The sequence below is a fragment of the Urocampus carinirostris genome, chromosome 12 (genome assembly GCF_059441175.1).
Source record: "Urocampus carinirostris isolate Australia breed hairy pipefish chromosome 12, RoL_Ucar_1.0, whole genome shotgun sequence".
Taxonomy (NCBI): Eukaryota; Metazoa; Chordata; class Actinopteri; order Syngnathiformes; family Syngnathidae; genus Urocampus; species Urocampus carinirostris.
In genome coordinates this window covers 36,591,827-36,819,863 of record NC_142360.1, presented here as the reverse complement: position 1 = coordinate 36,819,863, position 228,037 = coordinate 36,591,827, and the positions used below count along the sequence as shown (strand labels likewise).

At 41.2% G+C, this 228,037-nt stretch overlaps 3 protein-coding genes, 4 long non-coding RNA genes and 1 pseudogene across 9 annotated transcripts in view; 7 read left to right on the top strand and 1 right to left on the bottom strand.

Moving 5' to 3' along the window:
- The first annotated feature begins 2,809 nt into the window (after positions 1-2,809).
- On the top strand, positions 2,810-9,382 carry org (oogenesis-related gene). The gene is made up of 5 exons (XM_088349674.1): positions 2,810-3,003; positions 3,067-3,141; positions 6,634-6,832; positions 7,432-7,583; positions 9,288-9,382. The coding sequence occupies exons 1-5, from the start codon at positions 2,947-2,949 to the stop codon at positions 9,309-9,311; spliced, it is 507 nt and encodes a 168-aa protein (XP_088205800.1). The 5' UTR covers positions 2,810-2,946; the 3' UTR covers positions 9,312-9,382.
- Positions 9,383-23,714: 14,332 nt separating this feature from the next.
- Positions 23,715-25,193, top strand: LOC148355787 (uncharacterized). Its single transcript, XR_015852206.1, has 2 exons — positions 23,715-23,964; positions 24,730-25,193. It is a non-coding gene; the product is annotated as an uncharacterized LOC148355787 (long non-coding RNA).
- An 83-nt stretch (positions 25,194-25,276) lies between these two features.
- Positions 25,277-31,524, bottom strand: LOC148355784 (uncharacterized). Its single transcript, XR_015852207.1, has 2 exons — positions 28,798-31,524; positions 25,277-28,383 (listed from the first exon to the last, which is right to left on the bottom strand). It is a non-coding gene; the product is annotated as an uncharacterized LOC148355784 (long non-coding RNA).
- On the top strand, positions 25,568-27,925 carry LOC148355786 (uncharacterized). The gene is made up of 2 exons (XR_015852205.1): positions 25,568-26,696; positions 27,462-27,925. It is a non-coding gene; the product is annotated as an uncharacterized LOC148355786 (long non-coding RNA).
- Positions 28,300-30,658, top strand: LOC148355785 (uncharacterized). Its single transcript, XR_015852204.1, has 2 exons — positions 28,300-29,428; positions 30,194-30,658. It is a non-coding gene; the product is annotated as an uncharacterized LOC148355785 (long non-coding RNA).
- Positions 31,525-76,655: 45,131 nt separating the features above from the next.
- Positions 76,656-210,589, top strand: lingo3a (leucine rich repeat and Ig domain containing 3a). 3 transcript variants are annotated; one of them, XM_088349551.1, is made up of 3 exons: positions 76,656-76,924; positions 96,303-96,625; positions 204,757-210,589. In XM_088349551.1, the coding sequence occupies exon 3, from the start codon at positions 204,803-204,805 to the stop codon at positions 206,633-206,635; it is 1,833 nt and encodes a 610-aa protein (XP_088205677.1). In that variant the 5' UTR covers positions 76,656-76,924; positions 96,303-96,625; positions 204,757-204,802; the 3' UTR covers positions 206,636-210,589. The 3 variants fall into 3 exon arrangements, with proteins under 3 accessions (XP_088205677.1, XP_088205676.1, XP_088205678.1); XM_088349550.1 differs by having other exon boundaries at positions 76,656-76,936; XM_088349552.1 differs by lacking the exon at positions 76,656-76,924 and adding an exon at positions 93,269-93,410.
- Positions 111,041-111,184, top strand: LOC148355783 (U2 spliceosomal RNA; annotated as a pseudogene).
- Positions 210,590-218,334: 7,745 nt separating the features above from the next.
- atp8b3 (ATPase phospholipid transporting 8B3) overlaps positions 218,335-228,037 on the top strand; it is a 55,149-nt gene continuing 45,446 nt past the window's right edge. Inside the window, exons 1-6 of the mRNA XM_088349688.1 lie at positions 218,335-218,484; positions 220,891-220,958; positions 222,822-222,913; positions 222,975-223,088; positions 224,482-224,580; positions 227,838-227,899. Of these exons, the coding sequence (XP_088205814.1) occupies positions 220,934-220,958; positions 222,822-222,913; positions 222,975-223,088; positions 224,482-224,580; positions 227,838-227,899 (392 nt within the window). The 5' untranslated portion in view covers positions 218,335-218,484; positions 220,891-220,933. The remainder of the gene's footprint in view (positions 218,485-220,890; positions 220,959-222,821; positions 222,914-222,974; positions 223,089-224,481; positions 224,581-227,837; positions 227,900-228,037) is intronic.

Genomic DNA, 228,037 nt, shown 5'->3' with positions numbered 1-228,037 from the left:
AACTATCGACATCGATCAGTCTACCTTTCTAGATCTATCTATCTATCAACTATCGACATCGATTTGGCTACCTTTCTAGATCTATCTTCGTATCAACTATCTCCATCGATCTGTCTACCTTTCTAGATCTATTTATTTATCAACTATCGACATTGATCTGTCCACCTTTCTAGATCTGTCTATGTATCAACTATCGACATCGATCTGTCTACCTTTCTAGATCTATCTATGTATCAACTATCGACATCGATCTGTCTACCTTTCTAGATCTATCTATGTATCAACTATCGACATCGATCTGTCTACCTTTCTAGATCTATCTATGTATCAACTATCAACATCGATCTGTCTACCTTTCTAGATCTATCTATGTATCAACTATCGACATCGATCAGTCTACCTTTCTAGATCTATCTATGTATCAACTATCGACATCGATTTGGCTACCTTTCTAGATCTATCTTCGTATCAACTATCTCCATCGATCTGTCTACCTTTCTAGATCTATTTATTTATCAACTATCAACATTGATCTGTCCACCTTTCTAGATCTGTCTATGTATCAACTATCGACATCGATCTGTCTACCTTTCTAGATCTATCTATGTATCAACTATCGACATCGATCTGTCTACCTTTCTAGATCTATTTATTTATCAACTATCGACATTGATCTGTCCACCTTTCTAGATCTGTCTATGTATCAACTATCGACATCGATCTGTCTACCTTTCTAGATCTATCTATGTATCAACTATCGACATCGATCTGTCTACCTTTCTAGATCTATCTATGTATCAACTATCGACATCGATCTGTCTACCTTTCTAGATCTATCTATGTATCAACTATCAACATCGATCTGTCTACCTTTCTAGATCTATCTATGTATCAACTATCGACATCGATCAGTCTACCTTTCTAGATCTATCTATGTATCAACTATCGACATCGATTTGGCTACCTTTCTAGATCTATCTTCGTATCAACTATCTCCATCGATCTGTCTACCTTTCTAGATCTATTTATTTATCAACTATCAACATTGATCTGTCCACCTTTCTAGATCTGTCTATGTATCAACTATCGACATCGATCTGTCTACCTTTCTAGATCTATCTATGTATCAACTATCGACATCGATCTGTCTACCTTTCTAGATCTATCTATGTATCAACTATCAACATCGATCCGTCTACCTTTCTAGATCTATCTATGTATCAACTATCGACATCGATCAGTCTACCTTTCTAGATCTATCTATGTATCAACTATCGACATCGATTTGGCTACCTTTCTAGATCTATCTTCGTATCAACTATCTCCATCGATCTGTCTACCTTTCTAGATCTATTTATTTATCAACTATCGACATTGATCTGTCCACCTTTCTAGATCTGTCTATGTATCAACTATTGACATCGATCTGTCTACCTTTCTAGATCTATTTATGTATCAACTATCGACATCGATCTGTCTACCTTTCTAGATCTGTCTATGAATCAACTATCGACATCAATCTGTCTACCTTTCTAGATCTATGTATCAACTATCGACATCGATCTGTCTACCTTTCTAGATCTATCTATGTATCAACTATCGACATCGATCTGTCTACCTTTCTAGATCTATCTATGTATCAACTATCGACATCGATCTGTCTACCTTTCTAGATCTATCTATGTATCAACTATTGACATCGATCTGTCTACCTTTCTAGATCTATCTATCTATATATACTTGACTTTCTTTTTCTTTTTTCTGCCTGTCTGTTTCTTTTCGTTTTCTTATATTCTATATATTCTGTCCTTTTTCATTTTTACTTCCTTTATTATCTTTCTTTTTTATTTCCGCCTTCTTCCTTCTTTTTTCTTGCTCTTTTGTCCGTTTTCACCTTTTACTTTACTTCTTCTTTCTTTTCATTATTTTTACATTTCCTTTTTATCCCCTTTTCTATATTATTTTCTTCTCTTCTTGTTTAGTTCTAATTTTCTTTCTCCTTTTTCACTTTTAGCATTTTTCTTGCTTTTCTCCAATGTTGTTTTTTTTCGTGAAAGACAAGTCATAACAAGAAATAGAATAAACACAATAGCCTTTGATCAGTCTCTGTAGTTTGCATTTTTCTGTGTGCTACACACAATGAGTGACATCTAGTGGTCAAATACAGGGTTGGGTAGGGTTACTTTAACTGGATTACTTTCAATTGCTTTTGGATTACTCCAATGCCAAATATGCTAATAAAAGGCAAAATAAACAAAATATGAATAAAATGATGACTCACAACACGTGGTAAGCTTTCTCTCCTGGCTTTGATCTCTTTGATCTCCGGCAAAACGAACATAAAATGCGACAGAAACAAAATCCAAACAGCTTGCCGACATCATTTTAGCCGTTACTCCCCAAGCCTGAACAAAATTGAGTCATTTTATTCATATTGAGTTTCTTTATCAACATATTTGGTGTTGGAGTAATCCAAAAGTAATTGAAAGTAATCCAGTTAAAGTAACCCTTCCCAACCCTGGTCAAATATCACACACTGTCCGGCTGAAATAATCACAAAATTATATTTTTCTCAAGCAATGGTGACATGTTATTTTTTAAAATTATTTTGATAAAAACACATAAATAAATTAACAGTAGTTTAACTAAAATAATTTAAAAGAATTAAGTAGATTTCTACAACAGAGAAAAAAAAATCATACTTCCTGCCAGTTCGCGCGCTTGTGAACCACGTGACTTTCCTTAATTGTTACTTTGCACTGATTGGATGGCGCTTTTTACGCACAGGTGCGTATGTGAATTCTGATTGGCTGACCTCAGCGTCCCCCAAGAGTACATTTACGTGTACTCGTGTAGTGTCCATGTCCGCCATTGTCCACTAACCTTTTTTATTTTACTTTTTATTTTAACTCGGTCTTCGCTACGTCTGGTCGGTAAACTAGCTCGATGGCCGGGCTAAAAGAGTTGGGTAGGGAGACGGAGGAGCAGCCAGAATGTTTGGAGGTAATGTAATAACATTTATTTGCGTTGTGTGCTTGTTTTACATTTGTTTGGCCGTCTGAGCAGGGTGCTGTGGCGGTGAGACAATATGGCGCGCTTCGCTTCGTGTTACGGGGGCTTTTCTGGCCTTTTCGAACGGTGGTAAGTCACGTGCTTTTTTATTAAATATTACATTCTAATTTCATTTTTTACTTTTGTCATTATTCATTCACGTGTGTGCACATTTTTAAAAAATGTATCTTTCAGTTTTACATTGGTGACGTCAATGCCTCGGTAAATTACCTAGTTTTTCGTTTCGGTTAATTTGATTTAAATTGTTTTATTTCGATGGATTACGTATCAGAAACGGTGTTATAAGTTTCCCATAGTTTTGAGATCTTTGGACCCATATTTTACATTTTTAAATCCAAATGTATTGATCTGTTGCATTTTTAGAGCAAAATTGAGAAACTAGATCAAGGGCAGGGGTAGGGAACATAGATGGCGCTTTTCATGAGTACCGTATTTTCTGCACTATAAGGCGCACCTAAAAGCCTTTATTTTTTTCAAAAGCTGACCATGCGCCTTATCATACAGTGGATCAATATTACTTCGCAAAGTCTTGCAACTAACTTGTAGCCGCCGACTAGATTTCCCCCCGAACGCCAAGTAGTCCGCGGTGTATGCTGGGATTTATTTACCGGTGTTTCATTGGCTAACCTAACCAATGTGTCAATCATCATTTGAATCGATCACTATTGGCTAAAGTTATTCGGAGGTCAAGGGGCGGATCCTTTTTATCATTTACAGGCTGGCATTGGCTTGAACGGCAAAACAAAGCCTGCAATTGGCCAAAAAAGATGAATGCCTATAGCACGTGGCTGACGGCATACAGAAAGCATTTTTTTACTATTTTGTATTTGTAAATATTTTATTCTCCTGGATTTACTAAACTCACGGATATAAGAGGACCACGGCTGCACATTATTATGAACACAACAACTTCGATGAGCTACTCCGGCTATATATATATTATCCCTGTATCTTGTTTCAGACTGAACTCGATGTTTCAGTGATAAGCGGTGCAGATAATGGATGGAATGGAGTGTCTATTTTTAAATTCAACTCAATTCCAAGTGTTTATTGTCATATATACAGTAAAGTTGCGAGCGAAAAAGAAAATAGAAACTAAGGAATGGTTTGCATTTCTTAAATCCCAAGACTTTAACCTTCCGAATGATGGAACGATGCATTTAAGTGACATCGTACGGACACCGCATCCGCACGTGTTCTCGACACTTATTTGCGTCTTTGCAAGCTTTGGGAATGTTAAGGGGTAATAAGTTGGACTGAACTATCTGACTGTTTTGTCCACGTTCCCATTGTAGCGCCCTATAACCCGGTGCGCCGTATAGTGCGGAAAATACGGTACGCATGGCTCCAAAATGCAACTACAGTGGAAAAAATCCAACTACAGTGGAACCTCAGTTCTCGACCATAATCCGTTCCAGAACCCTGTTCGAAAACAGATTTGGTCGATCACCGAAAATCGTTTTTCCCATTAAAAGTAATGTAAAATCGTTTTAATCCGTTCCAACACCCTGAATGTTTACCATGAAGCTAATCGTACGTTCGCGTTAGCGTAATCTTCCGTACGAAAGATTACGCTAACATGAACAATTAAAAATTAAAAAAAGGATTATGAGTAGGATTTCTTTTGTGGTGGACGGTGGGGAGAGAAAAATCCTCAAAAGTTTTTCAATCTCTTCCAAAACTTGCGGCAGTTGCTTGCTTATAGCGCTAACTTCCTTAGCCGCATTTCACAGCCTCCTTATTCTTTACTATCGTACTGATAGTAGATTTAGCCATGCTGTATTCACTAGCAAGATCGGAAATTCGTACACCTTTCACATTTAGCTATTATGTCTTTCCTAAAGGCAATAGTTGGACGAACAACTTTTTTTTTTTTTTTTTCACCTGTCCTGCTTGCACCGACCTTCTTCGGAGGCTATATTAGGGGCTAAAACACCCGTACGCCGCTCAGCATCGCACCCTAGCGTACCAGCGTTCGAACTCCGATTTTTTTTTTTGACCTAACAGCGAAGCAAGAATTTCTCAATTTTTGGTCGAACTGAGAGGTGTTCGAAAACAGAGGTTCCCCTGTATTGCACATCTCTCTGTGGCGTTCCAAAGTCAAGTGATTTCATTCCGATTTTGGTCCATATAAAGCCGAAGCACCTTAATGCAGTAGTTCGATAAGAAACCATTTAAACTGGTAAATAAAAACGCTGGCAAATGACTTGGATTGGGTGAGCAGTACAGGTGGGCGGATCCCTGCACTTCCTTCTTTCTCTCACTCTCTCAGTGCAGTCCACACCGAAAGTGAATGACGATATGATTATCGTTTGCAGTAATTGGTGACATTTTTACAAAATAACTTTGCATGCACATTGTTTTGAAACCGTTAAGGACAAATTTCATGGAAAAAAATGGCCTCAACGCTCTTAACTGGAGGTGGAAGACAATTTGTAAATGGCATATTTACATTAATTTGGGACTCAGGATTTGGCATTATCATTTCATACATTTTATTAAATCAAATTACACTCGGTTAAATAAAATGTGCTGAAGAATTGGTTTTTGTCTAGAGCGTGTTTGGCAGTTTTTTCAAATTTGTCTGAAAATATATGATGTGGCTCTCAATTTCTTTTTAACATTTTTGCATTTATGGCGCTTTGGGTCAAAAAGGTTCCTAACCCCTGATTGAGGATAAACATTTCCCTTGCGTTAAGTATTAAATCATAGACAATTGGAGCAAATAAGTCGCACCCACAAAGGATGGTAACCGAGATGGGAGGTCAATGCACAATAAATATGCTCGGCTAATCTGACAAAAAATTACTAGTGTTCCGATGCTGACGGTATTGCATTGGCTAAGTTGATTATAGTGTTAACTATCAGTATTGCTGGTTCTTCTTCCATGGGTAACAGGAAGTTACTGTAACATGCAACTTATGAGTTTATTAAATATATTTTCACATGTACATGTAGTCCATTAAATGTTAAAACCATGCCAGTACTTGTGCTCAAGTTGCAGGTCAGTAAGTCAAGTCGCCCTTTATTTGTATAGCCCTTCATCACTAGGCGTGTCAAAGGGCTGCACAGATTATTGCAATTTACGGAACATAAGGTGTTTGATTCTTTAATATTTTGAGGGGACACTTCTTGCAAATTGCTAGATAAGCCAAGGTGTTAGCATCCATGAGCACTTCCGCGAACAATGCATTGCGTGTTATGTCCCGCGCCCTTTTTCTGCGGAAGAGGGATGTGATGGAAATTAAACGGGACTTCTAGAAACCACAGACATAGGTCAGCATTTATTTGGAAAAATATCTGATTATTGGCCAAAAATCGGAATTTAGCATTAAGCTCTGCAGCTACACACTGGGCGTGCCACACGATTTGTAGAAAGTCAGACCTTTTATGTGCGCTTTACGGTCGTGAAAATGTGGCATTCAAAATTATTTTTTTCCATTAAAACAAGTAGGGAGACTGGCTGGACCAATTTAACTCTGCCGGCCCGCAGAATTTTAAGTCTGAGAATCTCAGAATACTGATCCGTTGGAGTAGTCTTATCACAGTATTTGTCGTCAGGTCCACGGCTTTTGGTGGGTGCTGGGCTTCAAAAAACCCAAGCACCTGGCTACCGTCTTCAGTCCCACACGCCAATGGCTGACTGCACGAAAGCGCCTCCACCCGTTCAGTCGCCTGCTGCTCGGCGTCCTCCCCATTTGGCTGCAAAGTAGACTGGGATACCCTGTGTCTGCTACCATTGGCTGCGTCCTCTCGCAAGGTAATGCTAGCTTCCTGTGTGGTTGTTATCGAAGGATTAAGTTAATCAACTTGAATGGGGCAAATTTCCAACCCTAATGAGCAGTGAGGTCGTTTTTCGTAGTTTTAATCCGACGAGACTACACGGAGAGGAAAAACTAGCTGCAGTTTAGAATATGTCCACCTGATGTCGCAAAAGCCATGCCCCTCTCAAAGTAAATGAGCCATTTCCTTTGTTCGTCTTTTTGGCTTCTCCTTTTTATTTATCAATTTTAGTGTCTGTTTCTCCATATTTGTCTTTGTCTTTTCTTCCTGTCACCGTTTCTCTTCTCTTCCTTTCAGTCTTCTCACTTGCTCTCGTTTTAGTCTTTCACAATTCATTTTTTTCTTTCACTTTGTCCTTTGTCTGCCACAAATTTTTTGTCTCCCTTGTTTTTCTTTACGCGCCGCTCTTTTCCTGTTTTTGCTCTTTCTCCTCTCGCTCTTTTTTGCTTTACTGTTTTTTTTTTTCTCTTTAATAAACTTGGCTGGCCCCGTGAGAGTGATTCTTACCATGTGGCCCCCAAGTTTAAATGAGTTTGACAGCCCTGTCCTAAATGATGGCTCATGTCCCATCTCTAGAAATAAGAGTCTCTCCCACCAAACCATGTGGGAAGGGCAGCAAGAGGAGGCTGGACGATGTAGAAGATGACAGCGAGGAGGAAGATGAGACCTCTTCGGTGGCGCTCACGGAGCGTTTTTATGAAGTTCCATGCTTGGATCCGAACTATGAGGTTGGTCCAAGTTTTCAGGAGGGGTTTTAAATCCCAATGGCACAAATCTCGGGATATAATTTTATCTGTTCTGAGGTGGGGATTGATAAGTGAAATTTCTGTATAGCAGGGGATGGAAACTTGGAATTGGTTCTGTACCCCAGATAAAAACATTAGAATAAAATAGTAAGTACTTCTTGTATTACACACACGAGGATTAAATGACAAACATGTAAAAGATATAATTAGCTATGGTGTGACTTGAGATGATGCAGGGGGAGAAATGCAATGGTGGATTATGTTAACATTGAGGATTGTCATGCCCTTAGTTGCGTTAATCGTCTTATCAATAATTACCTTGTTTACTTCTCCCTTTAGCTTAACTACAAGTCTTAGGACCCATAGTGTGATATAATTTATGTATTGGCTATCTCATGAAGTCTTTACAAAGCACACATGATTCTCAGCTGATCGAAGAGAAGGGCATGGTGGGACGAAGTTGAGCATATAGCCTATTGGCATCTCCATGATGCCTGATACAAATTAATAGTAACCCAACATCTTGTATGTCTACTCCGAAAAGTTAGTACTTTTTGGACACGCAAAACCTTACCGTTGGGTGATCACAAACTTCGTTTCTATGGTTTTGCTTCTCTTTAGCATCAGTGCATAGTGAATAAATAGTGTAATCGCAAAATGCATTCAAGATGAAGAGGCCTTGTGGGAGGTAGTTCAGCCAATAGCCTCTCGGCATCTTTAGGACTCAAACCCAAAGGAAAAGCATTTATAGGATATTGGCAGACGAGCCACATTAAGGTGGTGTTTTGTATAATTTTGAATATGCAAAATGATGGAAAGACCTGTTATTCCAATCTGTAAGGCGGGGACGCCATATCCTGGGGCTTAGTGTTGTTTCGAGACTTTGATCTTGACTGGGTTTGTACCGGCACCTAAAATCTTTAAATGCCTGAATTTGTAATGTTTGTAAAGTGCTTGAAATTGTTGCCTTGTTTTTTGGGGTAGGTGTTGGGTTAGGAGCATGGTTTGGGCTTTTAAATAAGGTTTTAAACTTGCATATAATGGTTCTGAAATGGGATTGGTTGTATTGTTATAAACTCTTATTAGGTTATTAAACTGAATTTTTAGGGTCTGGGCTAAGGTTTCAACTTGAGTTAGGTGCAGGGTTAGGAACTGCGGTTTGAGTTGCGTATTAGGGTTCTAAACTGACTGTAGGGTTCCAAAACGGGTTAAGCGCTAGGGTTACAGTTTGTAACTGGGTTAAGGCTAGGTTTTGGTGTAGGGCTAGTGTCTTAAACGTGATGTAGGATTCTAAAATAAGTTAAAAGCTAGTTGGGCTGCAACCGATTTTTGGGGTTCCAAAAAAAGGCTGGAGCTACAGTGGTGGTATGAAACAAAGGTTAATGCTCTCATTCTTTTGCTTTGCGCTGTTTTTTTTACTTTTAATGGTACTGGAAAATTTTGATTTTAAAAGGTCCTTGAATTTATCCATGAAAAGAGCGCCCAGTTAGGAGATTTGAGGTTACCCTGAATTGATGCTTGCTATAAATGAGCAGCTATTTGGCGCTGGTGTTTCGTCGTAGCTGAACCCCAAGAATGAAGTGTTCTGCTCTGAAAGCTTGGTGGTTATTAAATATGTGGAGAGGGTGAGAAATTTCATCGTGCTGTGTTCGAGTGTCAAATTGATGCGCTTTACTCCCCTTGCAGGGTCCCCAGCAGCCCTCATCCTAGTCTTCGGCATGTTCTTTCACCTTTTTTGTATATTGTCATTTTCTAAATCCCAATAAAATGTCTTGGATTAAGATGAGCTTTGTTTCTTGGGTCTCTCCCTGCACATCTTTGCTGACAAATCTTTTACCTTTTTTGGAGAAATTCAGTTTTGAAGAGTGACCTATGTGAATTGGGTAGCTCAAAGGGGAAACTGGGAGGAGTGGGGTTTGAGAGTTTTTTCCGAGAATGAGTGCAACTGTTGTTAAAAGCAAGGATCAAAGAATGAGTTGGACTAAATTTGAGTTTCTAGCCAATCTGGTTGGAGAAGAGTCTAGTGTAGCACGTACATCATGATTGTATTTACTTTATTTAAACTTGGACTTAATTTTCAAAATATTGTGCTGTTTTACTTGGCGTGCATATCTTAGTTGTGTTTTTTTTGGATGCCTCATATTAGATGTAAATACTGCATTTTAGTCTAGTTTCTTTTGCCAATTAGAATTAAAATACATGAGTAAACCGTCATTTCATTGTAGCAATACAATGATAAAGGTGATTCTAATACATGGATTACATTGTAAACAAACTAGAAGGATGCTAAGATTAATCATTACAAATCGTGGAAAATCCCTACATCGCCAACAAATTATTACGGGTGTTTGGCTCTACATTTCTTGTCATATGGATCTACGTGATGACATGAGTTGGTGCGGAGTTGCCCAAAAGAGGAATTAAATTTAGGCTTAATGATGATAAGCACAGCTTGAACTAGTTTGGCTGGTATTTTGGCATAATCTGTTGCACGTATGCCAATTTTTCATGTTTTTTTGGTTTTCTTTCATAAAAGGCAAACCTCTCTGAGGGAATAGATAAATTTTATGTATCACACTTGTTAGAAACCTAATTGATACCATCTTTTCAAGTTTCTGTCACTTTTTAGAATCTCAAACGTGTAAGTGCAGTGCTATGTGACTAACCCGTATATCACTGGTTTTTGGTATAGTTTTATTATTCCATGCCAAAGTTACCAGTAGTTCCTCAGCATAACAGGATCCAGCATTCATAATGGGCACACTTCAAAGGCTGTGCAATTGGTTAAATGGTTCAAAGGGGTATGTTAAAAGAAAAAGCAGTGTGGCAACTAATCTCTCGAGTAAATCATTTTTAGGGAAAAATCAAAAGGTGTGGACTGATGAAAGTAAAATTGTCCATTTTTGGGGGTCCATAGCCCATGTGAAAGACTCCTAAACTCTGATTTCACATTCAAGACAGTGAAGCATGGTGGTGCAAGTATCATGGTCTGGGCATGTTTCTCCTAGTCCAGTGTTGGGCCCATTTATCGCATACTAAAGCTAATGGATGTTTGTATGTCAAGATACTTAAAGAGGTTATGTTGCCTTATGCTGAAGAGGACATGCCCTTGAAATTAGCATTTCAACAACGCAACAAACCCAAACAAATCAGTAGATTAACAGTCTTGGTTCCAAACCAATAAAATTAATGGTCTGGAGAGGCCAGCCCCATCTCATGATCTCAATTCAATCGTGTGGGGTGATATCAAAAATTCTGTTTGCGAAGCAAAACAAAGAAGTGTAAAATTTTGGAATCATGAAGTGAAATAACAGATGTCACAAATTGACTCTATGCCACACAGATGTCGGTTATAAAAAAACTATGGCCATGCAACTAAATATTAGGATTTAGCAATCCTATTGTTTGAAATTACAGAATAGTTTTGAGTTGGTACAGTCAACAGCAGACACTGCTACTTTAAAAAAAAACAAAACTTTTGAACTACTTGTTCAATCGCACAGTCTTCGTGGTGTGCCTATTATCAGGGTTGGGTAGGGATACTTTAACTGGATTACTTTCAATTACTTTTGGATTACTCCAATACCAAATATGCTAATAAAAGACAAAAGAAACTAAATATGAATAAAATGACTCAATTTTGTGCAGGCTTGGGGAGTAACGAAATACATGGAACGGCAAAAAATGATGTGGCAAGCTGTTTGGATTTATTTTCATTTTGTTTCTGTCGCATTTTATGTTAGTTTTGCCGGAGATCAAAGCCAGGAGAGAAAGCTTACCACGTGTTGTTAGTCATAATTTTATTCATATAGTTTCTTTTGTCTTAGCATATTTGGTATTGGAGTAATCCAAAAGTAATTGAAAGTAATCAAGTTAAAGTAACTCTACCCAACCCTGCCTATTATGAAAGCTAAGTCTTGTTTTTTTTTTTTTTTTTTTTCTTCTCTCTCCCCTCTGAGAATCTACTGCACCTAAATTGTGTGGCATGTAACAAAATATACTAAAAACTGAGCTATTGTGGTTAGTTACATTACACTTCTATTTTAAACGGCATTGTATACACTCATTGAAGCGCTGAAGGCCATTTGACATAAACCATGGCCTACCAGCAATTTACTACATGAATGGCTACAAGACTCTTAGAATTATACAGTTTAAAGAAATTGCAACTTGGCTTACATGTATGAATTTGAATGCAGGCTAGTTGAATAAATGCAATGTCCCCCATTACTTTTTTTACACAATAGACTGCAGACGTGCCGGATGTATTTTTGTGGATACTCTTGTTCGGAGCAGGCTAGCCGGAGAGAATGCACTTAAGATAAACGGCCAAGATACTAAACATATAACTAGATTGTTGAGCTGTTTCAGTATACTGCACAACCCATCTTTTTAACCAGCGATTTATTTTCAAGCCCGTTTATAGATCTTTACATTGCTGAACTTGACTCCCCTTGCAGGGTCCCCAGGAGCCCTCATCCTAGTCAGCCAGCAGAAAAACCCTTAACCTGCCGTGTACGCTTGCGCTTCACTACCCCGACAGAATTTCCTAGCCATGTTCTTTAACCTTTTTTTGTAAATTGTCATTTTCTAAATCCAAATAAAATGTCTTGAGTCAAACACCAGCTTGGTTTCATTGGTCTTTCAGTGCACATCTTTAAGTTCTTGGTCGACTTTGTCTTATTAAAATTTGCTGCAATGCAGAGTTGCTGAAAATTTATCTGACGAGTTCCTGAGGCAATCCCATCGGCTTTGTCAGTTTCCGTTACCACCACAAGGTGGCAGTGATGCTCTAGCTCTTTCCTTATAATACCTGCAGAGGACTCCAGGAGCTTGAGTCTTTTAACTCGATTGTAAATTCCCAGTCATCTATTGAATCTGAATCGTGTTTTAATATAATATCACTTGGTGAAACGGTGTGCCTTGAAGATTGTAGAAGCTGCAATCCGATTCCACTCATTAAAAAGTGGTTTCCTGCTGGCGTTGCAGCTTGCTGTTGAATAAATAGGCACAGCGTGGTGTGGAGGGAATATAATTTTAAGGCTGGATAACGCAGCTAAATGTGTAACATTTCAGACGGTGATGTATTTTAAATCAAGCCCATCCATACTAAAAATCCCAAAATTGTAAAATGAGTGGGGGAGAAAGAAGGGGAAGTGGATTGAGGAAGTAGAGAGAAATGGAATAGATTTGTCTTTTTGATATCTAGGGTTCAAGGCTGATACCGACTATGACTATTGAGATGAGGCTAGGTTAACGGTTTGTTGGAACAGATATTTGTAAAAACTTAATGTGCCTTAAAGTTTTAATACAAAAAGAGACTAATATTTGTTATGAATTCAAATTTTACTAGCTGTCTGAAACCTCATCTCATTAGCTGCACCGCTTATCCTCTGTAGGGTCGCAGAGGTGCTGGAGCCCATCCCAGCAATCATCAGACACCCCGAACTGGTTGCCAGCCAATCGCAGGGCACACAGGGACAGACAACTCGCTCGCTCATTCACACCTAGGGACGATTTCGACCGGCCAATCCACCTGAAATTTATGTCTTTGGAATGTGGGAGGAAACCGGAGTGCCCGGAGGAAACCCACGCAAGCACGGGGAGAACATACAAACTCCGTACAGGAACTCCGGTATCTGGATTTGAACCCACACAGGAGGTTCCCAAGACTTAAGAACTGTGCCGCACACGCGCTAACCACTGCGCCGCCGCTGATGGAATGATGGCTGTGTCCTCCTCCGCGCTATCTTGGTGAAACCCCTCCTCTTTGTGTCTAAACCTTGACGGTGACACGAAGAGCATGCTGGGAGCACAGATTGCCAGGCAGTTTTAAGCAATAACCAGTTTACATTCAGGGAAACTGGGAGTGCGTACTGTTTATGATTTCGTATCTTAAACCACCTTTGCGACTAGAAGCAATATTTTCCCGTTCAGGTACTTTGTAGCCTAACACTTTTGCACATAAACATTCCTAAGTAGAGGCAGCATTGTATGTTGAACTTTCAAAAACCGTTAAGAGAATTGTTGTGTAGGCAACCCTTTATATTAACTAACAGGTTTTTCATCCGTTTTCCTGATAAAAATCATCATAAAAGTATGTGGTCCTCATTGAAGGCGAGACGAGTTGAGAAGAATAAACTCTTCAATTCAATTGGTCAATCGATTATTTGTGAGAAGTTTGCTACCTAAGCCAGTGTTTGACAGTTCAGGGAGCACCACATAGATATTTATAGAAATGTGAGGCTTCATTCAGTGTATAATCGACCCATATACGCCCTGATGAATACTGTCAACCATCCCCTAGGTGCCGAACTATAGGTGGCGGGATTAGTATAATAGTCCCGATGACCCTCTTGACAGAGGCGGCTCTACTATCTGCACCAACTAACATCTTGACTGAGTTTGCAGAGCATTCCGTAGCGGGGAGGTGGAAGGAAGCTCCCGAGTTGATCTGCGCTAATCCCGAGCGCTTAACGGGGAACCCGGCCTGATATTTCAAGTTCGGCTTTGCTCGTGAGCGCGACTAAGCCTGTGAAATTAGCAGCTCCTTGGCATCGTTTAACCTCCAGCTACTTTTGGAGAATCTTAAAGAGGAAAGGTTTCTAGGCCATGAAGCTCCGATGGTTTTCCTTCAATTGTAAATTTTTCAGATTTCTAGTCCTCTGAGAGTGGATGGGTTGATTCTCTTTGGATTTACTTTGAAAAAAAAATATTTATTTTGTGTTTGTCAGATCATTACTTTCCTGGTTTTGAGAAAATCAATCGGTGTGTCTAAGAAGAAAATCAAAGAACTGATTGGTTAGTCCATACTAGAGTGTCTCTGTTGCTTTTTGATTTGCTTTGAAAAAAGAGCTAGTTTCTTGGTTTGGAAAAAAATACTGTCATTATAAGAAAAATGTAATTCTAAATCATGCAAAAAGTGAGAAATAGTACGTTTTTTGCATAAAATTTCTATGTTTTATCAGTATCTTCTAATTATTTTCCGAGATGATGCAGGTGACGTCATGTGAAGAATACAAGCACCCTAGCAACCCTACGCGTTCGTTGAAGAGGTAGTGTATTAAGCCAAGGTTTGGTAGTTTTGTGGAGAATACCTACGTGTTGTGTCACTGGTGATGGATAGGTACTTTATTCATCCCCGTAGGGAAATTCACACTTCACACACTTGAGACATTGCTCTTGACTGGGCAGTATCCTTGTGTTGATTATTAACAGGATGGCCTCGGGGTGCTGTGTTTGTAGTTTAGCAACAGCAGAGTGGATGACGTCACACGCTAGGCCAAGAGTTCGACGTCCCTGGAGCAGATGGAAATCTTTGCCCAGGGTTACACCACATCGGTAGCGAGTCCGCCTCCTCTCCACTTCCTGCAGGCTTTTGTGTCTCTGTCTGCCCTAACAGCGCTGATGCCGGGTAGCTCCACGTTAGCGTCCGGGATGCTAGACGGGAGTGCAGTTTGCTGTGTTTTACGGAAACGTGCGCTTTGATGTTTTTCACTAGCACAGCCAGTTCGTCGGTCTTGTTTGGTAGAGAGTTCACATTTCCCACGGACTGAACCGAAGGCTTGTATCGCCGCTTAGCCTTCACCTTAGCTTTGGCTCTGCAGCCACGATAGGGCCCCCCTCATTACGCCGGCACGAGAATTTTTCAGGTCAAGGAGTTGATTCCTCGAATAAATGCATTTTTGTGCGTTAAAACCCATAACCATAGGATAGAAAGTCATCCAAAGTGTAGTTGTCAAACAGGATAAGAAACACCGAAGATTTAAGCAGACAAAAACAATAAATTACAAAAAGAGCGAAATAACACTGAGCCGCTGGAAAGGCTGCCGCTCGTGGCGGCACCTATGATGTCTGATGGTGGATCGTTATGGTACCACAAAGCAACCAAAATGGGACTACCTGGCAAAAATAACACTAAGAGCTAGCAGGGGCTATCCTGACGGGAATAAACCCGATGGACATGGCTGGCTAGCCGGCTGCTAAAGAGGGTTAACAGATGAAAAATGCCAGGTTGGCATACCAAAACACGCAATAAGCAGCCAACTGGCAACCATCACTGAAAAGTAGATACAGCAACAAACACAAATCAAGACGGGGAGAAACCAATGGACAGGGCAGGCTATGTGGCTAGCCTGCTGATAACTCGGGATAACCGGGACTAAAAAAAACTGGAAGCCTTTCGTGGTCTCGACTCTTATGGGGAGCCCGCCGGACAATATTATACCAGCTGCGAGACACGCGCCGAAAAACACTAAGGAAAACCCACAATCGCCTATCTGAGAGAAGACAAAGGAACACACGCCGTAACGGCAGCAGGTGAGCTTTTCTCACGAGGCTTTTGAAGATCAAAGCACAAAACTCTGCCAAAACAGTCACAAGTCCCATAGCGGCACGGTATGCAAAACTCCAATTCAAAGCAGAAATGAGCTCTATGCAATTGCCCTTCATTACAATTGCCGTCTGTTTTGGAGCTGCCACATATGTTTTGTCAATGGGATCCACCATTGTTTCAGTCTTGTTTTCGTCCAATGACGTCACTGCTTTAGCAGATATGACCCAAATCGGTCAACTATGAAACTAAATTTCCCAAGGTGCATGGAATGTTTTTTCTACATATCTGCATGATTGTGAGGAGGAACACTACATGTACTGTGCCCACTCGGAACAAAAATGGTCTTTGTTCTACTTAAAAGGGGATTCTAAAAGACCAATTAATCTGTTGGTCCATGCACTATACTTTTGGAAAAAGGCCGATATCCTTATATCAGACAAACACTGCTGTCCTAATTTTAAGAATGAACATGTGTGGTATAAACCCTAAACATTAACTGATTAATAGGCTACTGAATTATTCGTTAGTTGCAGCCCTAGTTTTTCAGCTCGGGATCTTGCCAGTTTCTTGAGCGCGGCAAGTTTTTTTTTTGTCGAGCATCCACAGATGTTTTCGTTTGCTCTGACATTGAATTGCAAAAGAATAGTCCTCCCTTCAACTGCCAAAGTCGTCTCTGCGCTTCTGCATAATCTGTATAGGCGGCGGGTGGGCTCTCCGGCTAGGTTCTGACGGCTCCCTGGCTTTTTTCTGAAGGCTCTCATGTCTCGCTTCTCAAGGCTCCCAGGTTTTCTTCTGTCGGTTCTCGGGCTTTCTTCTCAAGGCTCCCAGGATTTCATTTGATGGCTCTTGGGCTTTCTTCTGATGGCTCTCAGTCTCGCTTCTGTTGGCTCTCTGGCTCGCTTCTGACTGCTCTGGAGCTTCTTTCTGAAGGCTCTCCTGCTCGGTTTTGTTGGCTCTCGGCTTTCTTCTCAAGGCTCCCGGGTTTTCATCTGATGGCTCTTGGGCTTTCTTCTGATGGCTCTGTCTGGCTTTCGGGTTCTCTTCCCAAGGCATTTGGGCTCGATTCGGACTGCTCTCTGGGTTTTCTAGTTGGTGTGCCTTTTGTTTCCTTATTTTCATGATTTATTTGTTTGGATCTAGATAGATACTTTATTCATCCCCGCAGGGAAATTCACATTTCCAGCAGCATCCCTTCGCTGAGAACAATACAATAATAAAGCAAAAGGAATACAATATACAAATACCCAATGTGACGTGCTAATACCCACTGTAGCGTGTTGTATAGAGTATTTAAATCGTGCTACATAAAATACACACTGCAATAAAAGTACGGTAAAATGCAATGTAGGGGGTGTGGTTTAATGTGGGCCTTTACTCCGCTGGGTGGAGTTAAAGAGCCTCACTGCATGAGGAAGAAAAGATCTCTTCAGTCTGTCCGTGGTACAAGACAGTGACAGAAGTCTGTCGCTGAAGCTGCTCTTCTGTCTGGATCTAGTTAGTGTTTTCAACGTTATGCAACAGGGATGTGTAGTCTAGCACTTGTAAGAATAGCTTTAATAATGATAAGTTGCAGGATTATTTGTTGAGGACCTAACATAACCGCTGCACCTTGCACAAAAAGATATTACACAATGCAGAAACACAAGTTGCTGACAACCCGAATGAAAGGCAGCAGGTGGCGCTTCTACCCACAGGCGATGATCTACCGCGTGATGATTTGATACCGGAACGTCAGCCAGCAGAAAAATGCTTAACCTGCCGTGTACGCTTGCGCTTCACTACCCCAACAGTCTCCTTGAAATGTTCACATTCGCCACGTGTCGTTTTACCCACAGCATGATTACCGGCTGGTCCTGTGCATTCGAATTGTTCATTGGCTGCCGCCGGGTGGGGGGTAAACAGCTTGGCATCGAGAGATATTGTACACTTTCCTTTTGGAGTTGATTCCAAGCTGCTGAGCCCTTCTGGCTATTTTACTGTATTACATTTCATGGATGCAAGTTAGCAATTTACCGTATTTTCCGCACTATAGGGCGCAGCGGGTTATAGGGCGCACCGCCCAAAAAATAGTTTTTGGTCCTATATCTTCCATACATAAGGCGCACCGGATTATAAGGCGCTACAATGGGAACGTGGACAAAACAGTCAGATAGTTCAGTCCAACTTATTACCCCCTTAACATTCCCAAAGCTTGCAAAGAAGCAAATACGTGTCGTAGACACGTGCGGATGCGGTGTCCGTACGATGTCACTCAAATGCATCGTTCCATTATTCCGAAGGTTAAAGTCTTGGGATTCAAAAAATGCCAACCATTCCTTAGTTTCTATTTTCTTTTTCGCTCGCAACTTTACTGTTCATATGACAATAAACACTTGGAATTTAGTTTAATTTAAAAAAAAGACCCATCACAGAAACATCGAGATCACTCTGAAACAAGATACTGGGAAAATATATAGCCGGAGTAGCTCACCGAAGTCGTTGCGTTCAATAATAATGTGCAACCATGGTCTTCTTATATCCGTGAGTGTAGTAAATCCAGGAGAGTAAAATATTTACAAATACAGAATGGTAAAACATGTTTCCTCTATGCCGTAGACAACCAAACTTGCTATTCACATTCATCTTTTTCGGCCGATTGCAGGCTTTGTTTTGCCCCTTTAGCCTATGCGAGCCTGTAAATGATAAAAAAGATCCGCCCCCTTTACCTCCGAATAACTTTAGCCAATAGTGATCGATTCAAATGATGATTGACACATTGGCTGGGAAATGAAACGCCGGTATATAAATCCCAGCATACACCGCGGACTACTTCGCCTTCAGGGGGAGATCTAGTCGGCGACTGCTTGCCTTAATTGCAAGACTTTGCGACTTAATATTGATCCACATATAAGGCTCACTGTATTATAAGGCGCATGGTCTGTTTTTGAAAAAAATAAAGGCTTTTAGGTGCGCCTTATAGTGCGGAAAATACGGTACTGTTAACTGTACCTTCCAGCAATGCTTTGGTGGGAGACTCGTACACTGTTCCTAAATCGTTTTATTCTTTGACTTGATTTTTGTTGTCAGTTTTCCTCTTTACCTTACCCTTATCACTAACTGTTTTGGGGCCCATTATTATGGATAGACGAAGGAAATAAAACCAACCAAATCACAATCAAATGAGATGCAGTGCCTCTCAAACACTCCAATTGACTGAACAGAAGGAAATCGAGCAGGCATTATAGCCATCTAGTGTTAAGGAGTGTAATTGACAGTGTTCTGGTTTGCCCGCGTCCCTGCGTCCTAGACGCATCATTTTTGCTGGGGACGCATAGTCTCAAATCACCGTGTGTCCCCGGGACGCAACTTTTTTGACACAAAATTGTCATTATTACCCGATTACATTTTTTTTAAACAAAAATTTACCGCACTCCAAACTTTTTGTCAGGCAGATCCGGCAGATGTTGTTTTGGTCTCGCGGTTCGAGTTTTCGTCTGCACGCCGAGTTCGAGTTGTCTAGTGAAAGTCCGTCTTTTTTTACAGAACCGGCTTTTTCGGCTCAACTCATTCAAGAGAGCCGGCTCTAAAACGGCTCACTTGCTTTTGATGCATTATATTACGAATGATGATGTTGTATAAAGAAGTTAAGAAAAAAAGGAAGTATAAAAGGAGAAAATAAAAAAAAGACAGGTTTGTGGTTATCCCTTTAATCGGTTTATTACCAACAATAATTTGATGCAGAAAATGAATTAATAATTTGATGATTAAAACTGAATGAATACATAGATTTTTATTATATATTTGTCACCGATTTACAATTTCAAGCTCGATAACACAAAATTTTGGGGAGCCATAGATCTCTGTTGGGACCCATAGATTTTTGGGCATGCGAGTCACCGGGTCTCATGACTTTTCACAGGTAAAATGAACACTGAATTGACCCTCCTTTTTTTATTTTTTTATTTTTATTTTTCTTCTGAGCACATTTTTTGCCAACGCAAAGGCCAGAGTCCCACTGAAAACAGGTTCACAACCCGCTACCTAAGACACTACTCTTGACTGGGCAGAGAGCAACTGATTGCTTTCTGGGCTGTGTTGATGACTTATCCTTGTAGTTTTCCTGACTTCTAAAAACAGTTTGCAAATTAGGCATGACATCAATTCTGTAAATGTGCGAAACGGTTAGGGTTTTCGTTCAAGGGTTACTACTTTGGCTTCTTATCCAACTTTGTCTCTCGCCAGGACATAAAATCTTCTTGCTATCTCCACTGTATTTGCTGTCATCCTCTGCTTAGGTCAGCTCCGTTTCGGAATCGGAGAAAGCGCTCGCATTTTATTCCATCACCCCAGAAAAAAATCCACGGGCACCTTTATGGTTCTATTCCGAGGCTGACCCTTAACGACACACCGGGGACGAGGACGGCGTGAGCTTTTAAATGTTTATTTATAAGGCCGAAGCAACTTTTATTAGAGGCGTTGGGACGATTTAGGACTGCGCTGACAGAGGCCTAACGGAACATGCTACTGCATGTGATTTTTTTATACCATCCCTGATCTAAAACCAACATGAAGGCAAGGAAAAACTCAAGTCTCTGTTTTTGGAAAATGAAGAAACCTTTGAAAGGGCTGCAGATGAGGTAATCCCCCTTCCAGGCTGCAATAGAAGTTGTAAGGGCATCAACAGTTAGCTCCTGTCTGGATTACTAGCATCAAATGTTTGCATCTGGTACCAAACGCTGCAACGAGGTTTTTAATTAGGACAAGAGAACTTTTGATCTCATTTGCCAGATTTTATGTGAACTGCCCTGGCCTCCTGTTCCTTTAATGTATTGTTGGTATTATCCACAATTGTGCATAGATCCGCCCCTTCATATCTTTTTTATTTAATTTTCCAGTTTTTTTTGCTCTGAAAACGCAGGTCTACTAGTTATTCCAAGAGCCAAGAAGAAATCCGGAGGTTCAAGAGTGTTGCATTTGGGCCCTGGTGCTGTGGAGTGCACTGCCCTTGGAGATTCCATTTGCAACTTCAGTAGAAGTGGTGAAATGACGGCTTATGAGTGATATTGACCTCATACTCTTGCCTTGTCCCTAAGGGACAATGATGAGCCATGGTTGTTGCTCAGTCGAGGTACGATCGGGCTTATTAAATCCCGCCAGACCCCAACTGCAAGTATTTCAACCCGACCCTACCCGAAACCTGACTAACTTTTTGATTAACCGGAATGTGCCCAGCGCAACCCCGCAACTTAATATTTTTTGTCGCACCAATTAACTTGATTTTACAGGACCAGCTCGGAAAACCCGAAAATTCCTATTTGTGAGGATTGGGATGTGCATTTTTCAGTTTTTTTTTTTAGAAAATTTCATGGCCTGCGATTTTTCGTATTGCTTCATTCCGCTGTATTTTGGGCAGATATAGTTAAGTGTCATCTGCGTAGCAATGAAAACTGATGTTATACTTGTGATTAATATCATCTAATGGAATCATGTAAATGCTGAAAAGAAGGGGGCCAAGTACTGAACCTCGCGGAACACCACAGGTAACACTAAAGGGCTCAGATGTCCTTTCACCATATTTAACACAGTACGTCTTATCGGAGAGGTAGGATCTGAACCATAAGAGGACGGGTCCTGAGAGACCAATCCATTTTTCCAACCGTTCTAGTAAGATATTATGGTCCACAGTGTCAAAGACAGCACTAAGGTCCAGTCCAGTGATTAAGCGCCGGAGTCAATTGCCAGTAGAAGATCATTGATTACATTAATCGGGGCTGTCTCAGGAGCTCCAATGGGGCGGACCTTGAAGACCGAATGCGGCATCGTTTAATAAAATTTAAAAAGTCACCACCCTAGCAAGTTACAGGAGGTACCAGGCCGCCAATGGACACCAGTGAAAAGACTGCGTTAAACAACAGCATTGTGAAGTGTGCAAAGGTTTAACAGTACGTACCGGTACTTCATTTCTCAAAACACCACACCGAGGCGGATGTGTTTTACTGATTCGGACCAAACCATTCAGTACATCTGGCCCTGTTCTGGTCCAGGTAGACTTCGCTGTTTGGTAAAGTATCTAAGGAGCTGTTAGCTGCTACACCCATGAAATCAAAGCCGTGAATACGTTCTAAGGAAAACTCATCTTGTGGCCTATGTACAAGAAGGGTGTTGTTTTTATTACCCCGATTTATGAACACCCGACCCCCCCCCCCCCCCACCATCCCTGAGGAAATGACTTGTTGAAACGATTAAGGCCACAGCAAACGATAGAAGCAGGGTGTTAAATCCAAACTCCAGGCGATAAAGGATAAGCAAAATAATACATAGTTGTAAAAGAGAGTCGCATAAAAATAAGGCTGACGAAACGCTTCTCGCGGCGATTCAATTCTCCGGACACCTCGACGCTATTTGCATCGGAGGATCTTGCAAAATATTGTTATGGTGCTACCCATTTTTTTCGAAAAACTCGGACTAAGTTCACGCTTGAACTATCTTGTTTATTTCGACGAATTGTCGAGTCGATGTCTTACAAAAAAACGAATCGGATAATCGTTAGGGCAGTTATTTAACAACGTAAGAAACCTTGATATACTGTTCTTTTACGGGACCAGACCTGTCGTGATTACTGATGCGGGGCACCTGATTGGCTGCTTCCTCTTTTTTTAAACCCCCGTTTTCCTGTCAACATTTGTCGGATCGTCTGTGAACCTACGCTACACGCTAGGCAAACTTTTGTGACTCCTGACTCTATCCTGCCCTGTTGTTCTGTCTGATTCCCGTTGCTGACCTTTTTTCTGGACCTGTTTGTTTTTGCTCCTCCGTCCCAGCCATCGACCCGTTTTTTTTTCGCTGTCGACGACTACCTTCGCTCGACACGGAAGTGCCACTTCCGCGTTCCAGCTATTTTGTTACCCGTGACCGACGATCATCGGATCGTGGACGAAAGTCCTTTTCTCCTTCTAAATAAAACTGAGTAAAACGTACGCAATCGGTTCCCGTCTGTTCCTGGTCTGGTCTAGGAAGTCAGGCTTTTTGATATGCGGACAAAAATCCAATTGAAGCCATCCTTGCCGTCTAATGTTGATTTCTCATCTCATTAGCCGTACCGCTTATCCTCAGTAGGGTCCCGGGGGTGCTGGAGCCCATCCCAGCTATCATCGGGCAGTGGGCAGGGGACACCCTGAACTGGTTGCCAGCCAATCGCAGGGCACACGGGGACAGACAACTCGCTTGCTCATTCACACCTAGGGACAATTTGGACCGGCCAATTCACCTGAAATGCATGTTTTTGGAACGTGGGAGGAAACCGGAGTTCCCGGAGGAAACCCACGCAAGCACGGGGAGAACATACAAACTCTGCACAGGAAGTCTGGAGCTGGATTTGATCCCACGACAGGTTCCCATGACATGAACTGTGCCGCACAAGCGCTAACCACTGCGCCGCCGTGCTGCCCTAATGTTGATTTATGCTGCTGAAATCATTCCCAGAGGCTTGATACGTACAGATTATTTTTAATAGATTTTTCTAGAATAAAACAAAACGTATTTATAGGTTATAGAATCGAATAAGTTAAGTGTTAATTATATTGCCTGGTCAAGTGGGAAGACTGCATAAAAATGCATCAAAGCACAAATCAAAGTCAAGCTAGCGAGAGAGGGCGGCCTCACCTCCAAACTTTCAGACCTTTCTCCTGGATCGCCTCCCTCAGCAATTTTCCAAGCCAAACATTGACTCCATCAGCTGACTTAACACATTTTCGAAGCTCGGACGTCATCTTTGAGTTTCGGGCAGACATGGGGACTTGAGACTTAGGCTGAGTCCCATTCTTCGCACTTTCACTCGCTATGTGCCCTAGTCACTCGGTTTGCGCGTTCACGTGAAAATGGGGTGTGTCCCGATACTCTCAAGACCGAGGCAGAAGTGCCCTCAAACCATGTCGTAGCCACTTCAAGACCGAGGGGGCTCTCGACCTCACTTGGCGGCGAAGTGACTACCCAGAAGGCTTTGCGAATTCTCAATAGCAACAAACATGCCCGGAAAGGAACCGCACAAATGTAAGTAGTTTTCCACAACCACGCATGTATTTGCAACAAAATGTATTGAGATATCTTAGTTAGACGTAAATGCAATAGAAAATCGTATTTTCGCGTTAAAACACGAACATTGCAAAATCGCTACTTTACGAAGTGCACTAATCTACCAAGGGAGCTGGCAAAAAAAAAATCTTCACGCTACAAACTTTAAAGTAGGATAACTGGGCAGAAAATCACGGTTCAGCCCATCCCTGTTTTTATCTTAAACGAGTCGTCCTTTTACATCTACTGTACATGGCCAGTCGCTAAAGGAGCATAGTCAGAATACCGTTCTGGACATAAGCGCTTGTTTACTGCACACAATTTCGGGTGTCGTGTTTTATTTACAATATGATTCTTTCATGTGAGATCAGAATGCATTAGTTTTCATCATGCATTATGAGTAATGTCTCCGAATTTCACGTGGAAATACAGTTGAAACAAACTACTATCACATAGTCCACTGCCTTCTCTGTAAACACATATTAAGTAAACTAATTACCTTCTCAAAATGTTGTCCAAATGTGGAGACAATTCTAAAGCATATGTGATGCTGGCCAATAGAAGGCTCATACAGCCATAAGAATAACATGTCAATTTTGTGTATCTATTCACTATCAAATAATTATCCAGAACACATCCTATAATTTCCTGTCTCACATCAACTTGCTGAGCATCCTATACTCAGTTGTTTTTGTACAATACATCAGCATTAAGTAATTCTTGTTTTTTCCACCCAACCTAAAGGCCACTGTAGAACGTCCCGTGGAAGAGCTGGTCACCATCACAGCTACCACGCCATCCACACCACCGGGCACGTCGTTGGCACCTTCTAATCCGGCGCCAAACCCCAAATCACCCAGAAAAAAAAGGAAGCACGATACACTCCTTGACTTTTTGAAAGCGGAGTCTGCCGGAGTGAGGAAAAGGCTCGAAGAAACTGTGGCCAAAACTGAGCGGTTCCCGTCCTTTTTGGGAAGCTCGTGGACAAATTTCCAGAACAGTGACATCTCTGCAATGTTTCCCTTTGTTTTATAAAAGGATAATATTGTTTTTTTATTAAGAACTCAATGAAGTTCCAGTTTGTGTTTTCCAGCTTCATGGAAGTATTGGTATATTTTTGTTAAAATTTGTGACACATTATTTACTATTATGTATTTTGGCCCAATGTGAGTTTGTTTTTCTGAAAGTAAACTATTATTTAAGCTGGAGTGATTTGTAGTTGTTTTCTGTCCAACAGTCACATAGTTCACACACAGTATCTCACATCATTATGAAATAAACCACCAAGGTGTTACTCAAAATGAAGATGTTTATTGAATAGTAATGCAGAAAAGCACATAATGCAAATGTGGGTCTGACTTAAAGAGCCTAAATATGGCTTTTGGGCAATTTATTCCATATTAACTGTGGACAATTCTTTGTACGGTGGACCTGGGAACCCTGAAGACCCGTGACACCACACGGTAGGACAGAGCGTGGGCCAGCCAGTACACGTAGATCAGGACCTCCAGCCACGGCCCTGTTCCCTCTTTAGCAGCTCACGCAGGGCCCACATAACCTTCTTGCTCAACCTTAAGTCCTGAATGAGTTCTGACTCCACATCCAACCATAAGCACAGGATGGGAACATTCCTGTCCAACCTGTCCACGCTTATGGGACAGCCACTCTGGAACACAATAGATAACAATTTAGACATAAAAGTGGGCATAGAAAAGAAAAAGACCGCTTTAACTGTGATGTAAGCATCATGAAAAAATTTTGAAATGACCTTTTTTATATCCAATGACAACTCTTTTGAATTAAATTCCTTATGAACTAAGGTTTTTGGGTCGTACAGGGAAGTTTGGTGACGATATTATGTCAGCTTAAGGGTCAGGTGGACTGTTCTTGTGTTTGTTTACTTTTCGTCATGTCACACATTCAAAACCCCTACTATATGTCATAAAATGGCATTAAGATACTAATAAGTAGATTGCCATTTATGTCTACACAAACATAGGGTATTATGTGAACGTGCATTGTATGTTAACTCTTACTGTATTTGACCGAACGGGTCATTTTTTTTAATGAGTGTACGTACCTTGTAAAGATGAATCAGCACTACATAGCGCCGAAGCTGTCTTCAGTATAGCACATTTCTCCTCCGTTGATTGGAGACACGGAAAAGATGATGAGCTTTCAGGCAATCGGTAATAACACAGCTGTAGCGGGCATTTTTAACGTTGCACGAACTCTCCAACTGACACACTACGTTGAGACCCGAGTTGTTTACATGTGACGTAGGCCTATACGTCACTAAGGTCTACAGCCAATTAATATTACCGCCATCTCCTGGACAGGGGTGGAACCTTGCAAGTCTTGTCCAAACCTTTTCCACTTTGCACTCCACTCGATGAGGGCACTCCTCTATCGAGGGACCTCACTGGAGGGTTCTCGGGGCCGAGTGAGAGAAATGGGATTGGGCCTTAGGCTGAGTCCCATTCTTCGCACTTTCACTCGCTATGTGCCCTAGTCACTCGGTTTGCGCGTTCACGTGAAAATGGGGTGTGTCCCGATACTCTCAAGACCGAGGCAGAAGTGCCCTCAAACCATGTCGTAGCCACTTCAAGACCGAGGGGGCTCTCGACCTCACTTGGCGGCGAAGTGACTACCCAGAAGGCTTTGCGAATTCTCAATATCAACAAACATGCCCGGAAAGGAACCGCACAAATGTAAGTAGTTTTCCACAACCACGCATGTATTTGCAACAAAATGTATTGAGATATCTTAGTTAGACGTAAATGCAATAGAAAATCGTATTTTCGCGTTAAAACACGAACATTGCAAAATCGCTACTTTACGAAGTGCACTAATCTACCAAGGGAGCTGGCAAAAAAAAAATCTTCACGCTACAAACTTTAAAGTAGGATAACTGGGCAGAAAATCACGGTTCAGCCCATCCCTGTTTTTATCTTAAACGAGTCGTCCTTTTACATCTACTGTACATGGCCAGTCGCTAAAGGAGCATAGTCAGAATACCGTTCTGGACATAAGCGCTTGTTTACTGCACACAATTTCGGGTGTCGTGTTTTATTTACAATATGATTCTTTCATGTGAGATCAGAATGCATTAGTTTTCATCATGCATTATGAGTAATGTCTCCGAATTTCACGTGGAAATACAGTTGAAACAAACTACTATCACATAGTCCACTGCCTTCTCTGTAAACACATATTAAGTAAACTAATTACCTTCTCAAAATGTTGTCCAAATGTGGAGACAATTCTAAAGCATATGTGATGCTGGCCAATAGAAGGCTCATACAGCCATAAGAATAACATGTCAATTTTGTGTATCTATTCACTATCAAATAATTATCCAGAACACATCCTATAATTTCCTGTCTCACATCAACTTGCTGAGCATCCTATACTCAGTTGTTTTTGTACAATACATCAGCATTAAGTAATTCTTGTTTTTTCCACCCAACCTAAAGGCCACTGTAGAACGTCCCGTGGAAGAGCTGGTCACCATCACAGCTACCACGCCATCCACACCACCGGGCACGTCGTTGGCACCTTCTAATCCGGCGCCAAACCCCAAATCACCCAGAAAAAAAAGGAAGCACGATACACTCCTTGACTTTTTGAAAGCGGAGTCTGCCGGAGTGAGGAAAAGGCTCGAAGAAACTGTGGCCAAAACTGAGCGGTTCCCGTCCTTTTTGGGAAGCTCGTGGACAAATTTCCAGAACAGTGACATCTCTGCAATGTTTCCCTTTGTTTTATAAAAGGATAATATTGTTTTTTTATTAAGAACTCAATGAAGTTCCAGTTTGTGTTTTCCAGCTTCATGGAAGTATTGGTATATTTTTGTTAAAATTTGTGACACATTATTTACTATTATGTATTTTGGCCCAATGTGAGTTTGTTTTTCTGAAAGTAAACTATTATTTAAGCTGGAGTGATTTGTAGTTGTTTTCTGTCCAACAGTCACATAGTTCACACACAGTATCTCACATCATTATGAAATAAACCACCAAGGTGTTACTCAAAATGAAGATGTTTATTGAATAGTAATGCAGAAAAGCACATAATGCAAATGTGGGTCTGACTTAAAGAGCCTAAATATGGCTTTTGGGCAATTTATTCCATATTAACTGTGGACAATTCTTTGTACGGTGGACCTGGGAACCCTGAAGACCCGTGACACCACACGGTAGGACAGAGCGTGGGCCAGCCAGTACACGTAGATCAGGACCTCCAGCCACGGCCCTGTTCCCTCTTTAGCAGCTCACGCAGGGCCCACATAACCTTCTTGCTCAACCTTAAGTCCTGAATGAGTTCTGACTCCACATCCAACCATAAGCACAGGATGGGAACATTCCTGTCCAACCTGTCCACGCTTATGGGACAGCCACTCTGGAACACAATAGATAACAATTTAGACATAAAAGTGGGCATAGAAAAGAAAAAGACCGCTTTAACTGTGATGTAAGCATCATGAAAAAATTTTGAAATGACCTTTTTTATATCCAATGACAACTCTTTTGAATTAAATTCCTTATGAACTAAGGTTTTTGGGTCGTACAGGGAAGTTTGGTGACGATATTATGTCAGCTTAAGGGTCAGGTGGACTGTTCTTGTGTTTGTTTACTTTTCGTCATGTCACACATTCAAAACCCCTACTATATGTCATAAAATGGCATTAAGATACTAATAAGTAGATTGCCATTTATGTCTACACAAACATAGGGTATTATGTGAACGTGCATTGTATGTTAACTCTTACTGTATTTGACCGAACGGGTCATTTTTTTTAATGAGTGTACGTACCTTGTAAAGATGAATCAGCACTACATAGCGCCGAAGCTGTCTTCAGTATAGCACATTTCTCCTCCGTTGATTGGAGACACGGAAAAGATGATGAGCTTTCAGGCAATCGGTAATAACACAGCTGTAGCGGGCATTTTTAACGTTGCACGAACTCTCCAACTGACACACTACGTTGAGACCCGAGTTGTTTACATGTGACGTAGGCCTATACGTCACTAAGGTCTACAGCCAATTAATATTACCGCCATCTCCTGGACAGGGGTGGAACCTTGCAAGTCTTGTCCAAACCTTTTCCACTTTGCACTCCACTCGATGAGGGCACTCCTCTATCGAGGGACCTCACTGGAGGGTTCTCGGGGCCGAGTGAGAGAAATGGGATTGGGCCTTAGGCTGAGTCCCATTCTTCGCACTTTCACTCGCTATGTGCCCTAGTCACTCGGTTTGCGCGTTCACGTGAAAATGGGGTGTGTCCCGATACTCTCAAGACCGAGGCAGAAGTGCCCTCAAACCATGTCGTAGCCACTTCAAGACCGAGGGGGCTCTCGACCTCACTTGGCGGCGAAGTGACTACCCAGAAGGCTTTGCGAATTCTCAATATCAACAAACATGCCCGGAAAGGAACCGCACAAATGTAAGTAGTTTTCCACAACCACGCATGTATTTGCAACAAAATGTATTGAGATATCTTAGTTAGACGTAAATGCAATAGAAAATCGTATTTTCGCGTTAAAACACGAACATTGCAAAATCGCTACTTTACGAAGTGCACTAATCTACCAAGGGAGCTGGCAAAAAAAAAATCTTCACGCTACAAACTTTAAAGTAGGATAACTGGGCAGAAAATCACGGTTCAGCCCATCCCTGTTTTTATCTTAAACGAGTCGTCCTTTTACATCTACTGTACATGGCCAGTCGCTAAAGGAGCATAGTCAGAATACCGTTCTGGACATAAGCGCTTGTTTACTGCACACAATTTCGGGTGTCGTGTTTTATTTACAATATGATTCTTTCATGTGAGATCAGAATGCATTAGTTTTCATCATGCATTATGAGTAATGTCTCCGAATTTCACGTGGAAATACAGTTGAAACAAACTACTATCACATAGTCCACTGCCTTCTCTGTAAACACATATTAAGTAAACTAATTACCTTCTCAAAATGTTGTCCAAATGTGGAGACAATTCTAAAGCATATGTGATGCTGGCCAATAGAAGGCTCATACAGCCATAAGAATAACATGTCAATTTTGTGTATCTATTCACTATCAAATAATTATCCAGAACACATCCTATAATTTCCTGTCTCACATCAACTTGCTGAGCATCCTATACTCAGTTGTTTTTGTACAATACATCAGCATTAAGTAATTCTTGTTTTTTCCACCCAACCTAAAGGCCACTGTAGAACGTCCCGTGGAAGAGCTGGTCACCATCACAGCTACCACGCCATCCACACCACCGGGCACGTCGTTGGCACCTTCTAATCCGGCGCCAAACCCCAAATCACCCAGAAAAAAAAGGAAGCACGATACACTCCTTGACTTTTTGAAAGCGGAGTCTGCCGGAGTGAGGAAAAGGCTCGAAGAAACTGTGGCCAAAACTGAGCGGTTCCCGTCCTTTTTGGGAAGCTCGTGGACAAATTTCCAGAACAGTGACATCTCTGCAATGTTTCCCTTTGTTTTATAAAAGGATAATATTGTTTTTTTTATTAAGAACTCAATGAAGTTCCAGTTTGTGTTTTCCAGCTTCATGGAAGTATTGGTATATTTTTGTTAAAATTTGTGACACATTATTTACTATTATGTATTTTGGCCCAATGTGAGTTTGTTTTTCTGAAAGTAAACTATTATTTAAGCTGGAGTGATTTGTAGTTGTTTTCTGTCCAACAGTCACATAGTTCACACACAGTATCTCACATCATTATGAAATAAACCACCAAGGTGTTACTCAAAATGAAGATGTTTATTGAATAGTAATGCAGAAAAGCACATAATGCAAATGTGGGTCTGACTTAAAGAGCCTAAATATGGCTTTTGGGCAATTTATTCCATATTAACTGTGGACAATTCTTTGTACGGTGGACCTGGGAACCCTGAAGACCCGTGACACCACACGGTAGGACAGAGCGTGGACCAGCCAGTACACGTAGATCAAGACCTCCAGCCATGGCCCTGTTCCCTCTTTAGCAGCTCCTGCAGGGCCCACATAACCTTCTTGCTCAACCTTAAGTCCTGAATGAGTTCTGACTCCACATCCAACCATAAGCACAGGATGGGAACATTCCTGTCCAACCTGTCCACGCTTATGGGACAGCCACTCTGGAACACAATAGATAACAATTTAGACATAAAAGTGGGCATAGAAAAGAAAAAGACCGCTTTAACTGTGATGTAAGCATCATGAAAAAATGTTGAAATGACCTTTTTTATATCCAATGACAACTCTTTTGAATTAAATTCCTTATGAACTAAGGTTTTTGGGTCGTACAGGGAAGTTTGGTGACGATATTATGTCAGCTTAAGGGTCAGGTGGACTGTTCTTGTGTTTGTTTACTTTTCGTCATGTCACACATTCAAAACCCCTACTATATGTCATAAAATGGCATTAAGATACTAATAAGTAGATTGCCATTTATGTCTACACAAACATAGGGTATTATGTGAACGTGCATTGTATGTTAACTCTTACTGTATTTGACCGAACGGGTCATTTTTTTTAATGAGTGTACGTACCTTGTAAAGATGAATCAGCACTACATAGGGCCGAAGCTGTCTTCAGTATAGCACATTTCTCCTCCGTTGATTGGAGACACGGAAAAGATGATGAGCTTTCAGGCAATCGGTAATAACACAGCTGTAGCGGGCATTTTTAACGTTGCACGAACTCTCCAACTGACACACTACGTTGAGACTCGAGTTGTTTACATGTGACGTAGGCCTATACGTCACTAAGGTCTACAGCCAATTAATATTACCGCCATCTCCTGGACAGGGGTGGAACCTTGCAAGTCTTGTCCAAACCTTTTCCGCTTTGCACTTCACTCGCTGAGGGCACTCCTCTTCGAGGGACCTCACTGGAGGGTCCTCAGGGCCGAGTGAGAGAAATGGGATTGGGCCTTAGTGACTTGGACTCGAGTCGACTCGAGTCGCTGTTTTTATGACTTGTGACTTGACTTGGACTTGGCAATCTAAGACTCGGGACTTGACTTGACTTGAGCCACGATGACTTGAATGACTTGCGTGTTCATATATATATATATATTTCATTATTTAAATAATGTTGACAATTACAGTACGGGATGCGGGCTGAGAAACGCTCTCATGTCACGCCCACTCTGCCCATGCGCCACACACCTCCACGGCAACCACCTGAAGTCAGCATGTCTGCTCCGAGGGTAGTAACTTTTGGCTTCAAAAACTTCTGTGAAGAAGGTAAACGGCGAACAGCGCAGTGCAAATTTTGCAACGGGAAAATTTCGGACAGCCAGACCACCACCTCAAATTTCATCCGACATTTGAAGAGCCATTCTGCCCAGTAAGTGTTTGTCAGTGTTAATATCTGTTTGTCAATGTGTTAATATCTGGTGAGTTGGATGTTGGCTAATGTCTGTGAATATTGTCATTCACCCAGGTCATTTTATCCATACAGTTTAGTTGTAGGCAACTGGACTTCTAATTTGAGCTTGAGGAACTTCCATGAGGAACATCTACAGCTCAATCTCTAAAAAGTCCAGTTGCTTACTCTTTGGTTGTTAGCTAAGAGTGAGCGGCAGGGCGATTTAGCCGCTGCACAGGGGGGTTTCAGTTTATCATTGTGACATTCTTATGCAGAGACGAGAGGTTATCGTAACCTGCGTCAATGATGCTTCATTCATTTACTTTTATAAACATTGCAGTATGTTTGAGTAAAACGAATGCATTTGTGCTCATAGTGCCTCGTCTATCCTACAACGGGTAACGCAAAAGACAAGCCAGGCATATTGAGCTAGGAGCTACGGATAAACGGGCTGTCTAATTGAGAAAATAGGGTAGGCTAAGCGGTGAAGTTGAGAAGGACACGTGCACTGTACATGATCAAAAATCAGGGATGTGATTTGACCAAAGTGAAATTATCTGAATATTAGGCGGGGGTCTGGGGGCCGCGGGCACCCAGCTAGGTCCAGGGCAGTGCCCTGGTGGGGGGAGAAGTGGGGCGAAGCCCCCCGGAGGTCATGGGTTTTCCGTGTTTTTAAGTACTTTCAATGCACTCAGATGACAAAGAAATAGACAAAACAACAGCATACATTTTCAATGTATTTTGAACTATCCCATATAAAATTACAGTTTAAGTCAACTCAAAATCAGTCACATTAAAAAACATTGGACTGCCTTTGCTATTAAAAACTATCACTGAGAATATCATCATATCTAACTCATGTGATTACTAAGTTAACACATAAATCATGTTGAAGAGTTCAAATTTCATGAACAAATAATTGTATCATGACCAAATGAAAAGTAACTCATATTAGAACATACCATAAATGTCTTTGTTATAGAAGAAGATGTTATCTATAAATGAAAGTACTGTAGTGGGTTGTACATAATTCACCCACGGAACCATTGTTTAGTTAGCGAGTTCCTAGGGGGACTCTTAATTCGGCCGGTTCTAGCCACTCTCGTGTTTGTTTTGTTATCGCCAGTTTAAATGTCATTAAAGCAGCTTTCGTTGGCACCTTTGTTTGACACTCCGCTTACGACTCCCGTCTCTGCTCGCTACATTGGATCACGTCGGGGTCACCAACATTTGTAGATAATTCCTTCTCTAACCAGTCCGATCGAAACTTGTTTTTTTACGATCTTAGCAATTTCTTTAACTCGCGGAGCATCTTTGCGTTCGATCTCGGACATCTTTCTTTAAACACTCGGCAAAAACGTGTGAGAAATGAACAATGGCATACTCCTACGCCTTTATAAGGAGCGCGTTTATTGGTCAACACGGAGACTTCAACCAATCGCAAGTACGTTTCATTTCAGTTACGGAAACACTAAAATGGAACGCTGTCGAGACGAAATCGTTTTTTTTACCATTTAAAAGAATCGGAAATTTTAAAATTTTATTTTTGGAGCGAAAGCGGAATTCCGCGAATTAGCGGAAAAATCACATCCCTGAAAAATGTGTCTTTGCCTTAATGTTATAGTCTCAATCTGCATATAATTTGGAAGTGTTGGCAAAAGGGCACCTTCCACGATTGGGGAGAGTGTGGGGTTGGCGGCAGCTGCAGGGGGATCCGCTCTTTTTCACAGGCATGCTGATCGTACATAGTCAAGTCAAAGTCAGTTTTATTTGCCAGTTCCTTCAAATGTACTTGACATAAAACGGAATCGAAATTACGTTCCACACTGTCCTATGCGTAGACATTGACAACAATAAAGTGCAATAAAAGTGCAACAATAAAGCCTGGCTATCGCGACTATTAATAAACTGTGATAAACGTGTGATAAACTCATCACACGAGTTTAGTCTGGCCAACCATCCGAGAGGCTGCGTTGATCAAATGCCTCTGTGTACTACTGGACTATGCTACAACCAATCAGACTACAACGTCATCACGCTAAAACCGCCTCAATCGTGCAGGCTAGATCAAAAGTTATGCCAGTAGTCTCCAAATCAAATAGTGACAATAATGTTAATCCAATCTTATAATTAAGACCACTAAGTCGACAATTATGGAAGTTTTTTTTGTAGTTTTTTTTTAGTAACTTTTTAGTATAAAAATAAATATTAGCTCATTATTTTCTTTAAAAAATGTGATTTCATGGTTGGAAATGTTAAATAAATTGTTTTATTTATTAACTATCACATGGTTAAGATATACCAGCTTTATGAGCATAAAAAAGTAAAAAAATGTGGTAAAAGCTTCAGTTACAGTTGATTTGATATTAAGTAATATCATCCAGAAGATAGATAAAAAAAAATACAGAAAGTTTCAAACAACTGTTTTTTTAACCATATGTCATGATTTCATGTCTGCCCAACCATACAGGACATCTCATTCTTGTTTTTGCATCTGCTTCACAGATATGCAGAGTATGAAAGGACAAGAAACGCCTGCACTGATACTACACAGCCTGCAATATCACAGTTCATCCAGTCTCGTCCTCTGGAAGCATATTCAGCAAATCATCCCAAACAGAAGTCCATAACCAATGCTATTGTTACAGATCTTGTGATTGGATGTAGCATGCCCCTTTCAATGACGGAAAATAAACATTTCAGGCACTTCATGTCTGTGGTCGACTCCAAATACCAGCCTATCTGCCGCAGAACAATAACTTCAACAATAGAATCACTTGTTGCAGACATGCAAGAAAAGATCAAAGTGATTCTTGCTGGTGTAGACCATGTGTCGGTTACCATAGACATTTGGTCAGATAGGAGGATGCGCGGCTTTTTGGGAGTCACTGGCCATGTCTTAACAACCTCAGAAGGAGTCATGCTGAAGTCATACCTGCTGGCATGCAGCAGATTCAAGGGATCTCACACAGGAGAGCGCATTGCTGAAGCCTTTGATTCCCTGTGTGAGGATTATGGCATTCGGAAAAAACTCGACTTCATAATCTGTGATAATGCTGCGAATATGAAGCGAGCATTTTCAGTCTGTTTTCCGAAGGATCAAGATGACGAAGTAACCGATGATGACAATCTGGATGATGAAGAATTGTGGGAAGACCTCTCCAGAGGTGACTGGGAGACTGTGGACCGCACAATCAACAGAGGAAGCCCTAAACGTCAGCAATGCTTTGCGCATACTCTGCAGTTAGCTGTTGGTGATGGTCTCAAGGATGCACGGATCATGAACAGTTCCTTTGCAAAATGCTCCAAGCTTAGCTCTCTCTTGCATACATCCAGCACCTTTAAAGATGCGTTTGAGGAGAAGTTTGATCAGCGAGGGATACCCGCTGCTGTAAACACACGGTGGAATTCAACTTTCCGACAAGTCAAGGCAGTGCTCTCATTCAGTCACCAGGACTTGTGCAGTGTTGTTCAGAACACGGGACACAGTGAGCTGGTCTTCTCAATTAGGGAGTGGAACTTGATGAAGGAACTTTGTGATGTGCTACAGCCATTTGCAGAGGCCACTGATCTTACTCAGGGAGAGAAGATTGTGACGATTAGCTCTGTCCTCCCCTGTGTATTGTCTCTTAACCACCACTTGGAAAGACTCAAGCCGCAAGTGCGCTTCCTGGGAAGCATGATCCATAGCCTGCAATTCTCTTTGAAGAAACGGTTCCGGGGAATCTTCGTTAATGTGAAGATGTTGTCAGCTGCATCAGGGGAAGAGCTGCCATTTGCAGACCCAGTCTACATCAGGTCAGCTGTCCTGGACCCGGCTTTCTCCATGATGTGGCTTCAGCATGATGTGCTTGTCACCGATGATGTCAAGAATAACATTGTTGACATGGTAAAAGGTCAGTGGATTTTTTTTTTTTAACGTGATGTACACTTAGGCGTGTCACCATTATCAAATTATGGAAATGTAATTCAAAACAGTTATATGAGTATTATAATCCATTTTAGAGATGATTTTGCAAGCGTATCAAACTGTGGATGTTCAATTTTGAATAATGCTCATGAGATCTTACGCTTGCCCTTTTTTTTCTTTGTTTTAATTAGATCTGATTCTACGTGAGGTGCAACCTCACACAACATCCCAGAGTCCTGAATTCCTAGAGGAGGAAAGCGAAAGCCAGCAAGAAGACAGCACTGGCCTATTCTCAGGCTACAAAAAACGCCGCAAGCAGGACCCAACCACCAACCCAGAGACACAACTAAATAACTATTTTTCTCTTTGTTGTGGGCAGCCTTGTCTGTCCTTCTGGGACGCAAACAGGGCTGTCCTCCCTGCCCTTTTTCCTGTTGCAATGAAAGCTTTGTCAGTGCCAGCCTCAAGTTCCCCAGTGGAAAGAGTCTTCAGCCATGGTGGAATCATTATGAGACCCCATCGAGCTCGGCTTGCAGATAAGACCCTGTCTAATCTTCTATTTTGCAAATGCAATACCTTGTAAAAAGGGAATGACTGATGGATATACAGTGACTGAGTGAGTGAGTTAATTTGTGTCATTGTGAGTGAGTGAGTGAGTGAGTGAGTGAGTGAGTGAGTGAGTGAGTGAGTGAGTGAGTGAGTGAGTGAGTGAGTGAGAGTGTGTGAGTGTGTGTGAGTGTGTGAGTGAGAGAGAGAGGAGAAATGTAACAAAGTTTAATAATAATAAGCTATTTGTTTTAGCTGTTATTTGTTTCCTCATAAAAAGGGATTGACTTATGGATATACTGTTTGAGTGAGTGACAGAAAGCGTGTGAGAGAGAAATCTGCAAAGAAAAGAGCAAGAGAAATGTGACAGTTTAATCCTCTGTAAGTTAGTATTTGTTTTAGCTGTTATTGTTACTTTGTAAAAGTAAAAAAAAAGTAAAAGTTTGGGTTTCGATCTACAGATCACTTTTTCTGTCAATAAATACCAAATACTGACGATATCACTGTTTGTTTGAGTCTATGATGTATTTTACTGAACATGAGTATTTAGGATACAAATATTTTATTACAGGTTAGGCACATTAGCCAAGGATGATTACTTGATTTCTTATATATTGCCTTTCACTTTATTAAGATCAGATTCTGAAGCTAAAATTACAACAGTACGCCAAAGGTGACTTGACTTGGACTTGACTTGACCTATTACAGGACTTGACTTGACTTGACTTGACACAGCCTGTGACTTGACTTGACTTGACTTGCCCAAGAAAAAAATACTTGGGACTTACTTGAGACTTGCACATGTGTGACTTGGTCCCATGTCTGGTTTCGGGAACCCGGTCGTCCATTACCAGGCAACCGTGAAACGGCGCCTTTGTTTTTTTGCGCGAGGGGATGCTTTTATCTCTTTCGTGTTGCTAACGCGGATTTTGTACATTTCAACTGGTTTCATCACGTGCCGTCCTCATTAGCACGCGTGTCGAGCAGGACTGCGGGAAAGCGACAACTAATGGAGGCCAATTGGAGGCGTTTGCAACATTTTTACCCATCACACACATGAAATACGAGCTTGAGCGTACAATAGTCTCAATTATCAATTTACATCAGCAAAATTTTCTTTCATTCAATGAGGTTTTTGAGTTTTCCCTTGTGTAGGTTTTAGATCAGGGGATGGTGTCATAATAGTCTGTAGTTTGCAATAGTCTGTGGTCTGTGCAGCCCTTTGAGACTCCTTGAGAAATAAGGGCTATACAATTAAACATGACTTGTTTTTTTAGTTTTTCCTTGCCCTCATGTTGGTTTTAGATCAGGGGATGGTGTCATAATAGTCTGTAGTTTGCAATAGTCTGTGGTCTGTGCAGCCCTTTGAGACTCCTTGAGAATTAAGGGCTATACAATTAAACATGACTTGACTTGTTTTTTTAGTTTTTCCTTGCCCTCATGTTGGTTTTAGATCAGGGGATGGTGTCACAATAGTCTGTAGTTTGCAATAGTCTGTGGTCTGTGCAGCCCTTTGAGACTCCTTGTGATTAAGGGTGTCACAAATAAAGACGACTTGACTTGATTTGTTTTTTAGTTTTTCCTTGCCCTCATGTCGGTTTTAGATCAGGGGATGGTGTCACAATAGTCTGTAGTCTGTGGTCTGTGCAGCCCCTTGAGACTCCTTGAGAAATAAGGGCTATACAATTAAACATGACTTGTTTTTTGAGTTTTTCCTTGCCCTCATGTTGGTTTTAGATCAGGGGATGGTGTCATAATAGTCTGTAGTTTGCAATAGTCTGTGGTCTGTGCAGCCCTTTGAGACTCCTTGTGATTAAGGGTGTCACAAATAAAGACGACTTGACTTGATTTGTTTGATAGTTTTTCCTTGCCCTCATGTCGGTTTTAGATCAGGGGATGGTGTCACAATAGTCTGTAGTTTGCAATAGTCTGTGGTCTGTGCAGCCCTTTGAGACTCCTTGAGAAATAAGGGCTATACAATTAAACATGACTTGACATGTTTTTGAGTTTTTCCTTGCCCTCATGTTGGTTTTAGATCGGGATGGTGTCATAATAGTCTGTAGTTTGCATTAGTCTGTGCAGCCCTTTGAGACTCCTCTTGATTAAGGAGTCACAAATAAACATGACTTGACTTCAGGGGTCACCAATGTGGTTTTTGTGGCCACCAAGTTGCTCCCTAGAAACACCCGAGTTAGCCCACCGTCGGTTCAAATAGCTCAGCAGTGATGAACCATTGTGATTTTCTAGGAAATTGGATTTCTAACAGTGATGTGTGATGGACTGAGCCTATTTTCACACCACTTCTGAGAATGACAACCTGGTTATGAGATCATTAATAACACAGTGAAGACCATATTGCTATTTTCCCCTCTAGATGTCGCTGTACTCTCTCGTGCCTTGAAAAATGAGTGCTAAAAGAGCAGCGGAAGAGGATAAAATGCGAAACTTTACTCGTGACCAACTTTACTTTACTTAAAAAAAAAAAAGAGAAATATGAAAATAAAACGGAAAACTAAAAAGGAGAAAAAAAGGATTTCATTTTCATTTCATATGCTGTTCATTTAGAAATGCAACTCGAACCGGTAGCATTTTGCGCTAATCAGTTCCAATAAAAGTAGCACCCAGATTTAACGCGGCTGGTGACCCCTGATCTAATATGATGTCGAGAATTTTGTATCTTGGATGTTGCCGAAATGGCAAAGGTGCAATTTTCTGTGTCATCAAAGTGTGAAATGTTATTGCCTTACACCGAGGAAAACCGTGATAAATATTTACGAAGCGCGGCATCGCTGCTATAAAAGTCTGAACGTTAGTGCTGCATCTTGGAGAAAAGTCGGAATTTGAGATTTGCAGTAATGAAGCACTGATTGAGTCACTTAGGACGAGGAACTGCGCCCCTCAAGTACCGTAAATTCTGGACTATAGAGCGCACCTGATTATAAGCCGCACCCACCACTTTTTAGGTGAATTGCCAATTTTGTTCTTACACAAGCCGCACCCATGTACAAACCGCATGCGCCCACGTCAAACTCATGACACAATCATAAGTTAAACCAGGACAGACTTTGAGTTCCGCAATTGTAACTTCACAGTTAGTATACAATCTTGATACCAGAGAAAGTAATCCAAGGAAACAAAATGTATATTTCCAAAGTTAACGGTGGGAAAAATATATATCCACTATTGTCCGCTGCGACAACAGACAGATCTACCGGTAACTCAGCTTTACTACATTTCCCATCAGGCCGCGTTTGCTCCACCCCTTCTTTTTGATTCGTCCGTAGAACACATAACAGAATAAATCTCTAAAATAAATAATGTCTTCCTCATTATCGGAACGTACCTTGACTTTACAGACAATGTATGCTTTAACTTAGAGGTTGCAGCTTTCTTAGCGCACATATTCTACTGGTCTTAATCTTACCTTTTATGCTCCAGCGCCGCTGGTGGCCGTTAGAAAAATTCCATAAATTGGCCGCTTCACTGAATAAGCCGCAGGGCTGAATATTTGGGAAAAAAGTAGCGGCTTATAGTCCGGAATTTACGGCAGCTTTATTTCCATCTGAGGAAACTAATGTATTGCATGGTGTAGTGACATATAGCATAAAATTGTGGCAAAGTATTGTAAAGTATCCTATAGTATATGTAGGGTAAATAATCCCATCACAGCAATCCTATCCCCTTTTATGTTTGGCCGTGGACCCGAAAGACACATCCTGACCTCCAAGACCCTTCCCCTTTTCCTCTTCAAAGACTCTTCTTGTTCTACTGGATTATCGGACTACGTACGCCATTGTTTGGTCAGGACCACTTTTCCCCCTCTTATTCTTCTTTCCACCCAGAAGGACTAAACATTCTCATTCCACGCCAGTTTAAAGAACTCAGAAATTTGGGATGGGTGGAATGACTGCCCCCTGATGGACAGTTCCCGGACATAACCAGGTCTAATCACAGGACCAGAAATGTTCAGTTGGTTACTCTACCTACCTACCTAGCCATCCCTGCTTTTTACCCTCTACTTTTTTCCACACGACAAATTGCTCCTAAAAACGTTTTTTTGAACACCGTACTGATGTTTCTATCCCTCTCTCTCTCTCTCTGTCTCTGTCTCTCTGTCTCTCTGTCTCTGTCTCTGTCTCTCGCTCTCCATCTATCTATCTATCTATCTATCTATCTATCTATCTATCTATCTTTTTCTTTTTCTTTTTCTTTTTCTTTTTTTTTTCTCTTTCTCTTTCTCTTTCTCTTTCTCTCTTTTTCTCTTTTTCTCTTTTTCTCTTTTTCTCTCTCTCTTGCTCTCTTTCTCTCTCTTGCTCTCTTTCTCTCTCTTGCTCTCTTTCTCTCTCTTGCTCTCTTTCTCTCTCTCTCTCTTTTTCTCTCTTTCTCTTTTTCTCTCTTTCTCTTTTTCTCTCTTTCTCTCTTTCTCTTTTTCTCTCTTTCTCTTTCTTTCTTTATTTCTTTCTCTCTTTCTTTCTCTCTTTCTCTCTTTCTCTTTTTCTTTCTCTCTCTTTTTCTTTCTCTCTCTTTTTCTTTCTCTCTCTTTTTCTTTCTCTCTCTTTTTCTCTCTTTTTCTTTCTCTCTCTTTTTCTCTCTCTTTTTCTCTCTCTTTTTCTCTCTCTTTCTTTTTCTCTCTCTTTCTCTCTCTCTCTCTCTCTCTCTCTCTCTCTCTCTCTTTTTCTCTCTCTCTCTCTCTTTCTCTCTCTCTTTCTCTTTCTCTCTCTCTCTCTCTCTCTCTCTCTCTATTTCCTAATTACCTATCTTAGTCATATCCCTCAAGAGAGGTGACCGACAGCAAGACAAACACATACAAAAACAAAGAAAACAAAAAAGGGAAAGAAATGGCAAAAACCACACGCAAAAAATTTTGGACCATGGTCAACCCAAACAAGTTAGGTACCTCGGCACCTAAGTTGGTCATGCTTTTGTCCCTCCAGATGAAACGGGACACCAGAAAGCGGCCATGTCACTCAGGTCAGGGTGACACAACACTCTTTTGTTCACCAGGGCCCGACAGCTTTCACTGGTTTACCCCTGCCGCATCATACGGTTGAACACTCTATAGATGTTTTAAATATGCAAATTAATTATTAAATATTTTTGATTTTATGTTCGTGAATAGTGTAATATGATATGCAAACGATTTTAATGTTGTCTTGTAAAGGTCCCGTTTGAAGGAAAATGAGGCAAAGGACACATTTTCTGGTACTCTTGAGCGCTTTTAGCCCAACTCATGATAATTTGCCCCCTTTCCTAAAATGATCCCCAAGTTAGCTCATCCTCCCTCCTGCTCTAATTAGCATCTGTCTAATTAAGTGTTTTGTTGGGGCTGTTTATCGCTCGGGAGGAGTTTGCTGTTGCACAATCTAGGCCACAGACTTGAAAGAATGAAAATTTGAGAGTCGCCAGAGCGTGCCAGGCGAGCGGCGCATCCGCCGGATGTTTTCGGGCTCTGTTGGGATGTCGGGGTTTGTTTGTTAGTTTTTTTTTCTTTCAGTGTTTCATTTTGCACTGTTCACCCGCCTTGAAAAGAAGCGATTCTTCGAATTTCAATGGTTTCCAAGGTTTGTACAAAGAGTCATCAACACAGCCTAGCAAATCATTTGCTGCTCTCTGCTGCCTAGTCTGGAGAACATTGCCTGATGTTATTACCAGGGTTCTTACGGTTGTTTGAGATCCTGGAAATGCTTGAATTTTATTGTTGGGTTTGGATTGAAAAGCGCTTGAATTCTGGATGACATGCGTGTAAATTATTGAAATTGTTGCCATGCCTCTCAAAAAACGAGGCCGGCACAGCTCTCTGGGGGCTGTCTTTTGCCGTTGCGTGTCTTCTCTCAGGATTAACCACAGCAAGCATGACTTTGTACGGCATTGTCCTTTGAAGCATCATCTCCCCCTAGAGGACAGGTGCATGCTACACCCTAAACAGCGCACTATGAAATTTACAAAAAATGCAAAAAATAATTGTAGCGTGTCCAAGTGGTCAATTGTAACGGGAAGAACTATGTATGTTACGTATTTGTTAAAGTCAATCATTATTAAGACTATTTCGTGGCCATATTTACACAAATAAAATACATATATATTGTTAAAATCTAATCATACCAAGAGCACATTTCACTCACGTCCTCCATGATGTTGAAGAAGGAGGGAAAGAGACCCCGCCCACAACGTGGGCGTGATTTATTATACTTCAGGGAGAAACAGTACACATGAGCATTTCACAATAAAAGAATATAAGATTGATAAACGTACAAGAGATGCAATTAGACTGATTATTGAAACGTTACTTCATGTGTGTGTGTGTGAAAGATTGTTTTTATATTTTGGAATGTAAAAGCAAGTTATATTCACACAGTGAATTCTGAGAAATTTTACAACCAAAACGACCAACCTATCAGTATTACGGATATGTTTACACAATAACTGTGAGATTTAAACACATATTTCTTGATAAATGTACATGCAAGATGAAAAATCACATTTATAAATCGTAGTTGTATTTGTATCTAAGCAAAATACATGATTAACACCTGATTTATCTGGGTGGTACTTCAAATATTTTATTAAATTGGCTTTGAAAATCCTTAAAAGTGCATGAATCTGGCCAAAAGGTGTTCGAACCGTGTATTGTAGACCTCTCCCACCAGACCATCCACCCCCCCCCCCTTCTGAGAGACACTACAGGACTATCAAAATAATGACTAACAGGCTAAAAGACCACCCTAAACTAACCCACAGAGTTGTGTTATTATATATTTTGCCTATGTATAACAAAATTCTATACGTATTGTTTCTTTTTAAATTACCGTAAATTCCGGACTATAAGCCGCTACTTTTTTCCCTAACTTTCAACCCTACGGCTTATTCAGTGATGCGGCCAATTTATGTAATATTTCTAACGGCCGCCAGCGACGCTCGAGTGTTGCTACCATTAACTGCCCTGTCACAGCTATATTATTGTTATTAAAGCTTTGTAAACTCTCTCGGTATACCAGCTTTCTTTGTAAATATGTGTAACCCATGTATAATATGTATTTGCAACTGTATATTTTTGTAATGTATTTATTTGTATTTATTTTAGACACTTATTCTGATATGTTTTGCACGGGTGAACGAAAAAGGAGGGGTGGAACAAACGCGGGGTGCCGAATTTAAGTGGGGACCGCTAAAGGCAAGTTGGTTAAAGAAAAACGAGTTGCGTGAGTAAATGTGTTCATCTGATATATTTTTCCCATTTTAACTTTGGAAATATACACTTTTTTCCTTGGATTACTTTCAACGGGACCCGGACTCTGCAGGTCTGCGTCAAACCTTAGGTACCGGTATCATTTTCTGTTCTTTTTGCCGACTGTGATATTTGGACTGTGGACTTTAACGAAGGACATTTAGTTTCAATCGCGGGACTTGACGTCGGGTTTGGGTTAATTTTGTGTTACATGTTTAAATGTGGGCGCATGCGGCTTATATACAGGTGCGGCTTGTGTATGTACAAAATCGGTTTTCCTCTTAAAATGTGGTGGGTGCGGCTTATAATCAGGTGCGCTCTATAGTCCGGAATATCACGGTATTTTTGCAAAATGTTGCTGCAAATGTATTTCCACTTTTTCAACTCGCCCCCGTCCGCGGGTGTTAAAGCCCAGCCCGAGTCCGACAAATTGACTTGATTTGAGGGGGCGAGCCCGAAACAAACCCGAATTTCCATATTCCGTTTGTGAGGACTCGGGAGGAGGAAGGCAACCCCTGAATGTCCTTTAATCACAAAACCTCATGCCCATTTGCTACCGGATAATTCAATCGCTTTAAATAATTGAATTAATGCATCGTATTCAACGCTGTGGAGTCCAGATGGGGGATATGGAGAGAAAGGGGGGGGGGGGGGGGGGGTGTAGAATGCCATTCCAAAGTTGGTTAGTTTACAAAGGCGATTACCGTATTTTCCGCAGTATAAGGCGCACCGGGTTATAGGGCGCACCCCGAAAAAATAGTTTTTGGTCCTATTTTTGACATACATAAGACACACCGGATTATAAGGCGCTACAATGGGAACGTGGACAAAACAGTCAGATAGTTCAGTCCAACTTATTACCCCCTTAACATTCCGAAAGCTTGCAAAGACGCAAATACGTGTCGAGAACACGTGCGGATGCGGTGTCCGTAAGATGTCACTCAAATGCATCGTTCCATCATTCGGAAGGTTAAAGTCTTGGGATTCAAGAAATGATAACCATTCCTTAGTATCTATTTTCTTTTTCGCTCGCAACTTTACTGTGCATATGACAATAAACACTTGGAATTGAGTTGAATTTAAAAATAGACACTCCATTCCATCCATTATCTGCACCGCTTATCACAGAAACATCGAGTTCAGTCTGAAACAAGATACAGGGACAATATAAAACCCGGAATAGCTCACCGAAGTCGTTGTGTTCATAATAATGTGCAGGCAATGTCCTCTTATATCCGTGAGGGTAGTAAATCCAGGAGAATACAATATTTACAAATACAGAATAGAAAAAAATGCTTTCTCTATGCCGTCAGCCACATGCTATACGCATTCATCTTTTTCGGCCAATTGCAGGCTTTGTTTCGCCGTTTAAGCCAATGGCAGCCTGTAAATGATAAAAAGGATGCGCCTCTTGACCTCCGAATAACTTTAGCCAAAAGTGATCGATTCAACTGATGATTGACACATCTTTTTCGGCCAATTGCAGGCTTTGTTTGCCGTTTAAGCCAATGGCAGCCTGTAAATGATAAAAAGGATCCTCCTCTTGACCTCCGAATAACTTTAGCCAATAGTGATCGATTCAAATGATGATTGACACATTGGTTAGCCAATGAAACGCCGGTAAATAAATCCCAGCATCCACCGCGTACTACTTGGCGTTCGGGGGAAAATCTAGTCGGCGGCTGCAAGTTAGTTGGAAAACTTTGCAACTTTAAAATTGATCCATAAATAAGGCGCACTGTATTATAAGCCGCATGGTCAGCTTTTGAAAAAAATAGAGGCTTTTAGGTGCGCCTTATAGTGCGGAAAATACGGTATTTCTTTTGTTTATGAGACTCTGGCGTCACGAATGAAACCCTTCTACCTATAGTATGGGAAACACTGTAGTCCGAAAAATGATTTTCACAGTTTCCCATGCACCACAGAAAATTTGCAATCTATATTTAGATGGTGAAAATCCATTTGGTTAAGATGGCGTCCGTCGATTAGCAGTTAAACAGGAAATGAAAGGAGCTAAAGGCCACGTATCTCGCCGCTAACATCTCCGCCATCGTCTCGTACTTCCTGCGAGCGTCTGGAGACGTTTCATATCTTTTCATTTTTGTCTTCCCCGTTTGTGTACTCTCGGTTCTTCTGCCGCTATGTGATTGATCGGAGCCTGCCGGTTTGCAGAGGGCACAAGGCTTACAGGGCTTAGCGAAAGTATTGCCCCCCCTAAGACCTTTTTGTCATATTGCCATATCTCAGACTTAAAGCTTTAACAAACAAAACCTTAACATATTTTCTAAGAATCTCATCTCATCTCATTAGCTGCACCGCTTATCCTCAGTAGGGTCGCAGGGGTGCTGGAGCCCATCCCAGCAATCATCGGGCAGTGGGCAGGGGACACCCTGAACTGGTTGCCAGCCAATCGCAGGGCACACGGGGACAGACAACTCGCTCGCTCATTTACACCTAGGGACAATTTGGACCAGCCAATCCACCTGAAATGCATGTCTTTGGAATGTGGGCGTCAAAGTCAATAAATGCTTTTATTGAGAAAGTAAGGTATATTTTTTAGACCCGCGAAGCTCTGAACCCGCAAAAGTGGAACCGCGAACTAGTGAGGTTCCACTGTATTACAATTATTTTCCAAGATATGGCATTTAGAAAAAGTCTGTCTTATCCTTGACTTCCTGAACTGTGACGTCATGTGAAGAATACAAGCACCCTAGCAAGCTTGTTCCTATATTGGTTACGTGTTAATTAGTCGAAAAGGAGTGTTTTAAGCCAAAGTTTTCAGGAGAAAGCATTGGCGTTGTCGCAGAAATGGTAGAACAAATGGCGAGCAGCTAAAATGGGGCAAAAATAACACAAAGACAGCTAACGGGCTAAACTAGCCGGGACACGTCAGGCAAGCCGGCTGCTAAAAACCTCGGCGGAAGAACGGGAGTCTGTCCGACCAAAAGCATGCAGTAAGCAGCCAGGATAACCGGGAGCCAATAACAGAAAAATGGCTACGGCAACAAACACAATCGCAGCCGTAAAGATACCAAATGTTACAGCAGGCTAGCCGGGTGATAAAAAAGGGATAACCGGGATCGATCAGCAGAAAAACAGGAGGCTGGCCCACCGAAAACATGCAGTAAGCAACCAGGCAACCCGGGAACCTACAATGAAAGACGGCCACTGTAACAAACACAAACCCAGCCGGGAATAAAAACAATGGGCACAGCAGGCTACCCAGTTAGCCCACTGCTAACGGGACTAACCTGGACCAAAGAAAACTGGAAACCTAAGGTTACCCGGATGCCACCGGTGAGCTATCTGGACAATATGGTACCAACTGCAAGATACGTGGTGAGAAACAAAGAAAAATCACAATCACCTACCTAAAAGGAGGCGAAGGCAAAAAAGGAAAACACGCTGTACACAGTGGCAGGTAAACTTACCACAGGAAGCTTTTGATCATCAAAGCTCAGACTAAACAGTCTAAAGTCCCCCAGCGACACGGTAAGCAAAGATTCAATTACTCCGAGCAGAAATGAGCTGTCTGCTACAATCGCCGTCTGTTTTCCAACGGGTCCGCCATTGTTGTAAGTCTTGCTTTTCATCCAGTGATGTCACAAAAAAACTCCCACCAGGTCTTCCCGTGTATTTAAACTTGTGTTACTTAATTTTAGCAGCACATTTCAGTTTTAAATGTCACGAAACGGAACGGGAAGCAGGAAGTAGGAACTCATTTGCGTAGATGTCCTGTCACTTTAATTGAGATAGAAAAGCTGTCCAAAACACAAACGGACCGGACCAAAAAACAAAACGAGTCAAACACAGGCAAAATTAAACAGACTAGTCATTTCCAGAATTAAACAGAACTTGCAACAAAGTCCAACAAGCACAACAAGTATAACCATGCATAAACAAGTTTTCAACAACGATCTGGAAAAGCGCAGTTCAAAAGAGTTTAAGTACCCACAGGAGTAATCAGAAAATGCCAGTCAGCCGGTGTCAAGGGGCGGTGCCGGCTGGGCGCCATGGCAACCGCGCAGAACCTGACATTAAAAGAGAACAAAACTGTTCCTCATCCTCCAAACGGTTCAGGAAGAGCATTCAATTTAACGAGGATGTCTTGGATTGGAATTTTAAAGGAACATTAAGCATGCGGTGTCAAACTGTTTCCTCAAATATTACAGTTTGAAATAAAATTGTCTCCTGTGGTCTCCAGGGCGGCAGTAGCTCAGGAGGTAGAGCGCTCGTCTTGGGATTAAGGGATCCCAGTTCGAATCCTGGCTCGTCCGTGTTACATGTCGAAGTGTCCTTGTCGAAGTGTCCTTGGGTAAGACACTGAACCCCTAATTCCCCCAATAAGCAGTCTTACATGGCTACGGCCGCTATTGGGAAATGTGAAGCACACTGTAAAGCGCTATATAAATGCATTTTATTTCATATCTTTTGTCCCTACTGTCAGGTTTAACCCAACAGATGTACAAAACCTATATACAAAAAAGACACAGAGAACGTGATATTTGATTTACTTGCAAGGAGAGATAGCCATAGTCTGCCCTAAGGCAGTCTACTGGATACTCTAAAATATTCTTATGCACCTTGCCTTTTTATTGTGTTCGGAAGGCCCTAATTTACATAAGGTCTCTTCTGCTAAAGGAAGGGGAAGTGACAAAACAAACAGTTGAGACCTGTTTATACGATAACATGTTATCTATAGCAAACAAAAACTAGGTGAGCCTGCGGTCAGAGAGGTCCCTTATCTTGCCGCAGATAAGGTGTCATCCTGTTTCCTCCTTCTTCAAACACAAGCAAGAAAGGCATATTGTATGCAAAGGGAATAATGCAACAGTAGAATAACATATTTACAGTTTAAAAACCATCACCTACTATATGAAAAATACTGAAAACAAACCAGGATAAAACATTATGAGTATGGGATGCAGCATCAATTTCTATTTAAATCTTCAATTCTACTTTGAAGCTCAAATGAAGTGCCCGGTCTGTGAAAATTCTAAAATGTAATTTACAAAATAAGAAGACCCAATCTGATCTGGTTGGATGTGACATACTTAAACGCCCGACTGAAAATATTCCATTTTAATCTTCACGGGTGGGTGAGAACCAACGGAGGGGTTGAGTATTCGGACGAGTATCGGTCAAAAATGAATGGGTATCAAATATCCCTCGCCCAATGAAAAGACTGTCAAATGCAGCAGCCCCCTTAATGAGGCTGGGGTCTCGCGTCGCCGCTTCTGCAGCCAACCTCGTTCAAAATCCATTTGACGCTAACGCGTGACGACGTCCAGAGCAAACGAAAATGCTCAATTTTTGGGTTTCGTTTTCACCCGAAAGTATCGAAAGGATGAATTATCGTGTAAATAAATGTGGACAGGCAGGAAAATTAACAAATTATTTTGGGTGTATAACTGCGAGGTGCGTGCCTCATACGTCTCAAAGAGGCCTGTTTAATATTGTTCGACGTCATCTAAGATGCTGGTCTTCTATTGTTATTCATTAAGATGGTGATATGATGGTGGCAGAACTCCTACCCACAATGGCTCCCTCTCTCTCTTCATTCAGTTCAAGTCAAGTCAAGTATATTTGTGACACCCTTAATCACAAGGGGTCTCAAAGGGGTGCACAGACCACAGACCATTGCAAACTCTGGACAATTACGACACCATGCCCTGATCTAAAACCTACATAAGGGCAAGGGAAAACTCAAAAACATGTCAAGTCAACTATATTTGTGAAGCCCTTAATCACAAGGAGTCTCAAAGGGCTGCACAGACCACAGATTATTGCAAACTACAGACTATTATGACACCATCCCCTGATCTAAAACCTACCTGAGGGCAAGGAAAAACTAAAAAACATGTCAAGTCAACTATATTTGTGAAGCCCTTAATCACAAGGGGTCTCAAAGGGCTGCACAGACCACAGATTATTGCAAACTATGGACAATTATGACACCATGCCCTGATCTAAAACCTACATAAGGGCAAGGGAAAACTCAAAAACATGTCAAGTCAACTATATTTGTGAAGTTAATCACAAGGAGTCTCAAAGGGCTGCACAGACCACAGACTATTGCAAACTACAGACTATTATGACACCATCCCCTGATCTAAAACCTACATGAGGGCAAGATAAAATAAAAAAACATGTCAAGTCAACTATATTTGTGAAGCCCTTAATCACAAGGGGTCTCAAAGGGCTGCACAGACCACAGATTATTGCAAACTATGGACAATTATGACACCATGCCCTGATCTAAAACCTACATAAGGGCAAGGGAAAACTCAAAAACATGTCAAGTCAACTATATTTGTGAAGTTAATCACAAGGAGTCTCAAAGGGCTGCACAGACCACAGACTATTGCAAACTACAGACTATTATGACACCATCCCCTGATCTAAAACCTACATGAGGGCAAGATAAAATAAAAAAACATGTCAAGTCAACTATATTTGTGAAGCCCTTAATCACAAGGGGCCTCAAAGGGCTCCACAGACCACAGACTATTGCAAACTATGGACAATTATGACACCATCCCCTGATCTAAAACCCTACATAAGGGCAAGGGAAAACACAAAAACATGTCAAGTCAACTATATTTGTGAAGCCCTTAATCACAAGGGGCCTCAAAGGGCTCCACAGACCACAGACTATTGCAAACTATGGACAATTATGACACCATCCCCTGATCTAAAACCTACATAAGGGCAAGGGAAAACACAAAAACATGTCAAGTCAACTATATTTGTGAAGCCCTTAATCACAAAGAGTCTCAAAGGGCTGCACAGACCACAGACTATTGCAAACTATTATTATTATTAAACCATCCCCTGATCTAAAACCGACATGTGGGCAAGGATCAGGGTTGGGTAGGTTTACACCAGCAGCCTGGTGTGCAGACATCTGGCAGGAGTCATGAGATAATGTTGATACAAGAAGTCACAAGTTGTTGACTGAGCGAGTCAGGGCCGGGAAAAACATTTTCGATTCCGAGAAAAACATCACGTGATCTTTTTGAACACAGTATAAAGCCCAGCGTCTCTTGGACGAATTTTGAAAGTGGCTTAAACGAATGATCGGATGCAATAAAGTATGTTCCCCTTTTCCCATATCGCTGTCTCTGCGTATATTTTGGGGCGACACCCAACGACGCCCTCTCCAAAATAAGTGGCGCCCAACTCGGAAAATCGAACCCAACCACATCCTCTCCAAAAGTGCATTTCCTACGGATTGTCAAATGGCGGCAAAAGCAGACATCATCGGATCATTTTTTTAAGAATCGCCAGACGAAAAGGTTAAAGACTATTTGGATTATTTCCTTTATTCTTTGTTTTCTTACATGATGTGCCTCTCGTTTTGAGGGGCTTGGAACGAATTAGCGCATTTACATTCAAAATGCGTCTCTACTTACAAAGTTTTCGGGTTATGGGTTGAATAAAATGACTAAATTTTGTGCAGGCTTGGGGAGTAACGGAATACATGGCACGGCAAAAATGATGTTGGCAAGCTGTTTGGATTGATTTTCATTTTGTTTCTGTCGCATTTTATGTTAGTTTTGCCGGAGATCAAAGACATTAAAGCCAGGAGAGAAAGCTTACCACGTGTTGTGAGTCATCATTTTATTCATATTTACTTTCTTTTGTCTTTTATTAGCATATTTGGTATTGGAGTCATCCATAAGTAACTGAAAGTAATCCAGTTAAAGTAACCCTACCCAACCCTGGTCAATCGTATAAAATCCTTTATAGTCAAATGTATAAAATCCTTCAAGGAGAATGTGTTACTTTTCAGATTTTTCAAAATCATTCATAAATTATTTATACTAATGTCCGTTTACAACTGCGCTTTGATTCTTAAAGAGGTACAGCACTATTTTGTTGCCATGTTTAATATCTGTATACAATTTCAATGTTATTATCTGGGGAAGCGGGGTTTTGGAATGCATTCGTTTTTATCCTCCACCATATGAATATTTCCCCTCAGACCAGATTCATTTCGTATCCCAGGGGTCTTCTACATGGGTCTCAGATGTTTCTTTCCTAACCCGGATTTGAATGGCACCCCCGCCCTCCCCCCATCATTTTCCACTATGTAATCCAGCCCGGACATAACCCTTGTGTCCCTCGGGCTTGCTGACATTTGCCAGGCACGTTGATGCGTGGTGCTTAATCGTCTCTCCTGGCCCGCAATTTTAATAAGCTTACTGCAAAGTGGAGCCGTGGTCAGCAAAACGATACAGTGGTACCTCTGAATACGAGTTTTTTTCAAATTTTCCCAATATTAAAAACTCTATTTCACGTCCTCCCTAAAGCAAGTAAACCCTAAATAGCTACTAAACACATTTGCCTGATCACTTCATGTACACTTGAAATTCAAGTTACTGTAACTTTAAATGAAAATAAACTCACCACATTTTTTTCCTCCCGCATACATTTTTGGGGCGGTTTCAGTTTTCATTTATCGCGTTCTTTTGCCCTTTTAGCTGGACTCGCAACAGTATCGCTTTCTACAGGTCTTTTGAAACAAAATGTATCCAAGGGGATTTGGCTCTTCAAAATTAAGCGGGAAAATCAAGCCTGATCCAGCCCGACAGGTATAAAAACCCGAACCAGCCCGAGCCCGATGAACTAACTTGACTGCAGAGCCTGCTGGCCAAGATGCTGAACTTACTCCCTGCTCTGGCATCCTTGCTCCCCATTGCCCGCTCCACCAAGAGCCTGACCCCCCCTTTTTTAATTTCTTATTTTTATTTCTTTCAACAAATGGACACACACCCACTGCCTCCAGGAAACTACATCACTTTAATAATTGAACACTTTAGGACTAAAATAAGCTAACTTTGTACAATTTTATACATTTTCTTTACAACCAAGAAGTTTTTGCACAACTCAGAACTTTTTGTTTACAAAGTATCACTATGCCCTTTTTGACTTATGCGTGCACTGTCTAGTTATCTGTCGTACTGTCTACATGTGTGTCTTAGTGTAGTGTGTCCTAGCATAATGTTTTTGTGGTTTTTATGTTTAGACACTGAGCGCTGGGACAAACACAATTTCAATTCTCTGTTTTCTGCTGCAGAATTGACATTAAAGCTAAATTTGACTTTGATAGAGGTGATTCTGATTCTGTAAGGCTTTAACATTTCCTAAACTGCAATCTGACTCCGAAGACACTTCACATGTCTTGTCTAATTCCTTACAGTTGGAGCGTATTCAAAAGTCAGAGAAATTTAATTAGCCGAACGACGAGTGTAGTCCACATATCAATGTATTTAGCCGAATCAATGAGTTGAACAAATCGGATCTTTCGTCCTTGCCAGTTACAATCGTGTGGAGAAGACAGCGACAGGGGCTCCAGGGTTGCCCACTTTTATGACACATGGCGATGAAATATTCATACCCCATTACCAAGCCGTTGGCTGATTGGTCTGCGGTCGTCGATGCAAATTTCCCAACCATGATTTGAAGAACGGGAGGATGGGTGATAGAACGGTGCCAGGCACATACTCCCGACACCCCAGGTGAGGTGATAAGTCATTTTTATCTCCACAAACTGAGACCAAAGACACATTTCAAAGCAAAAGTGGTTTACGACACCCTTCTCTCAGAGTTTGCCCTCAAACACTGAAGTCAGATTTTAGAACAAGTATGTTTAACTTTTCGTAAGATAAAACTGTGTATAAAATAGTCTATAACTTAAATTCCAACGTCAAAAGAGCACACACAAACTGGACTGAGCCCATGGCGGTGAGCGGTCTCTAGTGGTAGCCTCCGGGAATGCTCATGAACTGGATTTTCCTTCGTGTAGCAAGGTAGATTTTTGTTAAAAAACAAATTCTTGAGTGTAGAAGAGATCGTACAAAGACTGTTTTTGAGGATCGTGGCTTTATGGTACGGAAAGGTTGGGATGAACTGAATAGTTTCTTAATCTGCATATAAATAAATCTGGTCCCGTATCGTATTATGGCTTATGGCTCTATCGCGCCGTTAAGCTGCCGGAAATATTTGAGCCATTGCGATTTGTGGCTGCAGTCGAGGCCACATAAAGTCTTGCTTTTTTTGAAAAGGTTGTTTCCTTTTATTGTCCAGCGCTGGTGGCCAAGTTATAGCGTCAACGTTTATAACAAAGGATTTATTCTTTTTAAAGGAAAAAAAAGGATTTTATGAATTCACTGTGACCTTTGTGAGCTATAACTGAAGATTTTATTTGTTTTGGTTCTGACCCCTTTCATGTTATCCAAACTACGGCCAGGGAGCTATTTGCGGCCCATTAATTATTTCCACTTGCCCTACGACAGGTCGTCACTGCCGTGAATTTTTCGATACCTCAATTTCTTTTCTTACAAATTAGTTTTAGCTATGTATATTTTTTTAAAAAAGCTTTAAGATGGCCTTCCAAAAGCATCGATTTACACTATATATGGACGGATGCAACTGTGACACACTATATATCAGGGGTGGGCAAAAAATTCAAGTTGAGCTTCATGGGGTAAAACAATTTGGCCAAGGGGCCAATCCTGGAGACCCATCCAATTTGTCTTATTTATACTTAAATTCAGGCAACTACAAGTTATATATCAATATATTCGTTTTAAAATAGATTACTTTTATCAAATTGAATTTGAAACACTATAAATATATCATTATTATTTTAAGCACTAAATTTGATATCTAGTTTTGCAATATAACTGTTGTTATTTTTGTAATATTTATCAGTTTTTTTTTGTATACCTGCAGTATTTTTGCCGTACTGTATTCCTGTAGTGGTATTTATGTAATATTTCTTCAGTATAATTAAAAAAAAAAGATTTTTTGTAGTATTACTGTAGTTGTATTTTTCCTGTAATATTTCTGTATTAGTATACTTTTTGTATTTCTGCAGTAGTATTGTTGTATGATAGTATTATTGTAGTTACTGTAATACAGTGTATTTTTGTAAGAGCTTTGTGTTTTCATAGGGGTATTTTTGTATTTTGTAGGATTTGCATAGAAGTAAATAGTTTATTTTATTATTTAGCAAATTTTCAAGGCTCCAAAGACTTGCCAAAGCACTTTACTACGTGCTTCACAATTACCCATTCACACACACTCTGATAGCGGCGTCAGCCATGCAATAAGACTATATTGTCAGCATTAGGGGTTCAGTGTCTTGCCCAAGGACACTTCAACATTTTGTAGAAGCCAGAAATCGAACTTGTGATCTCTCAGTCCCAAGGCAAGCGCTCTACCTCCTAAGATAGTGTCTTTGAAGTATATCTGGAGTATTTCCATAGTAGTATTTTTGTGTTATTTCTTTAGTATTTTGTATTACTGTCGTAGCATTTTTCTAGTATTTCTGGTGTAAAATTTCTGCAGTTATATTTTGTCTTGGAGTATTACTTTAGTAATATTGGTGTAGTGTTTCTAAAAAAGGTTCTTTCTTTTCAGAATAGGTCCTGGTTTTTAAGCACATACATTTGATCATTAGTTTTGCACTTTTGTACTATTTTTGTAGTATTCTGTTGTGGTATTTTTTTGGGACAATGGGGGTGAAGTTGGCACTAGAAAAGACATTTTTTATTAGTAATAATTTCTTGACTATTATATTTATTGTCTTATTTTTTGATAAATTTCGCTTGTGTCCTGAACCAGAACAGGATCAGGACCCAAACGCGTGACATTCTCACACAAGCCTTTTATTTTACGGGAAATGGGGAGTCATGCATGTTAGGCAGCAGTCTGGCGTGAAATAATAGGAAGCCAGAGGCCGACGAGATCGATACCAATTGCCTGAGTAGATATCGGACAGATGGGGTTGATACCGGACAGGACGGACTGACAGGATTGATAATGAAACAGGGTTAGGGTTAAACAAGACTGGAACGAAAACTGGAGAGAATAATAAACAGGACAAATAATAGACAGGAACAAAACTGGAAATCGATATTAAACAGGACAAAATAGATGGGAACAATACCGGACTGGAAAAACCTACAGAAAAACAGGACCGAGTCAGAACCCATGTCTTGCGGGGCAGAGGTTTGTTGACAGACTGACAAAGGAAAAATGAGAGCACTGAGCTTAAAAAGACGGAAAACCAATCTGTCAATGAGCCGCAGCTGGCGCCACACGTGCGGGGCCAGTTGGGCGCCATGGCAACCGTGACAGGTCAGCCGGATGAAAAAGCCTGACGGGCCCACATGTGGCCCGTGGGCCGTAATATGCCCACCCTTGCTTTATAGAGAGGATACACATGTTGCATTTTTGCTTGAAAAAACGTAAATGTCCTGGAGAAATAAACCAATACACATGAGGCTTTTTTGTCAAGACCAGAACAGAGACAGGACCCACTTGCGTACGTTTCGCTCAGTTTTATTGGGAAGAAGGGAAAGGGTTGCACACACGATCTGGTGATCGCTGGTCACGGGGAACAGGTGGCTCTGAACTGGCGAGCGATGGCGGTGTCGGGAGCGGAAAAAACAGGTCAGTAGCCGGGACAGGAGAGCCAAAAAACGTGGTCGAGATCAGAAAACGGGTCGAAGACGGGAGCCAAAACAGGAGTGAGTCCGGGTCGAAAAGCTTGCCTAGCGTACACTGAGGTTAGCAGACGGACTGACAAAAGGGGACAGACAGGACAGAGTTTAAATACTGACAGGGAGCCAATCTGTCAACAAGCTGCTGCCGGCGCCACATGGGCGGGGCCAACTGGGCACCATGGCAACCGTGATATTTTTAGAGAGTAAGCCGGAGTTCCCGTGTATCATTTGTCTCTGTACTACAAGTCCCAGAGTGCTTCAGGGCATAAAATGATCTCATATTAAGGAAATGGCGCATGCATTCAAGCAATCGGATTAGTTGAATGCGGGTGGATGAGTAAAGGGAAAATGAAAGGACTAACTCACCTTTGCAATTGTAATTCTCTCTGTCAGAGTGAGACCTTAATCAGATTATTGGCAATATTCAGTCTCCAATTGGATTATTGCCTGCATGTAAACGTAGTCAGCGTAAAAAAACAACAATTATGCTTTTCTTTTTGTTAATAAGGAAAGACGGACCGAAAAAACGCTTCCCAGTCCACCCACTGTGTACTCCTCAGCCTCCATCTGCATACGACGTGGGAAGCTATTACGTGCTCTCTGATTGGATAACGCACGATCGCTCGAGGTCGGATGAGAGTAGCCCACAAGTGCTATCGAAGCCTGAAGTGAGCAAGAGACCCGATGTGTTTATCTCCTCGCCGCATGGGAGCCGGCGGCGTATTCCTCACGCCAAAAAAGAAAGAGGAAATGATTTTTCTTCTCTTTCCCTTAAAAGCGTCTTTAATACAGTGCCTTGCAAAAGTAGTGACCCCCTGGAAATTCTGGACATATTCCCATATTTCAGGCTTTAAACTCATAAAGAAAACTATATTTTCTAAGCATCAACAGTGTGTGACACAATCGTGAAAAGAGACCAAATTATTTAACATTTTTGTCGGGAATCAGAACAGGATCAGGACCCAAACGCGTGACGTTTCTCACACAAGGCTTTTATTTTACGGGAAATGGGGAGTCATGCAGGGCAGCACAGCGGTGCAGTGATTGGTGCGTGTGCGGCACAGTTCTAAGGTCTTGGGAACCTCCTGTGTGGGTTCAAATCCAGCTACTAGCCTACCTGTGCGGAGTTTGTATGTTCTCCCCGTGCTTGCGTGGGTTTTTTCTCCGGGCACTCCGGTTTCCTCCCACATTCCAAAGACATGCATTTCAGGTGGATTGGCCGGTCCAAATTGTCCCTAGGTGTGAATGAGCGAGCGGGTTGTCTGTTCCTGTGTGCCCTGTGATTGGCTGGCAACCAGTTCAGGGTGTCCCCTGCCCACTGCCCGATGATTGCTGGGATGGGCTCCAGCACCCCCGCGACCCTACTGAGGATAAGCGGTGCAGTGATGAGATGAGATGAGATGGGGAGTCATGCACGTTAGGCAGCCGGTCTGGCGTGGAAAGACAGGAAGCCAGAGACCGACGAGATCGATTCCAATTGCCCGAGTTGATATCCGTCAGATGGGGTCGATACCGGACAGACAGGATAGGTAACGAATCAGGATATTGAAAATAAACAGAAGAAACTAGACGGGAACGAAAACTGGAGAACATAATAAACAGGACAGAAACAGACGGAAACAAAACTGGAAACCGAAACCAAACAGGACAAAATAAACGGGAACAATACCAGGAAATACCAACTGGAACAGGACCGTGTCGAAACCCACGTCTTGCGGGGCAGAAGTTCGTTGACAGACTTACAAAGGAAAAATGAGGGCACTGAGCTTAAATAGACAGAAAGCCAATCTGTTTTAAGAAGCCGCAGCTGGCGCCACACGGGCGGAGCCAATACTTTCGCTAAAGACTCTATCTCCCTGCAAGGCCTCCCTCTCGCCCAAAAAGATGACAAAATGTCATGATTACCGATGTGAATCACATGTGACTGCTCCTTTAGCGCCAACTGCCTCGGACACTGATTGGCTCCCTGTCCCTATTTAAACCCACTCCTATCTGTCCCCTTTGTCAGTCCGTCTGCGGACCTCAGTTAACATTAGGCAAGCCTTTTTTGACCCTGACTCCCACCTGTTTTTTGCTCCCGTTTGTCCCCCGGCTTCGACCTGTTTTTGATCCTGACTGCGTCTACTCTCCCATTCCGGCGGCGTTAAACCTCTTTTTGTCCCCGACCACGTCTACTCTCGTTTCCTGGCTTCCGACTCGCTTCCGACCCCGACCACGTTTTGCTCTCCTCCTGTCCCAGCTACTGACCCGTTTTTCCGTTCCCAACAACGCCAAGGCTCGCCACGGAAGATCCAATTCCGCAATCAGAGCGACCTGCTTCCCGCGTCCAGCAATCACCACATCGTGGGCGCAAACCTTTCTCTTTCTCCCAATAAAACGTGTGAGAAACTCAACGCAAGTGGGTCCTGTCTCCGTTCTGGTCCTGACAAAAACTAAAAATCAAATTTAGTGCTTAAAAACCCACCTGTTTTTTTGCTCCCGTCTGTCCCCTGGCTTTGACCCTTTTTTGATCCTGACCACGTGTACTCTCCCGTCCCGGCTTTCAACCTCTTTTTGTCCCCGGCCACGTCTACTCTCCTTTCCTGGCTTACGACTCGCCTCCGACCCCGACCACGTTTTGCTCTCCTCCTGTCCCGGCTACTGACCCGTTTTTCCGTTCCCGACACCGCCATCGCTCACCATGGAAGATCCACTTCCGCGTTCAGAGCGACTTGCTTCCCGCGTCCAGCAATCCTCGGATCGTGAGCGCAACCCTTTCCCTTCCTTCAATAAACCTTGTGCGAAACGCAACGCAAGTGGGTCCTGTCTCCGTTCTGGTCCTGAAAAAAACTAAAGATCAAATTTAGTGCTTAAAAACCCACCTGTTTTTTTCCTCCCGTCTGTCCCCCGGCTTCGACCCGTTTTTGATCCTGACCGCGTCTACTCTCCGTCCCGGCTTTCAACCATTTTTTGTCCCCGATCAAGTCTACTCTCCTTTCCCGGCTTACGACTCGCTTCCGACCCCGACCACGTTTTGCTCTCCTCCTGTACTGACCCGTTTTTCCGTTCCCGACAACGCCAAGGCTCGCCACGGAAGATCCAATTCCGCAATCAGAGCGACCTGCTTCCCGCGTCCAGCAATCCCTGGATAGTGGGCGCAACTCTTTCCCTTCTTTCAATAAACCTTGTGCGAAACGCAACGCAAGTGGTTCCTGTGTCCGTTCTGGTTCTGACAAAAACTAAATATCAAATTTAGTGCTTGAAAACCCACCTGTTTTTTTGCTCCCGTCTGTCCCCCGGCTTCGACCCTTTTTTGATCCTGACCACGTCTACTCTCCTTTCCTGGCCTATGACTCGCTTCCGACCCCAACCACGTTTTGCTCTCCTGTCCCGGCTACTGACCCGTTTTTCCGTTCCCGAGAACGCCATCGCTTGCCACGGAAGATCCACTTCCGCGTTCAGAGCGACCTGCTTCCCGCGTCCAGCAATCCCCGGATCGTGAGCGCAACCCTTTCCTTTCCTTCAATAAACCTTGTGCGAAACGCAATGCAAGTGGTTCCTGTCTCCGTTCTGGTCCTGACAAAAACTAAATATCAAATTTAGTGCTTAAAAACCCACCTGTTTTTTTTGCTCCCGTCTGTCCCCCGGCTTCGACCCATTTTTGATCCTTGATCGCGTCTACTCTCCCATCCCAGCTTTCGACCTCTTTTTGTCCCCGACCACGTCTACTCTCCTTTACTGGCTTATGACTCGCTTCCGACCCTGACCACGTTTTGCTCTCCTGTCCCGGCTACTGACCCGTTTTTCCGTTCCCGACACCGCCATCGCTCACAACGGAAGATCCAGTTCCGCGTTCAGAGCGACGCGCATCCAGCAATCACTGGATCTTTCTCTTTCTTCCAGTAAAGCTTGTGAGAAACGCAACGCAAGTGGGTCCTGTCTCCGTTCTGGTCCTGACACAAAATGCTTTTCTTCCTTGTTCCCTTCAAAGCGTAAGCCGTATCCAATATAAACAAAAGCCGGGATGACGCACGAGGGGGAAAACGATTGCAGTTCATTGTGCGGATCATATTTCCTTTTTGGCCGGCTTTTATTCCACTCTGCTTATCTCCAACGGGCCCCGGCTGCAAATGAGACTCTCGCCGAGCAGTTTGCGTCCTCCGTCTGCACGCAAGCTCGAAAATCAACGTCCAATTTACTGCCACGCTTGACCTCGCTTGCTCACGGCGGACCAAAATCAAATCTGCAGAAGCATGGAACATTTTTTCCTGCCCTTTCTGACGCTTTCTTAATATTTAGGGGACAGTTACGAGTTCGTACGGGTGCTTGAAATCCTTGAAAAGGCTTGGATTTTAATGCTGTGTTTTCAAAGATTAAGAAGTGCTTGACTTTTGGGTGGAGTGTTTGAAAATGGTTGAAATTATTTGCCGTGTTTCTCAGCAAGACTGCTTGAAAATGACGCTGACACTGCTCTCTGGCGGCTTTGCTTTTCCATTTTTTCCGTTTGTAATTCTCTCTTGATTAACTGCAGAAGGCATTAGTTTGTATGGCATTGTCCTATGTGGCCAGGGTTGGGTAGGGTCACTTTAACTGGATTACTTTCAATTACTTTTGGATGACTCCAATACCAAATATGCTAATAAAAGACAAAAAAAAAAGAAAATGAATAAAATGATGACTCACAACACGTGGTAAGCTTTCTCTCCTGGCTTTGATCTCTTTGATCTCCGGCAAAACTAACATAAAATGTATTCCGTTACTCCCCAAGCCTGCACAAAATGTTGTCATTTTATTCATATTTAGTTTCTTTTGTTTTTTATTAGCATATTTGGTATTGGAGTAATCCAAAAGTCATTGAAAGTAATCCAGTTAAAGTAACCCTACTCAATCCTGTTGAAATCTTTGAAAAGGCTTGGATTTTAATGCTGTGTTTTCAAAGATTAAAAAGTGCTTGACTTTTGGGTGAAGTGTTTGAAAATGGTTGAAATGATTTGCCGTGTTTCTCACCCAGACTGCTTGAAAATGACGCTGACACTGCTCTCTGGCGGCTTTGCTTTTCCATTGTGTTTGTTATTCTCTCTTGATTAACTGCAGAAGGCATTAGTTTGTATGGCATTGACCTATGTGGCGTCACTGCCCCCTGCGGGTCGTTCCCAAGAGCACAGGGCCCTCTGAAATGTGTATTAGTGCAAGGATTACCTATAAACACAGTGGACATTTATTACAGGCCATGCAAAAATAGTAATGCAAATAACTTCCTGCAACTGAAAATGTAAGCTACAGATTACTGTGAAATTTGTCTAAAAAAACAAATATATTCACAAAAAAAAAAAAAAAAAAAAATTGGGGGGATGAATTAACACACCACATTAAAATTTGTGGCTCTACAAAATACATGATTCACACTGGATTTATTCTTTAAATGATACTGGAAAAATTGGAAAACTGTCTTTGAAAGTCCTTAAATGATGAAGAAAGCAATACTCATTTTTTGATTTTAGCTTTTAGTTACAATTTTTTCAGTTCATTGATATAGATAATGATGATGATTAGTCCAGAAGGAAATTAGTATAGACACACAAATATTATGACATACATGTTTGAAACTGACAAGGAAAACAAGGAAAAGAAATAAAGGAAATTGTTGACATAAGCCCTTGTAGTCTTAAAAAACAGGAACAAGTCAAAAAAAATCTGGCGGCAATAATGAAACTACTCATCCATAAACCTGGTTAAGATATGATACTCATTTAAATGATCATTAATTATTTTCATAGTGTTCCAGAAATTAAATAGTATTTGCCACTGCACCAAAATAGTTTGTTGTGATATCCTTTCTTACCTACCTTTGAGTCAGACAAAGCGGCACATGGGGGGGAAGGAAAAAGGTGGGGAGGGTTGGTCAGAATTCTCTCTATCCCTTTTCGTTGCGACCCTCAGCCGAGTGATAAGGAAAAGGAGAACCATGGCTTGGTTTTGCCATGTTTTCTGGCTGGAAAAGGAAGTTTGGAGCTTTGCGCGTTCCTATTATAGGTGTGGGCAGTCTTGGTCAGGAGGTAGGGTCTGTTGATGCTTTCCAAATAAAATTCTCTAGCTGGCTGTTATAACAATTATAATTGTGGATAATGGGAACATTTTCATTCTGACACGCGGTAGATAGATAGATAGACAGATACTTTATTCATCCCCGTAGGGAAATTCACACTTCCAGCAGTCTACCCCGTTGTTTATTAACAGATTAACATGATGCCCTAGGGGGGCTTGGAGCGGAGTGGATGACGTCACGCTAGTCCAAAAGTTCGACATCCCTGCGGCAGATGGAAATCTTTTCTTTGTGTCCAGGGATACACCACCTCGTGTTAGCAAGTCCGCCTCCTCTCCGATTCCCGCAGGCGTCCGTGTCTCTGTATAGCGGCGCTGAAGCTGGATAGCTCCGGGTAGCTCCAGGTGGCTAAACGTGAGCCACCTTTCCGCAAAACACAGCAACTGCGCTCCCTGTGCGCTTCGATGTTTTCCACCAGCACTCGTTGGTATAATTTGGTAGTGAGTTCACATTTACCATGATTACGGATGGTACCGAAGACTTATAACGCCGCTAGCCGCTTAGCTAGCTCCGGCTCTTCTTCCACGATAGGCCCCTTCCTCACGCCGGCACGAGAATTCTTCAGGGCAAGGAGTTGATTCCTTGAATAAACGCATTTTTGTGCGCTAAAACCCATGTCCATAGGATAGAAAGTAATCCATAGTGTAGTTGTCAAAACGGGAAGAAAAACGCCAAAGATAGAAGCAGACAATAAAACAAAAAAATCACAAAAAGTGAGAGATAACAGGGGAGCTGCTGGAAAGGCAGCCGCTCGGTGGCGGCGCCGCTTTGATGACTTTGAAGTAATTCCTGGCATGCACATGACACACAGATGAAGATCATTTATCTTTCGATTGTACATGAACACTTAGGGGTTTCATATCTTTATTATACAGCTGGAGAGTCTGGTCACTCCCTGTGCATGGCCGTTCCTAGTTGGTGGAGTCGGCTGGGGACATAGTCCCTACAATTGATTATCCAATGCAATTGATATCGCTGTTTCCTTTTAAATCAGTTTTTTGTTCATGCTTTTAGCTTGCCTGCCTTAGCCACAAGACAAACTTCGATTCCAAAGCTTACGATTGACGCCCACCTCATATTCTGTATTGTCCTGTCTTTTTACGACTGCCTGCCTGGTGGTGATACGAAGGAGAAGGACGATTTGAGATGACTCAGCGGACCAGTGTTTGACCTGAAGCATGTGAACGCCTGCATGGACCAGCTGGTAGAGATGGGAAGCTGCCTCGTGGCCGTCATAGACTTTCTGGACTAGTTTACAGGCTGGGGGTGTCGTTGGTGTCGTGCTCTTTCTGGACATTTTCAACATCTTACTTAGTGTTTACTATTCTGTGTACAGTAATGCTAATTGTGATTCACCCTGGTCAATCCTGGATGGGGGATTACCACATGTGAGATCCTTTCTCAAGGTTTCTCTTTTTTCCTCACACTGAGGTTTTTGAGTTGTTCCTTGCCCGCATGTTGGTTTAAGATCAGGTAATTGTGCAGTTTTGTAATTGTAATCCTGTGCAGTCCTTTGAGACATTTTTGTGATTAAGGGCTATAGAAATAACTGTGACTTGACTTGACAGAGTGAAAAAAACCGTTTTGAAACTGATAGGAGAGACATTATGCATAACCAATACTACCTACCAACCTACCTACCTACCTACCTACCTACCTACCTACCTATCTACCCTGGTCATGTCCCTCGAGAGGCAAGACACACACATACAAAAACAAAGAAAATTAAAAAAAAGGGAAAAAGTAGCAAAAAACACACACAAAATTTCAGCTTTCACTGGTTTACCCCTGCAGCATCATACAAGTGCCCTGCCCATCCCTCCAAACATCCCACTATCCTTTCACAACACCTCTTCACTCATTCCTGTCACCAACAAGAGCTCTAACTTCCACTATATCTAGACCTCTTTTAGACTCATAACACCATCCACGTCAATCGCGGCCTTCCTCCTGGTCTCCTTCCATTGACTTCTGCTCTGTAGATCCTCTTCAACATTCACTCCTCATCCATCCTCTCCATGTGTCCAAACCAACCGAGTACTCTCTTATCCACACGCTTGCTCAGTTCCACTACTACTCCAGTTCTGTCTCTCACAATTTCATTTCTCAATCTAACCAATACAGATGTTCAATAAGTCACTGTTAGACTGTAAAAATCCAGAATTCAATTGAGATCTTTCTCCTTCCATGTCTCTCTCCCCCAATTGAGCCACTCGGGAGCAAAAAGCAGGAAGTATCGCTTTCAGTCTCGCTAGCTGCTCACTCCTGACATCTCTGACAAATCTCCCGTAATCCCGACCATGCTTTTCTTCTCCTCGAGTTATTTCAGTCCCCGCTCAGAACTTATAGAAAGCGCCCCTCACCGTGATCGGCAGGAATCGGAGCCCCGCGTGCTTCAGCCTTCCAAAAACGGCATCCTTCCTAATCCTCGTCTTTATTTTTAGATCTTATATAACAAAAGAAGTCGGAACTCCTTTTGTGCGCAAAGTCCTGTGAGCCTGAGATTAATGCTTGTTTAGTAGTTCCTTGGATTTAAATTTAGAAACAGCTGTCAGCGTAATGCAACGCTCGTAGGGTTGTACGCGCGTACCTAATGAAGCGTCCGGGGAGTACCGTATTTTCCGCACTATAAGGCGCACCGGGTTATAGGGCGCACTCCGAAAAAATAGTTTTTGGTCCTATTTTTGACATACATAAGGCGCACCGGATTATAAGGCGCTACAATGGGAACGTGGACAAAACAGTCAGATAGTTCAGTCCAACTTATTACCCCCTTAACATTCCGAAAGCATGCATAGACGCAAATACGTGTCGAGAACACGTGCGGATGCGGTGTCCGTACGATGTCACTCAAATGCATCGTTCCATCATTCGGAAGGTTATAGTCTTGGGATTCAAGAAATGCCAAGCATTCCTTAGTTTCTATTTTCTTTTTCGCTCGCAACTTTACTGTGCATATGACAATAAACACTTGGAATTGAGTTTAATTTAAAAATAGACACCCCATTCCATCCATTATCTGCACCGCTAATCACAGAAACATTGAGTTCAGTCTAAAACAAGATACAGGGATAATATATAGCCGGAGTAGCTCACCGAAGTCGTTGTATTCATAATAATGTGCAACCAATGTCCTCTTAAATCCGCGAGTGTAGTAAATCCAGGAGAATAAAATATTTACAAATAAAGTATGGTAAAAAATGCTTTCTGTATGCCGTCAACCACGTGCTATACGCATTCATCTTTTTCGGCCAATTGCAGGCTTTGTTTTGCCGTTTAAGCCAATGCCAGCCTGTAAATGATAAAAAGGATCCGCCCCTTGACCTCCGAATAACTTTAGCCAATAGTGATCGATTCAACTGATGATTGACACATTGGTTAGCCAATGAAACGCCGGTAAATAAATTCCGGCATACACCGCGGACTACTTGGCGTTCGGGGGGAGATCTAGTCGGCGACTGCTTGCCTTAATTGCAAGACTTTGCGACTTAATATTGATCCACATATAAGGCGCACTGTATTATAAGGCGCATGGTCAGCTTTTGAAAAAAAGAAAGGCTTTTAGGTGCGCCTTATAGTGCGGAAAATACGGTATATGCATGTATTTGCCGGCTTAGCCATACTGCTGCTGACGTTAAGAAGTTCAAAGTCGCTCGGCCTTTGTGCTGGTGGCGCACAAAGGTGGAAACGGGGGCGGCCGGGAAACATCCGCATCAGCGTAGTTTACTAATCCTGCCAATTGGTGTTTTTAATTCACCCAACTTCGCTTTAAAAGCAAGTTAGAAATAATAAAAGACATCATAGACAGGACAGTCGTCATTGCTCATTTCGGGCAGAACATGCTCGTCAGCGTAGACGACAGACTGTCAGGACCAGAACGGAGACAGGACCAATGTTCTCTGTAATTTTGCACGGGTCTGAGCGTTCACACAAAGTTGGTGAGCGACGCTTGAAACAACAGTGAGCAACGGCAATCCCAAGTGTGGCAACTTAATAGTTATCAAACATGTCCAAAACTTGACATCACGTTACATTTTGCTGAGTTTCCGGCAATGCAAAATTATTTTTCACTTTTGAATGAAATGACTTATGTATTATTGCAAAGTTTGTACGGCGCAGTGGTTAGCGCTTGTGCGGCACAGTTCATGTCATGGGAACCTGTCGTAGGTTCAAATCCAGCTCCAGACTTCCTGTGCGGAGTTTGTATGTTCTCCCCGTGTTTGCGTGGGTTTCCTCCGGGCACTCCGGTTTCCTCCCACGTTCCAAAAACATGCATTTCAGGTGAATTGGCCGGTCCAAATTGATCCTTAGGTGTGAATGAGCGAATGAGTTGTCTGTCCCTGTGTGCCCTGCGATTGGCTGGCAACCAGTTCAGGGTGTCCCCTGCCCACTGCCCGGAGATGGCTGGGATGGGCTCCAGCCCCCCCGCGACCCTGATGAGGATAAGCGGTACGGCTGATGAGATGAGATGAGATGAGACAAACTTTTTCTTCTTTTTTCCGTGTTTTTTTCTACTTTTTTAAAAATTCCTTTAAAAAAAATCTCATTGTGTTTATTTTTTCCGAGCTGTTACTTTTTTGTTTTTGTTCTCTATTTACTTTTTTCCTACATTTCTTTCTTTTCTTTTTTTCTGGCTTTTTTCTAAATGTTTCCTTCTTTTTCTCCTCTTCCTTTTGTTTCTTTTTTTCCTCAGCTTTTCACTACTTTTTCATTTTGGTATTTTTTTCTTTTTTGTTCTATTCCCCCCTTCTTTTAAGTCATTTTGTGTATAATTTTACATCACATTTGGTCATGTTGGGATGAAAGAAGCAAAAACAACCTGAAGAGCCGTTTAGGACCCGAAGAAGCCGGTTCTCAAAAAAACTCTACTAACTTTACACTAACTTTCCGTCCTCTGTTTCCTGTATCTACCCGACTTGTTCCAAACCACAATCGCGCTCCGGTCTCCTGTCCCAGCTACCTGACCTGCTTCCAATCCACGACCACGCTCTGTTCTCCTGCCCCGGCAACCCGTATCCTGCCTAATTCCGTCCCCTGTTTCCTGTATCGATCCCCGATCCACTCTCCGTTCTCCTGCCCTGGCTACCCTAACCTGCCTGATTCCGTCCCTCTCACTCTCACTCTTTCTCTCTCTTTCTTTCTTTTCCACCCCTTTTCTCCCACTCTGTCTCTTACACTCTCTGTGTCTCTTTTTCTCCTTCTTTGTTGCTCTTTGTCTCTTTCTCTCTCTGTGTCTTTTAACCTCTTTTGCTCTAACTTCCTTTTTTCCTTTTTTCTCTTTTCTCTTTCTCTCTTCATACCCTTTGCGCTTTCTTTTCTCTTTTCTGTCTTTCTATAACCTATACTTTTCTTGAACAGTATCTCTGTATTGTTTGTGATTGCAACATCCTTTGCTGTCTGGTAATCCTGAAAGGGGGATGCCACATGTGCGGTCCCTTCTCAAGGTTTCTTCATTTTCCTCATGTTGGGGTTTTTGAGTTTTTCCTTGCCCTCATGTTGGTTCCAGATCAGGGGATGGTGTAATAATCTGTGTAATAACCTGTGAAGCCCTTTGAGACTCTTTGTGATTAAGGGCTATACAAATAAAAATGACTTGACTTGACTTTGGATTTCTTTCTTCCTCTCCCTTTTCCCCCTCTCTCACGACTTTTTATCTTTTGTTTCTCACGCTCTCTCCCTCTCTCTCTCTTTTTCTTTCTTTGTCCCGCCCTCTTTCCTTTTCCCTCCCTCTTTCTCTTATTTCTTTATCTCTTTTTCTCTCTCTTTAATCTACTAGTCCGGCCCCCGACAGAATGTTTGTTCTATCGTGTGGCCCCCGAGTTCAAATGAGTTTGACACCCCTGGTCTACGGGGAGTCATCGCTAGCTGACCCCGACCTTGTTTTTGTGTTCCCGGCGGAGCGAGCGATCCATTCCAGGAAAGATGGAGTGCCTTTGAAAACGTATTAGGACAAGAAGTGGATTAATCAAAGCCACCGCTCAGTGACAACGTAGACAACTCGGCCATTTTTCGCTGATTCCTACCAAGAGGATCGATAGGAGCCTCTGTTTACGTTTGTGGTGGCTAACTAAAAAAAACGCTGCACAGAACGCCTGTGAAAGGTACCGTATTTTCCGCACTATAAGGCGCACCTAAAAGCCTTTATTTTTTTCAAAAGCTGACCATGCGGCTTATAATACAGTGCGCCTTATATATGGATCAATATTAAGTCGCAAAGTCTTGCAATTAAGGCAAGCAGTCGCCGACTAGATCTCCCCCCGAAGGCGAAGTAGTCCGCGGTGTATGCTGGGATTTATTTACCGGCGTTTTATTTCCTAACCAATGTGTCAATCATCATTTGAATCAGTCGCTATTGGCTAAAGTTATTCGGAGGTAAAGGGGGCGGATCTTTTTTTATCATTTACAGGCTCGCATAGGCTAAAGGGGCGAAACAAAGCCTGCGATTGGCCGAAAAAGATGAATGTGAATCACACGTCGGGTTGCACTACGGCAGGGGTGTCAAACTCATTTGAACTCGGGGGCCACACCATAGAACAAACATTCTCTCGGGGGCCAGACTAGTAGAAAGAAAGAAAAAGAGAGATAAAGAAATAAGAAAAAGAGGGAGGGAAAAGGAGAGAGGGTGGGACAAAGAAAGAAAAAGAGAGAGAGGGAGAGAGCATGAGAAACAAAAGATAAAAAGTCCTGAGAGAGGGGGAAAAGAAAGGGAGAGGAAGAAAGAAATCCAAAGAGAAAAGGAAAGAGAGAAAAGAGAAAAGAAAGCGCGAAGGGTAGGAAGAGAGAAGGAGAAAAGAGAGAAAAGGAAAAAAGGAAGTTAGAGCAAAAGAGGTTGAAAGACACAGAGAGAGAAAGAGACAAAGAGCAACAAAGGAAGAGAAAAAGAGAGACACAGAGAGTGAAAGAGACAGAGACAGAGTGGGAGAAAAGGGGTGGAAAAGAGAGAGAGAGAGAGAGAGAAATGAAATGAAATGATCTGCATTTATATAGCGCTTTTCAAGTCAATGACTTCCCAAAGTGCTTTACATTGTGCTTCACATTTCCCAATAGCAGCCGTGATCTGTGCAGCCATGTAAGGCGCTAACCTGCTTATTGGGGGTTCAGTGTCTTACCCAAGGACACTTTGACATGTAACACGGACAAGCCGGGATTCGAACTGGGATCCCTTAATCCTAAAACGATCGCTCTACCTCCTGAGCTACTGCCGCCCCAGAGAGAGAGAGAGAGAGAGAGAGAGAGAGAGAGAGAGAGAGAGAGAGAGAGAGAGAGAGAGAGAGAGAAATACAAGTACAGTGTCTTTGTTCGAGGCACCTGGCTTTGGCCACATCAAGTTGACATAGTTCAACCTGCAGCTTGTTTTTCTCTTGAGCTTCTCTGAGTGTTGTCTCACGGGCCGGATTCAATCCCTTAGCGGGCCTGATCTGGCCCGCGGGCCACCTGTTAGACACCTGTGCACTACGGCATAGAGAAAACATTTTTTACTATTCTGTATTTGTAAATATTTGACTCTCCTGGATTGACTACACTCACGGTTGTAAGAAGACCATGGTTACGTATCATTATTGAACGTGATGGCTGCAAGAGAACTTAGGTGAGCTATATGGCTTTATATTTTCCCGGTATCTTGTTTTAGAACGATCTTGATGTTTTTGTGATGAGTCTATTTTTACATTAAACAGACACTGTTTCCGTACATGTCTGAGACACGTATTTGCTTCTTTGCAAGCTTTGGGAATATTAAGGGGGTAATCAGTTGGACGGAACTATCTGACTGTTTTGTCGACGTTCCCATTGTAGCGCCTTATATTCCGGTGCGCCTTATGTATGGAAAATATAGGACCAAAAACTATTTTTGGGGGGTGCGCCCTATAATCCGGTGCGCCTTATAGTGCGGAAAATACGGTAGTCAGTTTTAGTGGATTACTTATCAATTACAGACATTAATTATGGGCCGTGCAATAAATGAAGGTAGTGTTTCCCGAGTCGAATTGGAAAATTGTCTTTAAAATTAGAATTTGTCCATGAAAAAGAAATGGAAAAAAACTGTTGTTACTTTGTTCCTTGCATCTCCATTTCCGGTTGAGCTTCTGGTTTAGATCATGTCAGGCTTGGTTTTCTTTGGACATTTCATTGTTTTGCAACCATGGCAGTAGCTTAGGAGGTAGAGAGGTCGTCCTTGGACCAAAGAGGTTGCGGGTTAGATTCCCGGCTCCTCAGAGTTGATGAGGAAATGTCCTCGACACTGAACCCCTATTTCCTTGGATACGCTGTTGCTTGCATGGCTGACTCTGCTATCGGTGTGTGAGTGTGTGTGTGAATGGGAAAAGTGTGAAGTGTATTGTAAAGTGCTATATAGATGCAGTCCATTTACTATTTACTTGCTTGTTACTTTGTACCTTCCCGGTTTTGTTATTGAATACCATCCTTTTTTTAGCACCCCTGCCTCAGTTCTCGATTCCCCTTGACATGGGTACACTGCAAAACAGTTTTACCAATACGGATGCAGGGTTGGGTAGAGTTACTTTAACTTGATTACTTTCAATTACTTTTGGATTACTGCAATACCAAATATACTAATAAAAGACAAAAGAAACTAAATATGAATAAAATGACTAAATTTTGTGCAGGCTTGGGGAGTAACGGCAAAAATGATGTTGGCAAGCTGTTTGGATTTATTTTCATTTTGTTTCGGTGGCATTTGATGTTAGTTTTGCCGGAGATCAAAGAGATCAAAGCCAGAAGAGAAAGCTGACCACGTGTTGTGAGTCATCATTTTATTCATATTTAGTTTCTTTTGTCTTTTATTAGCATATTTGGTATTGGAGTAATCCAAAAGTAATTGAAAGTAATCCAGTTAAAGTAACCCTACCCAACCCTGTACGGATGCAATGGGAATCGAACCGGGGTCACTGCAATGAGAGGATCGAATCCTTACCACTGGAACACCAGTGATATAGAAAGCATTAGGTTTTATCTCATAATCACAGTAGTTTTGGTCACCTCTACCAATCCAACTGTAAAGTTTGAGGACATAAAGAGTGAAACAAAATTTTAAATCGATATACCGTAAATTCCGGACAATAGAGTGCACCTGATTATAAGCCGCACAAACCACATTTTAAGAGGATAGCCGCTTTTGTACTTACACAAGCCGCACCTGTATATAAGCCGCATGCGCCCACATTAAAACATGTAACACAATCACAAAAGTAACCCAAACTCGACTTTAAGTTCCGCGATTGTAACTGAATATATAGTACGCAGTCCAAAAACCACAGCCGGCATAATGAACGAAAAATGATACAGATAGTTAACGTTTGATGCAGACCTGCAGAGTCCGGGTGCCCGTTGAAAGTAATCCAAGGAAAAAAAGTCTATATTTCCAAAGGTAAGGGTGGGAAAAATATATATCCACTATTGTCGGCCGCGTCCACAAACACGTCTCACCTTTACTCCATTTCCCGTCAGCCCGCGTTTGCCCCGCCCCTTCTTTTTGATTCGCCCCTGCAAAACATATCAGAATAAGTTTCTAAAATAAATACATTACAAAAATATACAGTTGCAAATACATATTATACATGGTTACACATATTTACAAAGAAAGACGGTACACCGAGAGAGTTTTCAAAGCTTTAATAATAATATAACTTTCATCCCAAACCGTGACTGTGACATGCTACTAGCATCACGCTCGCAAAGCAGTTAACGGGTCTGTTAAAAAAATATACCGTACTTGTAAAAATCTCGGCAAACCATCTTCATCTTCCTCTTTGTAACTGACGCCATTAAAGTCATCTTCCTCAATATCGGAAAGAAACGTTTTCACATAGACGTCGTCCCACGCTCCCTTATTCCTAAACACATTAGCGGCCATTAGAAAAATTACATGAATTGGCCGCATCACTAAATAAGCCGCAGGGTTGAATGTTTGGGACAAAAGTAGCGGCTTATAGTCCGGAATTTACGGTACAAAAATTAGTGGTGCGGGTTTTACTCGGATAATTACAGTAATTAGCCCAGAAGGAACATACCGAGATGCAAACTTTCTGATGTATTTTTCTTCTCTTCCGCCATGACGGATCTCGAACCTTCCTCTTAATTGCTGCGTCAGCTCGTCGAGGGACGAGAACACTCACTTGAATTGATGGACGATGCCGGCCCGCTAGCTGTTTTTCTTCATGATGTGCGAGAGACTTTTCATTTATAGTCCCACCGAAGCACATACAACACTTTTTGTCAGTTCATTTCTTCTCTTTCTGGTTTTCCTGATGCTCCCATTTGTCTTTATGGCACTTTATGCCCTCTGGGCGTATGTGCTTCCAAAATGGAGTACAGTAATCCCTCGCTTTACTTTGCGGATTTCTACCATGCGTTTTATTCTGCAGCAGACAACACACAGGAAATGCTATCACTGTCATGATGAGTCATTTGGATCACCTGTGCTTGCTCATTTGGCGCCAGCCGCTGCGGGCTACCTGATTGGTTCCCTGCCCAGTCCTTTCACTTACCTGTTGTCGGTTCGTCAGCGAACCTCTGTTACTACAAGACAAGCATTTTGACTCTGACTCCCGTCGGCCCTGCTTTTTGCACCCGTATTTCCAGTGCGTTCCTGATCTCCCCGTTTGTCTCCGGCTACGAACTGTTTTTGACCCCGACCACGTTTTTGCTCTCCCGTCCCGGCTTACGACCCATTTTTTAATCCCGACCACGTTTTTGCTCTCCTGTCCCGGCTATCGACCTGTCTTGTCCGTCCTTGACACCGCCATCTCCCGCTCCAGAAGATCCACTTTCGTACCGGATCGCGGGCGCTCCCCTTCCTCTTTCTATCAATAGACTTGTGGTTAACGCTACGTATTTGGGTCCTGATTCCGTCCTGGTCGTGACAATCACGGGGGCAGGTCGCCAAGGGCTGTATGTGTGTGTTTGGTGGGCGTGTCCGTCTGTGTGCGCGACTGTGATAGGCTGCTGTATGCTGTCAGTCAAACAAGGGGGTGGGTGTACATGTCAATGCGTCAACCCAAAAACAAACCGCGAAGCACCGCGACAGCTAGCATTTTAGCAGTGTATTACGATGAATAGAGGTGCATCAATTGAATCGAACTTTAAGGAAAGTCAGAAGATTGCAAAAAAATGCTGATGACGACCGGGTGCTCAGTTGGTAATGATCAGGTCCGGGAAGAGACTGAGGCGGCGTTGGGATTCAAAGCAATAGCAGGTTCGCTGGTCCGGCCTACTGCTATGGCTACATAACAACGCTGACAAGCTACCCTTCCCGAGCTAGTATCTCACCAATGCCAGATCCACCCATGAAACAGAAGACCTGAAACTACATATCATGGGAAACCGTGGCATTGTATTTAAATCATCACGGGGACCTGGCTCAACCCATGGATCCCCGATGCTAGCGTGCCGCTAACTGGCCGCTCTCTAAAACGCCTACTAACACTGAGGCAGTACTGGGGCGGCAGTAACTCAGGACGTAGAGCGCTCGTCTTGGGATCAAGGGATCCCAGTTCGAATCCCGGCTCGTCCGTGTTACATGTCGAAGTGTCCTTGGGTAAGGCACTGAACCCCTAATACCCCCAGTAAGCAGGTTAGCGCCTTACATGGCTGCAAGGCCGCTATTGGGAAATGTGGAGCACACTGTAAAGCGCTTTGGGAAGTCATTGACTTGAAAAGCGCTATATAAATGCAGATTATTTCATTTCATTTCATATTTAATTGTACTGTCGTATAAGGACAATTAAAAAATGTTTCTACAGGAATTACTGTACCTCAAATGCGATGTAAAAAAAGTAACTTCTGAAGCTTGGTCATAACACGGGCCTCGTATCTCTAACATATATGTGGCAACCCATTATCATCTCATTAGCTGCACCGCTTATCCTCAGTAGGGTCGCGGGGATGCTGGAGCCCAACTCAGCAATCATCGGGCACAATGGGCAGTGGGCAGGGGACACCCTGAACTGGTTGCCAGCCAATCGCAGGGCACACGGGGACAGACAACTCGCTCATTCACACCTAGGGACAATTTGGACCGGCCAATTCACCTGAAATGCATGTCTTTGGAATGTGGGAGGAAACCGGAGTGCCCGGAGGAAACCCACGCAAGCACGGGGAGAACATACAAACTCCGTACAGTTGGTCCTGTAGCTGGAATTGAACCCACACAGGAGGTCCCCAAGACCTTAGAACTGTGCCGCACACGCGCTAACCACTGCCGCCGTGCTTGTATGTGGCAACCCATATCTCGTTAAAAACCGAACACCGTGCAACGTTTTCTCGCTGTCAAATATGATAATAACCCGGCACAGCTAATCGAAAGTGATTGTCTATGACTAATGGATGGCAAGAACATAGTGTGCGAGAATAGCCGTGGCACGCTAGTCTCAAGAAATAAATGCTTTTATTTTTGCTGACACTCTTCTTCTCCTTCATCCGTCAGTCCACAGCGTGAAACAGGCTTCCTCCCGCATGCCGACACATCTTTCCCCGAGGCTTTCTCTTCTTTTAGGTTTCTTTCCTTTTTTTCCCCTGTCGTTATCTTCTCTCCACTCCACGGCCTGGCTAATCCACTCCCGTGCATCTCCGTATCGCCGTTGTTATTCCTGCTCGGCCTGATCTCGGGTGACTCACTGAACTCGGGCCCGGGACTGCCGACCCACACACGGCAAAGCACGTCACGCAAACGCCCTGCGGCCACCGGCTCATTACTTGGCCTGCCCTTTTGCAGGCAAATCCTCAGTTCGACTCATCGAATTAGGCCTTGAAAGAAAAAGGTGCAAAAAGGTTAATAACACCTTCAATAAGTTGCATCATAAAGGCGAGGGTTTAATGGGAGGGGGGGTCTTTTGGATGTTGCTGAAGGACAATAAGCTAGGATACGAGGACACAGGGACGGCCCGAGCTTTCAAGCAAAATTAGATTTTGGGTTCCTTATTACTTCATCATTTGCATACCGACTAGAACTCATTCAAATGGTCTACTCCACTCTCATTAGCTGCACTGCTTATCCTCAGTAGGGTCGCGGGGGTGCTGGAGCCCATCTCAGCAATCATCGGGCAGTGGGCAGGGGACACCCTGAACTGGTTGCCAGCCAATCGCAGGGCACACGGGGACAGACAACTCACCGGCTCATTCACACCTAGGGACAATTTGGACCGGCCAATTCACCTGAAATGCATGTTTTTGGAATGTGGGAGGAAACCGGAGTGCCCGGAGGAAACCCACGCAAGCACGGCGAGAACATACAAACTCCGCACAGGAAGTCTGGAGCTGGATTTGAACCCACGCAGGAGGTTCCCATGACCACTGCGCCGTCGTGCTGCCCGCAAATCAAGATTTAGAAGTAAAAAATGGATGGTTCTGCAATAGACATTGTATCAGAGTCACACATCAGACACATACAAACTAAAGTATCTAAAAGCGTTTCAATAATTAATAAAGCCGAATTAATTGTAAACTATAATGCATTGTCTTTATTATATTGTTCTCACTGTTAAATGTGAAACTGGAGTGCCATGTCCAATTTCGTTGTCACAATATGTTCAACCCATTTTGTAACAATGACAATAAAGGTCTATTCTATTCTATTCTTGTTCTGCCGAGAGAGAGAGAGAGAGAGAGAGAGAGAGAGAGAGAGAGAGAGAGAGAGAGAGAGAGAGTGAGAGTGTGAGAGAGAGTGAGAGAGTGAGAGAGTGAGAGAGTGAGAGAGTGAGAGAGAGAGAGAGAGAGTGTGAGAGTGAGAGTGTGAGAGTGAGAGTCAGAGTCAGAGTCACAGAGACACAGAGACACAGAGACACAGAGACACAGAGACACAGAGACACAGAGACAGAGTCACAGAGACACAGAGACACAGAGTCACAGAGACAGAGACAGAGTCACAGAGACAGAGTCACAGAGACAGAGTCACAGAGACAGAGTCACAGAGACAGAGTCACAGAGACAGAGTCAGAGTCAGAGTGACAGAGACAGAGACAGAGACAGAGACAGAGTCAGAGTCAGAGTGACAGAGTGACAGAGTGACAGAGTGACAGAGAGACAGAGTCAGAGACAGAGACAGAGACAGAGACAGAGACAGAGACAGAGATACTTTATTCGTCCCCGAAGGGAAATTCCCACTTCCAGCAGTATCCTTGTGTTGAAAATAAAACAATAACAATAAAATAAAACTACCCCGGGTGGGGTCAAAGAGCCCCCATGGCATGAGGACGAAATGATCTCCTCAGTCTGTCCGTGGAACAAGACTGTGACAGCAGTCTGTTGCTGAAGCTGCTCTTCCGTTTGGAGATGAGTAAGTAACTAAGTAAGTAAACCAGAATACAACTGTTATGTAATAGTATTCTATATTTTGCTATGATTTAAATCTATTTTTTCCTTGGCTTTCGAGCCCTAATCACGGAGTTCATACTTCGTACCGGAGGCACTCAAGGACACCAAAAGTAAGCGCCTTGGATGATTGTCGTCAATCAACCTTAATATATGCTAATTAGCACAGATGCTTCCATTTTCTGGCTCGTATACCAAACGTCTTGTTGAGCTCATGTGGTCTTGTGATGTGTCCCCTTTGCACCCTTTACTTCTCGGGTGTCAAATAGGCGGCCCGCGGGCCGGATCAGGCCCGCTAAGGGATTGAATCCGGCCCGCGAGACAACACTCAGAGAAGCACAAGAGAAAAACAAGCTGCAGGTTGAAATAGGTCAACTTGATGTTGCCAAAGCCAGGTGCCTCTCATAAAAACACTGTACTTGTATTTAATTCTCTCTCTCTCTCTCTCTCTCTCTCTCTCTCTCTCTCTCTCTCTCTCTCTCTCTCTCTCTCTCTCTCTCTCTCTCTCTCTCTCTCTCTCTCTCTCTCTTTTCCACCCTGTTTCTCCCACTCTCTGTCTCTTTCACTCTCTTTCTCTTCCTTTGTTGCTCTTTGTCTCTTTCTCTCTCTGTGTCTTTTTAACTTCTTTTCCTCTCACTTTCTCTTTTCTCTTTCTCTCTTCTTACCCTTCGCGCTTTCTTTTCTCTTTTCTCTCCTTCTGTCTTTCTATTTCTCTTTGGATTTCTTTCTTCCTTTCCCTTTCTTTTCCCCCTCTCTCACAACTTTTTATCTTTTGTTTCTCACCCTCTCTCCCTCTCTCTTTTTTTCTTTCGTTGTCCCGCCCTCTCTCCTTTTCCCTCCCTCTTTCTCTTATTTCATTCTCTCTCTCTTTCTTTCTCTTTAATCTACTAGTCCGGCCCCCGACAGAATTTTTGTTTTATCGTGTGGCCCCCGAGTTAAAATGAGTTTGACACCCCTGCTTTACATCATCATCACATATCCATGAGTGATTGCGCCCATGCTTGTCATTTGGTATGTGTGTGTCGGCGAAGTTTTGCCGTGTCGGCGAAGTGCGTGCGCCACCTCCGAGCTCGGTTCGCCTCGCCCTAGGCTGAAGCGACAGGCGGCTAGCAGATTACTCACGCAGCTAATGTCAACTGAGGACACGGTGTGGCCACTCTTATTGTGAAGGGGAGGGGGAGGCCCTGACACAATGCTTAGTCATGGTGAGTTACCGCTTCACTCACTCTTTGTCTTATCTGTTTAGAGAAATTTGTTCCACGTGTTATTTGTGTCTCTCGTATGGCTTCATGGGCCTTTATATGGTATTCTTTCAGAAAGGACTTTCTTCTTGCGACTCCTCCATAAAAGGCAGATTTATGCAGAGTATGAAAAATAGTTGTCTTACACACAGATTGTTTGATCTCAGCTGTGTATGCTTGCAGGTCATTCAATGTTATCATGGACCTCTTGGTTGAGGAATTTAGAGAGAATAAAAAGCTTGCTAACGTGGAAGGCTAAGTGATTAGCTGTTACTGTTGTGGAAAATAGACTTGCATTTGTAGAATAGAGTTGCATATATTTAGAAATGTAGAAAGACTTGCTTACAGTAGTGAGGGAATGTTGACATCATTTCAAGAAGATCCTTGGCAAGACAGTTGAGTTTCCCTAAAAGGGTATGAAACCTGCAAGGTCCCTCTGTGCAAGGTCCCTCTGAGCAAACTGAGGCGAACAACATGTCCTAATAAGGGTACGACAACATCTTCTTTGTTGAGACGTCAGATCTCCTCCGCCTCTTGGGTTGTACTCAAATTGAAGCTATAAAAGCATTGTTATGTCTGGAGTTCTCTGAGTTTCTTTGGGATGACGAAATAAAGAGCTCCCCCTCATGGCAAGCCCCGGTGTACTTTATTAAATCACGTAAGAAGACTTAAAAGATTATCGAACCTGCATTTTCTCCTACATTACCATAACATTAGTTCTTCAATATAGCTCTACAGTGGAACATCGCTAGTTCGCGGTTCTACTTTTGCGGGTTCAGAGCTTCGCGGGTCTAAAAAATATACCTTACCTTCTCAATAAAAGCATTCATTGACTTGAGCAAGCGCGAGCTTATGTCAACTGAGGACACGGTGTGGCCACTCTTATTGTGAAGGGGAGGGGGAGGCCCTGACACAATGCTTAGTCATTGCCGCTTTGCTCACCCCCCCCCCTCCTTCAACTCCTCCTACCTCACCCCCTTCTTATGTGGCGCTGAGTTTATCATGTAGGAACTCGGCAACGTGACGTAAGTATATTCTCTTCTGTCACATTTCATCTCAAGTTTGACTTTATTATACCAAAAGCGAGCGGTTGTTTGTACTACCTAAACACGGCTAATTGTGTATGGTTTCGTGTATTTGTTGTAAAAGCTGTTCGATGCCGCTCGCTAAAGTATGTTGTTATTGTCGGAAGGTAGCTCTTTCACTTTCATTAAAATGAACACAGACCATTTTTTTAACTGTTGTATCCCAAAACGCTTCACAAACACTGATCAAATATCACATTTTCACTATTGTATACCTGTATACGTTTTTTAAGCATTTTTGAAGGGGCGTTGCTACTCCGCGGATTTTCAATTTTCGCGGGTGGTCTCGGTCCCCATTAACCGCGATAACCGAGGGATTACTGTACACAAACATGCACGCTAGTCAAAAGTGTGTCCGCTTCGTCTTTTAGCGGGCCATCACTGCGGTCGAGGCTTGGCAGCCAAAGGCCAGATGGGCGGCGGGAGGCTGTCGTCTCAAGGACACACACTTCAACACGCACTTCAAACTGTCAGCGTCTGTGTGTTTAGGAAAAACAACCTGGTACAAAAGCTCCTGGTGTCCTTCTACAAACGGGGTGAGCAAACTATCACCCGGGGGCCACACATCAGCCTTTTTATTGAAATGAAATGATCTGCATTTATATAGCGCTTTTCAAGTCAAGATTTCCCAAAGCGCTTTACAGTGTGCTTCACATAGATAGATAGATAGATACTTTATTCATCCCCGTAGTGGATGACGTCACGCTAGTCCAAAAGTTCGACATCCCTGCGCCAGATGGAAATCTTTTCTTTATGAAAATCCAGGGATACACCACCTCGTGTTAGCAAGTCCGCCTCCTCTCCGTTTCCCCCCGGCTTTCGTGTCTCTGTATAGCGGCGTTGAAGCCGGATAGCTCCGGGTAGCTCCGGGTGGCTACACGTTAGCGTCCGGAATGCTAAACGTGAGCCACGTTTCCGCAAAACACAGCAACTGCGCTCCCTGTGCGCTTCGATGTTTTCCACCAGCACTTGTTGGTCTTATTTGGTCGTGAGTTCGCATTTACAATGATTACGGGTGGTACCGAACACTTATAACCGCTTAGCTAGCTCTGGCTCTTCTTCCACGATAGGCCCCTTCATCACGCCGGCACGAGAATTCTTCAGGGCAAGGAGTTGATTCCTTGAATTGACGCATTTTTGTGCGCTAAAACCCATGTCCATAGGATAGAAGTAATCCATAGTGTATTTGTCAAAACGGGAAGAAAACACCGAAGATAGGAGCAGACAATAAAACAATAGGGCAGCCGCTCTTGGCACATTTCCCAATAGCGGCCGTGCAGCTAACCTGCTTATTGAGGGTATTAGGGGTTCAGTGTCTTACCCAAGGACACTTCGATATGTAACACGAAGGAGCCGGGATTCGAACTGCGATCTCTTGATCCCAAGACGAGCGCTCTACCTCCTGAGCCACTGCCGCCAAACGAAAATGGTAAAAAATGTAATGACTGTCCCCTTCATGAGTTGTTACCTTATTGTGGTGGAGGGGTTTGTGTGTGCCAATGATCCTAGGCGCTATGTTGTCAGGGGGTGTTCAAGCTTCTGGTAGGGTCACCCATTAACAACAAATTCTAGGTGAAGGGCCAGATTAAGAGCAGTTTATAGACCAGGGGTCTGCAACCTATGACCAGTGTTCTCGTTTGCCCGCATCCCTGCGTCCTAGACGCATCATTTTGGGGACGCATAGTGTCAAATCAACGTGCGTCCCTGGGACGCAACTTTTTTGAGGCAAAATTGTCCAAAATTTACCCAATTACTTTTTTTTTTAACAAAGATTTACCGCACTCCAAACATTTCGTCAGGCAGATCCGCCATCGTTGTTTTGGTCTCGCCGTTCGAGTTTTCGCCGATCTTGGCACACGAGATCTCGTTTCAAGATTACGTCATTGTTGTGGTGCTTCTTCGACTTAAAGAGAAGTATGCCTCCGAAGAAACATTTAGTATTAGGCGCAATTCAACACAAAATTGGTAATTTCTTCAGTGTCAGTAATAAGTCGAAACATAATGCTGAGAGTGATAACAACGGCAATAATTCCGGCACGAAAAAACGGCGGAGAAATTCTTCAGTAGATCGTGGAGGCAAGGAAAACACGTGTGTTGAAGCTAATGATTCGACGAAAGAAAATAAACAAAAGAAAACTCCTAGCAAGAAAAGGACTTTTCTGCCAAAATCGACTGAATTATATTCCTGGTGACGCTATGAGTAGGATGATAATGGATTGGACCTTGAGAAGGCATTACAACTGAAACAACAAACCAAACTGAAAAATCTGAAGTGATAACTCCTTTTGCATTACCAATTAACTGTGATGATTAAAACTGCATGAATATATAGACTAATATTTCAGCAATATTATTTTGTATAAAGTGCAATATTTTTGTAAAATGAAAAATCTGAAGTGATAACTGCTTTGTATTACCAAAAAACCGTGATGATTAAGACTGAATGAATATATAGATTTATATTATATATTTGTCGCCGATTTACAATTTCAACCTCGATAACACTAAATCTTGGGGACCCATAGATTTTTGAGCATGCGAGTCCCCGGGACCCATCACTTTTCACAGGTCAAATGAACACTGTATGACACGAGCGCACGGCAAAATAATAATGATTATTTTTTTAAAATGCGCATTTTAACTGAAATTTATGTCACAGATTAGAAACGGACACAGGACCCAATAGCGCTCGTTTTCTCAGTTTTTATTGATAAAGAGGGAGAGTAAGGCTTGCTTCCACGATCCGATGGCTGACGGACAAGAGGAGCGAGCGGTGCGAAAGTGGCACTTCCGTGTCTGGCGAGGAGGATCGGAGACAGGCAGGCCGGGACTGGAGATCAAAGACGGTGTCGAGTTCGTAAGCGAGGTCGGTAGCAGGAGGCAGGCAAGTAACGGGGCGTAGCCAGGTCTGGAAACAGGTTGGCAACAAAGATCAAGCCGAAAAAAGCAGGGCAGGAAAGGAGTCGGACGAAAAGGCTTACTGAGCTAAAGACAACAGTTCGCATAACGATCTGACGGCTTCCTCTTGGAAGCTGGGGGTTGAAAAATCAGAGCATCAGCTGTTAAATTGGCACTACAATATACACGGGAGTGCAACAAAAACATTCTCAAAACCAAACTCAATGAACTCCACTGACTACATTTCAGAAGCCCGTACAATCACAACCTGTACACATGTTGAACCATGCGACTGATCTTAAGCTCTCCCATCCCTTGCGCACATGGCAGAGTGATAGAGAAAACCAAGTATTGAAGTATATAATAGATGTTCGAGTGTTAATTTTTCATTTGAATACCACAGCAAAAATATTCAATTCATAAAAATCAGTGTTTGACCCAAAAAAGTACAGTATATGCTCAGCCAGTATCACCGTATCCATTTTTCTTCTTTCTCCTTAATGTCTTTATCCAGTAGTGCCGCATCTACCGTAAATTCCGAACTATAGAGCGCACCTGATTATAAGCCGCACCCACCATTTTTTTAGGTGGTTTGCCACTTTTATACTTCCGCACCCACCATTTTTTAGGTGGTTTGCCACTTTTATACTTACACAAGCCGCACCCACGTATAAGCCGCGTGCGCCCGTATTAAAACTCGTGACACAATCACAAGCTTAACTTGAACCAGGTGTGGGGGGGGGGGGGGGGGGGGGGGGTTTAAGGGTTATTATTCTATCTTCTTTATTCATTATCCATTATACGTTATCGGTCAGTTCATAATACGCTACAAAGCCTAGGAGCCGGGACTCTTACTCTCAGCCAATAGGCCAAGCTAAGGTCCTAGCCTTAAAGCCTTGCTGCGATCATTGCGAATGCACCGTACCCGGAAGTACTGCAAAACCGGGCCGATGCGTGGAGTGGACAGAGCAAGCTCTTAAGGTGCACTGGACTTTAAGGTGCATTGGTTTAAATTCCTCGATTGTAACTACCTATGTTGTACACAATCCTAGAAATCTAAGCTCCGTAACTAACGTATGATGCAGACTTGTAAAGTCCAGGTCCCGTTGAAAGTAATCCAAAGAAACAAAATGTACATTTCCAAAGTTAAGGGTGGGAAAAATATATATCCACTATTGTCCGCTGCGACAACAGACAAATCTACCGGTAACTCAGCTTTACCCCATTTCCCATCAGCCCGCGTTTGCTCCGCCCCTTCTTTTTGATTCGTCCGTAGAACACATAACAGAATAAATCTCTAAAATAAATACATTACAATAATATACAGTTGCAAATACATATTATACATGGTTACACATATTTACGGGCTGAACATTTGGGAAAAAAGTAGCGGCTTATAGTTCGGAATTTACGGTAATCTTCCCTGCGAACAATGTACAGTATGTTGTAATAAATGACAAGGATGCTTCTATTCTAAGTATTCTGCACATGACCTCTGAACACACCCATCAAGGAATAGTTTAGCCGTTTGTTTTTAGCCAACGTGTGATGGCAATCTTGGCTGCTATCTGATATCTGACAGTTGATACTCCAATTCAAGTCCCCTAAACACACACACACATTATATTATTAACTCAAGGTCACGTTTCCTTTGTTTCGCTATGCGGTACATAATAAAACAGTCATTAAATAATAAGGAGTCAAAAAAATGAATCACTGCTTACTGGTGTCGGGTTAAATGCGCTATAAAAGGGAGGTTGGTTCTATCATTAGAAAAATATACAGCAGAAACTTTTTGAAGCTGAGAAATACTTTTTTTTTTTACTAAGTAGCGCAAAGGGTTACCAGTTTGATATACAGGTGCTTAAAATCCTTGAAAGTGCTTGAATTTTGGGTGAAGTGCTTGGAAGTGTGCTTGAAAATGACGCAGCCATCTGGTGGCTTCATTTTGCCATTGCATTTCGTCTTTCCTTGTTATAAAATGTCAAGGTGGCCGTTTTGGATGTAAAATCTCTCAGAAATTCAGTCTAATGGAAATAACTTGTTTTTAGATTCCTAAATACAAACACACACACACACATAAAACAACGTTTCAATAATCAGTCTAATTATATCTCTTGTACGTTTAGCAATCTTCTAATCTCATCTCATTAGCTGCACCGCTTATCCTCAGTAGGGTCGTGGGGGTGCTCGAGCCCATCCCAGCAATCATCGGGCAGTGGGCAGGGGACACCCTGAACTGGTTGCCAGCCAATCGCAGGGCACACGGGGACAGACAACTCGCTCGCTCATTCGCACCTAGGGACAATTTCGACCGGCCAATCCACCTGAAATGCATGTTTTTGGAATGTGGGAGGAAACCGGAGTGCCCGGAGGAAACCCACGCAACCACGGGGAGAACATACAAACTCCACACAGGAAGTCTGGAGCTGGATTTGAACCCACGCAAGATGTTTCCATGACTTGAACTGTGCCGCACATGCGCTAACCACTGCGGCGCCGTGCTGCCCGTTTATCAATCTTATATTCTTTTATTTTGAAGTCGTGCTCATGTGTGTGCTGTTTACACTGACGAATAATAAACCACGCCCTCTCTGGGGGCGGTCTCTTCTTTCTCTTACAACCATCATGGAGGACGCGAGTAATTTTGCTCTTGGTATCACGGTTAGTTTTTAACAATATATATGTATTTTATCTGTATTTTATCTTATTAATAGTCTTAATAATGTCTATCTCTGACAAAAACGTCAACTGAAATGAGTTTGCTTGGCATTGCCCGAAACAATATTATCATAATATGTCCTAGAACAGGGGTGTCAAACTCATTTTAACTCGGGGGCCACACGATGGAACAAACATTCGGGGGGCGGACTAGTAGATGAAAGAGAAAGAAAAAGAAATAAGAGAAAGAGGGAGGAAAAAGGATAGAGGGCGGGACAAAGAAAAAAAAAGAGAGGGAGAGAGCGTGAGAAACAAAAGATAAAAAGTCATGAGAAAGGGGAAAAAGAAAGGGAGAGGAAGAAAGAATCCAAAGAGAAATAGAAAAGAAAGCACGAAGGGTATGAGGAGAGAAAGAGAAAAGAGAGAAAAGGAAAAAAGGAAGTTAGAGCAAAAGAAGTTAAAAGACAGAGAGAGAGAGAGACAAAGAGCAACAAAGGAAGAGAAAAAGAGAGGCACAGAGCGTGGAAAAGAAAAGAGAGAGGGAAAAAGAGAGAGAAAGAGAAAAATAAATACAAGTACAGTGTCTTTGTGGCTTTGGCAACATCAAGTTGACATATTTCAACCTGCAGCCTGTTTTTCTCTTGCGCTTCTCTGAGTGTTGTCTCGCGGGCCGGATTCAATCCCTTAGCGGGCCTGATCTGGCCCGCGGGCCGCCTGTTTGACACCTGTGTCCTAAAAAGAATAGGAAAAAGCATATGCTTATTTAATCCTACCCATTCAACTTCATAATATTTCTGTTTTATGGCTCGATCTCTTATGTATTTACATATCTCAAACACCTCACAAATATACATTCTCATCATACTCAACATCCCTCTCACTATTTTCACAGATAACATCATCATCATTGCTTTGTCTATACATTTTCTGTATCTTTAAACCTGCTGCTTGAGCAGGGGGCCACACCCAGGCATCAGGACCACCCATTGCTAAGTGTCCTGATCCGTGCATTTTTTCCACCCTGACACCCGCCTGTCCCGTTTTTACTCCCGTTTGTCTCCGGCTACGACCCGTTTTGATCCCGACCACGTCTGCTTTCCCGTCCCAACTTACGACCCGTTTTCGCCCCCGACCACGTCTGCTCTCCTCTCCCGGCTTACGACCCGTTTCTGACCCCGACCATGTTTTTGGTCTCCAGTCCCGGCTACCGACCAGTTTTCCCGTCCCTGACACCGCCATCGCTTGCTACGCAAGATCCACTTCCACGTTCGGATCACAAGCCTGATATCGTTATCCAGTAATTCTATACGATTAAATACAAGTTACATTTATCGAGTGCAATGAAGATTTTCACCGGGTAGGCTGAAGTTCAATGACAGGTCACGCTGATCCAAATTCGGAATGTTTTGGCTGGGGAATTTGTATAACAGGGCTCTGGAGAAGTACGTCAGGCATTGTTTTGATAAACGCTTGGTGTTGTTTTGAGTTTCTTCAGACATCGAGGCGAGGGGGCTTTCCTGGCACACCCATGGGAGGAGCCGGCACACCAGCTGCCGGAAAAAAAAACGTGGGCCGGGAAATAGAAGATCAAGGGAACATCGAGAGGGAAGGCTTGACAGAGACTCGGCTAATTCGATGGAGTTCACTTAGTTAAATGATTTAAGAAATTAAATCTGCCCCCGTGTGGAAATGCCGGTCTCTTGTCCATATTTTCCCATCAAGAAACGAGCGCGCATTGTTAGGTAGTGTTTGGTTAATGGAGTCAGATAACTAATTGGAACAATTTGGTAAACGGTACATTTTTAATATTTAAAATCTAACAGTTCCTTCAATAAAACTTGTGGTAAACGTTACGCAAGTGGGTTCTATTGCCGTTCTGGTCCTGACAGTTCCAGCCCTATTCGAATGTACCGTATTTTCCGCACTATAAGGCGCACCGGGTTATAGGGCGCACCCCCAAAAAATAGTTTTTGGTCCTATATTTTCCATACATAAGGCGCACCGGATGATAAGGCGCTACAATGGGAACGTGGACAAAACAGTCAGATAGTTCAGTCAAACTTGTTACCCCCTTAACATTCCGAAAGCTTGCAAAGAAGCAAGTACGTGTCTCAGACATATACAGAAACAGTGACTGTACGATGTCACTCAAATGCATCGTTTCAAATATCATTCGGAAGGTTAAAGTCTTGGGATTCAAGAAATGCCAACCATTCCTTAGTTTCTATTTTCTTTTTCGCTCGCAACTTTACTGTGCATATGACAATAAACACTTGGAATTGAGTTTAATTTAAAAATAGACACTCCATTCCATCCATTATCTGCACCGCTTATCGCAGAAACATCGAGTTCAGTCTGAAACAAGATACAGGGACAATATAAAACCCGGAGTAGCTCACCGAAGTCGTTGTGTTCATAATAATGTGCAGCCGTGGTCCTCTTATATCCGTGAGTTTAGTAAATCCAGGAGAATAAAATATTTACAAATACAGAATAGAAAAAAATGCTTTCTCTATGCCGTCAGCCACGTGGTATACGCATTCATCTTTTTCGGCCAATTGCAGGCTTTGTTTTGCCGTTCAAGCCAATGCCAGCCTGTAAATGATAAAAAGGATCCGCCCCCTTGACCTCCGAATAACTTTAGCCAATAGTGATCGATTCAACTGATGATTGACACGTCTTTTTTGGCCAATTGCAGGCTTTGTTCTGCCGTTCAAGCCAATGCCAGCCTGTAAATGATAAAAAGGATCCGCCCCTTGACCTCCGAATAACTTTAGCCAATAGCGATCGATTCAAATGATGATTGACACATTGGTTAGCCAATGAAACGCCGGTAAATAAATCCCAGCATACACCGCGGACTACTTGGCGTTCGGGGGAAAATCGAGTCGGCGGCTGCAAGTTAGTTGCAAGACTTTGTGAATTAATATTGATCCATATATAAGGCGCACTGTATTATAAGGCGCATGGTCAGCTTTTGAAAGAAATTAAGGCTTTTAATAATAATAATAATTTCCTTGTATTGTCATTCTGTGTAACAATGTACACAGAACGAAATGTCGATTGCACCTGACCCGTTGTAGCGAGCCGATGCAGCCGCAGCCAACAGAGGGCGCCGCCGACCACTTTTTAAGTCTTAGGAATGACTCGGCCGGGGCGCGAACCCGAACCTCCCAGTCTCAAAGCGGGCGCCTTACCATCTAGGCTAGGTGCGCCTTATAGTGCGGAAAATACGGTATCTCTTCCTAAGCGCTATCTTGCACAAAAACTTGTTGAAACAAACTTGTACTTTGATTTTGCGGGAGGGGATGCTGTCGAGACTACGGACCTCCGACTTCCCCAAAGTCATTACTCCTCCGCATCGAACATAAATCTGCTCGCTCTTTTTAGGAACTCTAGCGTGGGCGGGTGTGACTCTTGCCTCCCCGGTTTGTTTGCTTTTATTTTGATAGAGTGGGAGTCCACTAATGGGAGCGTTATTTTGCCAAAGGCGTACTAGATTTTTGTTTTCCTTGCAGAAGCTGCAGTGTTTTACAGATTATAGAGTAATGTGCATACAGTAATACCAGATGTACATAGTCCACCAATTATCCTGAATCTTAATAGTATATAATAAGTACTTTTGATGTGTTTTATATGTGTATATGATTATATAACATGATAAAGAAATATACATGTAAAGGATGAACGCAATTTTATTTCATGTTCAGTGTGACGTGATTTTAGCTGGTACAGTAGAGTAACGGTTGGATGCAGAGGAGGGAGGGGATGGCGGATTAAAAATGGAACTGAATTTAAAATTCCTATTTGCGAGGATTTTCAAGCCCATAAAGTATTTCCTTGCTTTAATCGCCTTCTTATATTTAATAATCGTCCAGAGCATTGCCCGATCGTAACATAAAGTGAAGTAATCTGTTGTTATTATCACAATATTGGTTTCCATGGTTGTTTTTGCTACACTGCTAGCCTTGAGATCCATAACCAATAAATACAGCACATAAATACAGTATTATTTCCCCTGCCTGCAAAGTATTTACTCGAGTTTCCTAACTGAATTAAGAGAAAGTCATTGTGGGAGGTTGTTTAACCGATAGAAAATTGGCATTTTTATGATGCCGTGATGAGCACCAATAGCAAACCAGCCTTTTTATAATGCATCCACCAATAGAAATCAGGCATTTTAGAGGCATAACTCAAAATAAGCTCGAACACATTTTAGGGCATGCGAAATTATTTTTTGCTGATGTTGTATTGTGGTTGAAAAAACTTTATGAAGAATTACAGAAAAAACATCGTTTTCCGCTCCTTAAGCTGAAAATTTTGTAAGGTAGTGTCGCAGTATAGCAGGGGTCTACTGTAATACTCAATGCGATTGCGTTTGAAAATGCAAAACCAAGTTTAGCACCAGAAAATATCACTAGCTAACAAGTCACCTCGGTTTCAGTCGCCAGATCTGACAAAATCCCCCCTGAGTTGTAAACAGAAAATTGCGCACAGGTAGCTGCCAAGTCATGGATGGTCAATCATTGTGTGAGGAAGGACGGTATAAATCTCAACGGCATGCTTGAAGATTTTTCCCTTACACTGGCTTTTCTCAAAGCTGTTGGCGCTAGGTGTCTTATAGCAAAGCATGGATTTTTTTTTTCCATTGATATGGATTTCGCGCAAAAATATGCTTTCATGATAAAATGTGCCATAAATTGGGGTTGGACCCTATATGCAAGGAAGCAGGAACTGCGGCAGAACCGCTATAAAAAGAATTGTTGATAGCAAGGTACAAAGTAACAAATACAAACAAGTGCTTGGCAAAACACTAACAAAATGTCGAAACAAGAAACAAACCTGATGTAACCGTGACAATCGCAATGACCCGGCAGCCTCTTCTGTTTTCCGGATTTTGCGCAAAAACATGCGTTCATGATGAAATGTATCACGAATTGGGGGTGGACCCTATATGCAAGGAAGCAGGAACTGCGGTAGGCCTGGTATGAAAAGAATAGTTAATAACAAGGTACAAAGTAACAAATACAAACAAGTGTTTGGCAAACAACTAACAAAATGTCGAAACAACAAACAAACCTGATGTAACCGTGGCAATCGCAATGACCCGGCAGTCTCTTCTGTGTTCCGGATTCTGCGCAAAAATATGCTTTTATGATTAAATGTGCCACAAACTGGGGGTGGAACCTACATGCAAGGAAGCAGGAACTGCGGCAGACCCGCTATAAAAAGAATAGTTAATAACAAGGTACAAAGTAACAAATACAAACAAGTGTTCACAAAACAACTAACAAAATGTCGAAACAAGAAACAAACCTGATGTAACCGTGACAATCGCAATGACCTGGCAGCCTCTTCTGTTTTCCGCGCAAAAATTATGCTTTATGATGAAATTTGCCACAAACTGGGGGTGGAACCTACATGCAAGGAAGCAGGAACTGCGGCAGAACCGCTATAAAAAGAATTGTTGATAGCAAGGTACAAAGTAACAAATACAAACAAGTGCTTGGCAAAACACTAACAAAATGTCAAAACAAGAAACAAACCTGATGTAACCGTGACAATCGCAATGACCCGGCAGCCTCTTCTGTTTTCCGGATTTTGCGCAAAAACATGCGTTCATGATGAAATGTATCACGAATTGGGGGTGGACCCTATATGCAAGGAAGCAGGAACTGCGGTAGGCCTGGTATGAAAAGAATAGTTAATAACAAGGTACAAAGTAACAAATACAAACAAGTGTTTGGCAAACAACTAACAAAATGTCGAAATAAGAAACAAACCTGATATAACCGTGACAATCGCAATGACCCGGCAGTCTCTTCTGCGTTACGGATTTTGCGCAAAAATATGCTTTCATGATGAAATGTGCCACAAATTAGGGGGGGGACCCTATGTGCAAGGAAGCAGGAACTGCGGTAGGCCCGCTATAAAAAGAATTGTTGATAGCAAGGTACAAAGTAACAAATACAAACAAGTGCTTGGCAAAACACTAACAAAATGTCGAAACAAGAAACAAACCTGATGTAACCGTGGCAATCGCAATGACCCGGCAGCCTCTTCTGCGTTACGGATTTTGCGCAAAAATATGCTTTCATGATGAAATGTGCCACAAATTAGGGGGGGACCCTATATGCAAGGAAGGAGGAACTGCGGCAGGCCCGGTATGAAAAGAATTGTTAATAACAAGGTACAAAGTAACAAATACAAACTAGTGTTCACAAAACAACTAACAAAATGTCGAAACAAGAAACAAACCTGATGTAACCGTGGCATTCGCCATGACCCGGCAGCCTCTTCTGTGTTCCAAATTTTGCGCAAAAATAAGCCTTCATGAAGAAATGTATCACAAATTGGGGGTGGACCCTATATGCAGGAAACGCAGATGGCTTGCCATAAAAAGAATTGTTGATAGCAAGGTACAAAGTAACAAATACAAACAATTGATTATTATGATGATTTGACATTCCCCCACTCTTAGCATCTCTCAAGTACAGAGAAAGTAATAAGGGCACTTCCGAATTGACGAAGGACTTTTGAGTCCAGTGTTGACGTACAGCCCTTTCAACCTGCGCAGTTACCGCGGCGCACTGCCTTCATGTTTTATGCATATCGTATTTATCAACACTCGGCCGCTCAATAATTTACTGAAGAATTCTGCCGGCAGCCGGGGGGGGTCTAGCATCCTCGAGCGGGGGTGAGTGGGGTAGGGGTTTGTTATTATTGCTGTGTGAAGGGAGCCTCCTGTAGAATGAGCAGAGGACGTTCAAGGTCAACGTGCGACAAGGTAACACGGCGCACCTTTTAGGGTGCAAGAAAGAAAGAGCGGTAACGCTCAGATTTTGGGGAGGCTCAGGAGGTAAAGCGCTCGTCCTGGGATACAAAGGTCACTGGTTCGATTCCCGGCTTACATGTCGAAGTGTCCTTGGGCCAGACACTGAATCACTAAGGCCACTGATAAGCAGGTAGTTGCCTTGCACGGCTGACGCTGCTATCAGTGTGTGAGTTTTTGTGTTAATGGGTAAGTGTGAAGCACGTTGTAAAGCGCTTTGGGAGGTCTTCATTGACCTGAAAAGCCCTATAGAAATGCAGACCCTTGTGAATAGGAGTAGTGTAGTTTGCAATAGTATGTAGTCTGTGCAGCCCTTTGAGACTCCTTGTGATTGAGGGCATCACAATTTTAACATGACTGGACTTGACTTGACACGTTTTTGAGTTTTTCCTTGCCCTCATGTAGGTTTTAGATCGGGGGATGGTGTCATAATAGTCTGTAGTTTGCAATAGTATGTGGTCTGTGCAGCCCTTTGAGACTCCTTGTGATTGAGGGCATCACAATTTTAACATGACTGGACTTGACTTGACACGTTTTTGAGTTTTTCCTTGCCCTCATGTAGGTTTTAGATCAGGGGATGGTGTCATAATAGTCTGTAGTTTGCAATAGTATGTGGTCTGTGCAGCCCTTTGAGACTCTTTGTGATTGAGGGCATCACAATTTTAACATGACTGGACTTGATTTGACATGGTTTTGTGTTTTTCCTTGCCCTCGTGTAGGTTTTAGATCAGGGGATGGTGTCATAATAGTCTGTAGTTTGCAATAGTATGTAGTCTGTGCAGCCCTTTGAGACTCTTTGTGGTTGAGGGCATCACAATTTTAACATGACTGGACTTGACTTGATTTGACATGTTTTTGAGTTTTTCCTTGCCCTCGTGTAGGTTTTAGATCAGGGGATGGTGTCATAATAGTCTGTAGTTTGCAATAGGTTTGAGACTCTTTGTGATTAAGGGAGTCACAAATAAACATACCTTGACTTGATTGCAATGAGAGGCCGGTCAACAAAGGACAAAAAGGGACATCTGTGTTCTTGGGCACCAACGTTAGCTAACGTGAAACACGGCACCTCTTTGATTTTTACCCATATGTGACTTTCCTGCACCGCCTCGGGCTCCTGGTTATCATCTTTTGTGAGAATACCTGCAGAAATGCTCCTATCCTGCTTGTTAGGGAGTCACGCAGGCTACCAGAACAAATGTTGGCAACCGGAGGGAATGGGACAGAGAGGCCATTATAGAAATGATGGAAAATGAATCTTCTTCACATTTGAAAAAGTATTTTCATTTTACAACCAGATGTTCGCAAACAATCTTGTGAATGCTGAATGAGAAAGCGTGGAGGCAAATGGAATCAAATTCGGATTATTGTCAGGACCAGAACGAAGACAGGACCCACTTGCGTGCGTTTCTATTAGTTTTATTAGGAAGAAGGGAAAGGATAGTATACAGGATCGGTAGATCGCTGGTCGTGGGGAGCAGGTTGTTCAGAAGCGGAAGTGGTATTTCCGTGGCGAGCGATGGCGGTGTCGAGAGCGGGGAAAAACAGAGCGGTGGCCGGGACGGGGGAGCAAAAACGTAGTCAAGTTCAGAAAATGGGTCGGAGCCGGGAATCAAACGGGAATCAGAACAGGAGAGAGTCAGGTTCGGAAGGCTTGCCTGGCGTAGATGAGGTTTGCAGACGGACTGACAACAGATGACAGGAAGACGGCAGTTGGCGTCAAAGGAGCAGACTCAGGTGCCTCGTATCAGTAATCATGACAATTATAGAGACATGGAATTCTGGGAGATTTTTGAAAATGAAATCAGCAGAATGTGTAATGGAGTAGTGTTTTTATTTTTATTTTTATTTTTTCTCGGCTTGAGAATGTGCAAAGTGTTCCATCACAAGAAACTAAAATAACAAATGCGCTTTACAATGCTTTTCACACTTACCCATTCACACACATACTCACACACCGATACAGGGGTCAGCCCTGCGAGGTGCTTACCTGCATATCAAGGGCATTTGGGGGTTTAGTCTTTTGCCCAAGGACACTTTGACGTGTATCTCGGAGGAACCGGGAATCGAACCTGCGAACTCTAGGTCCCAAAAGGAGTCCTCTACCTCTTGAGGTCCTACAATATTTAAATTTTAAATAATGGGTCTCCTTGGCATTGGAATAAGACATTTTTGGGGGGTTGAAAATTTAGGATTTTGGAAAAAACAGCAGATTTCCTAAATGGGAAAAGTAATACCCTGTAAAAAACATATTCATGTCAAGGTAAATTTAAGTTTTTGTTTACTTTTAGTGTGACATAATCTGAGCTGGTCGAGTGGGGTAGCTGGTGGATGCAGAGGGGTGGAGGAGATGGCAACAGTGGGTTGAAAATTAAACTGGTTAAACGGATTCAAGGATTGCCATACCCTGAAACGATTCCCTTGTAGTATTTTTTTTTACAGCTGGATCCTACAAATATGAATAAAATGATGACTCACAACACGTGGTAAGCTTTCTCTCCTGGCTTTGATTACTTTGATCTCCGGCAAAACTAACAGAAAATGCCACAGAAACAAAATGAAAATAAATCCAAACAGCTTGCCAACATCATTTTTGCCGTTCCATGTATTCCGTTACTCCCCAAGCCTGCATAAAATGTAGTCATTTTAATCATATTTTATTAGCATATTTGGTATTGGAGTAATCCTAAAGTAATTGAAAGTAATCCAGTTAAAGTAACCCTACCCAACCCTGCTAACTAGATAACTAGATCAGAAGCTAGCTAGATTAGAAACTAGCTACAATGCTAGATCAGAGGCCAGCTAAATTGATACATCCTAAACTATCTAGATAACTAGATAAGAAGTTAGCTAGATTGGAAATTTGCTAAACTGCTAGATCAGAAACCAGCCACATTGATACATCCTAAACTCACTAGATAACTAGATCAGAAGCCAGCCAGATTGATACATCCTAAACTAACTAGCAGGGTTGGGTAGGGTTACTTCAACTTGATTACTTTCAATTCATCTCATCTCATCAGCCATACCGCTTATCCTCATTAGGGTCGCGGGGGGGCTGGAGCCCATCCCAGCCATCTCCGGGCAGTGGGCAGGGGACACCCTGAACTGGTTGCCAGCCAATCGCAGGGCACACAGGGACAGACAACTCATTCGCTCATTCACACCTAGGGACAATTTGGACCGGCCAATTCACCTGAAATGCATGTTTTTGGAACGTGGGAGGAAACCGGAGTGCCCGGAGGAAACCCACGCAAGCACGGGGAGAACATACAAACTCCGCACAGGAAGTCTGGAGCTGGATTTGAACCCACGACAGGTTCCCATGACATGAACTGTGCCGCACAAGCGCTAACCACTGCGCCGCCGTGCTGCTTTACTTTTGGATTGCTCCAATGCCAAATATGCTAATAAAAGACAAAAGAAACTAAATATGAATAAAATGACTACATTTTGTGCAGGCTTGGAATACATGGAAGGGCAAAAATGATGTTGGCAAGCTGTGGATTTATTTTCGTTTTGTTTTTGTCGCATTTTATGTTCGTTTTGCCGGAGATCAAAGAGATCAAAGCCAGGAGAGAAAGCTTACCACGTGTTGTGAGTCATCATTTTATTCATATTTCGTTTCTTTTGTCTTTTATTAGCATATTTGGTATTGGAGTAATCAAAAAGTAATTGAAAGTAATCCAGTCAAAGTAACCCTACCCAACCCTGTCCGTTACTCCCCAAGCCTGCAAGAAATTTAGTCATTTTAATCATATTTAGTTTCTTTTGTCTTTTATTAGCATATTTGGTATTGGAGTAATCCTAAAGTCATTGAAAGTAATCCAGTTAAAGTAACCCTACCTAACCCTGTCCGTTACTCCCCAAGCCTGCACAAAATTTTGTAATTTTATTCATATTTAGTTTCTTTTGTCTTTTATTAGCATATTTGGTATTGGAGTAATCAAAAAGTAATTGAAAGTAATCCAGTTAAAGTAACCCTACCCAACCCTGTCCGTTACTCCCCAAGCCTGCACAAAATTTAGTCATTTTAATCATATTTTATTAGCATATTTGGTATTGGAGTAATCCTAAAGTCATTGAAAGTAATCCAGTTAAAGTAACCCTCCCCAACCCTGTCCGTTACTCCACAAGCCTGCACAAAATGTATTCATTTTATTCATATTTAGTTTCTTTTGTCTTTTATGAGCATATTTGGTATTGGAGTAATCCAAAAGTCATTGAAAGTAATCCAGTTAAAGTAACCCTACCCAACCCTGTCCGTTACTCCACAAGCCTGCACAAAATGTACTCATTTTATTCATATTTAGTTTATTTTGTCTTTTATTAGCATATTTGGTATTAGAGTAATCCTAAAGTAATTGAAAGTAATCAAGTTAAGGTAACCCTACCCAACCCTGTCCGTTACTCCCCAAGCCTGCAAGAAAATGTACTCATTTTATTCATATTTAGTTTCTTTTGTCTTTTATTAGGATATTTGGTATTGGAGTAATCCAAAAGTCATTGAAAGTAATCCAGTTAAAGTAACCCTACCCAACCCTGCATATATACCTCATTTAGGTAGAAATGTCCTGACAGGTGATTGATATCAGACTGAAAGCTCGTTTTTCCCCTTCTGTCTTGCAGGACTTGAACGCAGCACACCCATGGAGACGAAGAGAGAGAGAAAGAGAGAGAGAGCCCAGATGCCTCAGTGAACAGCAGCAGGGTCCTGTTTCAAAAACACACTTGCACACCCTCCTACCCACACGTGCAACGAGCCGAGTCGGTACGAGGCACCGGTGGCTGCTCCTCACCGCTTCGCCGGAGCTCGGATCTCTGCTCGAATCCCACCGGGACGGAAAGAAGGAGGGAGAGGAGAGTAGGGGGCTTCCTTTTGGAGGAACGAGATTAAAGCATCGCAGAGACTTGCAGATGTGGAAGGAGCGCCGTTCAACTTCCCGTCCTGGGTGAGTTTCTTTCTCGTTCCCGGCACCTATTTATTTTTATTTTTTTTGCATAGGTTTTCTTTCTTTTATGCAGACGGGTCTTTCGATTGTGTTGCGCTTTTTTTCATCGCGTCTTTTCCCAGCCTCTCTCCGTGACACTTTGATGATGTGAGGGCGCTGCAGTTTTCCCAGGCTGCCGCTCTTCCTCGCGTACGGCATCGATTGATGGCGCCCTTGAGCAAGGCATGGTTATGCCTGACTGCTAATGTGACATCTCTTTTTCGCTCCAATTTTTTTCTATTGTTTTTTTTTTAAATTCAGGCATGAAAATCTCTCATTTTAGGAGAAATTCACCGTGTTTGAAGTGAAAAAGGGTGATTTACGTGAACTGTATAGATCTAAGGATAGGATTTAAGGTGGGGAGGGGGTTGTTGTGAGATTACCCAGAGTGAGTGTACTTGGTGCTGTATTTCATATAAATGTAAATGGTCTGCATTTATATCGCGTTTTTAATGTCACTGAAGACTTCCCAAAGTGCTTTACAATGTGCTTACCCATTCACACACACTCACACACACCGATAGCAGCGTCAGGCATGCAAGGCAACTACCTGCTTATCGGGGGCATCAGGGATTCAGTGTCTTGCCCAAGGACACTTTCACATATAACACAAAGGAGCCGGGAATAAAACCTCCCAAGACGAGCGCTTTACCTCCTGAGCTCCTGCCGCCCCTCAGAAAACGCGATCACGCTGTTTTAATTCACAGTACCAGAGACAAACGTTAGACAATGGAGAACAGATTTCAGCTACGGTTTCTTTGGGAGTGGGTGCTGACTTTGGCGACCTCAGGTGGACATACCTAAAACGACATCTCATTTTTCTCTTGCGCTTCTCTGATTTGTCTCATGGGCCACATGTTTGACAGTCCGAGCTGACAAATTTTATTTATTTTATTTTATTTAAACATTTTAAAATGTAATAATCTATAGGGTTCATACAGGTGCTTCAAATCCTTAAACATTTTTTAGTTCAAATGTTGTGTTTAGTGTGAAGTGCTTGTGAATGCTTAAAATTGCTGCCATTTTTCCTCAACAAGTCTGCTTAAAAATGACGCTGACACTGCTCTCCGGTGCCCTCGTTTTGCCATTGCATTTCTTCTTCTCCTGTGATTCACTGCAGCAGGCATTAGTTTGTACGGCATTGTCCTATAAGGCGTCATCGCCCCCTAGGGGTCGCCCCCAGGAGGACACGTGCATGCTAGACCTAAACAAGGCACTATGAAATGGGTATTAGTTCGAGTGTTACGTATACGTTTTGGACATTTTATTATGGGCCATGTAAAAAATTAAGGTAGTTTTCCAGTGGTAAATTGTAATAGGAAGAACTTCCTGTACCTGAAAATATAAGCTACACAACCCAACCTCTCTATGGAGAGAGATTTGTTTTAAAAACAAATATATTTGTGATTTACTCAAGATCAAAAAGTCTTCATGAATGCACACGCAAGATTAAAAATTGCATATGTTAATTGCAGATATTTTTAAGGGTCTGCAAAATACATGTTCATACCGGATTTTCTTTTAATGGTACTGGATAAATTGGAAAAATGGCTTTCAAAAACTTGCTTAAATTTGGCCAGTAAAAAGATGTACCGTATTTTCCGCACTATAAGGCGCACCTAAAAACCTTTATTTTTTTCAAAAGCTGACCATGCGCCTTATAATACAGTGCGCCTTATTTATGGATCAATATTAAGTCGTAAAGTCTTGCAACTAATCCAAGCAGCCGCCGACTAGATTTTCCCCCGAAGGCGAAGTAGTCCGCGGTGTATGCTGGGATTTATTTACCGGCGTTTCATTGGCTAACCAATGTGTCAATCATCATTTGAATCGATCACTATTGGCTAAAGTTATTCGGAGGTAAAGGGGGCGGATCCTTTTTATCATTTACAAGCTTGTATAGGCTAAGGGGCAAAACAAAGCCTGCAATTCGCCGACAAAGATGAATGTGAATAGCAAGTCTGGTTGTCTGCGGCATAAAGAAAACATGTATTACCATTCTGTATTTGTAAATATTTTACTCTCCTGGATTTACTACACTCACGGATATAAGAGGACCATGGTTGCACATTATTATTGAACACAACGACTTCGGTGAGCCACTCTGGCTATATATTTTCCCAGTATCTTGTTTCAGAGTGATGTCAATGTTTCTGTGATGGGTCTTTTTTGAAATTAAACTCAATTCCAAGTGTTTATTGTCATATGCAGAGTAAAGTTGCGAGCGAAAAAGAAAATAGAAACTAAGGAATGGTTGGCATTTCTTGAATCCCAAGACTAACCTTCCGAATGATATTTGGAACGATGCATTTGAGTGACATCGTACGGACACCGCATCCGCACGTGTCTACGACACGTATTTGCTTCTTGGCAAGCTTTCGGAATGTTAAGGGGATAATAAGTTTGACTGAACTATCTGACTGTTTTGTCCATGTTCCCATTGTAGCGCCTTATAATCCGGTGCGCCTTATGTATGTCAAATATAGGACCAAAAACTATTTTTTCGGGGTGCGCCCTATAACCCGGTGCGCCTTATAGTGCGGAAAATACGGTACAAACCCTGATCAATAGATGGCGCCCGAGAGCAAGGCATCCTTTTGCCTGACTGCTAATTTTTTGGTTTTAACTCGCTTTCTTTTGTTTCTATCTTTTTTTTTTCATTTTTTGATCCGTCTCATCTCGTAAAACAGACATGGCACAAAAAAAAACAATTTGCAGGGCTGAAAAAGGAGCAAAAATGTGAGAAGTGACTGAGGGTGACAGTGCGGGCTGGATGAGATACTGGATCTCCGCTTGCATCAGTGGATAGGTGAGGATGAGTGCTCTGCAGGTTACACAAGTGGAGGTTATTTAACTCAGTGTTTGGCAACCTTTTCATTGAATCGAAAGCAGGGGTTACTTATTTGTTTCCTGCTGGTACACAAGTTAGAAAATTCAGATTTAACCCTGAAAAATGTGGACCACTCATCTACTGTCAAACTAAACACAAAAAAGAGAATTATGCATATGGTTCTTTTTTGGATTGTGAGCATCCTCACTGCCACTGAAGAATTCATTGTTTTTAATGGAAAATATACATAAAAATGAGAAAAAAATGGAATAATAATCTTATTTCATGTCCAGTTGGCAAACGGTTGAGCTTATTTTTAATATTTTTATTTTTACCTTATTTTCACTCGCATCTCCTTCGGTACAAAGAGTCTATAAAAATCATATCACAAACAGCAAAACATGAAAAATAATGCTTAAAACTTGCAAAAACTACATTTTGTTCTATTCATTTTCCTCCCCAAAATTTGATTTTGTCAATTTCGGTTTTCTGTGTTTTTTTTTCCCTTAAATGATGCTTTAAAAACCCATTTTCAAAAGAATGACTTAATTATTTTTGGGATTTATTTTCATTTATTTATTTTATTTATGTATTTTTTATTGATTGACAAAATCATTCAACATAACAGTCGTACATGGTTTTGTTTTTCTCACCATTGCAAAAAATAGACAACATAAACTTCTCATCTCATCAGCTACTCCGCTTATCCTCAGTAGGGTCGCGGGGGTGCTGGAGCCCATCCCAGCAATCATCGGGCAGTGGGCAGGGGACACCCTGAACTGGTTGCCAGCCAATCACAGGGCACACAGGGACAGACAACCCTCTCGCTCATTCACACCGAGGGACAATTTGGACCGGCCAATCCACCTGAAATGCATGTCTTTGGAATGTGGGAGGAAACCGGAGTGCCCGGAGGAAACCCACGCAAGCACAGGGAGAACATACAAACTCCGCACAGGAAGTCCGGTAGCTGGATTTGAACCCACACAGGAGGTTCCCAAGACCTTGGAACTGTGCCGCACCGCCGTGCTGCCCTATATATATATATATATATATATATATATATATATATATATATATATTTAGGGATTTGCTTTTGCTCCACCATAAATCTTTGTATTTCTCTGAAGGATGCTAGAATTCCCTACACTGATAAAAAAAAATAAAAAAATGTTATTACTTGAGCTCGTTGAGTTTTGATATGAATTACTAGATAATGAAAGAGGATATCGAAAATAAACAGGACAAACTAGATGGGAAAGAAAACTGGAGAAAATAATAGACACGACAAAAATATTTCAGCAGGAATTTCAATAAAACAAAAGTAAGTATTACACCCGTTACGTAAGCAACAAAATTGTACAAAAGCAAAACAAGGTTATTGTTAAGTTACCAAAGTGAACATACTGTACTTTATTTTGAAATACAGTTTTGTTTTGTCCTTTTGTTGCGTTCCAGCTAGTCAACCTACCCCAACACTTTGGCGTTAGCGCCTAGCCTGTTAGCATTAAATCACCAGCTCGACTCAAACAGTTTCTTTACGGACGCACTTTGTTTGTTGCTGATGTTGCGTTCCCGCTGCGCGCTCAGCCAATAAATTGAAAGTCTGAGCATTAAACGGCACTTTTGTTTTGGTTAGCGCCGGAGTCCAAACGGGTCCTCCGAGCCAAGTGGTTATTGATCCGTGCGCCGACAACTCTCTGTTTGATTGAAGACGTCCCGGGCAGCTTCGGCGCGTCATTATCGGGGCCCCGCTTTGTCATAGCGGGAACATTACGGATCATTAAGTGCCTGTCGGGAGACCCCGAAGCCAACCCGTAGCGCTAATGCTATCGGAACGTACATCGCTGTGAAAAAGGATTTTCCCCCATTCTGAATTCTGTCATTTTCAGATAGATAGATGTCTAGATAGATAGATGTTTAGATAGATAGATAGATAGATAGATAGATGTCTAGATAGATAGATGTCTAGATAGATAGATAGATAGATGTCTAGATAGATAGATGTCTAGATAGATAGATAAATGGCTAGATAGATAGATAGATAGATAGATAGATAGATATAGATGTCTAGATAGATGGGTTGATAGATATAGATGTCTAGATAGATAGATGTTTAGATAGATAGATAGATAGATAGATAGATAGATAGATGTTTAGATAGATAGATAGATAGATAGATAGATAGATAGATAGATAGATGTCTAGATAGATAGATGTCTAGATAGATAGATGTCTAGATAGATAGATAAATGGCTAGATAGATAGATAGATAGATAGATATAGATGTCTAGATAGATGGGTTGATAGATATAGATGTCTAGATAGATGTCTAGATAGATAGATGTTTAGATAGATAGATAGATAGATAGATAGATAGATAGATAGATGTTTAGATAGATAGATAGATGTCTAGATAGATAGATAGATAGATAGATAGATAGATAGATAGATGTCTAGATAGATGTCTAGATAGATAGATGTCTAGATAGATAGATAAATGGCTAGATAGATGGATAGATAGATAGATATAGATGTCTAGATAGATGGGTTGATAGATATAGATGTCTAGATAGATGTCTAGATAGATAGATGTTTAGATAGATAGATAGATAGATAGATGTTTAGATAGATAGATAGATAGATAGATAGATAGATGTCTAGATAGATAGATAAATGGCTAGATAGATAGATAGATAGATAGATAGATATAGATGTCTAGATAGATGGGTTGATAGATATAGATGTCTAGATAGATAGATATAGATGTCTAGATAGTTAGATAGATAGATAGATAGATAGATATAGATGTCTAGATAGTTAGATAGATAGATAGATAGATAGATGTCTAGATGTCTGGATAGATAGATAGATGTCTAGATGTCTGGATAGATAGATAGATGTCTAGATGTCTGGATAGACAGATAGATGTCTAGATGTCTAGATAGATGTCTAGAAGGCTAGATAGATGGATAGATGTCTAGATAGATAGATCAATGTCTAGATAGATAGATGTCTAGATAGATAGATAGACGTCTAGATAGACGTCTAGATAGATGTCTAGATAGTTAGATAAATGGCTAGATAGATAGATGGATAGATAGATAGATAGATGTCTGGATAGATAGATAGATGTCTAGATGTCTAGATGTCTAGATAGATGTCTAGAAGGCTAGATAGATGGATAGATGTCTAGATAGATAGATCAATGTCTAGATGTCTAGATAGATAGATGTCTAGATAGATAGATAGACGTCTAGATAGACGTCTAGATAGACGTCTAGATAGATGTCTAGATAGATAGATGTCTATATAGATAGATAGATAGATGTCTAGATAGATAGATAGATAGATAGATGGATGTCTAGATTGATAGATAGATATAGATGTCTAGATAGATAGATAGATAGATACTTTATTCATCCCCATAGGGAAATTCACACTTCCAGCACTATCCTTGTGTTGAAAATAAAATAATAAAATACAAAAATACCCACTATAACGTTTTGCCATAGAGTATTTAAATAGTGCTACGAAAATACACACTGTAATAAAAATAGGATAATATGCAAATGTGGGTGTGTGGTTTAATGTGGGTTTTTACTCCCCCGGGTGGGGTTAAAGAGCCTCATGGCATGAGGAAGAAATGATCTCCTCAGTCTGTCCGTGGAACAAGACTGTGACAGCAGTCTGTCGCTGAAGCTGCCCTTCCGTTTGGAGATGATGCTGTGTAGTGGATGTGATGAATTGTCCATGATTGACCGCAGCTTTTTCACTGCCCGGAGTTTGCATGTTCTCCCCGTGCTTGCGTGGGTTTCCTCCGGGCACTCCGGTTTCCTCCCACATTCCAGGGTGTCCCCTGCCCACTGCCTGGAGATGGCTGGGATGGGCTCCAGCACCCCCCGCGACCCTACTGAGGATAAGCAGTGCAGTTAATGGATGGATGAATGGATCAGAAACCTTTGTGAGTGATAAATTTGCAAAAAAACACCGAAATCAGGAAAGGGGGCAAATACTTTTTCACGGCACTGTATGCAATCGGTTTGCGGGGCGCGCTCGTGATGTCGGTAATAAAACGGCAGCGGACAGGTCAATTAGTCAGTGCGGCATTGTCGAACCGTCGATAAACCCGGCAACCCCCTGCCGCCCCCGACCCAATCCTTGCGCAACTCGGCCCCGCTCTCCTCGTTCTGATCCCCCCGGTCGCACATAAAACTGTCAGCGGCGTTCAAGAGCCACATTAAGTCCACTTAATGATATCGCTGCCGAGCTGCATTGTTTTCAGCTTTACGGCGGCAGTGAAGCGCTAGCGGGAAACGCCACGCCGCGGCTTTTCTAAAGGATCGAACGGAGGGGGCGGGACGGCCAGCTGGAAGCCGAAGTGGAATGGTGCCCAAGCTAAGATCTTGTATTTTGGGATGAGGGCTGGAGATGCTCAGAAGACGTTTTTCTTCAATATCGAATACGACCGTTATAGCTTTATAAGCCGCCAACCACCGTCTTCTTCTTGAGTCAAGTCATGTTTATTTGTGACGCCCTGAATCACAAAGAGTCTCAAAGGGCTGCACAGACCACCGATTATTGCAAACCACAGACTATCATGACGCCATCCCCTGATCTAAAACCGACATGAGGGCAAATACTACACAGATATTTTAGACATAAAATATAGGTCATAGAATAGAAGTGTGTTTTAAGCTTAGATTTAAACAATTCCACTGAGGTTGCAGATTGAATCTCAGGGGGAAGAGCATTCCACAAATGGAGAACGCTCTCCAACCTGCAGATTTCTTCTTGGCTCTTGGGATCACCAGTAGACCAGCATTTTCCTTTAATTCTGAAAATAAGCGTTTTTTACACTAAAAACAACTTCTATGCTCAAAACAAGTGTTGTGTCTTCTTCTCGGTTTAATACAAGTGTAATTTTCTAAGCTGAAAACAAGCACCATCTTCTTCTACTCTGAAATCAAGCATCATTTCCTCCACTAAATCTTAGTATCTTCTTCTACAGTAAAAAATAGTATATTCTTCTACACTTGAAATAAGTGTATTTTCGGCGCTGAAGACATTGTCGTTTGCTTCTGTTTTGTGAAAAAACTTTGTTTTCTATTTATAGAGATAGAAAAATAGAGACATAGATAGAGATATAGAGAGATGGATCGAGAGATAGAGATAGAGAGATAGATAGATACTGTGGGGGTGGGGTTTAATGTGGGCTTTTACTCCCACGAGTGGAGTTAAAGAGCCTCATGGCATGAGGAAGAAATGATTTAGATAACAAAAATGTATTTTGTTTGGCAAAAAAAGTCGCTTTTTCCACTTTGAAAATGTCATCTTTCATTTTGAAAATAAGCATCTTTTATTTGGAAAATAAACTTTTTATTCTACACTGAGAAACAGTGTTGTCTTCTACACTGAAAACAAGCGTTACTGTATATTCAATTATGAAAACAAGCATCTTCTTCTACTCTGAAAACATCTCATCTTCTTTAAAGTTGAAAAAACGAGGATTCTACACTTAAACAGGAGTCATTTTCTACAATGTAAACAACCAACTTCTACTAACTAGCTTCTTCTTCTACTATGAAAACAAGTGTCGTCTGCTTCTCGAAAACACAGAAAGCTAGTGGCCTCTTTTATATTCAGGAGACTTGTTTTATTGCATTTTGAGAATAATAGTCTTATGTAACCGCGGCGTACCTGTCCTACCAAAGATCCACATTAACGCTGGACTGGATGATGAGATTTTTTTAATTACAGTTTCTGCAGATGAAATGAGTCACAACATTAGCTTTTCTGCTGGCTTTGATCCCTTTGATCTCGTTAGCAGCTCTCTCTGTAGACTGCCCAAAGCATATCAAAGAGCTTTCTTTTCAATTTACATAAAATACATTTTAGAATATAACAATACATTTTTACATCCATTATAACAAGATACTTTTAACAAGAGATCGTATAGTGAATTTTTTAACGTTTAAAATGAATTCAACATATTTTTCTTTATATATATGAGAAAATAGAAATAAGAACAATAATGAGTATAACAACGGATACAATTTACCTGCAGATGAAATGAGTCACAACATTAGCTTTCCTGCTGGCGTCGATCTCTTTGATCTCTACAAGGGGAATTAACATTTTAGTAAAACAGAAACAAAACGAAAATAAATCCAAACACCTTGACAACATTAATCACATTCCTGTGTATGTTGAGAGATTTGTCAGCTGGGGTTATAATGTTTAAAATTAACTTCTTTTGTGGAGCACCAAAAGATGTATCTTACCGTTAGCAGCTCTCTCTGTAGACTGCCAACAAACCCCGCCTCCCGGTCACATGTCAGAAGCCAAAACCAAACCCTACCCCATACCAGCAGGTGGCACTGTTGGACTCATCATTGCAGGACACTTTCCAAAAACTATACACATATTTCAGCAGGAATTTCAATAAAACAAAAATTATTATTACACCCGTTACACTTATACCAGGTGTCAGCAACCCAAAATGGGGAAAGAGCCATATTGGATCAAACAAAGTCGCAAAAAACGGAGTCTTATATAAGCCTTATTATGAAAGCAAAGCACGCACAAATGAAGATCCAACAGATCTGAGCAAGGATTTCCACAAAAATAATAAGAGCGCCCCCACGCTTCATAAAAAGTAATGAAGTCCCATCCGCCATTTTCCTCAGTCAATAAAACTTCCTTGAGTTGTGTATGCTTTCAAATCATTTGGTTTTAATGCACTTATCCCATTCAAGCGTGGATAGAGCGTATGAATATTTTACACTTTTATGACATAAGATTAGATTTGCCAACATTTCTAAATTGGCTGTGAGCATTTAATGCAAACGTGGGAAAAAGAGAATATTTTATTGGTGATCAACGATGGGCGTCGAGTATCAATGTGTACAGCAGTAATAATTACAAGACAGTAATAACATATTAATAACATGGTAACAACAACTTGTCTTCTAGAAACTTATTTCAAATTCCACATTAATCAGTAACAAAAATCTTTTAGCTTCAAAAAGGTTGGGGGTCCCTGATTTACAGTTAATTCCATCTCTGATTTCTGTTAATCGAAGCCAAATTACCCAGTTTTGCCTTGATAGCTGCTCAATTTGATTTAATGTATCGATATATGAGTTTTTTTCAAGCTATTTCTGCTACAGTGGTGGCTCTGTCTGGTCTTTCCTACTTAAGGTAAAACATATTTTTTTCCCTAAATCATACGCCCCCTGGCAGACCACGGATGGTACTGCAGCTCCCAATAATAGTCAATGGCAACCCATAGACTTCAATGGTATTTTGCTTAATTATATGCCTCCTGGCAGGCTGTGGGTGGTACAGTTACATTAGAGTCTAAAATGTAATTTACAAAGGTAAGTTGAATATACTGTCATGATGTGACTCAGCTGTGCCCGCTCTTTTGGCGCCAACTGGGTTCTGATTGGCTCCCGATCAGTATTTGAACCCAGTCCGGTCAGTCCCCTTTTGTCAGTCCGTCTGCAGACCTACGTGAACACTAGGCAAGCCTCTTTCGACCCTGACTCCCACCTATCCCGTTTTTTGCTCCCGTCTGTCCCCGGCTTCGACCCGTTTTTTGATCCTGACCACGTCTGCTCTCCCGTCCCGGCTTTCTAACTCTTTTTGTCCCAGACTACGTCTTCTCTCCTATTCTGGCTTACGACCCGCTACCGACCCGACCACGTTTTTGCTATCCTGTCCCGGCTATCGGCCCGCTTTTTTCGTCCCTGACACCGCCATCGCTCGCCACGGAAGATCCACTTCTGCGTTCAGAGCGCAATCCGAGTATCAGAGCGACTAGCTTCCCGTGTCTAGCGAACACCGGATCGTGGGCGCAGCCCTTTCTCTTTCTTCCAATGAAACTTGTGAGAAACGCAACGCAAGTGGGTCCTGTCTCCGTTCTGGTACTGATAAATGCAAAGTGAAATTGTTGTATAATAGGGGATAGAAAACTATGGTAGTTAGCGACAAACCCCCGGTACCACAGAAGCAAACATGATACATTATCATAAATAAACAAAATAGTAAATAGTAAGCAATACTTGTACAATATAGGATTTAAAACATTATAAATAGATATAAATGTACATACATGTGGTGGCGTGACTTGAGCTGGTTGATTTGAGTAGCGGGTGGATGCAGAGGGGAAGGAGACATCAATGGTGTATTAAAAATGAAACTATTTTCAAAACTTCCACTTTCCAAGATTATAATACTAGTAAAACATTTTCTGACTTTAATTGCTTCCTTATTTCTGTATTTCTTGAAAATTGCAAGCATCCTTTCCATGATTCTCATTTTTTTCTGCTTTTTCCTTTAGCATTACTGCAAACCTTGGACCCATAGCAAATAAATAGAGAAAATACAGTATCGTTTCACCGAATCACAGTCTTTACGGAGCACAGGAGATTTGAAATGGAAAAAAGAGAAAGGCATAGTGGGAGGGAATTCAGCCAATGATGTATTCGCATATCTATGATGGTTTAATGCAAACCAATGTTTTTTACATTTGGGTGCATGCAAAATGTCGCAACGAAAGGATGAAAACATCAAGTAAAAACGCTGTAAAGCGGGGTCTCCACATCCCGGGGGGGTCTACTCTAGTTCTGTCATTTCAAGGAGTACTCATGTGTTTTACTATGCTGCAATGATGGAATGTATGCTTCAGCCTACATAATTCATATCTAGCTTAGCCTACATGAATAATGAACATATCAGAGCTGTATTTTTTTTTAAAAACGTGGCCTGCTTTAAAGTTAATGGCCGTCAGGCTCAAAGCGAGAATGTCAGGCATCGTGTTGGTGGTATCGGCTTGAAGGGCTCTGAAGTTGTGGGTTTTTCTCCCGAGTTACTACGTGAGGGAAAAAAGTACTACTGGTCGCACCTGCTGCATATTTTACGTTCCCCTGAGTTCAAAGAAAATGTGATATTTGTGTTGTTGTCGCATCGCTCGAGTGAAGATGAGGCAAACATGAAGTACATCAAAGTGAAAAATGTAGTAAAACTACCCGGTCATCATTTTTTTCTCTCAGTATTTTTTCTGACCGATAGGAGTACTCATTGATATCAATACCACAAGGCCATACAATGATTTCCCTAAAACAAATGCCATAAATCTACCTAGGGCAGTTTTTATTTATTAATTTTTCTTTTCCCGATTGATACGAGTACTCTTAAGTACTCACTGATACCGATACCACATTTCCGCCTATAGCATTATTTTCTGACCAATACAAGTGCTATCAAGTACTCATTGATACTAATACCACAGGCTCTGTTACGAAGTTGTCCCTGATAAAAATTCTATATGTCTACTTATTTATTTCTCTTAGTGTTTTTTCTGACCAATACTAGTACACTTAGCACTCATTGATACCAACACCACAAGGCCATACAATGATTTCCCTAAAACAAATGCCATATATCTACATAGGGCAGTTTTTTTTCTCACTATTTCTTTCCGAATAATACGAGTACTTTTAAGTACTCATTGATACAGATACTACAGGCTGATACAAAATACCATACGTCCGCCTATAGCATTATTTTATAACCAATACGAGTGCTATCAAGTACTCATTGATACCACTACCACAGGCTCTGTTACGAAGTTGTCCCTGATACAAATTCCATACGTCTACTTGTTTTTTCTCTTAGTGTTTTTTCTGACCAATACTAGTACACTTGAGCACTCATTGATACCAACACCACAAGGCCATACAATGATATCCCTAAAACAAATGCAATATATCTACCTAGGGCAGTTTTTTTCTAAATTTTTCTCTTTCCGATTAATATGAGTACTTTTAAGTACTCATTGATACCAATACCACAGGCTGATACAAAATACCATATGTCCACCTATAGCATTATTTTTTGACCAATACGAGTGCTATCAAGTACTCATTGATACCAATACCACAGGCTCTGTTACGAAGTTGTCCCTGATACAAATTCTATATGTCTACTTATTTATTTCGCTTAGTGTTTCTTCTGACCAATACTAGTACACTTAGCACTCATTGATACCAACACCACAAGGCCATACAATGATTTCCCTAAAACAAAAAAACAAATACTTTTACCTTTTTTATCTCAATATTTTGTTCTGATCAACATGTACTCTTGAGTATTCCATTTCACTAGTGATGGCAGTAGCCCTTTGGCGACCTTGCCCTTGGCTTTCTGTGAAAATGTTAGAACAACCCTTGTCCGACACAGCGATTGTAAATAAAAAAAGGAAAGTTGACTGTGAGGGTCACCGCTTCCAGGACAAGTGGAAACTGGAGTATTTTTTTCACCAAAATCCTAAAGAGCTGCGTTATTTTAAAATAATAGAATATAATAGAATAAGCATTTATTATCATTGTTACAAAATGGGTCGAACATATTGTGACAACGAAATTGGACGTGGCACTCCAGTTTCACATTTTACTAAGAGAATGAAAAAAAGAAAAGATAGAAGATAATTTACACAATATTAATAGTATTAAGAATCTAACAACAGCCACAAAAATACACAGATCAGGTCAAACCCCTCTGTAAGCTACAGTAATATTAATCGCTCTTTACAGAGGATAAAGAATATACGACTATTTTTATATAAATACATTTTGTTAAAAGGGTTATAAGAAGCGTTGTTGATTGTTAGCTTTGTATAAGGCGCGTTGCACTCTGAGTTAGCATAGAGCAAACAGTAAAAACAGTGTCTGAAACTCTTGACAAAATGTTACTGGACACCTGCCCCATTTTTCACAACTTGGAACACAGTAAGACGACTCATCGCAAAAAAAAAAACATTGTTGAAAAGTATTAAGGATTGATAATCAGATTATATAACAGAACAACACTTTAAAATGAAGTTTATTATAAATCTAGTTATAATATGTACCTGTATTTACTCATCTTCATTCAGGCAAGGTTTGCGTTGCGTCGTCTGCTACAAACCACGTGAACTCCTCTTTCCACGATGCTTTTAATGTACGTTTACATTTTGTAGCGTCATCAATTTTGTTAGCTTCTTTTGAATCTTTCTTCTGAGGTTTTGGCTTGATTCCTAACCACTTATCCATTTTTCTAGTGTTCTCTGTGCGTCTACTTTGGAAAATGATATGCAAATGCACGACCTTATAACGCTCGGGAGAGTCCGGAAGCACCAAGTTAACCGATGCAGGCTTCTGATTGGCTGCTAAGTATGCAAATTGCCAAACGAAAAAAAATTCTGAATTTCCCAAACCGAACGAAGATTCGTTTTTTTCTTGAAAAAGTTGTCGGCCACCCGGGCGGAGACGTTTGATAACTTGTACGCCCGACGTAAACAGACACTGGGGAAAGCTAAGTTATGTCAACATTTTAACTGTCCCTCCACTAAGTTGCCTCCAACTCAAGGCACCACTTTACTTCCTACTTACCTGGCAGGGGAGATACCATGATCATGAAGGTGTTACCTGGCAGGGGAGATACCATGATCATGAAGGCTGTGGTTGTTGAACTGAGTACTTTGTGCTCAGGTGTCGGCAACTGTGGTCTCGGCATGTGTCGGTCAGGTCAGGACCTTGTATCTAAGTTTGATTTTTGCAATTCGGAGATGGAATAAGAGCTTGCTCTGTCCACTCCACGCATCGGCCCGGTATTGCGGTACCTCCGGGAAGGGTGCATTCGCACTGATCGCTGCATGTCTCTGTGGCTAGGACCTTGACTCGGCCTCTTGGCTGGGAGCAAGTGTCTCGGCCCCTTGGGTTTGTAGCGTATTATGATTAGACCGATAACGGATAATGGATAATTGATAATAAACCTTACAAAATCCCTCCTCCTCTCATTCGCTAAATTCAAAGGTATTCTAAATCACCTCAGGCCCATAGTGTTCATTTTACCTGTGAAAAGTGATGGGTCGCTGGGACTCGCATGCTCAAAAATCTATAGGTCCCAACAGAGATCTATGGGTCCTCAAAATTTTGTGTGCTCCATTCCCTTACAAAATACAAAAAAATCTATTTTTTTTTTAAACATGTTTATTTATGTAGTTTAACATGTTATATTCTACATGTGTTTCCTTATATCATATATATTGTTAATGAACATTTTGTTGTGAGACACTGAGTTGCTCGACATGAATGAGGTTTATTATTAACGTTTTCTTATTCAAATTATGAATTCATTTTCTGCATTAAATTATTGTTGGTAATATACTGATTAAAAGGGATCACCACAAACCTGTCTTTTGTCATTTTCTCCTTTTATACTTCCTTTTTTTCCTAACTTCTTTATACAACATCATCATTCGTAATATAATGCATCAAAGCAAGTGAGCCGTTTGAGAGCCGGCTCTCTTGAATGAGTTGAGCCGAAAAAGCCGGTTCTCTAAAAAGAAACGGACTTTCCCTACACAACTCGAACTGGAGATCGGCGTGCGGACGAAAACTCGAACCGCGAGACCAAAACAATAATGGCGGATCTGCCTGACGGAAAGTTTGGAGTGCGGTAAATCTTTGTAAAAAAATGATAAGGACAATTTTGTGTCAAAAAAGTTGCGTCCCGGGGACGCACGTTGATTTGAGACGATGCGTCCCCAGCAAAAATAATGTGTCTAGGACGCAGGGACGCGGGCAAACCAGAACACTGGGCCCATAAACTCAATTATTATAAACTACCGTATTTTCCGCACTATAGGGCGCACCGGGTTATAGGGCGCACCCCCAAAAATAGTTTTTGGTCCTATATCTTCCATACATAAGGCGCACCGGATTATAAGGCGCTACAATGGGAACGTCGACAAAACAGTCAGATGGTTTAGTCCAACTGATTACCCCCTTAACATTCCGAAAGCTAGCAAAGAAGCAAATACGTGTCGTAGACACGTGCGGATGCGGTGTCCGTACGATGTCACTCAAATGCATTGTTCCAAATATCATTCGGAAGGTTAAAGTCTTGAGATTCAAGAAATGCCAACCATTCCTTAGTTTCTATTTTCTTTTTCGCTCGCAACATTACTGTGCATATGACAATAAACACTTGGAATTGAGTTTAATTTAAAAAAAGACCCATCACAGAAACATCGATATTACTCTGAAACAAGATACTGGGAAAATATATAGCCGGAGTAGCTCACCGAAGTGTAGTATATCCAGGAGAGTAAAATATTTACAAATACAGTATAGACATGCTATTGACATTCATCTTTTTCGGCCAATTGCAGGCTTTGTGGTGCCCCTTTAGCCTATGCCAGCCTTTATATGATAAAAAGGATCCGCCCCCTCTACCTCCGAATAACTTTAGCCAATAGTGATCGATTCAAATCATGATTGACACATTGGTTAGCCAATGAAACGCCGGTATATAAATCCCAGCATACACCGCGGACGACTTCGCCTTCGGGGGAAAATCGGCGGCTGCTTGCCTTAGTTGCAAGACTTTGCGACTTAATATTGATCCATATATAAGGCGCACTGTATTATAAGCCGCATGGTCAGCTTTTGAAAAAAATAAAGGCTTTTAGGTGCGCCTTATAGTGCAGAAAATACGGTACTTTGTACACCGAGTATTAAAACAACCGTTGACAATTACCAACATGTTGCCTTATCACATGGAAAGACAAATCACACAGACGTACAGTATGCTATTTCTTTCTCGTGGCATCTCGCCCGCTCAGCCGGACGTAGATTTATGCCTGGAAGCGGCCATATTTTTTATACCGCCATCATAAACATGAAAGAGAAACAACAAAAATTACATTTATTTGCAAGGAAGAGTAACAATCGCCTAGCGTAGTTGCAGAGAAGGCAAGTAACTTCTGCAAGGTGGGCATAAAACAACAGGCGGTCCGGATTTTACAACCGTGTAGCTACAAAACACTTGTTGTCGTTCCTGTCTACACTTCATTCCATTTTATGTGCTTCTAAAGCTGCCGGCAGATTGAGACATGGCGAGCCGTAAAAAAAACAAAAACTTTGCCGGGTTGCCCTGAATAGGGGACTGACTCAGGGTTGGGTAGGGTTACTTTAACTTGATTACTTTCAATTACTTTTGGATTACTCCAATACCAAATATGATAATAAAAGACAAACGAAACGAAATATGAATAAAATGATGACTCACAACACGTGGTAAGCTTTCTCTCCTGGCTTTGATCTCTTTGATCTCTGGCAAAACGAACATCAAATGCGACAGAAACAAAATGAAAATCAATCCAAACAGCTTGCCAACATCATTTTTGCCGTTCCATGTATTCCGTTACTCCCCAAGCCTGCACAAAATTTCGTCATTTTATTCATACAGTGGAACCTCGGTTCTCGACCATAATCCGTTCCAGAACCCTGTTCGAGAACCGATTTGTTCAATCACCGAAATCGTTTTTCCCATTAAAAATAATGTAAATCGTTTTAATCCGTTCCAACACCCTGAATGTTTACCATGAATGTTTAACGTAAACATGAAGCTAACCCAGGCTAATCGTACGTTCGCGTTATCGTAATCTTCCGTACAAAAGATTACGCTAACATGAACGTGTGAAAATAAAAAAATCAGGTCGTTTACAAGTCATTTAGCACCACAAGTGGCTAGCGCTTTATTGGAAAGGGGGCTCCGTTCCAACACCCTGAATTTTGGGCTCAGTTCCAACACCCTGAATGTTTACCTCGAATCATAAAGCTCACCCAGGCTAATCGTACGTTCGCGTTATCGTAATCTTCCGTACAAAAGATTACGCTAACACGAACGTGTAAAAAAAAAAAAAGATAAAGAAAAGAATTATGAATAGGATTTCTTACCTTTGTGGTGGTCAGCAGAAGGCGCATGCTGTATTTCCTCCTAGCAAGATCGGAAACTCGCACACCTCTTTCATATTTAGCTATTATGTCTTTCTTAAAAGCAATAGTTGTACGAACAACTTTTCTTTTTTCACCTGTCCTGCTTGCACCGACCTTCTTCGGAGACATAGTTAGGGGCTAAGACACTCTGTTCACCGATATTAAAAGCGAAAGCAAAAAGAGGCAAGTGCGCACGTGATAACAGTTGGTCACACGATCTACACCCGCTCAGCATCGCACTCACGCATTACCGGCGTTCGAACTCCGAATTTTTGACCGAACAGCGAAGCAAGAATTTCTCGAAATTTTTGGTCGGACTCGGATTCGTTCGAACTGAGAGGCGTTCGAAAACCGAGGTTCTACTGTATTTAGTTTCTTTTGTCTTTTATTAGCATATTTGGTATCGGAGTAATCCAAAAGTAATTGAAAGTAATCCAGTTAAAGTAACCCTACCCAATTCTGGGGACTGTACCCCCATCCAGGTCCCCGTTTGCCATCTGGCTGCCGCTATCCCTGACACCCCTTTTTCACGTACTGGCCTACGCTAATCCGGAATTTGTCGTATCGGAAATCTATGACCGAAATTAGATCAAACGTTGGATTCTTTTTCGGCTGCCAGGAAACACGAAATTGGGGAGAGCAGCTTCCTGACATGAAAGGGGAAGTCCATATTCATTTTGAGGTTGTGTGGGTCCCTGCTAGTCCGGGAAGGTGCTTATATGCAGTGTTCTGGTTTGCCCGCGTCCCTGCGTCCTAGACGCATCATTTTTGCTGGGGACGCATAGTCTCAAATCAACGTGCGTCCCCGGGACGCATCGTTTTTGACACCAAATTGTCATTATTACCCGATTACTTGATTTTTTTTTAACAAAGATTTACCGCACTCCAAACCTTTCGTCAGGCAGATCCGCCATTGTTGTTTTGGTCTCGCGCCGATCTCGGCAAACGAGGTCTCGTTGCTTCGAGATGACGAGTAGTGTGCTTCCGAAAAAACAGTTGGTACTAGGTGCAAATCAACAAAAAATTGGTCATTTCTTCAGTGTCGGTAATAAGTCGAAACATAATACAGAAAGTGGTAACAACAGCAATAATTCCGGCACGAAAAAACGGCGGAGAAATTCTTCAGAAGACCGCGAAGGCAAGGAAAACACGTGTTTTGAAGCGACAAAAAAAAACTCCTAGCAAAAAAGGGACTTTTCTGCCAAAATGGACTCAATTATATTCCTGGTTACGCTATGAGGAGGATGCTAATGGAGGCTACATGTTCTGTGATGCGTGCACCCAGCGTGACAAAAAAACTGGATTATAAATCATTTCGCAATACGAACTTTCAGAAAAAATGAAAACCACAAATTAGCTATGGAAATTCCTTTGCTGCAATTAGACCTTGAGAAGGCATTACAACTGTGGCGGGACTGCAAACCACGAAGAATATATGAACTGAAAAGTGATAACTGATTTGTGTTACCAATTAAGTGTGATGATTAAAACTGAATGAAAATACAGAATTCTATATTTATTTATATATTTGTCGCCGATTTACAATTTCAACCTCGATAACACAAAATTTTGGGGACCCATAGATCTCTGTTGGGACCCATAGATTTATGAGCATCCAAGTTCCCCGGAACCCATCACTTTTCACAGGTAAAATGAACACTGTATATGTTGAGTTCTTGTAAATGCTGGAAATCGTTGCCTTAAGTCTTCAACGCTGCTCTCTGGTGGCTTTGCTTTGCCGTTGCATTTTTTTCCCTTCGTGATTAACTGCAGCTGGCTTTAGTTTGTCTGTCATTGTCCTATGAAGCATCCTGGCCCCCTGCGGGTCATGTGTATTAGTGCAAGGATTACGTATGATATATGGATATTTATTAAAAACCACAGAAAAAAATTAAGGCAGCGTTTTCCCGTGGTAAATTGTAATGGAAAGAACTTCCTGTACCTGAAAATTTAAGGTACACATTACTGTCATTTTACCCAACCCTAATATGAGGAGATATATTTTCACACGTATTTTTCAGATCCATAAATATATTCACAGTTTACTTAAGATATAAAAATCATGTGTCTTAATTAATGCACACTTAACATTTCAAAAACTTATGGCAACCAGTTCAGGGTGTCCCCTGCCCACTGCCCGATGATTGCTGGGATGGGCTCCAGCACCCCCGCGACCCTACTGAGGATAAGCGGTGTAGCTAATGAGATGAGATGAGATATGCAAATTGCAGAAGTATTTATGGCCCTGCAAAATTCACGATTCACACCGTGTTTCTTTATTTAATGGTACTGGAGAAACTTACAAAAATCGCTAGTAAGTCATTAAAAAGTAATTCGGCCATGAAAATAGTCCTTTCATCAATAGTCCTGATTTTCGATTGGCTACAGCAGGGGTGTCAAACAGGCGGCCCGTGGGCCGGATCAGGCCCACTAAGGGATTGAATCCGGCCCGCGAAACAACGCTGAGGGAAGCGCAAGAGAAAAACGATCTGCAGGTTGAAATATGTCCACTTGATGTTGCCAAAGCCAGGTGCCTCCAACAAAGACACTGTACTTGTATTTCTTTCTCTCTCTCTCTCTCTCTCTCTCTCTCTCTCTCTCTCTCTCTCTCTCTCTCTCTCTCTCTCTCTCTCTGTCTCTCCCTTCCTTTTTCTCTCCCTCTCTATCTCTCTCCCTTTCACTCTGTTTATTTTTCTTTTTCTTTATTCCTCTTTGTCTCTTTCTCCCTCTGTATTTTTACCTCCTATTGCTCTCTCTTCCTTTTTTCATTTTCTCTCTCATTTTTCTCTTTCTCTCCATGTCTTTTTACCTTCTTTGGTCTCTCTTCCTTTATTCCGTTGCTTTCTCTTTTCTCTCTTTCTTTATCTCTCTTTCCTCTTCTCTCTTTCTCCCCTTCTCTCTTTCTCTCCTTGCTTTTTTCTCCTTCTCTTTTTCTATTTCTCATTGGATTTCTTTGTTTCTCTCTTTCTTTCCCCCTCTCTCACTATTTCTCTTTTCAGTTATTTTGTTTCTCACATTCTCTCGCTCCCTCGTTCTCCCTTTCTCTTTTTCTTTGTCCCACCCTCTCTCTTTTTCTCTTCCTCTCTTTGTATTATTTCTTTCTCCTCAATCTATTAGTCCGGCCCCCGAGAGAACGTTTCTTCTATCGTGTGGCCCCAGAGTTAAAATGAGTTTGACACCCCTGGGCTACAGCCAAGTCGAGTCATGTTTATTTGTGACACCCTTCATCACAAGGAGCCTCAAAGGGCTGCGCAGATCAAAGACTATTGCAGACTACAGACTATTATGACACCATCCCCTGATCTAAAACCGACATGAGGGTTAGGAAAAACTCAAAAACCTCAATATTAGAATTGTCTTTATTGATATTGACAACAACATACCTTATTTACTTAAAGGTTAGACACGGCACTCCAGCATAAACATGTAATAAAGAGTTAACGGAGAAAAAAAGGACTAACAGGAATTTTAAGGTAAATGGGCAAAAATATTTATAAGGTAGTACTTGAAAACTGGGCCAAGTTGTATGTGCTTTGGAACAGCGGTGCAGTGGGGAGTAGCGCGAAGGCATTTAGCAGCAACACACTTCCAAAATAAGTCAAAAAATAGATATTTTGCCTATACAGGATCTTATTTTTTTACTCATTTAATTACTTATTAAGATTTTTTTCGGGCTACACATTACACAATGCAATGATATGCAAATTGTGTTAGACCTGCATTCATTTTAAACACTAAATATATTTACCAAACATTTATTACATTTTCTCAAAAAAGCCTTTTAAGGTTTAAGGTTCAAGATGGCGGCGCGCGCGAGTGCAGCGGCTTCACATGTCTCTCCAGTAAATCTTTTTACTTTTAGTGTTCTTTTATTGCCCAATTTCGTTGTCACAATATGATAACCCATTTTGTAACAATGACAATAAAGGTATATTCTATTCTATTCTATTATATATGAGGAAAATGAAGAAACCTTGAAAAGGTAATACCACCTCCTGTCATGGTCGCCTTGGCGACCGGTCTGGCCCGCCCCCTGGGCACCAGCTGAAGCAGTTCAACTAATTGCGTGTCTGCTATTTAAGGCTGGATTGTGGTTTTTGCGGGTGCGGGCTCATTATACCTTTTCTGTTCTGTTTAGTTGAGTTGGAAGAAACCTGTGTTTGCACGTTTTTGTTAAAGCCTGTTTGTTCTGTCTTGTCCCTGAGTTTTGAACAACTTTTATTTTGGTAAATAAAAGTTTTTGATCATCACGCAATTGAGTTCTCCCTTCCTGCCTCCGTTCTGGTCCGGTCTCCTCACCCTCCCCGTGACACCTCCAGGATGACCAGGCTGCAATGGATGTTGCATACTAGTTTTGTTGACCTGTAGCACCTACCAGAGGGTCAAAGAGGTGGGGGACAGGATGGAAATTGTCTTTTATAATGTTTATGGCTCTGCGACACTATCGCAAGCCGGCAATATCTTCTAGACCGGGCATAGGGCAGCCTATGATCTTTTGGGCTGTGTTGATTACTCTCTGTATGCTCAATCGACGGATAATTGGGCTAGATTTAAGGATTGTTTTTTTCTTGTTTTGGTTAAACTTTTATTTTAATTTTATTTTTTTACAAAAATAACTTTCAAAATGATTGAAAATGATATGGTATTATCTACTGTATTTCTAAATTGTTTGTTGAAATGACAAAATATTTCAAAGGTAATCTTTAAAATAATAATAATAATAATAATAATAATTTCCTTGTATTGTCATTCTGTGTAACAATGTACACAGAACGGAATGTCGATTGCACCTGACCCGTTGTAGCGAGCCGATGCAGCCGCAGCCAACAGAGGGTGCCGCCGACCACTTTTTAAGTCTTAGGAATGACTCGGCCGGGGCGCGAACCACCGACCTCCCAGTCTCAAAGCGGGCGCCTTACCATCTAGGCTACTGAGCTGGTAAAACAAGTATGTATTATATTTTAACTTATTTTTTAGGCAATTAAAATATCCCTATAGGTGCAAAACTATGATACTATTTTTAGCATTTATTTTTCACTGCAACGTAATGTTTAATACAGCCATTTATTTGTTATGGAATTGATTGATAATCGCAATCTTCGTTTCCATGGTTATCATGTTTTTGTTTCTCCCTTTAGCATCGCTGCTTTCCTGGGGTAGCGAATAAATAGAATAAGTAGAAAAAATACTAAACTGAATAAAGAGTCAGAGGCATATTGGGAAGTAGTTCAGCCAATCGCATACTGATATTTTCATGGTGCTCTGGTGGAAACAAATAAAGGACCAGCATTTTATATGATGTTGACCAAAAGCAGACATGTGTCTTAGAGACTAATACAACCATAACAAAGTACTCCCAGGGCCCCACTCCGGGGGCCAGAAACACAATGCAGAAACGGATTAGTGCAGTAGTCTATATTTCAGGTACACGGGGAGTCAGGTATCGAGGCAAGAGTATGTACAACACGAGAGCAGCAGTTGTGGTCCAAAAGGAAAACAAGCGGTCAGTGACCCAGCACCAATGTTACCTCTAATTTTTCCTTACGGGTCTGAGCGTTCACACAAAGTCGGTGAGCAGCGCTTGAAACAACAGTGAGCAACCATAATCCCAAGTGTGGCAAGATAATTCATGATCAAACATGTCCAAAACTCGACATCAAGTTATATTTTGCTGTGTTTCCGGCAATGCAAAATTATTTTTCTCTTTTGAATGAATTGACTCATGTACTATTGCAACGTCGTTTGTTCTTACAATTCTTTCACAAAATATCCATTTCTTTTTATTTCCTGATATATTTTGTCGCATAATATTAACATTTTGGGGGGCTTATTGAGTCGGTTGTAAGATACAGAACTGTACTTAATCACATTTTTTAGTAGAAGTACAATGTAGGCAACAAGATTCACTTGATATCATTGGAAATTATTTGAATGCAACACAAACTTTTTCTTCTTTTTTCCGTGGTTCTTTTTTCTACTTTTTGTTAAATTCCTTTAAAAAAATCTCATTGTGTTTATTTTTTCCGAGCTGTTACTTTTTTCTTTTTGTTCTCTATTTACTTTTTTCCTACATTTCTTTCTTTTCTTTTTTCTGGCTTTTTTTTCTAAATTTTTCCTTCTTTTTTTCTCACCTTTCACTACTTTTTCATTTTGGTATTTTTTTCTTTTTTGTTCTATTCCCCCTTCCTTTAAGTCATTCTGTGTATAATTTTACATAATATTTGGTCATGTTGGGATGAAAGAAGCAAAAACAGCCCAAAGAGCCGTTTAGGACCCGAAAGAGCCAGTTCCTTTTAGTGAGCCGAGCCGAAGAAGCCGGTTCCCTGACAAACTCTACTAACTTTACTCAACTTCGTTCTCCTTCGACTCGACTTCAAAATACCGCATTTAGGACACAACGTCAGGGGAGAGAGAGAGAGAGATACTTTATTCGTCCCCAAAGGGAAATTCCCACTTCCAGCAGTATCTTTGTGTTGAAAATAAAATAATAATAAAATTAAAGAAATAGAATACATAGATACCCAATATTACGTTTTGCTATACAGTATTTAAATAGTGCTACGGAAAATACACACTGTAATAAAAATAGGGTAATATGCAAATGTGGGGGTGGGCTTTTACTAGATAGATAGATACTTTATTCATCCCCGTAGGGAAATTCACACTTCTAGCAGTATCCTTGTGTTGAAAATAAAACCATAATAATAAAATAAAACTACCCCGGGTGGGGTTAAAGAGCCTCATGGCATGAGGACGAAATGATCTCCTCTGTCCGTGGAACAAGACTGTGACAGCAGTCTGTTGCTGAAGCTGCTCTTCCGTTTGGAGATGAGTAAGTAACTAAGTAAGTAAACCAGCCAGTAAAGCCTTATTTGCTCTTCAAAAGGTAAGGGCGAGAGAGAGAGAGAGAGAGAGAGAGAGAGAGAGAGAGAGAGAGAGAGAGAGAGAGAGACTGTTGTTGATGTTGTATAGTGGGGAAAATAGAATAGAATAGACCTTTATTGTCATTGTTCCAAAACATATTGTGACAACGAAATTGGGCATGTCACTCCAGGTTCACACATTCACAGTGAGGTAAAAAAAGCCAAGAAGATAAAGGAACAGAGAAGATAAGTTTATAAAACAAGGAGGATAAGGTTATAGTTATAAGTTAGAAATGTCGGCATGTAGGATGTTACATACAGTTTGGTATCGTAAGGGTTTGTGCAATTATGCATTTGGTGCAAAAATCGTCATCATAGTGCAAAAAATAGTCAACATTGTGCAAGGTGAGCAGTAAACATAGTTTAGTCTACATTGTGCAAGAAACATAGACATGAGTACCATTTTACGTTTGTATGAGGTAGTGTTTTTGCAAGAGTTTTGCAGTTTTTTGTGCGGTGTCTGTTTAGGGTGGTAATGGCTCTGGGGAAGAAACTGTCTCTGAGTCTGTTTGTTTTTGTTTTGTGTGACCGGTAGCGCTTGCCGGAAGACAGCAGGTCGAAGAGGTGGTGGCCGGGGTGAGAAAAGTCCTTGATGATGTTTTCTGCTCTGCTGAGGTAGCGAAAGCAGGCAATGTCCTCCAGACTGGGCAGAGAGCAACCGCCGATTTTCTGGGCTGTTTTGATGACCCTCTAAAGCGGTTTCCTGTCTGCTGCTGTGCACCCAGCATACCACACCGTAATGCAGTACGTTAGAATACTCTCCACTGTGGCTTTGTAAAAGGACACCTGCAGCTGCTGTTTTAGATGATTTTTCCTGAGCACTCTCAGGAAATGCAGTCGCATAAAACAGAGATTCTCAGGGAATAAAACATATTATTCTACATCATAAGGTTGAAATGTAAGGTAGGGTCTCTGCGTACTTTAGAAAAAAACATTTCGCAAATCAAAATGAGTATATGTAAAAGTCATCATACAGTTCATGTTTTTGTTAGTTTATCACTAATCTGATACACATTTACTACCTAAAACTGACAAAATTATACTCCTAGGGATGAAAATGAGTGGATGCTTCAAGGCCTTCATTCTTTCCAGTTGATTTAGCAACCCCATTTGCAGCAGCTGAGCCCGACAACCGCGACATACTGTCCTGTCGACCCGATAAACACGCCGGCTGCAGGGCGCTCATCCTTCACGCCGCTAGCGGTTAGCGCTTCAATCCACGCTCTTCAATTATGTAATTACAGCCTAGATTAGACTGGTGCTGTAGAATTCACCGCGAGGGTCTTATCGTCCGGTTTCGTCTCTGCCTCCGCTACGAAACCTAATCGCCCCCGTTTCATCCCGTCCGGCTCGGGACACAACCCGATAATAGCGCTTCGATCTATGCAATGTGGTTAGCATGAAAATACATGCGGCACATGCTGAGTGTATGCGCCTCAGATCCAATGACCAATTTTTTCCGCTGCAGCTTGTTCTCCTGGGAGCTCCAGGAGGGTAAAAACAATATTTTCTACACAACGTATTGAATTTGTCTTCCATAGGCCCAGAACTGCGGCACGTCTGGAAAAGGGGCTGTAATGACATTAGAAAGGGACTGATTAACATTTGATTGGAAAAGATGGAAATATTGTCTACCTTATATGATTTTACAGTCAACATTAAGCAGATATATACAGTACTATACACAGGGTTGGGTAGGGTTACTTTAACTTGATTACTTTCAATTACTTTTGGATTACTCCAAGACCAAATATGGCAATAAAAGACAAAAGAAACTAAATATGAATAAAATTACAAAATTGTGTGCAGGCTTGGGGAGGAACGGAAAACATGGAACGGCAAAAATGATGTTGGCAAGCTGTTTGGTTTGATTTTCATTTTGTTTCTGTGGCATTTGATGTTCGTTTTGCCGGAGATCAAAGAGATCAAAGCCAGGAGAGAAAGCTTACCACGTGTTGTGAGTCATCATTTTATTCATAACTAGCTTCTTTTGTCTTTTATTAGCATATTTGGTATTGGAGTCATCCAAAAGTAATTGAAAGTAATCAAGTTAAAGTAACCCTACCCAACCCTGGTTTTGCCAGAGATCAAAGAGATCAAAGCCAGGAGAGAAAGCTTACCACGTGTTGTGAGTCATCATTTTATTCATAATTAGCTTCTTTTGTCTTTTATTAGCATATTTGGTATTGGAGTAATCCAAAAGTAATTGAAAGTAATCAAGTTAAAGTAACCCTACCCAACCCTGCATGATTGTAGAACGGTTTCAACGTTCTTATTTTATAAAGGATAGAAAATACTTTTATTTATTTTTGTTTTTTTAATAATAATAAAAAATAGGAAATAGATATTAAAGACAAAGTAATAATTATTTGATTGATTAGTTTATAACAATATGTGTTTTTGAGACATGTCTACTAAGACTGGATAATGTTATGTCATTGGAAACTTCATCTCTCTCATCAGCTGCACCGCTTATCCTCAGTAGGGTCGCGGGGGTGCTGGAGCAATCATCGGGCAGTGCGCAGGGGACACCCTGAACTGGTTGCCAGCCAATCACAGGGCACACGGGGACAGACAACTCGCTCGCTAATTCACACCTAGGGACCATTTGGACCGGCCAATTCACCTGAAATGCATGTTTTTGGAATGTGGGAGGAAACCGGAGTGCCCGGAGAAACCCACGCAAGCACGGGGAGAACGTACAAACTCCGCACAGGAAGTCTGGAGCTGGATTTGAACCCATGACATGAACTGTGCCGCACATGCGCTAACCACTGCGCCGCCATGCTGCCTTGTTTCTGTGTCATTTTATGTTATTTTATGATAGATAGATAGAGAGATAGATATAAGAATATATGTCTGTATACATTTTTTTACATATTTTCTATAAATTTATTCATTGTTATAATTATGCTTGAAACTATGGCTTTAAAAACAATTATTTTAATATACAGTTCGTCTCAACCCGGCTTATATACCCACTGACCACAAAATCATTTTCATTTCTATTTGTATTTTTTTTTAGAAATCATTTATTTCATCTCCTTTCAGAGTACAGTTTTTTTCCACTTGGGGGCAGTGTAATTTACCGTAAATTCCGGACTGTAGAGCGCACCTGATTATAAGCCGCACCCACCACATTTGAAGAGGAAAACCGATTTTGTACTTACACAAGCCGCACCTGTATATAAGCCGCATGCGCCCACATTAAAAAATGTAACACAAACACAAAATCAACCCAAACCCGACTTTAAGTCCCGCGATTAAAACGGAATGTCCTTCATTAAAGTACATAGTCCAAAAATCACAGCCGGCAAAATGAACGGAAAATGATACCGGTACTTAAGGTTTGATGCAGACCTGCAGAGTCCGGGTCCCGTTGAAAGTAATCCAAGGAAAAAAGTGTATATTTCCAAAGGTAAGGGCGGGAAAAATATATATTCACTATTGTCCGCCGCGTCCACAAACGCGTCTCACCTTTACTCCACTTCCCGTCACCCCCCGTTTTTTTCGCCCCTTCTTTTTGATTCGCCCCTGCAAAACATATCAGAATAAGTCTCTAAAGTAAATACATTACAAAAATATACAGTTGCAAATACATATTATACATGGTTACACATATTTACAAAGAAAGACGGTACACCGAGAGAGTTTTCAAAGCTTTAATAATAATATTATAACTTTCATCCCAAACCGTGTCTGTGAAGGGTAGCAAAACGCTACTAGGAACACGCTCGCAACATAAGCAAACGGGTCTGTTGAAAAAATTATATGATACTTGTGAAAATCACGGTAAACCGTGCTCATCTTCCCCCCCACAACTGACGTCATTAAAATCGTCTTCCCCAGTATGGGAAAAAGACTTTGTCATGTAGACGTCGTCCTATTCACATTTAGTTTCTTTTGTCTTTCATTAGCATATTTGGTATTGGAGTAATCCGAAAGAAATTGAAAGTAATCCAGTTAAAGTAACCCTACCCAACCCTGACTATACAGTAATACCTTGCTGTTTTGCAGTTTACTCCTTTGGGAATTTGCATCACGCATTATGTTCTGGCTAAACAGTCACCCGCCACTTTTCTGCCTATGTCTGCCTGTGCATCAATAACGCAAAACAGCTTCACCAAGCTACATCATGTTCAGGCAGATATTTTTCAATGTCAAGTTTCATCACGTCACCCACAAAAGCTCCCTAAGGCAGAGAAAAAGGCTTTCTATCACCAACAAACCTGGACTTCTTCTCATGATCACAGAAGGTAAAAGCATATTTTACGCCACATATTTGTTTTCCAGTAGCGTCCACATGATGGCGAGAAACTCATCTGAAATAAAGAGAATCGTGTCCAGATAATATAGTTCAATATAGATTATTTTAAAAATTATAATTTGACAGTACAGATTTGATCTAAAACATATTTATAAAGTACAGTACTTTGTGTTAAACAAATGCCTGGACCTGTAAATTGGGTTTGTTCTTTGGTTTCGTTGTACTGTATATAATAAGGTAGTTAATAATAAAGATTTCTTCTTCAGGGGTTTTGACTACTGAGGGATGCAGTATACATTATATATATATATATATTTATATATATATATATATATATATATATATATATATATATAGAGAGAGAGAGAGAGAGAGAGAAAAAGATAGAGAGAGAGATTCACAGGTGCCAAAAACCGAGTTTCGCAGACGCTCCGACAAAAGGCGACTCTCAGGACAGCGTTTAAGTAGTGACAGGGAGCAATCCGTCAACGAGTTTCAGCTGGTGTCCATGGGCAGGGCCAATTGGGCGCCATGGCAACCGTGACATGGTATTCTTGTTTGCAGTATTTTGTGACATTTTTACAAAAGAACTTTGCTTGCACCTTGTTTTGAAGGCATTATTTAGGACAAAAATCAGCCTCAACACTCTTTACACAGGCTCTGGCATTATTATTTCAAAGATTTTATCAAATCATCAAACATTGAAATAAATTGTGCTAAAGAATAAGCTTTTTTCTGGAGAGCAGGTTTGGTGGTTTTGTTGAATTTTGTCTTAAGATTTATGTTGTGGCTTTCTAAAAAAAAATCTAAATATTTATGCTTTTATGGCAACTTTATAGCATTTCTTCTATGTTAGCATTAAGCTAGCGAACTAAAACGTAAATGAATACAACTTTGACGATCATAAAGTTCGTAAATATAAATCCCGCCCCTCGGGAACTCATTTGCATGAAACCCTCCCCTTTTTCGAAACCTGCGGACTTCAGCGTTTTAGAAAATGTCAACTATGCGGTAATTCCTCGTCCTTGTGGTCTTGAAATGAAAAATAATTCATCTTATTACAGTACCTGGGAGCTATTTTCATTTTGTATAGGATGCTGTATATGAAATATAGGTTTTAATTATAAGTGGGCGGATCCTCGACGTCCTGTTTTTAAAATTCTCCGTGGACTCGCTGCTAGGGCGCGCTGTTTATTCATGAGACGTTCGCGACCGCGTGGGATTTTAAACGTTCTTGTTCCTCCGTGTCGGGCTTAATGATAAGCGGGTCAAGCGGCGGTCAGTAAGTCCTGTCGGGATTGTCGTCTTGATTACGGCTTTTCGGAACGACTTCGTTAAGGAAACGCTAATTGCCGTTCCGGAAGATGACCTTTTACAGGTTTTTCTGTAGGTTTTTTTCAAAGGATTTGTTATAGCCACAGACGTTTTGTTAAGAATAACTATATACTGTATTTTGTGCCAGTGGTTCTGGACTGGTCTGACTTCAGGACCCACCATTGCACCCTAATTACAAGCCACAACCCAAATAATAGGATTTTGCAGTGAAACCAGAGATAGTATAATACATTCACTTTTTAAGGAAGCGAAACAAAACCAGCAGCAAAACCGAAACCCAATCAGTACTAATAGTCCCTTCGATGCTCACTTGTTTTCAAGATAACCTTAACAATCCTGTCAAATTCGCCTAAAATCCCAACCCAAGACGTGCCCAAAGTAAATTGAATGCTTTTGTAGAGATGTGCAACTGGGTAGTTTACATTGGCCCTTTTTTAGACATTGTGAAAGAGTTGTAAATGTTTGAATAAACCTACTCTAGTGACAGATAATTGGTGGTGTGAAATGGGATTGTCAACTCACATTTCCAGCAAATTAATCTTCTTTTAAGGAATTTAAATGACCCTCAGTTATTTTTTTCTTTTCTTAGCATTACTTTGCCAAAGCAAAGGCCCGCGACCCACTTTTGGGTCCCGACCTGCCAGTTGAGAAACACTGGTTTATACAATTGTGACCTATTTCAAATATCATGTTCCCAACTCGCAAACAGAAATATGTACCAGGGTAATGTACGATTGCTACCTGTGACATTTTACGAGTAAAGATGTCTTGCGATGAATTATTTTACAGTTATCCAGGATAAATATGATGCATTGAAAAACTGTGCAATGACATTTAGCTGCAAAATATTTCCAAAATAAGAGTACATAAATAAAACATGGATGCTGTGGTGGTAGCAGGTCAAAGAGGGGCTGGCTGGGGTTAGAGAAGTACTTAATAATATTGTCAGGTATGCTGTAGTATGCCCTCCGGACTGGGCAGAGAGAAGCCCATGATTTTCTGGGTTTTGGTGATTACTCTGCGCTGTCATCTAGAATGGGCAGAGATTAGCCCACGACTTTCTGAGTTTTGGTAATTACTTTGCAATGTTTTCTACAATGGGCAGTGCTTAGCTCATGATTTTCTGGGTTGTCTTGATGACTCTTTAAAATCGGTAGTCCAACTCGTCTTTGAGGTAAGGACCAACGATTCGTTCAGAGGAAATGTTGTTGAAATCATATTTGTTGAGCCCTGGCAATTCCAGACGGAATATTTCGCACAATATTGTTTCATCGACAAAAAGGCGCTCAGTAGTACAACGAGTCGATTACACTACTTGCCATAGTTATCGATATACAGGGCCTTGCGAAAGTACTGCCCCCCAAGAAAGTTTTGACATACTGACATATTTCAGGCAACAAACACATAGATAAAAAATAAAACTGAACATTTTTTGTTAGAATGAACATGTGTGAAACAATCGTGAAAATGAATTAAATTATTCAACGTTTTATATTGTGCTGACAAATTAAAAAATTGAAGAGAAGGGTTGCAAAAGTATCGGCCGTTTTAGTTATAAGATTGTGCAACCTCATTTTGCTACAATCATAGCCACAAGTATTTTTGAGTATCTTTGTAAATATTTGCCCACTCTCCCTTACAACAACACTGGTTTTTCAACATTTACTGGTGAACATTTTTTAAATCTTTCCACAACTCTACTGCTCTTAACAGTCCCTGCTGAAGAAAAGCGACCCCAGAGTATGATGCCACCACCACCATGTTTTACAGTGTCGATGGTATTTTTAGGATTGTGTGCAGTATTATTACTCTTGACCCAAACGTAACTATTTGCATTTAGCCCAAAAGTTTAATTTTTGTCTTTTTTGTTTAGAGAAATTTGTTCCACGTGTTATTTGTGTCTCTCGTATGGCTTCATGGGCCTTTATATGGTATTCTTTCAGAAAGGACTTTCTTCTTGCGACTCCTCCATAAAAGGCAGATTTATGCAGAGTATGAAAAATAGTTGTCTTACACACAGATTGTTTGATCTCAGCTGTGTATGCTTGCAGGTCATTCAATGTTATCATGGACCTCTTGGTTGAGGAATTTAGAGAGAATAAAAAGCTTGCTAACGTGGAAGGCTAAGTGATTAGCTGTTACCATAACATTAGTTCTTCAATATAGCTCTACAGTGGAACACCGCTAGTTCGCGGTTCTACTTTTGCGGCTTCAGAGGTTCGCGGGTCTAAAAAATATACCTTACCTTCTCAATAAAAGCATTTATTGACTTGAGCAAGCGCGAGCTTATGTCAAATGAGGACACGGTGTGGCCACTCTTATTGTGAAGGGGAGGGGGAGGCCCTGACACAATGCTTAGTCATTGCCGCTTACGTTTTTTTAAGCATTTTTGAAGGGGCGCCGCTACTTCGCGGATTTTCAGTTTTCGCGGGTGGTCTCGGTCCCCATTAACCGCGATAACCAAGGGATTACTGTAATTGGTTCCACGTCATAATTGTGTCCCACATGTTGTTGATTCTTGGAATATAGTTCCAGATTTTTTCGCTTTACGTTTGAAGCCTGAAAGGTGGCAATGTGACAATGCTTTTGCTAGGCACTGTACCGTATTTTCCGCACTATAAGGCGCACCGGGTTATAGGGCGCACCCCGAAAAAATAGTTTTTGGTTCTATATCTTCCATAGATAAGGCGCACCGGATTATAAGGCGCTGCAATGGGAACGTCGACAAAACAGTCAGATAGTTCAGTCCAACTTATTACCCCCTTAACATTCCCAAAGCTTGCAAAGACGCAAATACGTGTCGAGAACACGTGCCGATGCGGTGTCCGTACGATGTCACTCAAATGCATCGTTCCATCATTCGGAAGGTTAAAGTCTTGGGATTCAAGAAATGCCAACCATTCCTTAGTTTCTATTTTCGCTCGCAACTTTACTGTGCATATGACAATAAACACTTGGAATTGAGTTGAATTTAAAAATAGACACTCCATTCCATCCATTATCTGCACCGCTTATCACAGAAACATCGAGTTCAGTCTGAAAGATGATACAGGGAAAATATATAGCCGAAGTAGCTCACCGAAGTCGTTGTGTTCAACAATAATGTGCAGCCGTGGTCCTCTTATATCCGTGAGTTTAGTAAATCCAGGAGAATAAAATATTTACAAATACAGAATATTAAAAAAATGCTTTCTGTATGCCGTCAGCCACGTGCTATACTCATTCATCTTTTTCGGCCAATTGCAGGCTTTGTTTTGCCGTTTCAGCCAATGCCAGCCTGTAAATGATAAAAATGATCCGCCCCTTGACCTCCGAATAACTTTAGCCAATAGTGATCGATTCAACTGATGATTGACACATCTTTTTCTGCCAATTGCAGGCTTTGTTTAAATGCTTAAGCCGATGCCAGCCTGTAAATGATAAAAAGGATCCTCCCCTTTGACCTCCGAATAACTTTAGCCAATAGTGATCCATTCAAATGATGATTGACACATTGGTTAGCCAATGAAACGCCGGTAAATAAATCCCAGCATACACTGAGGACTACTTGGCGTTCGGGGGAAAATCTAGTCGGCGGCTGCAAGTTAGTTGGAAGACTTTGCGACTTAATATTGATCCATATATAAGGCGCACTGTATTATAAGGCGCATGGTCAGCTTTTGAAAAAAATTAAGACTTTTAGGTGCGCCTTATAGTGCGGAAAATACGGTATATGTTTATGCTTATAGCGGTTTTGTAATGAAAGCATCGCGTGGCGTGTTTTTTCTCGAGCCGCCATGGCAAAGCAACGTCAAATCCCCGACTCGTTACTTTGTTTACTTTCTGCATGGTTGAAAGTCATAAATCAGCGCTGGCAGGCCGGTGTGATGAGATTGCAGGCGCCGATCGCCTTTTCCCTCCATGCCTGTCAAAAGTCTTTGATTAGGAAGACGTCTGCCGAGAAGCTTTTGTCAACTCTTTCTTCGCACTTTGTTAGTCGGGACTGTGATGTGCCGCGTAGGCGGACGCTCATGCCCCAATTGGATGCGTCTTCCTTTGCATGTATGGGAACACGGACCTTAACAAAGGCTGACTCGTTTTGTCATCGTATTATATAATGCGTAAATAATCGATTTGCATACTACAAGCCTTACAAAACGTAAACGTACATACATAAAATTTGTTCAATCATATTGTTAGAATATGATATAATGAAATCATAATTCACCAGTTATTAAAATAACTTAGAGCGTTTGATTTTTTTTTTAGAGGGTGTCTAAAATAAAGCGCAACCAAGTGGTAAAGAAAACATCATTAAAAACCATATTGATTTAAATAATAATCCAAAACACATAAACTATCATACAAACATGCATTTTTCTCACTACTCATAGATCGGGACATTTACATATGATGAGCCTCACTTAAAGAAAGCTGACAGGATTGGTCGCTATCTTGCTGTTATGAATCCCCTAAAAACAAAAACCTTTCTATTTCTATTTCTTTTTTCATTTTTATCTACTTTTTCATTTTTTTGTCTTTGTTTATTTTATGATTTCTTTCATTTTCAATATTTCATCTTTTTTTTCTCTGTTTTCACTTCATTTTTCTTTAATTCATTTGATTTTGATTTCATTTTGTATTTTGTGTTTCTTCGTTTTTTCTTTATTTCACTCTTTTTTTCCCTTTCCTCTTTTTTCGTTATTCGTTTTGTTGTTGTTGGGGTTTTTTTTAGGGTTCATTTTGTATTTTTGTATCTATCATTTTTTCTTTATTTCCCATTTTTTGGACAAAAAAAAATGAGAAGGAAAATGTTGCGATTTGGTCACTTTAAGTTACCACGGTTTGTTTTTCTCCTTGTCCTTTTAGCACTCCATTTTCATTGGAAGACACAAAAGACGTCTGGTGGTCAAATCATACACACTGTCCCTTTAACCGCGTTTCATACTCACCAACACCACAGATTTACGTGTTAGACTACAACTTTTCACTCCTTAAAAATGCCTATCAATTTGAAAAAATATATATTTATATCTCAGCGCGGCGGCGCGGTGGTTGGCGCGTGTGCGGCGCGGTTCTGAGGTCGTGGGAGCCTCCTGCGTGGGTTCAAATCCAGCTACCGGCTTACTGTGCGGAGTTTGTATGTTCTCCCCATACTTGCGTGGGTTTCCTCCGGGCACTCCGGTTTCCTCCTTTCGGGTGGATTGGCCGGTCCAAATTGTCGACTGAGCGAGTGAGTTGTCTGTCCCCGTGTGCCCTGTGATTGGCTGACGACCAGTTCGGGGTGTCCCCTGCCCGCTGCCCGGAGATGGCTGGGATGGCTTCCAGCCACCCGCGACCCTTGTTAAGATAAGAGGTACAGCTAATGAGATGAGATAAGATGAGAAATTGTGAATGTGTTTAATTGCTGTTAAAAGTGTCAATAAAATTGTTCAAACCAAAAATACTTACTATCGATTTACATACTGTTTTTATGTATGTATTTGTTTATCTATTGGCTGACAAACAGCACTGGTTGGTTCTCACCTACTGCCAGAAGAGAGCTGGGACCAGTGTTCCCTCTAAGCTACACAAGAAAATCTAGCCAGCGCACAGAAATGAGGGCTCAAAATTGCTAATTGAGAAGCGACTTAAGTCAAAGTTACAGTGCATGAAGGTAAAAATACACGGGTTCCTTTGACATTGTATCGTAAATGCGGTATTTTGAAGTCGAGTCGAAGTAGAAGGAAGTTGAGTAAAGTCAGTAGAGTTTGTCGAGAACCGGCTTCTTCGGCTCGGCTCACTAAAAGGGTCCTAAACTGCTCTTCAGGTTGTTTTCGCTTCTTTTAATCCCAACATGACCAAATATTATGTAAAATTATGCACAAAATGACTTAAAGGAAGGGGGGAATAGAACAAAAAAGAAAAAAATACCAAAATGAAAAAGTAGTGAAAAGCTGAGAAAAAAAAGAAACAAAAGGAAGAGAAAAAAAGAAGGAAAAATTTAGAAAAAAGCCAGAAAAAAAGAAAGGAAAGAAATGTAGGGAAAAAGTAAATAGAGAACAAAAAGAAAAAAGTAACAGCTCGGAAAAAACAAACACAATGAGATTTTTTTAAAAGGGATTAAAAAAATAGAAAAAAACAGGGAAAAGGAAGAAAAAGTTTGTGTTGCAATCAAAGTCAATCTTGTTGCCAACATTGTACTTCCACTCAAAAATATGATTAAATACAGTTGTGTATCGTGCAACTGACTAAATAAGCCCCCAAAAATGTTAGTATTATGTGACAAAAGATACCAGGAAAAAAAATGGAAATCTTGTGAAAGAATTGTCGTAAAAACAAATGAGGTTTGTAGGCAGTACAACCTTTGCAATAGTACATGAGTCAATTCATTCAAAAGTGAAAAACATTTTTGCATTGCCGGAAACTCAGCAAAATGTAACGTGATGTCAAGTTTTGGGCACATTTGATAATGGATTAGTTGCCGCACTTGGGATTGCTGTTGCTCACTGTTGTCTCAAGCGTTGCTCACCGACTTTGTGTGAACGCTCAGACCCATAAGGAAAATTACAGGGAACATTGGCTGGGACACCTTTTTTTTTTACATAAAATCGAATTAAATGTAACTAAATTATGCTCGATGGGGATGGAGTATCACACTGGTAACATCTGTCTTTCACCAGTGTCTGAAATAACGTCTGCCCGTCGGGCATACAACTTACAAAACATCTCCGCCCGGGTGGAATATTCGTTACGTTTGGAAATTTCGGTTCGTTGGGTAATTTGCATACTCGGCAGCCAAACAGAAGCCTGCATCGAATAACTTTGTGCTTCCGGACATTCCCGAGCCTTATAAGGCTCGTGCATTTGCATACCATTTTCCAAAGTAGACGCACAGAGAACGCAAGAAAAATGGATAAGTGGTTAGGAATCAAGCCAAAACCCCAGAAGAAAGATTCAAAAGAAGCTAACAAAATTGATGACGCTACAAAATGTAAATGTACATTGAAAGCATCGGAGTTCACGTGGCTAGTAGCAGACGTTATCACTCATACCCCATTTTCTTCATCTCTGTATTCCGGCAGTAATGTTTTTTTGTATTTAAATTTGAACACATGAATAGTTGGACATTGTTTGATCTGGTCTTGTAAATTGTTCCAAGGCTTGACTCCACACACAGACACACACATACTTTTCCTGGTGGTTCTCACCTTTGGGATTATGAATTCACTAGAGCCCCTTAAATTATAATTTCCCTCTTTCTGATGAATATTTTATGGATGTTTTCTGGCATGTTTTTGTTGACCTTAAATAGAAGTTGTGCAGTGAAAAAATTTACTAAATCACCCAATTTTAATAATTTGGACTGCAGGAATAAAATATCAGTATGATCCCGATATCCTACCCTCTGATGGCTTGAATTCCACGTTTTTGGATGATAAAAAGGGGCTGGAGTGAACTTTTGTTCCCAACATAAGTGGAAATTCAGGTCACATCGCCAGAGTAAGAAATTGAACGACTCCCTGTATCTTTTTTTCCACTTGGACTTTTGGCAGTGCCGCTTTCGAAATAAGGACTATGCACATAAGCGGCCATGTCAGCGAGGCTTTGATTTTCCGTGAACCGAAATGCACGGCGAGCGAAACGCGGAGACGAGGCGCCGATTCCAGAAGCAGAAGCGCTACAAATGCTACAGACGCTACAAATTCCGCTCGCCTTGTCTGGCGCTAGCTGTCATCGAGCATTGATCTGGTGACAGGTCGCCTCTTGTCGCCCACCCTCACTCACGAATCAGAGACATTTTTTGTTTTTCTTTCTTATCTTTCTGCCTGGTTATCTTCCCGATGCCGCGGTAGCGCCGTCTCCGAGGACCTCGTAAATAATTTGCGCCACGCCGGCTGCGATTGCCGCCTAAAAGACTTTCTCCACGGGGGAGTGTTCTTGCTCCGGCTTCCTGCGGTGTCAGAAAACATCTGCTTCATGCTCAACCGTGGGCCCAATTACTCGGTGGCCTCGGCGGTACCTGGACAAGGTTCTTTGCAACTGCCGACATTTTGTCGTTAGCTGACGTGTATCGATCGTCCTGTAAACTTACATTTCCTGGTTTCGTTTGAGGTCAATCTCTCCCTCTGGAGTAGGGCTGTGACCAACAAGTCAAGTCATTTTTATTTGTATAGCCCTTAATCACAAAGAGTCTCAAAGGGCTGCACAGGTTATTTCACAGACTATTTTTCAGACTATTATTACATCATCCCCTGATCTGGAACCAACATGAGGGCAAGGAAAAACTCAAAAACCTCAACATGAGGAAAATGAAGAAACCTTGAGAAGGGGCCGCATATGTAGCATCTCCCTTTCAGGATTACCAGACAGCAAAGGATGTTGCAATCACAATAATAGATATTGTCCACGAAAAGTATAGGTTATTCATATGCTATAGCGTAGAAGTGAGTCTTAAGCTTAGATTTAAACAATTCCCCTGAGGTTGTAGATTGGATCTCAGGAGGAAGAGCATTCCACAGCACCGGTGCCCGGATGGAGAGCGCTCTCGAACCAGCGGAACACTTCTTGGCTCTTGGGATCACCAGAAGACCGGCGCTCTCAGATCGTAGGCTTCCGACCGGGACATAGGGGGAAATCAGATCTGAAAGATAAGAGGGAGCAAGTCAATTTATGATTTTGTATAATACTAAGAAAACCTTGAAAGCACATCTAAGGCTAACTGGGAGCCAATGCAGGTTAGCCAAAATCGGTGTTATGTGATCGTACTTTTTTGTCCTAGTTAAAAGCCTCGCTGCGGCATTTTGTACCAGCTGAAGACTCTTGATTCTGGACTTCGGGAGACCGGAGAGTAGTGCATTACAGTCATCGAGACGGGAGGTAACAAACGCGTGAATTATAATCTCCGCATCCGACTGAGACAGCATAGGACGAATTTTAACAATGTTGCGAAGATGGAAGAAAGCGGTTCTAGTAATTTTCTTCACGTGTGTTTGAAAGGACAGATCGGGGTCAAATATGACCCCTAAATTTTTGACTGAGTCACTCTGTGTGATGTGACATTTGTCAATGTTCACAGCAGTTTTTGAGAATAAGTCACGGCATTTAGATGGACCAATAACTAACATTTTGGTCTTTTCAGAGTTAAGACGCAAGAAATTGAGTGACATCTACTCTTTTATCTCCAAATTTCAAGAAAAATAAGCAGAGAGACTGTAAAGCCATTCTGAATACAGAACCCAAAACACGATTCAGCTCCGCGTAGTAGCAAAATCGTGAAAAGTGGACCGCGTTCTAGCGAAGGTTCACTGTACAGTTAACACATTCAGTGTCCCTGACTGCTATAAATGTCAAAACGTTTTAGCACTGTTCTATTAAGTACAGTGGAACCTCGGTTCTCGACCATAATCCGTTCCAGAACCCTGTTCGAGAACCGAATTTGTTCAATCACCGAAATCGTTTTTCCCATTAAAAGTAATGTAAAATCGTTTTAATCCGTTCCAACACCCTGAATGTTTACCATGAACGTAAACATGAAGCTAACCCAGGCTAATCGTACGTTCGCGTTAGCGTAATCTTCCGTACGAAAGATGACGCTAACATGAACGTGTAAAAATAATAAAAAGGATTATGAATAGGATTTCTTACCTTGGTGGTGGACGGTGGGGAGAGAAAAATCATCAAAAGTTTTTCAACCTCTTCCAAAACTTGCGGCAGTTGCTTGCTTATAGCGCTAACTTCCTTAGCCGCATCACTCGATTTCACAGCCTCCTTATTCTTTACTATCGTACTGATAGTAGATTTAGCCATGCTGTATTCACTAGCAAGATCGGAAATTCGTACACCTCTTTCATATTTAGCTATTATGTCTTTCTTATAGGCAATAGTCGGACGAACAACTTGTTTTTTTTTCCACCTGTCCTGCTTGCACCGACCTTCTTCGGAGGGCTAAAACACCCGTACGCCGCTCAGCATCGCACCCTAGCAAACCAGCATTCGAACTCCAATTTTTTGACCGAACAGCGAAGCAAGAATTTCTCGAAATGTTTGGTCGAACACCGATTTGTCCGAACTGAGAGGCGTTCGAAAACCGAGGTTCCACTGTACTACTAATTTTTTTCGGACACGCACACCTCATCTCATCTCATCTCATTAGGTGCACCGCTTATCCTTAGTAGGGTCGCGGGGGTGCTGGAGCCCATCCCAGCTGTCTCCGGGCAGTGGGCAGGGGACACCCTGAACTGGTTGCCAGCCAATCGCAGGGCACACTGGGACAGACAACTCGCTCGCTCATTCACACCTAGGGACAATTTAGACCGGCCAATTCCAATGTTTTTGGAATGTGGGAGGAAACCGGAGTGCCCGGAGGAGACCCACGCAAGCACGGGGAGAACATACAAACTCCGCACAGTAAGGACACGCACACATTTCTATTAATTTAAATGGTGTGTTTTATTATTCCATTGTGTTTTTTTTTTTTTTTTTCTCGAATCAAATTCATTTGCTGTCATGTGTAGGATACAACAGATGGCAAGACAAATGGCGCAAAGCTTCTTGTTTACAAACTCAAGGCTATACTAAGCCCTCTGGTCTACTCTGCAAAATTCATAACATCCTGTTTTCGAAATTAAATGCAGTATGATAATAATTTGGATGCACCTTATTGGGTCTTTCAGAAATGATCATAAAGAGGGAAAAATTATGACTATTATTAATATTAAAGTGGGGATTATGCTTCTCTTAAATTATATTTTCTTATTTAAGGTATAAATTAAAAACATTGTAAATTGAGATAAAAATAATTCAAAGGAGCAAAACTATATACGAGTAGTAAATATTTTTCCATTTTTTTCCATTTTATATATTAGGTTTAAATGGAGTAAATGTCACAGTTGCCATGGCGCCCAATTGGCCCCGCACGCGTGGCACCAGCTGCGGCTCGTTGACAGATTGGCTTTCCTTCTATTTAAGCTCAGTGCTCTCACTCACCTTTTGTCAGTCCGTCAACGAACCTTTGCCCTGCAAGACGTAGGTTTTGACTCTGTCCTGTTTCCTGTCCGGTATTGTTTCCGTTTATTTTGTCCTGTTTAATATCGGTTTCCAGTTTCATTCCCGTCCAGTTTGTCCTGTTTAATTTCGATATCCTGTTTTGATATCAATCCTGTCTGTCCGGTATCGACCCCATCCGTCCGATATCTGCTCGGGCAATTGGTATCGATCTCGTCGGCCTCTGGCTTCCACGCCAGACTGCTGCCTCACGTGCATGACTCCCCATTTCCCGTAAAATAAAAGCTTGTGTGAGAAATGTCACGCATTTGGGTCCTGATCCTCTTCTGGTTCTTGACAGTAAAATCACAAAAACAATACTAAATGAAAATCAGCTAATAAACCTTTCCTGACTGACAACTATCTGGCTCTTTTTAAAAATATTTTTCTCGATTGACAAAGAAAAAGTAAGAGTAAAATCCCAAAAATAAGGTTATTTTTCTTCTTTTAATAGAAGAGTACATTTCAGTAAAATAATACAAATATAAATAAAAAAGAACAATATAATTTGCCAATATCAAATATTCTTTTTCTTACTATAAAAAGGGGTTGTAACAAAACAATAAGATTAAGATTATTTTTATTAAAATCATTTACAGTAAAATGTCATGATTACTGATGTGCCCGTTCATTTGGCGCCAATCGCCGCGGGTTCTGATTGGCTCCCTGTTCCTAGTTAAACCCAGTCCTGTCAGTCTCCTGTTGTCAGTCCGTCTGCAAGCCTTTTTTCGACCCGGACTCCCGCCTGTCCCGTTTTTGCTCCCGTTTGTCTCCGGGTTCTATCTGTTTTGATCCCGACCACGTCTGCTCTCCTGTCCCGGATTACGACCCATTTTTGATCCCGACCATGTCTACTCTCCCGTCCTGGCTTACGACTCGTTTCCGACTCGGACCACGCTTTGCTCTCCCGGTCCCGGCTACCGACCAGTTTTTCCGTCCCTGACACCGCCATCGCTCGCTACTGAAGATCCACTTCCGTGTTCACAATCCGAGTGCGAGAGCAACTTGCTTCCCGCGTCCAGCGAACACCAGATCATGGGCGCAGCCCTTCCCTTCAATAAAATTTGCGGTAAACGTTACACAATTGCGTTCTGTTTCCGTTCTGGTCCTGACATAAAATGAAAATATTTTTTTTTTCTTTTTACAAAATAATTTATGAAAAATAAAGGAAAATACTTTTAGAATCAAGCAAAGTTATATCCCATTGTGGCAAGATTTTTTTAAATGTACTTTTTTGCCAATAGCAATCAAATATTTTTTGCTGATTTGAGTGAAATGGATCTTGTCTCAAGCCCCGATCAATAGGTAAATAGTTAGAGTCAGGGAAGTATTTTAGAATGGAAAATAATAGAATAGTCTTTATTGTCATTTATATCAACATGGTGAAACATTTCATGCAATGCAAGATGAGACATGGCTCGATTAGACATAAAGACTTTAAAAAGAAAAAAAAAGATAAAAGATTCCTGGAATAAATCGGCAAAAATATTTACAACGTACAGATACTCCGCTACTTACGAACATTCGAGTTACGAAAAACGCTAGATACGAACATTTTTTTAGGTTATGTCGAAAAATATCCGGACATTGCCGCGAGTTAGATTTTGTATCGTGCACCTTTTTCCGAGTACAGGACAGTACTGTAGTACTCCTTTCCGCCTCTACCGGCGTGTGGTGCTGTGAGAGCTCACCCAGCATCCACCCCGAAGAAGAAATCCGGCTTCCTCTTTCGTGTGTAAACATACTATACTGTATCTCCAGCGCACTAAGAACTTTGACATTGTTATTGTTTAATATCTCGTGCATCCAATCAATATGCTTGGTGTGAAGTGTAAAGAAGAGGTGAGCCGTTACTTTTGAAATGAAAGTGGAATAAGGAAGCTTGATGCGGTTGAGAAAATGGCCGGGTCGCTTCTTTTCGGCCACTTTCTACCACGGAGGAGGAAGTCGCCTAACTCTTGAAGCCTATCTTCCAAGAGTAAGTTGAACTTCACTTTATGTTTATAGAGCATATTATTTTATCAAATGTTTATTTTTTTAGTACAAAACAATACAGGTTACTTATCCAAGGCTTAACATACAAAATATAGCACTGAAGCAACTTACGAACAAATTCAACTTACGAACGATCATCCGGAACCTAAATCGCCCAAATTTTAATAACAGCGATGAAATAATTGTGCAATAACATTAGCAGCAACACCAAAAATCCCAAATAAGTCTCATCATACATATTTTCATAGTTTTGCGTGCTTATTTGGGGTTGTGATCGCTCTGGGAAAACCATCCCCTCTGACCGTGTTTGTCCTTGTTTTAAGGCACATATAGCGCCTACCAGAGTAATAATTACAATCTGGTAATAACATAGTAATAACAGGATGACTTATCATATACCATATTTTCCGCACTATAAGGCGCACCTAAAAGCCTTTATTTTTTTCAAAAGCTGACCATGCGCCTTATAATACAGTGCGCCTTATGTATGGATCAATATTAAGTCGCAAAGTCTTGCAACTAAGGCAAGCAGCCGCCGACTAGATTTTCCCCCGAAGGCGAAGTCGTCCGCGGTGTATGCTAGGATTTATATACCGGCGTTTCATTTCCTAACCAATGTGTCAATCATCATTTGAATAAGTCACTATTGGCTAAAGTTATTCGGAGGTAAAGGGGGCGGATCCTATTGATCATTTACAGGCTCTCATAGGCTAAAGGGGCGAAACAAAGCCTGCAATTGGCCGAAAAAGATGAATGTGAATCACACGTCGGGTTGCACTACGGCATAGAGAAAACATTTTTTACTATTCTGTATTTGTAAATATTTGACTCTCCCGGATTTACTACACTCACGGTTGTAAGAAGACCATGGTTACGTATCATTATTGAACGTGATGGCTGCAAGAGAACTTAGGTGAGCTATGCGGCTTTATATTTTCCCGGTACCTTGTTTTAGAACGATCTTAATGTTTCTGTGATGAGTTTATTTTTAAACTAAATTCAATTCAAAGTGTTTATTGTCATATGCACAGTAAAGAACCCCGTTTCTCTGCACAATAAAATTCTTACTTTGCTGTCCACACAGTTGCCAGCAAAAAATAAAATGGAAACTAAGAAATGTTGATTTGGTGACATCGTACAGACACTGTTTCCGTACATGTCTGAGACACGTATTTGCTTCTTTGCAAGCTTTCGGAATGTTAAGGTGGTAATAAGTTTGACTGAACTATCTGACTGTTTTGTCGACGTTCCCATTGTAGCGCCTTATATTCCGGTGCGCCTTATGTATGGAAAATATAGGACCAAAAACTATTTTTTGGGAGTGCGCCCCATAACCCGGTGCGCCTTATAGTGCGGAAAATACGGTAATTACAATCTGGTAATAACAACGTAATAACAGGATGACTTATATAAATGGATATTAAACTGCTAGCCTCTTGCGCTAATCAGTAGGAAGAAAGCTCGCTACTTCCAAAAGGTTGGTGGCCCCCTGCAGCACAACCATATTCCTGTCTCCAAATTCAAGCGTTGCATCTTTATTGCATAAGAAGACACCCGCAGAACGTAAAAGTTTGACATTTAACGAAGGTCCAGATGGCTTTTAACAAGACAACAATGCAAAAACAACATGAAGGGCCCGTACACCATCTGCTCCGAACAAACAACATTAGGTTGACATTTCGGCCACAGGCTGCCGACCCAATCTGGGTACGTTGGCCAAAATTGGTGAGGACTGGCAACGGCAACCCAATGAGGGGAAAAATACCACCCAAAATGACTGACTCTTTCTCTCTTTTTGTCAGGTTCTCAAGTCGTGTTTATTTGCATAGCCCTTAATCACAAAAGAGATCAAATGACTGCAAGGACTACCATTATACCCCTGATTTGGAACCCACACGAGGGCAAGGAAAAACTCAAAAACTTCAGCATGAGTATATGACGAAACCTGAAGAAGGTACCGTAAATTCCGGACTATAAGCCGCTACTTTTTTCCCTAACTCTCAACCCTGCGGCTTATTCAGTGAAGCGGCTAATTTATGTAATTTTTCTAACGGCCGCTAGCGGCGCTCGAGTGTTGCTACCATTAACTGCCCTGTCAAGGCTATATTATTATTATTAAAGCTTTGAAAACTGTCTCGGTGTACCGTCTTTGTATATTTTTGTAATGTATTTATTTGTATTTATTTTAGACACTTATTCTGATATGTTTTGCACGGATGAACAAAAAATGAAGGGCGGAACAAATGCGGGGTGCCGAGTTTAAGTGGGGACCGCTAAAGGTGAGGGACAAGGAAAGAAGAGGGGGTAAAAAGTTGGTTAAAGAAAAAGGAGTTGCGTGAGTAAATGTGTTCATCTGATATATTTTTCCCACCCTTACCTTTGGAAATATACACTTTTTTCCTTGGATTACTTTCAACGGGACCTGGACTATGCAGAACTGCATCAAACCTTAAGTACCGGTATCATTTTCCGTTCATTTTGCCGGCTGTGATTTTTGGACTGTGGACTTAAATGAAGGACATTGTATGAAGTTGAGACGGAGGAAGTCGGGGAGGGAAAAAATCTGACCCTTAGTGGGCAAGGAAGTAAGAGACCCTTTGATAGGTCCTCTGGCTCACCCCCTAACCCAGAAAAAAGGGGAAGACCTGGAACCACAGACAGAGAGTCAGAGGGTCCCAGAGTTTTCCCCGGTGAGTCTCAAATGAGGTACTACTCTTAAGTGATGTGTCTGACACAGGTGACACTCTCGATGATCTCGATGATCACCAAAGAATGGACTCAGATCCCCCGGTTTTGTCTAACTAGTTTAAATACTTTAACAACAATTATGAACATTACATTCTCTACTATCAATGTGAGAAGTGTGAGATCAAAGGTTAAGGCTCACAGTGTTTTATCGTTCTTAAAAACTATCAGAACGGATGTGTTTTTACTACAGGAATGCTGCATCCCCTTTCTAAAAAATTATAAACAGTGGGAAGAGATTTGGCCATATCCGTCATTATGGAGTGGCTCGAATGAAAACCGTAACGATGGGGTAGCCATTTTAATAAACAACCCTCAACTCATCATAAAGGGGAGTACTGTGATAAGAGACGGACGCGCAATCTTAGCAAGACTTTCTTATATAGGGAATGATTTTAACCTCATTAACATATACGGCCATGCCGACAGACAACTCAGGTACGAACTTTTAGAGGACATCCAGTCGCATATGCTAGGCCATCAACCACTAATCGTGGGAGGAGATTTTAATTGCATCCTAAGTAGGAAGGATAGAAAGAGGAATGATGAGGAGTTTAAAGTAGATAAAACATCAACTTTATTACAAGACATGTGCCGGACATTTAAACTGGTGGACTGTTTCAAATCCATACATCCAGGAGAGGAGGGCTTCACCTGGTTCAGTAGTGACAATGCCAGAGCCTCTCGAATAGACTACATATTTACGAGGGGTTTAGCACAGAGTGATGCAAGATTAATTCCAGTTTTTTTTTCGGATCACTTGCTACTGTCCTGCTCTTTCTCATTTCCTTCAGGTATGACTGTTGGGAAGGGTTTGTGGAAGTTAAACTGCTCCCTGCTGGAGGATGAGGCTCTAGCCGCACAATACAGGGAGCTGTACAAAGACTGGCAGACCCTTCAAGACTCGTATGATTCACGAGCACAATGGTGGGAAATGACAAAGAAACGAACACAGACCTTTTTTAAAAATGCAGGGAAAAACAAGAAACTCAAAGAGATGAAACGCATGTCGGGACTACAAAGAAGACTCCAACGCTATTTCATCCTAACAGAAAAGGGGATGGACTTTAATGATGAAATCAAAGAGATCAAACAAGAACTAAACGCTTTGGCGGAAATAAAGAGCAAAGGCATCATAATAAGAAGCAGAGAAAGAGAAATAGAAGAAGGGGAAAAATGTACACGCTACTTTTTTAAAAAAATTATGGGCAAAAATGAGGGGATTTTTAAACTTCAAAACGAAAACGGGCAAATAACAAAGGAATGTAGTGAAATAACCAGATTGGTCGAAGACTACTACAAAAAATTATTTGAAAAGAAAGAAACATATGAGAATGAAATGGGGCATGTATTAGATCATATTTCAAGATCAGTGCGTCAAGACCCCTTTTTAACATCGGACTTTACCCAAGACCAACTGAATGATTGCATAAAGACTATGAAAAAAGGCAAATCACCCGGGGAGGACGGACTCAACCTCGAATTTTACCGGACTTTTTGGGATATTTTAGCACCAGATCTGTTAACTGTTTTTAACGAATTTTCCAGTCGAGACCATATGCCAGACAGTTTCAGAATCGGGATAGTTACTCTATTGCACAAAAAAGGAGACAAAATTGACTTAAAAAACTGGCGACCCATAACGCTTTTAAACGTGGACTGTAAAATTTTCAGCAAGCTTCTAGCAACACGAATGTCTGTTGTCTTGGGAGACTTGGTTGATCCAGACCAAACCTGTGCCATTGTGGGAAGGAAGATCAGCGACAGTCTCATGCTGATCCGTGACACCATTTGTTATGCAAGAGACAGAAACATGCGACTAGCGGTCCTAAACCTAGACTTTGAAAAAGCCTTTGATCGAGTCTCGCACCAATACCTCTTCAGGGTATTGCAAAAATGTGGTTTTCCCCAAAAATACATCAATTGGGTAGGACTGCTATACCGAGACATCTACAGCAAATTCATGATTAACGGGAATTTATCGGAAGCAATCGAGATCAACTGCGGTGTACGTCAAGGTTGCCCTATGTCTCCCCTTCTCTATGTTCTTTGCATTGAACCTTTGGCACAAATGTTAAGAAAAGATAGATTTGTCGAAGGCATCAATATCCCAGGAAGTGGGGGACAAATTACCAAGTGTGTTTTGTACATGGATGATTTTAATATCTTGTGTACTGACCGCGCATCTGTTGAAAGAGCCCTTGACTTGACTGACCTGTTTGGGAGGGCGTCTGGGTCAAGGCTAAATAGAGAAAAATCACAAGTGAAGTTTTATGGAATGTGGAAAGAGACAGAAAAGGCAGGACTCCCGCTGACGGTGTTAAAGACAGACCAGAAAATCCTAGGGATAAAATTCAATGCGGATGGAGGAGGCGAGACCAACTGGGATGACGTGACAAGGAAAGTTAAGCAAAAACTTGTTTTTTGGTCACTAAGAAAACTGACAATAGAGGGGAAGGTCCTAATCATCAAAGCGATCATCCTCCCAATGCTTTTGTCAATCAGTTTAATTTTTATGCCTAAAAGAAACGTGCTGTTACAAATGGACCGAGCCATCTTTCGCTTTGTCTGGGGCTCAAAGTGGGAAAGGATAAAAAGAGATACAATGAAAAAGAAAAAGGAAAAAGGGGGGAAAGGAGTGCCTGACCTCCAGCTTTTCCTGGGAAGCAAATATGTCTCTCTCCACTTCCAAAACGCTGTGGGCCCACCCAACAACCCGAAAAGTCAAGCAATGACCCGTTTTTGGATGGGCTCATATTTGCGGAAGCTAAAGCTTGTACCAGACAATCGTTTGATTCCAGTTTCGTTTAACTTGCCACCAACACATCTCTTTATCCGGGATTTTTTGAAGAAGTTTGATTTGGAAACACAAGAATGTCACACTTTACAAAACCACAGGGCCCTTATTGCTATTGTGCAAGAGCGAGCTACAGTAAGCCCTGTGCGGGGGCTTGCGTTTGGCGAATCCACAACGGTTTGGAGCAACGTCAATCATCCTGCCCTCCCAAACAGACTACGAGACTTGTCATGGATGGTGGCTCATGAAGTTCTCCCAGTCAGAGCTGTAATGCACCACCGAGGAATGTCAGCGACTTCGACGTGCCCTCGACCTGGCTGTGGCGCCCAGGAGTCGGTGAGGCACCTTTTTTGTGAGTGCAGCGCTGCCAAGGTCTTGTGGACAATGGCCGAACAACTAGGAAAGTTCCCGGACTTGCCAGCAGGAGAGGTCCCTGATGCACAGTACGTGCTTTACGGGGTGAGTCGGTCGAGGAGGCATCGGAACGACTTTGCCAGGGACTGGCTCACTCTCGCCGCCATCAAGGACGCCATCTGGACCTCCAGAAACCTGCTGGTATGGAGGTGCAGGCAGATCCCCCCCGTGGCTGTGCTCCAAATGGCTGCAGATACCATACAATCTGCGAGCGGCGGGCCTAGGACGCAGCCATAAAGAAGACTCGTCTGTACCCACCCGGAGGGGGGAGCCGGAGCTACACTGTGGGAGTCCCGGCAGCAACGGCCTGGGTTGTGGAACCCAGAAGGGAGAGGACCCACGCAGAATGGAAAGGACCCACACAGAGGACTGGAAGAATGCTGCTTGGGAGGGTGGGATGGCAGAGCTATGCCCTTGCACAATAGTATTGCCTTTTACACGCTGGTTAACTACTGTTAAAAGAAAATAACTCTGAAATTGTTTAATTGATGTTGAAAATGTCAGGAAAAAATGTTAAAACGTCATATCGTCACGTCATATTGTCAAATATAAAAAAAATGTGAATATGCTTGATGGCTGTGTTTTGCTGCTGTTGGTGTCAGTGGATTTGTTCAGACCGAGGACAATCGACTTTGGCCTGGACGGATCTATTGACACTAACAAAGATGTTATATAATGAAATTGTGAATATGTTTGATTTTCGAGAAGGTTTGTTCAAACCTCACTTTGTGTTTGCTGTTAAAAACGTAATATTGGAATATAATATTGTGAATGTGCTTAATACCTGTTGAGATTGTCATGATTGTTTTCTGTTTTTAGTGTCAATAAATTTGTTCAAACCAAAAAAAACATTTTGTTTCAATCGCGGGACTTGAAGTCGGGTTTGGGTTAATTTTGTGTATGTGTTACATGTTTCAATGTGGGCGCATGCGGCTTATATACAGGTGCGGCTTGTGTATGTACAAAATCGGTTTTCCTCTTAAAATGTGGTGGATGCGGCTTATAATCAGGTGCGCTCTATAGTCCGGAATTTATGGTAATCCCTCTTCGAGAGTGACCAGGTTGATACAGATGTTGCTCTGGCATCAACAAACAATATTGTCGAAATGTCCAGTTGACAGCTTCCAAAAACCTTGACTAAGGCAGCTAGTCTTAGTTTAGTATTTTTCAACCAGTGTGCCATGAGAATTTGTCTAGTGTGCCGCAGGAAATTGCCCACATATGTAACAGGTGTAATAATGGCTTTTGTTTTGTTGAAATTCCTGCTGAAATATGTTTGTATAGTTTGTGTATAAGTGCCCTGCAATGACGAGTCCAACAGTGCCACCTGCAGGTTTAGTTTAGCCTCTGATTTTATGACCAGAAGGCGGATAATGTTAGCAGTCTCCAGCGCGCTGCTAACGGTAAGCCACGACTTTTTGGTGGTACCCAGAAAGTTAATTGACAACATTAAAACCAAAACTGACAAATCTTACACAGTAATGTCATTGATATTGTCAAGCTGTTTGGATTTATATGTTTCGTTTCTGTCGCCATTTATGTTAGTTTTGCCGTATGTTGGACTGTACTGAAAGGCTAATTCTCTCATAGACGATGAAACCCAGCGGAGGTGCTAACCACATGGTGTGTGTATGTTGTGTCGCTCATTGCAGATCAATTGTTCCAGTTTTTACACTGGTTATTGTAATTATTTCTGTTTTCACAAATATCTAAAAAGGATGATGTTGGTTGAAATTCAGATTGAAAAATGTCGAGTTGAATTAATTGTAAATCGGGGATGTCAAACTCAATTGCACAAGGGGCCAAAATTTAAAACACAAGCAGGATAAACATTTATTGAAAACACTTAAACTTAATGTTTTTGGAACATAAATATGAATAAAAACAGACAAGAATATTAAATTTATAATTTAAATCACTTATACAGTATTTATTATTTTGCTGTAAATAAAAATAGCTTGTTAAATTATACAATTTAGAACTTAACTTAAACAACTTAACATTAAAATAACATTCAAATTCCTTTGCTCCTATGTCAATGTATGTATTAAAAAAACTTAAATATCCCCAAAATTTTTGCTCTCCTTAATATATATTCTGTCAAAAGAAATATGAAAATGCTACACAAATTATTTTGTCAAAACGTCACAACATTCTGCGATGTGCTTACCTTTGGCGCAGACGGAGTAGGGCGAGAGATGGGAGGGAGTGCTTGCACTTTTTGCATAGCTCCACCCATCCCTCCCACTCACCCAATCAAATCACTTTAAGTTCTCTTCCGGGGTTTTGGCGTATTTACAATTTGTTCCGTGGATTCATCAAAAAGTATCTGAACACTGAACACAGATTATATAGTGAGCTTTTATATAAAGGATTCTTTAGCATTGTACAGCCAAAACGAGTTTTTTTGTGTGACACCTTGACTGTAAATCGTAGGGAAAACGTGCTCTACATATTCTGAAAAGTACTGTTTTGCAATTCAGCTTTGGTTTGTCTTTGCGTGTATTTGAACAGATCAATGACTCACGTTTTAAACGAGATGGAGAAAATTTGCATGCAATTAAATTTGTCATAGGTACTCATAGGAAGAGCCATACCTGGCCCACGAGCCATAGGTTCCCGACCCCTGGTTTATAGTATAGTATATGTCATATATGAAGGAATAGGTACAGTGACTAAAAACGTCAGAATAAGATGTCCAGGGATGAGACGGCGTTGTTCCTATTCACGGGCCATTAATAACAATAATGTAAAATGGGGGCCGGATATGATTACACGGCGGGCCGGACGTGGCCCGCGGGCCGGGAGTTTGACACATGTGTTGTAAAAATTAAAACCACTATACAATCACTTGTTTAAAGTCTCATCTCATCCTCTTATCCTCAGTAGGGTCGCGGGGGTGCTGGAGCCCATCGCAGCAATCATCGGGCAGTGGGCAGGGGACACCCTGAACCGGTTGCCAGCCAATACTTGTTTAAAGTATCTTGTTAAAATGTATGTAAAAATATTGTGATGGTTTATTTTCTGAACTGTATTGTCTGCCAACTGAAAATAAAACGATTTGATATGTTTAGAGCAGTCTCCAGCGCGCTGCTAACGATGTCATGTGGTTAGCGGAGGTGCTAACCACATGGTGTGTGTATGTTGTGTTGCTAATTGCAGTCTCCAGCGCGTTGCTAACTGTAATAAAAGCCTCATCATCCAGTCCAGCCTAAATGTGGATCCTTGGTGGGACGGGCAGTGTTCATTTGACCTGTGAAAAGTGATGGGTCCCGGGGACTCGCATGCTCAAAAATCTATGGGTCCCAAAAGAGATCTATGGCTCCCCAAAATTTAGTGTTATATTGAAATAGTAAATTGGCGACAAATATATAATATAAATCTATATATTCATTCAGTTTTAATTATCACAGTTTATTGGTAATACAAATCAGTTATCACTTCAGATTTTTCAGTTCATATATTCTTCGTGGTTTGCAGTCCCGCCACAGTTGTAATGCCTTCTCAAGGTCCAATCCATTATCATCCTCCTCATAGCGTAACCAGGAATATAATTGAGTCCATTTTGGCAGAAAAGTCCTTTTCTTGCTAGTATTCTTTTGTTTATTTTTGTTTCGTCGAATCGTTCGCTTCAACACGCGTGTTTTCCTTGCCTTCGCGGTCTTCTGAAGAAGTTCCCTGTCGTTTTTTCGTGCCGGAATTATTGCCGTTGTTACCACTTTGTGTGTTATGTTGCGACTTATTACCGACACTGAAGAAATGACTAATTTTTTGTTGATTTGCACCTAATACCAATTGTTTTTTCGGAGGCATACTTCTCTTTCACTCGACAACCGCCACAACAATGACGTCGCCTCGAAGCAACGGGATCTCGTTTGCCGAGATCGGCGCGAGACCAAAACAACAATGGCGGATCTGCCTGACGAAAAGTTTGGAGTGCGGTAAATATTTGTTTAAAAAAAAAAAAAAAAAAGTAATCAGCTAATAATGACAATTTGGTGTCAAAAACGTTGCGTCCCGGGGACGCATGTTGATTTGACACAATGCGTCCCCAGCAAAAATGATGCGTCCGGGACGCGGGCAAACCAGAACACTGGACGGGTACACCGCAGTTACACATATATATCTGCAAACAAAAAAACATGCCATTGTTTTTTCAGAATCAAGTAACTGTAACTTTCATCCACATCAGTAGGTGGCAACATAGTACCCTTTTTGCTTTTAATATACTGTGAAATTCTGACTATAAGCTGCAACTTTTTCCCTTTTTTTTCCCAACCTTTCGGCTTATGCAATAACGAGGCTAATTTATGCATTTTTTGTAACGGCTGCCAAGGACGCCGGAGCGCTAAAGGTGAGAGCGAGACTGGTGGAATATATATGTCGAGGAAGAGACGAGTATAATGTATCTTTGCGCTTTGAGCATGAATATACCCTCATCAAGGAAAAGGTGTCGAAAAGGGAGGGCTAACTACCATATTTTGAATCATTTTAGGAGTAAACAGAAGTGTGATGAAACGAAAGGATTAAAAGAAGCAAAGTCGAACGAAGCAGATATTTTTAAGGCAAAGTTCTATTTATCTGTCGCCGTTATTATAAGTTTTGGGCATAAATATTTTATACGGTCGGATTCTATGGATTGTCCTTGATGTAATGAAGCCATTTTCACGGACATTCAAGGAAGTTTAAGACGGCCAGGGGACGTAATGTTGAGTTATGCTGGCTTTATAGTATTCGGTTATCTTGTTTCAGACTGATTGTGATGTTTCTCTGAAAAGTATACTTTGAATTGGTCCTCATATCTTCAATCCCAAGATTTTAAGCTTTCCAACGATATGTAGCATGACATATTTCAGAGACTGGTGACATTGGACGGACAAGTATTTGTTTATCAAAATGAAAATTAGAATTAAAACTCTTTCTGTGTATCATCTTTCTTTTAAAATATCTCAAGTTTCAATGTGGGAACATGTGGCTTATAGTCAGGTGCGGCTTATGTAAGTACAAAATGTTTTTCCTATCAAAAATGAACTGGGTGCAGCTTATAATCAGGTGCGCTTAATAGTCCAAATTTTACAATATAGTGGTACCTCAACCGCCTCAATGCTCAACCAAATCAGTGTTCGACCAAAAAATGTGCGTAAAAACAGTTCCGATGCTCGACACGGAATTTGGTGCCCAGCCGAAAATAGCCGAAAATAGTCAAACCAAATAGGCAGCACGGTGGGACAGTGGTTAGCGCATGTGCGGCACAGTTCAAGTCATGGGAACCTTGTGCGTGGGTTCAAATCCAGCTCCAGACTTCCTGTGCGGAGTTTGTATGTTCTTCCCGTGGGTTTCCTCCGGACACTGCGGTTTCCTCCCACATTCCAAAAACATGCATTTCAGGTGAATTGGTCGGTCCAAATTGTCCCTAGGTGTGAATGAGCGAGTGAGTTGTCTGTCCCCGTGTGCCCTGCGATTGGCTGGCAACCAGTTCAGGGTGTCCCCTGCCCACTGCCCGATGATTGCTGGGATGGGCTCCAGCACCCCCGCGACCCTACTGAGGATAAGCGGTGCAGCTAATGAGATGAGATGAGATGAGTCAAACCGAATGAGATTTGGCGCGTAACGAGTGTAGCCAAGATGCACTAGACGGCGCGAGTTAGCTTAGCTTTAGCGCCACTTCTATCCGGATCGTCATTGAGTGAAGGGGTACATCATTTTCGAAGTTATTTTTTCCCTAGTTTTTGTTTTTGTGCTGCTTTTGAACATGCGTCCCAAGAACAACAGCTATAAAGGGAAGGATAAGAGGAAATCCGTGAGGCAAACTATAGCTAAGCAGTAAGCTTCCCACACCCATTCCTGTATGCCATCACACCATTGATCAAAGGCATGTAACCGAGACAAAATTTGTTATATTTCTTATTTTTTATGTTTATTATATATTATGTACACATTTATGCTCTTAAATAATGTTTAGATATACGTTTTCTTAATATTTTAGGTATCTTTTATTATGGGTGGAACGGATTAAAATACTTACCATTGTTTCCTATGGAGAAAAAAATTCGGTACTCAACCAACAACCAGGAATGCATTAAGGTTGAGGACTGACTGTACTAATTATCTACTGAAAAAGGAAGTACAGGGGCTCATGTTTAGTAACTTTTTTTTTGTGTAATGACGCCGTTTAAAATTGCCCGGCAAAAAAAGTAAAATAAATGGAATAAAGTAAAACATCTTGCACATAATCTCAATTATTATTTTGTTATTTTACTGAAAAAAAAATTGGTTATTTTGCTGAAAAAAACCGAAATAACTTTAAAGTAAAACATAAAAAATAGGTTACAATACAATAAAATCCCATATTACATCAAGCAAAGTGTATTACTTCCTGTGTATTACTTCCTGAAACATGGTGAGCACAAATGGTAAGAAAAACTTTGTAATGTAAGTTTAAAGCTTTAAAAATGAAATTAGATATATTTTAAACATTTACAAAAGTATGTCTGGGGATTTGTTTAAAGACAAAAGTGCTTTGAAAAACATTTCTTGTCATGAACAGGAACAGGATCAGGACCCAAATGCGTGACATTCTCACATAAGCTTTTATTTTACGGGAAATGGGGAGTCATGCATGTTAGGCAGCAGTCTGGCGCGGAAGGACAGGAAGCCAGAGACAGACGACATCGACACCAATTGCCCGAGCAGATATCGGACAGATGGGGTCGATACCGGACAGGACGGGACAGACAAGATTGATGTAGAAACAGGATATCGAAATTAAACAGGACAAACTAGACGGGAACGAAAACTGGAGAGAATAACAAACAGGACGAAAATAGACGGGAACAAAACTGGAAACCGATATTAAACAGAACAAAATAAACGGGAACAATACCGGACAGGAAATACCAACAAGCAACAGGACCGACTCAGAACCCACGTCTTGCGGGGCAGAGGTTCGTTGACGGACTGACAAAGGAAAAATGAGAGCACTGAGCTTAAAAAGACGGAAAGCCGATCTGTCAATGAGCCGCATCTGGCGCCACACGGGCGGGGCCAATTGGGTGCCATGGCAACCATGACAATTCTAGGTAATGCTGTACATGAGGTCTAAGTGTGGGTACAATGGCTCGAAATTGATGCACTGTGCAACAACCACTCATCCTCTTCAATCTGCTTCCCGTTTCCTGTCACAGATTTGGCATCACTTTTCCCATTTCTTCTTTTTAATAAGACAACCGTTGCAAATTTTCCTTCAAGTGACAGGTTGCAACTGTCAGCCGCACGGTTGCCATTTTGTCTGCCTGCCCAACCGTTTCTGTTTTTCTTTTCTCCTCCCCGCGCTTAGCTGTCAGGATGGTAATCCCTCATCCCCTCCTCAAAAGTCCTTCGCATCTTGGCGACATCCCCCCCCGTCACCGCGCCAGCGTCTTTTTTTTCTCTTTTACTTTTTTACCGGTTAGTTAAAGGTCAACACCAGCACTCCTACGCTCACAATCCCTTGGCTTTTAATAACTTTTAACAGAAGACAAGGTTAAAGAATCTTGTTCTCTGAGCAACGCTTGAAACAACAGTGAGCAACGGCAATCCCAAGTGTGGCAACTACATTTTTCCCTTAATATTTTCCCTTCGACTCCCTTCGCATTTACAATAATATCCACTACATCCCGAGGGATATACAGAGACCACCGGATCTCCCTGGAAGATTTGCCGCCTGCCGACAATGACAACGACGAAGAAAAGGCTGAGCTAAGCTAAGAAGGCGACCACACAGACCAGCGCTCCCAAGCATGTTCAACCAACGCCAGATCCATCCGTCCACAATGAGTGAATTGAGCTGCGGATCGCCACCTACAACGTCCGGAATTGGAGGACTTTTTTTTTTTGCATTACATCACCGGCTCGAACGAGACGAAGACTCCGGTAAAAACAGGGGTTGGAGACTACGCGCTACAATAATAGCGGAACCATTGACACACACTGCTCACTCGATATGGAGTTTCTAGCTATGTACCGGGAGAGTTAACTGTGGTCTTTGTGTTTGCTGTATACTTTCCACCGCTAACAGTTTCACCGGATGCTAACGTTAGCATAGCGCTAAATCTCCTGCCCGCTGCTATCATTAAACAGCAGCTTGCACACCCCAACGGAGCTTTATCGTCGACGGCGACTTTAATCGGGCATGTTTATGGACTGTACTCCCAAATCCATTCAATTGTGGACTGAGCAATTCGGAAAAACACTGGACTATGTGTAATGTAAGATCAAACATTCGGTTGTGTCCGGCAAATTTTTTTCTTAGCTTTTCACTACTTTTTCATTTTGGTATGTTTTTCTTTTTTGTTCTATTCCCCCTTCCTTTAAGTCATTTTGTGCATAATTTTACATAATATTTGGTCACATAGGGATGAAAGAAGCAAAAACAACCTGAAGAGCCGTTTAGGACCCGAAAGAGCCGGTTCCTTTTAGTGAGCCGGGCCGAAGAAGCCGGTTCTCGAAAAACTCTACTGACTGTACTCAACTTCGTTCTACTTCGACATAGACTTCAAAATACCGCATTTAGAACACAGCTCCAGGGGAACCCGTGTATTTTTACCTTCATGCACTGTAACTTTGACTTAATTTGCTTCTTAATGAGCAATTTCGAGCCCTGATTTTTGTGAGCTGGCTAGATTTTCTTGTGCGCGGAAAAGCTCTGGGTAGTAGCAATTGCGCACACACGCAGCTTAGAGGGAACATTGGGTGTGAGTAGCTCCAAGTTGGCTTTTGGTGTGAGTAACGCCGAGATGCCATCTTGGTTTGCACCAAAAAGATGACACCTTAGCATACCCTTGATCAGGCTGAAGTCATCTGAACTGCAAAATGCGGGTTCTTGTGGTTGACTCTCGGTGTACGTCCAATCCCATTTTAAACTTTAAAATGTTCACAAGAAAATGTGTGTTTGTCGCAGGTTTTCCACACTCTATTGTTGTTGGAGAGTGAGAAGGTTGTGAAAAGAATCATTTTGCAGAAACTGTAAAATACTGTATATACTTTAATTCGATAATAGTGTGAGAGATGATGATGGGGGCTAATTTTTAGACATTGTGAAAGAGTTGTAAATGTTTGACTTCTCTTTTTCGAAGTCAATCCATGATTGTGCACACTTGCGTGTAATACTCCCGCGTAGAAATGCATCCTGTCTTGTATTTGTGCATGTTTGTTTTCAGCACCGTTTTTAATACAGCTCAGAAAATTGCGTAAAATTACGTTGGAAATTTCATTGGCTAAGCAATGTGTTAATTCACATAAAAATCGTTCACTATTTGCTAAGCCGAATTGGTCGTGACGTTTTTCTTTTCAAGACAGGCCCTTAAAGGTTGTCACAGGCTAAGGAACGTGAAAAAAAAGCTTGCGATGGGCCAAAAGTGATGTCAATCAAAGTGTCAGAGGCTAACAGCTAATTTATCTGACGAGTCTGTGTATTTTCAAAGGGAAGTTATGAAGTCTTACAAACCATTCGGGAATACTTTTAGGCGGATTTTTCTAATCTTTCGGAATTATAGTGTTTTTTGGAGTAAATAGTTTACCCTGTTGGATTCACTGGACCATGTCTGGAAATATTTGTATCATGTGTGGAATATAACATCACTTTAGGGTGAGTTTTACCGGCATCGTGGTTTTCGGGTATCTTGTTTCGGACTGATTGTGATGTTCTCGTTTGCCCGCGTCCCTGTGTCCTAGACGCATTTTTTTTTTTGCTGGGGACGCATCGTGTCAAATTAACGTGCGACGCAACTTTTTTGACACGAAATTGTCATTATCATTTTTTAACAAAGATTTACCGCACTCCAAACTTTTCGTGAGGCAGATCCGCCATTGTTGTTTTGGTCTCGCGGATCGAGTTTTCGTCCGCACCCCGATCTTCAGTTCGAGGTTGTGTAGTGAAAGTCCGTTTCTTTTTAAAGAACCGGCTTTTTCGGCTCAATTCATTCGAGAGAGCCGGCTCTTAAACGGCTCATTTGCTTTGATGCATTATATTACGAATGATTTTAAGAAAAAAAGGAAGTATAAAAGGAGAAAATGAAAAAAGACAGGTTTGTGGTGATCCCTTTTAATCAGTATATTACCAACAATAATTTAATGCAGGGGTTGAGGGTCAAACAGAGTTGCCGGACACAACCGAATGTTTGATCTTACATTACACAGTCCAGCGTTTTTCCGAATTGCTCAGTCCACAATTTAGTAGATTTGGGAGTCCACAATTGAAAGGATTTGGGAGTACAGTCCATAAACATGCCCGATTAAAGTCGCCGTCGACGATAAAGCTCCGTTGGGGAAGTGCAAGCTGATGTTTAGCAGCGGGCAGGAGATTTAGCGCTATGCTAACGTTAGCATCTGGTGAAACTGTTAGCGGTGGAAAGTATACAGCAAACACAAAGACCACAGTTAACTCTCCCGGTACATAGCTAGAAACTCCATATCGAGTGAGCGGTGTGTGTCAATGGTTCCGCTATTATTGTAGCGCGTAGTCTCCAACCCCTGTTTTTACCGGAGTCTTCGTCTCGTTCGAGCCGGTGATGTAATGCGGCGTCGGGAAAGCCAAGACTCCGTGATGGCAAAAAAAAGTCCTCCAATTCCGGACGTTGTTGGTGGCGATCCGCAGCTCAATTCACTCATTGTGGACGGATGGATCTGGCGTTGGTTGAACATGCTTGGGAGCGCTGGTCTGTGTGGTCGCCTTCTTAGCTTAGCTCAGCCTTTTCTTCGTCGTTGTCATTGTCGGCAGGCGGCAAATCTTCCAGGGAGATCCGGTGGTCTCTGTATATCCCTCGGGATGTAGTGGATATTATTGTAAATGCGAAGGGAGTCGAAGGGAAAATAAGAGGGATCAGGGGACGCTGAAAAACAAAAGACGAACTGGAGCCCGAGCCGCAGCGTCTACCCGACGCGCCGCCATCTTGACTATGTCTCACAACAAAATGTTGATTAACAATATATATGATGTAAGTTAACACATGTACAATATAACATGTTAAACTACATAAATAAACATGTTTAAAAAAAGAAGATTTTTTTTGTATTTTGTAAGGACATAGAGCACACAAAATTTTGGGGAGCCATAGATCTCTGTTGGGACCCCTAGATTTTTGAGCATGCAGGTCCCCGGGACCCATCACTTTTCACAGGTCAAATGAACACTTGAGGATGAATGAATGTGATGATCCAAATGAAGTTTCGTTGGTGTATTTGACAATGACCACACATATTTCGAATCTCAAACTCCACTCGACCCCCAGTCTAAGCTGGCTTCACATGGCTCGCCTCACTATAGAAGTGACATCATCACAGCATTGTTTTTTTCTGAAGCCTTATTACGTTCCTTTTTTCCTTGCGTCCCGTATCCAATATGCACTTTTGCCCGAAACATTTTTGTTGCAGAAAATGTGGCGCATTCCCGCTTTTGACTCCAAATTCGTTGTCTCTCTAAAGACGTGGCATAGATTTGGTCCGCCGCCTCTGAAACAAAACTGACAAACATTCTCTGATTTACTCGAGCAGACAATCACGATTACGCCGGGAGTGATGAGCGAAGAGGAAGCGTCGGTAAAGTGAACTTTAATTGAACGCTAATTCATCCTGTGATCAAAATTCGGCTATTAACGTTGCTGAATTCCAATTTCTTTCGTCAATAAGAGCAGGGAAGAAGCGACGACTTTAATGAGATCTCCTGCGAATAGGAGATCAGTCGAAACATTTTGCGAGTTATGGTTATGAAATGAAATGATCTGCATTTCTATAGCGCTTTTCAAGTCAATGACTTCCCAAAGCGCTTTACAATATGCTTCACATTTCCCAATAGCGGCCTTGCAGCCATGTAAAGCGCTCACCTGCATATTGGGGGTATTAGGGGTTCAGTGTCTTACCCAAGGACACTTCGACATGTAACACGGACGAGCCGGGATTCGAACTGGGATCCCTTGATCCCAAGACGAGCGCTCTACCTCCTGAGCTACTGCCGCCCCAAAGCAGACTATATAGAGTTCAATCTATATTTTCGATCTATCTCCATCCACTTTACTGTTTGTCTGTTTAAACGTCTATAAGACGATCCTTCACCTCTAATTCTACCAAATTTTATACACAGAGAATTTAAGAACATCCATCCATCCATTATCTGCACCGCTTGTCATCAGTAGGGTCCCGGGGGAGTTGGAGCCCATCCCAGCTGTCTTCAGGCAGTGGGTGTCTTTCCATATTTTGATATTATTCAATTATTCTGATGCATTTTTACCTTGTCTTTTTAACTTGGATCAAATAACACTTAAAATGAGCATTAATACGCACAAAAGGAGGGCTTTTTTCTTTATTTTAATGTATTTTTTTTTAATGTACGTACACTTTACAATTTACTATATTTTTATATTTTGATTTTGTTGGAAGGGCAGCACGGCGGCGCAGTGGTTAGCGCGTGTGCGGCACAGTTCTGAGGTCGTGGGAACCTCCTGCGTGGGTTCTAATCCAGCTCCCGGCCTTACTGTGCGGAGTTTGTATGTTCTCCCCGTACTTGCGTGGGTTTCCTCCAGGCACTCCGGTTTCCTCCCGCATTCCAAAGACATGCATTTCAGGTGAATTGGCCGGTCCAAATTGTCCCTAGGTGTGACTGAGCGAGTGAGTTGTCTGTCCCCGTGTGCCCTGCGATTGGCTGGCAACCAGTTCAGGGTGTCCCCTGCCCACTGCCCGGAGATGGCTGGGATGGGCTCCAGCCCCCCCGCGACCCTACTGAGGATAAGCGGTGCAGCTGATGAGATGAGATTTTGTTGGATTATTTTGATGCATTTACAAATTGGTTCCCCATGATAAAATAATACTTAAAATGAGCATTGATATCCCAAATGGTAGTTTTTTAAATTGTATTTTCTACATATTTTTCCAATTAAAAAAAAAGTAAGTCTTAACATACTGTATTTTCATATTTTGATTTCATTCAAACGTTGATGTTTTTATGTCTTTTTTATAAAGATAAAATACTTTAAATGTGCATTAATATTCCAAACAGTAGATCTTTAACTGTATTTTTTAATGAGTTTTTCCATTAAAATAAGAAAAGTAATTCTTAAAAATTGACCGTATTTCTATATTTTCATTTTGTTCATTTATCTTGATGCATTTATACATTTTTCCCCAAGATAGAATAATACTTAAAAAAAGCATTGATATCCCAAATGGCAGTTTTTTACTGTATTTTCTGCCTTTTTTTCCATTTACATAAACAAAGTAAGTCTTAACAATTTACTGTATTTTCATTTTATTCAAATATTTTGATTCATTTATGAATTTGTTATTTCACTGTATTTTTTAATGTATTTTATATTAGAATGAGAAAAGTAACCCTTCACAACTTGCTGTAATTTCATATTTTAATTATTATTTTGATGGATTTATTTCTTGTTGTTTTACTAAGATGAAATAGTACTTAAAACGAGCAGGAATATTCCAAATTGCAGGTTTTTATTTTACTGTACTTTTTATTTATTTTTCCATTAAAATAAAAAAGCAACCTTTGAAAATTTACTATTATTAATTGTATAAATCTTTTCAAAATTGTATTTGTAAAAAGCCATGGTTTCCATAGTTTTACACATTCTTTATTATAATTTTACTAATTAATCAATCTATTGAATCTATTTTAATTTGTAAATTAAGGGAAATAATCCTTAAAAAAATAGTATTTTTATTTTCTTCCTATTCTTATTTTGTAATTTTTAGAATAACATATTTCATCACCTTTTTCTCTAGTAAAATAAACAAAGTAATAGACATATTCTTTGAAAATCTGTTATTGTTTTATTGTTGTTGTTGAAACACAATAAAATATAAAGTATACATGTATTTACTTTTTATTTTACAATGTTTTTCCTATTAAGATACAAAAACATTTAAAATTCATTATTTTCCAATGTAGCAGGATTATTTTAATTTTGTAGCGTATGGGGTTTTGATATCAGTCAACAAATTACAAGGTTTTTTTTACGTATGCATACGAATAGAACCAAGAATTTATTGAGGCACAGGTAAGGTGGAGACTGCCTAACTTAACAGAACCAAAGGTGGGTAGTGAAGTCAAAGATTTTACTCAAGTAAAAATACCGTTACTTCAGAATAAAATGACTCAAGTAGAAATACAAAGTAGTAATCCAAATAATCACTTGAGTAAAGGTAAAAAAAAAAAAAAAGTACCTAAAATAATATATATATCACACAAGGATACTGCTGGAAGTGTGAATTTCCCTATGGGGATGAATAAAGTATATCTATCCATCTATCTATCTATATATATTATATAGAGTACATTAAAAAAAGAATGTTCCTAACCCTGCTCACAACCGCCACTTGGTTGTTTGGGTCACTGGACAGATCAAAATAAAGTAAAGGAGGTCTCTGAGAAAATAAATGCACCAGAGACGGAGACATACTTACAAGGAAGGGATTTAAGTAACGGCTTCAATGTAGCCTAATATAGCGGAGTACGTTTCTTCTTCACAAATCTACTCAAGTAAAAGTAAAATCTATTGTGATTTAGAAATACTCCTAGAAGTACAAAATGTCCCAAAACCTACGCAAGTAAATGTAATGGAGTAAATGTAACTTGTTACTGCCCACCTCTGATCAGAATGCACAATGCAAATCAGTGGTGCGGCACTGTGAATAAAAATAGTGTCATTGCTCGAATGTATGAATACTGTAAAACCTTGTATGGTGACGCATACTAATAGTTACTGAATCCAATTCCAATCTTATGCAGTATTATGCAAACTTGCATTACAGTGCAAGGCGCACCGGGTTTAAAATTTCAAATTTTGGGCCAATTTAGGGTAGGGTTACTTTAACTGGATTACTTTCAATGACTTTTGGATTACTCCAATACCAAATATGCTAATAAAAGACAAAATAAACTAAATATTAATAAAATGACTCAATTTTGTGCAGGCTTGGGGAGTAACGGAATACATGGAACGGCAAAAATGATGTTGGCAAGCTGTTTGGATTTATTTTCAATTTGTTTCTGTCGCATTTTTTTGTTAGTTTTGCCGGAGATCAAAGAGATCAAAGCCAGGAGAGAAAGCTTACCACGTGTTGTGAGTCATCATTTTACTCATATTTAGTGTCTTATGTCTTTTATTGACTAAGATAAATCTTGATCCAATTATAGTCATGTAACATGCACAAAATAAGCCAATTTCTTTTTGCTCTCAGACTCAACTCCGAAATAGGTTGCATGTTCCCTAGCCTAATTTGCCGGTCACCTCTAATTCTACGTTTGCGATCTCCCCTGCGACAAGATTAAATGTGAGCGGTTCCTGATAGGAAGTCAAAACGGGCCAGGACGGGCCAGGACGAGCCAGGACGAGCAAGGACGAGCCATGACGGGCAACTCCCGTTCGGCATAGGATTAGTGGGCGAAGTAGGCCGGGCAAAATATGGACAGCGAATAGAGAAAACCGGGATAGCTTTCATCGGGAAATCCTGACGCGCTAATCCGGAAATCCAGGCATCCGATGTGTGCGTGTTAAAATCGGGATAATTATTGTCTAGGGAGCGTATATTGTACTTCCCCTCAAGGCAGCGATTGGAAAGATGCGATGTGCAAAAGCTTGTCAGTACAAGGAAGACTCGAAATGTGCAGCTACACAGCGATGTATTCATTTTCTTATTTTTTTTTTCTTTTGTCACTATAGCAACAAATGCTGGGCTGCGGTAGCTCAGTAGAGAGAGCAGTAGCAGGTTCGATTCCCGACTCCTCCGGGTTAAAGGTAGAAGTGTCCTTGGGCAAGACACTGAACCCCTAATGCCCCTGATAAGCAGATAGGCACCTTGCATGGCTGACCCCGATATCAGCAGGGTTGGGTAGGGTTACTTTAACTGGATTACTTTCAATGACTTTTGGATTAATCCAATACCAAATATGCTAATAAAAGACAAACGAAATTAATGTTACCGGAGTTCGAACGCCGGTAATGCCTGAGTGCGTACGCTAGGGTGCGATGCTGAGCAGTGTACGGGTGTTTTAGCCCCTATTATGCCTCCGAAGAAAGTCATTGCAAGGAGCAAAGTTGCTACAGGTGAAAAAAGAAAAGTAGTGCGTACAACTATTGCATTTAAGAAAGAAATAATAGCCAAATATGAAGGAGGTGTGCGAGCGCCTTCTGCTGACCACCACAAAAGTAAAAAATCCTATTCATAAGATTACGATAACGCGAACGTACGATTAGCCTGGGTTAGCTTTAAGTTTACGTTAAACATTCAGGGTGTTGGAACGGAGCCCAACATTGAGGGTGTTGGAACGGAGCCCCCTTTCCAATGAACCGCTCACCACTTGTTGTGGAGACCCGGGTGCTAAATGACTTGTAGACGACCTGATTTTTTAATTTTTACACGTTCATGTTAGCGTAATCTTTCGTACAGAAGATTACGAAAACGCGGACGTACGATTAGCCCGGGTTAGCTTTATGTTTACGTTAAACATTCAAGGTAAACATTCAGGGTGTAATTAAACGATTTACATGATTTTTAATGGGAAAAGTGATTTCGGTGATCGAACAAATCGGTTTTCGAACGGGGTTCTGGAACGGATTATGGTCGAGAACCGAGGTTCCACTGTATCTGTGAAAAACAACCAAAAAGTACTGTTCAATTAACCGAGGGGGTTGGTCCACACTTGACCCACTTGGTTTTGCAAGGACCTCTTGTTCGGTAGGGTGAAAATAGTGAGTCTGTTCAATGGCCATTGAAGGGCTTCGCATTACAGACGACGGGAGCCCTGATCGAGTTTCACGCAGCTGCTAAAAAGGGGGTTTCGTCCTCTTCCACTTCGTGCCATTCGATACATAGTGTAAGCGTTATATCGCCGGCACGCTGACAAGTAAAGATGTTTCTCTGTACGGCGGCCGTAACACAACTCTGCGCTATGGCTTTTTTGTCGGACCGCCGGCTCGTCTGGCCCCCTTTAAATTGCCTTTCTACATCTCACCTTGCACCTCCTGATGTATCTTCGGCCTCACTTTCACAGCCTCACTCCTTTGTGGTCACGCTAACGACTTGAGGCTAACCGCAACCTTTGGAAGTCAGGATATCGAGTGAGGCCGGAGCCAAACTGCTCAATGATGGATTGTTCTTAGGAGAGTTTGAAGGAGTTTGGAATTGTATTGGTAATCGTGTTTGACAAAGAACGCCATTACCGTATTTTCCGCACTATAGGGCGCACCGGGTTATAGTGCGCACCCCCAAAAAATAGTCTTTGGTCCTGTATCTTCCATAGATAAGGCGCACTGGATTATAAGGCGCTACAATGGGAACGTCGACAAAACAGTCAGATGATTCAGTCCAACTTATTACCCCCTTAACATTCCCAAAGCTTGCAAAGAAGCAAATACGTGTCGAGAACACGTGCCGATGCGGTGTCCGTACGATGTCACTCAAATGCATCGTTTCAAATATCATTCGGAAGGTTAAAGTCTTGGTATTCAAGAAATGCCAACCATGCCTTAGTTTCTATTTTCTTTTTCGCTCGCAACTTTACTCTGCATATGACAATAAACACTTGGAATTGAGTTTAATTCACTCAACTCATCACAGCAACATCAAGATCGTTCTAAAACAAGATACCGGGAAAATATAAAGCCACATAGCTCACCTAAGTTCTCACGTTCAATAATGATACGCAATCATGGTCTTCTTACAACCGTGAGTGTAGTAAATCCAGGAGAGTAAAATATTTACAAATACAGACTAATGAAACATGTTTCTTTATGGCGTACTTTAGCAAGCTTGCTATCCACAGTCATCTTTTTCGGCCAATTGCAGGGTTTGTTTCGGTCCTCTAGCCTATCCGAGGCTCCGAATAACTTTAGCCAATAGCGATCGATTCAAATGATGATTGACACATTGGTTAGCCAATGAAACGCCGGTGTATAAATCCCACGGAATACTCCACGTTCGGGGGAAAATCGAGCGGCTGTTGCGTAAGTTGCGAGACCTTGCGATTTAATATTGAGCCATATATTAGGCGCATTGTATTATAAGGCGCATGGTCAGCTTTTGAAAAAAATTAAGACTTTTAGGTGCGCCTTATAGTGCGGAAAATACGGTACTTTTCTCTGTACTGTACTGTGACGCAGTGGTCCGCAACCTTTTCTGTACTACGGACTGGTTCATTCCCTGCCGATATTTTCACAACCCGGCCCAAGGGCGGCATTGAAAATGTTTTTACATTTTCTCGACTAATGATAATTACCGTATTTTCCGCACTATAAGGCGCACCTGAAATCTGTTTTTTTTTTTTTAAAGCTGACTATGCGCCTTAGAATCAGACTCCAGTTTTCGCGTAGAAGAAGAAGTGCGCTGTGCATACTGGGAAATATTAAACAACCATCTGTCAGTGGCTCGTAAATGCCTGGGCTGATGTATCAGTCTCAACTGTGGTCTGAGCTTTCAGGAAGGGAATTGTCCCCGAACTGCCAGACTACAACAGCGACACTGACTCGATTAATGACGACCTTGATGAGACGGAGCCGGACGTGTTGGATGGCCCATTCACTGAGATGGTCAATTCAAACACTGCAGAAGAAGAATTCGAGGGATTCGTAGATGAGGAGCTGATAGAGTGAGCTTTATGTTTTTCTTTTGTGTGTTTACGTTTTACATTCTACAGTTATTATGTTATTGCTTTATTGTTATTGTTTTGCACTTGTTATTGTTTTTGCAGATTACGAGTCACTATATTGCCATTGCACTAACGTTTAATTTACCATAACAGTATCAGACGTTTTTTTGCGTGTTGACTAAATGGAGGAAAAGTAAAATGTTATGCCTTGCTGTTGTTCAAAGATGTTAAAGATGTGTCACGAAAATGCTTTACCTCAGAGAAAATAATAAAACAGCTGTTTATTCATTTTGGGAGTGAATGGAGTTGTGAAAAGCTTGTTTATCTATTAATAAAGTTTGACTGACCTATCTGACTGTTTTGTTGACATTCCCTTTAGCGCGGCACCATCTAATGGTTGCATAACGTAACTACAGCCTCTACTGTAGCGCCTTATAATGCGGTGCGCCTTATGTATGGAAAAAAGTTTTAAAATATATCATTCATTGAAGGTGCGCATTATAGTGCGGAAAATACGGTACAACAATTAGCACATTTATGATAAGCGATTAGCGCGTCAGCCCCACGGTGCAGAAGTACAGGGTTCACATCCATCTGTCAGTATCCCTGTGCAGAGTTTGCATGTTCTCCCTGTGTGGGCGGGGATTTCCTCCAGGCACTCTGGTTTCCTACCACGTTCTAAAAACATGCATGGCAGGTTAACTGGCTACTTCTAATTGTTCCTAGGTACGAGTGAGCGTCTGAGGGGTTGTCTGTCTCTGTGTGCCCAGCGATTGGCTGGCAACCGGTTCAGGGTGTCCCCTGCCCGGAGATAGCTGAGGTGGGCTCCAGCACCCCCGAAACTCTGGTGAGGATATATGTACAGAAAATGGATGGATGGATAATAACAACAACACTAATAATCATCATAAACGTAAATACACTGTATAGTACAGACGCTCTCCTATTTATGTCTATTCGACTTACAAAAAACGGTAGATATGAACATTTTTTTCGGGTTGTCGAAAAATATCCGGACATTGCTGTAAGTTTTGCACCTTTTTCCGAGTACAGGACAGATCTGTAGTGCTTCTTTCCGCCGCTACTCGCGTGTGAGGCTATGAGAGGTAATCTTGGATCCACCCCGAAGAAGAAATCCGCTTCCTGTTCCTAGTTCGTGTGTAGACATACTACGTGTACTGTATCTCTTGCGTGATAAGAACTTTTTAAATTGTTTAATATCTTGTGCATACCTTCAATATGGTCGGTGTAAAGTGTAAAGAAGAGGCGCGCGAAAGTGCAATAAGAAAGATTGATACGGTTGAGAAAAAGGTTGGCTTTTTTTCCATCCCCTCTCTACCACAGAGGTAGACCTCTTAAAGCCCATCTTCCAAAAGTAAACCCACATTCATGAAAAATATGCATGTCAGGTTAATTGGCCGGTCCAAATTGTCCCTAGGTGTGAATGAGCGAGTAAGTTGTCTGTCCCCGGGTTCTCTGCGACTGACTGGCAACCAGTTTAGAGTGTCCCCTGCCCACTACTCGAAGTTGGCTGTTGTGGGCTCCAGCACCCTTGCCACCCTACTGAGGATAAGCGGTGCAGATAATGGACGGATGGATGTAATTTTACTTGAGTAACACACTTTGCCGAAGTATGCACGGCACCAAAATGCTGCTAAGCGTTTACTTCAGGCCCTGTCTCTCAAATCAAGGTAATCGGTCGGTTTCAGCTGGATATTTTAGGCCTAATCTTACCTCTAATGTGACTATATGAATAATGCAGATTTTTCTTAACAGTTGTAAAGCATAGTGATTTATTATTTGCATTAAAAAAATAACACAGTAATGCTCCGTATAGACAATTGAGTGACTAAATTTGTAATTGCGTCGCAACACTGTCAGTAGCATCGTGAAAACCTGGGCGGCAGACCAGATGAAGTATCGAAGAAAAAGCTTGAGCCAGACCGGCACACTTATTTTCAATTTCCTTTCTGGTGTATTCAAGCATATCATTGAAAGTGAAGCAGATGCGTCTTATAGAACTAGTAGAGGATCATTGATGAAGCGGCCTTGACTCGTCCTCCTCCGCCTGCCAGTTCATCCATCAGTTGGACTCGATGGCGACTGTCGGCCAATCGCCTTCCGCGACGCCAGCTGATGCGAAATAGTCTTTTCCGACGGTTCGGTTTAACCGACGCACACGTTCCCTCGCACCTGGGACCTCCAGCGATTCCATCAGTGCCGCTTTATTACACGCGCCCAACTATCTCCACCTCGCCGAGCGATGAATAATGGATGGGTGCCGCTCGCGGCGCAGACCGAGCGCCGCAGGATTACTTTCAATTTGCGCGCCGCTACCCACGCTGCCTCGCACAACTTGTCGGGACCGCTCTCTCCTGGGACCTTACGGGGGTCTTATTTAGATTAGCGCCTGAAACTCGACGCTAGGCAATCATGTTAGAAGGTTGAGGATGAAATTACCAAAGAACTGAGTGTTTTTTTGAAAGCAAAACTCTATTCAGGGCTTTGCTTCTCATGCTAACTTTGAAAACCTTTTGGGATACTTTTGATCAAAGGTTTTACAGTTACAGCGTTCATACAGGTGCTTGAAATCCTTGAAAGTGCTTTAATCAAAAGGTTGTATTGTAAAGGATTGAAAAGTGCTTGAATTTTGGTGAAAGGGTTGAACAAGTCTGCTAAAAAAATGGCACCCATACTGGTATCTAGTGGCTTCGCTTTGCATTAAGTCTTCCCTCGGGATTAACGGCAGCTGGCATCAGTTCGTATGATATTGTCCTATGAAGCATCATCGCTCCTACAGGTTGCGCCCAAAAGGACTGGTGCATACTACACTTAAACAGGACAATATGAAAGTACAGTATATTTCAAAGATTACAAATCAAGTATGGTCTTCATTAATTATAGGCCGTACAAAAAATGAAGGTTGCATTTTCTAGTGGTAATTTGTAATGGAAAGAACTTCATGCAACTGAAAATATAGGCTACACATGTCATTTTACCCAACACTAATATTAAAAATATCAACACAGGCATTGTTCAGATCCACAAATATATTCGTAATTTACTCAAGATCTAAAATCATATCTTGATAAATGTGCACACAAGATTAAACATACCGTATTTTCCGCACTATAAGGCGCACCTAAAAGCCTTTATTTTTTTCAAAAGCTGACCATGCGCCTTATAATACAGTGCGCCTTATTTATGGATCAATATTAATTCACAGTCTTGCAACTAATTTGCAGCCGCCAACTAGATTTTCCCCCGAACGCAAAGTAGTCCGCGGTGTATGCTGGGATTTATTTACTGGCGTTTCATTGGCTAACCAATGTGTCAATCATCATTTGACACATTGGTTAGCCAATGAAACGCCAGTAAATATCACTATTGGCTAAAGTTATTCGGAGGTCAAGAGGCGGATCCTTTTTATCATTTACAGGCTGGCATTGGCTTAAACGGCAAAACAAAGCCTGCAATTGGCCAAAAAAGATGAATGTTTATAGCACGTGGCTGACGGCATACAGAAAGCATTTTTTACTATACTGTATTTGTAAATATTTTATTCTCCTGGATTTACTAAACTCACGGATATAAGAGGACCACGGCTGCACATTATTATGGACACAACGAGCTACCCCGGCTATATATCTTGTTTCAGACTGAACTTGATGTTTCTGTGATAAGCGGTGCAGATAATAGATGGAATGGAGTGTCTATTTATAAATTAAACTCAATTCCAAGTGTTTATTGTCATATGCACAGTAAAGTTGCGAGCGAAAAAGAAAATAGAAACTAAGGAATGGTTGGCATTTCTTGAATCCCAAGACTTTAACCTTTCGAATGATGGAACGATGCATTTGAGTGACATCGTACGGACACCGCATCCGCACGTGTTCTCGACACGTATTTGCGTCTTTGCAAGCTTTGGGAATGTTAAGGGGGTAATCAGTTGGACTGAACTATCTGACTGTTTTGTCCACGTTCCCATTGTAGCGCCTTATAATCCGGTGCGTCTTATGTATGTCAAAAATAGGACCAAAAACCATTTTTTCAGGGTGCGCCCTATAACCCGGTGCGCCTTATAGTGCGGAAAATACGGTATGTAAATCGCAGATATATTTGTGGGTCTGCAAAATACATGATTCAAACCGGATTTGTACTTTTTACTGGTAATGGAGAAATCAAAAATTTAGCTTTGAAAGTCCTTAAAAACTTTTGTTTGCAGGGGTTCAAATGTTTTACAAAGATTTAGCATGAGATTACATTAGAGGTTGAAATTAATTGAAAATGAAGAGAAATCCTTTTCATTTTGCACTTAGCATGAGTTTTAGATGTGATGAAGCTGTCATGATCACCGATGTGAACCACCTGTGCCCGCTCCTTTGGTGCCAACTGCCTCAGACTCTGATTGGCTCCCTGTCCCGATTTAAACCCACTCCTGTCTGTCCCCTTTTGTCAGTCCATCTGCGAACCTCAGTGAACACTAGGCAAGCCTTTTTCGACCCTGACTCCCACCTGTCCCGTTTTGCTCCCGTATCCGGTTACAACCCATTTTTGATCCCGACCAAGTATGCTCTCCCGTCCCGGCTTATGACCCGTTTCTGACCCCGATCACGTTTTTGCTCTCCTGTCCCAGCTATCAACCCGTTTTTCCGTCCTTGACACCGCCATCGCTCGCTACGGAAGATCCACTTCCGTGTTCGGATCACAATCAGCGTACGAGAGCGACTTGCTTCCCGCGCCTACCGAACGCCGGATCGTGGGCGCAGCCCTTCCTCTTTCCTTTAATAAAACGAAACGCAATTGGGTCCTGTTTCCGTTCTGGTTCTGACAGAAGCGCATATACATGAGAAGACGGCTAGGATCCAGTAAACTGACAAAAGGTTTAAATCTTTCATGTGGCTGCACTCAATATAATTGCTGAGCTGCAGATAGATGTTTTTTGGGGAGACTGTGCATCTAATTATATCTATTTTGATACAGATGTTTTTAAAATAGACCGCTCATTGCAAAATATTTTTCTTCGGTGTGAAACGAGGACAGCATCTTGAACTCAGACAGTCTCTTCCGTCACTGGAAGATTCAAGAAAATGTGGAATGAAAAAAATGGATGAATGAATAAATCATAAAATAAGTAAGTAAAATAAAAAATATTCTGAAATAAGACTTGATCGATAATTTTGCTTATTAGAAATATATTCTCCTTATATTACTGGAATTTATTAAAAATAATTACAAAAAAAACAACATAAATAAAATGATCACATGTAATTGTCAAATAAAGGCAACGTAAAAATGTAGATGAATGAAATTTAGGTGATTATTTTCTGTTTCACTGGCAGTGACATTGAAGTTAATTTTCTAAAAATATTTCTAAAAATGAAATGAATATTTCCAATTATATTAAGAATGATTATATATAAATTGTTAAATAAGTAATGTCATTTTATGGAATTTCTTAAATGACAAATTATGGTATATTATAAATCTCATCTTATCTCATCAGCTACACCGCTTATCCTCATTAGGGTCGCGGGGGGGCTGGAGCCCATCCCAGCCATCTCCGGGCAGTGGGCAGGGGACACCCTGAACTGGTTGCCAGCCAATCGCAGGGCACACAGGGACAGACAACTCATTCGCTCATTCACACCTAGGGACAATTTGGACAGGCCAATTCACCTGAAATGCATGTTTTTGGATGGTGGGAGGAAACCGGAGTGCCCGGAGGAAACCCACGCAGGCACGGGGAGAACATACAAACTCCGCACAGGAAGTCTGGAGCTGGATTTGAACCCACGACAGGTTCCCATGACATGAACTGTGCCGCACAAGCGCTAACCACTGCGCCGCCGTGCTGCTATATTATAAATCAAATAATCAAATCTTCAAGTCATGTTTCTTGTTTCACCTTTTGATACATTGTTTCCTAAAAATGATTTAAAAAATAAAACCAATAAAATATTTCAATATTCAAAAACATATTTTAAACGAGTAGATATAAATTGTAAAATGTGCAGTGTAGTTTTTAAATGAATAACAGAGTACATTTTTGTAAAATAATCATTTTCTTATTTTACCTACGAGTCATTCCTAAGACTTAAAAAGTGGTCGGCGGCGCCCTATGTTGGCTGCGGCTGCATCGGCTCGCTACAACGGGTCAGGTGCAATCGACATTTCGTTCTGTGTACATTGTTACACAGAATGACAATACAAGGAAATTATTATTATTATTATTATTTAAGCAAATGTTTCTTGCTTTCTAAAAATTTGTTTAAAAATAAAATAAAGATGTTGAAAATTATGTATCAGAATAATACAAAGATTTTATTGATAAAAATTTGAGAGGAGGTTCCATCAGGAAGTCAAATCTCAGATCCAAGAGGAGCCGTGTGGTTTTCGTCAGGACCATTAACAGTGGACCAGCTCTACACACTCTGCAGAGTCCTTGTGGGTCCTTAGGAGTTTGCCTATCTGGTCTACATGCGTTTTGTGGGTTTGGAGAAGGCATTTGACCGTGTTCCTCAGGGAGTACTGTGGGTGGTGCTCAAGGAGTATGGGGTACCGTGCAGTCCTATCAGGTTTTTTATGCCCGGTGCCACAGTTTGGTCCGGATTGCCGGCAGTACGTCAGATTCGTTTCCTGAGGGAGTTGGACTACGCCAAGGCTGCTCTTTGTCACCGAATCTGTTCAGAACGTCTATGGACCGAATTTGTAGACGCAGCCTTGACGGGAAAGTGGTCCAGTTTGGAAGCTTCAGCATTGCATCTCTGCTTTTTGCAGATTATGTGGAGCGGTTGGCTCCCTCAAGCTGTGATCTTCAGCTTTCAATGGAGTACTAAGTTTCTGGGATTAAGATCAATACCCCCAAGTCTGAGACTATGGTTCTCAACCAGAAAAGGGTGGCATGCTCTGTCCGGGTCGGGAGGAGATTTTGCCCCGAGTGGAAGTATCTCGGGGTCCTGTTCACAAGTGAGGGTAGAATAGAACGGGAGATCGACAGACTGATCGGTGCACAGTCTGTTCCGGTCCTTCATGGTGAAGGAGGAGCTGAGCCGAATTTCAAAGCTTTTTGATTTACCGGTTGATCAAAGTTCCTACCCTTACCTATGGTCATGAACTGTGGGTCATGACGGAAAGAACAATATCCTGGATACAAGCGGCTGAAATGAGTTTCCTCCGCAGGGTGGTTGGGCTTTCCCTTAGAAATAGGGTGTGAGTAGCTCGGTCCGGGAGGTTCTTAGTGTAGAGACGCTGCTCCTCTGCATTGAGAGGAGCAGCGGCTCTACACTAAGAGCTGGCCTGGGAATGTCTCATGATCCCGTCGGATGAGCTAAATGATGTGGCTAGGTATAGGGAAGTCTGGGGTTACCCGGATGGACGAAGAAAAAAAAAACGATGGATGGATGGATCGATTATAATGAATTCATTTCACCCTGCGACTGGCTGGCAACCAGTTCAGGGTGTCCCTTACCTACTGCCTGAAGGCTGGGATGGGCTCCAGCACCCCCGCGACCCTACTGAGGATAAGCGGTACTGGTAATGGATGGACTTTATTTCACTAATAATTATCATAATGTATAATGATATGTTGTTCATTTTAAACATTACTTTATTTGGGTAGTTTTAAAAATTATATCATATATATAAATATATATATATATATATATATATTATACATTTTAATTTCATTTTAAAATATTGTTATATATTTCTAAATAAAAGAAAATATCTAACATTTTCAACCATACTTTTTCCTATTTTACAACTAGGAAACAACTGAAAAGTTTTAGTATATTGAGAAAATGATGTCTGGAATGAGCAAAACCGTGGACAATTCTTTTTTTGCAGTGATAGCAGAGAGTTCAAGTGAATGAGTGATTTATTGCTATCTTGGTGAACTCATTTATGCAAAACAACACGAGGAGCCTTAGAAAAATAAAATGTCTGAGAGTCCTAAGCTTTGGGAGACCAAAAATGAGCCTGTATTGAATCCCTAAGTGTGCCTGTGATTGACTAGTGCTGAAGAGACAGCTCCTTTTTAATTATGTGAAAAATTGACTTTTCCAAGTCTTACTAATTAAGGTTTTCACAATAGCAACAGTCGGGCTCTGCGGAATACCTTCCAAATACTATTTTACCTATTTTACTATGAAAACAAGTAAAAAATATATACAGTGCATCCGGAAAGTATTCACAGCGCTTCACTTTTTCCACATTTTGTTATGTTACAGCCTCATTCCAAATTGTATTAATTTAATCTCTTATCTCAAAATTCTACACAAAATACTCCATTATGACAATGTGAAAAAGTTTTTTTTTTTTTTACTTGTTTTGAATTTATTAAAAATAGAAAACTAAGAAATCACATTTACATAAGTATTCACAGCCTTTGCCATGAAGCTCAAAATTGAGCTCAGGTGCATCTTTTTTCCACTGATCATCCTTGAGATCTTTCTACAGCTTAATTGGAGTCCACCTGCAGTAAATTCAGTTGATTGGACATGATTTGGAAAGACACACACCTGTCTATATAAGGTCCCACAGTTGAGTGTACATGTCAGAGCACAAACACCAAGCATGAAGTCAAAAGAAATGTCTGTAGACCTGCGAGACAGGATTGTCTTGAGGCACAAATCTAGGGAAGGATACAGAAAAATGTCTGCTGCTTTGAAGGTCCCAATGAGCACAGTGGCCTCCATTATTCGTAAATGGAAGACATTTGGAACCACCAGGACTCTTCCTAGAGCTGGCCGGCCTTCTAAACTGAGCGATCGGGAAAGAAGGGCCTTAGTCAGGGAGGTGACCAAGAACCCAATGGTCACTCTGTCAGAGCTCCAGCGTTCCTCTGTGGAGAGAGGAGAGCCTTCCAGGAGGACAACCATCTCTGCAGCAATCTACCATTCAGGCCTGTATGGTAGAGTGGCCAGACGAAAGCCACTCCTTAGTAAAAGGAACATGAAAGCCCGTCTGGAATTTGCCAAAAAGCACCTGAATGACTCTCAGACCAAGAGAAACAAAATTCTCTGGTCTGATGAGACAAAGATTGAACTCTTTGGTGTGAATGCCAGGCGCCATGTTTGGAGGAAACCAGGCACCGCTCTTCACCAGGCCAATACCATCCCTACAGTGAAGCATGGTGGTGGCAGCATCATGCTGTGGGGATGTTTTTCAGCAGCAGGAACTGGCAGACTAGTCAGGAGAGAAGGTAAAATGAATGCAGCAATATATAGAGATATCCTGGATGAAAACCTGCTCCAGAGCGCTCTTGACCTCAGGCTGGGGCGAAGGTTCATTTTTCAGCAGGACAACAACCCAAAGCCCACAGCCAAGATCTCAAAAGATTGGCTTCAGAACCACTCCGTGAATGTCCTGGAGTGGCCCAGCCAGAGTCCAGACTTGAATCCGATCGAACATCTCTGGAGAGAGCTGAAAATCGCTGTGCACAAACGTCTCCCATCCAACCTGATTGAGCTTGAGACTTATTGCAAAGAAGAATGGGCAAAACTGCCTAAAGATAGGTGTGCTAAACTTGTGGGATCATATTCAAAAAGACTTGAGGCTGTATTTGCTGCCAAAGGTGGATCAACAAAGTATTAAGCAAAGGCTGTGAATACTTATGTAAATGTGATTTCTTAGTTTTCTATTTTTAATAAATTCAAAAAAAGTAAAAAAAAAAAAAACTTTTTCACATTGTCATAATGGAGTATTTTGTGTAGAATTTTGAGATAAGAGATTAAATTAATACAATTTGGAATGAGGCTGTAACACAAAATGTCGAAAAAGTGAAGCGCTGTGAATACTTTCCGGATGCACTGTATATTCAGAGAACATGTCTACAACTCTGAACAACAATTTATTAGTTGAAGTGACAGTGAAGGAGTTCAACTAACTGAGTCATTTATTGGAATTTCTGTGGACTTATTTATGCAAAACAAAAAAAAGAGCCTTTATAGAAAAATGTCCTGAGCTGTGGGAGACCAAAAATGAGCCTGAATTGAATCTCTAAGTGTGCCCTGTGATTGACTAGTGCTGAAGAGACAGCTCATTTTTAATTGTGTGAAAAATTGACTTTTCCAAGTCTTACTAATTAAGGTTTTCACAATAAGCAACAGTCAGACTCTGCGGAATACCTTCCAAATTCAATTTTTCCTATTTTGCTATGAAAACAAGTAAAAAATATATATATTCAGGGAACATGATGTCTAGAACAAGCCAAACTCTGAACAACAATTTATTAGTTGAAGTGACAGTGGAGGAGTTTAACTAACTGAGTCATTTATTGGAATTTCTGTAGACTTCTTTATGCTAAACAAAAAAATAGCCTTTATAGGTAAGATGTCTAAAAGTCCTGAGCTGTGGGAGACCAATCATGAGCCTGAATTGAATCTTTAAGTGTGCCCTGACTAGTGCTGAAGGGACAGCTCCTTTTTAATTGTGTGAAAAATTGACTTCTCCAAGTCTTACTAATTAAGGTTTTCGCGGTGGCAACAGTCGGACTCTGCGGAATACTTTCCAAGTCAAAGCTCAAACTGCTTCGGCTTTCTTCCTTTTCATGAGCGAGAGGAAGTTGCCCTCACTTGCGCCATTGTTGTCCCTTGATAACTGCTTCTAATTGGCAGACACTTGCTAACAAGCAGCCAGAGGAAAGTAGAAAAAGGACAAGCGTCCTGTTCATAAAGCCAACTGGAAAGGACAGCAGGCGCCTGCAGGCTTCGAGAAGGATTAGAGCGCGCTCTCGGGCTTTATGATGCGCGACCTTGAGCGCGGGAGAAGGACAAGAAAAGTGGAAGGATGCGAATTGATGTTGTTGACAAGCGCCTGGGATGAGTTTTGTAAACAGCTTCCATGTAGGTCAAGTGTATACGTGCCTCTAAACTAGCGTGAATAACCATTGAAACATTTTTGGGGAATATATTTTTGTGAGTTTTTTTAATATCGTGCAATGCATTTGTACTGCTTTTTTTAACCTCAAAATAGAATGGAAAAATATTACTCCCATCAAGGCTATCAACAGCTATAAAAGGCTTTTCTAGGCTAAAATGATTTTTACATTTACTTAATGTATATTTTTACTGATAAAACAATGCTAAATAAAGGAAACAGATGATGCGAAGCATAATTTTTAGAGTTAAAGTAACACCAGTAAACATTTTTAGTCATGCACAAGATTGTTCATTTTCAGATCAATAACAATCAGAGTACGGTTAGCACTAGTACATAAAACTCTTTCCTTGTCCCTTGCAAAAATACTCCTTTTTCAGGTCCTTTAGTCTGTGCTTCCCCATGATTGTATTTTTTTTTAATAATTTTTGTAATTGTATACATTGTGTATTAGTGTCAGTGTATTTGGCATTCCAGATTGATGGATATGTAGAAATAGTGATGAACCCACTACCGGGTACCATACTATTGTCTCCACTACTTATATTTGGTATCAATAGTCGCTCGCCCCTAGTGGTTGTAGCTGTCAACACTCAAGTGTGATTTTAACTTTTTAAAGTGTTCATTTTTTATTTTATCTCGTTTTAATTTGACACTGATCTGGTGCTTTGTGATTTTATTTTTCTCAGTGATGCAAATTAGCACTTCTTTTCAGATCGATATCAATGCAGATAACATTAGGACTAGTATATGCCCCTCAAGAATTACCCATTAGTTTAAAGGAAAAACCTAAAAGGCATCTTTGATTAAAAATACACAAAGTACAATGACGTTTATACTGCATCTCATTCCTATTTCCTGACAGTTAAACAAAAACAGCATTTAATGTTTGCTTAAAATAACACAAAAAGGAGGACCATGAAATTTCTACTGCGTCTCATTTCAATTTCCTAACAGCAAAACAATCCCAGTATTGGCCACAACCAGGTTCAGATACCTAAAATCAAGGCTAGTGCTGACTCATATAGTCAAGTCGTGATTATTTGTGTAGCCCTTAATAAAAAAAAAACTCTCAAAGGGCTGTACAGACCACAGAGTATTACAGACTACAGAATATTACACCATCCCCTGATGTAAAACCTACATGAGGGCAAGGAAAAACTCAAAACCTCAACATGAGGAAAATAAGAAACCTTGAGAAGGGACCGCACATGAGGTAATCCCCCTTCCGGGATGACCAGGCTGAAATACACACACAACGTCAACATAAAATATAGGTTATTTATATGCTATAGAATAGAAGTGTGTTTTAAGCCTAGCTTTAAACAGTTCCACTGAGGTTGCAGATCGAATCTCAGGGAGAAGAGCATTCCACAATACAAGGTCCCAAATGGAGAAAGCTTTCGAACCTTAGATTCTCTTCTTGGGATCATTAGCAGACCAGCATTTTCAGAGCGAAGGCTCAGAACAGGAACAAAGGAGTAATTCAATCTAAAAGATGTGGGGGGGCAAGTCCATGCATTATTTCGTATCATACCAAAAGAACCTTAAATTCACATCTTAAGCTAACAGTGAGTCAATGCAGGTTAGCTAAAATCTGAGTAATGATCAAAGTCTTTTGTTCAGGTAAAAGCCTCGCAGCAGGATTTTGTACAATAAGTGCATCATTCCTAGTGTTTATATCTATGTACTCGCCTATATCAGAATGTCCATTTTACTGTCTTTCTATCTTAAAAAGTTGGTGTTAGTTTCTCCTATCTTAAAACTTTATTTTACACTATACTTATGTTGTGTTAAAAAGACTAACACTTAGAAGTGTTTAAATTACCACAATTTGTGTGGACATCTAAATCTGTCCATCCTGATTTGTGTGCGATGGTGTTTGTATGTGACTTATAGGCTCAGAGGGCTGGACTGAATTTCATGAATGTACATACACAGTTGTACTTTAGGCTTCTGCGTGTAACTTTAGCGAGGTTTTGTGTCAAGGCACCCCCCAAAAATTGATAAACATCTGCTTTTGTGCACAAGGTTATTTGGCGCTCCCTAGTGGCTCCCTGTCCCCAACAACCTCGCCCAAATAGAATGCCCGGGCCTTTAAGCTTGTACAGTATATAAATACAGTGGAACCTCGGTTCTCGACCATAATCCGTTCCAGAACCCTGTTCGAAAACCGATTTGTTCGATCACCGAAATCATTTTTCCCATTAAAAATAATGTAAATCATTTTAATCCGTTCCAACACCCTGAATGTTTACCGTGAATGTTTAACGTAACATAAAGCTAACCCAGGCTAATCGTACATTCGGGTTATCGTAATCTTCCGTACGAAAGATTACGCTAACATGAACGTGTAAAAATAAAAAAATCAGGTCGTTTACAAGTCATTTAGCACCTGGGTCTCCACAACAAGTGGTGAGCGGTTCATTGGAAAGGGGGCTCCGTTCCAACACCCTCAATGTTGGGCTCCGTTCCAAAACCCTGAATGTTTACCTGAATGTTCAACGTAAACATAATGCTAACCCAGGCTAATGGTACGTTCGCGTTATCGTAATCTTCCATACGAAAGATTACGCTAACATGAACGTGTAAAAAAAAAAGGATGAAATGATCTGAATGAAATGAAATGATCTGCATTTATATAGCACTTTTCAAGTCAACGACTTCCCAAAGCGCTTTACATTGTGCTTCACATTTCCCAATAGCGGCCGTGATCTGTGCAGCCATGTAAGGCGCTAACCTGCTTATTGGGGGTATTGGGGATTCAGTGTCTTACCCAAGGACACTTCGGCATGTAACACGGACAAGCCGGGATTCGAACTGGGATCCCTTAATCCTAAAACGATCGCTCTACCTCCTGACCTACTGCCGCCCCGATAAAGAAAATAATTATGAATTAGGATTTCTTACCTTTGTGGTGGTCAGCAGAAGGCGCAGGCAATATCAGACACTCGCACACCTCCTTCATATTTTGCTATTATTTCTTTCTTAAATGCAATAGTTGTACGCACTACTTTTCTTTTTTCACCTGTAGCAACTTTGCTGCTTGCACTGACTTTCGTCGGAGGCATAATTAGGGGCTAAACCACTTCGTACACCTATATTAAAAGCGAAAGCAAAACGAAGCACGTCCGCACGCGATAACAGTTGGTCAAGAAAAGAGCTATCTACACCCGTACGCCGCTCAGCATCGCACCCATTACCGGCGTTCGAACTCCGATTTTTTTGACCGAACAGCGAAGCAAGAATTTCTCAATTTTTGGTCGGACTCCGATTCGTTCGAACTGAGAGGCGTTCGAAAACCGAGGTTCCACTGTCCAGTATATAAGTATCACACTTTGTATTGTTGGTAATTTTGCGGTGAACTTCCGTAGTTCGTCTTAGGAAAATTGACTTACTTGCCTTGAGTACAATGTTTTGTATTCCCTACGTATATTTGTTTTTGCAAATTCCCATTTTCAGGACAATTAGTGAATGATATATACCAACATGGACTTTTAGTTACAATTTATCAGCTCAGAGAAACCTTACATTGTGTCTCGGGACTTTTAAGACAATGAAGTCTGCCAACCGTGTAATCGTCATTCGTTGATGGGCGTTAGCATATTAGCGCTACAAATGGGTGGATGCTAACAAGAGATAGCGTGTGTGCAGAGCACAACAGACTACAAATCTTTGGCGGGCCAAGTTATGCCAACGCGCGTTACGATGACGCTCAGCAAAGTGCCGGCAACTTTACATCTCTTCTTCGTTTCGCCGTCTTTGTGTTAACCCAAAGTGACTCTGCTCTGGGCGCCGGCATCAGAAGGGACAATTGCAATTGTAGTCTGTAATATCAGCGACAAGAATCTCCCTACGACCTTGAACAAGACGTCTCTCTACATTCTTCAGTCATTGGCATAGAAATATTTCCTCGACTTCTCAGAAAATAAGCTTAATGTGTTATCCGCATTGTGTTCTCATAAGATTCTTTTAAAAGCAGGTCGCTTTGGTTCAAGTGCTTTCTCAAGGGAATATTAGAACACGCTCAGACATTCGCCGATCAATCCATCCGGGTGTTTTGGGTAATCTCATTTCAATTTGGGAGAATGTGTTGCGGAATATAATGTCTCACTCTGCGCTGTCAAAGAAAAATGATATAAATAGAGGATTAAAGTGTGAAGAATTGAAGTACAGACGCTGCCCTACGTTCCGGACGATCGTTCTTAAGTTGAATTTACGTAGAAGTACGTTCTAGGCTTGTATACGTAACCAGGGTTGGGTAGAATAGAATAGAATAGAATATACCTTTATTGTCATTGTTACAAATGGGCTAACATATTGTGACAATGAAATTGGGCATGACACTCCAGTTTTACACATTCACAGTGAGGTATGAGCCAAGAAGATAAAGGAACAGAGAAGATAAGGTTATAAAACAAGGGGGATAAGGCTATAGTTATAATTTACATGGTATTTACATAAGAAATGTCGGCATGTGGGATGTTACATACAGGGTTGTCGTGATAACGTCGGTATCGTAACGGTTGTGCAATATTGCATTTGGTGCAAAGTCATCATAGTGCAAAAATAGTCAGCATGAAACAGGAAATGGTCAGACATTGTGCAATTTGAGCATTAAACGTAGTGCAGTCGACATGTGCAAGAACAAGACATGAGTAACATTATATTCGTATGAGGTAGTGTTGGCACGAGTTTTCAGGTTGTTTTTTTTTTTTTTTTTTTTGGGTTACTTTAACTGGATGAATAAAATTATGACTCACAACACGTGGTAAGCTTTCTCTCCTGGCTTTGATCTCTTTGATCTCCGGCAAAACTAACATCAAATGCGACGGAAACAAATTGAAAATAAATCCAAACAGCTTGCCAACATCATTTTTGCCGTTCCATGTATTCCGTTACTCCCCAAGCCTGCACAAAATTGAGTCATTTTATTCATATTTAATTTCTTTTTTATTTTATTAGCATATTTGGTATTGGAGAAATCCAAAAGTAATTGAAAGTAATCCAGTTAAAGTAACACTACCCAACCCTGTACGTAACCAGTATTGTTTTGTACTCAAAAATAATCATTTCATAAAATAATTTGCTCTATAAAGATAAAAATGAGTTTAAGTTACTTTTGGAAGATGAGCTTCAAGAGTTAGGCGACTTCCTCCTTCGTGGTAGAAAGTTGCCGAAAAAAAGCGATCCACCCTTTTCTCAACCGCATCAAGCTTCCTTATTCCCCTTTCATTTCAAAAGAAACGGGTCGCCTCTTCTTTAAACTTTACACCAACCACATTGAATGGATGTACGAGATAATATAAGTGTCAATTTTCTTAGCGTGCTAGCGATACAGAACACGTTATGATTTCACATGAACCAGGAAGTAGAAACCGGATTTCTTCTTCGGGGTGGACGCTGGGTGACATCTCACAGCGCCACCACACGGCAGGAAAAAGCACTACAGTAGTGTCCTCTACTCGGAAAAAGGTGCGCACAATACAAAATCTAACTTACAGAAATGTCCGGATATTTTTCGACATCCCGAAAAAAATGTATCTACCGTTTTGCGTAAGTTGATTGGTCGTAAGTAGGGGGAGCGTCTGTATTGCTGACTACCATTTATCAACCGCCCATTTAGATGTTATTCGATATAAAATAGAATTTTGAGTTTACGGCAATACGAATGCACTCACCTGGATTTCTTAGCCTGTGTCGCTGTATACCCTAATAATAACTTCTTTTCATTGAGCTGATGGACAATATCCAAATAGTATAATAATTACATTATTCTGTAAATACAGTATTCATAAAAGAAAAAATACATGCAAATATGATGAAGTAGAATAATACATTTTCTTATTCAAATTATTAATTCATTTTTTGATTTAAATTTTTGTTGGTAATATACTGATTAAAAGGGATCACCACAAACCTGTTTTGTTTTTCATTTTCTCCTTTAATACTTCTTTTTTTTCTTAATTTCTTTATACAACATATTCATTCGTAATATAATGCATCAAAGCAAGTGAACCGTTTGAGAGCCGGCTCTCTTGAACGAGTTGAGCCGAAAAAGCCGGTTCTCTAAAAAGAGACGGACTTTCACTAGACAACTCGAACTCGGCGTGCAGACGAAAACTCGAACCGCGAGACCAAAACAACAATGGCGGATCTGCCTGACGGAAAGTTTGGAGTGCGGTAAATCTTTGTTAAAAAACGATAATGACAATTTGGTGTCAAAAAAGTTGTGTCCCGGGGACGCACATTGATTTGACACGATGCGTCCCCAGCAAAAATAATGCGTCTAGGACGCAGGGACGCGGGCAAACCAGAACACTGTAAATACCTTCTTACATCAATTTTATAGATCAAAATAAAACATTTCATGCAATAAAAATAATTTATAAATAATTTCGGTTTCTTTTTTTCGTCCCCAGCAAAAATAATGCGTCTAGGACGCAGGGACGCGGGCAAACCAGAACACAGTAAATACCTTCTTACATCAATTTTATAGATCAAAATACAACATTTCATGCAATAAAAATAATTTATAAATAATTTCGGTTTCTTTTTTTCGTCCCCAGCAAAAATAATGCGTCTAGGACGCAGGGACGCGGGCAAACCAGAACACAGTAAATACCTTCTTACATCAATTTTATAGATCAAAATACAACATTTCATGCAATAAAAATAATTTATAAATAATTTCTGTTTCTTTTAATGAGTCTCAAATGTTGTTGATTCTTATAAAAAAAAAAAAGTGATTTTTATGTATGAATAAGGAGCTGGCATACTGCAATATGTCATACATTTTGGGGGGGGATGCAATACTTTTTAAGAACACAAGGATTATTTGAAAGTTGTGTTTGTTTACACAGCATTCTTGTTCTCGCGGTTATGTAGTCAAGGTGAGAGAGCTCTCGTTCTTGGTCACGACCTCACCGCGTGATTCCCTTCCCATTATTGAACTGACGGTTGGAGGCTTTTGCTCAACAAGCCCTGAAACAGTCGCTTCCAATTAAAAATTCATGGCTGCTTGTCACGATGCCTTCGTGGTCACCCTTTTGTGTCCTCTGGTTTCACTGTGGTGTGTTGCATATTGGACACTGGAGCAATTTTAAGAACCCATTATGATAATGAAAACGCCACTCGGGACCATTAGGAGTCGGTTCCATGTTAATATGAGGAAAAAATTATAGGATGGGGAACCAATTACTTGGGCCCCCATCATGTTTGTTCTGCCTTTCATTAGACGGCATGACATTGCACAGTCTCCACTTTGCTGTAGTGCCCTCTTTTTTCGAGTCTATTCTAAAACATCAATTTTTCCCCACCCAGGCTGTGTTATGTGCATCAGTAGCCCCGATGCTGCAGTGCCAAGTCCTCTTGCTGCCCACTCTAATAACAAAAATCCTGCTGGACCCTGCTCCATAGTCTCTTCTCGGCTGCAATGGACCTTTTTATTCGCCAGACTTCTTAGAGTCTCCTTTTGAATTACAAGATTTTCTATAAACTAACTTTTTTTAATACAATTGTTTTGGCATTGTAATCCACATTCTACTCTTCTATAATGTCCCAGTTTATCATGTCCATAATCTCCTCTTAAACAACAAAAACAACACGAGGTTAGTCCTATGGTGTGCAAAAAGCTCCTGAAAATATGGAAAAGCTGCGGTCAATCATGGACAATTCATCACATCCACTACACAGCATTATCTCCAGAAAGAAGAGCAGCTTCAGCGACAGACTGCTGTCACAGTCTTGTACCACAGACAGACTGAGGAGATCATTTCTTCCTTATGCCATGAGGCTCTTTAACTCCACCCGGCGGAGTAAAGGCCCACATTAAATCACAGCCCCCACATTGCATATTACCGTATTTTTATTGCAGTGTGTATTCTGTGTAGCACTATCTAGATACTCTACATTGGGTATTAACACGTCACATTGGGTATTTGTGTATTGTATTCTTTTTGCTTTATTATTGTTTTGTTCTCCAGCGCAGGGATGCTGCTGGAAGTGTGAGTTTCCCTGCGGGGATGAATAAAGTATCTATCTATTTAGCTATCTACTTCATCTGTTCTGCTTTAAAGCTAGTTAGTCCATAGTGTCCTCTTGGCTAAATTGTACACCAGCCCTTCAACAATGGTCACATTCTCCTGGAGAATGACACATTTCTGTGATTTAATCCCAGAGTTTCTTAATGGACATAGTGGACATTTTACCCCCACACTGCCCAAAATCTCCCATTGAATGACATGAGTGTCTAACGTTTTCTTTATACCATTGTGATGGACACTGTGGTATTGTATTCTGTAATGTCAAGTCAAGTCATGTTTATTTGTATAACCCTTAATCACAAAGAGTCTCAAAGGGCTTCACAGACCACAGCTTTCTGCAAACTACACAGAATATTATGACACAATCCCCTGATCTAAAACCGACACGAGGGCAAGGAAAACCTCAAAGACCTCAACATGAGGAAAATTAAGAGACCTTGAGAGTTGAGAGTCCACACGATAAGGTGTTGTTACCCACCCATCAGGTTTGCATTAAAGCTAGTTAGTCCATAGTGTCCTTGAGGCTAAATGAGACACCCTGTTACCCCAAAACGCCCACAGTCTCCTGCAGAATTACCCGCATTTCTATGGGCTGATCCTAGAATCTCCAGTTGGCCGTAGTGGACCTTTTTTCATCCCTAGATTGCCCAGAATATTCTACCTAATCAAACTATGAGCTAACCATTTTTCCTTGTCTTTGTAATGGACAGGCTTGTCATTTCTCCAATGTCCCTTTTTGCTGCCCATAGTCTCCTCCTAAACAACTCAAGTTGTAACATGAGGTTACCAATCAACAAGCTTTGCATTAGAGCTCGTTATTCCATTGCGTCCTTGTAGCTAAAGTGGACCCATCTTTGTCCCAACATTGCCCACAGTATCCTGCAGCTTGACGTGAATTTCGTGATCTAACCCCAGAGTCTCTTTTTGGTCGCTTCGGGCTTTTTTTTTTTTTTAATCTCAGTCTGCCTATTTTCTAATACGTTTCAATCACAATACTATGGAGCTTAATATTCCTCTACGTAATGCAATGGTCTCTTCTTTTCTATGATGTCCCTTTTTGCTGCCCATAGTCTCCTCCTAAACAATTAAAATAGTAACATGAGGTTACCCATCCGGTTATTTATTAGTTTGCTATTCCATAGTGTCTTTGTGGCTAATATGGACCCACCCAACACTACCCAATTTGAACACATTTCCATGATCTAACCCCAGAGTCTTTTTTGGCTGCATTAGATATCCACGGCAGACCGCCCACAGTCTCCCCCTGAATGACTCAAATGTCACCAAGATCATCTCCTTTTGCACTGCTTGATACTCTACTGTCTTACCCTGATACAGCAAATTATTTCTCACCATGGTCTTTAAAACCCCCACACATTTTACTCAATATTACAGTATATCTCAGTGGAAACAAGGCTCATTTTCATCAAATGCCCCATTTTTTACGTTTCCACCCTGACAAGATGAATCGTAATCCAATTCCATTCTGTGTGCGTACTGTTAATGGCCGCAGGGCCCGACAGATTGATGGACACAGGCAACGACTTCCCCCCATGTAAATGACGAATGCTTTCCTCTTAGGGATTTGTCGGCACATAACACACACTGTACAGCACTTGTGTTTTTGTGCGAGCGTCGCAATGAGTGGGCATGCGAGAGAGCGCTGTGCGAGAGCAGCCATTTGAAGAGCCCCTGAACATGTTGCGCTTTGGCCTCGGAGCATTTTTTTCCTTTTTTTTTTAAGCCCGTCGACACCTACGCACACTCCCGGGCAGCGTTCCTGCTCATTTGTCAGCGGCAACGTTAGCAAACTGCCACTGTCATCAAACCTCCGGAGCCAAATATCAGACGGCAATCGCCATGTTTTGTTTTACTGTGTGAAGGAAACGCAAAAATAACATGCTGCAATAAAAGGGCCTTCTTAGTCATTAATTTTTACACAAAATGCATAAATTCTTTAAATCACCCTCAATTATTTGTATCGTGTCTGCGGCGCTGCCACGAGCGGCTGCCTTTTCCAGCAGCTGCCCTATTGTTTTATTGTCTGCTCCTATCTTCGGTGTTTTTTCTTCCCGTTTTGACAACTACACTATGGATTACTTCTATCCTATGGACATGGGTTTTAACGCACAAGAAATGCGTGTATTCAAGGAATTTCAACTCCTTTCCCTGAAAAATTCTCGTGCCGGCGTGATGAAGGGGCCTATCGTGGAAGAAAAGCCGGAGCTAGCGAAGCGGCTAGCGGCGTTATAAGTCTTCGGTACCATCCGTAATCATGGTAAATGCGAACTCACGACCAAATAAGATCATCGAGTGCTGGTGGAAAACATCGAAGCGCACAGGGAGCGCAGTTGCTGTGTTTTGCGGAAACGTGGCTCACGTTTAGCATTCCGGACGCTAACGTGTAGCCACCCGGAGCTACCCGGAGCAATCCGGCTTCAACGCCGCTAAACAGAGACACGAAAGCCGGGGGAATCAGAGAGGAGGCGGACTTGCCAACACGAGGTGGTGTATCCCTGGATTTTCACAAAGAAAAGTTTTCCATCTGCCGCAGGGATGTCGAATTTTTGGACTGGCGTGACGTCATCCACTACGCTACAAGCACACCTAGGGCATCATGTTCATCTGTTAATAAACAACGGGGTAGACTGCTGGAAGTGTGAATTTCCCTACGGGGATGAATAAAGTATCTATCTATCTATCTATCTATCTAGAATGGAGTGGACCAACGGGATATGACATTTATTCGTTCCGAGGTGGGGTTTGCAAAGAGAAATTGCTGTATAGCATGGATAGAAACCTATTAAAACGTTTGGTTAATGTTTTCCAAAACCCCTGTGATAGGTTGGTCGTTTTGGTTGTAACATTTCTCAGAATTCACTGTGTGAATATAACTTGTTTTTATATTCCTAAATATAAAAACAATCTTTCACACACACACACATGAAGTAACGGTTCAATAATCAGTCTATTTGCATCTCTTGTACGTTTATCAGTTTTGTACTCTTTTATTTTGAAGTTGCATTTCCGGTGTATTTATCTGTTTCCTGTGTGACTAAAGATAACTAGACACACGGGGGCAGTGTGGCCGGGAGCCCAGCCGGGGCGGGTGGTGTTTGGGCCATCACCAATGCTAATAAATTTTATTTACCTTAACGCTTGTTTTTATTTGTTTAATTCTGCCAACATAGAGTTCATATAAGTTTTAACTTTATTACCTGTACTTCAGATAAAAACATTTAAATAACCAAATAGTATTTAGTAACTGCTATTTTGTGTAATTTGTGTAGATGTTTAAATAAAGATACGAATATATACATGTAAAGGAAAATTTTATTATTATACGTTTAATGTGACGTGACTTAATCTGGTTAAGTGGAGTAGCGGGATAATGCAAAGGGGGGAGGAGATGGCGGATTAAAAATTTTGCAGGTTTTAAGACTTTCACTTAAAGATTATCACACTCCTAGAAGACTTTGTTGCTTTACTAGCTCTGTACTCTTGACATTTATCCCAATTGTTGATTGGTTACTTCCATACTACTTAGCAAGGGAAGCGATTCTTGTGCCTTGTTTACATTTCTTGATTATCGCAAGTTTTGTTTCTATGGTTATCATGTTTTTGCTTCTCCCTTTAGCACCTTGACTTGTATAGAGTTTTGTGTCACATACGAAGTCTTTACAAAGCACACAAGATAATGAACTGAATAAAGGCAGAAAAAGGCATTGTGGGTGGTAGTTTTAGTAAATACCATATAGGAATTCTCATGATACCATGACAGAAACCAATCGCAGACAAGCATTTGATATGACGTCGAACAATAATAAACAGGCATTTTAGGGACATTACTCGACATACCAACGAACACCACAACATTTTAATTTTAGGGCCAGAAAAAATAATTTATTGTTGATGTAGTATAGTGGGGAAGAAAGAGGGGCCGAAAAAAAACCTATTCCACACTGTTAACTGAAAACGCCGTAAAGTGGGGTCTACTGTAACTTCTCTAAAATATACTTTTAGCACATCAGATTTAAAATTTGTATCCGTAGAAGTAATATAGATTTTGCGGTGTTTTTTTAATTTTATGACTCCTTTTCTACATACTTACTACGTAATACTTACAAAACGATGCTACTAGTGATGAAAATGAGTACATGCTTCAAGACTTTCATCCAGGGGGTCTACTGTCTGCGCAAATCCTTTAAAGTCACTAGTATTTGTATTGACTCTGCAAATAATCTCAATAAAAAAATCCCCATAAATACAGTGGAACCTCGGTTCTCGACCACAATCCGTTCCAGAACCCTGTTCGAGAACCGATTTGTTCAATCACCGAAATCATTTTTCCCATTAAAAGTAATATAAATCGTTTTAATCCGTTCCAACACCCTGAATGTTTACCTTGAATGTTTAACGTAAACATAAAGCTAACCCAGGCTAATCGTACGTTCGCGTTATCGTAATCTTCCGTATGAAAGATTACGCTAACATGAACGTGTAAAAATAAAAAAATCAGGTCATTTACAAGTCATTTAGCACCACAAGTGGCTAGCGCTTTATTGGAAAGGGGACGCCGTTCCAACACCCTGAGTTTTGGGCTCAGTCCCAACACCCTGAATGTTTACCTCGAATCATAAAGCTAACCCAGGCTAATCGTACGTTCGCGTTATCGTAATCTTATGAATAGGATTTCTTACCTTTGTGGTGGTCAGCAGAAGGCGCTCGCACACCTTCTTTTGTTCATTTTCTTCTGTCGAATCGTTCGCTTCAAAACACGTGTTTTCCTTGCCTTCGCGGTCTTCTGAAGAATTTCCCCGCCGTTTTTTTGTGCTGGAATTATTGCCGTTGTCACCACTTTCTGTATTATGTTTCGACTTATTACCAACACTGAAGAAATCACCAATTTTTTTGTTGATTTGCACCTAATATCGACTGTTTTTTCGGAGGCATACGTCTCTTTCACTCGACAACCGCCACAACAATGACGTCATCTCGAAGCAACAAGATCTCGTTTGCCGAGATCGGCGCGAGACCAAAACAACAATGGCGGATCTGCCTGACGAAAAGTTTGGAGTGTGGTAAATCTTTGTTAAAAAAAAAAAAGTAATCGGGTACGGTGACAATTTGGTGCCAAAAACGATGTGTCCTGGGGACGCACGTTGATTTGAGACTATGCGTCCCCAGCAAAAATTATGCGTCTAGGACGCAGGGACTACGATAACAGTCTTCCGTACGAAAGATTACGCTAACACGAACGTGTAAAAAAAAAAAAAGAAAAGAAAAAGAAAGAATTATGAATAGGATTTCTTACCTTTGTGGTGGTCAGCAGAAGGCGCATGCTGTATTCCCCCTAGCATTATCGGAAACTCGGACACCTCTTTCATATTTAGCTATTATGTCTTTCTTAAAAGCAATAGTTGTACAAACAACTTTTCTTTTTTCACCTGTCCTGCTTGCACCGACTTTCTTCGGAGGCATAGTTAGGGGCTAAAACACTCCGTTCACCGATATTAAAAGCGAAAGCAAAGAGGCAAGTGCGCACGTGATAACAGTTGGTCACGAGGGGTGGGGGCGATCTACACGATCTACACCCGTACGCCGCTCAGCATCGCATTCTAGCGTACGCACTCACGCATTACCGGCGTTCGAACTCCGAATTTTTGACCGAACAGCGAAGCAAGAATTTCTCGAAATTTTTGGTCGAACACCGATTTGTTGAACTGAGAGGCGTTCGAAAACCGAGGTTCCACTGTATCGATACTATTTTGTGTGTGATACTACAATAGTTACTCTCCGTTGTTTGTCCCTCATGTGTTGATTTCCATGAGGAGCATTTGGAGGCACATATTGCGATGCAAATAAATAATGTGCTGCAGGTGGAAAGGAGGAAGCAGCCCCCCACCCGCAGTTTCACTGCCCACTCGACTGTCTAAATGTGTCTTTCTGTTGCTGCTTGCACTTGAAAGACAGCGCTCCTTTCCGTCACTGCAGTGTTTGAAAGGTCGATTGAGGCTTAGAAATGGACCACTTTTGCCATCAGGATGCGCTTTCAGTGGAAAATGGCGCACGATGTGATTTTAGAAAAAAAAAAAAAGACATTATTTCTCTTCACATTCATGCTTTTAATAAAAGCCTTCGCATTGGTTCCATTAGCTTTATGAGGATGAGGGATTTGCAATCACAGTATTTCCAGACTGGTTTTCATCAGACAGATAATGGCTAAAGGGGTTATCACCAATGTTCCCTGTCATTTTCCTTACGGGTCTGAGCGTTCACACAAAGTCGGTGAGCAACGCTTGAAACAACAGTGAGCAACAGCAATCCCAAGTGTGGCAACTGAGTCATTATCAAACATGTCCAAAACTTGACATCACGTTACATTTTGCTGAGTTTCCGGCAATGTAAAAATTATTTTCACTTTTGAATGAATTGACTCATGTATTATTGCAAAGATTGTACGGCCTACACACGTCGTTTGTTTTTACAGCAATTCTTTCACAAGATTTCCATTTCTTTTTTTCCTGGTACCTTTTGTCGCATAATACTAACATTTTTGAGGGCTTATTTAGTCGGTTGCACGATACACAACTGTATTTAATCACATTTTTTAGTGGAAGTACAATGTTGGCAACAAGATTGACTTGGTATAATTAGAAATTATTTGAATGCAACACAAACCTTTTCTTCTTTTTCCCTGTTTTTTTCTTTTTTGTTTTAAATTCCTTTGAAAAAAATCTAATTGTGTTTATTTATACCTAGCTTTTACTTTTTTCTTTTTGTTCTCTATCTACTTTTTTTCCTTTGTTTCTTTCTTTTCTTCTTTCTGCCTTTTTTCAGATTTTTCCTTCTTTTTCTCTTCCTTTTGTTTCTTTTTTTCTCAGCTTTTCACTACATTTTCATTTTGGTATTTTTTTCTTTTTTTGTTCTATTTCCCCTTCCTTTAAGTCATTTTGTGCATAATTTTACTTCATATTTGGCCATATAGGGATGAAAGAAGCAAAAATAACCTGAAGAGCCGTTTAGGATCTGAAAGAGCCGGTTCCTTTTAGTGAGCTGAGCCGAAGAAGCCAGTTCTCGACCAACTCTACTAACTTTACTCAACTTCGTTATACTTTGACTCGACTTCAAAATACCGCATTTAGGACACAACGTCAGGGGATTTGTACCTTCATGCACTGTAACTTTGACTTGAGTCGCTTCTTAATTGGTATTTTTGAGCCCTCATTTTTGTGCGCTGGCTAGATTTTCTTGTGCGCTGAGAATGTGCGAGCAGCTTAGAGGGAACACTGGTTATCACAGATATCAATGTGATATAAAAAAATCTTGGTCAGTTGGTGGGCTGGATCCCTTAACCACAGGGATGGTAGAGGCACCATTTCCTGTGAAGTGTCTTGGGCAAGTACAGCCTGGTGGCGCCCATCCCATTCCAAGCCAACATTCCACCCAGCCTCGAAACGGGGACCTCTCGCGTGTTAGGCGAATGTGCATGAATAATAATTATATTTACAGGGTACCTACGGGTGCTTTAAATTCTTAAAAATACTTAAATGTTCATGTTGTTTGATTTTTAGGTGAAGTGCTTTTAAATGCTTGAAATTGTTGCCATGTTTCTCAGGAAGTCTGCTTAAAATAATGCAGAATCTTATCTCTGGTGGCTTCACTTTGCCATTGCATTTATTCTTCCCTCACGGTTAACGGCAGCTGGCAGTAGTTTGTACGGCATTGTTCAATGAAGAGTCATTGCCCACTGCGGGTGGCGTCTAGGTGGTCAAATGCATGCTACACCTAAACAAGCCACTATGAAAAGTATATTAATGCAAGGATTTCTTATGAAATATGGAGGTTCATAATGGGCCATGCAAAAAGTTAGGTAGCATTTCCCAGTCTTAAATCGTAATGGGAAGAACATCCTGCAACTGAAAATGTAAACTACAGATTATTGTAATTTTACCGAAAACTAACATGGAGAAATTTGTTTTAAAAATATTTAGACTCGTATTGTTCAGATCCAAGATTATATTTGTGATCTACTCAAAATCATGTCTTGATAGATGCAAACACAAGATTAGAAATCGTACCTGTGAATTGGAGATACTGTAGATTTGTGGCTCTATAAAATACATGATTCTCACCCAATTGTTTTTCTAAAATGGTACTGGAGAAATTTGGTTTGAAGGTCCTTAAAAAGTGCTTGATCTGGCCTTAAAAAAAGGTGTATTTAGTGTATACTTTTGTTGATTTTACATTTCAAACAATACATCATACTCCAATACTATTAGAAAATCACTTTTCTCATGAGTTATTTTCTTATTTTACTATATTTTTTAATGTTTTTTGTGGCACAATAAGAAAAAAAAACTACTTAGAATAAACAAAATAGTCTGATATGGCAGGTGGTAGAAATTTTGGCAAACATAATATATATTTTTTGGTCATACTAAAATAGATCCATCCATTATCTGTGCCGCTTTTCCTCAGTATGGTCATAGGGCAGGGGTCGGGAACCTATGGCTCGCGAGCCATATATGGCTCTTTCTATGAATATCTATGGCTCAGAGACAAATTTGATTGCATGCAAAATATCTTCATATTGTTCGAAACTTGAGTTGTTCATCCTATTCAGGTACACGCAAATCCAATCCAAAGCTAAGTAACTGATGTTACTTCGCAGTATATATAGGGCACGTTTTTCACTACAATTTACAGTCAAGGTGTCACACAATAAAGGGGGGGAAAAACTCGTTTTGGCTGTACAACGCTAAAGAATCCTTTATATAAAAGTTCACTATATAATCTGTGTTCAGTGTTCAGATACCTTATGATGAATCCACAGAACCCACTGTAAATACGCCAAAACACCGGAAGAGAACTTAAAGTGATTTGATTGGGTGAGTGGGAGGGATGGGTGGAGCCATGCAAAAAGCGCAAGCACTCCCTCCCATCTCTCGCCCTACGCCATCTGCGCCAAAAGTGAGCTCATCAGGCTCCCTATTTGCAGAATGTTGTGACGTTTTTACACAATAACTGCTTGCATCTGGTTTTGAAACCAGTATGTATGAAAAAAAGGGTCAAAAGGAGTTTAACCGATCTTGAGTAATTGCAAGAAAGAGACAAGTTTAAAGTGGCATGTTTGTTGATTTTGGGACAGGGGCTCTGGCATTATTCTCTTTTCATATTTTTTATCAAATCATCAAAAATAAATGTGCTGAAGACTAAGCTTTTGTCTGGGGTGCGGGTTTAGCAATTTTGTAAATTTGTCTCATAATATATGGTGTGGCTCTTTCCCAAAATAAAATTAATATTTTTTGCTTTTATGGCTCTTTGAGTCAAAAAGGTTCCCGGGCTCTGTCATAGGGGGTGCTGGAGCCCATTCCAGCCGTATTCAGGCAGTGGGCAGGGGACACCCTGAACTGGTTGCCAGCCAGTCTCAGGGCACAGAGAGACAGACAACTCACTGTCTGATGCACACCAATTAACCTGACAAGCATGTTTTTGAAATGTGGGAGGAAACCGGAGTACCCGGAAGAAACCCACGCAAGCATAGGGACAACATGCAAACTCTGCACAGGAAGGCTGGTTCGTCGATTTGATCCCATGACCTCAGAACCGTGCCGCGGACGTGCTAACCACTCTGCCGCAGTAAAATATATACTGTATATACGGAAACTAGAGCAAGCATCTGCCATCTGTCTCATTATTTTTCTCATTTTAATTGAAAAACAAGGAATAATATTGTGACGTAAGAAAAATATTAAAATGAGTAAAAACTAACATTAAATGATTAACTTTTCTCCAACCGTCTCTCTCCTATTTGCTTTTTCCTTCTCTCTCTCGCTCTCAAATTCTCTTTGGTCCTCTATTTTTCCTCATTCCTCTCTTTGACGCACGCTTTCCCATCCATTTTTCTCCCTCTCACTAATCTACTAGACCGGCCCCTGGGAGAGTATTTTTTCCTGCCCTGTGTCCCCTAAACTCAAACGAGTTCAACACCCCTGGTTTCAGACATTTTCAAAACTTGACTTGAAAATTTGGGGGAATGATTACACCATATAAAAAGTCGCTGTAGGCTGCAGGCGTACCTAAGATCGTGAGCTGTGAGAGTATGCACAGAAGGAAGGATTTACACTCAATCCACATAATGCCGAGCAAAATGTGTGAAAATCCGACGCCATCTGTCTGTCGCCTGTCTTTTTTTTGGTGGCGCGCCTAATGCAGGTAAATTGCTTTCAAAAGCAGTGAAGCCGCAAACACTTAAAGTAAACCGTCCGCCTTTACGGCTTTAAGCCGTTTGGCAAACTTGAGTGTGAGATGAGAGGGAGAATGTATGGAAGAGGACGGGGGAGAAAATCTGTGAGGAAAGAATACACAGCAGGTGGGCGGGCAGGTGCTTGGCAGCAAAGGCGTTCAGGTGGAGACGGAGCGCAGATGCAGGCGGGATCTGTGCGTGTCACGATCCACATGGCGTGGGGATAATGGATTTGGAGTGTGTTGAGAGGAAAAGATGGAGAAAGGAGATGGTGTCAGAGAAGCAGGTGAGTGTGAAAATGTATGAGCATGAGAGTATTCAAATTGACGGAATAGAAATGCAGGTGGGCAGCACGGCGGCGCAGTGGTTAGCTCTTGTGCAGCACAGTTCATGTCATCGGAACCTACTGCGTGGGTTCAAATCCAGCTCCAGACTTCCTGTGCGGAGTTTGTATGTTCTCCCCGTGCTTGCGTGGGTTTCCTCCGGGCACTCCGGTTTCCTCCCACGTTCCAAAGACATGCATTTCAGGTGAATTGGCCGGTCCAAATTGTCCCTAGGTGTGAATGAGCGAATGAGTTGTCTGTCCCCGTGTGCCCTGCGATTGGCTGGCAACCAGTTGAGGGTGTCCCCTGCCCACTGCCCGGAGATGGCTGGGATGGGCTCCAGCCCCCCGCAACCCTAATGAGGATAAGCGGTACGGCTAATGAGATGAGATGAGAAATACAGGTATCAAATGGGACAAATAGCGTAAAAAGAATAAAAAGTGAAATACAAAAAAGGTGAGAGAATTAGAACATAATAAACAAAAAGAAAAAGATAGTGAGAGAGCAAATGAGAAAGTAAAAGTGTTGGAAAGTTGAGAAAAAGAGGGTAGTGGGAATGGCAGATAAATGAAAAAAGGAGAGAGAAATTAATGACAGAAAGCAAAGAGGCAAGATAGATTGGCAAGGAAGTGAGGGAATGCAAGAGAGGAGTTTGAGTACAGTACAGTATGACAGAAGATGAAAGAGAAAAACAAGGATAAAAGAAAGAATAAGATGTGTGAGAGCTACATAAAAATGAGAGTATTGAAGTGTAGAGGGAATGACAGATGCGAGGCTGTGAGGAAGTGAACTAATGATAGCGATGGAGAAGAATTGGAAAACAAGTGAGATAAAGCAAGAGACAAAACTGTGTGAGAGAAGTTCAAAGACAAAAGTAGTAAAAGAGAGCGTGAGGAAGGATGACAGCAAAGAACGAAGAAAAAAAAGATGAATGAAAGGTTGAAGAGAATGGGGGGATGAGAGAGAGTGAGGAATGAAAGAAAGGGATGAGAGAAAGAAATGAGGAAGAGCACGGGATGAGATGTGAGATAGTGAGAGAGGAGCAGAAAGAGGGTTTAGAGATGTTAAGAGATGAGGCAGAGGGATGCAAAAAGAAAAAGGGGTGAGAGGCGTTCATAAATGAGACAGAAGGATGAGAGATGGAGAGAGAAGGGGTGAGGGTTAAGAGATGAGAGAGAGAGGGATGAATAGAAATGAGAGGAATAGCAAGGGATGAGATTTGAGAGAATGGGGTAGAAAGGGTGAGAGGGAGCAAAACGGGGGGGTGGGAGTGGTAAAGAGATGAGGGAGAGAAAGGGGTGTAATCGCGTTCATAAATGAGACAGGGGGATTAGAGATGGAGAGAGGGGGTGAGAAAGAGGTTAAAAGATGAGAAAGAGAGAGAGAGATGACATAGGGGTTAAAAGAAGAGACAGAGGGATGAGGGACGGAGGGATATGAGATAGTGAGAGGAATGAGGGGGTAAAAGATGAGGGGGAGGGAGGAGTATGAGATGAGAGAAAGTGAGGCATGAAAGAGGGATGAGAGGATTGATGATAGAAGAAAGCGAATAAGAGTACAAAAAGGAAATGGATGAAAGAGAAAAGCTGAGGGAAGATGGAAATGAGTGGTATATCTGTGGGAAAGAATGTGAAAGAAAGAAGAGTGAAAGATTTGCAGATGAACAAGAATAGTAGAGAAAGGAAATAGAATAAAACAGAATTTTGAAGAATGGGTGAAGGAGAAAGAATAACGGAGCGAGAAATGAGAATGCCAGAGGAAGAATGAGATAAACTGAATGCAAGAGCTAATAAGAGGAAAGAGAAAATTGGGGAGAAATGACAATTATTGGAGAGAATTAAAGAACCAAATTAAAGTATGAGAAACACAATTGATAAATGAGAGAAAGGGAGTCAAAGAAAACAAAAAAAAATATGCAAAACCGTGTAATATCTCACTAAAAAGGAATATCTCCATCCAGTCCGGAGAGAGCCGACACGTCGCTATGACAACAATGGGCATCGCCATAGAGTCCCATATGTGTTCGTTATTATTCCAAGATATTCGTTGAGCATTTCAAATATCTACATGTGATCTTCTTCAAACATACGCATGTAGACATTCGGGAGTGGATGCCTGAATGCTATGCAACGACAGCATGGCTCCAACCCAGAAAAGGACAGAGAAACAGGAAAACGAAAGGCATCCCCCACTGCCCCCACTTTTGAAGATAAATTTTATTATATGTAGCTGTAAATGCAGCTAAAGAAAACAATGAGGTGAATCTAAGTCTATATGTTGGTGATGATGGTGAAAACTAAAAAACTAAATATACAATCGCAGAGAGATAACTTTTAATAAGAACAAAAAACAGACATACCTGCACAACTCATAGTTAGGGCAGACAAGTGGAAGCTTGAGGTACTCAAATAGGTACCACCGTATACAGGGTTGGGTAGGGTTACTTTAACTTGATTACTTTTGGATTACTCCAATATCAAATATGCTCATAAGACAAAATAAACTAAATATGAATAAAATGATGACTCACAACACGTGGTAAGCTTTCTCTCCTGGCTTTGATCTCTTTGATCTCAGGCAAAACTAACATAAAATGCGACAGAAACAAAATGAAAATAAATCCAAACAGCTTGCCAACATCATTTTTGCCGTTCCATGTATTCCGTTACTCCCCAAGCCTGCACAAAATGTAGTCATTTTATTCATATTTAGTTTTTTTTGTCTTTTATTAGCATATTTGGTATTGGAGTAATCCAAAAGTAATTGAAAGTAATGCAGTTAAAGTAAGACCTACCCAACCCCGACTGTATATAGAAGCTCATTAAACAATGTATATTCACTGTTGAGACACTTTCTGAAAACCCAGAGAACAAACTGTAAACACTAGAATACACCAGCCAATCACAAAACAACTATTTGGGTTAGCGGTAGAGATGGGCAATTTTCTGCACACATAGCAACCCCCTCTCTCTCTAGCCCAGTGCCCCCTGCACCAGGTATGTCTCTTTGCACGAGTGAATCTGACATGGAGATAAAATTCTCTATTTTAACGCATTAACGGCATTAGTGCAACATCTTGTTTCGACCACTAGCAGCAGGAGCACTGTAGCGCTTCTCTACCTTTACGCCTTGTAAGAAGGAATGTCATCAGGATTCTTTGTTTCTCAGCCAATGAGATGCATCAGAATACACATGCGAGTGCGGCGTCTTCCTTCAACCATTTCCTGGATATTTTTTCAAGCATCGTGTGTGCAAGTTATTAAAAAATGATGAGTGTTAAACGACGCGCTTGAGGACTTTTAAGACAATTTTTTGTAGATTTCTTAAAAATATAGAGGACAATGGCAACTCATTTCCCAAGGTTACAACTGCGCCCACGTAACTTAGGTAAAGGTAAATACATTTGTATCCTTTTCGTTTGCAGTATTTTGTGACATTTTTACAGAAGAACTCTGCTTGCAGCCTTTTTTCTAAACCATTATTCAGGACAAAAAAGACTTATAGATCTAAAGTAACTGCGGAAGATAGAGAAAATGTAAGTTGTTTATTTGTTGAAATGGGACAGAGGCTCTGGCATTATATTTTTATATGTTTTGTCAAATCATCAAACAAAACACAGTAAAATAAAAGGCGCTGAAGAATTAGCTTTTGTCTGAAGAGCGAATTTAGCGGTTTTGTTAAATTTTGTCTTTAGAAGCTGGACATGGTGTGACCAGAATATAATTTTTTTTGCTTTAATGGCTCTTTGACTAAAAATGGACCCCCGAGATACCTTCTTAGTAGACACCGAGTCACTGGAGATGTAGGCGGTCGGCGCTCCTAGTGGGAAACGAGGGGCGAGGGGGCTCGGGTTTCTGAGATGCCCGCTATCATCAAAGTTCAGCGTATAATTACGAGCTCACAAATGTCAGATTCTTATTACACGGACAGGATTCCGCTCCAAAAACAAATGCCATCTGGCTGCTCGCGTCAAAGCAAAGGTGAGACGAAGCAAAAGATTCAATCCGAAAGAAGGAAAATAGCAGGGAAAAATGTCTCGGGGTAATTAAAGTGGGGATGTTGAGGACCGTTCTGACAAATGCGGCGGGGACACCTTGCGTTTTTCGCAATTATCGTCATTCTAAACAATGCTGTGTAATTAGTCTACAACCACATTAGGCGTGGAAGTCTAGGATAAAGATGATTTTTGTTTTTTAAAGAAATAAGATTAAAGGAACATAAGGAGATGCAATCTTGACACGGTAGAGCTTGTATTGTGGCCCGAGTTGTAAGTGCATCAAAAAAGCAGCAACATTTTGCAAAAATTAGAAAGAAAATATGTATACAGACGCTGCCCTAATTTCGAACGATGATCGTTCGTAAGTTGAATGTGTTCATAAGTTGCTTTAGTGCTATATTTTGTATAGAATGCATGTTTATGGTTTATATAAGTATGTTTAAGGTTTGTATAAGTAACCTGTATTGTTTTGTACTCAAAAATAAACATTTCATAAAATAATATGCTCTCTAAAAGGTAAATAAAGTGAAGTTTAACCTACCCTTTTCCTCTGCGGGAAAAAGTGGCCAAAAAAAAGCAATCCAACCATTTTCTCAACCACATCAAGCTTCCTTATTCCACTTTCATTTCAAACGAAACGGCTAGCATCCTCTTTACACCTACCATATTGAATGGATGCACGAAATATGAAACAAAAAATATCAAAGTTCTTGGAGCCACAGTATAGTATGTTTACACACGAACTGAGGCTGTGACAGGAAGAAGAAGTCGGTGGATGCTGGGTAGCAGCGGAAAGAGGAACTACAGTACAGATGCTCCCCTACTTACGAACATTCGAGTTACACATGCACATAATTGCATTTGAATGGATGGTTTTATTGTGATTTCCAAAAGTAAAAAAAATTGGAGGGCTTCTACTCTGAGTCGGAGAGCAATTTAGAGAGCAGCTGGCTAGGTGCGCCCTTGCATCAGGTGTCCTTGATTTGAGCCAAGTCTACACTATGATTAAAATAAGATTCGCAAATGTAGGGGGTTTCCCACAAGTTGTTGCACCAGGTCATTTATTTCATGGTTAATGGATCTGGCCTTGCTGAAATAAAGGCACGGCAGTGGTAGATTGTGGGGGTTGTTAGCTTAGCCGTAGCAGTAGGCTGGACCTGCAGTCTCACTTTAGCTCCCTCTCTCTCTCTCAACAAAGCCCAAGTTTATTCCCGGACCCGATAAAATCCGTGGTGATCAGCAGTTTCTCTGTGCTCCTCTGATTTTCCTCAGTGTCAGATTTAATTGCTAAATTTATTTTCAATGTAACAAGCCGCTAAAAGCCAGCTCTGTGATTTTATTTGGATTTTGAGACGGACTATCCAATGAAACGAGACAAGTCAATTAAGAATCTACGAAGAAGTGAACCAGCGACAACAGAAGCGCAAAATAGCGAGGGGCAGTGTTCCCTGTAAGCTGCGCGCGTGCGCAATTGCGCACTGCTCGCACATTCTCGGCGCACAAGAAAATCTAGCCAGCGCACAAAAATCAGGGCTCAAAATTACTTAAGAAGCGACTCAAGTCAAAGTTACAGTGCATGAAGGTAAAAATACAGGGGTTCCCCTGACGTTGTGTCCTAAATGCGGTATTTTGTAGTTGAACGAAGTTGAGTAAAGTTAGTAGAGTATGTCGAGAACCGGCTTCTTCGGCTCGGCTCACTAAAAAGGGTCCTAAATGGCTCTTCAGGTTGTTTTTACTTCTTTAATCCCAACATGACCAAATATTAAGTAAAATTATGCACAAAATGACTTAAAGGATGGGGGGAATAGAACAAAAAAGAAAAAAATACCAAAATGAAAAAGTAGGGAAAAGCTGAGAAAAAAAACAAAAGGAAGAGGAAAAAAAAGAAGGAAAAATTTAGAAAAAAAGCCAGAAAAAAAGAAAAAGAAAAAAAAAAGTAAATAGAGAACAAAAAGAAAAAAGTAACAGCTTGGAAAAAATAAACACAACGAGATTTTTTTAGAGGAATTAAAAAAAAAAATAGAAAAAAACACCGAAAAAAGAAGAAAAAGTTAGTGTTGCATTCAAATAATTTCCAATGATATCAAGTGAATCTTGTTGCCAACATTGTACTTCCACTCAAAAATGTGATTAAGTACAGTTCTGTATCTTACACCCGACTAAATAAACCCCCAAAAAAGTTAATATTATGCGACAAAATATATCAGGAAATAAAAAGAAATGGATATCTTGTGAAAAAATTGTAAGAACAAACGACGTGTGTAGGCCGTATAACTTTTGCAATTGTACATGAGTCAATTCCTTCAAAAGAGAAAAATAATTTTGCATTGCCGGAAACTCAGCAACATGTAACTTGATGTCAAGTTTTGGATATGTTTGATCAATAATTATCTTGCCACACTTGGGATTATGGTGGCTCACTGTTGTTTCAAGCGTTGCTCACCGACTTTGTGTGAACGCTCAGACCCGTAAGGAAAATTACAGGGAACATTGGCGAGGGGTCTCTGTATTCTGTTTCCCATTGGAGTATCTCCTGCATGTAAACAGTCATTTATGCATTTGAGAATTCACAAGACTCCACGGTCTCAATCTATTTTTTGTTTTGCTTGTCCCCGTCGATCTCAATCGAGTCTATCGTTGCTGCATGTCTGACAGACGCCCTTAAGCGGTTTTGTTGTTTCAGTTTCTGACAAGACTGGATGGTGTAAAACTGCTGGCGTTGATCCGTGATAAGAAGTGAGAAAAGGTCATTCTGATCAATGCAAATCTCATGCAGTGCGGAATGAATCTCACTGGTCTCCTGCCTCCGTTTTACGGACTATCGACATAAACAAAACATGTCAGTTCAAGTTGGTCTTTGGTTGAGTCATTCCATCACCAGGATTTGAGTGAGTGCTGATGTAACCAAATGTGTCAGCCTCTCTGTCCTCTGCTGGGACGAGGCCCCGGGCATCCTCTGACCAGCCTCTCTATGATGTGGGTATGTGCTTTATAAGGCACAACTGTACTTTTTACATGGCTTGAATCTGCATGATAGACTCTGGTGAATTCCTTCAGTGCCATGGACGGCGAGACGTTATTTGCAATAAATCTTTCACAGCCATTCAAATCAAATTAAAATGCATTTGTCTAGCAGTTTTCAACCTCAAAGTCCTAAGTATCGTATTTTCCGCACTATAAGGCGCACCTAAAAGCCTTTATTTTTTTCAAAAGCTGACCATGCGCCTTATAATACAGTGCGCCTTATATATGGATCAATATTAAGTCGCAAAGTCTTGCAACTAAAGCAAGCAGCCGCCGACTAAATTTTCCCCCGAAGGCGAAGTCGTCCGCGGTGTATGCTGGGATTTATATACCGGCGTTTCATTTCCTAACCAATGTGTCAATCATCATTGGAATCAGTCACTATTGGCTAAAGTTATTCGGAGGTAAAGGGGGCGGATCTGTTTTATCATTTACAGGCTCGCATAGGCTAAAGGGGCGAAACAAAGCCTGCGATTGGCCGAAAAAGATGAATGTGAATCACACGTTGGGTTGCACTAGGGCATAGAGAAAACATTTTTTACTATTCTGTATTTGTAAATACTTTACTCTCCTGGATTTACTACACTCACGGTTGTAAGAAGACCATGGTTACGTATCATTATTGAACGTGATGGCTGCAAGAGAACTTAGGTAACTAATGCGGCTTTATATTTCCCCGGTATCTTGTTTTAGAACGATCTTGATGTTTCTGTGATGAGTCTATTTTTAAACTAAATTCAATTCAAAGTGTTTATTGTCATATGCACAGTAAAGAACCCCGTTTCTCTGCACAATAAAATTCTTACTTTGCTGTCCAAACAGTTGCCAGCAAAAAATAAACTGGAAACTAAGAAATGTTCGGCATTTCTTGAATCCCAAGACTTTAACCTTCCGAATGATATTTGGATCGATGCATTCGAGTGATTGGTGACATCGTACAGACACTGTTTCCGTACATGTCTGAGACACGTATTTGCTTCTTTGCAAGCTTTCGGAATGTTAAGGTGGTAATAAGTTTGACTGAACTATCTGACTGTTTTGTCGACGTTCCCATTGTAGCACCTTATAATCCGGTGCGCCTTATGTATGCAAAATACAAGACCAAAAACCATTTTTGGGGGTGCGCCCTATAACCCGGTGCGCCTTATAGAACGGAAAATACGGTAACTTTTCATTTACAATAAAAACAAGAAGCTGTGCTATCTCCCAGCATGACGCTCAGCAATCTGCAGCCCAAGAACCCAGCCCTAGTGGCTTCTTGGACCTCTTTCAGAAATGTATGAAAGTGGAAAACTATGGGGGAGGGAAATATATATATATACAGATATCCCTTGGTTTTCACAGTTAATGGGGACCATAACCACCCGCGAAATATGAAAACCTTCCACGCAAGGTTGCACCTTCACAGAATCCCATAAAAAGGTTAAACGTACCTCGAGATGACGCGATTACCGACTAAGAATATACAAATGATAATACACATCACATAAGAGAAGTTGATTGCATTGTTTTATTGTCATCATACAAAGGTAAAACCAAATTAGAGGGCTTCTCCTTTCAGTATACGAAATCAATCTAAAAACCGTCTGGCTAGCTCCGTGCTAGCATCGGGTGTTTTTGAATTGAGCCAATCCTCCGCAATGATCGAAATATAAGAGTTACGAATGTAGCCGTTTCCCACAGGTTGTAGCTCCAGATCGTCCGTTGCACGCCTAACGGATCTGGCATTGGGAACTAACCGGGCTCCACAAAGTTAGCTTGTGAGGGTTGTTAGCTTAGCTGTAGCAGCAGGCCGAATCTGCAGGACCGCTATTGCCTTCTCTCCAACGCAACCCCAGTCGCTTCTATAACCCGAATACAGGCCAGAGCACCATTTCGTTGCGCTCTTCTGACCTACCTCAGAGTCAGATTTTAATTGGTTAATTTATTTTTAATGTAACGAGCCTCTAAATGCTAGCGGACGCTATCATTACCAGTTTGTTTTGATTTGGAGACATTGACTAGCATTAACCAGCCTGTTACAGTCATGCATGCAGTCAGTAACGCCCACCAAATACACACGCATACGATATGCCCTGTGCAGAATCTGCTAGTTGCTCTCTCTGACCACAATGAACGATACGTTGATAAAGGACAAAAATCCACGAAGGAGTGAACCAGCGATAACAGATTATTTTGTGATTGTTTTCTGTAGGAGCAAAAACATGACAAAATAATTCTAAAAATTTTCCAAGGCTTTAAATATAGTTTGAATAAATACTAAATAACTAATGTATGATATTCATTTTCTTCTAATCTAAAAATAGGTTTATGTAAGGCTTTTATTTTTTTCGGCTCCGGGCATATTCAGAGGATGGCAACCCCTAAACAGAAAACTGTTTTGGGGTTGCCATCCTCTGAGTCAGCCAACCACAACCTACCAAAGAGCTCTGAATTTTAGAGGAAACCTCTATATAACTGAAACACATACTTGAGAAATAGTAGATAAATGTTCTACAGTAAAAGGTTGAAAGTCAAAATATTCCACTTAAATGAAACCATCAATTAAATATACTACAAGTGTCCTATCAAAAATATCAAAGGGTCTCTGAAGACCTGATATCCTCGGGCAGACTTCCATATGAACAGGCCAAAGTGTTTGAATGCTGCCTGGCCATAGGTTTTGGTCCTCATCCAAGGAGCAGTTATCAAACTGCTGCCAGAGTCCCTCAAGGACCACAAGGGTTGATATAATACGGGAGACTGGTGAGCAGGGAATTATAGTAATCTAAACTAGAAGATATAAAAACATGTATCAGCACCTCTGTGTTTGCCTTAGGACAGTCATAGGCTGATATAAGACGGATACAATGGCCCGAGACCTCTAAAACATTTAAAAACTAGTAAAAGAACCATAAATTAAATTCTGACTTTAAAACTGGTGTAATGTGATCCTACCCCAAGGCCCTCATAAGCATCCGCGCTGCTGAATCCTTGCAATAGCTGCAGGCTTGCCAATTTATTTGGGGGAAGACAGGAGATCAGGGAATTACAATAATCTAATTGAGAGGAGATGAAGACATGTATCGGCGCCTATGTGTTTGCCTGAGAAAGACTTCCATAGCCATGTATGAGTTAACGGGTATCTATAGCAAGTGTGATTGTCTTTCTTTGTATAACCAACCCCCCCACCCCAGACAGCTTGGCTTGCATTTTCAGTCACTGACTAATAATCACCAGAGTAAATTGCAAATGAGCGCCTGAGGTGAAGTGCGTTATAGGAGTTGTTTAACCATCTAAAACGGGAGCAGAAGATCATTTCAAAAGAGTCTTTCTTTGCTCGTTGTATCATTTCTGACTTGTCGGCTCATTGAAAGCATTCGTCCACAGTTCCTGTCCCTTGACTCGGAGGCGGGAGATTCTGACAGCCATTCAACGATTTTGATGCACGCTTCTGCGGTTATTTTGGGCGGCTTGTACATTTGAAGGCATGTGCAAACATCAATGCAACATCCAAAGGACAAATTAGATATTTTATGTTTCTCAGCTGGGATGCTTCCACAGATATATAGACTGACGCGCTTTGATCTACGGCCTTTTGCCCTTTAGCTATTTGCGAGGCGTAAACGGAGGACTTCACACTCCTGCTGTGCTCGTCTGGTTTGTGATGTAACCAAAGTGAGTGATGTTGTTTTGATCGCTGCATGTATTCAGGAAGTCTGCAAAATTGACATTCCAATTTTCAGGGAAAGCTCATCAGGGATATTCGCGCTTTTTGTGTAATCTGCAACTAATTTTGTTCTCTCTATGTTGTCTTCTTAGATGTTTGGCCCACTGCTTGTAGTTGGGTGAAAGGAGAAGTGGTGCCATGGGGACCAACCTCAGACAAGATGTGGGTCGGCTTGTGCCCTTCTCCATCCTGCTGGTGATGCTCAATGTGTGGCCCAACCGTGGTCAAATATGTCCTCAACGTTGCGAGTGTGTCTCCAAGCTTAGGTCAGTCTCCTGCCCCGGTAAGCGACTGTCTTCCCTGCCTGATGGCATCCCAGTGGACACCCGGATCCTGGACCTCAGTTCCAATAAGCTGCGCTGGGTGGAACATGGCGACCTACTGACCTTTCCTAACTTGGAGAAGCTGGATCTCAGCGAGAACATGATCAGTGTCCTGGAACCGAACACTTTTTCCAGTCTCCAAAACTTGCAGTCACTTTCTTTGAAGGGAAACCAGTTAAAATTGATCCCCATGGGGGCATTTTCACACCTTTTAAACCTCACCTCTCTAGACCTCAGCGGGAATAAGCTGGTGATTCTTTTGGACTTTACATTCCAAGACCTGAAGAACTTGAAAAAACTTGAAGTTGGAGATAACGATCTGGTGTATATTTCCAACAAAGCTTTCATGGGCCTGGTGGCGCTCAGCGAGTTGACCATCGAGAGGTGTAACTTGACTTCTGTTTCCAGTCAGTCTTTATCATACCTCTACAACTTGGTAACCTTACGCCTCCGCTACCTCAGCATCTCCATGTTGGAGGACCAGAACTTCCGCAAGCTTGGGAAACTGCGGGGCCTGGAGATTGATCATTGGCCCTTTTTGGAATACATATCCCCCCATAGCCTCCAAGGTCTCAACTTGTCGTGGTTGTCAATCACTCACACCAACATCACGTCTGTACCCACGTCAGCCCTGAGGAGCCTCGCCCACCTCACCAGCCTCAACCTCTCCTACAACCCTATTTCAGTCCTTGAGTCCTGGTCCCTGCGAGACCTCCTCCGTCTGAAGGAGTTGCATCTTGTCAACACCAGGTTGGTGACAGTGCAACCCTTTGCCATGGGAGGTCTCCGACAAATCCGTCTTCTAAACTTCTCCACTAACAATTTGGTAACTCTGGAAGAGGGAGCTTTCCAGTCAGTCAACACTCTGGAAACCCTCAGGTTGGACGGCAACCCTCTAGCCTGCGACTGCCGCTTGCTTTGGATTCTTCAGCGCAGGAAAACGCTAAATTTCGATGGCGCTTCTCCTGTGTGCATGACCCCTTTGGAAGTGCAAGGACGGGCTTTGGCCGCCTTCTCAGACTCTGCCCTCTTTGAGCACTTCACCTGCCAGAAGCCCAAAATCCGCAACAGGAAACTACAGCAGTTATCGGCCCGCGAGGGGCAGGTGGTTTCTTTTGTCTGCAGGGCAGAGGGCGAGCCCACACCCGTGATCTTCTGGATCTCTCCGCAGCGACGCCGGATCACCACGAAGAGTAGTGGCCGTTTGACGGTCTTAAAGGAAGGTACCTTGGAAATCAGGTACGCTCAAGTGATGGACACCGGAACCTACATCTGCATCGCCAGTAATGCCGGAGGGAACGATACGTACTTTGCCACGCTCACTGTTAGCGGGTTGCCGCTCGACGCCGCCCTCATGGGCAACCGCACTTACTACGCGGGGGACCTTAACGATACGAACCTCAACGACACCAGGGTTTTTCTGAAGTTCACTCTGGACCTGAAGACCATCCTCATCTCCACAGCCATGGGCTGTATTATGTTCCTGGGGGTGGTTCTCTTCTGTTTCATCTTGCTCTTTGTATGGAGTCGCGGGAGAGGACAACACAAAAATAATTTCTCCGTCGAGTACTCTTTCCGAAAGGTAGACGGGCCAGCCACCAGCGGAGGGCAAGGCGGTGCCCGCAAGTTCAACATGAAGATGATTTGATTCTCCTGGAGAGCCTTCACGTTTTCTATTGCTACAATGCTCATCCCCTGACAGGGAAATTAAGACACCTGAAGGATGACGGCCTCGCCTGAGATCACATCAGATGTGAATGTTGACAGGACACAATTCCCCACCACAGCACACATTTTCACACTTAATTGTATGGTGTTCCTTCCCTATTGCTGTTGTTAAATGTCAAGGACATTAATCAGATGCTCTTTGTGCTTGCAACATTTAACACATGGAGACATTTTGAAAAAAACAAACAAAAAAAAAAAAACAATCAGACTTCAGTCTTGGGAAACCGTCAACTTGTCAATGTCACATCCGAGCAAGTTTTGTTTAGGATTGTAGTGAAATTCTCACAGGAAAAAGCAATGATAGACAGCTGCTTTTGAAAACGCCAAATGTCCAGGTTTTAAACCACACGGTTTCGTCAACATCACCCGAAAGGGGTACTTGGTGCACCTTAAATAAGTGACTTTTCATAATTGACCTCAATATACTGTTTAATCAGGCAGTAGACCCCTGGGATATGACCTTAATCTGTTCTGAGGAGATCGCAAAGTGAACTTGCCATATAGCAGAGGATAGAAACCTATGGTAATGCGTAGATAATGCATTACGAATCAACTATACTCCAGATAAACACAATTAAATAACAAAATAGAATACTGAATAAAAATGACTACCTATGTGCAATATACATGTAGATAACTTGATAAATTCATATACAGTGGAACCTCGGTTCTCGACCATAATCCGTTCCAGAACCCTGTCCGAAAACCGATTTGTTCGATCACCGAAATCATTTTTCCCATTAAAAATAATGTAAATCGTTTTAATCCGTTCCAACACCCTGAATGTTTACCGTGAATGTTTAACGTTAACATAAAGCTAACCCGGGCTAATCGTACGTCCGCGTTATCGTAATCTTCCGTACGAAAGATTACGCTAACATGAACGTGTAAAAATAAAAAAATCAGGTCGTTTACAAGTCATTTAGCCCCCGGGTCTCCACAACAAGTGGTGAACGGTTCATTGGAAAGGGGGCTACGTTCCAACACCCTGAATGTTTACCGTAAACATAAAGCTAACCCAGGCTAATCGTACGTTTGCGTTATCGTCATCTTCCGTACGAAAGATTACGCTAACATGAACGTACGCACTCACGCATTACCGGCGTTCGAACTCCGATTTTTTGAAAGAACAGCGAAGCAAGAATTTCTCGAAATTTTTGGTCGGACTCCGATTTGTTCGAACTGAGAGGCGTTCGAAAACCGAGGTTCCAACTGTACATGTAAAGAATAATTAAATTGTATTTACCTTTTGATTAGACTTGGGCTGGTCAAGTGAAGTAGCTCGAGGATGCAGAAGGGGGCGGAAATGTCAGATTAAAATTATAAACGATTTTAAAACTTCCTCATTCGAGGATTGTCATGCCCTGAGGAGATTTCCTTTGTGTCATCGCCTCCTTGTTTCTATATTTTTATTAAATTACAAGGTTTGTTTCCGTTCCTATCGTATTTGCTTCTTCCTTTAGCCTCACTGCAAGCCTTGGGACTTTTAGCAGGTAAATGCAGTAAAAATTATATTGTAAAATCTTTACGAAGCACACAAAACTCTCAGATGTAAATAAGAGAGGAGGGCATTGTGGGAGGGAGTTCAGCTATAATAGCATATTGGCTGCTTCATCACACAAACCTATAGAAGACCGGCATCTGATTTGACATCAAACAGTAGCGTACAGGCCGCTTCGATTTGTAATTCTACTTACGAGCGAACCAAACATCTAAGAAGACAACATAGAGAGAAGAAAATTAGTTGCCGTAAAGAGGGGTGGAAGAAACATCTTATTCCACACCATAAAATGAAGATATCCTAAGGTGGGGTAGCCCTATCCTGGGGTTCACTTTAATATAAATTAGAAAAAAATAAAATACTGTGTTGTGAAAGTGTAGAGCACAAGTGTAAAGGCCGGACCAGGACTGCCAGTTTTAATCTGGCCCTTGAGACAATGTTGAGAAGCACAAGAAAAAAATGAGGTTCAATTTTAAATATGCCCACTTACTATTGACAAAGCCAGGCAGAATTTGCAAAGCAACTGGAGTTGTATTATTCTCTCTCACTTTTTCCCCCCTCTCCCTCTCTATTTCTGTCGTTATTCCTTTTTTCTCTTCTCTTTCTCCTTTACTCCATTCCTCACTGTCTTTTTTCTCTCGCTTTTTCTTTCTCTCTTCCTTTTTATCCATTCTTTCTCATCCTTTTTCCATTTATCTCTTTTTTGCACTCTTTCTCCTTAGCCTTCTTTTTTCCCCATTTTATTTCACTCTTTTCTCTAATATTTTTTCTCTCTCTTTAGTAGTTTCATTCCATCTTTTCTCTCTTCCTCTCTCTTGTGTTCTCTCCTTTCCTTCTCTCTTACGCCGTCTGCCTTGTATCTCTGTCTCCCACTCCCTTTCTCTAACCTATAATTTTTTTTCCCGAGCTAAAATGAGTTTGACACCACTGTTGTAGTGGGCCAGGGGCTCTAGCACCACCTAATGTCTAATTGTTGGAGAAACATCTTACCTTCTAGGACTTGGTTGATTGTCTTTAAAGGTTTCAACGTGTTGCTTGAAAGTGGCTTTGGATCTTCACCCAACCTAGTGTATTATAAAACACACACAAAAACTTTGTACGGTTATTTTGTGTATACAAGCAATAAGTAGACCCTATTTCATAGAAAGACGCCCCTAATGTACTACCCAAAGGAATTCTATCAACTTTAAAAAGAACATTGTGTATTAAACAGGGTTGGGTAGGATTACTTTAACTTGATTACTTTCAATTACTTTTGGATTACTCCAATACCAAATATGCTAATAAAAGACTAAAGAAACTACTGTAAATTCCGGACTATAGAGCGCACCTGATTATAAGCCGCACCCACCACATTTTAAGAGGATAACCGCTTTCGTACTTACACAAGCCGCACCTGTATACAAGCCGCATGCGCCCACAATAAAATATGTAACACAATCACGAAGTTCACCCAATTCCGACTTTGAGTCCCGCAATTGTGACTGGATATGAAGTAAACAATCACAAAATAATACCGGTAGTTAAGATATGACGCAGACCTGCAGAGTCCGGGTCCCGTTGAAAATAATCCAAGGGAAAAAAAAATGTATATTTCCAAAGGTAAGGGTGGGAAAAATATATACATCCACTATTGTCCGCTGCGTCCACAAACACGTCTCACCTTTACTCCACTTTCCCTCAGCCCCCGTTGTATTCGCCCGTGGAAAACATATCAGAATAAGTCTCTAAAATAAATACATTACAAAAATATACAGTTGCAAATACATATTATACATGGTTACACATATTTACAAAGAAAGACGGTACACCGAGAGAGTTTTCAAAGCTTTAATAATAATATTATAACTTTCATCCCAAACCGTGTCTGTGAAGGGTAGCAAAACGCTACTAGGAACACGCTCGCAACACAAGGAAACGGGTCTGTTTAAAATGAATACAGTACTTGTAAATATCATGGTAAACCGTGCTCATCTTCCTCCTTATAGCTGGCGTCATTAAAGTCGTCTTCCCCAGTATGGGAAAGAGACTTTGTCATATAGATGTCGTCCTACTCTCCTTTATTCAAAAACACGCCAGCTACACACTCGCATATATTCCACCGGTCTAAATCTTACCTGTTGTACTCAGGCGCCGTTGGCGGCTGTTAGAAAAAAAACACATAAATTGGCCGCATCACTGAATAAGCCGCAGGGTCTAACATTTGGGGAAAAAAGTAGCGGCTTATAGTCCGGAATTTACGGTACTATATGGTCAGGATTTTTTCATTCTGCTGCTACAGAAATACAATTGTTCTGCTCAATCAGTTGTACCTATCCTGGCAAGAGTTATACGGCGTATATTTTCATTTCCCTTCTTTATCAAATGAATCCCGTGTTTTGGAGGTCGCTGGTTCGCGCCTCGACCGAGACATACCTAATTGGTATAATGGCGGCGCCCTCTGGCTGCGGCTGCACCGACTCGCTACAACGGGTCAGGTGTATCGACATTTCGTTCCATGTACATTGTTACAAAGAATAACAATACAAAGGAAATTATTATTATTATTATGACGAGCAGGTTGTTGTGCACCGGGACTAAAGTGTTGTTTTGAACAAAACAACGGGAGCTCTGTGGATCGCAAACTTGTTTTTAGGATGCAAAGGGAACATGACTGGTACCTTTCCAGAAACTATTTACTACAAGGTATTGGAAATGGGCCCGTTATCTCAAAATTCTACACACCGATGTCCAAATTGTGTTTTTTTTTTGTAAAGAATAGCAGCAACAAAAGTGTTTTTTTGTGTAAATCATCTTTTAATACAGGGGGGAGTGCTGATATTAAAAGATGCCTATTGTGATGTTTTGTCTTTGCTATAAAAAATAACATTTTTCAGAAGTGTACATTCCTTCTAGGCTGAGTGATTAAAAGAATACTGTATACATATTTTTGCCAATCATACTTTATTTTTGGAGAATTTAGTGCAAACGCATTGGTTTTTTATGTCATGGCGCCTCACTGTGGCGCATGTGCAACATTACACATCAACTGGTATACCTTCCAGTTTTCTTTCTGTCATTCACGGATCCCTTAACTACCTGGATCGTTGGGGCATCACTTCATGTGGTGTGTTTTGGGCAAGTACAGCCTGGTGGCGGCCATCCCTCTCCAGGCCGCTTTTTGGAAAGAGGTTTGCTCCCCCAAATGAAACAATTAATATTTTGCAACCATGGCTGTGACCAACACAAATGCTGCAGCGATGCTTTTAACTAAGACAAAAAAGTTTGATCACATGACCCCGATTTTAGCTAACCTGCCTGCATTGGCTCCCTGTTAGCTTAAGGTGTGATTTGAAGGTTCTGTTGGTAGTATACAAAATCATGCATGGACTTGCTCCCTCATATCTTTCAGATTTAATTTCACACTATGCTCCAGTTCGGAGCCTTCGCTCTGAAAATGCTGGTCTACTAGTGATCCCAAGAGCCAAGAAGAACTCCGCAGGTTCGAGAGTGTTCTCCATTCGGGCCCCGGTGCTGTGGAATGCTCTTGCCCCTGAGATTCGATCTGCAACCTCGGTGGAAATGTTTAAATCTAAGCTTTAAAGACACTTCTATTCTACAGCGTATGAATAACCTATATTTTATGTTGACAATATCTCTGTAGTATAAGAAGAAGAATTATTCCCCCTATGTTTTGGTCCGGAGCCTTCGCTCTGAAAATGCTGGTCTGCTAGTGATCCCAAGAACCAAGAAGAAATCTGCAGGTTGGAGAGTGTTCTCCATTCGGGCCTCTGTGCTGTGGAATGCTCTGTCCCCTGAGAGTCGATCTGCAACCTCAGTAGAACTGTTACAATCTAGGCTTAAAACACACTTCTATTCTATAGTTTATGAATGACCTATATTTGATGTTGACAATATCTGTGTATTGTTTGTTATAGTATTTGAGTTTTTCCTTGCCCTCATGTAGGTTTTAGATCAGGGGATGGTGTCATAATAGTCTGTGGTTTGCAATAATCGGTGGTCTGTGCAGCCCTTTGAGACTCTTTGTGATTAAGGGCGTCACAAATAAACATGACTTGACTTACCACACGTGAGTGTGTCAAGCAGGTTTAATGATATTCAAAAGGGTAAAACTGAAAATACAGATATACACATATGACAATATGTATATTTTGTGTCTGTCAGCCATATAAAACAATGAAAACGTATCCCAAACCACAGACTGTTATGACACCATCCCCTGATCTAAAACCTACATGAGGGCAAGGAAAGACCCAAAAACCTCAACATGAAGAAAATTAAGAAACTTTCTGAAGAATAGAATAGAATAGTAGAATATATATTTGCTGGCAACCAGTTCAGGGTGTCCCGTGCCCACTGCCCGATGATTGCTGGGATGGGCTCCAGCACCCCCGCGACCCTACTGAGGATACGCGGTGTAGCTAATGAGATGATGATGATGAGAATAGAATATACCTTTATTGTAATTTTTAAAAAATGGGTTAACATATTTTGACAACGAAGTTGGGCATGCCACTCCAGTTTTACACCATCACAGTGAGGTAAGAGCAAAGAAGATAAAGGAACAGAGAAGATAAGGTTATAAAACAAGGGGGATAAGGCTATAGTTATAATTTACATGGTATTTACACAAGAAATGTCGGCATGGAAGGGAACGTAAATGAGAAAATCCCCCTTCCAGAATCATCAGGCTATATAAAACATTGCGAAACAGAACCGTCATGGTTTCCATGGCCAAAATTGGACTAGCGCAAATTTTGATAGGGTTAATGTTCCTTCTGAAGTGAAAATTATTCATCACTGTTGGATCTTTCTATTGTTTTCATTTTGTAATTTGTCATCAACAGGGTTGGGTAGGGTTACTTTAACTTGATTACTTTCAATTACTTTTGGATTACTCCAATACTTAATATGCTAATAAAAGACAAAAGAAACTAAATATGAATAAAATGACTAAATTTTGTGCAGGATGGGGAGTAACGGAATACATGGAACGGCAAAAATGATGTTGGCAAGCTGTTTGGATTTATTTTCATTTTGATTCTGTCGCATTTGATGTTCGTTTTGCCGGAGATCAAAGAGATCAAAGCCAGGAGGGAAAGCTTACCACGTGTTGTGAGTCATCATTCCATTCATATTTAGTTTCTTTTGTCTTTTATTAGCATATTTGGTATTGGAGTCATCCAAAAGTAATTGAAAGTAATCCAGTTAAAGTAACCCTACCCAACCCTGGTCATCAAGCATTTAATTTGACAGCTATTTCATTTTTGCGCCGTTTTGAGTCAGGCAGGTTATTGGACAACTAAGGGTCCTAAAAGTTTTGGCCCCGCTCAGTGCCTAGCTATGGCGTAACATCAACATTACCATTTGTATTATTTTGTTCACTGCTTTTTGAACAAAACATATAAACACAAAAAGTTTGTATCAAGTACAACATTTCATATTACTTGATTTCTGTTTTTCAGGCAAAATGCAAATTTAAGACTTTTTCTGCTGGAATTTAAAATAAAATCGATTTTAGATCTGTGAAAACAAGTTTAAATATTGAGTGTTTATTTATCTATATTTTGGGTCATGTTAGACAAGGTCCTTTTTGCGCCGTTTTGAGTCAGGCAGAGTATTGAACAGCTTAGGGTCCGAAATGAGTTGAGTTGGTTTTCCTTTAGTCATGTAGCACTCTAACTCAAAGTGCTGTGGGGTGACATAAAAAAAATCTGTTCCCTTACCTTCACAAATCCCACTTATTAAAGGGAGGATGTGTATTTTTTTTAACCACCAGATGTCGCTGTATCGTTTATTTCTAACGATAACGAGTGCTAAATAAGAATAAAGAAAAACAAAAAAGTGATCAAAAAAGCCAAATTTTTGTTTTAGGTTTTCCGTCCACCTTTTTTGGAGGTTTTGGGTAGCCCTGGCAACAAGATGGCGACCAATTACGTCAGCTCCCTCTAGTATATGGGTGGGCAAACTATGGCCCGCAGGCCACATGTGGCCCATCAGTCTTATTCATCTGGCCTGGCAATAAAATATATATATATATATATATATATATATATATATATATATATATATATATATATATATATATATATATATATATATTAGTAAATAAAGTACGACGAAAGAAATACTGCAAAAATACTAAAATCTTACAAAAAACTTACTACAAAAGTAAATATCAAATTCAGTGCTTAAAAACAGACACGTAATATGTTATATTACATTCATTCAAATACTATAAAAATACTACAAATATATAACTACAGTACAAAAATAATACGACGGAAATTTTGGAAAAATACTACAAAAATATCCAAAAATATAACTCTGGGAATATTGTAAAAATACAACCATGGAAATATTACGAAAATACTAGAGACATACTACAAAATATTATTATGGTCGTATTATAAAAATACAACAAAAATCCTATTTCGGAAATACCAAAAAATTACTACGGAAATACGACAAAAATACTAAAGAAATACACTTTGGAAATACTACAGAAATACTACAAAAGCACCAGTACAGTAATACTAGAATATAAAGATACTACTACAGAAATATTACAACAGAAATATTGAAGATACAACTATAATAATAAAAGACAAAAACTACAAACATATTACTGTGCTAATACTACAAAAACAAAGATACAATAACAGTACACAAATATACGACAGTAATATTACAAAATCCGATTGCAAAAATACTACAAAATACTGAAAAAATACAACTACAATAATACCACGAAAGCAAATAATGAATTTAATGCTTAAGACGAACCATATATATTATAAGTGTTTGAAAAAACAATTTTATGAAACTAATATATTGGAAAACAAATATAAATTTCTCTACCTGTGAGGATTTTTTGAATGCATGTTTATATGATAGTCCATGTATTTTTGCTTGTTATTTGAATCAATATTGTGAATTATTTATTTCACCACTAGGAAACGCTAAATAATAACTACTGTCCCTTTAATTTCTAATCAAAGAATTCATGTTAGGATTCTCTTTAATCAAAGAAAATGAAACATTCACCCACATTTGCTTCAAGAAGACGCGAGCCTCCAATCCGTATATTGCTACTCTGCTGCCCTCCTCTGCCAAGTTACTGTATTGCAACATACCATTTATTTTCATAGTTTTTTTTAAAATAAATTCATGATATAAATTCAAATTTTTAATTGTTTTTATTGTTGTTGTTGGAATCGTGAATTAAATGTTAAAACCGTTATGGTCCTAAATTTTACGTTCAAAAGACTTCCGGTGATTATTTAAAAAAAGGATTCAGTCTGTGGGTACCCCTAGCACATGACGTCACTCCCCTTCCCGGATGTCCAAGAGTTGACATTTTCTCTCAAGACCAGTAGGTGACGCTCTAACATAAATGTGCAAGATGAATGGAAGAGGAGTGAGCTCTAATGGTGGATTTTTACTGGGGAACTATTCATTTAAAGGGAATTGATATAACGGTTCTGATATAGATGAAAACAGAAATACCGATGTACAGTATCAGTAATTTAAAATCAAAATTGCATTTTCTTTTCCAACAGATTATTAGGCTTTACGCTAAACTCTTGTGTAAAGTAGACTACTTAAAACATCAAATTCCTCCTAAACAAAGCACTTTCCAACTATGTTGATGATGATGTAATTATTTATAGACATGAAAATTTCCTTTTCTGTGTACATCAACATGAACGTCTCCAAAAGTTCCGGAGATACTGAGCTTCTATTCTTTTCACAAATTTAAAGCAGAGAAGCTCTGCTCACATGCAACCTGAGTACAGGAAAGGCTCGACGGGAATTTATATGCCAGCCTTATGGCATGGTGGGCATCTGTGAGGAGGTTATATTGTGAAGGGACTTGCTTTTTTCGTCTTTTTCATTCATATTTTATTTTTTCTTTTCTTTTTCCCCAAGCTAATTTCGTCTTTTCCTTTTTTTCCTGCTTTTTCCTCCCTTTCTTTCAGTTTGCTCGTATTATTTTCATTCTTCTAGCTTTTAACCTATTGTTTCTTTCTTTATCATTGTTTCTTCTTTGTTCTCTCATTTTGCCTTTATTTTATTTATTTCACCTGTTGTTTCTTTTTTTATTTTATTTTTGTTATTTTTTTAGCATTATCTGTCCCCAGTGTTATTTTTTTGCATAATGTTACATAATATTTTAATATAGTGATAAAATCAACAAAAACATTAAGAAGAGGCTTTTGGGAGCCGAAGGAGCCGGCTCATTTTAGTGAGCTAGGCCGAAAGAGTTGCTTCTCAAAGAAGAGATGGAATTCCCATCACTAGGACCTTATTTGAGTGAGAGGAGCTACCTGGTAAAGGCAGTTAACTGCTAAATTCTGAAAACAGATTGGACAACACACAATGACACAGACAAAGATGCAAGATGTGTGAAGTGAATGATACCAGTCCTTACTTCAGTGTGTTTCTGTTTCTGTTCCTGGCTTTTTTGGCTACCTACCTACTTACTTACCTACCGATTTGCCTACTTCCCTGATTACCTACTTACCTACCTACTTATGTACTTACCTACATAACTGTATATCCACATACCTACTAAACTACTTACCTATTAAACTACCTGCATAACTAGAAACCCACATACCCCTATTACTTACTAAACTATTTCCTTACCTACCTACCTACCTACCTACCTACCTACCTACCTACCTACCTACCTACCTACCCTATTACCAACTAAACTACTTCCTTACCTACCTATCTGCCTACCTACCTAACAACCCACTTATTTATTTACCCACTTACCTAATTACCCCCAGTACTTACCTACCTACTTACTTATGTGCTTACGTACATAACTGTATACCCACATACCTACTTACTCATTAACGTACATACATAACTAGATACTCACATTCCTTATTACCTACCTACCTACCCACCTACCTGACTACCTACTTACCTACTTACTTAGGTACCTACTTAGGTACCTACTTACTTAAGATACCTACTTAAGTACCTACTTACTTACTTGCTTACTTACTTATTTACTTACTTACCTACTTAGGTACCTACTTACCTACTTAGGTACCTACTTACCTACTTAGGTACCTACTTACCTACTTACCTAAGTACCTACTTACCTACCTACTTAGGTACCTACTTACCTACTTACTTAGGTACCTACTTACCTACGTACCTACTTACCTACTTACTTAGGCACCTACTTACTTAGGTACCTACTTACTTAGGTACTTACTTACTGTAGGTACTTACTTGGGTACGTACTTACTTACTTAATTACCTACCTACCTACCTACCTACCTACCTACCTACCTACCTACCTACTTACCTACCTACCTACCTACCTACCTACTAGGTACTTACTTACTTACCTACTTACTTACCTACTTACCTAAGTAAGTAGGTACCTACTTACCTACTTAGGTACCTACTTACCTACTTACCTACTTACCTAAGTACCTACTTACCTACTTACTTAGGTACCTACTTACCTACCTACTTAGGTACCTACTTACCTACTTACTTACTCAGGGACCTACTTACTTAGGTACCTACTTACTTAGGTACTTACTTACTGAAGGTACTTACTTGGGTACCTACTTACTTACTTAATTACCTACCTACCTACCTACCTACCTACCTACCTACCTACCTACCTACCTACCTACCTACCTACCTACCTACTAGGTACGTACTTACTTACTTACTTAACTTACTTAACTTACTGACTTACTTGGGTACATGCAAACTTACCTAAAAACTCAAAATGTTCCTTTATGTTGTGCCACGAAAGAATAAATCATTCAAAAACATTACAACATCCACCTGCATTGTTTGCTTCAAGTTTATATTCTTTTTCCAAGGTTGATTTGCACTTTGCAATCCAAACACAGCTGCTAGTTAACAAGAGACCAAACACAATGCTTGTCTTTTACACGTATTATGCACCGGTAATTCGATCCATCTTCCTCATATCTTGTGATTCCGTCCATCCACCCACCAACACTCCCATGCAAATCCCGCTCCGTGTTATTTTTCCATATCAACCCTTGCTTTCGATTGTATCCTTTATCAAGAATAGGAGAACGCTGCTGCTTTTTTTGCAGAATGTTCCATCCACCTTTGTAAAATTCCCAGGTGCAGGATGCGTGGAAACCTGCAAGGTGACGCACCTGGGGTGATGTGGGCGGGGCCGTGTTGCATCATTCCCAAATGTGCGGGGAAGAAAGCCGGAGTAAAATGACATCCATGACATTGCTGAGCAGGTAACTTTCATTTTATGTCTTCTTCTGCTGTGTTTGTTATCGTGAAATGGAAAGAAAAGTGTGGGAATACTATTTCTTTTTGCTTTATTATTCACTGCACAACTGCTATTTAAGGTCAACAAAAACATAGTGCCGGAAAACATCCATAAATTATTCATTCGGAAGGAGGGAAATTATAACTTAAGGGGCTGTCGTAAATTCATAATCCCAAAGGTGAGAACAACCAGGAAAAGTATGTGTGTGTCTGTGTGTGGAGTCAAACTTTGGAACAATTTACAAGACGAGATCAAACAATGTCCAACTATTCACTTGTTCAAATTTAAATACAAAAAAACGTTCCTGGCGGAATACAGAGATGAAGAAAATGGGGTATGAGTGATACGAGAGATTGGGAATAGTGCGGCTAGAACTTTTAACTTTGTTGTTATTGTTGCTATTACTATATCATAACTGTTATTATAAATATGATTACTATTGTTGTTATTATCATTGGTGTATTTAATAGGGAAGATGAAGGGGTAGGGAATATAAGCATCTACTTCTTACTACCCCTTTTGGAAGATATTATGTGACATTATTTTTGTCACGAGGGGACCAGACCAGAACGGAGGCAGGAGGCAGGAAGGGAGAACTCAATTGCGTTGACGATCAAAACTTTTATTTGGCAAAATAAAAGTCGTCCAAAACTCAGGGACAAAACAGATCAAAAACAGGCTTTAACTAAAAACGTGCAAACACAGGTTTCTTCCGACTCAAACAAAACAGGACATGGCAAAATAGAACGGGAAATCCAGACAGAAAATGCAAGACAGAAAATGCAATGAGCCAGCACCCGCAAAACCCAAAACCCCCCTTAAGAAGCAAACGCGCAAATTAGGCGATCTGCTTCAGCTGTTGCCCAGGGGGCGGGGCCAGCCGGTTGCCACGGCGACCATGCCGGACACGACAATTTTGTTGTTGAGTTATTGTTTTTGTTCTGTTTTTATTTTAATGTTCAAAATAAAGTTGTCATTCATTCATTCATTGCAAAGTTGACTAACGATGTCCTGATTTCTGTCTACAGCAGTCCAATCCGTGCAAAATATTTAGTATTAATCTCTATTTCAACATAAAAGAGGCCTAGATTCTCAAGCTATGCTATTTCTTATGGAATTTTCTTCTTTTAAATATATTTTTCAATTTTTACAAAATATTTACAAAAAACAATGTAAAAAAACATAAAACACAAATGTTGAATCGCAAAAATTGTAATTGCAGTCTAGTTGAGTTTTTTTACCGTTAAACAGATCATAAGACCAAAAAAGCAAAGACAAAGAGTTATTCAATTCCAGTTTAAAGCAAGACATTTTGAACATAAATCATAGATGACCACATGTAGACTGTCAATTTATCCCATATCAGAACCCAAACAGACGGTAAACCCAAACGCGTAACGTTTACACACCAAAGTTTGTTCTGTGGAAACGGGGAAGTCATGCGTGGGAACTCAAATGCCAGCGATTCGGCGATCGCTGGGGAGAAGAAGTGAGACAGTGAAGTCAGGCGCGGGAAAACAGGGCTAGACGGTATCGAAACCGGACAGGGCAGACGGGATGGATATCAGATACAGGATACACGAGCAGATACCGGACAGGACGTGTCAGACGGGATTGATACCTGGTACAGGATGCAGGAGCAAGATACCAAACAGGACAGGACAGACGGTATCTATACCGGATACTGAAGACACGAGCAGGATACCGGACAGACGGGATCCATAACGGATACAGGATGCACAAGCAAAACACCGGACAGTCCTGGACAGACGGGATCGTTACCGGATACACGAGCAGGATACCGAAAAGTCCAGGACGGACGGGATCTGCACCGGATACTGGATACACAAGCAGGATACCGGACAGGACGGGACAGACAGGATCAATACTGGATACTGGATACACAAGCAAGATGCCAGACAGGATGGCACAGATGGGTTCGATACAGAATACTGGATACACGAGTAAGATACCGGACAGGACGGGACCGACGGGATCAATACCGGATCGTGAAGACACAAGCAGGATACCGGAGAGACAGGATCGATACCGGATACAGGATGCATACATCAAGCAATGTCTGTTTTGTTCTATAAATACGTTTCCTTGATAATTTTTAACAAACATTTTTGTCTAAAACCATAGCTTTCACTAGATTTTCCGATCGCCAACTGTAAAATCGAACAAGTGTAAAATATTCAATAAATCTAAGTAAAATGCCTTAAAAAAACCCTCAATTTTCTTTTCGCTTTTTGAGCTGTGTAGTAATTTTCAAAACATTTACCCGAGAGTAGTTTGTGTTGCCATGGTAACGTCGCGCAATGAGTTACAGGATAACGTAGTGAGACATTTCGTTTTTTCCTTCTGTTAGTACGTCCCGTGCCCTCGGGTAAGGAATTATCTTCGTCGTCATCATGGATAAGGACGGCACGCTAGCAGGTATGTCATCTTTAAGGTCGTTCAAGGTCAAATTGTTATCGTGCCCCCATCTTTCGAAATCTATGATTAAATTTCTTACAACGCTCCTCTCATACTGTAGTGTAACCATAATTACTGAGTTGGTGTTCTGATTAACACTGAAATTAATTTTTTCATCGTAGCTGGCGGCTGGCTAGCTAACAAGATGGCCGATTTGATGATATTGCAGTGATATTTAGTGTATTTTATTACTTTCAATTACTTTTGGATGACTCCAATACCAAATATGCTGATAAAAGACAAAAGAAACTTAATATGAATAAAATTGTGACTCACAACACGTGATAAGCCTTCTCTCCTGGCTTTGATCTCCGGCAAAACGAACATAAAATGCCACAGAAACAAAATGAAAATAAATCCAAACAGCTTGCCAACATCAATTTTGATTTGTGCACATATATTTCGCTTTTTTTGAGCAATCACATGAGAAAAATAGCGTCTTGAAGGGAGGGTAGCCGGCTCCTACTTCCCAGAGCCGGCTCATAGAGACGTTTCGTTCACGAACGAAACGAGTCTGGGTGCTCAAATTTTTCGTGAATCAGCCCTCATCCGCATTTTCTTTCGGCACTTAGTAAATACTATGTTCGTAATCGCTATTTAACTTCATGGTTGTCACTGTTTTGAACAGGGACATGGTCCAAAAAGACTCGAAGGAGACCGTAAAAACGCCTTATTCAAAATAATGCGCCACTTTTGACTGTCAGTAACGATAACGTCGTTTTGACAGCACAAAAAGTAAACAGTTAGATTACCCAATTCCTGAAAAAAACAACGCCATTACATAGCAGCATTTTTTTACAACGGCATTATTCCCAACACTGTTTATTTGTGTGTCACTCCTCTATTCCTTCTGGACTGATCAATCATTATCGATACCAATGAACTGAAAAATCGATAATTTAAAATATAATAATGAAATATGTTGAGAGTAACGCTTCCTTTGTGATAATTGCTCGACAGTCCAGGGTTGGGTAGGGTTACTTTAACTGGATTACTTTCAATTACTTTTGGATTACTCCAATACCAAATGTGCTAATAATAGACAAAATAAACTATGAATGAAATGACTAAATTTTGTGCAGGCTTGGGGAGTAATGGAATACATGGAACGGCAAAAATGATGTTGGCAAGCTGTTTGGGGTTTTTTTCATTTTGTTTCTGTGGCATTTTATGTTCGTTTTGCCGGAGATCAAAGAGATCAAAGCCGGGAGAGAAAGCTTACCACGTGTTGTGAGTCATCATTTTATTCATATTTAGTTTATTTTGTCTTTTATTAGCATATTTGGTATTGGAGTCATCCAAAAGTAATTGAAAGTAATCCAGTTAAAGTAACCCTACCCAACCCTGCTCGACACAATATGTGCCTATGTCGAATTCATTCGGGTGGGAATCTGTGAGCGCTACCTGCTGGCCGAATAGGTAACCACCGAATTTAAAACAATTTCTCTACCGTATTGAATATTTTTCCAATTAACATAGTAATATAAAGGCTAAAAAGCAGTGATTATTTATGCTTCTATGCAATTAAATACTCATATTGACTAAATAAACAACAGAGAGTTCGAAAAAAAAGCAAGCTAGAAAAAGTGGAAAATGATGAAGACACGCCGAACTAGTACTTACTAATCCTAAATCCTCTCCAAAGTCATTTCCCAGTAATCATTTATCGACAAGTTGGAGACTTTTGACCCGTTCTTTGCGCTTCCCGGGCTGCAAATATTTGAACAACTCTAATTGAGATAATCGCGGAGAGCTTTGCAAATGCTGCTCAATTCAGAGCTTTTATAGTGGCGGGACGATGACGTGTTTCCTGTTTCCTCGTAGGTCTAACCTGGGAGGTGAAGGCCAACCGACGTTGCTACCATAAACAGCAGCAGAAGAAGTCCTTCCTGGGCTTCCGATGGGGGCGGAGCTCGGTGAGTGGCGGCCCTTCTCCTCCAATGAACGCGGCCTCAATGGTACTTTCCTTGTTGCCAGGACAACCAGGTACGCAGTTATAAGTATACGGTCCTCACTTTCGTGCCGATGACGCTCTACGAACAGTTCAAGCGAGCCGCCAATCTCTACTTCCTCTTTATGATGGCGTTGCAGGTTTGTTGTGAGCTCCATTCAGGTTTGGGGTACGAACAATAAAAGAAAGAACTGAAATGTTCCTCTAGCGCCCACTGCTGGTTTCATCATATGTTCAAGTTGCACGAGTATCGTATTTTCCGGCCTATAAGGCGCAACTAAAAACCCCAGATTAATTAGAATTTTCTCACTTATTTTTGTAACAGAAGGCAAGCAAACCTGACTGGGTACATAGCATTTTAGTGTTGTACTACAATCAGAGTAATTTATTTAAAATGAATTTGTCCTGCATGTATATCATAAATCATATCATAGACATCATAGGCAGCCTTTCCAGCAGTGTTATTTCGCTCTTTTTAAGTGTCTGCTTTTATCTTCGGTGTTTTTCGTCCCGTTTGACAACTACACTTTGGATTACTTTCTATCCTATCGTTATGGGTTTTAACGCACAAAAATGCGTGTATTCGAGGAATCAACTCCTTGCCCTGAAGAATTTTCGTGCTGGTGTTATAAAAGGGCCCTATCGTGGATTCAGAGCCGGAGCTAAGGTTAAGGCTAAGCGGTTAGCGGCGTTATAAGCCTTCCGTACCGTCCGTAATCTTGATAAATGTGAACTCTCTACCAAATAAGACAGACGAACTGGCATACAGGGAGTGCAGTTTGCTGTGTTTTACGGAAACGCTAACGTGGAGCTACCCGGCTTCAGCGCTGTTAGGACAGACACAAAAGCATGCGGGAAGCGGAGGGGAGGCGGACTCGCTATCTACGTGAACACGAGGCGGTGTTTCCATCTGCCGCAGGGACGTCGAACTTTTGGCCTAGCGTGTGATGTCATCCACTCTGCTGTTACTAAACTACAACACAGCACCCCGAGGCCATCCTGTTAATATGTTAATAAACAACAAAAGGGTTCTGCTGGAAGTATGAATTTCCCTACAGGGATGAATAAAGTATCTATCTATCTATCTATCTATCTATCTATCTATCTATCTATCTATCTATCTATCTATCTATCTATCTATCTATCTATCTATCTATCTATCTATCTATCTATCTATCTATCTATCTATCTATCTATCTATCTATCTATCTATCTATCTATCTATCTATCTATCTATCTATCTATCTATCTATCTATCTATCTATCTATCTATCTATCTATCTATCTATCTATCTATCTATCTATCTATCTATCTATCTGTCTATCTATCTATCTACATCACTGTGTCCTATAGAACAGGACAGTTAAGTATGCAAGAAAACCTATAAGTATAGTTAGAGTATAAGCGCATTTATATTACTGGGACTCAAATGGCACCGAATAATAAGAATGACCCATGTGGTAGTTCTATCTTGTAAATTTTGCGTACCTCTATTATCCATATACACTTCATTTTCTTCTTTTTCTGACCAGTGCGTCCCCATTATTTCGTCCCTGAAATGGTACATCTCCATGATCCCCCTCATCCTCATCCTGTCCGTGAGAGGCGTGAAGGACCTCATTAGCGACTTGGTGAGTTCCTGGTTCTCCCGATTTCTCTCGAGAAGGTCCACCGACTCTCCTTCGTCGTCCTCTTTGACTTTTCGTCCTCTCCTCATTGACTAAAACCAGCCGTCCCGCTGGTATTAATTCCCCGGTCGTATCATTAAGGCTTTTTCCTTAAAGGATGTTTTTGCATGCACGATTCAGGTTAAGTGCACGTCTGAGTTACGGTCGTAAATGGCTGAAACACTCGCTTGACCCTTTCCGTATTGACTTATCATTTAGCCCAGAGTGTAAATCTGCCGGCCGGTGTCACCGTTAGTGGGGCGCGTAATAGCGTAGCGTCCCGATCTTTTCACGGCCGTCACTGTGGACGGAGGCAATGAAGTACAAATTCTTAATTGCTGTGGTATACACTCGACCAGGTTTTTGTGTTTAATGACTGCATGAAGAAATACGTAGAAAATAAAATGATGATGGCGGTGGAAGTTAACATGGCATTGGTTTAAGCTGGCGGACAGCTACAGTGGAACCTCGGTTGTCGACCATCATCCGTTCCAGAACCCTGTTCGAAAAGCGATTTGTTCGAAAACAGAATTCATTTTTCCCATTGCAAATAATGTAAATCGTTTTAATCCGTTCCAACACCCTGAATGTTTACCTTTGTTTACCTTTAAGACACAAATAAAGCTAACCCAGGCTAATCGTACGTTCGCGTTAGCGTAATCTTTCGTACGGAAGATTACGCAACATGAACGTGTAAAAACTAAAAAAAGAATTATGAATAGGATTTTTTTACCTTTGTGGTGGTCAGCAGAAGGCGGAGATGGACGGTGAGAGGGATGGAGGAGGAAGGAAAATTATTGTTTGGAAGGAGAGTCCCCTTCCATAAAAACTTCGGGGAGCTCTTCTGTCTGAGGGGTGCTCAAATCTCTTTGCTACGGATGACTGGCTACAGGATGTTCTTTTTTCTTAAAATATCTATCCAATGACACTTGCTTCCTCCGTCTTTTTAGCACTTTTCGGAAGTGGTTCATGATAGTTTCATTAAAGTCATGATGACTCTGGTGGCTGCAGCTTCATCGGTGTGGGGAAATTCTGTAACTCGGCCCATTTGCTACACATTTGTTTAATCTGGGACGTCCCCTAGTGTATTGGAGGTGCAATTGCACCTGAGAAAATTAAATGGAGTAAAAAAATGTGATGTGAAACATCCACCCCGGCGTTCGAACTCCGATTTTTTGACCGAACAGCGGAGCAAGAATTTCTCGAAATTTTTGGTCGAGAACCGATGTGTTCGAACTGAGAGGCGTTCGAAAACCGAGGTTCCACTGTATATGGTTGTTCTGAGGGACTGGCAGCCGGTGGATTCTAGTGTCATTGACATCAACATTGGGAAACATTGTATGCAATGAGATTGGACATGACACTCCAAAGTAAACATGTCATAAAGACTAGTGATTCCAAGAGCCAAGAAGAAAACCGCAGGTTCAAGAGCGTTCTCCATTCGGGCCCCAGTGCTGTGGAATGCTCTGCCCCCTGAGATTCGATCTGCAACCTCAGTGGAACTGTTTAAATCTAGGCTTAAAACACACTTCTATTCTATAACTGTTAGCCCTCAATCACAAAGAGTCTCAAAGGGCTGCACAGACCAAAGACTATTGCAAACTACAGACTATTATGATCTAAAACCTACATGAGGGCAAATAATAGCAGCAACAAAAAAGAACAAAATAAGTCACAAAGTATATATTTATTTCGCAATAGTTTATATTTTCACAGTTTCGTGCAATAGTATACATTTTCACAGTTTCATTTAACATCAGCAAAAAAAGAGAAGAACACAGAAAATGGAGGAAACATCTCTTTGGTGTATCCGATGATGAATCGGACTTTTATTTATAACTTTCAGGACAATATTTCTGTCTTCTCCATCCTCTAACATTCGTTTCTGGCCCGGTAGGAAAAAATAGTGTGATCATGAGATACAAATGAATGCCTTTTCCTATGTTATCTGCCTCACTGATGGTTTATGAAATGAAATGAAATGATCTGCATTTAAATAGCGCTTTTCAAGTCAATGACTTCCCAAAGCGCTTTACAATGTGCTCCACATTTCCCAATAGCGGCCTTGCAGCCATGTAAGGCGCTAACCTGCTTATTGGGGGTATTAGGGGTTCAGTGTCTTACCCAAGGACACTTCGACATGTAACACGGACGAGCCGGGATTCGAACTGGGATCCTTGATCCCAAGACGAGCGCTCTACCTCCTGAGCTACTGCCGCCCAAGCTACTGTAAAGCATCCATGGATAACTAAGGGTTTAGTGCTGACACAGTGTCATGGGGAGTCATTCACGTTAGGCAGCAGTCTAGAATGATAGGAAGCCAGAGGCTGACGAGATGGATACCAATTGTTTGAGCAGATATCGGACAAATGGGGTAGATACCGGACAGGACAGACAGGATTGATATCAAAACAGGATATTGAAATTAAACAGGACAAACTAGACGGGAACGAAACTGGAAACCCATATCAAACAACGGGACAGACAGGATTGATATCAAAACAGGATATCAAAATTAAACAGGACAAACTAGATAGGAACGAAACTGGAAACCAATATTAAACAGGACAAAATAAACGGGAACAATACCGGACAGGAAATACCAACAGGAGACAGGACCGAGTCGAAACCCACGTCTTGCGGGTCAGAGGTTCGTTGACAGACTGACAAAAGGGGATTGAGGGCACTGAGCTTAAATAGAAGAAAAGCCAATCCGTCAATGAGCTGCAGCTGGCACCACACGGGCGGAGCCAATTGGGCGCCGTGGCAACCCCGACATGCAGCAGGCGGCAGTAGCTCAGGAGGTAGAGCGCTCGTCTTGGGATCAAGGGATCCCAGTTCGAATTCCGGCTCGTCCGTGTTACATGTCGAAGTGTCCTTGGGTAAGACACTGAACCCCTAATACCCCCAATAAGCAGGTTAGCGCCTTACATGGCTGCAAGGCCGCTATTGGGAAATGTGGAGCACATTGTAAAGCGCTATGGGAAGTCATTGACTTGAAAAGCGCTATATAAATGCAGATCATTCCATTTCATTTTACCTTACACGTTAAATCTTATCCACTGTATTTTTCGGTATACACGGCGCACCGTACTATAAGGCACTCCTTCAAATTTCCTGTGGATTTAGGGTTTTGAGGTGCGCTTTATAGTCCAGAAAACGTGATTTTTGCACTAGTTTTGATACTTTTCCACGCTGGTTCTTTTCTGTGCTGTTTCCAGGGGAGGCGCCGCAACGACTCGGAGGTGAACTCGCGACCGTGTGAGGTACTCATTTCCCAAAGGTAAGGCAATGTGAGCCAGCCAGGGGGAAGACGCTCCCAAACAGGTCCTCTAATGAAGCTCTAATCAAGTGTAAATGAGTGAAAGCCCGGACGCTCCCTAAGGTGGCTCGGCCGAGCCGAAGCTGCAAAAAAATAAAC

What these genes read in the sequence shown, in the direction of transcription:
- org (XM_088349674.1), top strand. Translation starts at nt 2,947, where the DNA reads ATGGCCGGGCTAAAAGAGTTGGGTAGGGAGACGGAGGAGCAGCCAGAA. An exon ending in TCTGGCCTTTTCGAACGGTG is followed by an intron (nt 3,142 to 6,633) that starts GTAAGTCACGTG and finishes ATTTGTCGTCAG; the next exon opens with GTCCACGGCTTTTGGTGGGT. An exon ending in GCTTGGATCCGAACTATGAG is followed by an intron (nt 7,584 to 9,287) that starts GTTGGTCCAAGT and finishes CTCCCCTTGCAG; the next exon opens with GGTCCCCAGCAGCCCTCATC.
- lingo3a (XM_088349551.1), top strand. Translation starts at nt 204,803, where the DNA reads ATGGGGACCAACCTCAGACAAGATGTGGGTCGGCTTGTGCCCTTCTCC.